Genomic DNA, 241,639 nt, shown 5'->3' with positions numbered 1-241,639 from the left:
AGGGATTGTCGTTCCCTCTTAACATAGATGGCCTCTAGGGCATCCGGGTAGGGTGGCAGTCTATTCCGCTGCCTACCAACACGGGGGTCGGCAGTTCGAATCCCTGTGTTACCTCCGGCTTGGTCGGGCGTCTCTACAGACACAATTGGCCGTGTCTGCAGGTGGGAAGCTGGATGTGAAGAATAGGGTAATTGGCCAAGTACAATTGGGGAGAAAAGGGCAGGGCAGAGCAGGGCAGAGCAGGGCAGGGCAGGGCAGGGCAGGGCAGGGCGGGCAGGGCGGGGCGGGGCGGGGGACTCGTCTGCTGGCAGTCAGACCTGGATCTGCTGGCACTGTGAAAGGAGTCAATTGCCCATTTTTAGCGGATTTACCCTTCGGTGTAAAAGGGGTATTTGACTCCCCGTTCGAACCAGCGTTCCTCTCTATCAAGGATGTGCACATCCTCATCCTTGGAAGAGTGACCAGATGGATGTAGACTGTGGAGTCCTGGTCTGACATGTTAGCTCTCCTGTGTTGTGCCATTCTCTTGGCTAAAAAAATCCTAGGTGAATAGTACACATGGCCATTGAAACTCTACTTAATGGTCACACCCATATTTTCATATGAAACTGGTTGTTGGTTTCGGTCGTTATACAGCTGTATTGTTTATAAGGGTGGGGGTGTCAGTTTAGACTGAAGAAGTCACTTAGTTGAGTGATGAAACATATGTCAATAAACGTTGTATCCAGATGAGCTGATTCAACCTTCTTTGATTTTCTTACCTGGATGATTGAGCATGCACCAAGACATCTTGTAAAATATGGGCAACAGAACAGCAAGACTGGTCAAATCCTTGTCTGAGTACAACTGAACTGTGTGCATTAATTTTTGATCCTTTCCATGAGCTGCATTCATCACACCCTCATTGTCCCTTTTTATTTATATTGTGCAGCAAAAACGTTCAGTTGAAACATTTATCTGAATGTGTGTATCTCTGTGACTGGCAGATTCTGCAGCGAAAGAAGACAATGAGCTTCAAACACAGGATGTGAGTATAATGTGAGGCACAATATTCACAGTATCATTTACCAGTTTTTTAAACATTATGAAAATCTCTTTTTTTCTCCCTGTTTTTTAGTCTAATACGTATCATGTGTACAGCACTATCCCTGAGGAGCCAGTTGCATCAGCCCAGAAGCCAATGTTATACAGCGCACTGCAGCCGCATTAATGCCAAACCTCGTTTATCTTGCCAGAAATGTTTTTTCTTCTTCTGCTGTAATGGATACAAATTAATGGTTTTTTGCACTGTTATGATCTAAAAAAGATTTTTGCTTTGTTATTGGAGCTTAATTTGACTTTTTCAGAAGTGAATATGAAAAAAGAAGGGAATGAATAAGTTGCAGTGATGTTAAAATAAAAATATTGATGATAATATGAAAATATAATGCGTCTGCGTCTGTGTCTGCGTGGGTTTCCTGCGGGTGCTCCGGTTTCCTCCCACAGTCCAAAGACATGTAGGTCAGGTGACTCAGCCGTACTAAATTGTCCCTAGGTGCGTGTGTGTGTGGGGGGGGGGGGGGTGAGCCTGTGAAGGCCTGGCAGCCTGTCCAGGGTGTCTCCCTGCCTCCGGCCCAATGACTGATGGGATAGGTTCCAGCATCCCCTCAACTCTGAGAGCAGGATAAGTGGTTTGGATAATGGATGGATGGACAATAATAACTGCCTTTTTAGTAACCACAAAAATACAGAACTCCTAAGTGCTTTATGTAAAGAAATCAATTCAGTACCATTAAATCAAAATAAATGCCAAAAAACTCCGAAATTTTAAAGCACAACCCAAATGATTATTATAAATAATGATATTAATATTATTAATGATATTGTTAACAATATTAATAATATTAATAAAAGTATTATCATCATTATAGTACCATTATTGAATGATGATTTTTGAGACCCCATTGCACTGAAATAATGTTGTATCACTCAGGAATGTGACCGTTTTGTTTCTGTGTTAAGCTCACTAAATAGAAATGTTGGTATAATAAACTGACTGGACAATTCAGATTTTGCTTCCTGAAGACTTTTGGGTATATTTTATGGATTTTGGGCTGCTGATCACGAAAATCGCCTTAAAATTCTTATCAGATACTATTTTTGTAGATATAACCTATTTTTGTGATTTCCCATCATATTTTAAGTCTACTAGTATATTGCCCACAAAGCAAGCTGTTTTGGTCAGTCCAAGCATGCCTGAGCATGCACTCAGTGAAGGTGCTATGCAAATGTTGTCTTAGGCATGCCTGGGCACGCTTAGTCAGGTTAGATGCTGGCAGGCAGGCTATAAAGGCTATATTGGGCAGCACGGTGCACCGGTGGTTAGCGCTGTCGCCTCACAGCAAGAAGGTCCTGGGTTCAAACATCGGGGTTGTCCAACTTTGTGGTCATCCCAGGTCGTCCTCTGTGTGGAGTTTGCATGTTCTCCCCATGTCTGCGGTGGGCTTTCTCCGGTTGCTCCAGTTTCCCCCACCAACAGAAAGACATGCATGTTAGGGTTAATACTCCTGTCTGTGCCCTTGACCGAGGCATGGCAAGATGAACTGGAATTGGTCCCCAGGTGCTGCACAGCAGCTGCCCACTGCTCCTAGCTGCACAGCTAGGATGGGTTAAATGCAGAGCGTAATTTCCCTACGGGGAACATTAAAGTATATCAAGTATATCAAATGAAGTCACTGAAGTGACTTTCTAAAACTAATTGAACCATGTTCATAGTGCTACTATGTTACCTTCAATGTGTTGTTTCAAAGTCTTTGAGCTTTGATGGAAAAGGTTGTATCATTTATAGATTTCATTTCGGATGACCAAAGGATATACACCGATCAGCCAAAACATTAAAACCAACTGCCTTATATTATGTAACCCCCCCCCCCGATGTTATGTAGGTCCCCCCGTGCCACCAAAACAGCTCTGACCTATCGAGGCATGGACTCCACAAGATCTCTGAAGGTGTCCTCTGGTATCTAGCACCAAGACCTTAGCAGGAGATCCTTTTATGTCCTGTAAGTTGCGAGGTGGGGCCTCCATGTTTTTCCAGGCCATCCCACAGATGCTCGATCGGATTGAGATCTGGAGAATTTGGAGGCCAAGGCAACACCTTGAACTCTTTGTCATATTCAAATGTTCCTGTCAAACCATTCCTGAAAATTTTTTGTAGTGTGGCAGGGCGCATTATCCTGCTGAAAGAGGCCACTATCATCAAGGAATACATTGCCATGAAGGATGTTCTTGGTCTCCAACAATGTTTAGGTAGGCAATATATGCCAAAGTAACATCTACATGAATGTCAGGACCCAAGATTTCCCAGCACAACATTGCCCAGAGTATCACACTGCCTTCACTGGCTTGCCTTCTTCCCATAGTGCATCCTGGTGCCATCTTTTCCCCAGGTAAACAATGCCCACACACCCGGCCGTCCACATAATATAAAAGAAAATGTGAGTCAACAGACCAGGCCACCTTCTTCCATTGCTCCATGGTCCAGTTCTGACACTCACATGCCCACTGTAGGTGCTTTCGGCCGTGGACAGGAGTCATCATGGGCACTCTGACTGGTCTGCGGCTACGCAGCCCCATACGCAGCAAACTGCGATGCATTGTGTATTCTGACACCTCTCTATCACAGCCAGCATTAACCTTTTCAGGAATTTTAGCTACAGCAGCTCTTCTGTGGGATTGGACCAGATGGGCTAGCCTTCGCTCCCTATGTGCATCAATGAGCCTTGGTTGCCAAAGACCTGTTGCTGGTTCACCAGTTTTCCTTCCTTGCACCATTTTTGGTAGGTACTGACTACTGCATACCGGGAACACCCCACAAGAGATGCTGTGGTCCAATCGTCTAGCAATCGTCTAGCAATCACAATTCAGCCCTTGTCAAAGTCTTACAGATCCTTACGCTTTCCCATTTTTCCTGTTTCCAACACATCAACTTCAAGAACTAACTGTTCACTTGCTGCTTGATATATCCCACCCCTTGACAGGTGCCACTGTAACAAGAATCAGTGTGTGTTTGTGTGTGTGTGTGTGTGTGTGTGTGTGTGTGTGTGTGTGTGTGTGATGAACTGCCAAGTGAGTACCTCAGGCAGCAGAAGACGAGAGTGGGAAGGAAGAAGAAGAGGAGGTATCAGAATCAACTTTATTGGCCAAGTGGGCCTATGCACACGAGGAATTTGACCCTGGTACACAGCAGCTTCCAGCACTTGCAGACATCAGTCAAACAAACAAAAAAGAATTTAAATACCTCAGTAATACAGACAAGGGACAACTTTGGCGGAGTCCGACACCCACCAAAAATGTGCTTGACTTTGTGCTAAGAATGCAGACACAGCTCTCACTTTGGTTATACAAGGACTGGATGGCTTGTAGCAACTTCCCCGGTACCCCATACTCCCGCAGTACCCCACATAGAGTGCCCCAGGGTACACGGCCGTAAGCCTTCTCCAAATCCTTAAAACACATGTAGACTGGCTGGTCAAACTCCCATGCCTCCCTCGGCACTTCCGCAAGGGTAAAGAGCTTGCGTTGTTCCATGGCCAGGACAGAATCCGCATTGTTCCTCCTGGATCCGAGGTCTGACAATCAGTCAGAGCCTCCTTTCCAGCACCCTAGAGTAGACTTTCCCAGGGAGGCTGAGCAGTGTGATGCCCTGATAATTGGAGCACACCCTCCGGTCCTCTTTTTTAAATATGGGAACCACTACTCCAGTCTGCCACTCCACAGGTACTGTCCCTGACCTCCTCGCGACACTGAAGAGGCGTGTCAGCCAAGACAGCCCAACAATGTCCAGAGCTTTAAGCATCTCAGAACAAATCTCATCCACACTCGGCACCTTGCCACCGAGGAGCTTCTTAACTACCTGAGAGACCTCTGCCAGGGATATGGGTGGGGCATCCGCTGAGTCTTAAGACTCTACCTCCTCCACTGAGGATGAGTTAGCCGGGTTCAGGAGCTCCTCAAAGTGTTCTTTCCACTGCCCGACAACGTCCCCAGTCCAGGTTAGCAGTTCCACTCCCCGGCTGAACACAGCCTGAGTCAAGCTCTGCTTCCTCTTCCTGAGTTGCCAGATGGTTTGCCAGAACTTTCTTGTGGCCAACTGAAAGTCCTCTTCCATAGCCTCGCCGAACTCCTTCCACACCCAAGTTTTTGCTTCCGTGACCGTCAAAGCCGCAGCCCTTCTGGCCTCCTGGTACCTGTCTGCTGCTTCAGGAGACCCCTGGGTCAACCAAGTCCAAAAGGCCTCCTTCTTCAGCCTGATGGCTTCCCTCACCACCAGTGTCCATCAGCGGGTTCTTAAGTTACCATCTCAACAGGTATCGATGGCCTTATGACCACAGCTCCTACCTGCTGCATCTGCAATAGAGGCTATGAACATGGCCCACTCAGACTCCATGTCCCCAGCCTCCCTCAGGATACACGAGAACTTCTTCCGGAGGTGGGAGTTGAAGACCTTATGGACAGAGGCCTCCACCAGACATTCCCAGTTCACCCTCACTACACGTTTGGGTTTGCCAGGTCTGTCCAGCAGCCTGCCCCACCATCTGATCCAACTCACTACCAGGTGGTGATCAGTTGACAGCTCTGCACCTCTCTTCACCCGAGTGTCCAAAACATGATACGACCACAAAGTCAATCATCGATCTTCAGCCTAAGGTGTTCTGGTACCAAGTACACTTATGAACTACCTTATGTTCGAACATGGTGTTTGTTATGGCCATTCCATGACTCGCACAGAGGTCCAATAACAAGACACTGCTCGGGTTCCAATTGGGTAGGCCGTTGCTCCCAATCACGTCCCTCCAGGTTTCTCCATCATTGCCCATGTGAGCATTGAAGTCCCCCAGCAGTACTATAGAGTCCCCAGGCGGAACCCTATCCAGGACACCACCCAGAGACTCCAAGAAGGCCAGATACTTCCAAACTGCTATTCGGTGCATAAGCACACACAACAGTCAGAGCCTTTTCCCCAGCGACTCGCAGTCTCCCAGGGAGAACTCCAACACGGCGGCGGTCAACCGGGTACTTATAGGTATCCCCCACACCTGTCACTTGTCACCTTGGCCAACTGCAGAAAATTAAAGAGTCCAGCCCCTCTCCAGGAATTTGGTACCAGAGCCCATGCCATGTGTGGAGGTGAGCCCAACTATATCTAGCTGGTACTGGTACTGCGCCAACTCCCCCACTAGCTCAGGCTTCTTCCCTGCCAGAGGTGACATTCTACATCCCGAGTACCAGTCTGCAATGCCGGAAGTCGGCACGCCCCAGTCCCTGCCTTTGCCTGTCACCCGGCCTGCACTGCACCCTACCCCAATGCTCATCCCCACAGGTGGTGGGTCCACGATGTGATTGTGTTAAACAATCTAGTTAAAAACTCCACTGCCATATTTCCTAAACACCTCCATGACTTTCCGCCAATAAGTCCAAATAAAGAAGAACCATGCCTCGCCAGATCATTGTTTGAGCTACCCTGTTAGTCTTATGCAATTGGCCGCTCTGCAATCTTTCAGAGTATTCTTTCCATGTTGTGGCCTTGTAAACAAAGAAACCTTGTGTCTAATATTGCCACTCTCTGGTTTACCTGCCTGCCTTGACTGTCTGCCAGCCTGCATGCCTGGCTACCTCACCTGCTTCCCTGCCGATTCCGAGCTCAGTGTGGTCCAGCCTCACTCGCTCCTTTGTTCAGCGTGGCCGGCTCTACTATCCGCCTCTATGCCATAACCTCTTGTCCAACTGCATGGCCTGCCTTCTTCAATAAACCCCTCTTCCCTTCTCGCCTTGTCCCTTGTCTGTGTCTGGCTATAGGTTTCACTAGTCTCTCCCATACACGCTGCTTTTTTTCTGGGGTGAACATATAGATTATATTTGTAGGAAGGTACAAAAACGCATTTATTCTTAGGAGACTAGGATCATTTGGAGCAAACAAACGGCTCCTGTTGTCACAGAGCATTATGCAGTAAGGAATTAGTGCATGGTGCAGTTGTCTCTTCAGTTTAAAGCTCAACTGGTTAGACTGCCTTGTTGTGACCGCCATGTTGTGGGGATTGTTCTTCCTGCTGACTAGCAGGTGATAGTGATTTAGCTAATGCCTGAATTATCCACTCATGTTTGCCTGAGGAGGATTTGATTGATCGAAACATTGCCGCCGAATATATTAGTTTTGGGAGCGCTTCTCTATGCAGAACTTACACCTTTATTCTAGTTTTGCCATTTTTGTCTTGCACCTGAATGTTTTCTGGATGTGCACATACTTGGTTCCTCTTCTGAAGAATATCAGCTTTTGCTACCAAACAGAAGATTTAGAGTCCTACAGGTTCGACTGAATAGACTGCTAAACTCTTTTGTTCCTCGGCCTGTCAGAGTTTGGGTTCTAAGTAGGCCTCAGTGTTCCTGTGTGCACTGAATGTTAAAGGGGGTGATGAAATTGATGCACTGAAGCCACTTTTTTGTAATGTCTGATGTAATATATGGTCTAGTTGTTTGATTATATGTTGTGTTTTGTTATTTATGTGAAACAGTGTACGTCTTGGGATGTAAGACAAATTTCAGAGGAATACTCTTTCCATAAAGTGAAATTAAAGCGACAAGGAAAAAAAATACACACACACACACACACACACACACACACAAAAATTGCCTTAATGAACAAAGCCATTATTTTGATGCTCTTGTTTTCTGATGTCTCACTGAAAGAATTAATGTGCACATTCATGACTTGGGTGAATAGGGCATTGTCTGCTCACTAGATAGTGCTGTGAACCCAACAACTTCTAGAAATGTACCCTAAAAAAACACTTTTATCAATCATTTATCACTGTTATGGGTCCAGTCTCTACGTGGCCCACAGGGTACATCATTTTTTCTTTTTTTGCTGGGGGTCTCTGACAGTAGGCCCAATCAGGTGTTAAGGCTATGAAATTTATACTTTTCTGCCAAATGTGCTTTCAGTTTTACAATTACCCTCTGCTACGTTTGCATAATTTGAAATGGGATGCGATACATGTCAAGTAGAATACTGTATATTTGTTTTTATACTCATACCGCGTTTGAAAATATAGGACTATACAAAAAGTAAGAGAAAAGCTCGAGCCACAAATATAGATGAAGAAATAGGTGAAGAGGAAGAAATGAGCTAACTGTTACCCATACACATAATCAGAGAAGAAGAGAAAAGCTCGAGCCACAAACAGATGAAGAAATAGGTGACGAGGAAGAAATGAGCTAACTGTTACCCGTGCACATCATCAGAGAAGTTGTGGCCGATGGTTCGACACGTATTTGTAAGAATAAATAAGCGAAACAAAAACCCGCTATGCTCTCTGGTACCATCTGTTACCATCATCTACTTGTTGCGCTTGCTGTGGTTTTCCTGTGAGCACTGCCTGTGTGGGAATGATAGTTCAGCAGGGCAGGTCGTCTGCTAACTGGAGGGTTGCTGGTTTGATCCCAGCAAAAGTGTCGCTGTGACCCTAAGCAGCACACCTAACCCCTAACTGCTCCTGATGAGCTGGTTGTTACCTTGCATGGCTGACACTGTTGTCAGTGCACGTGTGTGTGTGTGTGTGTGTGTGTGTGTAGGTACACACAGGGTGTTGTGATGCGTCTAGTGCAGCAGCGTGAAGTTGGAGGGAAGGTGCATGTGTTCTTCCAACCCGCTTGTGTCCCTCCTGTCCTTAGCTTGCTGCCGCTGGCTAGCCTTTGTGGCGAATAGGGAAGCATCCTAGCGTGTAAGCCTTCCCTTGCCAGTACATAGCCTCTCCTTCACCAAGACTCCTGCCAGGCCTCCCTGTGGCCACACATGGTAACTGGGGTCTTGCGGCCCCAGGCTAACTTGGCAGGGGATCTCGGAGCAGCAGTGGGCCCCAGAGATATGGTGTGCAGGCCCACCCTGGTGGACACGCCCTGGCACCTATCAACCACTGCCCCGCTGCCTTGTGGGTGAGTCTGGAAGACATAAGGCTAAGGGAGCTTACCCCAACAGAAAAGCAAGCTGTGGCGGCACGCTTCGAGGCGGTTCCCGAAAAACCGGATTTCCGGCAGCCCCCTGCAGTTGTGTGGAGGTGCCGGTCGTCTAGGGATCCCCCTTGCCATCGGAACCATCTCCTCTACAATCAAGTCATGTGGCGTTGGGAGAAGCGCACCCCCCATGCCACTTTAAAAACCATCTCTGCGCAGGTATCTTCTGCTATCTGAGTCCCCGACCTCACAAAGTCTGGCGGCGATGGAGTATCCAATGACGGGAGCAGGTCTGAATGAGCTGGGAGCTCTTAGTTGGAACTCTGCACGCCAGCGGCACAGGGCAACGGTCGTTAGCAGCTGGGATTGAGTGGCAGCTGTTTCCGGCAGACCCCTGTGCGTCTGAGCAGCCCTATTTAGGGACCGCACTGCTCACCCCTTTCAGGGAACGGCCTAGAAAAGGTGGCCCAAAAATTGCCCACTCAACACTGCGCCTGGGCAGGAAACCGCACCTGCCGGGCCATTCCACTATGCGGTCGAAAAACAAACATTATACCACTAAGATTTGCAGCATGGAACATAAGAACACTCCTGGACGTCAGCCATGGTACGGACAGACCTCAACGCAGAACAGCACTTATTGCTAGCGAGCTGAGGCGCTATTGTGTGGATGTGGCGGCACTCAGTGAGACCAGGCTCCTTGAAGAGGGCTCGCTCAATGAAGTAGGAGAGGGCTATACCTTCTTTTGGAAAGGATACCCCCTAGGAGGTCAACACATCCATGGAGTTGGTTTTGCAATTAAGAACAGTCTCTTACCCAAACTCGAAGAAACACCAGTGGGCATTAATGAGCGGCTTATGACTCTCCGTATACCCCTTGCAAAATGTCGATACATCACCTTGATAAGTGCCTATGCTCCAACTTTACCATCTCATGATGAAGAGAAAGATCGCTTCTACCAGGCACTCGATGATGTACTCATCAACATCTCAAGGAGCGACAAAGTCATTTTGCTTGGTGATTTTAATGCCCGAGTTGGGAAGAATATGCAAAATTGGAATGGAGTGATTGGCGCCCACGGCATTGGAAAAGTCAACCCCAATGGCATAAGACTTCTTAGTCTGTGCTCGGAACATGACCTCACCATCACAAACACCATTTTCCAACAAAAGAATAAATACAAGGCATCCTGGATGCATCCCAGATCCAAACACTGGCACCTGCTTGATTATGCTATCGTGAGGCGGGTTGATCTTAAAGACATGCTCCTTACAAGAGCTATGCGAGGAGCAGACTGCTGGACAGACCACCGTATGATCCTGACAAAAGTCAGAGTACATGTCCGACCCTTGAGACGCCAATCTGGGCCAAAAAAGAAACCACTCCACTGCGCCAGACTATCCAACAGCGACACCCGAAACACCTTCCGCCGTTCTCTAGCCGACAACTTAGTTGACATTGAACAGCTGATCAAATCAGAGTCTGGGATGGATGAAAAGTGGACCTCTCTGAGCACCACCCTCTTTGACAATGCAGCCCAATCCATTGGCTTCAAAACCAAGAAACATCAGGACTGGTTTGATGACAATGCCGGAACGATCTCCACCCTCCTGGACAACATGCATAAGGCACACAGAGCTGCCCTCAGCAACCCACTATCCCAACCTCTCAAGAAAAAATGGCAAGACCTCCGCTCTGAGGCCCAAGCAACTCTGCGGAAACTGCAAAATGAGTGGTGGATTTTGAAAGCCAACGAAATCCAGGCTCATGCAGACAGGAACGACATGCATGGTTTCTATGATGCAGTTAAGGCCATCTATGGCCCCAGAAACTGCTCCCTGACACCCGTTAGGTCTGCTGATGGAACAACTCTCATCAAGGATCAGGCCCTGTTAGTGGAGCGGTGGGCCGAGCATTTTAACACCCTGCTCAACCAGCCCACCCCAGTGGACTCAACTGTACTGGCAGAACTCCCTCAACAGCCTACCTTGCAAGACCTAGACCTCCCACCATCTTTAAAAGAAATCCTACATGCAGTCAAGACCCTAAAAAACAACAAAACCCCTGGACCTGATAATATTCCAGCTGAAATCCTCAAAGAAGGAGGCTACCTCTGTACGAGGACACTGTATCTCTATATCCTTGAGGTGTGGAGTCGCGAGTGTGTCCCCCAACAGTGGAAAGATGCCAACATTGTGGCCATTTATAAAAACAAAGGAGACAAATCCATCTGCTCCAACAGTAGGGGTATTTCACTGCTGGCCATTGCTGGAAAGGTTCTAGCCAAGATCATGCTCCGCAGACTAACACTCGCAATAGCCGAACAGGTCATACCAGAGTCACAATGCGGCTTCCGAAAGGATAGAGGGACCATTGACATGATCTTTGTGACACGCCAGCTCCAGGAGAAATGCAGAGAACAGCACAAGGATTTATACATAGCATTCATAGACCTCTCAAAGGCATTTGATACAGTTAACCGGGCCCTGCTGTGGCAAGTCCTGAAGAAATTTGGATGTCCACCCAAGTTTCTTACCATTCTTGGACAGTTTCACTCAGGAATGATGGCCCGAGTGGTAGTGGGGAACCGCAGTTCTGAGCCCTTTGGTGTGCAGACTGGAGTCAGACAAGGCTGTGTGCTAGCCCCAGTCCTGTTCAATATCTTCTTAGTCTCTGTTACAACACTGCTACGAAGGAGGCTGGAGAAGCAGGCTGGAGTCACCATTGACTTCAGGCTTGATGGTAACCTATTTAACATCAGGAGGTTTCAGGCAACCACCAAGTTGACCTCTGAGACCATTATTGAGCTACAGTATGCCGACGATTGTGCCCTGGTAGCTCACACACCAGAAGCTCTACAAAACACTCTGTCGGCAGTTGTAACTGCATACAGGAGAATGGGACTGATTATTAACACCCAAAAGACAGAGGTAATCTGTCAGTTGACTGCCGGCCTCCCAAACCACCCAACAACCTTCACAGCAGAAGGGCAACAACTGGCCACTGTTCCTGCCTTCAAATATCTGGGAAGTATGCTATCCGACACCTGCAAAATAGACGATGAGATTCAGCACCGCCTCAAACAAGCCTCAACATCTTTTGGCCGTCTAAGGAGAAGGGTTTTCCAAAACAGCAACCTCAATCTCCACACTAAAGTGCTTGTTTACAGAGCAGTGTGCATCTCCACACTACTCTATGGATGTGAGGCATGGACCATCTACAGCCACCATCTCAGAAGCCTGGAGGCCTTCCATGTAAAATGTCTCCAGAGGATCCTTGGCATTATTTGGGAGGACAGGGTGCCACACACAGAGGTGTTGGAGCGGGCAGGCAGCTGCAGCGTGGAGTCTACCCTAAAACACCATCAACTCAGGTGGCTTGGGCATGTTATTCGCATGCCCAGCGAACGACTCCCACGAAAAGTCCTCTACGGCCAACTACGCCTTGGTCAACGCACTGCTGGTGGGCAGAAGAAGCGGTTCAAAGACCAAATGAAGACCAAACTAAAAAGATGTCAGATCAACCCCTCTTCTTTGGAGGAACTTGCTTTCTGCCGCACAACCTGGCGCTCTCACATCTCAGAGGGAGTGAAGTACATGGAAAACCAGCGCACACAACACCGTGTAGCAAAGCGTGCAAAGAGGCATGCTCGCAAAGCTACCACTACCCCCTCCAGCACCACGTTTACATGCCCGGTCTGCAACCGCAACTGTGTATCCAGGATCGGACTATTCAGCCACCAAAGGACCCACAAATAGAAGAAGATGGTCATCATCGGGCACGATGGACAACCAGCAAGCAAGTGTGTGTGTGTGAGGCCATTCAATGATTGTAAAGTATTTTGAGTGGCTGTTGCAGCTACAGAAGCACTATATAAGATGCAGTCCATTTACCACTGTACGCGGTGTAGTCAGATAAGCAGTCTTTAGAGGATTTCTGGGTAATGGCAATATTCAGATTTATGGCTGGTCAACTGTTTCTGGTCATTATATTTGAGTGATACTTTAGATCATGGGTAAAGTAGTCTTCAATTTGAAACAAGTTTGTTTTACAGTATATCAAGAACAAGAATGTCAGGCCCGATTCCAGAATAACTTCACTAAGGGTGCACCTGAATTGAGTGGGGGTGCAGTAGTGGGGGGAGTCCAAACCCTCTAGGGAGGTCAGGGAGAGTGCTCTCCCAGAAGACGATTTTGTCAATTTTAACAGTTAAATGGATCGATCTGGTGCACTTTAAGAGGAAAAGAGGCTAGATCTGTGAATAATTCTAATTGACAGTGTATACACGCAATACCATGAGTCACAAGTTTTTCTTTACTTGAAATCTGTTGTTGAGGGCCTTGGGAATATAGGCATATCAAAATAAACACTTCACACCACACCAATGCATTTACCAACTGAATACGATGCAGTTTACTGCAAGTCTCCACATAAAACGATCGCTGAGATATTGACGTCCGAATGGCACGACGCTTGATTTTATGCTCAATATTATTATAAGAATAAAATAATATTTTGGGCTCATTCGGAAACTGTAGTGGGACAAATTAAACTGTGGTGGCCCATTAATAGGAAACACTGGGGCACACTAGCTAGCTGCAGTGCGCACTATACTGGCTGGCACGGCAACAAAATGTTTTGTGACGCTGATACAGTATCACGTCCGCAGTATATTACCATGTTTTACCAAAATTACTGCTGATGCAGAAACCATTGCAGAAAAACATAATAGCCTACTTTTGCATTTTTTATTTGCCTACTCAATTTTTCAAATTGATACCTAGTTTCACCACTAAGCACTAAAATAGCTTTGATTTTCTGGTTTTCATCATGTAGGCCTACAGTATTTATTTAATAACATTCTACTACTACTATTACTACTTTTGGCTGCTCCTGTTAGGGGTCACCACAGCAGATCTTCTGTTTTCATTTCTTCCTGTCTTCTGCATCTTCCTCTGTCACACCAGTCACCTGCATGTCTTCCCTCACCACATCCATAAACCTCCTCTTTGGCCTTCCTCTTTTCCTCTTCCCTGGCAGCTCCATATTCAGCAAACTTCTCCCAATATACCCAGCATCTCTCCTCCACACATGTCCAAGCCATCTCAATCTTGCCTCTCTTGCTTTGTCTCCAAACCGTAACCTGAGCTGTCCCTCTAGTATAATCATTCCTAATCCTGACTTCTTCGTCACTTCCAGTGAAAATCTTAGCATCTTCAACTCTGCCACCTCCAGCTCTGCCTCCTGTCTTTTCATCAGTGCAACTGTCTCCAAACCATATAACATAGCTGGTCTCACAACCATCTTGTAAACCTTCCCTTTAACTCTTGCTGGTACCCTTCTGTCGCAAGTCACCCCTGACAATCTTCTCCACCCACTCCACCCTGCCTGCACTCTCTTCTTCACCTCTCTCCTGCACTCCCTGTTACTTTGGACGGGGGACACTTTGGAATTTTTTTATTTAATAACATTAAACTGTAAGAGAGTGCTTTGATTGGCCAGGCTTCAAACTAACCAACTGCATTACAATATACCAGTGGCATGCACAGACCGCCCCTGCCCTTATTTCTCCGAGTGCCAAGGTGCCCCTTTCACATCAATTTCCAAAGCAACATCTAACTAAAGGGGCAGGAAAACAATCAGTCTAAATGGCACTTTATTTTTGCCTTTATATCCTATATCTACTTGAACTCCTTCATTTGGGGCAGACTCCGAGAAGGAGTTCAAGTATCTCGGGGTCTTGTTCGCGAGTTCGAGGATAGGATGGAGGGAGAGATTGACAGACGGATCGGTTCAGCATCAGCAGTAATGCGGACGAAGAATGAGCTGAGCCGGACGGCAAAGCTCTCAATTTACCAGTCAATCTTCGTTCCAATCCTCACCTTTGGGTAGTGACTGAAAGGGTGAGATCGCGGATACAAGCAGCTGAAATGAGTTTCCTCCGTAGGGTGTCTGGGCTCAGCCTTAGCGATAGGGTGAGACAGCGGCGGCGCCAGAGTATTTTTCTTGGTTTAACTACGGCAGGGCTAATCCATACAGTGGTCGGGCTGGAATCAATGTCAAAGTGTCAATGTGAATAGTGTAACGTGCATGGATTAGTAGACACGATGGCCACTGGCTCGCGAGTCTGACCCTTTAGTCGAGCGGTTAGCGATGTCTCCTGCGGTGCGGGCGATACGGGTTCGCTTCCCGGCCGCGGCAGTTCCTGTGGTTGCGTTGTCCCCCGAATTCGCTACATTGGTGTCAAAAGTGGGATGGAGCGACCGTAAGGCCATCGGAAGCGTAGGCGCCCTGAGGCGTAAAGGAGTTGATATGCTTAAGCGCTTCCCGAAGGAGGGGGGTAGTGTAACGTGCATGGATTAGTAGACACGCTGGCTCGCGGGTCTGACCCTTTAGTCGAGCGGTTAGCGATGTCTCCCGCGGTGCGGGCGATACGGGTTCGCTTCCCGGCCGCGGCAGTTCCTGTGGTTGCGTTGTCCCCCGAATTCGCTACAATATATATACACAATGGAATAGCACCCCCCCTCCCCTCTCCCAAACAGCTACAAATACCACGCATTAGACTGCTATGCAAGACAATTGCACCACCGACTCCCCTTTTCACACGCAATATTAGCCTACATCGAGAGCAACCGTCGTACGGACAGTCACTAGCCTACTACTAAGTTTAGACAGGATAGTATTCATGCTGACTCGTTCACAGGCTGCACGGCGACAGCAAACAAACACATTGCTTTTATGCTGCACGGCGGCAGCATTAAGAAACAGCCTAGAACCAGAACAAAAATGTGTCACTCTGTCTAACTCACTCGCTGCACCTAGCTAAGTTCTTGACAGCCCGGTCGCTTACCAACCCGAGGATGACCCGAGTCAGCTTTCCTACAGTCATTAAACTGACCCAAAGCACAATTAACTACAAACACGTCCAAGTTAAAAACGGCCATCCCCGGCAGGAGAAACAAAATAACCACAAGCGTAGCCCAAAGCTAACAACGTTAAGTTAAGCTCTGCTAAACCAGGCTAGGCTAAGCTAAGCTAAGCTAAAAACAAGTGGGCTACAACACCATGGCAACGGTAAACAATGTGTCTCGGCGAAAGACAATGCTGTCAGCAGTTTCCAAATCAACCATATTAGCTCATTTAAAATATATTCAGACTCACCATTGACGGCTTCAAAGGAGCACAATCCGGCGGTTGCTGTGGTTGTTGGCAAACACATCTGTTGATTAGTTGGAGCTTCTCAATAATGAGAAGAACGGTTGTACCTTCAAACTCAACGTTTTATTTCTGTAATCCTGCGGTAATTTCCAGGAGGTACGAAAAGGTGGACCTGTTTTACAAATCTAGCAGTGCGCACACACACACACACACAAAAACGTCAAGCTAGCCGAACAAAAAACACAATGTCACTTCCGGTTTTTTCTCTTCAACATAAAAGCATATGTCTAACTTAAACCGAGACTTTTCAGAATAAAATAAATCTGTGGCAATACCGAAATATTAGCATTACTGCAGCTCTTATGTCGCCCTCTGTCAACATCACAACTGCAACTATTGTAAACAAGCATTCCAACTGCAACAATGTATTTCCATGCCCCTTTTACTTAAGCATGAATTAACATATTTGTCTATTTATTCTAATAAAAATTTCTCAACATTCCCACCCGATGAACAACTGTTCATTACTACTCAGTCAATGTTTGGGGTTCAAGTGATCTCTAAAGGGTATATCAGCTGAACAGGTCTCCTGAACGAACTGCCTGCAGTGGTACGGACAGTGCAGGAACGTACAAGCCATCTCTCCCTGGAAACAGTTCCGTGATCCTCCCCATTTTCCAGGTCTGCCTTGGCAGGTTGTCCTCTCCAATCAGGACAACATCCCCCACTTTCAGCACAGTGGGCAAAGGTGTCTCACACTTGTGAGCTGATTTCAAGTCCATCAAGTAGTCCTTCTTCCATCTGTTCCAAAAGCTGGTTAAGAGTCTCTGGCGGTATTTCCATCTCCGGCCCACTTCCTCTCTGTTGGCGTTGGTTGCCTGACATAGTGGAATCATAGTCTTGGGTGGTAGGGAAGTTAGTCTTTTCCCAACCAGGAAGTGTGAGGGGGTGAGTGGCTATGGCTCTGATGCTTCACTGTCCACATATGACAGAGGCCTGGAGTTCAGCACAGCCTCAATCTCTGCAAGCACAGTTGTCAGTTCCTCAAAGTTTAGCGATGCCCAGAAGTCTCTCCCAGAAGCCGCCCCACCATGCAGCGCACTCAGCAATAAACTTCCAGGTGATTCCTTTGTCGGTGAAGAACTCTGTGAGCTCTGATCCTCTGATTGACTTCCACAATTCTTTCATGTCCTTGTCTGCTCTTTTAAAGCTTCGGGCGTTATCTGAGTATACAACCTTACACAGCCCTTGCCTAGCAATAAACCTTTTTAAGGCTAGGAGAAACTTTTCTGTAGTTTGATCTGACACAAACTCTAAATGCACTGCCCTTGTGACAGCACAAGTGAAAAGTGCAATATATGCCTTGGATTGACCACTAGACTTTCCACTAGACCTTACATATAATGGTCCTGCAAAATCTACCTCAATAATCTCAAAGGGTGGGGCTTCAGTAACTCTGTCTCGAGGTAGTGGAGCTGTGACTTGCTGTGCTGGTTTCACCTTCAATTTCCAACAGATGTAGCATTGTGAGACAACCCTTTTTACTAGCGGTCTCCCCCTTAAGACCCGGTATCTTTCCCTCACCTGCACTAGGGTATCTCTGACCCCAGAGTGCATCACTCTTTCGTGACCGTCCTGTACTAGTAACTCAGAGTATTTGTGTTTTGTTGGTAGCACCCATGGGTGTTGCTCACTGAAGCTAAGAACTGAGTGCTGTAGCCTGCCTCCTACACAAAGGCTGGTTTCATCTAAGAATGGTTTCAAGTCCTTGATTTTTGACACTCTGTTCACACCTTGTCCAGCTTTCAACTGACTGACTTCTTGGCTAAAACTATACGCTTGAGCCATTTTCACCCAGTACACTTCTGCTGCTGTGAGCTCCTGTGCAGTTAGCTCTCCCTGAGTCTCCTGACTATGACAGGCATTAGCTATGAACCTTTTGGTCCACGCTGTTACTCGTAATACCCTTTTCAACCGGCTGTACTTCTCTAGGTCTAACAATGGCTTCACTTGTTCAGCACTGGTAAACTGTACTACAGTCTGAAATTTGGACCTGAGCTCACTGTATATGTCATGTGCAACACAGTCCTCATCAACAATCTCTATCTCACTGGGTGATGACAGTGGAGTCGGTCCGCTCCACCACAGCTGGCTCTGGATGAGTGATTCGACGCTCTGGCCTCTGGTCAGCAAATCAGCAGGGTTAGTTTTGCCACTGCAGTGAGACCATGACTCTGGATTCGTGAGACTTTGAATCTCAGTCACTCTGTTTGCCACAAATGGCTTCCAGCTTTGTGCTGTACTGCGTATCCACTGGAAGACAATCATTGAATCTGTCCACATGTTAAGTTGGCTGATCTCCATATTAAGTGGTTTGAGAAGATTGCTCCCTAATCTTGCTCCAATCAGCGCACCCATCAGCTCCAAACGTGGTAAGGTCCTTTTCTTTAATGGGGCCACCTTTGACTTGGATGTTACAAAGCTTGTAACAACTTCTCCTTCCTTGGTTTGTCCTTGCAGATAGGCAACAGCGCTGTATGCCTTCTCACTAGCATCACAATAAACATGCAGTTTGATTTTCTCTGAGTTTGGCTGGATGTTGATTTTGAACCATCTTGGAATGGCCACCAGGTGAAGCTTCGGGAGCTCTGAACACCACTGGTTCCATTTTTTAGTCAAATCCAGTGGGAGTTGCTCGTCCCAACTGATTCCCCTTTCCCACAGTTCTTGAAACAGGCACTTCACTCTTATGGTGTAGGGAGTCAGGAAACCTATGGGTCAAAGATACGAGCTGATGTCTGCAGCACATTTCTCTTTGTGTTCTCCTTGCCTTTCAATATGTCTAAAAGTCCCTTCAGATCAAACACAAAGTCATCATTCTCTGGTCTCTATACTAGTACCAACACTTTCAACACATTTCCAGTTTTGTCTGTTACAGTTGGATGTTCCACTCCACTCTGTCCACTTGGCTCTGAGCTCTAGTGAGTTTGTCACCCACTTGCACATATTCAACCCTGCATGAGCCAGAATCTCCTTTGCTGTTGTGGTAACTGAGAAGGCCTCATTCACATCACCTGAGCTGGAAATAAAATCATCGATGTAAAGAGACTCTCTTAGTGCCTGCACTGGCTTAGGCTGCTCTGTTTCATACTGCTTAATGTGTTTTCTTATTGTTGCAGCTAACAGGAATGGGCTGGGTGAGACTCCAAACACTACTCTACTCATTCTCATGATGCACAGCTCATTTTCACAGTCTGATTGGAGGACCATGTAACCACAAGAACCTACAGCCTCTTCATCTTTCTCTGCTAAAGCTATCTGTAGGAAAGCCTTGGTAATATCTGCAGTAAAGGCTATCTTGTTGAGTCTGAATTTGATAAGCACATCTAGCAAATTTGGGTTAAGGTTTGGTCCTGTCAGTAAGCTGTCATTCAGGGATGGGCAGCCTTTCTCGTGTGATGATGCATCAACTACTACTCTCAGTTTGGTAGTTGCTTTGTCCTCTCGCAGAACAGCGTGATGTGGCATGTAGTACGCCGCAGTCTCTGTTTTCCCTGCTGCTGGTGTGCCCTGTGGTACGTCCTCACAGATGCCTTGCGGAGGGTAATCCTCTATGACATCATTGTACCTCGTGTATAAGGTTGCATCACTTTTCAATTTCCTCTTGAGGCCTTCAAATCGTCTTTTTGCAACTCGAAAGTTGTCTGGAAGAGCTGGTCTGTCACGTTGCCATGGTAATTCGACTTGATAGCGTCCATTTTTGAATGTTGTAGTCTGTTCAACGTTCTGAAGAGCCTCAGCGTCCTCTGGGCACTCTGTTTGTTCATTGGCGATGCCCAGGGACTCCACTTCCCAGAAGGCGTGCAGCTGTTTTGAGATTTGGGTTTCCTCACTTAGACTAACGTGGAGGCAAGTGGTGTCTGTTACACTGGATGATGAGACTGGCCCTTGTAAAGCCCACCCAAAGCTGCTTTCTATGGCTACTAGTGTTTCTGTTATTCTCTCTACCTTGCCTGAGACTAGCTGCCAGTAATAATCTGATCCTATCAGTACTGACAATTCTGTGTCATGACTGCCATCTTGAGGGGAGTCAGCAAGCTGCAGGCCCTTCCTCTGAAGCTCTTCTTGGATGGCTAACCCAGGGATCTTTATCACAGCACTGCATACTTGAGGGTTTTTTACTGCCTCAATCTCAACCTTTGGTTGTGCGCTCCACACATTCTCAAGTGATACTCTCACTATGTTGCGCTGTGCTTTTAGAGGCTTAGTAGATCCAAAGGCATGTAGATGCAGTGTCCCTTGCCTAACTACTGGTAGTCGTAGTGCCTTAACCACAGCCTTATGAATGAAGCTTATCTGGCTGCCTCCATCTAGGAGACAGCGCACTATTTTTCAATCTGCTGGGTCCTCTATCCCTGCCTTGACTGTCACGAGCAATACTGTGTTCTCTACATCAGCTTCCATTTTAAATGTGCTGGACACAGAGCCTAACAAAGTGCCTGTACTGCTTTTGTCTATCCTGCCACAGTCTGTTACATTACTGCTAGTGTCTCCCTTTGTTTCAATTTGATCACAGACTGACTGGTGATGCCTGCGACTATACAAAGCATATGTAACATTCTTGAGTCTACAAAATTTGGCTATGTGTCTTGAACCTAGGCACACGTAACATCTGCCTAGTTTTCTCAATTTCTCTTTGCAAGCAGCCACTGAATTGTCTGGACAATTTTCTGATTTATGGCTGGCACTATCGCAATATACACGTGTCTGAGGGACATTACTCGCTGTGTGCAGTGCAGCTGCAGAGGGCACACTCAATGTTTTAGGTCTGTTTCCGCTGAAGAATGCTGGCTTGGTGAATGATTGGTTACTTCGCGGGATGTCCTTCTGAGCATTGCCTGGTCTGGTAAGTTGATGTGCTCTTTCTCTGCTTTGCACTTCCCTTTGCAGAAATCTAATAAGCTCTTGTACTTCCCATTCACCACTGGAGTCTGACCCACATGTGTAGTTTAAGGCAATATCCTCTGGTATGAGTTGCAGTAGTACTGGTCAGAGCAGGCAGCCATATGTGTCGCTGTGTACCCCTAAGGATTCTAGACTGCGTATCTGTATTTCACATTCGTCATACAGGTGCCTGAGCCCTGCTATATCTGAGGACCTCCTCACAGGACTGAGGTTCAATAATTTGGACATGGGCACACTGACTACAATGTCTTTTCTTCCAAAACGGTTCTGAAGTATCTCTATTGCAGCATCATAATTACTATCACTCATAGTTAGTCCTGCTACGGCTCTGGCTGCTGCTCCAGTCAAATAGGATCTCAGGTAAGTAAACTTTTCCCTCTTGCACAGCACGTCCATGTTATGAATAGCTGTTTCATATTGGGACCAGAATTCTTGCCACTGGCTTATTTCTCCACCGTATTTTTCTATCACTAGCTTGGGTAGTTTAAGTCTGTTGATTTGATGATCTGACTGAGTTTAAACTTGCATCACTTACCCGCCCACTCACAGGCTCCCGTGAATTTTCAATGAATTTTTTGGCGCGAGTTTTCCATGTGATGACACGGTCCTGGTAGTCCTGAGTCGTTGCAATTTCTGCTTCTAGATCGTCTGTCGGCGTTTCCCTCTCAATGCCTCCGTCCAAGTCAATCAACTGTTCTTCCTTTGTTGACAATGGTGAAAGCATTTCACACAGGAGATCACAGTGCGGCTATCCCTCTCTCACCTCTTCCTCCATACGATTCAGCAGCTTTGTTGTAGCGGTGCGGATTGTCCTCCGCTTCCTTTTCATCTGTTCCAATTGCTCCCCCATTTCCGCTGTTAGCCTTAGCTAGCTCGTTAGCTTCCAACTTCGAAGTTCAACAGTCCATGTTCCCGGGTTTCAGCACCAACATTATGGTTAGTTGGAGCTTCTCAATAATGAGGAGAACGGTTGTACCTTCAAACTCAACGTTTTATTTCTGTAATGCTGCGGTAATGTATAGGAGGTATGAAAAAGGTGGACCTGTCTTACAAATCTAGCAGTGCGCACACACACACAAAAACGTCAGCAACAACAAAAACCCACAATGTCACTTCCGGCTTTTTCTCTTCAACATAAAAGCATATGTCTAACTTAAACCGAGACTTTTCAGAATAAAATAAATCTGTGGGCAATACCGAAATATTAGCATTACTGCAGCTCTTATGTCGCCCTTTGTCAACATCACAACTGCAACTATTGTAAAAAGAATTCCAACTGCAACAATGTATTTTCATGCCCCTTTTACTTAAACATGAATTAACATATTTGTCTATTTATTCAAATAAACACTTCTCAACAACATCAATGATGCGCTGGACATCCAAGGCCTTCGTCCTTTGTTTGTTATTCTGGGCACCACCGCTGCTGTTCCGTAACTAGTTGTTGATGCGACGGAGGCAAGAGAAGCTGCGTTCGCACGTTGCACAGGTCACAGGCAGAGTCAGTGCAATGCAGATGAGTTTGTGTAAATCCACAAAAGCATCCTGCTGAGCAGCATTTAAGCAAGAACGTCCGCCATGTCATCCACAGTATGTCTTTTGCTTTTCTTTCTTTCCAGCAGACGCTTAACCTGGTGTAACTCTGCGGTGAGGTTCTCTTCTGTCACTCCATAGAACTGGGCCATGGGCTGCAGAGATGTCTTGTCTAGGAAAGACGCATGTTTGGGTCTGGGTGCTGAGACTCCGGTTAGCACACCTCCAGCCTCGGTTGAGAAATGTCTTTTCATTTCAGCCACAAATTTGTCGATCGCCGAGTAGAAACAATGTGTGCAAAACGCAACTGGGGGCATATCAGAGCGATGGGCGGCCCAACTAGCACCTTTTGACTTTTCCATCCGGTAACGTTCAGGCCGCTTTAATGCTAATGCTGATGCCCTCTCCAGGAAGCGTCAAAATGTCAACATATCTGCAGAGCTGGGGACAGCCCTGCCTGGCACCGCCCCCCCGGAGTCCCTGAGGGGCCAGAAGTCTGAACCGCCATTACAGGTAACCGAAATGGCAATGTCTGTCCTTCCTTCTTATTCTCCAAACCATCTTCTCACCCTTCAGTATGCAGACCCTTTGCTGGGAGCCTTTCTCCAGTTTTGGCGCAGAAGCCGTATCCCTGATAAGAGGGAACACCAGACCCTCTCCAAACCAGTACGGGAACTGGTACGATAGTGGAACTGGGTGGTTGAGAAGGAGGGGCTCCTGTATCGTCGCATTCTCTGTTCGGATGGTGGGGAAGAAATTTACCAGCTGTTGCTACCAGCTTCTCTGAGGAAGGAAGTCCTCCAGCAACTACACCAGGGCCACGGACATTAGGGAGTAGAGAGAACCACCAACCTAGCGAGACAGCGATGTTATTGGCCAGGTCTGTATAAGAATGTCAAGGATGGGTGTCAAAAGTGTGACCGGTGCACCCTGGCCAAACCAGTGCACCACCTATGGGTCATTTATTGGCTTCCCGACCAAACCAGATCTTAGCTATTGACTTTTCCCTGTTGGAACATTCTAGCGATGGGAGAGAACAAGTTCTAATTATGACAGACATCTTCTCCAAATTCGCACAGGCGGTACCTACCCGTGATCAAAGAGTTTCAACCGTGGCAGAGGCGCTGGTGTGGGAATGGTTTTACAGGTTTGGGGTGCCAGCCCGAATACATTCAGATCAAGGCCGGAACTTTGGAGGCCTGTCCAAAAGAATTGAATCAAGTGCAACTGGACTTGGTATATATCCGTGAAGACGTGGCCTGCTAATCCAGCAGCTTTGCAGTTTCTATGGCATACAGACGACACACACCACCCCGTACCCCCCCCCCAGGGGAATGGCCAGTGTGAAAGGTTCAATCGGACCCTGCATGGCCTGTTGCAGGCCCTTCCACCTGATAAGAAGCTGGATTGGCCCAATTATCTGCCTCATGTGACCTTCTCCTATAACACCACTGCCCATCAAACCACCGGTGAGTCGCCATATCTGATAATATTTGGTCAAGAACCCCAACTTCCCGTTGATTTTCTCCTTGGCAGAATCCAGGAACCAATGAAGCGTACAGTCAATGACTGGTTGCGGGAACATCAAATGCGCCTCCAGACTGCCTTCGATGGTGCTAGGGAGCGGATTCAAGCAGCAGCCCGCCTCAGGAAGGAGCGGAATGACCAACAAGTGTCTGGTGGCAGCCTGACGGAAGGCGAAGTGGTCTATCTGCGAGACAATAGTGCTCGAGGCAGAGTAAAGATCCAGGATACTTGGGGCCCCATGAAATACCAAGTCATTAAGACCCCCCGTGATGGTGGGACTGTGTACGCAATTGCACCCCTGGATGAGCCAGGAAGAATCAAGCATGTCCAGCGCACCCTGCTGCAACCAGTGCCCCTAACCACTCCCCCCTCCCTATGAGCCAGGCCCTGTGGAACCAGTGAGACCCCCCACCAGTGAAGGAGATGAGAAACAGAGTGGTGAGTGGTGGATTGTTCCTCAACCAGCGACAACAGTTACTCCTGATCCCTCTGCTTCTCCTTCTCAGCCACCCACACTGGTGGAGCCTATTGCTGTTGCTGCCCCACCGGTGAACATAGAGACTGACGACCCTATGGAAGGAACCAGTGTGGCCCCCCTTCACAGAAGCCAGCGAGAGACAGCAGGGAGGCACACAAACCCTTACCATCTTCCTACAACAGTGTGGAGGAGAGGTGTGGAGGCTGCGACCTCTCGGGTCCCTGGGTCTGGTAATATGATTTCTGCCATCTCTAGGCTATGGAACTAGTCCCCCTGACGCACTGTTTTAATCTTGTTATCGGCGGGACGCCGACAAAAAGTGGGGGGTAAATTGTGACGAGCAGATCTCTCGCCCCTTTTTCCGGGTCCAGCCACGCCTCACAATCACCCCGAATGACAACAAGTGAGGTTTAATCATCCTGGCGTCCCCTTAAATATAGCCGTGAGCAGCCAGTAGCAGGCTTGCCACATGTTGTCTTGACCCTGCAGTTCGAGGGATTTTAATATCCAGTTATGGTGTGCATCAGCCAAACGTAGTGGCAGTTTCCTCCCCTCCCGGTGTGTGGCGCTCTGAGGGTGGGGCCACTGGCCAACGAAGGGTTTCGGCTACACAACGTGCCACCCCCAGGAACGGAAAAAAGAACCATGTCGGCTAACAAGTGAACTCGCTACTGTACCTGCCAAGGAGGAGCTCGGGCTATCTTCGGTTTTTGTCCCCTTTGTTCTCCTAATTGGTGTATCATTTTGGTCTTTTTTTGTGATTTGTCCTGTTACTAAGTTGGTAGTGGAAATCTGTGAGTTAGCCTTGGGGATATCAGGTAACTCTTGTTTTATTTTTTATTTCTTTTATTTAATTAGCAGTACAGGTGGGCTGTTAGTGGCTTGCAGGTTGTGGGTCACATTGGTGGAGGGCCCCCCTCCCCTCCCCTCCCCTTTCTTTTCTTTGGGTTTATTTGCATACTTGGTTGCTGTGTTTTCCTAATTTTGCGCAGCTTGTGGTCTTTTCCGATTAATTTGTCTGCTTTTGTTTTACAGTTTGTGTGTGACCTAGCCCTCATCTCTCCTGGTGGTGGTGATCCCTCTCCCCCTCACTCATCTCCTCACTCATCCCCTCCTTCAGGTTTCCCTTGACACCCCCCCTCCTGTGCTGAAAATTATCTGAATCGAGTGGTATCTTTTAACTGATATTAAAATTGATTGTAATAAAGTAAGCCTATTTTAAAGCTCATGTCTCCTGCTCCTTTTTATTAAATATAAGAACGGGTATATCAAGGGCATCCCCTGGGTGGAATTCCAGGTTGGCCTTGCCCTATTTGCGGTCAGGGGCTTATAGTTGCCCCTGTCACATCAGCAACAGGTGTGCGCTCCACCACCACCCCCCACCCCGTCTCCTTTCCGGGGTGGGGGGTGTCCCACACTGTACTCCGGCTTTGACGCACAGGTCCGTTGCTCGTTCCCGGATCGCCCTCCACGACTCCTCTGTCCCTTTGTCTGACAGTGTCGCCATCACAGTGTCCGCTAAATCCACTGTTGTGGCAAGCTCAAGGCTGGGAAATTGCAGTTGTTCAGACATGAACTTTGTGATGCGCAACAGATCCTTGAAAAGCGTGAGAAGCAAGACAAACTGTTCATCAATAAGTCCACTCACGGTTCTGGCCTCAGTTCTCCTGCGTGCATTGGGCTGAGACATGACATCATCGAGTGTTGCTCTAACTGAAGGTAGTGATTTACGGATAGCCACCAACGCTAAGTACTGACAGGCCCAGCGTGTGTTGGATAGGCTCTTAAGTTCGACTGGCTGTGCAGTTTCCATTTCTCTCTGTTTCTTGATAAATATGTCATGAGCGACCGAGTTGGAGAAAAAGTTGTGCAACATTTGTACACTTTGAAAAAAAATCTGCTGCTGCCTCCACATTGTTGACCACATCAACCAACACTAGGTTTAGTCTGTGCGCATGGCAGTGGACGCACAATACACCTGGCACCCCCTGTTTAAATTTCTGCTGTACTCCGTTCTTGCACCCCGACGTGATGGCAGCCCAATCATAACACTGTCCCACACACGTTTTGGTCCGTGTTGCACTGGCCGAGGGTCTGTTTTATGCTTTTCAAAAGCGAGTCGGCATCCAGGCCATCGGCGTGCGTAAAGTGCAGGAATTCCTCACGCTCTTCTTCTCCTTTCAGATACCGCACAACAATGGAAACTTCTTCAGTTTTACTGATATCTTTGCTTTTGTCAACCAGTAGGGCGAAATGTTCAGCCTCCCTGATTTCATCACTTATTTCTCCCCTCACCACATCAGCCATTATTCAAAAAATCTCGTTTTGGATGTCTTTGTGCGTGTATTTGGCGTTTTTTTGTTTTTTTGGGGGGGGGGTTGTCAATCATTTTCTTTGCCACCGTCTGGTAAATTCGCCAATTAAGTTTAGCAGCTCCACAAAGTTCCCCTTATTTTCAGACCCCTCATCCTCCTGATGACCTCGCTGAGCAATGCCTTGACATGCAGTAGGGACTTCACAACAGCTCTCATGTACTCACGGTTTTCTTTCACGGTTCTTGAATGACCGGCGTCAATCATGTTTTCCAATCTCGAGCCATCTTTTTGCTGCCAGCTTAAACTCAGTCCACGCCTCCATGGCAAACCTGTGTGCCAAACTCCCATTGTGCTTTTTAAAAGCTGTCCTTACTGCTAGCGTTAAAAAATGGTATGGCTTAATCCCCCCCGAGCCAAGCATACAATGAGGCATCGGACATGGACTGCTCCCCCCTGAACTACCAAAACATTAGGAAAACTAAGCTAACCCCCCTTACCTCGAAAACTGGGCTGCCAGACCCACCCCCCCCCCAAAAAACCCAACTAAGCAAAGCAAAGTACTAACAAAAGAACAAAAGATAACAGCCTAAGACGTTACCTTAGTTCAAACTTAACACCAAATAGGGGTGCAAAAGTGACTGTTGCTGGTGCAAAGAGAAAAGAAAGACAAACAAAAATTACTGCTGGCCTCCTAAACACTTAAAGTGAGCAGTCAGGCCCATCTTGGAATATGAGGAAGAGGAAATGAGAGCAGTGACACAGAAGCACCACTGGAAGGTACAGGTGATCTACTACACCAGTAAATCTCCTTAAACCAGTGTTCCCTCCTTGAATGACAATTTACCATAAAGAAAGCTATCGAGTCATTTTTAACCGTCTGACAAATAAAAATCTACCTTAGAAAGGTGCAGGTTTTCTCCAGCCTAAACTGACGGAGAGCCACGGTCGACTTCCATCATCTGTGTCAGAGTCTGTGTTACGAGAGACTAATTTTAGAGACTTCACTTGTCAGCAGACACAGAGAGGAAATCATCTGTTGTTGATCATGGCACATCAACTACTAATGAATGATCACATGAAACAGACAAGGCACGCCAACTTTAAACATTAGTTTAGTGACGTTTTGGAATCCAATTAAAATCATTACATTGGCTCCAAAAGCGCCAAAATAAATGTTTATTTTAATTTAAATTCTGTCTCCATACAAAAATATATTTGTTGTGGACACACACGACCCACCTTGCGTCTTCCTGTGATGTACTTGTGGGTCACAGGCCACAGTTTGAAAACCACTGGTGTAGAGAATGGGGGAGTGAATCGCCCATCTGAACACACCGAAACTGTCCCCATCAACATAAGATGTGAGTGACTACAATGTATGTCCTGGCATGTCGTCTACTCTCACTACAATCCCAACAGCAACATGGCTGTTGGGCCTCCTGAGGAAGGTATTGGAGAATGTATGTAAATGTGTGTATTCTTCTACTACTACTACTATTACTACTACTACTACTACTACTACTACTTTCAGCTGTTTCCGTTAGGGGGTCATCCGTTTCCATCTCTTCCTGTCCTCTACCTCTTCCTCTGTCACACCAGCCACCTGCATGTCCTCTCTCACTATATCCATAAACCTCCTCCTTGGCCTTCCTCTTTTCCTCTTCCCTGGCAGCTCCATATTCAGGATCCTTCTCCCGATATACCCAGCATGTCTCCTCCACATGTCCAAGCCATCTCAAGCTTGCCTCTCTTGCTTTGTCTCCAAACCGTCCAACCTGAGCTGTCCTTCTAATATAATCTTTCCTAATCCTGTCCTTCTTCATCACTCCCAATGAAAATCTTAGCATCTTCATCACTGCCACCTCCAGCTCCTCCTCCTGTTTTTTCGTCAGCGCCACTGTCTCCAAACCATATAACATAGCTGGTCTCACAACCATCCTGTAAACCTTCCCTTTAACTCTTGCTGGTACCCTTCTGTCGCAAATCACTCCTGACAATCTTCTCCACCCACTCCACCCTAACTGCACTCTCTTCTTCACCTCTCTCCTGCGCCCCCCGTTACCCTAAGTATTTAAACTCATATGCCTTCGTCACCTCTACTCCTTGCATCCTCACCATTCCACTGTCCCCCCTCTCATTCACGCATATGTATTGAGTCTTGCTCCTTCTGACTTTCATTCCTCTTCTCTCCAGTGCACATCCCCACCTCTCCAGCCTCTCCTCCACCTGCAACCTACTCTCACTACAGATCAAAATGTCTTCCGCAAACATCATAGTCCACGGAGACTCCTGTCTTCTGCCTGATCTCGTCCGTCAACCTGTCCATCACCATTGCAAACAAGAAAGGGCTCAGAGCCGATCCTTGGTGTAATCCCACCTCCACCTTGCATCCATCTGACATCCCAACCGCACAACTCACCACTGTCTCACTTCCCTCAGCCATATCCTGCACCACTCCTACATACGCATCTGTAACTCCCGACTTCCTCATACAATACCACACCTCCCCTCTCGGTACCCTGTCACATGCTTTCTCTAAAGCCACAAAGACACGGTTTAACTCCTTCTGGCCTTCTCTATGCCTCTCCATCAACAATCTCAAAGCAAACATCGCATCTGTGGTGCTCTTTCGTGGCAGGAAACCATGCTGCTGCTCGCTAATAGTCACCTCTCCTTTTGAAATAACCCCGCTTCGACTGCTTCGGTATTTAAAAACGGGTTAGCAGCTATGTTGCATTTAGAAATCCCCAGATGATCGGTAGGCGGAGAGCTCCGATGGTCTGGTATCGCGAGACTGGCTTTTTGGTAACTGTTCCCACATTTCTGGTACCACCTTGTCGAGGTTCCGAAAACAAACAACAACAAAAAAAAACTGGCGCGGGTGCCAAAATCAATGCAGACCTCTGATTGGTCAGAGAAACGCGTCACTGCGTCATCAATGCGCGCATGTGATATCGGGGTTTTGAAATTGAAAAAAAAAACGGAGAGCCGAAAATCCAGCTACGCTTGGGGGGCACTGTTAGGGTAATGGAGAACGACACAGAAGCGAGTCGAGTCGAATCTTACTGCTGGCGTTAACAATGGTATGGTTTAACCGCCCCCCCCCCGGGCCAAGCACACGATGGGCCATCGGATATGGACTGCTGCCCCCTGAACTACCAAAACATTAGTAAAACTAAGCTAACCCCCCTTACCCCAAAAAACTGGACTGCCAAACCCCCCCCCCCCAAAAAAAAACTAAGCAAAGCAAAGTACTAAACAGCTTAAGAAGTTACCTTAGCTCAAACTTAACACCAAATAGGGGTGCAAAAGTGTCTGTAGCTGGAGCAAAGAGAAAAGAAAGACAACAAAAAAATTTTTTTACTGCTGGCCTCCTAAACAAAGTGAGCAGTCAGGCCCGTCTGGGAACATGAAGAGGAAATAAGAGCAGGGACACAGAAGCACCGCTAGAGGGCGGATGTGATCTACTGCACCAGTAAATCTCTATAAACCAGTGTTCCCTGCTTGAATGACAATTTACCATGGTGAAAGTTATCATGTGTAACTTTTAACTGTCTGACAAAACAAAACAAAACTGAGAAAGGTGCAGCCTTTCTCCAGCCTAAGCTGACGGAGAGCCATGGTTGGCTTCCATCATCTGTGTCAGAGTCTCAGTGTTATTTCTACATTGATGGACGAGAGACTAATTTTAGAGACTTCACTTCTCAGCAGACACAGAGAGGAAATGATCTGCTGTTGATGGCACATCAACGTTTACCTGCTGAGATTACCGGGCAGCGTTATTATGGTGTGGAGCAGGGGGTCCCAAACGTTTAATGCCATGGCCCACCAAATATTTTGCGCAGTGAAATAAGCAATAAATTCTCATTACCTGTCAAAAAGCAAGATGAATAACAGTCCTCTAACTTGTTCATCAGTGCAGTATTCCCTTTTCAGTTATGGCCTACTAGTGAATGACCAAATGAAACAGACAAGGCATGTCAACTTTAAACATTAGTTTAGTGACGTTTTGGAATCCAATTAAAATCATTACATTGATTGCATTGGCTCCAAAAGCACAACAACAAATGTTAATTTTAATTCTGGCTCCATACAAAAATGTGTTTGTTGCGGACACCCACGACCCACCTTGCTCCTTCCTGCAACCCACTTGTGGGTCACAGGCCACAGTTTGAAAACCACCGGTGTCGAGAATGGGAGGAGTGAATCGCCCATCTGAACACATCGAAACTGTGTCCATCAACATAAAATTGCCTCCATCAACACAAGACGTGACTACAATGTATGTCGTCGGCTCTCGCTAAAATCCCAACAGCAACACGGCTGTTGGGCCTCCTCCTGAGACAATCACACAACGGTTTTAAGAAGACAGAGGAAGGTATTGGGAACGTAAGTAAATGTGTGTATTGCATATCCAAAATGATCTTATCAAGATTAATTGGCAGGTGTCATCTCTTGTGCGACTTGACTTCATTCTCTGGCTGTTGTCTTTCAAGGTTTTGGCGACATGCTGTTTTTATTTTGTCCCACATCTTAATCTGACCTCATATGATCCACAGAGGTGAATGATGAAATGTTATTTAGGGGTTCAAGGACCGACCATACGGTAGGGTTCTTTGTCTTCTGCCATAAAAGTTTTCGGGATCTTAAAAACAGAAACAGCAAACACACTTGGAAGGTAATTTCTGCCACAGGTTGTGCAGTTCTGTGCCAAGTTGATCTATGGCTGTATAACAATGCCCATCCATCCATTATCCAAGCCGCTTATCCCAATTGGGGTCGCGGGACGCTGGAGCCTATCGCAGCAGCCATTAGACCGACAGGCGAGGAGACACCCTGGACAGGCCGCCATGCCATCACAGGGCCCACACACACACAAATTCATACCTAGGGACAATTTAGTGCGGCCGATTCACCTGACCGACATGTCTTTGGACTGCGGGAGGAAACCGGAGCACCTGGAGGAAACCCACGCAGACACGGGAAGAACATGCAAACTCCACTGAGAGGATGACCCGGGACGACCTCCAAGGTCGTCCAACTTTAACATTTTAACAAATGTGAATTCATTTGCATATCATGCCACAATTTAAGGCTCTTGAAGGCTAAGGAGCTTTTATCTATATCAATGTTTTATTTTCAAAAGCTTCGCCACCATCTGACAACTCGGGCTTAAAAAGAGTTGAAAAATGAGTAATGCCAAAGGTCTTGTGTATTGGATCACATGGACTGTGTTAATAAAAAGGACTACCTCTGTTCTGATATGCAAAACTTTACATCCAACTACATGATCACTAAGATCATCATACAAGTTATCTTGGATAAAAAAAAACAAAAAAACAAATTTTCACTGAACTATGAGGTTATATCGAAAGCTAATATTTTGGCAAATTAGGCCAATTTAATTGTAAAGTTTTATGACTTCTTTTTTTATGTAAAATCCACTACAGTTGCAAAACCTTGTATTGTGCATGAATACCACCATAGTGTAGGCTCATAATAATAGCATTATGGTAAACAAACAATCACTTTGGTTTCTCCTCTTTGGACAAATCCTGTATCCTGGTTGGACCTTGATCACTGAAGCATGTAGCTCGGTCTCAACATATTCAGTTACAACATTCTTCAGATTATGCAGAAAGCATCTAAGATCCAGTGAAAAGGTGTTAATGCTCACAGGAAGGTCCTACAGTAAACAGCTTTTGTGAATTTGAATTCAGTGACAGAAATTTTTCACAACACATTATCATTTAATATCAAGATTTGAGATTTGAATGTTTTGAAATGTGCTTACGGCCTTGTTTACACATCTGTTGTTTAGCTTAGCACCCATGACATTTAAAGACGGTGGGTTTCCTCTTGTCTGAAAGAAATTACAAATATATTTGGACTCAAGTCGGTGACTATATTGGAATAGATCAGTTAACGTGACTGTGAAGTGCTTCTAAATCAAATTTGTATTCTCAAATTTCAGTGATATAGTAGATGGAGCAAATAATGATCGATGATTAATGAAGGGTTGACATCATCTGCTGACATCATGTTAATATTCATAAAATACTCTTACCTGTCTTCCATGCAAAGTTTTTCAACTTAAAAAAAAATCTAACTTAATGTTTGATTTTTTTCATTCATGGTTAAGGTAAGCAAATTCAAAACAACAAACTCCTTTTCACTTTTGTTGTCTATTCACAACATTGTTTTGTAATATTAACATTACTAGTAACGTTTAAAGGGGTAGGTCCTTAATCTAGAGCATATCTCTGGATTGTTCTCGTACCACGTCCACATAGACAGATTTATACATCTTCAAAACATCCAGAGCCGAAGGGCGAAGCAGAGGATCTCTCCTTTTACACTGCTTGTGGATCTGAAAAAGGTGAAAGTGGACCACATCGCTCCCAGGCACCCTTCCCATCAGATAATGTGTCACATCTGGGATCTTCCAGATATCTGTCTTCTCATCATACCCAGGCATCAGCTCATCTGAAAACGCCAGGCCGTTGAAGCTGAATGGCCAGAGCTGCTCCGGTGCAATGAATTCCCCTGTGAGCTCCCTGTGGCCACACTTAGCCATCAGGCCTTTTGATATGTCCACCTCAGGCAGGGCGTCCAGATCGTTAACCACTAGGTGAAAGTCACTGGTCAGCAGGAACTGGGACAGGGTCTTCTCCAGGCTGTTGGAGTCACACATGACACGACGACCTGTGGGGCTATTGTGGAGGTAGTGGAGGGCAGAGACATACTCCACCGCTAGCCTCAGGCGCAGCTGCAAGGTGTTCTGGTGTTGGTGTCGCTCTTGCCCCAGCACACTGTCCAGGTTCAGCAAGGAGCCTAGCGGGTGGTATTCAGTGACAAAGCTGTGCTCCTCAGGGCAAGACCCAACTAGCTGCACCACCTGGGCCCCCTGCAAAGCCTGCAACATTGACAGTCCATGAAGGAAGTCCTCAAGGTACTCTGGAGAAGACAACTTTGAGAGGGCGACCTTCTGACCCCTCCACTCGGACAGGTACACCTAGAAAATGGCAAACATCTCAGCTCAGCTCAGCTTTTAAACAATATTGAGGAATCTGTCAATGCAACACAGGGCCGCTGCCATTTGTGAATCACTTCGGTATGAAGGTGTACCTGCTTCACTGCTCCCTGGCCAACAAGCTTCAACTTGCGCACCTCCGCGCTGATCTGCGGACATTGCAGCAAGGGCGAGCAGTGTTTCATGGCAGCTAGTTTGAAGTGTTTGGGTGGACAGCCCACATGGGAAGACATGGGGTGCACGTCCTTCTGATACACAGAATCCAGATACAGGTAGATCAAAACATTGGCGAAGAGCAGGGCACAGAGGCACACCACCACCACTGGAACACTACAGCCAGTGGAGGCGTTGCTCCAGCTGCCCTGGCGCATAACGGTCTGCATCTGCATCGAGAGTGGCGTAAAAGAAATAGGTTTAGTGGTACAGATTCTTTTGTGGTGAACAAAAAAAAACCAACAACTTCCAAATTTGACTGCAGTACAACTTTACCTGAGCTCATTTAACCACTTAAACCATAAGCAACGCGATAGCACAGGCGCATACACACTCCGGGAAGCCGAACCGCGGTAGCGGCCGTGACGGCTTGTCACTAGGTAACAAGTTGAGTGAAGTTACAAACGGTAACACGACGGACAAGTTTACACGACAACAAGCCGTTTACGACATGATTTCACGTGGATGTAGAGTTCGGCACGTCTACGGACGACCCGTCCAACGTAAACGATGGCGACAAAAACCACGGCATTGCTGCACGACGCTGTTCACATCTCCCAGTTCTCGCTCCGTGCTACAAACACTTCCGGGTGGGATTCGACTTTCACATTAAAGGCCCCGCCCTCTCCATTTCCCACTTCCGTAACGCACATTATGTCTTGTAGTCCTGTCAATCCATTCATCATTCAGTCTGAAACGTTGGCACCCCTTTACAGTAAGACTGCCCTTATAAAGGGCTTGTGAATGGTTTATAATAAGTTTATTAATTGGGTTGCAAACACTTTATAAATAATTAATAAGCTGTTATAACACATTAGATAAAGAGGGCAACGGTGACTTGCTTGCCAAATAGTGAGACTACATAACATCTGACGAAGGTGACAGTTTAACGCGCAGACTGATAAAGGGGGGAGATAAAGTAAGCTAAGCAACTAGCGAGGGCTGAGATTTAGCAAATAGATAAATAAAAAGTGCAGCAGTAACTTGGTCTTGCCAAATAGTGAGCCCGCATCCATGTATGAAAACTGTGGTATACCTTGTTTGTAATTGTCTATTAATGAGTTATAAAGCATTTACAACCTAATTTATAACCTAATTATAAACATTTATAAATCCTTGACAAGGGTAGTCTTATTGTAAAGTGGTACCAGGATTTTTATTGAAAAATAAGACTTATAGCTCAAAATGTATCGTGTGTGCGATTGTATGGACTATACCAAGACCACCCATCCATCCATCCTTCTCCGCAAACACAGTGATATACTCACGTGATATTGTGTAAATAGTTATACTGACACCCTCCACCCTCGTCCCTGTGACTCCTGTTAAACCAGAGTTCAGTGATAAAAGTGTGATAAGTGATTGACATTTTTATCATAGTGCTATCACTGAATATTCAAATTTGTGCATTTTCAATGTTTTGAAATGTGCTTGTGTACTCATGACAGTTTGGTCTCTGTCCATGTAACTGACGTAAATTAAGGCTCCAGTGACAAATTAACCAGAAGAAGCTATGTGTACCTGCTATGTGTACCTGTATATATTGTAGCGAATTCGGGGGACAACGCAACCACAGGAACTGCCGCGGCCGGGAAGCGAACCCGTATCGCCCGCACCGCAGGAGACATCGCTAACCGCTCGACTAAAGGATCAGCTACAGCCTAATAATATGCTGTATTTTGAATGTTTTTTCTGCAAAATAAGAGGGGAAAAGAGAGAGAAGAGAGGAGAGAGAGAGAGAGAGAGAGAGAGAGAGAGAGAGAGAGAGAGAGAGAGAGAGAGAGAGAGGGTCGCCACAGCGGATCATCCGTTTCCATTTCTTCCTGTCAATCAATTAATCAATCAATCAATCAAGAGTAGTAGTATTAGTCCCCAACCCAACCCCCCCCCACACACACACAAATCTTGACAAAATTGGAAGAAATTACACGAAGGGAAACTTGATGGAAAATGTGTCTTCGTTTATTCATCGACTTTGACAAAATCTGTATACATGAGCATGTGGGCCGACATGAAGTTATGGCTTGTTATGCTCTGGCTACAATATTTGTTAAACATATTCTTTAGTCTTCGGCATGCAACGATTGTTTGTTTCAAATGCTTCCTATTGACAAAAAAAAAAGATTGAAGAAAATGGGCGGTCGACAGAACGGAACAAAGTTAGCAACCCCTTTCCTCTCGCTGAAACTTCATGTGATCCCAATTGTTGTTTAGAAGAATCTGGCTAATAACAAAGACACATTTCACAGCATCAGCTTATTTGTTTGGAGCAGTTTGCTGCTAATAATATAGGTCCTTCCTTTACCAAACGTGCAATAGACACTACGATTTTTGCATTGCCTCGCTCAAAACGCACAATCAAATTTATTTCATGTGTTAACTGAGGACGTGACAAAGACTTTTGCGGTACTGCTTTCAATTTGTCCTTCATGTTCATAGCTCCTATTGAAATTCGCCTCATCTAGTCTCCACATACATTCAACAAAAATAGCTGTTACATGGCAACACCACGATCTGAAATACTTTGTGTTTCATTTAGAGCCCTCTCATAGTCTAGTTAGTGCCCGTTTGCATAGGAGTCTGCTGCTTTTTTCTTTAAATGTGCGTTCATGGATGTGAGTCGTAGTGACTAGGAAAGAGAGTGCCACTCGGTGCAGAGCGATGAGAAAATTCACTTCTGGCTGGCTGTTTGCTGGCGTGCCGTCGTCAGGTCTCGTTGGCGCTGAGGTTTGGACGTCCTAGGCGACGTGATGAGAGCTGTGGTCACCTACTGATGAGAGAGACTAGCAGGGGAAACAGCGCCGCGGTAACCGGACCGGACAGGCCTGTCGCCGAGCCACACTCCATGGCGTTTTCCTTTAGCAGAGATACAATAAGGGGGGATAAACTGAGCTTGATTTTCATATACTTGTCATTGGTATGGGGTCGTACATGGACTCGATATCACAGCTAAGTACGCCCTTGCATTTCAGTGCAGGGAACATATTGCTTGCTGCTAGCCATGGTAAAGGTGGATTTTTTTTTGGCAGTGCACTTCACCACTAAAATCCAGCTAAACTACCCTATAGACAGTCACAAAGAGAAGACACTCACCTCAGGGTGGAATGGATGGCATGACTCAGGCTTCTTCCTGTCTTTCTGAAACTTCAGTCTGTCACATTTCAGAGACTCGTTGTGTTCAAAGGGGTTAAGGCCATATAAAATAGAAACTAGAGACTATGCAGTGAAAACCACTGGCCGCCAGCTTTCAACGAGGCACATTTTTGCCTGTTGCAAAACTGAAAAGCGGGGGCGTCCAGGTGGCGTGGCGGTCTTTTCCGTTGCCTACCAACACAGGGATCACCAGTTCGAATCCCTGTGGTACCACCAGTTTGGTCGAGCGCCCCTACAGACACAATTGGCTGTGTCTGCTGGGTGAGAAGCCGGATGTAGGTATGTGCCCTGGTTGCTGCACTAGCGCCTCCTCTGGTTGGTCGGGGCGCCTGTTCAGGGGGGAGGGGGAACTGGAGGGAATAGCGTGATCCTCCCATGTGCTACGTCCCTCTGGCGAAACTCCTCACTGTCAGGTGAAAAGAAGCGGCTGGTGACTCCACATGTATCGGAGGAGACATGTGGTAGTCTGCAGCCCTCCCTGGATCAGCAGAGGGGGTGGAGCAGCGACCGGCACGGCTCAAAAAATGGGATAATTGGCCAAGTACAGTTGGGGAGAAAAGGGGGGGGAAATAAAAAAAAAAAACTGAAAAGCTCACATTAGCATTGAGAATAGTATTTTTCTCTTTTCACTGATTTAACCTTGGTCAAAATGTCCATCCATCCATCCATCTATTATCCAAGCTGCTTATCCCAATCAGGGTCACGGGCTGCTGGAGCCTATCCCAGCAGTCACTGGGCGGCAGACGGGCAGACACCCTGGACAGGCCGCCAGTCCATCACAGGGCTGACACATTCACATCCAGGGACAATTTAGTATGGTCAATTCACCTGACCTACATGTCTTTGGACTGTGGGAGGAAACCGGAGCGCCCGGACGAAACCCACGCCGACACGGGGAGAACATGCAAACTCCACACAGAGGATGACCTGGGATGACCCCCAAGGTTGGACAACCCCGGGCTTCGAACCCAGGACCTTCTTGCTGTTAGGCGACCGCGCTAACCACTTCGCCACCGTGCCGCCACCCTCGGTCAAAAGGTGTCCAATTTAAAACCATCTAAAAAAAAAAAAAAAAGGAAAGCCAACATCACCTGACATGCACGCTTTTCAAATACAAACTTCCACACTCAGCGTCAATCTTTGCTTAATCTGTCGAGGGAGGATATACATGATCTCAATAGGATCCATGGAGACTGGAGGAGAAGAACTGCAGTCACACTTGTTGTCCACAACCACCATGAAGAGGTTACTGCTGGGAATCTGCTGTATGACAAATGACCTGTAGCATCCGGGAGAGAGAGGGAGAGAGAGAGAGAGAGAGAGAGAGAGAGAGAGAGAGAGAGAGAGAGAGAGAGAGAGAGAGAGAGAGAGAGAGAGAGAGAGAGAGAGAGAGAGAGAGAGAGAGAGAGAGAGAGAGAGAGAGAGAGAGAGAGAGAGAGAGAGAGAGAGAGAGAGAGAGAGAGAGAGAGAGAGCGCATTTATAAAGATAAGTGCATGAGTGTTAATATAAAAAAAAGTCTATTGAGGTGAACATGGTAGTAAAAGGGGTTCAGTGTTGAGCCCTACAGTGTGACCTTAAGAAGTACCTTATGCAGCCCTCACAGTCAATGCTGCCTGTTGTCTCCTTGATGGTGCGCTCAGAAAAGAAGGCTGGGTACTCTGTGTCACACGGGACCATCATGGTTTTACCGCGAGACCTCTGGGCTACACAATGCAACCGAGAGAAAAGGTTAGCCGAATCCACAGAAGACACAACTTCCCACCCCTGAACGCACTTGTCCTGCCATTTATATACCGCACAAATACAGACATGAACACCGAAAGCCACATCCTGGCCTAACCTGGGCCACGGTTACCTTTGACAGACACATCGACGTTCCACCAGCTGTACAGGTTAAACTCCAGCAGAAAACTGCAGACAACAACACACAACACCAGCTCAATACCGTTTGTGTTGATTCAACTCATGTGTATCAATGCTGAATAAGTCAAATTAAACCTTGGGAACATATTTGTTACTCTTACATGACAAGTTCAGTCAAGAGCCATTTTACGACAGAGAAGGGCTGAAAGAGAAGATGGAAAGAAACATGCTGGGTTAGGGACTGTGTGTAATGTGGCAAAGACGTTTCAGGTTGTTTTATGTTGGTTTATATTAGTTTTATATTTTATGTGGCCTGTTTTTTTTTTTATATATATATAGATTCCCCCCTCCCCTTTTTCTCCCCAATTGAACTCGGCCAATTACCCCGCTCTTCTGAGCCGTCCTGATCTCTGCTCCACCCCACTCTGCCGATCCGGGGAGGGCGGCAGACTACCACATGCCTCCTCCGATACATGTGGAGTCGCCAGCCGCTTCTATTCACCTGACAGTGAGGAGTTTCCACCAGGGGGACATAGCGCGTGGGAGGATCACGCTATTCCCCCCAGTTCACCCTCCCCCCTGAACAGGTGCCCCGTCTGACCAGAGGAGGCGTTAGTACAGCGACCAGGACACATACCCGCATCCGGCTTCCCACCCGCAGACACGGCCAATTGTGTCTGTAGGGACGCCCGACCAAGCCGGAGGTAACACGGGGATTCGAACCGGCGATCCCCATGTTGGTAGGCAATGGAATAGACCGCCATGCCACCCAGACACCTCTGGCCTGTTTTTTTGGGGGGGCGGGGGGCTGCTCTAACCGAACACTCTTCTAGTGGGCAAACAAAACTGCTACAGACCGTAAACCCTCAGATAGGTTCTTAAGTCGGCTTTTTTAAAGCCTTGGTCAAACTCCGACACTGAGGTGTTACTATGAATGTACCAGAACACTTTCTTTGCTCAGATACAACTTTTTAAAGTTTTACAAAAACAGATATTTACATCAGATAAAATGCGGGCGCTGTCGCTGCTCCCGGCGTACTCTTTGCAGAGAGCCTGGTAGTCATACAGAGTGATCCTACAGACACGGAGAAGCAGAGACAGTCACAGGTGAGCATCCATGAAAGGCCTCGAAAAGGCAGAAAGCATTTGAAGGCCTGGGTTACTGTCGACCTGAGCAACCTGGTTAACTGTTATATAAGTACATGTGATGAATTAGGTGAAATCAACACTGGAAAAGAGGGTGAGGGGCAGTTCAGATTCACTTTTGAAGGGGGATGAAGAAAATCATAAGCCACAACCTTTTGAAGGACCCCATCTGGAGCAGTTTGTTCATCATAGCACCTTCTACTTCTCCGAAGAAGAGCCCTGTCTAAAAAAGTAAAGGAAATGTCAACACACACACACACACACACACACACACACACACACACACACACACACACACACACACAAACAAAGCTAGGTGTGAACACATGTATGTGCACCGTACCTGAGCGTTTTCCTCTGTGACTAGAATGAAGCCATTGTTGTCGATGAGGTAGCAGTTGATAGCCTGTCAGATTGGTGAATACACACAATAGGTTTGCAAACAACAATGTAAGTCTATAAAGTGTCATAAGCAAAATTAGAGAGATGGTTCTTACCTCACTGTCACAGCTAATACTACACTTCCCATCCAGGGCAGTGCACTAAAGAGAGAAGATGAACGGGCAAATTAGAAATAATTTCATTAAATGAGGAGTGGGACTTTAGCTATAGCAAAGCTCACACAGTGTGACATCATAGTTTGTTACCTGTCTGCAGGCGGTCCAGAACTTCCTCTGGAAGAACTCCAGCTTCATCTGGATTCCCACAGCTGAAAGAGGGATGTACAGTATCCAAACATATTTCTCAACATGTTCATCATTTAATTTGGGATTTGTCAGTCAAATTTAGATAAATTGAGAATGACCCTTTCAGAGACACTGACCTGCAACAATGGGAGATTTCCTGTCATCGAGGAGCTGAATTGCTGTGCTGGCCAAGACCACGCTCTTGTTTTCTGAGGCTGCAGGGGAATCACAGAGAAAGATGGCCACAACTGACGTCAGTTTGTGGAGATGCATGCGCTTGTGTGAACGTGACGAGCTCTCCTCAGTAGGTGGCGACGTTAACCCAAAAACTGGTAAAAGCTCACTAAGACCAAACTGCTGACTCCAGACAGTAACTTTTGCTACAACCAGACAACTCTGCAAAAACTTAGAAAAGGTGCATGACAGATTTTGTGTTACCAATGGTTGTGTAGATCCATGAGGGAGTGTGGCAGACCAGAAAACAGCAATAGATAGAGGAGGCTTTAAAGCTGTAATCCGTGGCTTTTCTTGTTATTTTATCCATTTTAAATGTGGTTGCAAATTGGCAGGTCTGCTGGTCAGACATCAATATTACAGCGGGACAATGTTCCACTGTAGTTGGATGCAGGGGGCAGAGAGAAATAGACCTGTCGTTTCATTCCATGCACCTGTGCACATGAAATGAAACCAAATGTCGTTTACCCCAGCTCACAGCAGTGCAACACAAAGACAAAAACACATCCAAACTACAGGAACACATATATCAAAGCTACAAAAAATAAATAATTCACTGTCCAAGAGAGAACGCCAGGATCTGTCGGAACTGCCGGTCTGCATGGGCTAGCAGTTAACTTAACCTGCCTCGCTTCCACGTCCTGTCAGACCGCCCTCGGTGTTTCCTCCTCGGGCGCAGTTCCAGGAAGGGCTGTGGTCCCTGGGCCCACAGGACGCAGCAGACCAAGCTCTCCTAGTCAATCCAGCGCCAGCTCTCCCAGCCATCAAACAAAAACAAACCGCAGACGTGGACAAAGACACTGCATGGCCGGTACTGGGTGAGGCCGCCGCAAACGTGAATTCATGGAGCCATCTTCCCTCAGCGGAAGCGGTTAAGTTGATAAGATGTAGCAGCCATTGAGGCTCATATGATGTAAATAGTTCCCACCCTTGTAAAATTAACATCCTCAGACCAAAGTTAATGCAGGCAGTCAGTCTAATGTATTACAAACTTCATGAACAGTAATATTGATTGTTTGTCCAACAGGAGCATGGCAGTGTCACATTTCAATCTTTTTTTCCGCTGGAGTTGTTTCCAACATACAAGTTTGCCACTTCATCAGTGTTCATCCCACCTGGTTTTCAACAGAGACTGGAGAGTATCTCCAACCACGGTAAAGATAATGGTTAGTATTTGCATCAGAAGGGTGTTCCGCAAACTGAACAAAAAGAAAGCAGCATGCCCAGACCATCTGACCCCAGTTTCACTTAGCCCCTGTGCAGACCAGTTGGCCCCATTATTTACTTACATCTATAACATCTCACTCTGTAAGCAAAGGGTCCCTGCCTGTTTCAAAAACCCACTATCATTCCCATCCTCAAATCAGCTAAGATCAATTCAATTCAATAATTCAATAATGCTTTATTAGCATTACTGCATACATTACAATGTTGACAAAGCAGGTGACAGTGAAATAGGTTAATAGAGTATTAAACAATTTTTTTTTATAAATGGAAAAAGGAATAGGTAGAACTGGTAGAAATATAGAATAGTATCTGAACAGTAATTGACAGTAATTGGAACAGTAATTGACAGTGTTTTGGTCACTCACTGACCCTTACGCTATGGCATTCTGACACATATTGTGCTGCAAGGTGTGCCCTTTGGCCTTCTCCTAAAATAAGTGGCTATTGCTCTTTCTCATCCAGGGGTAGAAAATTTGGTTTTCAAATTTCTCCTGGTATTTTTCTCTTACGTTTTGGAATTTCTCACAATTTAGGAGGAGGCGCATCTCTGTCTCGACCTCACCTGCCGTACAGTGACCACATATTCTTTGCTCTTTTGGTAGCCAAGATTTTTTGTGTCTGCCCTTTTCAAGGGATAGACTGTGGTCACTGAGCCTGTACTTGGTAAGGATCTGTCTCTGCTTACTGTCTCTGACAGTGGAGAGACAGTCAGCCAATTCGTATTCTTTTTAGTGCCCGATAACAAGATCTCTAGCATCAATAACTACAGGCCAGTGGCCCTGACATCAGTGACCATGAAAGCCTTTGAAAGACTAGTTCTGGCTTACATCAAATCATGCGCATCTTCCTTGATGTAGCCACTACAGTTTGCATATCTTCCAAACTGCTCCACAGATGACGCAGTCAATCTGGCACTCAGGGGCGGAGCGTGGGTCTCAGCACAAAGGGGGCGGAGCTGTCAAGTGTAAAAATGCTTACTCACTCCCCCTTCTGGCAGTGTGACGCAGTTATACCTCACAACCAATCACAGCTGGATCACAGCTCCGATGCATTCATTAATAGTCATAAAAAAGGCTATAGCCTTTATAGGGGCCGTTAATATCTATGTATAGGGGCCCCGTACTGCACTGTATTTTTTATCATTAGCCGACTTTACGAGTGTGTCACTGAATGCGTCACAGTCCTGAGACCCGGTGCGTTCGTTCGCTCGTAAACTCGGCAACAGAGCTCCAAACGGGGCCCCCCGACCTTGTGGGCCCTGGGGCGACCGCCCCCATGCCCCCACTCTGGCTCCGCCACAGCTGGCACTGCACTACACCCTCCAACACCTAGAATCTAACCACACTTATGCACGACTGCTGTTAATTGATTTTAGTTCAGGATTTAATACCATCAACCCCTTCAAACAGTTCAAGAAACTCCAGGACATTGACATCAACCCTTCTATGTGCCTTTGGATTTTGGACTTTCTGAGGAACAGGTGTTAGGTTGTCAAAATCTCAATCTAACATCTCACCCCCTCACCCTCAGTACAGGGGCACCACAGGGATGTGTTCTGTCACCACTACTCTTCTTCCTCTTCACCAATGACTTCTTAGCTACTGACAACTCTGTCTAGATACTGAAGTGCACTTATGACACCACCATTGTTGGGGGATTTCCAGGGATAATAAAATCCCCTATTGTCAGGAGGTAGCGATCACATGGTGTGAGGACAACGACCTGATCCTAGACACAACCAAAACCCAAGAAATAGTCATAGACTTAAGACGGAACAAGACAATAAAGACACCCATTCAAATCAACAAGTAGCCAATAATCATAACCAATTCCTTTAAATTCCTTGGCATTCACATCAGCAATAACTTGAAATGGGAAATTAACTCCAACCACTTCATCAAGAAAGCCCAACAAAGACTATACTTTCTCAGACAACTAAAAAAAATTCAGAGTCAAACAGCGTTTACTGGTACAGATTTACACTGCCATCATTCAAAGCATCCTAATCCTGTCAATAATGGTCTGGTATGGAAGCACACCCAAACATACAATAAAGAAAATGAAAAGGGTCTTCAACAAAGCATCAAGAATTACTGGCTGCAGCCTCTCTTCACTGGAGTTCATATGTACCCAGTGCACCATTAAGCACGCAATCAAAATAGTCAAGGACCCCCTCCACCCAGCTCACCCCCTTTTCCAGTTACTGTCCTCTGGGATCCTTGGGTGGAAGGACAGAACAGCTTAACAGAGGCTTCTTTCCCCACACGATTCAGAAACCGGATTTTATCCACACACACTCCCCCACACACACACCTCAAGGATGTGGACTTCTGGCACTTTGTCCTTTGTCTGGTGACTTTTAATGTATATATGTGACTTTGCACTGTTTAGTGATTTCCTGTCTGTCTTTTTTGCACTTCCACTGTTGTGTGTAGTGAATTGTAATGAGCTCTTTAATACCTGTACTGAAAACCAATTCCACCAGCCTAGCTGTGTAGTAATAAAAGAAACTTGAACTTGATACTGATTTGGATGAGGTGATATCTTTTGTGCATCAGGAATCACAATGCAATGGACAGATGCAAGGATATCGCTGGTTACATCTACAGGCAATTCAAATGGGATTTGTGGTACAGCAGGACACAATACAACAGACGATCAAATTAATCGATGTGGAGCTTCGAAGAGCGCAGCATCTTAGGCTCTGGCAGTACAACACTAAAGGGCTCCACACCTTGAAGATCAACGAACCATATCCGCGTATGGTTTGTTGATCCGTGCCCGGGTATGGTACCCAGAGTTCACACTACTCACACGAACTGGACTTTGGGGTCAAGTGTACTAAGACACGGGCCTGGGTCCCTAGTGTGAAAGCACCCTAAATAGCAAATGTCCTTGCACCCATGGGCGTGTTGGTCTTAAAATGACGTGTGCTCAGGCGCATTGTTGGCACATTGCTATCCTGAGGCAGCGGAAAATGATTGCACCATTGACCAACAAACACCTGGTCCAAAGTCAATGGTGCAGTATTTTCCTGTTATTTAAAGGACACATTCAGATAGTAAGATGCATCTTCATAGGCGGGTGCACAATGCGCGTACATCGTGTTACACACACGGGGATGTGCAGCAGCACGCAAACATGCAAACGATTACAGCTAAAAACATTACAATGTGAAAGATTATTATTGTGTACATCACGATATTAAAAAATAAATGTCAAATTTGGTGGATTCCTGCTGCTCCTGTGGATGGTCTGCTTGCACGCTTTCACTTCACACATGAGCAGATCCATTTCCTCAGCAGAAACCCGTTCGCTTCTCCAACTTGCCGAATCCACCATTTAAATAGCAATGCACCAAGATGGCAAGCGCACCTGGCTTTTAAAAGGAATGGGAGATGATGGGAGCAGCTGGAAGAAGTAGAAGTAGAAGAAGAAGAAGCTGATGAGGATGATGATGATGACACTGACAGGTTTAATTCATGTTATGCCTAAAACACACCTATGATTAAGAGACTAAGTTCAACCCCTTTGCGCCTAGGTTATGCACCGTTTAACTAGCAAAAGTGGATTTGGACATGTCCTAAATGCACTTGCGCCAGGGCCCCATGGTCCATATGGATAAAATAACAAATTATTAAGGGAGTAAAGCTGCAGATTTCACCTTTAAGGTCATGGGGAAGAACACGGGGAATAGTAATAATCCTGATAGCCTCATTTTATTGCCAGCACACAACATCAAAGGAGATAAGGTGCAGTGCAGATCCTTTCAGACGAAAGCAGTAAAACCCAGAAAGCCACAGCAGGGGAACAGGGTATAGATGGGGACGTGATATGGACAATGAACTGCCGACTGATTGAGGCAAACAGACCGATTTCAAGAGAATCATTTAATGCTATAATGGGGAGTGTATTAGATGGACTTGCATTGTGGGACACGGAGAGTGCTCCGAGTTGAACAGCAGGGGGCTGATAAACAACTCATATTTAGCAGGGTCTCTGAATCCACTGATGTTTTTTTCTCTGCAAAAAGGAGGGATGCTCCAATTCAGATTTTGTTCTGTGTACCTGAGCTAAAGGGAATGGAGTAGACGAAGGTCCCGGGGACCTGTTCTGCCGCTCTCTTGTACCACAGCGGGAAGTGGTCTGCGTTGAACACACCCTCCTTGTCCTCTGCTGTCTGGAAGTCTCTGAGGACCACATAGCGACAAGGTTAAGAGCAAATGTTGAGGTGCTTCAAGTAGTGGGGCCGTATTCAGTTGGTAATGACGAGAGAAATATCAAGCATCAAACTCACTGATTGGAAAGCTGTTCAGGGACAACAAACAGGTTGGTTCTTGATAGGCCAGTGCGTGTGCCCAGATAAGCAATTTCCACTCCTTTGTCTGAGTTCCTGTATGAATAATGCAGCTCATTAACTTTATAAAAGGAGATTAAATTCTGAGAGTCAGAGTTTTTCTCATTTTGGATGAGCAAACATTTTTTTTTTCAGTGTTCTTGACACAGCAGAATTTAGTTTACTACCATTCGCCCATCCTCGTTTTTGATGATATGTAATGTATTAAAACAGCAACGAAGTACATGCTGTGGGCATACATTAAGACATGAATTACACATCAAATTATACCAAATGACCAAATGGACTCAATCTACATAACAACCCCACAACAACAACAACCACACAACAACGTGTTTGTAGTTTTACCACTCTACCAGCACATCTGACATAATCCGAGTTGCTGTTGTTCAAAATGTGCTCACTCTGACTTGTTGAGGGCCAGTCCAGTCCAATAGGCCTCCAGTGGAGCCGTGACCACAGCATCAAACAGCACCTCCTGTATCAGCTCCCTGTCACCTGCAGAGTGTAGGAGAGGACTTGCAACCACGCACCTCACAGCAAACTCATTCTGATAGACATTAGATATGCGCGTCGTGTTCGGCCAAACAACCCGTCTCATTTGCACCAAACACGCTGTCATGATTAATTAGTTCCTTCACCTAACTAATAAGATTTGATCAAGTTCATTTTATGGATTACATGGGCCCCGGCTCAGTGTAATCGAATTACTTAAAAATTCTCTTGAGATCCCACTAACATTTGAGGTGGGGTCGGCGCCCAGTCAGGAACAGCTTGATGGCTTGGATCTGGGTCAAGTGGCGGTGCTCGTGGTACTCATCAGTATTGCAGTAGGTCCTGTGGTCCAAACAGACCCCCCCCCCCCTGTTACATTACAGGCTATGCCCCTCACCAACACACAGCAGTAACCTATATAACGCATGGGCACCCTCCCGTGTAAACCCCCACATTACCATTCATCTGCCAATGCGACATCTGGCTGTTCCAGATCGTGGAGCCCTGAAAAAACACACAAGCATCAATGACGTTTCGACAATGCTGGTTGGAGAGGACTGATATGCCCACAAGCAGGTACAGGCAGACATGCATCACGCCATATTGAGGCGTCTGCTATTCCAGCAGATTTCAGTGACACACCTGCTTCAACGGATACGTTTCCCCTGAAGAAGTACTTGCCGTGGCCTCTGGACAGAGCCACTCCAACACTGGAATGAAAAAAAAACAGTAGAGGGAAGTCAACAAATACACATACACATCCATCCATTATCCAAACTGCTTATCCTGCTCTCAGGGATGCTGGAGCCTATCCCAGCAGTCATTGGGCAGCAGGCGGGGAGACACCCTGGACAGGCCGCCAGGCCATCACAGGGCGCACACACACACACACACACACACACACCCAGGGACAATTTAGTACGGCTGATTCACCTGACCTACATGTCTTTGGACTGTGGGAGGAAAGCGGAGCCCCCGGAGGAAACCCACGCAGACACGGGGAGAACATGCAAACTCCACACAGAGGATGACCCAGGATGATCCCCAAGGTTGGACTACCCCGGGGCTCGAACCCAGGACCTTCTTGCTGTGAGGCGACCGTGCTGACCACTGTGCCATACTTAAACTTATACGTAAACACTGGAATCAAATTAACAGGAAGACACAATTAGCAGGGAAGCAACCCATTACAACAGCCGGAACACCATCTAGAGAATGCAGGACGATTATTCTTAAACCTGAATGGCGTTCCCTTGATGTCTGTGTAGTAATAGTCATTGTGCATCTTGAGGACACGTTTCTGAAAGAACAAGGGGACAGCGTGGATGAGATGATTCAGTCCAGAGGGAGCGTCTCTCTCAGCACAAACAGATCCGTATCGCCAACCTCACCCCTTTATCCACCGTCTTCTTCACCTCCATAGAGAAAGTCCCCGTCTTCCTGTTGACCATAGCATTGCGGAGCTGAAAGACAAGACACAAAGAGAGAAACACAGAAGAGAGATGCTGTGGCTAGGTCATCAATCACATTTGCTGTGTGAGTTTACCTACAAAGACCCTGAAAATGATGTCTTCATAATCTGGTCATCCATACTATTTATATAACAAACTATAAAGCTTGTCCCATTTCTAGATCATACAACATGAACCAATTAATGCATCAGTTAGTGACATGCCATTGTGACCCTTATAATCTTCAATACTATTATCATCGTCAATAATATTCAATATCTGTTCAATATCTTTGGTTAGACAAATGTAAACCCGTCGGTTTGTATGAGGCAACACATGTCTGCAGTTTCTTTTAGACGTACAATGTCATCTTTGTCCTCCCACTCCACCTCAGACAGGTCCACACTGCTGTAGTTGGGTTTCCTCCTCTTCTGACCCTGCTGGTACTACGTAAAGACACACAATTAAATGCATAAGATTCAGTAATCTTCTTTATCGAACAGGTTTTTTTTTTTTTTACTAATAAGGTAGGTTGGGAAATGTCTGCTAACCCAGATTGGCTCTTGCGTGGATGTTTTTTTCCAGTGATGTGATTTTCTTTTATGTGTTGTCCCCTTATATATATATTTTCTAATCAAATCATGAGTTAGTGTATTAAGGTGTTTTTCTCATCTGGGTAATGTGCGGATAAACAAGCTCACAAATTACTACTACCAGGCAACTGCCTACTCAAGAGCAACACCTCATACAGAAGGTGAAAGAGTCCCGTGTAGGTCAGCTCAGGCCCAGTGACAAACCAACTACCACAGTCACAATACTGTTTCAGCCACAACGAGACACTCACGAAAAAAGTGACACAGACCAATACACACAGCAAGTGGCACAGAGAAGGAATAGCACTAACACTGGCACACACAGACCCACTACAGCACAGCCATAGTTACAGTGGGACAGAGTCCCAGAGTCAGTGGCTGTGGTCTCTGCCAGGGAGGGTTAGGTTACCTCTGGGAAATGTCAGGCCGGCCAGCCCTATGAATGGCCTTTATCCCTGCATGCATACATCAAAGGAGAAGGTGGGGATTACAGACGATACCAGCCCATTTAGCCTCCATAACTGGTCACACACACACACACACACACACACACACACACACACACACACACACACACACACACACACACAGACTGCATATTTCACTATGTTCCCTTTCCATTGGGATGCTTTTAGGTCATCATTATTCTTTTTTTCTTTTTTTTTTTATTCCCCCCCCCCCTTTTTCTCCCCAATTGTACCCAGCCAATTACCCTGCTCTTCTGAGCCATACCGGTCGCTGCTCCACCCCCCTCAGCCGATCCATTGGAGGGCTGTAGGCTACCACATGTGTACTCCGATTCACGTGGAGTCGCCAGCCGCTTCTTTTCACCTGACAGTGAGGAGTTTTGGCAGGGGGACGCAGTGCGTGGGAGGATCGCGCTATTCCCCCCAGTCCCCCCCCCCCCGAACAGGCGCCCCCGACCAACCAAAAGAGGCACTAGTGCAGCAACCAGGACATATACCCACATCTGGCTTCCCACCCGCAGACACGGCCAATTGTGTCTGTAGGGACGCCCATCCAAGCCGGAGGGAACACGGGGATTCGAACCGGCGATCCCCGTGTTAGTAGGCAACGGAATAGACCACTATGCTACCCGGATGCCCAGGTCATCATTATTCTGTTAGGCATACAGTTGCATGGACAACTTTCAGGAAATGAAACAGGTGGGTGTGAAGGAAAGGTTAAGGAAAAACTCGTGCTGAGTGCAGTTCGGCAATGCCGTATGAGTGTTCTGGTGCGAAGGTGATCTGAAGAAAGTAAGTTACCAGCGGCCTGAGGTCTGGATGTGTTAGGATGTAGCCATTGTTTGTGATGGCAAATGCGTACCCATGGATCCCTAGCTGGAGACACACATGAGAAGATCATTAGGAGAAAAGTGATCAATTTTAATACAGTACAGTTGTTTAAATCAAGAGCACACCACAATGTGTTACCTGCATAAGAAACGTGCAATATCACAAGAAAATAAGTTTTGTCTGAAGCCAGTACCATATGTTTGGGGATGAGTGTCATGAGCTCCTGGAGGGGGATGTCTGTGCCCGCCACCCCCAACAGAATACCCTGGTTCTTCTGCATGGGAGAAAACACTGTAGATATTATATATACACACCTTCTGATGACATCTGCATGAATTCTCTCTCACTCACTCACCGTTTCATTCTTTGTGCTGAAGACAGGCATGGCTACTGTGGTCATCAGGCTTGGCCCAGCTTTGTCACTGAGCTAAGGAAAAGAGGAGAAACATTTTGTGCAATTGACTGTTTGATTTGACTGACAGCTCCTATTAGAGAATGTCTTCTTTGGAAGATGAGCTCAGTGCTCATTGAACAGCTTTGCAAGCAAAGTCTTACATACTATACTATACTATACTACAATAAAAACAATATATACACTATACTATACTACAATATACTACACTATACTACACTGCACTACACTATACTACAATATACTATACTATACTATACTATATGAAGCTAAATTTAAAATACATCTGCAAGCTTGAATGCTGTTTTTTTACTGATAGAAAACCTAAATTCTACAAATATATGGGAAGAGAGAAGGCTTTTTTTCTGTAAACTGATAAATCATTTAATGTTCTTGTTAGTATATGTTGAACCAAAACTTAATCTGAGCAAATGAGAACAAGAGTTTTTTTTTCTTTCTGATGCTTTTGGAGAAAGATCTGTCTCATCTCATCTCATCATCAGCTGCTTCTCCGGGGTAGGGTCGCGGTGGCGGCAAGCTAAGTAGGGCGCTCGAGACGTCCTTCTCCCCAGCAATGCCCTCCACCTCCTCTGGGGGATCCCAAGGTGTTCCCAGGCCAGATTGGACATGTAGTCCCTCCAGCAAGTTCTGGGTCTACCCCGGGGTCTCCTCCCAGTTGGACATGCCTGAAAAACCTCCAAAGGAAGGTGCCCAGGAGGCATCCTAATCAGATGCCCAAACCACCTCAACTGGCTCCTTTCGACACGCAGGAGCAGCGGCTCTACTCCGAGCTCCCTCTGGATGTCCGAGCTCCTCACCCTATCTCTAAGGCTGAGCCCAGACACCCCACAGAGGAAACTCATTTCAGCCGCTTGTATCCACGATCTCACCATTTCGGTCACTACTCAAAGCTCATGAGCATAGATGAGGGTTGGAACAAAGATTGACTGGTAAATTGAGAGCTTTGCCTTCGGGCTCAGCTCCTTCTTCACCACAACGGTCCGGTACAACATCCGCCTTACTGCTGATGCTGCACCAATCCGCCTGTCAATCCCCCGCTCCATCCTACCCTCACTCATGAACAAGACCCCAAGATGCTTGAACTCCTTCACTAAGTGATTAAAGTGGGCCGGAGCTACCCGGATCCCGACACCGGCACTTCCCCTCCTCCCCCAAGTCAACCGGAGCTGAGATCCGGCACTCTGTAGACAGGAGTAATTTCAACCTTTTTGTCACAGTAAAATTTAAAACAAAAAACATGATGCAGCCAATTCACAAGCATTACAAAATAAATCGCAAATAAAGTTGTTCTTCTATTTTTATACTACTTTACTTTTTCTAAAAGTTTGAACGATATCGCGTCCTCACATGACCCGCACCTGCCTGCTGTCTGGCTTCACCAGACTTGACATCAAAAGAGACTGGCTTCACACTCACGGGTCAGGGTCAGTTCACCGCACCAGGCAGACAAGACTCGAGAGAGCGTCAACCTGCTACCTGCACTATTATCTTGGATTGGGGGGCATAAAGAGTGAGTATCTTCAGTGTATTTCCAATAGTATTTCCAATAGTTTTGTCTAGCTCTGCTGTGGTTTTCATTCAAGCAACTAACCTTAGCGAACGTAACGTTAGCTAGCTAGCTAACTAGCTATCTTCCACCCGGTAACGTTGCTAGCTAGTTGCTGACGTTGCTGGCTAGTTGTTTGAACGCTGCTAGGCAAGCTAACTATCGGTAGTGTTCGGTAACGTTACCGGTAGCTAGCTAGTTATGTTTGTCCAACCTTAGCTATGGCCATGCAATATTTTCATTCAAATAACTAACTAGCTAGCAAACGTTAGCTACCGGTAGCTATTATTAACTAACAATGCTTACGTCGGGACTACTGGACCAGTGGTTAGCTAGCCTAACGTTAGCTACCTAGCACTTTTGCCCACCTCTCTAATACAGAGATCCCCCACTTACCAAATCCCACTTTAACCCCTGCCTTCACTTGAGGCAACAACTCATCCCCAACCCAGAGGGAGCAATCCACCATTTTCCGGTAGAGAACCATGGCCTCATACTTGGAGGTGCTGACTCTCATCCCAGCCATTTCACACTCAGCTGCAAACCGCCGCAGTGTGCGCAGGAGGTCGCGTTCTAATGAAGCCAACAAAACCACACCATCTGCAAAGAGCAGAGATGCAATTCTGAGGTTCCCAAAACCGACACACTCCTCACCTTGGCTGCACCTTGAGATCCTGCCCATGAATATCACAAACAGAATCGGAGACAGGGACAACCTTGGCAGAGTCCAACACCCACCGAAAACGTGTTTGACTTTATGCCAAGGATGCAGACACAGCTCTCAATTTGGTTATACACAAGGACCGAAATTGTAGAAAGATTTATAAAAAATGTAAAAAATGGCCCAGTCATGTAAGTCCTGTACTTTCTAAATTACATTATCATCAGACTGGCATGAAAAATGTGGAGATTAAAACTTCTTTTTTTCCCCATCTTTGTCAGGGATACTGTACGTCTGTCCTCACGGACCTTTGAGACAATACCCATATTGCATTTATAATCCAAGTTTTGGATGGAAAATTGGGGGAATTCGGTGAGACAGAGTAGACTTGAGACTAGAAAAGAGCAAGAATAGGTGTCGATAAAATCCGGTGGCAAATTACGATTAAAGACCAGCTGACTCAAGTGACACACATATGGCCAATTGGTGATCACCAAATTGGAAAAATACGAGAAAGAATTCGCAATCCACCATCACTGGCCAGACAATTTTTGACATGCGGCTACGACATCGGTTTCTCAGCGAGGACGCTGAACTGCCAATTAAAAGTGAAGCTTGGCAGCCGTAGAATTACAGGAGACTGTGGTTTTAGAGCTTTTGGTCTCAGACCTCCAGAGTGCGAGACTCACGTTGGGCCCAGAGGAGGGCCATATTCAGGAGACAGAGAGCTGATATGATTTAACACATGAGCTCTCTGAAAGTAGGTCTGCTATTCCCTCTCTCTCACCTCATGGGCTGACACAGCTGAGCATGTGCATGTTTGTGTGTATGGGGGTTTTACGTGACTGAGTGTGTGTGTTGATGTTCACTTACGTACACACATGTAAAGGATAGACTTATTGAGCTGTAGAACCAACCCTGTATTTGCTGGCTTGACAAAAAGGGAGAAAAGAGGATCCCAAATGGGTTTCGACACTTTTTTTGTGTGCCAGTGGAGCCTCTTCTGCTTTATGCAAAGCACTTTGACTTGCCTTCGTGTGTGTGCTATATAAATAACCTCGCCTCCCTTATTTCAGTCTATATATGCTCAGGTAAACCCACGCCAGGCCAGCAGCATGGGTGGAGGAGAGAAACACGGGGACCGTTCTGCAACCGACACTTGAGAGCTCCTCGAAGAATGACCTTGTGCTATCCCTGTTATCCCCCCTCAACCCCCTCAGTGTTTGGAATCATTCTCTCTCTCTCTCTCTCTCTCTCTCTCTCTCTCTCTCTCTCTCTCTCTCTCTCTCTCTCTCTCTCTCTCTCTCTCTCTCTCTCGCTCTCTCTCTCTCTCTCTCTTGGTCTCCGTTCCAATGTCAGTTTTATTATGGGCTTTAGGAGATAAAAGGCAATGATCCACAGAATGATGAATGGCATGTCTGGGGCTGAGATACAAAAGCACGCACTATAGAGGACGATCTGTGTGTGTGTGTCTGTGTGTGTGTGTGTTTCAGTGCATGCTCATTGTCCTGTGCTTCCTCCACACTGGAAAGAAATCAGAATCACATCCAAGGAGGCAACAGTAAATATTTCTGAGATGCCTGAAAAAGAGCCCATACGAGGAAGAGGAGACTGCTCACTAAGTTTTACTGAACAACAGAGGGGTTGGCCTTATGTCAGGTTAAGCAGGTTTTCTCTTAATATTCACCTCGATTCAAAAAGAAATCCTTATTGGGGAAAATATCCTTATCTGTGAAACCAGCTCAAAAAAATATGAACCCCTGCTCTAATTTCATCAGTTTACCTGAGCCAGTATAGAAACCCAGATCATAAGTAGATATTTACCTTATGAGCCTGGGAAAGCTGAGGGGACAGAAAAAAAAGAGACAAAGGTTGAATTGTCGGAGTGCGGCACACTCAACTGCAAAATATGTTCGCTACCAGCGAGAAAATTTGGACGAAGACATACATTTGGGAGAAAAAAAAAAAAAATCCAAGCAGATTAATGAAGCTCATCACGAGGAATCACTTCAGCAGGAAAAAAAAAAGACTAATGATGAGAGGACACACATACACACACACAAACACACACACAGTATTCTATTGTACCATGCACTGTAGCCACACTGTATAGTAGATTTATACTGTGCAGAAACCCACAAAATGAAACAGGCACATCACTGCGCGCACACACACACACACACATGCACAAACACACACATGCACACACACCACGTTCAAAACACACACCTTCTGATTACAGGAAACCATTTCACACATCTTACACAGAGAGGTGCTGTGGTCTGTGTATTTTCTATACTGGATCCTGATATGTAGGGTTGAAGAAAAAAAACCACATGACACTCACGGCACTATCCACATAGGCTTCAGTCCAGACCGTGTCGTGCTCATGGTCGATCACTTTGGGACGGCTCATAACGTGAAGGTATCGCATCACGTTCTCCTGGACATCAGCTAAAGTGGAGATCTGACTGAAATACCCTGTTTTTAAAAAAAACAACAAAAACAAAAACAGCGCATGAGGAAAGTATCCTTCACCCCTCAAAACCCACGTGCAGTACCTCGCTCTTCGGGAGCAGAATAGAACGTCAGCACAATAAAGGCCGACGCCGGTGGACTGTGTTCAACCATTCTGGATCAGGTATACTACCGTGGTTGTACTTACTGGGCTGGGGGGGGCATACCCAACATGGCAGCCATTTGACTTGGTGTCAGCCCCTACTGCTGCCGACAATGTTTCACATCGGACAAGAGTGGTTATTTCATATTCTCTTATCCCGCTGTGATCTGTTTTCCTGGCTGCGGCTCTCCCTTCGAGAGGGCACTCATCCGCAGCGCTGACATGCGGGAGTCATCAGCAGCGAGCAGCCAAGAGGGAGACACTCTGACAGGAAGAGGGATTATAGCGAATTGACCTCTGACCCCCCTCAAGCGCCACTTCACTGCTGTTCGGCACAGTGAATGTGAGCCAACGCATGCACATGCACACACGGGCACACACACTCAGACACACACGCGCACAAACAAACATCAGTGCACATGCGAGCAAGCACACACACACGGGCACACACACATACACACACACACACATATACAAAAACGTGCATGAGCGCTGTGTCCATAACGAGACCCGCACACTGACAAGCTATCATTTTAGCCTGCGGAAACATCAGATAGACCTTATCCAGCATGCTGACACAGCGCCGCCTTCAGGGGCGCTTATCAACAAAAAAAAAAAAAAAGCCCAAACCTTTATTCGCACAAGCCATCCATTTGAGGTTATCAGCAAACGCAGACTCTCGGCCAATCAAGTAAGGGAAGATGCGCACCTGTGCAAAAGACACACAGACGTGAGAAATTCCGGCGATGGGAGGAGTCCAGATAATAAATTAACACGGAAGTTGACGTGCAGACTTGGTGCTCCGTCTCCCCAACCTGATTCTATCTGGCTCTGGAGCAAGAAAGGGCTTTGTGCTACCAGCACTTGCTTAGAAAAAAAAAAACTAGCTTTTATTTATACCTCTGTCTCCGCTTTCTTTTTTGCTACCACATCTTTCAAACCCTTTTCTGTTCATCTGCAGCTTCTGTCTGTTGAGAGGTTTGTTAACAGGGAAATACAGAGGTGTCCAGAAGTATGCTTTTTTCTTTTCTTTCGTGCAATCCCTTTCAACTCTTAATTTCTTTTGTGGCTTTTTCTCTGGGCATGAGGATATGGTCCCGGGTCCTTCCAGAGAACTCTTTGTGAATCAATGCCAGACCTGCATGGATCATTGGCTCCAGATGCTATGCTAAGCATACCGCATATAGAAAACACTGAATGGCTGCCATATAGTGTCCCTCAGGGTGTGTGAGGGGGGATGGGGGTACACTGCCAAATACTACCCCCATTGTGCGCAGTACATATACAGAGGGTAGGACCGATCAAAAGCCCCTGAGCTGTTGTTTTTATTGCACTGTGAACGGCACAGCGGTCCGTTTTATGTCAATCACATTTTTTTTTTGCAAAGATGTTAAAAAGACTGGCCAACAAAAGCCTCCAAATGCTCCAAACAGATGTCGGCTGTGCTGGCGAGTCCATGAGGGAGGCTGGAGAGAGCGCAGACTCTGGCAGATGCGGCGTTCCAGATGAGGACCAAAGCTCAGTCAGCCCAGTCTTGCTAAGGGGCTCGGAGGTCACCCCAGTGCAATAACCGCCTAATTACTTCAATTTGTGAAGTGTTCAAGTTTTTTTTCTTTTTTCATTACTGCTGCTGTGATGCAAGAAAGAAGTGGGATAACGCCTATAAATAGTAGCGGCCATATCCTCTTTTCATTTGGTCTCGCCTGCTGGACTGCTGTTTTGCTCTGCAGTGTTTGCAGAGTGTATGAAATGTTGGGCTTGATGTTTCCGGGAAGCGGGTGCTCGGGGATGGAGCCGCCTGCGCACACACTGCCCTTGAAAACAGTTTATTTCCCATGTCTCTTCCTCGTGTGGGGGGGGGGGGGTATTGCACTGCCGTGGGTCAACACATTTAAATACATAATACTGACGTGGGTTTTCCATTACTGACTTATGGCCTGTAATAACACGGGAAAGCAATTCCGCGAAACGTCGAGACGGGAATTTTGCCTGACATATAGCCTTAGAGTTGTGCATCCATCCTCACCGGGGGGGGGGGGGGAAACTGCACCACAAGCAGGAAATTCAGAAAAAGGACATTTGAAAGATTCTGACTTACGACCAAACATGTACAGAGGGTGTGAACAGTGAGTGTGTGTTTTGGCGACTGTAAGAGCCCGCCATATTCACCTTTCTATCCGGCCAGTTGAACTTTTCAAAAACATCGTCATACATTTCTGTTGCCCCGTCAGTCACAAGCATGATGGCCTGGCTGCACACACTGCCGTGTCCAGTCTGGTTGAACTGCCGGAGGGGGTGAGGGGGGGGGGGCGCGAGAGGGGGAGAGGGGGGGGGGGGAGAGCAAGAGGGGGAGAGCGAGAGGGGGGGAGAGGCGGGAGGGGGAGAGAGAGAGACAAATATTTGTAACAGAGAGAGAGAATAAAGATAAGTGCAGCAGTGTTAATGTTAAAAACATCTAGACGGAGATATTCACACAAAATCAGTAGCTGTGTTGTTGTTTAACTCACTCTTCTTCATCCTGTTAGTTTTGTTTTATTTCTAATTGGGGTCCCCCCCACCCCCCACCCCCACCATGAGCTCTGGGTTTCCTTCCTGTAAGCTAATTTGACTAACGCCACTCATCGCTGGGGCATGGCTGACTCTGTGTTTCTGCTGTCCATCAGAACCACTAACACTTGTTTCCCGCCGTGTCTGATGATGTCCGATACGGTATCCGCTGGACCGGCGGCGACTAAAACACGGATAACGTCTTCGTAAGTAACCTTGGGGAGGGGTGGTACTTTTCCGCGGGATGCCAGAAGATGCATGGCGGCACTTCACATAACTGTTAGAAGGAAGTGTGACAAAGACATCGGTTATCTGGATTTGCGACAACACAAAGCTGAAGCCCTTCAAGCATGACAAGCGGTGTTTGGTGGACGGTCACGTTCAAACACCTGCTTGGGTTTGTGGAGGCTCTTCAAAAAGGCCACATCCGGTCACTAAAAATATACCTATATGTAGTGGGATGGAAGTCAACGCAACAGGTTTTTAAGACACCATCACAGCGGTTTGACAGGACACAAGAGTTTACGGTATTTGTGTTTTGTATTCATTTATTTAGCCCTGTTCAGGGGTTGGCCCCGCCTTGGGCGCAATGCATGCTGGGATAGACACCAGCACCCCTGCAACCCTGACCCAGATAAGCGGGTATAGAAAACGGACAGATGGATTTATTTATTTGTTTGTTTGTCTATTTATTTATTCATCTAAATTGCATATGTTGAATAAATACTTAAACTGAGGAGGGACACTGCTGATGCAGTTTTTATCGAGAGGGCAGTCCACTTCAGTAAGGATTACTCCTTTACTGAAACAAAAAGACAGACATGGGGGGAAGAGACGGGAGACAGATTTGCTCCTTGGCCAGTAGAAATAAAAGGTAGTGGTCAAAAGCACTACACTATCTACACACTCTTGATCTTTGGGTTTAAACTGTGAAGAGTTTTTTTTTTTTTTGTGGAATTTCCCCCTTCTTTTTTTTCCCCAGTTGTACCTGGCCAATCACCCTGCTCTCTGAGCTGTTCCGGTCACTGCTCTGCCCCCTCCGCCGATCCGGGGAGGGCTGCAGACTACCACATGTCTCCTCCAATACATGTGGAGTCGCCAGCCACTTGTTTTCACCTGAAAGTGAGGAGTTTCACCAGGGGGACGTAGCACGTGAGAGGATCACGCTATTCCCCCCGGTTCCCTCCCCCCCTGAACAGGCGCCCCGACTGATCAGAGGAGGCGCTAGTGCAGCGGACCAGGACACATACCCACATCCAGCTTCCCACCAGCAGACACGGCCAATTGTGTCTGTAGGGACGCCCGACCAAACCGGAGGTAACATGGGGATTCGAACCGGTGATCCCCGTGTTGATAGGCAACGGAATAGATCGCTATGCTACCCGGACGCTGAAAAGTAAGTTTTTTACATGATATAAAAATGATAGAGCAACATGACATATAATCTTATCCCCAATCACCCACCCCCATCCCACTAGTCCAATCTACAAGCCGGGATGCGCTATGTAAGAGGGTGTTTCATCTCTGAAGTCAAACAGGAAAGTGCTGGAAGTTGGGTTTAGGATTTAGAAAAGAAAGAAAAACAGGTAAGTCAGTAAATAGAAGACGGGGTTTAGAAATTGGTAAACCTTCACAGGTTATATTACTGACATAAATCAACAACAACAAAAAGCAGAAGAGAATGGGGCAATAATTCTTCAGTTTGGCTGGAGATTCTTAAAGTATTCCAGGAAAGGTCCCCCACACCTTTTGAAACTTGCCCTTGGAGTTATAGACTGAGTAGCGGATCTTTCCGAGATTTAGACAGGTCATAATATCCTTCAGCCACTGAGTGTGGGTGGGCGGGGCAGCATCCTTCCATCTCAGTAATATTGCTCGCCAGGCCAACAGAGAAGCGAAGGACAATATGCGGCGTTTGGATGGGGTCAGGCATATGTCATCCTTGCCAGTGGTGCCAAACAGGGCAACCAGAGGGTTAGGTTCTAGTTTAAAATTGAGGGTTAGGGATAAGGTTTGGAAGACATTCATTCATCATCAGCCGCTTTTCTGGGGTCGGGTCGCAGTGGCAGCAAGCTAAGTAGGGCACTCCAGACGTCTCTCCCCAGCAACGCTCTCCAGCTCCTCCTGGGGGATCCCAAGGCGTTCCCAGGCCAGATTGGACATGTAGTCCCTCTAGCGAGTTCTGGGTCTACCCCAGGGTCTCCTCCCTGTTGGCCATGCCCGGTAAACCTCCAAAGGAAGGCGCCCAGGAGGCATTCTAATCCGATGCCCGAACCACCTCAGCTGGCTCCTTTTAATTTGGAAGACACCTTTCGGTTTGGAAGACATCTTCCCAGTATTTTTCAAGTCTGGGACATGCCCAGAACATGTGGATAAGGGAAGCCTCATCCCCCTAGATGTGTCACATATGGGACTCACATCCGGGTCCATACGGGATAGTGTGACTTTGGACACATGGGCTCTGTGCACCACCTTAAATTGTAACAGACAATGACAGGCACAGAGGGATGTTGAATTAACCAGCCTGAAGATCCAATTCCATATATCGTCCGACAGTGGAAGGCTTAAGTCCTGCTCCCAGGCAGTTTTAATCTTGCCAAGAGGGGCATGCCATATACTGTGGATATTAAACCTCTACGTGACAGGTGTTAGACTAAGGAATGCATCAGCGGTGGTCATATCAGGTGCCTCAGGGAAATTTGGTATCTGAAAGAGCGGACAAAGTGTATAATTTGCAGATATCTGAAAAATCCTTATTTGGTAAATTGGACTTTCCAGAGTTGTTCAAATGATGCAAAGATGTTGTCTGTAAAAAGATCTTTGACGCTCTCAATACCCCTTCTGTGCCAGTCCTGAAACGCAGAATCAAGTAAGGAGGGTTGAAAGAGGTGGCTGGATGAAACAGGACTAGAGCGATGAAAAACATGGAAACCAAAATGTTTTCTGACCGAGCCCATACTCTCACGGTGTGTCTGGTGACCGGATTATCAATTAATTTATTTGGGGGGAAGAGGGAGTGAGGACCCAAGCAGCGCTGGGATGGAAAGGTTTTTGCCAAAGTTCAACTCCATTGTCACCCATGATGGAAAGATAATATTTTAAAGAGCTCTTTTGGTTGGGTTGTTGAGTGCAATTCTTGTTCAATTTTTGATGAATCATCTTTTTTTACCCCATCTTCATATATATATATATATATATATATATATATATATATATATATATATATACACTACCGTTCAAAAGTTTGGGATCACCCAAACAATTTCGTGTTTTCCATGAAAAGTCACACTTATTCACCACCATATGTTGTGAAATGAATAGAAAATAGAGTCAAGACATTGACAAGGTTAGAAATAATGATTTGTATTTGAAATAAGATTTTTTTTACATCAAACTTTGCTTTCGTCAAAGAATCCTCCATTTGCAGCAATTACAGCATTGCAGACCTTTGGCATTCTAGCTGTTAATTTGTTGAGGTAATCTGGAGAAATTGCACCCCACGCTTCCAGAAGCAGCTCCCACAAGTTGGATTGGTTGGATGGGCACTTCTTTGAGCAGATTGAATTTCTGGAGCATCACATTTGTGGGGTCAATTAAACGCTCAAAATGGCCAGAAAAAGAGAACTTTCATCTGAAACTCGACAGTCTATTCTTGTTCTTAGAAATGAAGGCTATTCCATGCGAGAAATTGCTAAGAAATTGAAGATTTCCTACACCGGTGTGTACTACTCCCTTCAGAGGACAGCACAAACAGGCTCTAACAGGTACTATTTAATGAAGATGCCAGTTGGGGACCTGTGAGGCGTCTGTTTCTCAAACTAGAGACTCTAATGTACTTATCTTCTTGCTCAGTTGTGCAACGCGGCCTCCCACTTCTTTTTCTACTCTGGTTAGAGCCTGTTTGTGCTGTCCTCTGAAGGGAGTAGTACACACCGGTGTAGGTAGTGTATATATATAAAAGATCAGACCAGTATATAAAGACTAGTTACAGCAAGGATCAGATTACCGCTTGGGAACCAGGAGATCCTTGTCAGTATGGGTCTTTGGGCAAGACACCCAAGTCTATACTTGCCTACCTCCAATATGAGAGCGATCAAACCGGATCAGATGTCACCTAGGTTAGCAGGGTTTGCATCAAATGTTAGGCAACGAACATCATCATCATCATCATCAGTTATGTAACCTCTGGAGGTCACAGGAGCACAGCTGATGCCTCAACAAGTCTCTTCCACGGTTCCCTATCCAGCTCTCCCAGCCTCCACTACACTCATCTGTAGCCATTCTCTGATGTTGTTTACCCAGGTTTTTCTCGGTCTCCCTCTCTTCCTAGTCCCTTCTACCAGGCCTTGCAGGATGTCCTTTGCAAGTGTCCTTTCCGTTTGGCAAATGTGCCCAAACCAGTTTATTTTCCTTTTTTTAACCATCGTCAGTAAACTATCATGGTGACCATGATAGTCTACACTCACTCAACATCTGCACTCACTGAGAAACAGCTAGTTAAACATGGTCAAGTGGGAAGTGATGAGAAAATGGAAGTGCCTGCAGACAGAGAGAAACATGAGACCAGACTGACAGCTATGCTGATGCCCTTCATGGCAGAGCTGCTGATACGAGAGCTGTAATCATGAACAAGCTAACTGCTGTCAGCGCCCAGACCAGACTACCTCGGCTCAGGGAGAAACTACCTTCAGACTGTATGCTAGCCAATGCAGCATTGCTCACAATCCCCACTAGTACCATAACTGAAACCAATGAGCTGGTACATGTCACAGCAGTGATCCTCGAGAAGATCAGCTATAAGATCAGGTAGACAAGACACAGACAGTGTCCTCTGTGGAGAATAAGGCCGGGGGCCTTATTATAGCGCGCAAAGCCTTATTATAGCGCGCAAAGCAAGTGAAAGCCGAGTAAAATAGAGAATGGCGTAATAATCACAGATCGACATTTTGCTCCAAAGTGATGTCAATATATATTACTATTTTCTTCTTTTTGGATCGTGTTAAAAGTGCTATCCAATAAAGACAATTCAACCCAATAGTCCCCCCCCCTTTTTCTCCCCAGCTGTACCTGGCCAATCACCCCGCTCTCTCCCTGTGATGGCCTGGCGGCCTGTCCAGGGTGTCTCCCCACCTGCCGCCCAATGTCTGCTGGGATAGGCTGCAGCATCCCCATGACCCTGAGAGCAGGATAAGCGGTTCAGATAATGGATGGATGGATGTTGGATATAAGTGTTCTTGCAGTTTGGCTGTGTTTTTGTCTTTGTGCTGCACTGCTGTGGGCTGGGGGAAACGATATTTCATTTCATTTCATGTGCGCAGGTGCATGGACTGACAAATAAATAGTCCCGATTCCTGATATACCTTGTTGTACATACATATATACACATATTCTTCTACATGTGTTCACATATAATACCAATAGTCTAGAAACCTACTAGAAGACTACTTGAAGAGATGGAAATGGATGATCTGCTGTGGTAACCCCTAACGGGAGCAGCCAAAAGTAGTAGCAGTAGTCTAGAACCTACCAACAATGCAACGCCACAATGTGATAATTACATTTAGATCATAAAATTTTGCAATCAACAATCCAACTGCCGTACTGTTCTGAAGTGAGTTATTGTAATGAACTCCATAATCTTAATAGTTCTAAAAATGAAAGACCATCTTTCCATTTCACTTTTTATTTTTGATAATAGATAATGATTTTTACCTCGTTCTTATGATAACTTGATGTTTACCAATAACAGTTTGTTCTTAATACTAACTGGCTTTATAAACTATCCATCCATTCATTATCCAAGCCGCTTATCCTGCTCTCAGGGTTGTGGGATGCTGGAGCCTATCCCAGCAGTCATTGGGTGGCAGGCGGGGAGACACCCTGGACAGGCCGCCAGGCCATCACAGGGCCGACACACACACACATTCACACCTAAGGACAATTTAGTGTGGCCGACTCACCTGACCTACATGTCTTTGGACTGTGGGAGAAAACTGGAGCACCCAGAGGAAATCCACGCACACACGGGGAGAACATGCAAACTCCACACAGAGGATGACCCGGGATGACCCCCAAGGTTGGACTACCCCCGGGGCCTGAACTCAGGACCTTCTTGCTGTGAGGTGACCGCACTAACCACTGCGCCACCGTGCTGCCCCTCATCTGCATTTAATACCAAATTAATTGCTCTCTGCCCATTTGATGACACATTTAAAATCATTTGATAAATATTTATGCAACTGGGTTTGTGAATCGGCAACTGCAGTGACTGTTGTATCATCCGCAAATATATGTGCATTTGAGTTGACTAACACTAAAAGAAGATCATTTGTGTATACACTACCGTTCAAAAGTTTGGGATCACCCAAACAATTTTGTGTTTTCCATGAAAAGTCACACTTATTCACCACCATATGTTGTGAAATGAATAGAAAATAGAGTCAAGACATTGACAAGGTTAGAAATAATGATTTGTATTTGAAATAAGATTTTTTTTACATCAAACTTTGCTTTCGTCAAAGAATCCTCCATTTGCAGCAATTACAGCATTGCAGACCTTTGGCATTCTAGCTGTTAATTTGTTGAGGTAATCTGGAGAAATTGCACCCCACGCTTCCAGAAGCAGCTCCCACAAGTTGGATTGGTTGGATGGGCACTTCTTTGAGCAGATTGAGTTTCTGGAGCAACACATTTGTGGGGTCAATTAAACGCTCAAAATGGCCAGAAAAAGAGAACTTTCATCTGAAACTCGACAGTCTATTCTTGTTCTTAGAAATGAAGGCTATTCCATGCGAGAAATTGCTAAGAAATTGAAGATTTCCTACACCGGTGTGTACTACTCCCTTCAGAGGACAGCACAAACAGGCTCTAACCAGAGTAGAAAAAGAAGTGGGAGGCCGCGTTGCACAACTGAGCAAGAAGATAAGTACATTAGAGTCTCTAGTTTGAGAAACAGACGCCTCACAGGTCCCCAACTGGCATCTTCATTAAATAGTACCTGTTAGAGCCTGTTTGTGCTGTCCTCTGAAGGGAGTAGTACACACCGGTGTAGGAAATCTTCAATTTCTTAGCAATTTCTCGCATGGAATAGCCTTCATTTCTAAGAACAAGAATAGACTGTCGAGTTTCAGATGAAAGTTCTCTTTTTCTGGCCATTTTGAGCATTTAATTGACCCCACAAATGTGATGCTCCAGAAACTCAATCTGCTCAAAGAAGTGCCCATCCAACCAATCCAACTTGTGGGAGCTGCTTCTGGAAGCGTGGGGTGCAATTTCTCCAGATTACCTCAACAAATTAACAGCTAGAATGCCAAAGGTCTGCAATGCTGTAATTGCTGCAAATGGACGATTCTTTGACGAAAGCAAAGTTTGATGTAAAAAAAATCTTATTTCAAATACAAATCATTATTTCTAACCTTGTCAATGTCTTGACTCTATTTTCTATTCATTTCACAACATATGGTGGTGAATAAGTGTGACTTTTCATGGAAAACACGAAATTGTTTGGGTGATCCCAAACTTTTGAACGGTAGTGTATAATAAACAACAGTGGTCCTAGGCAACTCCCTTGTGGGATGCCACAGATACCCACAAAGGAGAAAAGGGATGGCAGGAAGAAAAGGAGCCATTAATATGGATAGATTACTTTCTAACATTTAAATAGGATTTCAACCAGTTGATAGCATTTTTACTGAAGCCATAATTAATTATTTTTGTAGTAGAATTGTGTGATCTAACAAATTGAAAGCTGCAGTGAAATCAAGAAGAAGTAAGGACACAAGTTGACCCTGATCAAGGGCATTTAGCTACTCATTTGTCATATGTATCAAAGCAGCTTCGGTAGAAAGATTTTTACAATATGCACGTGAGCATGGGTTAAACAGTTATTAGAGTCCATATATTTCCAAATGTGATCACTAACTACTCTCGCCAAGATTTTGCTTAAGGATGAGGGTAAGCTAATAAGGCGATTGTTGGCTGCAGTAAAAGATATTCTAGTATCCTTAGGAATGGGGTTTGCATGTTTCCATTCTGTGGGAAACTGTCCTTGTTGCAAAGAAAGGTCAAATACTTTACAGGTCTAGCAATCAATATATGGTGCTGCAGATTTCAACAATTTGTTGTCAGTCAGATCGTACCCTGGGGATTTATTATCCAGAAGTGAAAGGAAACATTTCTTAATGTCATCTAATGATATATCAGGTAATACAAAACTGCAAGTTTTCCCTTTCATAATCTTTTTGTCTATTTCACCTACCAGTAATTCGTTTGAGGCATCATTATTCATACTGGACCTGAGCTCATTTTCCTTTAATTCAAAATATTTCAGCAAAGTAATTGGCAATGTCTCTTGGTTTTGTTCTAATCTTTCCATCAACCTACAATTACAATTTACAATTTCATTTTGCAGATGCTTTTATCCAAAGCAACATATAGTATCTGAGAGCTGATACAACACAAGCCTCACTGACAACCTCTACACTAACAGGCCTTGCACTATTTGACTTATCAAACAAACCAGATATGCCATCTCTGTTTTGAATTGTTTCTTCATCCCCCAAAAGTTGTATTATAGGGTTTTCATCTGAAGATTCAATTTTACAACAAAGTTTCTGCATTTTCTATATAGCACAATATCTGAGTCGAATCCTGGCCTAGATGCTGCAGCCTTTGCCCCATCCCTCTGAGACATTGCTTCTTGGTCCATCCAAGTGGATGGTTTGGCTTTAATTGTACTTCTCTTTATAGGAGCAAAATGCCCAACAACATCTGTAAACAATTTCATAAAACAATCAACAGCACAATCCAAATCATCCTCAAGATACACAAGATCCCACTGAACAGCAGCCAAATCCCTCTGGTAGCCCTCGAAGTTCAATATTTCAAGATCTCCATCCTAAAGTCACTCTAGGAGGTCTTTTTGGCACTTTGGTGTATCTAGTAATGCACACAATATTATGATCTGTCAACAGGTGGTGCACAGAGGCAATGCATAGAAGCAGCTTTTCTTTCTTTCTTTTTTTTCCAGTTTTTTCTTCAGTCCATCAAGTGCAGAGTGTTCGTGAAAGAGCTGGGTCTTTAGTCATTTCTTAAAGATTGGGAGGGACTCTGCCGGTCAAACAGAGTTTACTAACTCGTTCCACCACCGTGGAACTACAGAAGAGAAGAGCCTAGCTAGCGCCATGGGGCCCTGTTGTGGTGGTAGTACCAGGCGCCCTTTCACTGGCAGAGCGTAGTGAGCAGGAGGGAGCAGAGACCTGAATGAGGGAGTTCAGGTATGTGGGAGCTGTTTTAGTTACTGTTTTGTAAGCGAGTGTCAGGATTTTGAACTTCATGCGGGCAGAGACTGGGAGCCAGCGAACAGTACAGAGGGTGACATGACATGACATGGGTGACATGAGCTCTTTTGGGCTGGTCGAGGACCAGACACACTGCTGCGTACTGGATCATCTGCAGAGGTTTGAACGTATATGCGGGGAAGCCTGCCAGTGAGGAGTCGCAGTACGCAATGCGGGATCTTACAAGAGCCTGTACCAGGAGTTGTTGTGCTGCAATGCTCACACAGGTTGGGTCTGATTTTCCTTATGTACGGGGCACATCTGAGCAATTGAGGCCATGTTTTGATGATTACAATGCCATATTATCCCAGCGTGCACTGATACGACCTCCTCTACATGTTAAAAATTACCATAATGGTTGACCCTCTGTAGAAAAAAAAAGAAGAAGAAAAAAGACCAACAACCCTGTAGTTTATCAAGGTAAAAATCAGCAGGTACTCAGCAAATTATGTTGGGGAGGGCTGTGATTCTGCTGGGCTAACATCTCTACCTCAACAAGGATGTTTATTGTACATTTTGTGAACATTATATATTGAATGAGGTACTGTACTTGTATATATATTACATATTTCGTGATGTTTTTTTATCTTCTCCATATCAAAAGGTGGGAGACGGGGACATAGTTCTTTGCAGTGTCACAGCATCGCATCCACCCAACTGACCAAGACTGGGGGTAAAAGTGGTGCAGTGCTCTTCTCCTCTTGATCGGCCGTGCGATAGGCTGAAGTCTGCCTTCATTCGCTGGGCAGCAGTGTACAAAAGTGGCTTTTCAGGGGACAGCTATCGGCTCCCTGATTACCATATTCATTGCGGGATTTTAATTAATCTGACAAATGCAGACGTAAAAGCTACACTCGCTCAGCCTCTGCGGCGCAGCCGAAGCTCGCCTGAAAACAGGGAGATAAAAAAAGGAGAGGCGAGTAGTTCCTGGTCTTATCTGCTTTGTGTTCCACTCAGCCAGGTTATTAATCATTGGCATTAATTAGAGCCATTAATCACGATTCACAATAGATGTGTCTGTGTTCGGCGGGCAGAACGGGGACGGCGCCGGAGCGTTTCAACAGGAGACACGCCCCCAACTGGCCAACACATCTGAATGGAGAGTGCTACTTTCTTATGATCCGATGAGAACATGAAAACTATTGTACGTGAACAAATTAAGTCCGCGCAAAATTGTGTCGCTTGTACAGCGAGGCAGGTTACTGTGATGCTCCCAAGTCGAGGGGGATGCCTTGCATTTTAGGGGAATTCAACAAATCCCACAACCAATTTGCGGATTCACGTGCAAATTCGAACTCTTTTTCTGAGGTCGGATGGATGAATGAACGAACAAGGAGGTAAAGTAATGTATGAATGAATGAGTGTAGGATTTTGTCACATAAGTAATTGTCACTTGGCAGTTTCAAGTAGTTTGATTATAGAATATATGAGTTTCGCTATTCTGACGTATGCTCTTGTATGTGACATTGAAATGATTTTTTTACAGCCATCCTAAGTAAATAAAGGTATTTCTATTGTCAAATCTTTCTTCATAATATTTACTTTATCATATTTCTTTATATTTGAATAGGATATCACACTTCTCCATGAATGGCAGTGTCACACACACTGCGGCGAGCAGGCTGATATACTCCAATAAGTAATGTGTATTTAAACTTACATCGTTGAGGATGGTGAACGCTTCGGTCAGAGCCTCGCCTAACAGGCCAATCCCTTTGGCAAATAGCTTATCCAGATGTTCCCGGAAATGCTAACAGATAACAAGGGAAGGGGTACAGAATCGATTCAAACGTCAATCAAACATATTCAACGTAATGTGAGACACACCCGTCCCGAATGAGACTCACGTCTTTGTTTGCTCTGTCGGCCCGGACCAATGTGCCGTTCAGACAAGGCTCAACGTAGTGGATTTCCTGATTGTACTGGAAACACAGAAGGATACACAGAGAGAAGGAGATGAATTAAGGCCCCCCCCCTTCATATAAAGCACTGCGACTGATTTATTTGTTGAACACACAGGTGTGTCCTTTGGCATAAGGAGAATATTTCGCTGAAATCCTGGCCAGCAAAATAAAACACATGCACACACACACACACACACATTATGCACACACCCATGCATAGCAGTACACTGCGGCTCTCAGCTAGGTGCGAGCAAGACCTACTGCGATGATGTTGAAGAAGTCGTCATCTCCAAGTGTGTCCAGTATAGAGGAGACAGTCTGTCTGGCAATGGTCAGCCTCAGTCCCTTCATGCTCCCACTCACATCCACTAAGATCACAACATCCTTAGGAGATGTCGCTGCCTGGATGTACCTGTGGTATGGGGCAAACACACATCGTGTACTATACACTGGTGCCGGGTAAGGGCCGAAGGACTGAATTTAGCTACAGGCAACGTGCTGCTCGAGTATTGACCAGACACATAAAAGCATACCACTTCCTGTTCCTGCAGTCAAAGCCAATGACCCCATGCTCGTCTGGATGCCACTTCACCCCTGCAGGTAAGACTAGGAGTCAAGTTAGCTGGCAACACACCCGCACACTTCTTCAGAGATACGAAAATTTCTTCAAAGCACACAAACACTTGGGCAAACACAAAGTTATCTTTCCGGTAGTTGTTGAGGTGTTGTGTGTCTGAGAGCGAATCCTCGCCATTCACAAAAATGAAGGATTGAAAGTATTGTGAGACAATGCACAAAAAAGCTGCATTGCGATATGGTGTGCTTCATCTCGCGCAGCCCAGCACCGCAGCGAGTCTGCCTCCCACTGTCCCGTATCACTGTGATGCTCTAATAGTTTCGGAAGGGTCCGGCGTCTCAATATGGCTGCAGACCCACACTGGCAAATCCTGATTAATTTGCTACTGTATAGCTGCATCCTCTCTGATGGGCTGTAAAATTACAACATTAGCCAAATCACCCTTTTAGGGATTCTATTTCATTTGTTCCCATTTTTTCTCTGCACTGACAGCTCCCTGGAGACACCACCCCCACCCCACCCACGCACGACTAACACACACACACACACACACACACACACACACACACACACACACACACACACACACACACACACACAAACACACACACGTAAGAAAGAAAAGAAGGGGGAGAGAGAGATCCCAACAGACAGGAACCATGTTTCCATTTACACTACCGTTCAAAAGTTTGGGATCACCCAAACAATTTTGTGTTTTCCATGAAAAGTCACACTTATTCACCACCATATGTTGTGAAATGAATAGAAAATAGAGTCAAGACATTGACAAGGTTAGAAATAATGATTTGTATTTGAAATAAGATTTTTTTTTACATCAAACTTTGCTTTCGTCAAAGAATCCTCCATTTGCAGCAATTACAGCATTGCAGACCTTTGGCATTCTAGCTGTTAATTTGTTGAGGTAATCTGGAGAAATTGCACCCCACGCTTCCAGAAGCAGCTCCCACAAGTTGGATTGGTTGGATGGGCACTTCTTGCGTACCATACGGTCAAGCTGCTCCCACAACAGCTCAATGGGGTTCAGATCTGGTGACTGCGCTGGCCACTCCATTACCGATAGAATACCAGCTGCCTGCTTCTGCTCTAAATAGTTCTTGCACAATTTGGAGGTGTGTTTAGGGTCATTGTCCTGTTGTAGGATGAAATTGGCTCCAATCAAGCGCTGTCCACTGGGTATGGCATGGCGTTGCAAAATGGAGTGATAGCCTTCCTTATTCAGAATCCCTTTTACCCTGTACAAATCTCCCACCTTACCAGCACCAAAGCAACCCCAGACCATCACATTACCTCCACCATGCTTAACAGATGGCGTCAGGCATTCTTCCAGCATCTTTTCATTTGTTCTGCGTCTCACAAACGTTCTTCTTTGTGCTCCAAACACCTCAAACTTGGATTCATCCGTCCACAACACTTTTTTCCAGTCTTCCTCTGTCCAATGTCTGTGTTCTTTTGCCCATCTTAATCTTTTTCTTTTATTGGTCAGTCTCAGATATGGCTTTTTCTTTGCCACTCTGCCCTGAAGCCCAGAATCCTGCAGCCGCCTCTTCACTGTAGATGTTGACACTGGTGTTTTGCGGGTACTATTTAATGAAGATGCCAGTTGGGGACCTGTGAGGCGTCTGTTTCTCAAACTAAAGACTCTAATGTACTTATCTTCTTGCTCAGTTGTGCAACGCGGCCTCCCACTTCTTTTTCTACTCTGGTTAGAGCCTGTTTGTGCTGTCCTCTGAAGGGAGTAGTACACACCGGTGTAGGAAATCTTCAATTTCTTAGCAATTTCTCGCATGGAATAGCCTTCATTTCTAAGAACAAGAATAGACTGTCGAGTTTCAGATGAAAGTTCTCTTTTTCTGGCCATTTTGAGCGTTTAATTGACCCCACAAATGTGATGCTCCAGAAACTCAATCTGCTCAAAGGAAGGTCAGTTTTGTAGCTTCTGTAACGAGCTAAACTGTTTTCAGATGTGTGAACATGATTGCACAAGGGTTTTCTAATCATCAATTAGCCTTCTGAGCCAATGAGCAAACACATTGTACCATTAGAACACTGGAGTGATAGTTGCTTGAAATGGGCCTCTATACACCTATGTAGATATTGCACCAAAAACCAGACATTTGCAGCTAGAATAGTCATTTACCACATTAGCAATGTATAGAGTGTATTTCTTTAAAGTTAAGACTAGTTTAAAGTTATCTTCATTGAAAAGTACAGTGCTTTTCCTTCAAAAATATGGACATTTCAATGTGATCCCAAACTTTTGAACGGTAGTGTAAATGCTGAAGGTGTTCAAAGCAACATTTTCAGAGTTGATCAAATAAAACGTGAATCGGTGTGTGTGTCTCCATAAAATGGTGCGAGGCAAAATAAACAAGTCTCTCTGTCTGCAGGACCGTCATGTCTGAAATGGGAAACCATCACTAAACTGCGATGGGTTGAAGAGCACTGGGTTGATAAATTTGATAAAAATCCGTTTCAATCACCTCCACCTATCACTTATTCTTTATGTTAACACGGAACAACAAAACACTCCCCCAAACAATTTTCTATTCCAAATTTCAAAAGTTTTACAAGGGCGCCTTGGCAGAAACATAGCTAGTGAGAGATACAAAGACTGACAGACTGACGGACAGATGGACGGCTGGATTAATGGATGGATGGACAATAAAATAACTCACCAGGGTACTGCCTGAAGAAGCCCTTGGCACTCCCGAAGTACTGCCAAATAAGCGAGGGATCTCTCTCGAAATTATCCACAAACACTTTATTGAGGGCCTCCGACCAATAAACCCCATTCACTATATCAGGGTCTGTGGTGGGGTGAAGTGACAGAGTGAGGCAAGATGGGGGCGGGGGGGGGGCAGGAGCGAGAGAGACAAGTAGATTAAATGGTAATAATGGTAATCACACCGGTCACCATTCCTGAGTGCACAGTTGACCTTTGTCGCTTATTGACCCCCCCCCCCCCCCCGGAGAAGACACAATGGCCGTGACTAAATCATCCCCTTATGTCGTCCTGTGAGACATGCTAGCTGCCCCCTCTTTGTGTTGAGAACAGAGAGGAATGGGCAGCGGTGGGGAGTCCATTACAGCCAAACAAAAGGAGGCTAGGTGATCCATGGAGAGAGGTGACACACTCCGCTGCGAAACGAGGAGCAAGTGAACAGCCACCTCATCAAATACAGCCAACCCCCCCCCCCCAAAAAACAAACAACTGCCTCCTCCTTCTTCTTCCTCTTCTTCATCCTCTTAACCGCCTCCTCCTGACTATCTCAGGACTGTTATCGATCACCCGCTCCCTATACACCCACCCAGCTGGCACACTGATACAGCTTCAGTGGCGGTATCCCCCAGTATCTCCCGTTACTCCTCCTCCTCCTCCTCTCGCTGCATCCGCTCGGCGGGTTGATAACGTCTTCCGGCTGGGCTCTTACCTTTGTTGTACATGTTGGTAGGCACCTGCACCACACTGAGGCTGAGGTTGACCGACAGGTTGTTGAAATGGTCGTTGGGCTCCAGGATGAACTGCCCTCCCAGCTCCACGCTGTTCCCCTCCTCATCCACCTCGTTGATCAGCACCGCATTGAAGTACTCGTACTGAAGGTGAATAGGGGGGGGGGCGACACATGGCACACACAACACAGAAACGGTGAGACTACAGCCAGGGACATCTGCCCTGAGACCTGAAGGAGGCAGGGCCTTTACTGCTGGGCCCACCTGAGGACATCAGCCCCCCCCCCCATTGGACCCCATTGGTTTCGTCTTTTGAACCACTCCCCCTGAGAAATGTTTTCTATGTCAGCCTGTTCTGTAAAGCTCTTTCTAATCTTTCAAGAAACATGCTATTCAATCTTTTGAATCGAAGACTTCTTTGAATCGAAGACCCTCGTGAACGTGGCCTCCAGCTCAGTCACCCACAAACTAAAATGGAGTCTCACACATGGCTGTACCATCTATGTAGATGAGGGATGGGGGGGGAGTGGACTGATCCAAAAAAATATTTGTGAGTGAGTACATTTTAAAATATAAGCTTTAGTAAGACGGTAAAATTTGTACATTTTGTTCATACTCATTAATCAGAAAACTCGCAAAAGATTTTTTCCTGCACCTCCCACCTCTATTCTCTCGCAGTCTCCCCCCTTATATTCTATCACTTGGTATTGCCCACCCGGTTTCGTTCAAGATAGTTCTTAATAAGAAAAAAAAGCCATCGAACTGACAAGAGACGCGAGTAAAACGTTCTCCTGCCCAAACAAAGCCATCTTTTCTAAAAAGTTGACGTGTTTCTGGTGTGTTTCTGATGTGTCAGCTTGCTTCTCTGGGTTGTCGGCAGTAGCGTACCGTGTGACTCGTAAACCTTGGCCCCCTAAACCCCCTTCCCTTGTCAGGAAAAAAAAAGCAAACTACCTGCCTAGCTTACTGTGTTCTCTGCTATAAGCACTGCAAACGCCACCCATGACGAGTCCAGCTCTGAAACAAGAAAATGGAGACGCTAGTTCAGCACGGATCTGAGTGAGAGGCATCACCAAAACAAACAAAAAAACAGCTTATTTCGAAACAACACGCAAATTCTCCTTGCAAATAATCGCATCGTCACACAAGCTGTGTGTGCACTTCAGCTGAGTATGCTGACAACGGGCCGGGGTGCAAAACGCATGACCCCCACCCCCTTCTACCACACAAAACCAACAAAATCTCGTGTAAGCCTACGCATCATGAGGGCGCACACAGCCGAGCAACCATTAGAGACAGACACGTCAGAACCATGGACAGCGTTTATGGCATTTTGGGAACCCACCACCACAAACAAGCAATATTGTCAATCTACTGCTACTACTACTCCTACTATGACTACTTTCGACTGCTCCCGCCCGTTAGGGGGGGCCACAGCGGATCATCCGTTTCCATCTCTACCTGTCCTCTGCATCTTCCTCTGTCACACCAACCAGCTGCATGTCCTCCCTCACCACATCCCTAAACCTCCTCTTTGGCCTTCCTCTTCTCCTCTTCCCTGGCAGCTCCATATTCAGCATCCTTCTCCCAATATACCCAGCATCTCTCCTCCACAAATGTCCAAGCCATCTCACTCCTCACGTTTACATGCACAGTTTTCGATTAGTTCATTAGTCCGACTACTGACTTTGGTCCCAGTATACATGCGCGGGAGGGAAATCGATTTACTGAGGGAGTCATGTGGGCTCCGCTACGATAGGTGGCGATATGCACTCTTTCAGCTTGTTTGTACTGGGCCATTACCGGTTGGCCTATTACGTCACACACGCAGAGCACAACAATCATCGTAGTGAACTAGGAAGTTAACATGCCCTTCGAAGAAGACGAAGAAGAAGCAGTTAGCAACCCAGAGCTAAACTGGCACAAAGCTGGACAACTTTGCGAATCTGTACATAGCGTACGTGTTGTACGCTCTACTTTTTGAGCAGATGAAATGCACCTTATCCCTCCTGGTGTTAAGCATATACTCCGTCTCTTCATCCGTCCAAAAATGAGCTCTCGATGTTTTCGCCATGTCTGCAGTTGCTGGCTTCCTCTTCTTGTGCCCCCCTCTTCTTCTGTTTACGGTGTTCGACGTCCGGGTCAGACTTGGCGCGCGGAAAGTTAGCGCGTGCGCAGATCGCCTCGACCAGCTCCAGTCCGACTAAGGTGTATACATGCAGAAAGAAGTAAATCGACTTCCAATCGCATTATCTGGGTGTGTTAGTCCGACTATTACAACTTCGATTTCAGTCGAGCTAACATGTTTACATGCATATTTTACCGGTACCGACACCGGTGCCTGGGATAGGGCTTTAAGGGGGGGCGCTGGGTGCAGACAGTAGACGTGCAGTGGGTTCACTTTGGAAGTGCACATCGAGGAGTCAAGGGCAGTGTTACTCTCCTAATGCGCAACTCAAGTGTTTGATTGGCCTCTCGCGCGGCCAACGTGAGATGAGGCACTCCCTCATCCTGTCTAAGCGCTCACGACTAACAGCCTCCGGTGCTCTGTGAAAGGCAGGCTGCATGGGGGAGGGGGAGACGAGGGGTGAGCTGGAGGGAGGAAGGAGGCAGAGGGTTGGGTGATAGACTCTATACCATTCTTGGGGGGGAGGTGAGGCTGCACGGGCATCGCCATCAAACAGCCCCTGACAGCTCATACCACGCCTGAGCGCCCCTCTGATGAGCTGGGGCGGGGTGGAGGGGTGGGGTGGGGTGGGGTGGAGTGGGGGGAGTGAAAGGGAGAGAGGCAGAGGAGAGCAATGTGCACGCTCAGCAAAACTGCTGTAGAGAGGCACGTTAACCGGCAGGGTTATTACTGTAGAGCAGGCCGGGGGACACTGCACCTCTCCGAGACGCCCCACTGACTCTTACACCACTGCAGTTAGCCGGGCCGGGCGCCGCTGCAGCGAGCCGGCCCCCCACCCCTCCAGTCACAGACCAGTGTGGGCCTCTGTTTTAGCAGGCCCGAGTCTTAACATGAGCCTTGCTAATCTAAAATGCTATAGGTAAGGGTGACTGTTGCCGGCTGCAGTTGTTACTAAAAACAGCTTCAGCTGGGACGAGCCACCTGAATTGTTTTCAGGCCACCTTTCCAGATTCCTATAATGTTAAGATTGGCTGCGTGCAAGGGCAATATCTGTGAAAGAAGAGGGACACAAAAAAAGAGACAATTATGGTGATGATGAAGGCATGACCATTTCAAGTTTAAGACGTTTAGCTGTGGATCATTTTACTAGGGATGCATTTTATTTTGGTGTTCAGTAACACACAATATTTTGTTTAATCCATTTCATAATAGGGTGAGATGATCGCGCTGTTCCGTTGAAATTGCTTTATTGTTCAGAAACGGCCTCAACAAAGAGATGATGAATAATAGCGTGATAGAGGTAAAAAGAAGTCCCTAAGAGCTTTGATTTTTTTTGTTTGTGCAATAATGATTAAAACATTATGAGTCGCATAATATACGACACGACACGAATTAAAGCTATAGACTATGCGAAATTCGGGCCCACAAAATACAAACCCAAGATACGGACGCACATATTAGGACTGTTGCTTTTACAAGTTAACAGACAAATGTAAACCTGATGCATCGCTCTACTAAGATGTTACACTTTGTAACATTCTTATCACTTTGTAACATTGTAATCACTTTGTGACATTGTAATCACTTTGTAACATTGTTTTAGAAGTGCTATATAAAGAGTTGTTATTAGAATATTATTATTATTATTACTATTACTATTATTATTGTTGTTATTATTATTTTTATCATTCTTATTATCATTATTATTATTACTACCAGGACACACGAAGAGGAGTAGCGCGTCATTCACGTTGATATTCATAATAAACGAAATGCTATTTGTTATTTGATATTTTTATTTCGTTAATTTCATCGTCGAGACCAAACGCCCCCCCTCCCCCCTCCCCCCATGCTGAATGCTGAACTGAGTAAGTTATTTTCTGTACTGGCCGAAAAAGGTGAGCGGTAAAACTTGTGTTATTAAAGCAACTGTGACAAAAAGTTCCTCCAAACTGTAAAGTTTATACCCCGCCGCCCTGCCTTTACACACGGGTCTGTGCAAAAACACACATTTGTCCCGCCAAAGGACAGCCGTGATAGGAGAGAGCGGAGCTTATCTTCTCTTCTCTTATCTTATCTTATCTTATTTTCCGCGGGGAAACGGCGCGTGAATAATGCGGCGTCAGCTTCCGGCCGATGTTGATGAAACGGCGCCGTGACGTCAGAGCAAACCTGATTCTCAAAGTCCTTTATAAGAGAAACGCGGTGACACTGCGCGTCTGTACAACACACTACGGCTTATTCACCTGATTAAAAAAATAAAATAAAATCAGCTTTTGATAAACGGCGTTCAAGAACTTCTCAACACAGTTGAGGTGTAGCCTGTGTTTACTGCGTTATTGGGGACAACGGCTGTAACAAATCGTCTTAAAGACAACATATTGATAACGCGAGCCAACATTTAAACAAGACATACGCCCGCACAATTATTTAATCAGAGCTCTCTGCCCGTTTAAAACAACGACGGCTGCAAAATGTAGGTGTATTTTTAGGCCATCATGCCCCACAAAAGCTGTAGAGCTGATCAATTATTTGGTTTGAATATATATATACCTTTTTTTTTGCTCGGGGGTGTAATAAATATCAAGTTTCCATTTCTTGGGTTTGCACAAAAATAACCAACAAAATATATTTTATATCTAAATGAAAAAAATAATAAAAGATCGTTCCCAAGTCATTTTAAACCGTTTCAATGAATTCGTTTGGACTTTGTGTGTAAAACAGTGCTGTACAGCTGTTTGGTTTCAAACAAAACGTTTCATCCACCACAGAAAGAAAGGAAGGAAGAAAGGAAAGGCTGGAGAATGTTTCGTGACAGGAAAGGTGTGTATGGACTCGAGATGGCCGAACCGAGCCGTTGACTCGGATGAGAGAGGGCGCAGTCACGTGAGCAGGGGGTTGCAGGCCGATCTCTAAAGGGGGGGGGGCAAATGCACCTTGCGCCCTCTTTCTGACCTGGCGTGGACGCGCTCGTGCAGCAGGCGATGGCGTTACTGAAACATATTCACGTGATCTGGACGCTCCTATTAACTGGGGAACGGAGCCATTATCTGAGTATTTTGTTGCTCGGCTGGGTTTCCAATCTAGAGCCATGAGAGTGAAACAGTGCCCACCGCTCACAAGACTTTCATTTATCTTTGTCTACTGGAGACGGAGGGAGAGAGGGGAGAAGAGGGGTGTGTGTATGTGTGTGCGCGAGCGCGCGCGTGTTAGAGAGCGCGAGAGAGAGCGAGAGAGAGAGAGAGACGTTCACCATGTGACAGAATTACTGCAGAGGAAACTCACTGCAGCAAAGGCATCCGTAGCAATAGCGTGGTGTCGACGTGATGGCGGGCAATGAAGGCAGCGTTGCTGTATTTGGGGGCCTTGTTGTGACCGTGGGAACCTACACGTGGGGTCTCTTCACACAGTGACGCATATCATTTCGTGACGTGTCCCATCGGCGTTGCCTCCTCTTTATGTGAACCCTGGCTTGAGTGAATCCTGGGCCCGGCGACACGTCTGAAAAACGATCAAGCTCCCCGCGTTTATTTCCCCTCCAAAAATACAAACACACGCTCATAGCAGAGATCAACGCTGTCTGTTGTCTTGCGTCACATTCACAACCTCCAAACAAATGAAGTTTGGGCATCGGTGATTTGGCTAGCACAGGGACGGGCTGCTCCTGAGTTATGACCCCCCTCCAGAAGCAGCCGGCATGAGTTATGCCACCTAAGGCCCTGCATCCTTGGATGCACCCCGAGTTGCTCGTCTCAGGCAAGCGTTGTGTATCAAAGGACACTGCCAACGCAGTTAGACGCGTTGGACGTACCTACTATAACCTTCCTCTCGTCTCACTTCTTTGCTATTCAGTCTCTGCCTCATCATTTCTAAACTTGGAATAGCCCCCCTCCCTCCCTCCCTCTCTCTTCTTTTCTTTCTTTCTTTCCTCCCGTTCATCGCAGCCCCATGATCACCTGCAGGTCGGGGTTCTCCTCGTGCTGGTGATGAGCCTCCTCAGCCGCCTCCACCAACCGCTGGCAGCATGAGAGGAGAAGAGAGGAGAGGAGGAGAGGGATGAGGAGGACAAGTCTCAAGATCAAACATGCTACAATCAAACTGCACGCAAAATTGTTGTTGTTGTTGCTCCACCCTAAACTCCCCTCCTTTTACTGCTAACACGTGCATTAAGGCATGCTTCTTAGAAATAATAATCACGTGTTGGATAAAACTAAACGTTTGCACATTTACGTTTGCAGGTTTGCACCCACGTGTCATTTATACGACGTAATTCCGTCATAATTCTCGTGTTTTTGACGACACGTGTCTGCAGCTAGAATGCAACATTTTCCAAGAGCAGTGCAAACATTTCCACGGAAGTGAATGTCGAGGAGTTTTCCCAGGCACCTCGGAAATTCCCGTATTTTACTTTGCATGGAACTGCGAACGTTAATAACGCTTTGCCTCTCGATTGTTTTCACAGTTCAACAAAACGTTTTTCTGTTAAGGAAGCGCTTGGTAGAAGAGCCAAGCTAAATATGAACATATATTTTTTTTAATTATACGTTGGATTATACAGTTTAACAACAGCAAGCTCCAGCTTTTCCTAAAAAAATTAAATTAAATTAAAAAAAAGCTTACCCACAGAGGCGTGTTTCGCAAGCTGGTTGGTGGTCTTGAGATTCTGGTGTAATATCTAAAATACGCCTGCACGTGCTCTGCAGAGCTGGATCAAATGTTCGGGGAATTGCGAATGAAATGATTGACAAGTTGTCGAGCAAGCAACACATTCAACACCCGCCAGGAAATATGCTTGCTTGTGTGGTTTTTTTTTGGGGGGGGGGCTGCCCCCTAAACACCACAGCCCCCCCCCCCCGTGTAATTAATGTGTCTGTCCAAAGTGCAGCGCAAACACCACGGGGCCGCGCGGCCGCTTTCATTTGATCCGTGTTGGCCAAGTTTAAACCAGCATGATGAGGAACTGGGGTACCCTGGGTTACTCATGGCCCCTCACTTTCCAGTGTGCGCTTTGTTTCTCTCCTTATTTGGGATTTTATCACACAATCTATCCTCACACTTCTCTATTCTAACGAGGTAACGTCCAACCATATACACGGTGTGCCTTTCTTTGCCTTATTTCTAGATAACAGCTCGCAATGCGTTGCGTCATGTCTCACGTGCATTTCAATTCAAGAGTGCGTAATTATCATTTATAGGCTGGTTAATCTGACCACGCGGATTAACGTCGTTCTTTTGTTTTTTTTCCGGGATGGAGAATAAATAAAATGGGGGCAGATATGAACCCACCCGGTGTGAACGACTACCCCGATTTTCGTTATCGTTCCAAGTTGACCAAATTTAAGGGATTAACTTTGAATAATGGGGTACACACGTTCTCGCGTGACGTTGACCGAGCGCGCGCTAGAGGGAGTGATTTGGCCTTAAGGGTGAACGGCGTGAAACGTGCTGACCTGCAGCGCGACTCAGACCCGATGCTCCGCGCGGGGGAATGCTCGGGCCGCGGGGAATACGGCGCGTGTGAAGGTGTGTTTACCCTCGTGGCCTCCGCTTTTTTCCGGAACATCTCCTCCATCTTCAGGGCCAGGTTCCTCACCAGCTTCACGCCATCGATCTCCTCTACTCTGACAGACTTCTCGAATTCCTTGTATTTCTGGAGGGGGGGTGGGGGTGGGAGAGAAAACAAAAACACCACGACAAACAAAACGTTATTTGCTTCCACACAGCCGCCGTCCCTTCAATGAATTTGGCGGAAGAGGAAACCCGCTGGGCAGGAAGACCGCATGTGTCGAAAAGTGGCGCAGGAAGGGAGAAATTAAAAATCGGGCTAAATACCGAGTGACTGGATGACGTACTCTGTCAAAAGAAATTGTGATTTTGGAGTCCAAGGGGAAGAACATCTAAGAGACACTGGTTTTGCTCTTAGATGCTTGTTTAGATGCACTTATGACCTCTGATGACGAGCAGTTCTCCTGATTCCCTACGTTAAATGCACTTATTGTAAGTCGCTTTGCATAAAAGCGTCGGCTAAATGACTGTAATGTAATGCAATGTAATGTAATGTAATGCAATGTAATGTCATGTCATGTAATGTAATGTAATGTAATGTAATGTGAATGTAATGTAATGTAATGTAATGTAATGAGATAGAATTGTCACTGGAATTCGTGATAAATCGCTGCCAGAAGTTGCAAATGAAGGATGACTTAACCCTACGTAGTGCAATAGAAATAGCGAAATACAAACAGTGAGTCTTATAAAGAGCTCATTATTTCACTAACTGTGCGCACGTGCGTGTGTGTGTGTGCGCACGCGCGCGGCTCTTGATTACCGTTTTGAATCCCCTTCATATTCATATAAGGATGGATACGCGTGCCTCCTTGCCGTGGGTGGGACACGTCACTAAATAAAGCCTTTTTTTAAACATTTCCACCAAGTCAGACGCGCTGGTTGACAAGCAGCAACCGGCGCGTCTCAGCTGATTGGCTGATAAAATGTGTCCTGTAGGAGTGAATGATTGACGGGCGTTATCTTGTCTTCGTCATTGGCTGACAGGTTGCCCCTCTCGCTCCCTCCCTCTCATTGGCTGCAGGAGCCAGTTGGGTGGGCAAGAGGCGGGAATGGCTCTGATGGCTATGCACGGTTGGAGGGTAATTGAAATGGAGTCAAACCACAGGAGAAAGATAATAACGTGACAAGCTCGGGCGACTCTGGATAATGAACTACACTTCACATAATGCTGATTCTGCTGGATGCAACACGGGGCCGCACCGACACGCAGCGGAGCCGAGCAGACCGCAAGGAAAAGGGAAAAAAAGAGAGAGAAAGAAAAAAAAAGACACTATTCCACCACACGCACCATGCACTCACAATCCAAATAAAAACAACACATAAACCTTTCACATGCTCCAGCCGTCCAAGAGGGTCTCATTTAAGACAGACAACAATATTGGCACATATTCAAACACACTGGATAGCGCGCGCGCGCGCGCGCGCACACACACCACTACACGAGGCAACATATTACCTAGTGAAAGGAAGAGTGGGTTAGCAGTGGAGCAGAACAGTTCATTTCACGCTTGTCCTCTATGCCCCAACACACAGAGTCCCACAATCCCAACCTCCCTCCCCCCAGCTCCCCCGGTCACGCAGAGGAGGCTTGGCTCCATCCATCAAAAGCACTGATCGTGACTATTGATTATAATCGTGACTAATACTCGAGTCGAGGCCAGCCTACAGAGGCATGACGAGTCCCAGCCGCCGCTGGGCCTCTTGCTGCTCTGCCGCCGTGACTCCGGCTGAGATCAAGTCGTTTACCGTAAAAAGCTCCCAATGATCACCGTTAATAAGCGGCCCTAACCAACCACCAGCTCCCCGCAGCACCTCGCCGCTTCCCGCTGACTGGCCGCTTCCCGCTGACTGGCCGCGTGCCGCTCTCTGGCCAGAGACACGCACGAGCGCAAAATGCTTACACACACAAACACAACAAAAAGAAAAAGAAAAGAAAAAGAAAGAAAGAAAGAAAAGAAAAGAAAAGAAAAGAAAGAAACAAGAAAAACACATCTGCGGGGCATATTGCACCAGTGAACGTGTTGATGCAGAGAGCGGTCGTGTAGTATTTGTTCATTTCACACCGAGAGAAATATAGAAAACAAGCCGGTGAGTGTATAGCAGCAGGGCATCTATGCGCTATAACCACACTGCTGACTTGCTGACTGTACATCTCATTTACTGTAGTCGACATAATGCCGTCCACAAACTGCGCGCGTGCGCAAGCGCGGATACAATGAAACGATTCCTGTACCACCCATAACCCACCGGGGAAGTTCCCGGCATTACACGCGTCAATTGAAAACTGCGCCCTGGCTCCTGCAGAGAGACGTAAGCCGTCCGCGACTCAAACAGACGCCCGCGACTCAAACAGACGCCCGTCAGCCACCTTGGTAGCCCAGATCTAAAGACCAGGATCAAGAAGAGGCCGCCTGCAGCACCAGCGTCCAAAATCCAAAGGCCTCAAAACTGGTGCTGGTGCAAAGGGCAAATATGGCGCCATATCTGTCCTTTTCAAACAGGTATTGTTTGTAATGTATTAAACAATATTTCTGAAAATGCATTATGTAGAGAAAGGGATTTTTAAACCCTCTGTGAGAATCTCTTTGCACAGTAACATCGTCAACGAAGTTTGCACGATCTTTTGAGGCACGTGCGCTTTGCCTAATACGTGCACATGCTTTCGAACAACAATATCGGCGTTAATATAAAATACTTCAGTTGATGCAGATCAATTCCCCTACAACGCAAACACCATCCAACAGACGGAATATCCAGCCTCTGTCTCCTTCCATAACCAGCCCACACTTGTCGTAAAACGTGCACGTGCAGCTGACACAGTACACGTCATCTGAACCCTGAGGGACTCCGAGGCAAGAGCTGGGCTCTGCCCCCAAGTGGCCGCACAGGTAAATAACCCACACAAATAAAGCGTCTACCGTACCCCCACCCCCACCCCCAAATCTCCGCATGTTTCTTTTGTTCATCCTCCTTTTTTGTTCCTCCCACCTCCCACCACCTCACCCCGCCACACATTTATTAAATTTGTCTCCTATCCCGGGGTTGAAGCTGCTGACTACAGAGAGGTAACTGGAGAGATGAGACCAGGGAGGAATCAGCGCTGAGGGTAATGGGCCGTATCAAGTACACACGCCCCCCCCCGCGCGCGCACACACACACACACACCTGCAGTACAAACACACACATGGCTGCCTCTCCGATGAACACACCTGAGTCGCATCAGTATTCAGCTGAGACAACAAAATGTGTCGGCAATCATTAGAGGAACATACAGCATTAGAGCGTATAATGCGTGTATCCGCATGACCATCAGAGTCGGGGGAGAGAGAGAGAGAGAGAGAGAGAGAGAGAGAGAGAGAGAGAGAGAGCACATAAAATGTATTGGGAAGAGGAAACACTACCTTTTGCAATGACTGGGATCCCGAATATTTTGCAGAAATAGATTTGATTTCTCCGCCGAACGCCGACGCCCAGAGCTTCACACTGAAACACAAACGTGACAGGCGGCGTGTTAGCCAGAGTGTCTCGGACTCTCTTTATGGAGACGTTACTGGTAACGTGAACACGCTAAGGAAAGATGGTGAAGTGGACACAACTTTCAATTCATCTCTGATGTGTAAAACAGAGATAACAAGTTATCATGTGTTTACCAGCAACATCCCTCTACATCTCTGTCCAGCTATCCAGTATGTGAGGCAGGGTAACCCTGAAAGTTATCCAGTATGTGAGGCAGGGTAACCCTGAAAGTTATCCCATATGTGAGGCAGAGTAACCCTGAAAGTTATCCAGTATGTGAGGCAGGGTAACCCTGAAAGTTATCCAGTATGTGAGGCAGGGTAACCCTGAAAGAGCTCCACCTGAACACATTAGTACCAGTGACTGTGTAGTGTAGTGGCTGTCCTACTGGGACGGACACGGTTTCCCTGGTTATGAATTGTGTCCTCCTATCAAACCGTGAAGAAGTTTCTGGGAGGTGTTTCAGATGGGTGGTGTGGCGTGTGGATAATCCACCCAGCAAAACACGGCTCGGAGAGGTGTCAATGGAAGAAAAGGATGATCACAGGTATTTTCCCTCCATGTAATCTAAATGTATTTTGTGTTGTGCTCAGTCTTGTGCTAAATAATGTTGCAGTGTTACAGACAAGATGTAGTTAAAATAATGTTTTTTATTTAAAATGTGTTTCTCCACATCATAGAAAACAAGGAAATAACAGCTGATCACCATGACAAACCCACCCCGAGCACCGCTCCATGTATTGTGTCAGTTCAGATTTAGACAACAACCAGCAGCAGAGTTGTGTAAAAAGCTTAAACAGGAATCACGGCTGTACTGTTCTTCTTCTTTTCTTTTCTAGTTGTATAAAATGTTTTGTATGATTGTTTCACACCTCTTCAAGAGGGCTTTTCCATCCAGATGTGTTTTCTGCAGAGCAGTACAGACACAGCAACACAACCTGCTGTGTGTCACAACACACACACACACACCACAGCACACACAACATACACAACACACAACACAACACAATACAATACACACAGCACAACAAACACAACACACACACACAAACACACACAACACATACAAGATACACAGCACAACACACACAACACACACAACACAACATATACAACACAAAACAACACACACAACACAAAAAACAACACAACACACACAACACACATAACACAACACACACAACACAACATACACAACACAAAACAACACAACACAACACACATAACACAACGCACACAGCACACACATGACAGCCGACAGCAGCATGCAGTATAGAATATCAGAATGCTGTCCAGACAGAGTTTAGTGTTATTCCTCTGACCATGTTTCTCCTCCCCTGCTTGTGACTTCCACAAATAGCTGTTTATTCTTCTTATTATTATTATCATCACCATCATTATCATCATTATTATTATTATCATTATCATCATCATTATTATTATTACTATCATCATTATTATTATTATCATTATCATCATTATCATTATTATTATCGTTATTATTATTAGTTTTGCTGGGCTCGGATGTAACACTAAAACACAAATATAAAACATCTTTTTTGAGTTAGGACGATGTAGGGTTTCTCATTTTGCTCCACATTAGTCAAGTAAAACAGGACGTTCGGACTGCTGATCACACACATGGATCTGCTCTCTACATCGCTGATAACAAACGGGGTTTTTGTTTGGTATCCACAGCGGCTATTTCAGCCTACCCGTCTTAGTCGCTGATATAAACCACACGACTTCACACAGCGTCCCCTGCAGAGGAGATGTGCAGGTAAAATCTGCACAAAACTCACGTGCACCCAGACCTGGATAAACTGACTGGCTGTGAACTTAAAGATACTTCCTGTCTTTCTCGACTTGCTCCTTCACTCCCTCCACCTCTCAAACCTCACACCTTGTTTAGATGATGCAAACAGTAAACACTGGTGTGTGTGTGTGCGTGCGTGTGTGCGTGATCGCGTGTGTGCGTGCGTGTGTTTAGTTGTTAAACTCACACCGACGGCGGGATTCCTTGTTGAGAGCCCACCACCTCCACCAGGAGAACACCGAAGGAGATCCAACAGAAAAGGAAAGTGGTGCAGCACACGTGCGGAAAGACCATCCTCCACTTCCACTGCATCTTCTCATTCAGCCGCGTTCATTCCCGACCGGGACTGGACCCCCTGCCACCAACACTAACGGCAGCACATCGCCCTCTCACTGTGATCCTCCCTCTGTGCAGTGTGAGCCTGCGTCCCCGGCCGCCGGTTCACTTCACTCCTCAGAGAGAGAGAGAGAGAGAGAGAGAGAGAGAGAGAGAGAGAGAGAGAGAGAGAGAGAGAGAGAGAGAGATGGCCTGTGGAGCTACAGCCTCACTGCACCAGAGAGAGGGGGGGGGGGAAGTGAGTGAGTGAGTGAGAGGGAGGGAGAGAGAGGGAAAGAGAGAGAGCGAGAGAGGGAGAGAGAGAGCGAGAGAGAAGGAGAGAGGGAGAGAGAGGGAGCGAGAGAGAGAGAGAGTAAGAGAGAGCGAGAGAGAAGGAGAGAGGAAGAGAGAGCGAGAGAGAAGGAGAGAGGAAGAGAGAGGGAGTTAGAGAAAGAGAGAGGGAGAGAGAGGAAGAGAGAGAGCGAGAGAGGAAGAGAGAGGGAGAGAGGGAGAGCGAGAGAGGAAGAGAGAGGGGGAGAGAGAGATATTTTCAAAAGCATTTATTAAAAAGACTGAAAAAAATCCAACCATGTTTCCATGACAAAACGTCACTGTACAGCACGGTTAAAAGGAACAATTTCATCGCTTACTTAGAAATAGTATTAAATATCAATTCTTCACCTGCCACAGAACATATTGCGTCATTATAGCCCCACTTTTTTGATAAAATCCCCCACGTAACTCATTCCTTTAAAAAAATCCAAAATCAACTCAGACTCTGGCTTTCACTAACGAGACGAAAACCGGAAGTACTTCCTGCCCCGTCCTGCTCCCCACCCCTTTCTCCCTGCCACTGGAGATGGACAGGTTGGCCTCCCCTACCACCAGGTTAAGTAGATTTGTAGCCAACTCCCAAAATGAAGACTGTCATGGACCACCTCTCACCGAACAGTCTAGAACATTCTTCAGCGGACAAAAAAAGGCTGCAGAGTCTTTTAGCATCTGCACGAACGGTTTCCACCTCGCCACAAAAGGGACATTCACTTGAAACTCTGAGGTTGATCCCAGAGATAAACCCATTCACTGCAATGGCACCATGGAGGATCGTCCATTGTAAATCACCCCGTCCTTTTCTTTTATATAACCCCCCCCCCGTACTGCTTCCACCCCACTGCCCACATCTAGTTCTGGTCTCCACACTGTGTCAACTCTCCTCCCGCCCAGTTTACATTTGTTCATAGCTTCCACGCAACAATTATATGCAGTTTCCCCTTTAACCGTGTGCAAGCTCACATATTTGCAGTCCATTACGTTTAACAGGGGTCCTGAGACTCCATCCAGATTTGGGAAAAAAAAACAGCTCCGGAAAAGGAGCATTATCATTAGGAGTGTCCACTCCACCACTGTACTCCTGCAGCATCATTAACTCCTCCTCCGTCAGCCTCTCCATCCACGTATTTCAAATGTTCGAGAGAGAGCGAAAGAGACAGAGAGGGGGAGAGCGAGCAAGGGATACATATATAAATATGTACTGTACTGTACTGTAATATAATTTGTACTCTGAACTTAGGAAGAATTCAATTGATAACTGTTGTGAACACTGTTACTATGTTATTACTACGTACTATATCTGTGGCTGTATTGTGAAATATAAGCTTTAGCGAGATTTACAAAATGTCGAATTTAATGCCAAGAGAGCTACTTTAAATTTGAGAGCGAGAGAGACAGACAGACAGACAGACAGACAGACAGACAGACAGACAGACAGACAGACAGACAGACAGACAGACAGACAGACAGACAGAGAGAAAGACAGACAGACAGACAGACAGACAGACAGACAGACAGACAGACAGACAGACAGTCAGACAGTCAGACAGACAGACAGACAGTCAGACAGACAGACAGACAGACAGAGATGAACAGTCAGACAGACAGACAGAAAGACAGACAGACAGAGAGAAAGACAGACAGACAGACAGACAGACAGACAGACAGACAGACAGACAGAGATGAACAGTCAGACAGACAGACAGACAGACAGACAGACAGACAGACAGACAGACAGAGAGAAAGACAGACAGACAGACAGTCAGACAGTCAGACAGACAGAGAGACAGTCAGACAGACAGACAGAGATGAACAGTCAGACTGACAGACAGAAAGACAGACAGACAGAGAGAAAGACAGACAGAAAGACAGACAGACAGACAAACAAACAGAAAAAACAGACAGAAAAACAGACAGACAGACAGACAGACAGACAGACATGCAGAGTCTGTCACTTCTTTCCAAGCTGCCATCTTGTGTTACTCCCGCGCTGCGACTCTATATTTTATGTAGTGTGCTGTCCATCTGATTTTAGCTAAGTTAGAAAAAGCTGATCAGTCAAATCGATGAGCATCAGGGTGTTGTATCCTACACTTTAAAACATCAGGGTGTTGTATCCTACACGTTAAAACATCAGGGTGTTGTATCCTACACTTTACAACATCAGGGTGTTGTACCCTACACTTTACAGTATCAGGGTGTTGTATCCTACACTTTACAGTATCAGGGTGTTGTATCCTACACGTTAAAACATCAGGGTGTTGTATCCTACACTTTACAGTATCAGGGTTTCCCCGCGGCGCCCTACCTGCTTGAGATGATGCTGTAGCTCAGCGGTCGGGAACCTATGGCTCGCGAGCCATATATGGCTCTTCCGGTGACGGCATATGGCTCCCAGACAATTTTGAGTTGAAAGTTATTTTTTTTTCAAAAAAATCAGTTTGGAACTGATTTTAAAATACTTGTGATATTTCTTAATAATACTGTGTCATTTTAAAGTAAACAGAAATTAGTTTTGAAGATAAATTTCACGGGTCACGGGTCACCCGTGGGTCGGGTCGGGAACCAATGGCTCGCGAGCATGTCCGGGTCATTGTAAAGGTGAAGAAATCAATTTTATCAGATAGCCAACTAGTTTATCCGCTTCAACCCTTGTAACGGAAAAGATGGCGAAAAGAAAAAAAAGACGATGATTACCGTGCATTCCAGGCTGCGTGGACAGAGGAATTTGGGAACAGAGGAGGAACATTCATGCTTGATGTGGCCAATGAACTGTTTGATGACTTCCCAAATAAAGACAAGATAATCAAACGAATAAAAGACATGCCCCTGTCAGCAAGAACTGTGCACGATCGTAGCATCATGATGGCAAATCAAGTCGAGGAAACACAAATTAAGGACATAAACGCCGGGACATACTTTTCTCTCGCCTTAGATGAGTCAACAGACGTTAGCCATCTATCTCAGTGCAGTATCATTGCCAGGTATGCTGCAGGTGACACACTGCGTGAGGAAAGCTTGGCTGTTTTGCCAATGAAAGGGACAACAAGAGGAGAGGATTTATTCATGGCTTTCATGGAGTTTGCTAAAGAAAAAAAACTACCGATGGATAAACTTATTTCTGTCTGTACTGAAGGTGCACCCTGTATGTTGGGGAAGAACAAAGGATTTGTAGCGCTTCTCCGTGAACATGAAAAGAGAGCCATCCTAAGTTTTCATTGCATCCTGCACCAGGAGGCGCTTTGCACTCAGACGTGTGGCCAGGAGCTTGGTGAGGTGATGTCTCTGGTCATTCGAGTGGTCAACTTTATTGTTGCCCGAGCTTTAAATGATCGCCAGTTTACGCTCTGTTAGAAGAAGTTGGGAATCATTATCCCGGTCTGCTTTTACACAGCAACGTGCGTTGGTTGTCAAGGGGGAAGGTGCTCAGCCGTTTTGCAGCTTGCCTTAGTGAAATCCGGACTTTTCTTGAAATGAAAGGCGTCAAGCATCCTGAGCTAGACAACACTGACTGGCTCCTGCAGTTTCACTATCTCGTGGACATAACTGGCCATCTGAACCAGCTCAATGTGAAAATTCAAGGTATTGGAAATACAAGCTCATCCCTTCAACAAGCAGTGTTTGCATTTGAAAGCAAGCTGGGAGTCTTTCTCAGGGACATTGAAACAGGTCGTCTTCTGCACTTTGAAAGACTGCAACAATTTAGAGATGCATGCTTAGCAAGTGACTCCACTCAACATCTGGATCTCCAGCACCTAGCTGGCTTTATGTCCAATCTCCTGCAGTCATTCAAAGCACGTTTTGGAGAATTTCGTGCGCGCACTGGTCTTTTCAAGTTCATCACTCATCCACATGAGTGTGCAGTGGACAAAATCGACCTGACATGCATCCCCGGGGTCTCTATCGGAGACTTTGAGCTGGAAGTTGCTGACCTGAAGGCATCAGACATGTGGATGAGTAAGTTCAAGTCACTTAATGGAGAGTTGGAAAGTCTTGCGCGACAGCGAGCAGAGCTGGCGAGGGAACACAAGTGGACAGAAATTAAAAATCTTCAACCTGAAGACCAGCTGATTCTTAAAACTTGGAACGAGCTTCCTGTGACATACCACACAATGCAGCGTGTGAGTATTGCCGTATTGACCATGTTTGGCTCTACATATGCATGTGAACAGTCTTTCTCGCATATGAGGAACATTAAGACCAACCTACGCTCACGTTTAACTGATGGAAGCCTCAACGCCTGCATGAAGCTCAACCTCACCACGTATGAACCAGACTATAAGGCCATCAGCAAAACCATGCAGCACCAGAAGTCGCATTAAAAGTAAGACATATTTAATTTATTATACGTTAAAAATACTATATGGCTCTCAATGAAATATATTTAGAAATATTTGGCTTTTATGGCTCTCCCAGTCAAAAAGGTTCCTGACCCCTGCTGTAGCTCCATCCCCACTCCACAAAACGACAGAAAACCCAACGGCGTGGCACCCCCCCCCCCGTGTCCCTCCACGACACAACACGGGACATTCAAATCTACAACTCCTGTCTGCAAAGGGGGACTGACCTGTTCATTAATCGCTGCAGTTTAAAGGCGCCTCTGTGACACCTGGGACGACATGTACAGTGTTGTGTCTGCGCGAGTCCACGAGTCTACCAGCTTGCAGGCGCGAGCTGACTTTCCTGCAGTTGAAACGTGTCTGTAGTTTATATACGGCCGTGGTTCGTGCAAGAAATGCGAAAAGAAACACGTTTTTTTTGGGGGGGGTCTCCGTCATTAAGTATATCTCTGCTTGAATGAATAAGACTGCAGAGACTTGGACCCCGTTTACACTTGGCTTTAAAACACGTTTTTGTTTTTGTTTTTTTGCTATCGGATCACAAGTGGACGGCACTAAATACAAGTGTAAACGACCACCAAAACGTTTTGTGAACCGTTACTCAAACCACTTGCCGAGGTGGTCTGGGACGCATTTGACCACATATCTTTTGTAGTGTAAACGCTGATGCGTCCTGATGCGTCCCCAACAAGGACGTAACAGCAAATCTTCTTCTTCTTCTTCTGCTTCTGCTTCTGCTTCTTCTTCTTCTTCTTCGGAGTATCGGAATCTGACCACAAGTGGTCAGCAGGACGCATTTAGAGACGCTTGACAGACACCGGTGTAAACGGTGACGTGTCTCGCTGTCCACTTGTGATCCGATCGCCCAAAACGCATTTCAAAACCAAGTGTAAACCGCCGCACCGCCGGCGTCTCCCAGTCAGTAAAAGCAGCGCTATAAGCAACCCGCACCACGGCATTATAACCGGAGACAGTGTGAACAATCGGACTTTTAGTTTGCAGACTTGTTTGTGTACGTCTCCTGAAACAGGATTCCGAGACGTCGCCGCTCTGACCGCGATTGTCCCGTGATAACTGGGTCGGCTGCTGCATCAGCCTTCATTACTTTAGTAATTGCGTCGTACATCAAACACGTGGCAAACCCGTGGAGTCTGGGATGCGCCGATAAGAAACATGGTGACACACACGCACGCGCACACACGCCTCAGCCCGTCGTCTTCGTCCAGACCCCACTACATCGAGCCTGAGGAGGAGACCGCTGACTGCTGCAATGGATCGTGTGCAAATAAAAATGTGCTCCACTTTAAAGTCTTGAACACAGTACAGAAAACAACACACAGCCCATATGGGCACTGGAATGAGTAGACTTTAGAGTCTTAACTAAATAGGGGGGGGGTGATTTGTTTAGACACACGGTTGAATTTCCACTGTTGAATTCTTCCATAAATGAGGTACCTCGCGGGCGAACAGAGCCTCGCTGGTGACGTCATGACCGTTCAAAGGGATGGGTGGTATTTGGACGCATCAGCTCTCCACGGCAGTTAACGGGGAGGGTTGGAGTACCATCTGCGCGCAAAATTGGATTTTGGCGCATGCATTGCACGCAACGTGAAAGTGTAATATTTGTACGCAGATTGCCCGGCCTGTAGTACCCCATAGTACCCTATAGGCCCGGCCTATAGACGACCCTGTAGTGGCCCGCAGAGATGTAACGTGTAATGATTTATTTTTGGGTAAACTCATCGAGTATCACAGAGCAGCGTCTGACGGGGATTTGCTCGCGTGGCAGCTTTCTGCACGGTGCACAGAGTGCTCAGAGAGATAAGGCGTCATAAACTATATTTCTAAACCGAATACAGAGCTGCAGTCAGCCGGCTGAAGGTGATGGGTCTGTGCTGCAGAAAGAAGTGGACCTCTTTATTCCTAACACGTCGTGCAAGTTGGCTTTTGTCCTGTATGACTATACTCCATGCTAGTGGCGCGCAGGCCAGGTTCACCGCCTAGGCTAATGCAAAGTAAGCAGCAGTGGCGACTGGTGCTACGTTTTTCGGGGGGGGGGGCGCACAGCTTACCTTGGCGCAGCACACCTGACAGCTGCTGTAATGTCCACACAGTCACAGAGTTATCAAGAAGGACAATGTAGCCTATAGATTTTATCAGGGTTCTTAGACAGTGGACGATTGACAGTCGAGACGAGGTGTCGTGTGTTGTGTAACAGTCACAACAGTGTGACTGTAGTCTAGGACACTGCAGCTTTAAGTTTTACTACAGCCGGTTTACGGCAGTCGGTTTACGGCAGTAACACGGGACGTGGTTGATGCTATGCTGTACGTGTATGTGACGTTTACTGTGGCAGCAATAAACATAGTTTGATTCAAAGTCGTGGTCCGAGTTTTGCTGGACACAACATCGTGGTGGGTGTGAACATGATTGACAGCCACGAGAATTCTCCAATCACATTAGACCAAAAAAAACATTAAAACAATACCATTTCGCTGCCAATAAAAGTGGGCGTGTCTGTGCGGCCCATGGAACGCGTGAACAAACCAATCAGACAGCAGCCTCAGGTCACCTGCTCGCCAAAAGTTTGAGGGCTTACATAAGGTATCGTTGGGCCGGCGCCCCTCACCCAGGAAGTATATGTATTCAGACAGAAATCACCCAAATACCATTTGCAACCATATATTTAATAGCTGCTGACAGGCGCTCACAGACTGAAACACTTTTATTTCATAACCGTTGGCTTTATACAGCCAAATTATATTCAACACGTTTAAATAGATTTTCATCTCTTGATATTTGAAGGGGGCGGCGCCCCAGCGCCCTCTACTGGCCAGCCGTAGCTGGTAAGCAGTGTCGCGTTATTTCGTTCTCGAGCGGTTTGCCCAGCGTAACACACTGACTGCGAGGCATAGCCTTTTGTATCTCAGCCCGATATCGTCTGGGTTGACGGCACTAAATAAACACACCAACTCTTCCAGTGTCCATTATTGTTGAATAGCAGCAAAACAAGTAACCCTTCACTAAAGACATGAACTCTCTCTCACCAACACACACACACACACGCCGTCTCCCACTCTGGCTGCCACCAACACTGACCCACCGGCCCTGTTGGGTGTCTCTGCACCCAGCTGATGAGGAATGGGTATCACCTGGGCTCAACCAGCAGCTCCCCGGGAGGCGGGGCATTACCTGGAGAGGGGACATTACAGACACACGGCACTGGGGTTGTGTTTCTGTAATGTAACGGCTGTTTGGTTTCAGGCAGAGGAAAGGCCTGGACATCAGCATGAGTAAAGGCGTTTGGACACCTTTACAAAAAAAAAAAAGGTGTCCGGCACGCGGCTGGGGGCGTGGCTCTGTCCTGGCTGTGGCGCTGTGGACCCGAGAAACGTCCCCTACTTCCTGTGTGTGTAAAGGTGTGGAGGGTGATTTGAAAGGGTGAGGCGGTTTGCTGCGGAGAGGCTGTAAAATGCCCCGCTGGTCTCTGTGCAGGCCAGCGCCATCTGGTGGCTGGTCTCAATACGCAGTAGTTTTTGCTTTTACTTTCTCGCTGTTCGAGTTGCTGGATCTTTATTCTTTACGTGTGATTTTATTTTTTTTAAAGCATACTTAACTTAGGGGAATTATAAACGTGCGTGTAAGTACATAAAGCACATACAAATATTTATCCAGTCAAGGTTACATTTAAAGTACAAGCATCCGCCAGTGTCATTGTTTCCGCCTCTTTGCAAAGGTACTAAGTATTCAGCAAGCCTCAAAGTACAAGGAAAATACACGAAGTATTGCAAGTACAGCAAAAGTAAATACATGTACACGTGCTCATTTTAAGATGTACACTAAACGTATTCTACAGTAGACCTCGTTTGTAGGGCATGTCCACACTGATGATGATGATGATGATGATGTATGTCCACATGGGAAGCTACGTCAGTTATGAACGGTTGCTGTCTGAGCCCTGTTCACACCGAGCCTCCTCCAAGTCATTTGCCATTAGAAACTGATCGAGTTTAAAAATAACTCAAAAGCTTTTTAATCAGACTCGGGACTCCTCGTGTCTCTAGTCGAATTCTCGACCCCAAACACTTGTAATATCTGTCTTGACTTGATGAGACGTAAACCTCTTACAAGGTTATATACCGGACACCTCGCCGCGGCCTAGCCTTTAACTAAGACCTGGGGATTAGCCTCGCTCCATACCTCGAGGAACCTCACTCATGCAAAACACATTGGGGGGGGGGGGGCACCTCTTGCTGATCTGTTTGAACCAAAACTGTGCTATGTGTAGCCCCCCGAATTCGCTCCATATGCAACAAAAGGTGTTTGCACAGCACAAGCCGAGCCGGCCCGGCTCACCCCATGTCACGGCCTTGTGTGTGTGAGCATTGGCATTACGATGGTGCTGTTCACAAAGCCTTCTACAAGGCCTCTGACAAGTTCAGCACAGGAATTCACCGTGTAGCCCCCCCCCCACTCAGGTCTCTCTCCCCGTCCGGATGCCGTCCCAACATTTCAGCATCACTACCCAGTCCCCCTCACTGAGGGGAGCATCTCCTCTCGTGGAGTACATCATCACTGTATCTGTAACTGAACGCCACAACGACGAGGACCAAGCAGGAGTGGTTATGGAAGGCGTTAGGTAACCGGTTCGGAGGGGACCCATCATGACAGCTCCCCTGTGCTGCGGACGGACCCATCCCAAAGATGGCCCCAGAAAGTTCAAATTCAGCCTCGCCCGTGAGCTGAACCAGGCTGTGCTTTAGCAGACACCGGGATCTTGCGAGACTTGAAACGGACTCGGCAAAGCCGTCCATGCAAAAAAATTAGAACCGCGATTTATGTTTTGACCAGGTCTGCATGCATACGGGCTACTATCAGTCATGATGGGACTGTGTACAGATCTACAATCTGTAAACTCAGATCTGCTGACAGAGATTAAATCTGCCGTGCGGCCTCCCCCACCGTCTGTGGTGTTATCGTCCGAGATAAGAGGAGCAGCAGCAAATCGGTCATTTGAGTCAGTAGAGTCATAAAGACACCTCCTCACACACGCTGATACTGACTCATTAAACTTCAGCTGACCTTACTGTGTGTGTGTGCGGGGGGACATAAGAGGCACAGAGAAAGAGAGTGAAGGATAGAAAGGGGGAGTGAGGGAACACGTGCTTGCATCACTTATGCTATGTTGTGACAAGTGGATGCTAAAACAAGCTCCATCTCCCAGCTAGCTTAACTAGCAACCGATTCAGAATTCATGGGGGGGGGGTCACCTAACGTAAAGTCCAATGCAAATGAGTTGCTTGACAGCTTAACTTTATGCAAGGGGGCAACTCAGCTTACCGCAAATATCTTTGTAATCAGGGGGGGGGGGCATGGGGATCAAGGACCCTCACCCAGAACGTGAGATCTTCTCAGATCTGGAATTAGCTCCTTTTTAAGTCCAAATCCGAAGGATTTACTCACAACCTCAAGCAGTGGCGCCCCCAAGGGGTGGCCACGGCCACCCTGATACCATCCCTGGCCCCCCTGCTGGCCCCCCCAGCCACGAGTCGCATATGCAGAATATGCTTCTGATTATGCATAATATGCTTCTATCTGATATCTTACATTAGGTGCTGTTCATTTAAATCAATAATGTATATTTTTCTTAACTCTCATATTGAGTTTTCAACTAGCCTATACAGTACACTACAACAGCATCATAGAATTCCCGAAATTCAGTCATGGCTTTTGGTTTTGGTGTGCCACCCCAAGATTTTCAGTGGCCCCATTTGGCCACCCCGATGAAACATTTCTGGAGGCGCCACTGACCTCAAGGCATCTTATCTCGGCTGTGCTGCTCTTTGTTGTCTGACAGAGTAGGAGGTGTGGGTGGTGGTGGTGGAGGACCGGCCACGTCTACTCGACCGTGTGGTTTGGGGGAAGAACTTTGCACCCATGCAGCTCTCTACCTCCTTGACCAACGCCTCCTCCTCCTCCTCCTCCTATTATTTGGGTGCGGGTCAGGACCCTCCGCTGTCTCGCACCGGCTTCATCATTCTCTCCATCGTCATGGCCGTCTTCACGGGCCCGGCCATCGTGCTCAACGCCACAGTGATAGCCGTGTCTCTCACGTACAAGCAGCTGAGGCAGCCGCTCAACTGCGCCCTGGTGAACATGGCTGTGGCCGACCTGGGGACGGCGCTCACGGGCGGGGTGCTCGCTGTGGTCTCCAGCGCGCCTCTCTGTTCGGTGAGCGGGAAGATTTGGACTCAGGAGTGTGCAGTTTTCTATACCGTGTAGGGCGCCACGTCACGGAGGGCCCTTTGATCGGAAGTAATGTTGTCTCCTGGATAAATAGTAATGAGCGTAATGAGTATTGAACGCAGTGCTGCCTTTACTACGGTTATATTACTCAGCACCACGTTCAATATTCACCGTATGTTCAAGTTTAACAGATAACCACCATTTATTCCCGCATCACAAACGAGTCACATGCTTGTATTTGGCACAGTGCAATTAGTGAATTTATTGCATACACTGATGAAGATTATATCTAACAACATATTGTAGCGAATTCTGGGGGGCCGTCTGGGAGACCGTCGCCACAGCCGGGACGCGAACCCGGGTCCCGGCTGTGGCGACGGTCTCCTAGACTGCCCCACGAATTCGCTGGTGTCAGAAGTGGGATGGTGAGACCGTGAGGTCATCGGAATCGCGTGCGCCCAGAGGCGTGAGGGAATTGATATGCTGAATCCCGAAGGAGGGGGTAGTGTAACGTGCATGGATAAGTAGACACGTTGGTCCTTGACTAACGGGTCGGGCCCTTTAGTCGAGCGGTTAACGTTGTCGCTTGCTGAGTGGGAGACACGGGTTCGCGTCTCGGCTGTGGCGACGGTTCCCGGACTGCCCCCCGAATTCGCTACAATGTTATCCATATTCATCATCCGTATTCTCTGCACCATTGCACCTTACCGCCTCTTGTTTCGCCTGCATAAAGTCGATCCTTGTGTGTGTCTGAAGCTTGTTGTGTTGTAGTATTGTACACCGAGAGAGCCACGAAGCCGGAGTCCAATTCCACGTACGTGCAAACCCACATGGCCAATAAACACGATTCTGACTCTGATTGTAATGACAAGGAAAGAAACCAGAGATACACAAAAGCCCCTGGTTTACTAAGGGCGTGACTCAGTAATTACAATCCAGTTTCAGCTGTTTCACTTGCACATTACTTCTTTGTTTCTGTGTAATGAACAGTCTGCAGCTTAAAGCGTTACCTGTTTTGCTTTTCTGTGGCCACCATCTAAAAGCACATGTCGCCGGTAGGCCGGTATCCTGGAAAGTAATCTCACCCACCACCACCGGTCCAGTCTGGCGTGGTGCTCGACCCTGCGTGCTTCGCTGACTTCTGTCTGTGTGCAGGCATCGCGTCTCTGTGCACGGTTGCTGCGATCGCGGTGGAGAGGATGTTTGTCGTGTGCAAGCCTCTGGGGGCTCATCTCCTTCCGGCGGAAGCACGCGGCTGGGGGCGTGGCTCTGTCCTGGCTGTGGTCCCTTACGTGGAACCTGCCTCCGCTGTTCGGCTGGGGCAGATACGAACTCGAGGGCGTGGGGACATCTTGTGCGCCCGACTGGCACAACCGAGACCCGAGAAACGTCTCCTACATCCTGTGCTACCTGGCCCTGTGCTTCACCGTCCCGTTTGTCATCATCGTGCTGTCCTATGCCAAGTTAATGTGGACCTTACACCGGGTGAGCTTGACGTATGCGGTGGCCTCGCCAAAGGCTGTATATGAAATGTTGCATAAAATGTTTTTTTGCATATGATGCACATTAACATTTCTCACTTCTGTGCGTCCGGGTAGCGTGGCGGTCTATTCCGTTGCCTACCAACACGGGGATCGTCGGTTCGAATCCCCGCGTTGCCTCCGGCTTGGTCGGGCGTCCCTACAGACACGATTGGACGTCTCTGCGGGTGGGAAGCCGGATGTGGGTATGTGTCCTTGTCGCTGCACAGCGCCTCTTCTGGTCGGTCAGGGGTGCCTGTTCGGGAGGGGAACTGAGGAGAAAGAGCGTGATCCTCCCACGTGCTACGTCCCCCTGGCGAAACTCCTCACCTTCAGGTGAAAAGAAGCGGCTGGTGACTCCACATGTAGCGGAGGAGGCATGTGGTAGTCTGCAGCCCCCCCCCGGGATCGGCAGAGGGGGTGGAGCAACGACTGGGACGGCTAGGAAGAGTTGGGTAATTGGCCGGATACAATTGGGGAGAACCCCCCCCCCCCAAAATTACCTCCCTTCTATCTGCGCCCCATAACACATGCAGGATACGCCAGCGTCATGTGATCTGTTAAACTCCACTGCAGGTGTCTAAGCTGGTCTGTCTGGAGGGGGGTGCAGCAGCCAAAGCAGAGCTGAAGGTAGCTCGCATGGTGATTCTCATGGTACTGGCATTTTTGGTCAGCTGGTTGCCTTATGCTAGCCTCGCCATGCTCGTGGCCTACGACCCTGATGTGCAGATACATCCCCTGGTTGGTAGTGCCTGTATACCTGGCCAAGAGCAGCACCGCTTACAACCCCATCATCTACATCTTCTTCAATAAACAGGTAGAGGCTGCACACACACACACACACACACACACACACACACACACACACACACACACACACACACACACACACACACACACACACACACACACACACACACACACACACACACACACATACACACACCATCTATGCACAGTGAATTTCTCTGACGTCAGTGTTTAGCTATATAGGTGTGAAGGGTGATCGAAAGGATGAGGTTTGCTATGGAGGGGCTGTAAAATGTCCCGCTGGTCTCTATGCAGGCCAGCACCATCTGGTGGTTTGTCTCAGTACACATCAGTTGATGTTTGTCTTGCTGTGTGTGAATTGCTGAGTTGAAGATGCTAAGATTTTCATTGGGAGGGGAGGGGGACAGGATTAGGAATGGAGGATATTAGAGGGACAACTCAGGTTGGACGGTTTGGAGACAAAGCAAGAGAGGAAAAATTGAGATGGCTTGGACATGTGTGGAGGAGAGATGCTGGGTATATTGGGAGAAGGATGCTGAATATGGAGCTGCCAGGGAAGAGGAGAAGAGGAAGGCCAAAGAGGAGGTTTATGGATGTGGTGAAGGAGGACATGCAGGTGGCTGGTGTGACAGAGGAAGATGCAGAGGACAGGAAGAAATGGAAACGGATGATCCACTGTGGCGCCCCCTAACGGGAACAGCCGAAATTAGTAATAGTGGTAGTAGTAGTAGTAGTAGTGGTGGTGGTGGTAGTAGTAGTGGTGGTATTAATAGAAGTAGTGGTGGTAGTAGTAGTAGTGGTGGTAGTGGCAGTGTCAGTAGTAGTGGTAGTGGTGGTAGTAGTAGTAGTGTGAATTGCTGGATCTGTGTGCATGTGCATTAACAGGTTTTGCTTCCTCTAGTTTCGTAACTACGCGGTGCCCTTTCTGCTGTGTGGGAGGAAGTCCGGGACGGACGACGAGACGTCAGAGACCCAAACAACAGTTGAGTCCGCAAACAACAGTGTTCCCCTCCTGAAATGAACCAAACTGGACACACAGTCGTCTGCTTTCTGAACTGCATGGACAAGCCGGGTGTCCCCGAGCCCCCCCCCCCGCAGGACAGATTTTATTGCACTGACTGGTGTTTGAAACAGAGCTGGAAGCGTGTAAAGGTGTTTTGCATATCTGGATGTTTTTCGTTGCATTGTGTGATTTGTTAACATACAGGTGACAGCTGGTACATGCAGCGCAGAGCACCCCCTTTGTCTCTACACGGTGCAGATTACAATACAAGAACTGCATTTCAGCATAAGTTTATTCAATAATAATCATTAGAAAATAAAATATCAGTATCGATTCAAATAAAGTCCCAAGGCCAAAATAAAATGGAAAAATACAAAAAAAAATGTATTGATACAAAACCTAGAAGGTGTTAATAGTAAAGCGTTTGCTACTAATTGAAATGATGTTTACTGAATAAAAACGTTACGGAGCAAATATCAAGACTTTCAAGTAGAGAACATTACCACGGGTCTTTCCGTACTTTTTTTTTACATATTATACACTATCTTCTATTTTAATACATCATCAAGAACATTAAGAGTTGTAATAGTAATCATAATCCATGACAATATGATGAAAACTAATAAAAATGTTCAAATCAACAGGTGTTTCTCTGTAAACTGGTACTTAGATTTTCCCCTCCTACCTGCAAACAGAGGAACAGTGCACCTTGAAAAGATTTTCTCTAAAATACTCTCAGTCCCAGCATTGTAAGGTGAGGTGTAAATGACGAATAGAGTTCACTAAACCGTACACACAGTCACAAAAAGTACAAAATTGTCTCACCTTAATACACAAATTTGTTTAGAAAAAGGAGAAACAAAAAGCACTATACAATTACTTGTGCAAAGACAAACAGCTATGTGCTAATATTTAAATACCATTGGTATATAGACTGAACCAAAACCTTTCTTTTTCTTTTTCTATTTCAGGAATCCCTGACATGAGGTAAAAGTAAGTTGTTTTTATCTTTAGTTTAACACAACTAATGAAATTTTTTTTTTTCTTTTTTTTGTCTTTTTTTTTTTTTTTTTTTACAAAATAATGCATATCTGCAGTTCGTCAGTACTGTAATTGCTACGAATAGTACAATGTGCATGTTGGGTGCATTGTTCCTTTTATATGACAGTCATCAACAAAAGGACAAGAACACGTTTTGTTTTTGTTTTTTGTTGTTTTTTGTTTTTTACTCAGAAACAAGTCAAAGAGCCCTTTCAATGTGCACACAAAGTGGAAAACCTACATTTTTTTCGTGACAGTATTCGGTTGAATTGGAGTACGGCACGCGCTCGACTACGAATCAAAAACACTCATGTCGTCATCATCATCTGTGCTAATTCACTCTCCCCACGGTATTGCCTGAAAAAGCCTTCTCCCACACGCCTGTCCAGCATCGTTATCGTGGTAGATGAGCATGTGACGGTCTTTAACAACAACAAAAAAAGTTGTCACCTTGTGTTCCCCCTTATCGCGGGCCCCATGATTCGTTCACCGTTCCAACACCCTTGATTCAAATATACCGAAGGAGGAAAAGTAAGCGGAAGAACGAATTGACCGGTTTTAAGGGGCGGATTCACTCTGTAAGGTTCTCACTAGGAAATTTAAAGGTGGGTCGAGTGACGCTTCGACGAAACAGACACGTTTGGACGCTGATATGTTGTCCCCGATACTCGCGGAGGTAAAGTGTACGCAGGAGTAAAACAGGCTGAGAGAGATTAGGGGGGTGGGAGGTGGGGTGAGGAGTGGGGGGGGGGTTAATATTGCTTCGCCTCTCTCCAGCTGGGACACACGTGCTTGCGAGCGTTACCCGCTGTCTTTTTTTTTTTTGCCACGAACGCACAAACATCGCCCGAGCCCGGACGGCCCGCGGACGTGTGCGCGTGCTTCTTCTGCGAGCCCTCATTAGCAACACGAAGGCCAAGCTGTGATTAGGAAGATTCAGTACAAAGGTTTTTAATGGAGCCGAACCACCGCCGACACGAGAGCGTGTCCAGGGGAGGGGGGATCCCGGCACGAGCAATGAGATATCGATCCGTCCCTGTAAATAGCATCTATCGTTTCTCTTTCTTTTCAGCGGCAAAAGGCATTTCAGAAGGGGGCTGATAAAACCTAGGGTTTTACTTTGAGACCAACTAATAAAAGCAGCTTTGTTACAGTAATGCACTACGCATTTCCTCTTATTTGTGCATGCCCTGCACAAAATATGCAAACAACGCGGTCCTGACTCCTGCATAAAAGCTCCGCACGTGGGCCCAGGTCACGTACCTTTCACAAACGCTCCTTCATAAAGGGGCTCGACTTTATGCAACTAGTGTCGGTATGGTGAAATAACACGTTTACGCCGATGCTCATGAAACAAGGACATTTGCATATTTTGTGCAGTCGTGTGTGTGTGTAGCATTACTTCTTTAAAATGCTGTTTTCACAGGCAAACTAACGGGTGCATATCAGCAACAAAAAAAATAAATGAAAGGCAAATACATTTCAGAATATTGTACCTAATAAAATAACACTTCTGCTTTCGTAGCATAAGAGGAGTCACAAGGGTCCATATTGCTGATCTTTTAAATGGTACATAATTACAAAATATAGAGTATCTCTTTACAAAGATTTCTTTTTGTTATATGATACAATTAATTTACAGCATACCAACTATGAAATATTAATCAGGCTACTTGAAAATGTAAAATAACCTGCCTGCTAGTGCATTTATCACAAATGCTTTTTGTCTCTTTAAAAGTGTATCTCAAGTTGAATGATGCTATAAGTAGGACAGATATTTCCTGCATAATATGGTACAACTCTACTGGTGCTCTTCTCGTTTCGACTCATCTATAGTAGCCTTTTAGATGGTCTGATCTAACAACAAAGGGATCAAGTTATTCTAATGACTAAGGGAAGAGATATGCCTTTCTACCCTTTCTACGCTTGCATTGAAAACTTGCATGATATGCCAAACCTTAATAAAGTGACTGAGGTAATGACATCTTACATCTGATTGTCATCACCCTAAGAGACCCGCTCTCCAGTATCTCGCACTTTTTGCCGATGGGTCCATCAACTCTACTGACAGCGATACCCTCGGCTTTTATCGGCCGCAGGTGGAACCTGTGTGTGGCCTCCAGGTCATGGCCTTTGACAGTAGAGTATGGACAGTCCCCAGTACGCAGCAGGAATGGTCTCTGGCTCTGCGCCTTAACCTCCTATGCTGGCATGTGGAGAGTTGGAAAGTGGACGGGACTATTTTTGTCTCTCTTCTAGGTGCCTTTTCTCTTCAATGTAAAAGGCACTTCTTTTGGTCAGAGCCAATAGATGCATTTTTTCTTTTAAATTTTTTTTTTCTCCAACGGTGGTCAAAAAAAAGGTTCTAGTTTGCTGAGTTCTCCAGCCACTGCTATAAAGTGGTGATGCATATCATCTCGTCCGCCAGGTCCTCCTCATAGGAAGCTCTGAGCTCTGTCTCGGGCTCCTCGTCACTGTAACTGGCTGCAGTGTCCTGCAGTTCATAGTCCCTCGCGCTCAGGATGGGAAACACGTTGACCCCATTGATGCCCGGGGCCACCCCGCCGTTCAGTAGATGGCTGGCTGCACTCTCCATCTCATCTATTGTCATCTCACAGGCATCTGCTATCTCATGCTTTGTGGCAGCGACAAATTTGGGGTCCTTGGCATATCTCCCAAGCCCTTCCGATATCAAAACCTGCTCAACAATAACAAGAGAAAAAAGAAAAAGATATGATCATAGGAGTTGTGTGAGCACACTCTGGCAAATCAGTGCAACAAATCTAAAGTGATACTATTATCTGCTAAACTTCCCTTAAGCTCCAGAAAATGATTAACGCCTATTTGATTACTACTTACAACTAAGAAATTCTGCATGTAGGGATCTGATCATCTAGCCAAGATCATCTGTGACCTCTCTCTCTGCCCACCCTCAGACTCACCGCTTCCACTAAGCTGGTGGCACTACCTCGCTTCTGGTGGTACTGGTTGCAGTACTCCGGGGGTACCTGCAGGTGGACTGGCGAGTAGGTCCTCTGTGAGTACTCAGGATCATCTGTGTACCAGGAGCTCTTGCGTACAGATACCTGGCTGCTAGCAGCGCTCTCCCTGTGCGGGTGGTCCACGCGGATCAGAGGGGTGTAGTACGGTGACTGCTCTTTACTGGCTGGTGTAGCAGGTGGTGTTGCCCAGGAGCGGGTGGAGCGGGTTGGGGAGAGGCGGTGGGCTCTGCTGGAGTCCAGGCCTGCTACAGCCATAACCTGACAGAGTAGGAGTCAGTCAGTCCTAAATAAAGCCGTTACACACGCAGCCGCCTGCGATGCGGCTGCGGCGGTTTAGAATTGTAGTGGCAGGGACAAACTCTATGAGCAACTGAGCAAAGCAACTGTTTCTGTTGTACTCCATTTTTTTCCCCATCTTCCCCATGTTTCGACAGCCAACATTTTCTTCCGGGTTTACTGGTATTTACATTGGACGGGGTTCAAAATGTGACACAAAGCGCTGGCATCAGTGGTTGAATATGCCAATGTGAACGAGTTACCTGATGCTGCATGAGGTGCAGCGGTAGAGCCGTGCGCTGATGTGGAAGCTCGTCCTGGCTGCTCTGCCTGCGCAGACACTCAAAGTTGAAGGATGGCCTCCGGTGACCTGGACAAGTGCCAAGGAGTGAAAAACCTCATACGGGGAACTTTGCATGCATGGGGACCATAAACAAACATAGATATAAACAAGACCGGCCACTTCCTTGGGACAACTGAATTGAGTACAAATCGGCTGTGTGGAAAACGGTGAGGGTGTATATTATTGGTTGAGAATAGCACATTGGCTACCTTGATAGCACTGCTGGCAAAGAATTAGTTTACCAAGTACACCTACACTGTACTGAATGCAGCAACAGTAAAAGATGTACCAAAATGAATGAGCTGAACAGGACGGCAAAGCTTTTTCGTTTTATTTTGGCAGCACAAGACACAGGGATTCACCTGTAGTGACAGACGCATTATGCCATCATGCTGGTTCACTGTTTTGTTTTTGTTTTTTTAAGGAATGTGCTGTCTGTGGGCTACAACATCTGGGTTGCTCCAAGACCCTCAAAACAGGCTGCATTGCAAACCTAACAAACGATTATCCAGTGCAAATATGGGAGTCGGTGACCCTGGTTATATAGAATGAAGTGGTCTGGATCTTTATTCATAGAGGTGTGCGTGAACTTGACCGTGTTTAACACTAAAATGAGGGCTGACGACCTCTTCGCCAACACTGTGCCAGACCTGTCAATCCGTGCTGTGATAAACAGTATGTGAAGGCCTACAAGTGGTTTCACTGTCTGTAGCATCACTGCTCCCTGGCTAATCAACTCCGCCTGCTTCTAGCTTACACAAATATTCACTTCAAGCATCAGAAACAGTGTTGTTTTTTTTACAGTAGTTACGCAATCCATCACAAGATTTTCTTTTTGTATTGCAATTTTGCATGTGCACATTTCACAGTAAATAAATCCCCATCTGCAGAAAGTAAGATGCATTTGAAAAAAGGCAAGCATGGGGGAAGCTTCTTAAGACCATTTGACGAGAAAAAGAATCCCCAGTCCACCTTAAAAGCTAAGGTTTGAATGTAAGGTCATGAATCTAGGTTACATTCTGGAAAGTCAAACCCTACGGTTCCTTTATGGCAAACGTCAGTGACATGGAAATACCTTGAGGTGTGGCAGGAAGCAGCCGCCTCTTCGGTGATCTCCGTGAATCACGGTAGAGAGGCTGCTCGTCATCATCATAGTAACTGTCGGGGTGATGGTAACCTTTGGGGGTCTCGTACTCTGTGTCACTGTTCTGATACCTGTTGACATAGTGCCTATAAAACTTCCTGGGAGGCAACGATCACAACAAGAGCAAGCTAACCAAACCTTTCTTTGTCCTCAGAGTATTTGGGAGAGTGTATGGAACAAGGCAATGTAATCGAGCAGTACCTGTCCCCGGACAGCATGCTGTCATCTTCATAAAACTCCTCCCCGCTGTAGTATTCTCCAGAGTAGCGGTCCTCATCAAAATCCTCCTCCCTGCGGATGGTGGGGTGATGGCCATCCCCTCCACGGGACCTGGTGGAAGGTGGGGGCACAGGGGTGAGAGAATGCAGGTTGTGCCTCCGCAGGGGATCATCGGAACAGGGCCATGCACCGCCATGCAGACGCAAGCCTCTGGGGAGCAGCGATGCAACCGAACACCTTCATTTACTGAATCTCCACTGTGTAACCAAGGCAACAGGCAGAAGATTCAAGCTTTGCATTCTGAAAAGCATCATTCAGTGTTTCATTTGGAAACAGCTCAAAGAGGAAATCTGTGAAAGCCATTTGTTTTGATAACTTCAGTCAAATCAGCATCAACAACAACCCCTTGGTTGTCAGGAACTGTGGACTGGTAGGTGTAAGGGATATACACTATCCATCCATCCATCCATCCATCATCTGAACCGCTTATCCTGCTCTCAGGGTCGTGGGGATGCTGGAGCCTATTCCAGCAGTCATTGGGCGGCAGGCGGGGAGACACCTTGGACAGGCCACACACACACACACACACACACACACACACACACACACACACACACACACACACCTAGGGACAATTTAGTACGGCCGATTCACCTGACCTACATGTCTTTGGACTGTGGGAGGAAACCGGAGCACCCGGAGGAAACCCACGCAGACACGGGGAGAACATGCAAACTCCACACAGAGGACGACCCAGGACGACCCCCAAGGTTGGACTACCCCGGGACTTGAACCCAGGACATTCTTGCTGTGAGGAGACCGCGCTAACCACTGCGCCACCGTGCCGCCGGGGTATAGAAAAATAAAAAATAAAAACGGGGGCTTCCTTCAAAACAGGATTTCATAAAATACGGTCATCCGTTTCATTGGATCCGCGTTGTCTTTCAAAGCAAGCACTTCTTTTTGTGGCGCTATCATTTGTCGACACATGCATAAAGCACAACGGTTCGAAGTAGCATGCTGGCCACTCACATGTAACATTCCCCTCACTTTAAATCAATGACACAACAGTGTGAAAATCGAGGTCAGCAGGAGGGAATATGCCAGCACAGGACTGGTCAGCATTTTGTATGTGGCATTTACTGTGCAGGGATGCAATCATTCACCGATTCAAAACCAAGTCAAACTGAATAGAATAAATGTGTAAGTAAAAAAAAACAAAAAAAAAACAGTCCGCCTTCTGCCGTGGAGACATACTGCTGGAGCCATACCTATTGAGATAACATACCTAACATAGGTCTCATAGTAGCGCCTTCTGTCCAAGACAGCAGTTGGATTGTTGAGGGAAAGCATTTTGGTTAGGCGGGAGAGAGGGAGGAGAGAGCAAAGAGAAAGATGTAGGGGAGCAGTGACGTATGTATCATACAGTATATGAAACATATACAGCATTCTCACATATAAGCATGAGGAGGAAAGAGTATGAGGGAAAATGTAGATCCAGTTGTTGGCTAACAACACCATTCCCACCTCAGATGAAAGGAAACACACTTACTTTCCCTGTCATGACGTGACAGAAATGAAATTGTCCCCCAAACTTATTAGTAACAGAACAAGTAGAGGTCCAATACTGGGACGTAATAAAGAACAAATGGTATGGGAAGACATGCATGCAACTGGGTATTATAAGACTTATGAAATAAAGTGTCTTTCTGTCCATTAGGGACTGAAGGGTTAATACTGCAGGTCTGTGAGGTCTGATCAGGAGAAACTAGTTCCTGCCTGTGCAGAAAACCACCTATGAATGATAGTCATGTCTACAGGTCCTGTGAGAACAGCACACTTCGAGGTTTGTATGCACACTGAAGGGTTCAGTCACTCATACACCACGAGATACCTGAATGCATGGCCATGAAAACCTACACCTGCACGCTCTTGTTCACAAATGCAAATCACACTTGCAAAAACTTCAGCAGAGATGAGATAGCTGATGGTCAGAGTGTGGTTACCTCTGCCCCTGGGGGGTCCGGGGCTTGTCATAGTCATAGTAGGAGCTGCGGTGTCCGGGGTAGCCGTTGGGAGGTGCATGCTCATAGTAGCGATGGTGTCCCCCATTGGGCAGGCTGGATACGTTGGCGTTATTGAGGTTGATGTTGGTGGACTTTGGCGACTTGCCATAGGAGTTGTGGTGGCGATGGTGATGGTGGTGGTGGTGGCGGGCGTTGGGGTTGGACATTGCGTTGGCTCGACACAGGCGCCCCACCGGCTGCTCCATGTGGGCATAGTGCGGGGGTGGCTGCACCTGAAGAGGCCGCTGCGTGGCATTGGTCTGGTGGCCGTTGGAGCGCCGGTGGCCCCCGTTCAAGATGTGGTTGCCGAACAGCCCGCCGTTACGCTGTAAAAGAACGCTCAAGGTCAAAACGTCAAGGCCTTCTTCATTTGCTATCATGGACAGCACATGCTATTGATGTTAAGTCTGAAGGCTGATTTTGTTTTCAGAAACCGCATGGGAAAACAATGGGTTTAGAAGCTGGTTTCATGACTAATGGCACATATGAGCAAAATGAATGCTTTGTAGTTTGTCTGAACTCAAAATGGTGGAAAAACAAAATGAATCAAAAAAAAAAATCCATTCATTTTTATTCATTTGAAACCAATACATTTACTGCAGCCTGAAAGCGGCACTGTTTCTCCATATTTCCCCCATTAAGACCGGGATGTCAAGTAGATGGATGGTGCTCTTTATGTTTGCATTACTCTGGAAAGGTGTGACTGAGTAATCTCAGGCAGAGGATAATTATACAGTCATGATCATTAGCTCTAGACCAAAGACATTTACCCCTGTGAGGCAGGTAAAATTAAATCCGTTACCCTATAAATTTCCTCGTCCTCCTCTGGAATAAAGTCTACTAGTTCGTCATCCTGCAGATCACATGATATTGCTCGGCGAATTTCGGGCCCAATATCATGAAGCGTGCGAAGGCCAGCCTGTAACCATGACAATAACAGGGCTAAGGGCTAGGGCTGGAAACCTCATCCGAGCCATGAGACTCCTTACAGTACCAAATGTAATATCATGCAGTCACAGCCACTCACACCGGGCATACACACCGCTCTGATATATGCAACACCTGACATGAACAATGTGCAACATGACAACATTGAGAGACAGACAAATGTGCTCTCCTGAACCTTAACTGTCCTGCTATTGTCAGTGTGTGTGAGTGTGTTTGGTTGATGTTACAGTCTTGCACGCAGCTGTGCTGTGTCTAAAGTGCGTTGATAAATGCAGACCCCCCCCTTTCCTTTGTGTGTAGATTTTAACAAAATTACTGAGAAATACATGGAAAGATATCAAAATAACCAAACTACAGCCTGGTCTAGAAAAAAACTTAGAATGTGACTCAAACTGTTCATCGGCCTACAACAGTGGTCTTCAATCTGAGTCTCGGGGATCGGCAGTGCTGTTGGTTTTCTATTCTGCCTGGTAGTTGATGACATTTACCTGTTGTTCCAGGTCTGAAACCAGAGCTACGTAAAGAGTTAACCCCAGACCGCTTTAATGAGTTTGCTGACATCTACAGGTTAAAAACCATGTAAAGGTTAAAAACATAGCTGGCTGATCTTGGTCACTCTGTGATGTTAGCATAGCAGGGTAAACATAGCTGCAGATAACAACATTAATAATGGCTCTGCTTGACTCAGGTGTAGCAGCACATCCATCAGTAATGACAGACAGAACCAAGAACTGTCAGTAGTATTGTCAGTGCTGTTTCTTGGACACACCTGCATCCAACAGATCCATTATTAATGTTTTTAGCTGCAGCTGTGTTTATTCTGCTATGCTAACATCAAGGCGTTTCAGGACCAGAAGAAACACAGTGAGGTGGGGAGTGGCATTTTTGAGGGTCTTCTGTCAAAATTGCTCACTATTCCAGAGTTGCCTACCACAGCTTTCGGTCTGCACGAAAGGTACGCCACTGACAATGGCCACTAGTTGCGCTTAAGAAAGATCCATCCATCCATCCATTATCCGAACCGCTTATCCTGCTTTAAAGGTCACAGGGATGCTGGAGCCTATCCCAGCAGTCATTGGGCGGCAGGCAGGGAGACACCCTGGACAGGCCGCCAGGCCATCCCACAGGGCCGACACACACACACACACACACACACACACACACACACACACACACACACACACACACACACACACACACACACATTCATACCTAGGGGCAATTTAGTACGGCCGATTCACCTGACCTATACATGTCTTTGGACTGTGGGAAGAAACCGAAGCACCCGGAGGAAACCCACGCAGACACAGGGAGAACATGGAAACTCCACACAGAGGACCACCCGGGACGAGCCCCCCAAAGTTGGACTACTCCGGGGCTTGAGCCCAGGACCTTCTTGCTGTGAGGCAACCACGCTAACCACTGCGTCAATGTGCCGCCCGCTTAGGAAACAGTGAGTGTGAAATGAATGAGGGTAAAATGGTGAATTTAACAAAATCGCAACCATTCGCAGTTTTAGGGAACTATCTTTCTGCATTTGCTAATTTTTATAAAGACTGTGCCCATACTATATTGAGATGCACCAACTGCAACTGACATATGACTTGTAGTTTTGGAAAATGAAGGTTTATTTTTTTATTCTACCAGTGACGTCACTGTGTTGAAATGTTGGTTTTTATTGCATCCTATTCAACAAATAGGCCTCTCAGCTTTGTTCAGCCTGACAGCTATCAGCCAAACAAAAAATTATCAGGTTGAGTCTCAACTGGTCTTACTGATTAAAGACGCTTATTTGTATTTGAACATAGCATTGTCCAGAACCTAAAAAAAGAAGCGAAAAATAAAGTATGATTTTAGCTATGTAGCTGTGTCTCCGCCCTCAGCCCTATCCCTCCCATTCATTTTAGATGCCGTTTGTACTTTTTTGTAGGGGGCACTCACAAATGAAGGAATAATGGAAGAGATTGCAGCTCTCATTCTTCATTAAAATCTCCCTGACTGGAGGCTGGAATACCTGACGCAACAACTGAATGTAATTAATTACTTGGACGGATATAAAACCAGCAGTGCTGGTGGTGTGATCCCAGGACCAGCTCTAAAACCACTAGACTACAATGACACGTGCAACTAAAGACAAATATAATGGTTATGAAACCAGGCTTGACATTATGAACTACACGTGCTAATGAGTGAGTTGTGACACATGAAAACTCCATGTGATGATGAAGATAATGAACAGCAGTGGAGACACTTAACATCGACATATGACGTATTGGCACGCTTGACACACACGAGTAAGATCACGCACACTCATTAAAATATGCAGCGCAGGAACAAAATAATACTGACGGCAACATCTCTGACCATGAATGACCTGCTGAATCGTAAACCGCAACATTAGCATACTTGACGACTCTGAAATGAAACCCACCAAGAACCCCTCTGTTCCACACGCGACTCCACGCATCCAGCTCACCTATCTATTTCCCTCACATTCATGCACACACGTCCATATACTGCACACACACACACACACACACACACAAACACACACACACACACACACACAGTGTGAAGCTCACCTGCAGAGCGACGGCTGTGTTGTTTTGGGAGGGGTGCGCACCCACCAGGCCTTCCTCTTTACGTTTCTTGAATTTCCTAAAGTAGTCCTGTATCAGGAAGGTGGCATAGAACTTCCCCACGGTTACCTCATCATCTGAGTGAACAGACCACACAAATGCTTCCTGTGTCAGCAGGCCACCACACAGCACGCTGGGACAGAGAGCCTGTTCCCCCTTAACCACCTCCCCACCCCCACCCCACCACGTCTTCGACACACTGAGGCTCCGCTGACAGGCGACTCACGTCTCTCACAGCAAACGCAATGCACTCATCAGTACAGAGCAAACTGTTTTAAATCCAAATAACACACATCCATCTTTAGGGCAAACGTAGTAATACCTCAAGCAAAACCGTCTGAAACCTTTCTGTGTAAGTCAAAGTGAAAAGACAACCAACTTTACAGACTTGTGTCTCCAGTTACTCATGGTGTAACCCGATCATGTAGATCTCCAAATTCTGTTACATTGTGACCCGTTTCTGAACAGCATCGTTACTGCAGCTCCCCACTGCCCCCCAGTGGTGGGCAAATGTAAATGGGGAAGAAAAGGCACACAACGGGTCAGGCTGTCTTTTAGACCCATGGCTCAAACTATTGATAAGTTTCAATCTGTCATTAAACAATTTTTTAACAAATAAATTTTTCAATCTAATCTACAGTTGTATTATTACTATTGGGATGAGGTTCTATAACAAAAATATTTAACATTTAGAAAAGACTTAAAAGTGAGTTACTGCTGTTTTGTTATCCGAGTCGATGTGCATCAGTTTCAAGTAAAGTCACCCGATTACATATTTATATATTTTGTTGCTGGTAGAAAGGCGTGTTTGGCCAGACTCTCTCTGAGAACTATTATCCGAGGGAGCCATTTACTTTACTCTACTACTTACTTTACTCTACTACTTACTTTACTACTTCAGCACATGCAAGCAAGCAGATCTGAGCATACATTTATCTATGATTTCAGTTTGTGCTTATGTGTGTGTATTATGTAATGTATGTGAGACAGTGACCATTTACACAACAACCTAATACTGCGGGCATGTGTTTGCATGTACAGTGTGTATTTTGAATCTAATTTATTTATGTACATATATATATAAATATATTTTTTGCAAGAGTGCGTGCGTGAGAATCATTCTGAAGCAGGGGTCTGAGTCACTTTGGACAAGCACGCTGGGGACAGAGATCGGAGAGAGAGGTAACACTAGTTCCATGCCACCACCCTAAAACAGAACTGCTTCAGAATATTCTGAAGTATTTGAGAGTTTTGGATACACAGATATACAGTATCAGGAAAGAGAAGCTGTGGAAGCTCAAGCAGTGAAAAAGGACAGATTAAAACAACAGAGAAAAAGAGCGAGAGACAGAGAAAGAGGGATAGAGGGACAAAAAGGAAAGGAGATTAAAAGCAGAGTGGGACAGAGATGTAGAAAGAAGGAGTGAGAGAAAGATAGACAGAGGAGTGAAAGGCAGGCAGACAGACATACAGAGAGCTGGAGTTGAAGAGAAAAACAGATAGTGTGATTAGTGAGAGAGACAGATCATGCACTTGCACAGTGCACACACACACAGCCATGCAAGCCCAAAGCCCAGCAGACAGTCAGTGGTCTCCACCAGCATCCAGGGCAGGAGGGAGGAGTGTGGATGAAACACACATGGATACAGAACAGGCTGCTGGGGAGAATCCAGGAGAACATGAGCAGAGCGGAAAACAGCAGGACACACATCGGTGTGTGGGGGTCAGGGTGTGTGCACCGGGTCTACATCTGTGCTTGAGTTGTTAGCTAATTTTTATTTGGCAGTGTATTCATGAAAAGGCAGTGTCTTGTTTACCTGACATTTATATATATATATAAATATGAATCAGGTGTGTCATGTCGTGCTTATTCAGTTAGGTTTGTGTGGATGTGTGTGAACGTGTGAAGAGGGGCTTTGAGGCATATGGGGTTGTCGCCATGAGACACTGATGGCACTTCCACTAACCACCAGCAGGGGGAACCACTTGATCCAGCAGTTTCATGCTGGTCCTCTTCCAGATTTTCTTGATGACCGCCCGAAGCTCCTCGTTGGCCTGCTCTAGATTACCTGCAACGTAAGGGGGGGGGGGCTCCCTGAGTAACTAGCATACCTCTTTTATAGCACGAAACAACTCACATACGCTTGTTTTTATAGACTGCGGGGTAGGAACAATGGACAACATGCTTGGTGCACCAATGCAATGTGGAGTACTTGTGATTGTGTCATACCATCTGTTTTGATCTTCAGGGCCGTGCGCACCAACGCGAACAGAGTGGCGTTGAACATGACCGTGCCGTCACTGTTCAGAGGCATGTTCATGGCAACCAGTCTCTGAAAGAAGAGGGGTATTCACAAGCTGTTACAATGGTAAAGCTGGCCAGGCAAATAATCATGTCTATATCATGTGTCTAAGACAAGACGGAAAGAGAAAAGAAGAGAGGAGTGGGGAGGAGAGGAGCAGATGAGAGAGAAGAGAAGAGAAGAGAAGAGAAGAGAAGAGAAGAGAAGAGAAGAGAAGAGAAGAGAAGAAAAGAAAAGAGAAGAGAAAACCTTGCAGGCCACTCTATGAGGGCAAAGTTTGCCGAAGCCGAGAGGAGGTTGAATGCGGCGGAGCAGGGTCACAACATCTAGATGTTTAATCCTCCCCCTGTATCAGAAATGGGTAGTGTGGAGAAGGTCATTTATCAATTTATTTATTCGAAAAAGGGTACAGAATTGTACACAACTACAAATGTGAAACCCTGATGACATGATAAAGTGCATACTTTGCCTCTGGGTCATACTCTGACCAGATTCTCTTGAATTCATCTAAGTGGTGTGGACCAAGAATAGACCAGTCACGTGTTAGATAGTCAAAATTGTCCATGATGACGGCCACAAACAAATTGATAATCTGGAAAAACACAAAGAATGTCATTCATTGTGAGTATGTTGCTGCCGTGCCCATTTATATCTGTATTTCTGTGGAAACAAAGTACTAAAGGATTGCGTGTATGATAGCATATCAAGATTGTTCAATGCCCTATGGTGCATTCCCTGTACTGCAAGCTACAGTTAGCAGGTTAAAAATTACTCTAAAACTCACATGGAAAGCACATTATCACACAAATCTTTACCAGACAACATAGTAAATTGTGAGCCAAGATTTCCTCCAACTTTTCACAGTTCCTATTACTTTTACTACAGATCAATACACAACAGATGGGATTAGTGGCCAAATGTTTTCTCAGGCTCGGTAAATGAAGCAGTTTAATGGTATAGCTGTCCCCAGAGGGTACTGAGAAGTGAAGTGTCGTACACTTGATTGTCACAAATTTGCTTATCGATGTTAACATCACCTTGGTAAAAACATGCTGGAGAACAAGTGCAGGCAATGACGCTATGTCACTTAAGTATGTTGCATACTGTACCAGGAAGGCGCAAAGCATGTAGAAGCTGATGAAGTAGATGATGGCAAATCCACTTCCACAAGTCATCTCCTCTCCAGGGCTGTAGTCTGATTCTGGGTCACACAGTTTCCCTGGCATACATGCCAACATGATCTCTTGCCACGCCTCACCAGTGGCACACCTATGGCAGGATGAGTTAAAGTGTAACTTCCCCCCCAGATCTGAGCCTAAATCCACCTGCTGCGTAATTTTGAAAAATGCTAAGAAGTGGGCAAGGGGCTGAGAAGGGTGATGGGGAGGGGCTGAGGGAGGGGGTGGGTGGGGGCGTGGATGTATGAGGCAGGAGTAGCTGGGGAGATCTGCGAGAAGGGCCTGGCTCGCGTCAAGAGTTGCCGCCGTATCCGGTCCCCTCCACCGGCACGGCATCAACCACCACCCCGCAAAGACACCCCGACTGCCATGACACAGATGCATTGCAGACAGAGGGGCGCCCCACGAGATGGGCTGTGCACCGTGCTTTCTGGTGGCGGAGACAGGTGGGTGACTCCTTCCCCAGCTGCAGTGCGAGCCCAGCTCCGCTTTGCACCCCAGCCTGACTGAGCCAGTTGTCTGTGGTACTTCTGGTGCGTCAAAAGCACAAGTCTGAACCACAGTGCAAATTGAAAATAATGATAAGATCACATTTTTATTTATTTATTCGGATCCCCCCCCCCCCATTTTCTCCCCAATTGTACTTGGCCAATTACCCCACTCTTCCGAGCTGTCCCGGTCGCTTCACCACACCCTCTGCCAATCCGGAGAGAGCTGCAGACTACCACGTCTCCTCTGATACATGTGGAGTCGCCAGCGCCTTCTTTTCACCTGACAGTGAGGAGTTTCGCCAGGGGGACATAGTGTGTGGGAGGATCACGCTATTTCCCCTCAGTTCCCCGTCCCCCCCGAAAAGGTGGGGAGGGAGAAATATGGCCGTACATATTAAAAATAGGTCAGTTCCAAGATATTATGACCTTAAATAGAGAATTTAAACTATCTTAACTGGATGGTGATACGACAATATTTCTGTTTAATAGACATGAGGTGACTAAAGCAGTTAGATGTACTGAGGAATTTTTTGCTGTGTCAGGTTTGAAAACGATTTTTTTTGTTTTTTGTTTTTTTTTTAATTGCATGACGTGGATAAGTCCCAACTGGTCAACTCTTCTTAGTCAGCAAGGTTCAGGGCTGATTTAAAACAGTAGATTGTGTGTTGAGCCATTTTAAACCCATGTAATGCCAATTTTTATAGATTTGGTAAGAAATGTCCTGTTAAGTTTAGTTCGAAAAACACATTTAAAAGCGTTCAGTACCTCAGACCTGACAGTCCAGAAACAATCTCTTCAATCTAGACTCAACAGACAGTGAAACACTACATTAATTTCCTCTGACCCCTAAACCCCCACAGACCTGAAGAGAAGCAGCACAGCCTGAGGAAAGGTCTGGAAGTTGTTGTTTCTGTTGATGTGAGTGCCATCCACCATGGCAATTTTACCAAACACCTGAAAGAGGAATATTGTCCAGATGGATGAACCTGCAACAGCTACCAAGGTAAGAGTGAGTGGAGAAACATTTTCTAAAAAGGATTGTTTACTGACCTGCATGCCAATAACAGCATAGATGAAAAACAGCATGGCTATCAGAAGGGCAACATAAGGTAGGGCCTAGGGACAAAACAGAGAAATTAAGATAGCTAAAGATTCAGATGAATGCATTAGTGACTTCAATGTTACCTTAAGTAAATGATCTGTCAATAGTGTCAGACCCCACCTGGAAGGATTTGATAAATGTCCATAGCAAGGTGCGAATGCCCTCCCCTCTGCTGAGCAGCTTGACCAATCGCATCACTCGAAACAGACGAAAGAACGTGATGGAGATGCGAGCACTGTCCTCAGTGTTCTGTCAGGAAAGAGTGCAGAGTCAGAGACAGGAAGAACAGTAAGGTGTATACTGCCCACAGAGTACCTAGCAGTGCTTTAATGGATGGGAGTCTAAGTTCAGACCAGATTGCAACAAATCATATGGTCTGCAAAACCAGTACCACATTTTCACTTCTTTGTTAGGGGCTAGAACAAACTTAGTTATGGATTTTAAGTACACTTTGTTTACTTGCCAAGTGGCATCCATGATTTTCTGGCTAAGGTTCAAAGCACAGTAATTCTCTACCACAGTGGCTCTAAATCAGGTCCTCAGGTAAAATCAGCACAGCTGGTTTTCTATTCTGCCAGGTATCTCATAACATTCACTTTTTGTTCCAGGTCTAAAACCTTCCTGACTAATTGGCTGGAATAACTGGAACAACAGCTGAGTGTAATGACCTGCCAGGCAGTATAGATAACATGTAACATGTAGCACTGTTGGTACCCAAGGACCTGGTTGTGAACCACTGCTCTACAGCGCATACATGGGCCTTGATTTAAGATTCAAATCAAGAGTGAGATCAGTCATTCATGCAGTGCAGATTCAGCAACTATGTTTCTGTGGGCCTGTGTCTAAAGCACTGCCAGGAGCCCTGCCACTATACAGACCTATAGGGGAGGAAGCAAGGAGGCAAGCATGCTGGAAAAAACCTTGCCATACTTGACAGGACACATCTGCACAAGCATGGCACCCTCAGTCCAGAGTCACTGCATGCGGAGTCACAGTGGGACCAACCCTAAAAGGTCAGCCAGGAGGTTCATAGGTCAAAGCTGGGTGACCTGATCCCAGGGGTCATCCATGGGTCCCTGCCCCACGCAAGGGTGGTGGCAGAGACCATGTAGCGGTGTCAACAGTACAAACGTGAGGAGCACGCCAAGGCCACTCCAACCCAACAGGACACACACCGTCACGTTTGAGTGACACATTCTCCTTAGAAATAACTTCTAAACAGTAAGGAAAATGAACAGCAAATTCTTGAGGATATATGAAAAACAAACAAACGAACAAACACCTGAAAATGAATGTTGAAAATCAAAATACATAGAATGGAAACCTTGCCATGAAGACTGAAATGAAACTGAACTAAGCAATATACTTGATCACAGACAGTGTTGTCGAAAAGAGAAAAATAAGAAAGAAAGGAATGCGGATCTAAAGATGGGCATGGCCCTGAGGGGGGGGGGGGCGGAGCATCTTACCCCCAGCTCATCCACCTGAGGAATCTCCGTTGGCTTTAAAATCAAAGACCTGTATTAATGACTCATACAACGTTACCACAACCCACACGTCTCCCACATGTCGGGTCAAACACACATTTCAAGAGGCTTCATCAGACTATACCAGGACACGCCATTCAAGACTGAAGACAGAACTAAGTCACTAGGCTCATCACAGATAGCGTCAAGCTGACAGGACAACACTATGTAGCATTGCACTAGGACATCAAAGACAGACATTCATCAACAGCCTGAGTACACTTAGAATAAGGACAGACAGAAGACTTCTTGATGCTTTACACATTTAAGACTGCCACAAAACAGCTTAACAAAATGTTTAACAAAATTCCTACGTGGGAACTTACAATTGCATATAAGACTGACAAACAACATGGAATTTACTTAATAACTAATCGACATTTAAGACTGAGACACAACTTTATCGCTCCCCCATGTAATGGCTGACATGACTGATTTTAATGGCTCATATCACATGTTTGAAGTGATTGGGGCTCTAATGGCATTTTTAATGAAAGCTAATGGATCAACATAAACAATGAATTCATGTCATGGTCAAAGCGCTGTAATAATGCTAGTTATTGGCACACAGCCCAGCTGTGCAGCTCATCCTTTAATTCTCCGCTGCTTCACTATATAGGCCGAAGATACATCAACTTATGGCTACTAACATAGATTGTGCAGATTTATCGATCATTTTTGCCTCACAACAAATGACTGTACAACCATGGATAGACCACAAGTCCTGATGAGGAATCGCCAACAAGATAAGGAAAATCTCACTCTTTTGAGTTGCAGTGAATATATTTATGTGTTTAAAAGTCGGGTTTGTCAGTGGCTGAAAACAGTACATGCTTGTTTACCAAATGAGATAATCGTAATAAAGGCACGTAAACTACCCTGACTCTTGCATAGATTCTCACTCACACACAATTACCATTTGATTTGATGAAATTGATAGAAAATATGAATGACGCCCTGACATTATGTCGTAATTATGGTTTCCAGGTAAGATACTATAAACACAGAGTATTTATGTCGTCAATATAATATCCATCACAGCGAAGGACGTGTTGAACGTGCATTGTAAAGATGTATGATTTCACAGCAAAAGTGCAAGATCAACTCCACAGTGAATGTGTAGCTTGTTTGTCAGCGGAGGGCAAGAGCACGGAAAACTGAGAGGTACTCCAGACAGATATGGCTTCATACAAATCACTGCTTACGGTATTTCACACACTGTCATTATGAAGGGCAGAATGAGCAGAAATAATAGAATGTAGAATCAGCTTGAGGAGGTTCTTTAGGGTAAACCCTGGCCACAGCACTGATGGAGCATGCGTCGAGCATTGCCAAGTTGCGGACAAGCACTGCACACACACACATACACACACACGCGCGCAAGACAGTTCAATGAGAGGGGAGTCGTGGTGAACTGAACGTCGCAGCAACCCAATGCATGCCGACAGTGCCCTGCTACAAAGCTGCCACAGGCAGGTGCTCTTTCAGTCCAATGCAAAATAAAAAGATGAATGATCGAAGGAAAGAGAAGAAGAGCAAGAGACGGATACAGGAACCAAGATTAAAATGTAAAACAGGAATAGACTGAGATACACTGAACGAGGAAAAAACAAACCCAAGAGAGATATAAGTGGAGAAAGGGTGAAAAAGAAAAAGAAACGATAAGGTATTGCAGAACCGGTCATGCACCTGACTGGAGTCTACACACCTCTACACATGAGCTCCATTTTGAGCTTTAAGAGCTCACTACAGGAAGACAGAACAGAGCACAAAGACAATCACTCACAGGGACACAAACACAAGAACATCAAAGAACCTCAGACTCAGCTCCACTAAAGCACCACCAGCGGGGATGATACTGACATCACTGACCAACATGATCCCTTTACAGTATCATCCCTGCCACTGACGGCGTTTAAGTTTACAGAATATTACCCCTTAACCACATTGTGAATGAATAGGTTCCCTGCTTCTTTTAGCTCAAGACCTTATAATCAAAACCCTGGTCATTTTTAATGAAGCTAACGCTGATAAATGTGTGATTGTCAACCTGCTTCGGTTTTACGTCTCTTGATTGGCTCAGCATAAACTATTGCTAATATCTCACATCAAGTGCATGCTAATCCGCAGCGGGCTGCACAACTTTAAGGAATGTAAAAAAAACAAAAAAAACAAAAACAAGAAAAGGACCATTTTGAGTTGTTTCCAATACACAAATGGTTAGTACCCATCAGAGACTACATCTGTCCTCAATGTTGTGTAGGCTGGACATGTCCAAGCTCTGAGCTCCAGGGCCATTCTGTCTGGAGGTTAAAGGTCAAGCAGTGTGTCAAAGAGAGACGACAAACTTCACAAAAGTATTGGGGGGTGGGGAGACTGACCGGAGGAGAATGGAACGGGTGGCCAAGCGCCATCTGTGAGAGGCGGGGGACATGTAATTGTTAATGGGCGAGGCGAGCACCTGACACTTCAATGCATGCGGTTGGAAAGGTGATCAGGTGACAAACCAAACCATCATGCAACACATGAATAAAATGGGTTATCTAGGCAAGCATTCGGCAAGAAATATATATATATATATATATATATATATATATATATATATATATATATATATATATATATATATCGCAGCCCAGTTATGGAAGTAAATCGAATAACATGATAATATCTGATGGACTTGTTTTACGCCTTTGGCAAAAAGAGGACCAGCCGCATGCGATGACAGCAAACCAAGAAACAACAGTCATGGGTGGGTGAGGTGTGCCTCACAAGAGCCACTTTGAGGAGGTCTTGTGAAATCAACATCACGTCATCGTAAAACATTCAGCCGCAACATACACAGTCACACTCACATATCCCTACACATTCATGCAAGCACTCACACACACACACACACACACACACACACACACACACACACACACACACACACACACACACACACGTAGTGTGGACTGTTATATTATAGTTTTCAGGGAGGATTAATTCAGGACCTATTCATGTAGACTCATGCACAGACACACATTTTGGAGCACAAACAGAGAAAACACTGAAATGTGGTAACTCCAGAAAAACAGCACTGCAGCTCAGAAACTAGATCACGCAGAAAGGCTGGGGGGGGGGGGGGCGGCTGAGCAGTGAGACTCTCTGCTACACTGCACCTACAATCTGCACCATCATCACCACCACCACGACTACCCCTTCGGGAAACGTGGTGAAACACTGCTCTCTCAGCCGCACTATGTCAATAGGTCACCACAGAGCTCGGCGCAGCGGAGCAGATTGTATACCTTCGCTCTTTGTTTTGAGGTGTTATTTGTACAAAACACAATCCACCCAGGCCACATGGTAGTAGAGAGAAGAGTATTACTAGTCATCCACCTTTTTATCGACTCTTGACATGAATTTCTGAAAACCACCAACTGATTTGATCAATGCCAAAATAACGTCCTGATTAAAGTTCAGTCCATGTAAAAATGACACATTTTTTTTTCTGCCCAAGTCAATAAAACATTAGATGACTAATTTGGTTCCCATTTGCTTATCAACTGTAAAAGGGGTCCCCAAAGATAAAGTTGTTATCAAAACAGATTACACATAGAAGACATTTGAGTCGTTGTCATACTTGCCTCTACAAGTTTCTACGGAAACAAAATGGACAAGAGTGAGAATTAGACAACCAGTCGAGACATAGCAACACATCAAAACTGCTCTAACCCAAGTGCTTTGGTTCCCAAAGACATGCCCAGAGCCATGTCTTTAGGAACCCATTTTCACCATCACATCAGAACTCAAACGAGTGACATGTTGTTGAGAAACAGTACATCATTCACAGTTAGACAGAAGCTGTAACGTCCCTGCAAGAGAGGCTATTGTGTTAACACACCAGTCAGACCACTTTGAACAACACCACTGTACACAGACACAGGTAAAACCGAAGCTTTGCAGTAAAAGCCAATGACATTCAACTTGACTTGGCAAACTACACCTGTGTTTCCGCTGTAGTGAGTTTTACTGTGTGAGATGTCACGTGAAGGGTCAGCAGGGTGATGACATCCTGAGGGGGGCGTTGCAACATATCGGATGAGGGTGCTAATTTGAAACCCCCTCAACCATGAAAGAGACAGATTGCTGCCTGAATACAGCGAGGCGTGCCGTGAGCAGCCATATGGCTTTTATTGTAATGCTTCAGTTCCACATGGGAGGCAGAAAGAGGGATACTTACATTCACTTCAGTGATAGCGATATCGACGACACTACCAACAACAATTAAGGCATCAAATGTGTTCCAAGCGTCAGTGAAATAGTGCTGTTAACGCAAGCCACATGTAAGGGTAACGATGGGAATGAGAGGGAGTGTTGACAAAGAGACACACAGAGAGACAGAGAGAGACACACACACAGAGAAAGAGCAAGAGAGACACAGAGAGAGAGAAAGAGAGACACAGAGAGAAAGCAAGAGAGACAGAGGGAGAGAGAGAGCAAGACAGACAGACAGAGAGAACGAGAGAGACAGAACAAGAGAAAGAGCAAAAGAGACAGAGAGCAAGAGAGCAAGAGAGACGGAGAGAGAGAGAGAGACAGAGAGAGAGAGCGAGAGAGAGCAAGAGAGAGCGAGAGAGCAAGAGAGACACAGAGCGAGAGAGAGTGAGAGAGAGCGAGAGAGCAAGAGAGACAGAGAGAGAGAGTGAGAGAGAGACACAGAGAGAGAGAGAGAGAGAGCGAGAGAGAGAGTGAGAGCAAGAAAATAAAACAGACCACCAGGGAAGAGGAAAAAAATAAAGAGAACAAGAGAAAAAGCATAGAGGTTTGATGGAATGGCAGGATCGGGGAGGGCAAAGAAGGGAAATAAAGAGAAGATCATTAGATTGCAAGAGATCAGAGAGATTATCAAGCAGCACACAAGCTGTAGGGGGCGTTTGAGTCCTGCTGGGGGAAACGTGTCACATCACCCCAAGGTGTCCAGAACACAAAGAGAGAGAGAGGTCAGAGAGATCAGAGAGGTCAGAGGTACTGGTCTGGGACTACTTACATCGATCTCACTGAGTACAATGTCTACTATGCTCCCAATCACAACCAGGGCGTCGAACACATTCCAGGCATCACCAAAATACCCCTGAGTGAGGTTGGGCAAGCGGGCAGGGTGGATGTAGAAATGAAACAGAACTATCAGTGTTCACAACGACCTTCTCGCCTCCTTCTGCTGGTAATGAGGGAGCACACTGAAACCTGTGGCGACTAGCTTAGCTGAGGAGCTCAAGATAAGTGGTCTTTATTTTTGTGTGGCTGAGCCTTGAGGTTTTACAAAACAATAAATCCACACAAGAGTTACATGTTAAAGTCGGACCAAAATTTAAACACTAATATTTTCCGAGATCGCTCATTACTTTAGTTGTCATGCATTTCGTGCTGTCTATTTCTACTGAAAATAGAAAAACAAGTATGAAAGGTAGAATTCAGTTTTTATATTCATCTGCTTTTAAGAGCTCCCCAATTAGTTAAAACTTTCCTCAGATCACATGCTCATTTGCATACAGCTAATCATCAAATCATGAAGCCCTGCCCACCCTTACTGCCAATTTTGGTTTGTGACTGTCAAAGGCCAGCTAATTAACTAGTTGGATTAGACTACCCCCTCGCAGGTCTTAAGACAACTGAGAATGGTTAAGATAAAGGTGTAAAAAACACAATACTAGTCATTTACCATTAACAATTTTTTTTTTGCTGAATGTCTAATAATGCCATAATTGAGGTTTTTAGACATCAAAAGTTAAATCTGATCACTGATTTTTGGTCCAACTTTAAGATCAACACCTTCAGGGGTGTCACGATTCTCCAAATACACGATTCGATTTGACTTCTGATATTAAGGTCATGATTCGATTCAATTCGATTTAAACTTTTTTTTAGCGCTGACGGCAATGCCATTGTTAGACTATCGAATCTTGATTTGTGAAGATCAACAGATCACTGGTTTTATGCCCTGACAACCGTCATTTACATTTTCAAATTCTTCTAAAGATGGGCTACAGGGCATCTGGGTAGCGTGGCGGTCTATTCCGTTGCCTACCAACACGGGGATCGCCGGTTCGAATCCCCGTGTTACCTCCGGTTTGGTTGGGTGTCCCTACAGACACAATTGGCTGTGTCTGCGGGTGGGAAGCCGGCTGTGGGTATGTGTCCTGGTCGCTGCACTAGCGCCTCCTCTGGTTGGTCGGGGCACCTGTTCGGGGGGCGGGGGGGACTGGGGGGAATAGTGTGATCTCCCATGTGCAACGTCCCCCTGGTGAAACTCCTCACTGTCAGGTGAAAAGAAGCGGCGACTCCACATGTATCGGAGGAGGCATGTGGTAGTCTGCAGCCCTCCCCGGATCGGCAGAGGAAGTGGAGCAGAGACCAGGACGGCTTGGAAGACTGGGGTAATTGGCCAAATTCAATTGGTGAGAAAAATATGGGCCACATGGTATCAAGTGTGATATAACAACCATATTTTTGGGGGAATGTACCACACTAAGGCTAGTGTGGTTAAATTTAAATAATGTATTTAAAATGTAATAACAGTACCGCCGTTCTTGCAACCCGCTCATCATGTGGCTGGGAGGTTCGTATCCCAGACTCACCGTAACCGGTCACGGCCAGAGTGTCCACGGGGTAAGGCGTTCATTAGGCCACCCTTACCCGAGGGATAGTGGGTGTAGATCGGTGTAGTGTTCGGGAACCCGTCGTTCTCCAGCGACTCCTCTGGCCTATCCGGGTGCCTGCAGTCAAGCAACCGAAAGCATTCTACCTACGTCTCCTTCGCGGCCTGAAGGTAATGCAATCCATGAGAGGCTTCAGCGTGTAAAATAGCGAGAGCAGCCGAAACCAGTTTGAAGGAAGCTGGTGTTACGACTATCTCCTTCCTGTGGAAACGTGAGTCAAGGGAGTTATTCGACAAGAGTTCCGGCCATATGCCATTGGGTTTATCGGGAGTTATAAGGGGAAAAACTATAAAAAATTTTTTTTTAAATGTAATAACAAAAACTTATTTCACCAATCAGTTGGGAACGAAGTAGTTTTTCTGTCCTTGTGGGTTCGTTATTGACACAACTCACAGGGAAGGCAAAATCTTGCCACACCGGGGACTTCGGGGAAGAAGGAGGTTTTTAAATTTCTGTTGTCTCTCCCTCATCTCCGACTCCGGCTGCGGCCATGGTGTCTCAAAAAGTGCAGCTGCAGCCTACTGGTAAACTACGCTGTGTCGTCTTTCAGCTGCTGTTTTTTGTTTCTTTGGACACGCGCAAGCAGGCGGGGTGGAGAGAAAAAAAATACTTGGAGAATCACCTCGATAGATTTTCGGTTTAGAAACGAAATCATGACACCCCTAATGTGCTTACACAACTTCAAATTGTTTATGTCGAGACCTCAGCAAAAAAATACACACATTCTCAGAGCAAGCAATGAAAAAATGTGTGTTCCTAGTTTGCAGCCCTGTCACAGACGGTGTGTGTGTGTATCTATCACTAGAGAGACATTCATATTACTGCACCACTGCACTCCACACTGTCTCTTACTAGCATCCTGTCCTTCTTTGCAACACAGAGCTGTTGGCCAGGCAGTCCATCAGAGAGAAAGATTTAAAAATGAAAAAATAAAACTAGTCAAGGGCACATCTCGTCAAATATACACGTGTTCACACATTTTGTTTTCCTTACACGTTTACAAAAACAAATCTTAAGAACCTAACGGTTCAAAGAATGTGTGTTTGTATGCATGCTTTTGTGCAAGTATGTAATTTTCCATGAAGACGTGCAGGTGACGGCACAGCTTACCCTGGGTTTGAAAGCAATTAGCTTGAGAACCATCTCCACAGTGAAGACGGCGGTGAAGACCATATTGAGGATGTCCATCACATAGTTAAACAGTGCTGACTGGCCGTAGTGCTGGAGAGAAGAAATGGTAAAATGATTAGAAAGCAAATGAAATTACACAGCATCCAGAGCTGGTATTACATCACAACAAAGTGGAGTGTAGATTTTTTTATTTTGATATACTTTAATGATCCCCGTAGCGAAATTACGTTCTGCATTTAACCCATCCTAGCTGTGTAGCTAGGAGCAGTGGGCAGCCGCCATGCAGCACCCGGGGACCAACTCCAGTTTGTCTCGCCATGCCTCGGTCAGGGGCACAGACAGGAGTATTAACCCTAACATGCGTGTCTTTCTGATGGTGGGGGAAACCGGAGCGCCCGGAGAAAACCCTCTGCAGGAGAACATGCAAACTCCACACAGAGGATGACCTGGGATGACCCCCAAGGTTGGACAACCCCGGGGTTCGAACCCAGGACCTTCTTGCTGTGAGGTGACAGCGCTAACCACTGCGCCACCGTGCCGCCCATAAAACGAATAAATAAATAAATAACTAAACAAATTATGCATTTAAATGGTGACATCTGAACATCTATAAAATAGATATTTTGTTTTAGAATGAAATGTAAGACTGACAAGCTTCAAGTAATAATTATTTCCTCCCAAACTGAGATAGTGGATAAATGTACTGCAAATTACACTTCCCCCGCCCCCCCATTACATTTAATAACATTAAAATGTTATTTGGTTGGTTTCATGGAGGCACCTAGGGTAGGGTGTCTTACCTGGACAGCCAGGCAGAGTGTGTTGAGCATGATGAGTACAAACATGATGTATTCAAACCCTGTGGAGTTCACCACATACCAGAACTTGTACTGGTAAGGATTTTTTGGGATGTACCTCCTCAATGGACGAGCCTTAAGTGCATATTCCACACATTGGCGCTGAAGATAAATACATACACTTGGTTAGTCCTCATGCCTTCTACTGCTGGTCTAGTTAAGATAATAGCATGAGCACTTTTGTCTTATTAATCGTTACTGTTGGACATTTCCCCAAATATACACAGTATAAGTACAAACACATGACAACACTGACCTGGTTCTTGTCAAGTTCACAGTTTTTATACTCTTTCTCTCCCTGTTCCTGAAATGTGACGATCACAAAACCTACAAAGATGTTCATCATGAAGAATGCGATGATGATGATGTAAATGATGAAGAAGATGGAGATCTCCACGCGGTAGTTGTAAATGGGGCCGAGGTTCTCCCTGTTTGAGTCGATGGCCTTGTATAGCAACCTGGGATGAAACAGCGACAACAGACCGCAAGTTAGCCACGCCACTGAACGACACCCACATGTGAGCAGCACAGCAAAAAACTGTCTCTTGAGGTCAGCAAAGATATCATATCTGAAGACATTATTGAATTTTAAATATTGGCTTCTTGCATGATCATCCCAAAGCATAAACATGATATCAAGAAGAGCCTCTTACGCAGGCCAGCCTTCAAATGTAGACACAGTGAACAGAGCCATCATGGCCATGAGGACGTTGTCGAAGTTGAACTCGCTGTTGTGCCACTGTCGTTTGTGGATTGTAGGCTGGTTCACATCTCCATCCTTATACAGGATGTAGGTGCCCCTGTAAGGAAATTATATGTGGTGTTGCCAGTGAATGGAGGTCAAGAGTGAGAGAATTTTAAGAAAATGTCACAAGCCAAACCAACTGACAGTGCAAGATAAATGCAAATGTTGTGACATTGACTCCTGAATGTAATATAAAACTAACTTGCACTCTTCTGGGCTGGACTTCGCTTCATCTGTACAGCGGTAAAACTTTCCCTGGGAAAAAAAAGGCTTTTTTTTTACTTGGGCATTGTAGCCATTGATATCTTTTTTTTGTGGTGCATCGACAAAATATCAGCCACAGTGCGGTTTTGCTGCTTACCTTGAAGAGTTGGACTCCGATACAGGCAAACATGAACTGTAGCAGAGTGGTGACAATCATGATGTTACCGATGGTCCTGATGGCCACAAACACACACTGGACCACATGCTGTAAAGGGGAGCGTATCACCAGAGATTACTGAAGAACATGGAGTCGGGCAACTCTGGTCAGCCTCTGCCAACTATTCACACACACAACCGCCCTTGCTAAAGAGTAAGCTGTTTAGCTGTAGCATCTGCATGGATTCCACAGATTCACAGGGTGGAGGGTGTTGCAACCCTCTAAAAATGTTCTGAGTACATGCGAGTAAAATTGTATGCTGTTGTAAGACATCTAAAATTTGGCGATTTTTAAGTAACATTATAATCCTCATAGTACAAAAATTGGCAAAATACATTCATTCTGCTCCCCCAATACTATTCTCTCAGCCTCTCCCTCATATTCTACCACTTGGTATTGCCCATATAGTTTCATTTGAGGTAGGATTTAACCGAAACACCATCAACCGAGATGCAAAAAAAGATGTGCTCTTCTGATGTGTCAGTTTGCTTTTTTGTCGGTTAGCTAAAAACATGATTCAGATGAGTTAACTTTAGATCTGTTCAACCGGTGCAAAAGCATCTATTTTACAATGTTAATGTTAAGCATGTCATCACAATAATATGCAAATAATAATAATAATAATTAAATTTACATCAATAGCGCTTTTCTAGACACCCAAAGCGCTTCACATTGAAGGGGGTAACTCACCTCAACCACCACCAATGTGTAGCACCCACCTGGGTGATGCACGGCAGCCATTTTGTACCAGAACGCTCACCACACATCAGCTTGAGGTGGAGAGGGAGGAGTCACTGAGCCAATTATATGGGGGGATGATTAGGTGGCCAGATGGAGACAGCCAGGTTGGGAATTTTGCCAGGACACCAGGGAACCCTCCTACTCTACGCCATGGGATCTTTAATAACCACAGTGAGTCAGGACCTCAGTTTAACAGTGTCCCCATCACTGCACTGGGGCATTGGGATTTGACATGCTGTTCTTATTAGGACCAGAGGGAAGACTGCCCCCTACTGGCCCACCAACACCACTTCTGGCAGCAACTCGGTATCCTATCTAACGATATCTAACATTAGCTACCCATTTGAAAACACTAGGCCTACTATCATTTACAAATTTAAGACAATGATCCTGTAGCGTTCTGTTCACAACAGTCGTGTAACAGTTGTGCTGCACATCGATGATACCATGTGTTCTTGTTGATACAGGGCACTCTGTGCAATTAGTACGTACAAGAGGAGCCATTTATCAAAATAAAACAATATCACCATTCCGATGCAATGGAATACACATTTTTCCAGATACCGGGGTTTTCCTGACTGAACTGGTAGTTTGCATTTATACTGATGAACAGACTTGATGGATATGACTGGTTTTGGAAATGGCCTTACCTTTAGACCCTTGGCTCTGTTGATAGCCCTCAAGGGTCGAAGGACTCGTAGAACTCTTAGAATCTTCACCACCGAGATGGCAGATGACCTGTTTGATAACAACAAGATTTTGTGTCATTTGAAAGTACTGAAAAAGGAAGGCGAAAGCGGGAGGAGGTGTAAGAGAAAGCTAGAGAATGAGGCCGGGTTACTCACTGGATACCGAAGGACACAAGAGACACTCCAACCACCAACAGGTCCAGCAAGTTGAAGTAATTCCTGCAGAAGGCTCCTTTGTGAAGGAAAGCTCCATATGTCGTCATCTGGGGAGAGGACAGAGGACGTCAGAGGAGCAGATGGTGAAAAACACGTTCAGACATTATCAAATGCATTGTTCACTGGACACACACACACACACACACACACACACACACACAACAGTTTTACAGTACAGTTAATCTCCACACTTCAGAGGACGCAGACACAAAAATATGTTGCACTGTGTGAACATATTGACTCACCTATAGCATTCACTCCCCAACAGACAGAAACAACTAAACACAAATAACATTCACAGGAACACAGAAACACACGCTGACACACTAATGCACTAACACAAGGACTCACACACACACACACACACACACACACACACACACACATATAATGGACACACATTGCCACACTCTTATAGTTCACTCTTATTTTAGGGTGGCGAGCTCCGGGCAGTAAAACAGGAGGCTAAAGCTAACCATCGCCACCCCACGGCCCTTAACTACATGAATGTAGTAGCAAGCCATCCATTTTGCAATCCACTATGGGACGAGGCAATAAAACATGCAATTTGTTGCCGCGAACAGGGATTTCAGCTACCTGCGAGGGCTATGGCTTCAGTGGTTGGAAAGCAGAATGTTCTTACTGTCACATTCATGTGGGCCGTTTGTCTTAAAGCACATTCCAGTATGTTCTTTAATAGCTCAGAATAGGGAAAAGCGGCTCCCAGTTAAGAATCTACAGTTCAGCAGGCAGAGAGAAAAACCAGCCAAAATAAGTCATGTTCAAATAAGAAAAGTAAAGGATTCATTTTCTGAGTGCATGGGAATGTAGAGCCCAGCAGCAAGACGGAGAGAGAGAGAGAAGAACCAGGCGCTAACTAAGAGCGCTACTGGAGGACAGTAATTGAGGTTCAAACAATGGACGGCTTAGATGGACTTTACCGTCTTTGGTCTGTACATTTATGGATTTTAACTCCACATTTCTATGCACTCAGTCAGGGATAGCAGACTGAACCATGCTCGGCAGGAACATGGTTGGTTTTGCCCCCTCTTTTATGGGTTATCTGAGTAGCGGTCGGTATGAGAAGCATGGAGTTTGGCTTTGACTGGAGCTGGATTTAAACCTTTGCAACCTCCCCCAGAAAATGACTTCAAACTCAACTTCAGCCAATGCCACATGTTTTGTCAGCCCATTAATAACTGTTTCATCCCACAAAAGTTGCATCTTTTTTTTTTTGCATCTGCATAAAAATTGTGCTATCAAATTCGAAATCATTTCAGTGCAGACTGTCAGCATATAACATGACACCTATGTGAATATGGTTATGTTAGTGTTTCCTTTCCCCAACATTCATCCATCCATCCATTATCCAAACTGCTTAACCTGCTCTCTCAGGGTCGCGGGATGCTGGAGCCTATCCCAGCAGTCATTGAGCGGCAGGCGGGGAGACACCCTGGACAGGCCGCCAGGCCATCACAGGGCCGACACACACACATTCACACCTAGGGACAATTTAGTACGGCCGATTCACCTGACCTACATGTCTTTGGACTGTGGGAGGAAACCGGAGCACCCGGAGGAAACCCATGAAGACACGGGGAGAACATGCAAACTCCACACAGAGGACGACCCGGGATGACCCACTAAGGTTGGAATACCCCGGAGCTCGAACCCAGGACCTTCTTGCTGTGAGGCGACCGCGCTAACCACTGTGCCACCGTGCCGCTTCACATTCTATATATACACAGTATTTTGTTGGGATAACACATGAATTGGTGGAATTTGAACAACTCTTGTGTTTGTGTTAGTGTGTGAATGGTTGTTAATTACAACTCCAATGTTTTGTTTTTGTTTTTAAAAGAGGTGCCATGAAGAAAAAGTAAATAAGAGAAAGGAAACAAGCTAGGTTGTACTAAGTGGCAGGTGACACACAAGGAGAGAATGCAGCAAGGCTCTTATTGTCATTTAAGGGGTTACCTTCAACACGATCTCAAATGTAAACATACTAGTGAAGACATAATCTGCATAGCCTAGGACCTGGAAGGCAACGAGACGTTTGGTGTGTTACTGGGGGAGGGGCAGTTAGTCACAGGACGGAGAGGGAACACAGGGCATTTACCTTCAAAACGATCTCAACAGTAAAGATAGCCGTGAAAGCATAGTCAAAGTAACCAAGTATCTGCAAAAAGCAACGTACATGTTTAACAAAGACAGTGCATTGTGCATGTACAGAAAACATGAATATAAGCTGAGTGGAGAAACATTAGAAACACTTGCTGGAAAGGACTTGGGAGAGTACAGATTATTCACAAGGTATAGATATTTTGTGGTTTGTTGCATCACCAACATCATCCACAGCTTTGTCAAAAGCATCCTAGAATTGTGTTATTACAGTGGATAGAAAATTAATTCACCCCTTCAACAATTCTCACATTCAGCTGACCTAAAGCCTGGAATTAAAATGCAATAAATCTATATTTCTTTCAACTAATCGAAACACAATATGTTTGTATTTTCAAAGGGAAAATCTAATTATACACATTTTTTGAACATTAATTAAAAACAAACAACTGCGATATCTTGGTTTGACAAGTATGCAACCACTTTACTATAGCATCTCTTAAACTATCTCAGGAATAACCGATTGCCTTCAAGATCACACAATAACTCAATGTCCAACACCCGTGTGGAAGTACAGCAGTTAAACTTGATAAGGTGAATAAAAACAACTGTTTACTATGGTCTGTCAGTTTGCAATTTCAGTCCCACACAGAGACAGCAGCATGGGCTCCAGAGACCTCCCAAAACTAATTTGTGACAAAGTTGTGGAAAGGTACACATCAGATGAGGGACATAAAAAGATCTCCAAGGATTTGAAGAGATTCCATAGTACTGTTAAGTCTACTTTAAGATGGGGAAAGTACATGGCACCACCCACAGTCAGCCAAAATCAGGGCATCCATCGAAATCAAATGACCGGGAGAGAAGATAATTGCTCAGAGAGGCCATCAGTAATCTTGAAAGACCTACAGGGCTTTATAGCCAACAGAGGACATGTGCATCACACAGCAGTATCAAAGATATTGCACACGGGACGTCCAGGTGGCATGGCGGTCTATTCCGTTGCCTACCAACATGGGGATCGCCGTTTCGAATTCCCGTGTTACCACCGGCTTGGTCAGGCGTCCCTAAAGACACAATTGGCCATGTCTGCAGGTGGGAAGCTGGATGTGGGTATGTGTCCTAGTTGCTGCACTAGCGCCTCCTCTGGTCGGTTGGGGCGCCTGTTCAGGGGGGAGGGGAACTGGGGGGAATAGCGTGATCCTCCCACACGCTACGTCCCCCTTGCGAAACTCCTCACTGTCAGGTGAAAAGAAGTGGCTGGCGACTCCACATGTATCGGCGGAGACGTGGTAGTCTGCAGCCCTCCCCAGATCGGCAGAGGGGGTGGAGCAAAGATTGGGACGGTTCAGAAGAGTGGCGTAATTGGACAGATACAACTGGGGAGAAAAAGGTTGGGGGGGGGGAGATATTGCACACTTCTGGCCTCAATGGTGGCAAGAAGAAAACCATTTCTCAAAAAGGTCCATCTGGAGTCCCATTTGATTTGTGCAAAATGAAACACCTGGAGAAATCTGAAACAAACTGGCATAAAGTTTTGTTGTCAGATGAACCCAAAATAGAACCATTTGGCATAAATGGCAAACCTTATGTTTGGTGAAAACCCAACACAGCCCATCACCAAAACCACACCATCCCGACTGTGAAACGTGGTGGTTGCAGCATAATGTTGTGAGGACGTTTCTCATCTGCAGGAACTGGGTCATCGAGATTGAAGGGAGGATGGATGGATCCATGTACAGGAAGATTCTGGAGAGGAACCTGACGAAGCCTGCAGAAAGTCTGAAAATGGGTTGGAAATGTATTTTCCAAGAGAACTAAGCTAATTGCTAGCCCATGCAGACCGGCAGTCATCCTGGCTGGAGTTTGTTCTCTGGACAGAGGAATTTTTTGGACTGCGCTGTGTTTTTGGTGGTGTCGTTTTTGAGAAATTTCAGATGTGTGTTTTTTGTGTTGCACTGCTGTGGGCTGGGGGAAAGGAAATTTCGTTTCTTTGTGTATGCAAGTGCATGTAAGAAATGACAATAAATTGCTCCTGATTCCTGATAATGACCCAAAGCACAAGGCCAAAGCTAACAATGAGTGGCTTGCAAAGAGCAAGGTGGAAGGGCCAAGTCAAAGCTCCGACCTAAATCCGACTGAAAATCTTTGGAACGACTTGAAGTTTGTGGTCCATCACCAAACAGAAACTAACCTCTCCCAGCTCGAACAGTTCTGCAAAGAGGAGTAGGGGGAAGATCTCCAAATCCAGGCGTGCCAACCTTACTGAGAGCTACCCTAAAAAAATGGTAGTAATAGTTGCTGCCAAAGGTGCTTCCACCAAGTACTGACTCAGGGGGGTGCATACATTAAAAAAATGAAGAAATTTCAGTTTTATCAATCTTTTTTCAAATTGGATCAGGGCAAAACAAGTCCCATTTAAATCCATGAAATTTACAGTCCCTGACAACAAAATGTAGAAAATCTGAAAGGGGGGCAGGAGCATTCATTTTCTATCCACTGTAACTGTCAAAGTAATATTCACAATTAATGATCATTAAACAAAACAAAGTTAGTAATGCCTTTAAAAATAACAAATCTTCTCAGTGAACCTGCTACACTCTCTCTATGAGATAGTAAAACAGTCAACTACGATATAATCAAACTACAGTTGATTTTACGTGGCTTTTGCCCAGATGTTACATTGAAATAATTCACATTTCCCTTTTTCATGCAAAGTCAAAGTAACAAATCACTCAACAAAAATAGAAGCTCCTTGATGAACTCACGAGAAGATTTGTGAACTTACAATATTACGTGCTGAGAAATTCCGGATAGGGTCCTCAGCAGCAAGTGAAACAGAGCTGAGCATGATGAAGACCAGGATGAGGTTGGTGAATATGTGGTGGTTGATGAGTTTGTGGCAACCCACACGAATCCTGTAAAACAAAGCAAAGGTAGCTGTGGAAAATATTCAGATCTGAGAGGGAATGTAAGCTGTGTACAGTGTGTGTATGCTAGATATGTTTACCTGTACGCACATAATTTAATTCACTTTATTGATCCCTGTGGGGAAATTAATTCTCTGCATTTGACCCACCCTGACTACTGAGGGACAGTGGGCAGCCACAGTGTGACACCCAGGGGTCAACTCCAGTTCTAAGGCCAGTACCTTGTACTTTTTTGGGAGGGGGGACCCCCCCATTTTATCCCCAATTGTATCCGGCCAATTACCCCACTCTTCCGAGCCTTCCCGGTCACTGCTCCACCCCCTCGGCCGATCTGGGGAGGGCTGCAGACTACCACATACCTCCTCTGATACATGTCGAGTCGCCAGCCGCTTCTTTTCACCTGACAGTGAGGAGTTTCGCCAGGGGGATGTAGCACGTGGGAGGATCACGCTATTCCCTCCCAGTCCCCCCCCCAAACAGGCACCCCGACCAACCAGAGGAGGCGCTAGTGCAGTGACCAGGACACATACCCACATCTGACTTCCCACCCGCAGACACAGCCAATTGTGTCTGTAGGGATGCCTGACCAAGCCAGAGGCAACACGGGGGATTCGAACCAGGATCCCCGTGTTGGTAGGCAACGGAATAGACTGCTACGCTACCCGCACGCCACAGTACCTTGCTCAAGAGCAGTGGCAGGAGTATTAAATCAACACGCATGTCTTTTGGTGTGGGGGAATCCTATGTGAACATGGGGAACATGCTCACTCCACACATCAAGGTCCAACTGGATTTGAACCTAGAACCTTCTTGCTGTGAGGTACCAGTACTTACCACTCAGCCATGATATCATCATGGCTCACATATACGTATATGGATGTACATGTTTGTGTTTCTGTGGGAGGATGCCTTACGGGTTAGTACTACTGAAGATGAAGAAGGCACTTCCTTCTGGGATGGGAGTGATCTTCTCCTTCTTTACTAGCTCGGAGATGGCTGGCCGAGGTCCTGATGGGACCTCTGGGTCCTCCTCCTCGGCTGCAACATCGTCATTTTCTTCCTCTTCCTCCTTATGGTCAACAAAAACATTCGTGAAATAGTTGTGAAATACATTTATAACATACTTTGTGTTACTGTTTGAGTGGTAAATCGAAATTGGCAACGCAGTGTTTGAACATTGGTATTACCTTCTCGTCTTTTTCTTCATCCTTTTTGTCCCTGTGATGAACAGAAAAGATAGGTTTACACCCCTGGCAATGTAGAGACCCGTGTTACCAACATGAATGACGTGTCGCGATGCAAGACTGTCCCAAATCATCACCCTTTCTTGTCTCCTTCGTCTGTGTTGAGCGACTCAGCATCTGCCAGGTTGTCCACAGCAATAGCCAAGAAGACATTCAGAAGGATGTCTAAGGTTCATTGTTAAGGAAATGTGAGGTTTAGACTTAGAAGCAAGAATTGTAATGCAGTTTCTACACATATTCAATCTTAAAATGATTTGACGCCGTTTGTGTTAACAGTATTCATTCCGTAAACACCAACTCATGAGGTACAGTTTAATCACGACTCTAACCATTAACTTTAAAACTACAGCTATGTGTCAACAGAGGCTCAGTGTGTTACAGCTGGAGTGGCTGTGTGTGTTGTGCTGGTACAAGTGAGAGGATACAGTTTCCGCAGATAAAAAGAATGATGAAGTAAATGCACACAATCATTCCTGAGGAGGAAGGGCCGCCGTACGCCATAATTCCATCATACATAACAGCATTCCAGTCTTCTCCAGTCAATATCTGCGTACAACACAAGTCGCTATTAGTCTTGATTATGAGCGAGGGGACCAACATGGCGACCCATTAGGATGGGCAGCCTACTGGTGTTCTGTGTGAGATGGGTGATAAATAAACTGCCACAGTCAGTACATTTCAGTTGTAAACCCACCTGAAACACAGTGATCAGGGCTTGGGGGAAGTTGTCAAAAGTGCTCCTCTTGGTCTGGGTCTCGTCGAAATTGAATTTCCCCCCAAATACCTGCATTCCCAGCAGTGAGAAGATGATGATAAAGAGGAAGAGCAGCAGCAGAAGGGAGGCGATGGACTTCATGGAGTTGAGCAGCGAGGCCACCAGGTTACTTAGAGACTGCCAGTGACTGAAAAAATAAAGGAGTGAAGCAAGAAAGAGAAAGGAGAAAAGCAAAAAGGGAGAGAACGATTCACTGAACACAATCTCCATGCATTAGTTTGCTCTCTCGCTTTCTCTCTCTCTCTCTCTCTCTCTCACACACGCACGCACGCACGCACACACACACACACACAGGAATACATATTAATTGAGAATGTCTCACTTAGACTTACACTATATGTACAAAAGTATTGGGACACCTGGCTATTACACCTACAGGAGCTTTTATGACATCCCATTCTAAATCCATAGGCATTAAGATGGAGTTGGTCCTCCCTTTGCAGCTATAACAGCTTCCACTCTTCTGGGAAGGCTTTCCACAAGATTTTGGAGTGTGTCTGTGGGAATTTTTGCCCATTCATCCAGAAGAGCATTTGTGAGGTCAGGAACTGATGTCGGACTAGAAGACCTGGCTCACAATCTCCGTTCTAGTTCATCCCAAAGGTGTTCGATGGGGTTGAGGTCAGGGCTCTGTGCAGGCCAGTCAAGTTCTTCCACACCAAACTCACCCAACCATGTCTTAATGGACCCTGCTTTGTGTACTGGGGCACAATCATGCTGGAACAGAAAAGGGACCTCCCCAAACTGTTCCCACAAAGTTGGAAGCATAGAATTGTCCAAAATGTCTTGGTATGCTCAAGCATTAAAATTTCCCTTCACTGGAACTAAGGGGCCTAGCCCAACCCCTGAAAAACAACCTCATACCATTATCTCTCCTCCACCAAACTTTACAGTTGGCACAGTGCAGTCAGGCAGGGAACATTCTCCTGGCATTCGCCAAACCCAGACTCATCCATCAGACTGCCAGAGAAGCGTGATTTGTCTCTCCACCGAACACGTTTCCACTGCTCCAGAGCCCAGTGGCAGCGTGCTTTACACCGCTCCATCCGACGCTTGGCATTGTGCTTGGTGATGTAAGGCTTGCATGCAGCTGCTCGGTCATGGAAACCCATTCCATGAAGCTCCCGGCACACAGCTTTTGTGCTGATGTTAATGCCAGAGGAAGTTTGGAACTCTGCAGTTATTGAGTCAACAGAGAGTTGGCGACCCTTATAGTAAACTATGCACCTCAGCACTTGTTGACCCCGCTGTGTGACTTTACGTGGTCTGCCACTTTGTGGCTGAGTTGCTGTTGTTCCTAAATGCTTCCACTTTTTAATAATACCACTTACAGTTGACCGTAGAATATCTAGCAGGGAAGAAATTTCACAAACTGACTTATTGCAAAGATGGCATCCTATGACAGTACCATGCTTGCATTCACTGAGCTCTTCAGAACGACCCATTCTTTCACAAATGTTTGTAAATGCAGACTGCATGGCTAGCTGCTTGATTTTATACACATGTGGCAATGGGTCTGAATGAAACACCTGAATTCAGTGATTAAGAGGTGTGTCCCAGTACTTCTGTACATATAGTGTAACTCCACATACACACACACACACACACACACACACACAGAGCATGTGGGTGTTCTTACCGCGTAACCTTGAAGATTCGAAGCAGACGGACACAGCGGAACACAGAGATTCCAAGAGGGGACATGATTTCCAGCTCCACCAGTATAGTCTCAGTGATGCCGCCACACACCACAAAGCAATCAAAACGGTTGAACAGTGACACGAAATAGGCCTGGAGCCCAAGACTGTACATTTTGACCAACATCTCACATGTGAACAGGGCTAAGAGCACCTTGTTGGCCACATCTGAAATGCCACAGGAAAACAAACAAAGTACATTAATATGAAAAACTGGCTCCTGGACAATCTTTGTGCAGAGCTGTACATACCCTGCACTTGCGTCAGCCACTCGGGCTGGTTGTAGTGTTCGGATGAGATGGTGAGGGTGTTTAGGAACACCAGGATGATGACCAGCCAATAGAAAGGCACCGACTTTACTGCCAACCGGCACTTCCTGCGGCAAAACCTGTTCCAGCGGCGCCAGCGCCGACTGTAGGAAAAGGAACATGTTAGCACAAAGAGCAACTGCCAGTCCAACTTAACCGCTTCACCACAGAAGTGACATGGAGGGCAACAGTCCAAATACTTTTTAATATCTGAACAAAATAATGAATGCATCACTCCAGTGTTTTTTATCGCAAGTCATTATGTCTGCTTTATATGTATACAGTCAAAAGAGAGAAGGGGGCCACAGGGGACATGTGCCAGTATCTTTTTGCAAGTCACACTGTACAGTAAATGAGCTGAAAAACACAGCCAGAGGCCAAACTTAAAATACCTGTGGTGTGTGCTGACTTTTTATGGGGGTGTTGACTTATCATCCACAGTAAAACCTCATTAAACAATCTCCAGAGAACAGGACACAGAGAGAGCCAAGCACTGACAAAAATAAAATAGTGTATCATCGCATGCAGACAACAAACCTTAAACTAACAGCTGCATGCATCAAGCAGAGAGACACAGACCCACAAGTGGACATACTGACCTGAACTTTGACTTTGAAATTTTTTGACTGAAAGAATCGAAATTGGTCAAAGTTTAGATATAGAGTATAGACAGTGAAATAAAGATAATCATTTAAAGACAAGCTGAAGTGTGTCCAGTAGTAAAACATGAGTAGTATGACAGAAAAGGAATACAATATGAGTGAATGGAGGTGATTAAAGTCAACTAATGACACTGACTTTTCTGTTTTTCATATACCGTTTCTGTGAAAAACTGAAAGATGCAAAATTTTGAGGTTACAAAAGTAGAGCGATAGACCGGCTGCCTGTGGTGTGGGACCTTGTGTTTTAGATGCTGTTGCTGGTGTCATACCAGGTGAGGACTGCAGTGTGATGTAACAGCAGTACTGTTCTTTATAGCAAAGGTGTGGTTGTTCTTGTTCTCCACAGTTTAACCTTTGTTCTCTGCACTGGTATGGATCTGAGTGTTTCCGGGCTATTGTAGTCCTACTGCACGGTGTGCTGTTTTGGACTATGTTCTCACCATAGAGGGCCACAGCACGGTGTTTTCTCGTCCTCTCCATTCGGGTTCTCTGTGTTCACGGACTCGGTCTCACTGGCTGGAACGCTCGCTGTGGCCGTAAAAAAGCAAAAGAAGCACCTATCACACACATAGCAATTACATGTGACATCATAAGTCACTGCAAATCACAAACAGCCCTTTAAAATACACATGCACGGGGGCATCCGGGTAGTGTAGTGGTCTATTCTGTTGCCTACCAACACAGGGAAAGCGGTTCAAACCCCCGTATTAGCTCTGGCTTGGTCGGGCATCCCGTCAGACACAATTGGCCATGTCTGCGGGTGGGAAACTGGATGTGGGTATGTGTCCTGGTCGCTTAACTAGTGCCTCCTCTGGTCAGCCTGGGGACGCCTGTTCAGGAGGGAGGAGGAACTGGGGGGACTAGCATGATCCTCCCATGCACTACGTCCCCCTGGCAAGATTACTCGCTGTCAGGTGAAAAGAAGCGGCTGGCGACTCCACATGTATCGGAGGAGGCATATGGTAGTCTGCAGCCCTCCCCGGCTCAGCAGAGGGGGTGGAGCAGCGAACCGGGACGGCTCGGGAGAGTGGGGTAATTGGGCGGATACGTTTAGGGAGAAAAATGGGGGGGGAATACATGTGCACTAGCACATCCTGGGGAATGGAAACCTCATCAATAAGCAAAAAAGACACTAAAAGGAGATAGCTTACGTCACGCCCAGCCATTCAGAGAGATTTCAGATGCCAAAACACAAAGCAATCAGGCAAAAAAAGGCCTGCAGACCAAAAGCAATGTGAAACTGCACCACAACCTTCACTTCTTTTTTTCTTTTTTCTTTTTTAGTCTATCCAAAGAGAAATGAGCTCAGCTACCACGATTATCATCGTCTCTGTATAATCACTGTCACCATCACCATCATTTACAAGATGCTGACAGGGAGCTGACATGAAACAGATGACTGGACAGCTGCTCTCCGAGGGCTGACAAGTGCAAATGACGAGGAGAGGGTAGAGGAGAGCAGGACAAGAGCAGAGCTTCTAACAGAGCTTCTAGTCTCTGAAAACCTGCTCTCAAAGCACTCGGCACGCTTCAGAGTGTCTCTACAGACAAGACGATCATTGGGGCTTCGTGAAACGCCACTCAGCTCCAACTCAGGTTTCTGTATGTGAGAGCCCAGCTTGTCAGGAGCACACTACTACTACTACTGTGTTTGCATGAAAGCGTTTGCTTCGATTCCCGAACAGTCAGACAGCCCTCTCTGGGAAAAATGACTGACTGGTGGAGTGGTGATCTGGGTTTAGCCTTGTTTCCTATATTCGTACTGAGCCTAAGCTTTAAATGGGACGCGAGTAGAAAATGGGGTGGGGCTGCCTTCAAATATGGCTGCATTTCAACTGGAGGCCTAACAGAGGCTGTACTCATTCCGTTAAAAACAGCAGGGGAAGGACCTACCAGGGAGGGGTTTGTACAAAATCACCAGCACAGGAAGTAGAGGGACAGTGATGATCAAACAGAAGGGTCGAAGACAAAAGGAAAGCAGCAGGCAGGGTGATGAGGCTTAACATGTCTGGCCACACACACACACACACACACACACACACACACACCCTTCATGTGCAGACCCACATGCGCTAATTAAGGATGCGCTGGTTAGAGGATTTGAGCTGATACTGGGCAGCATTCTATTTTCACCAGCGCCCCCATAGACGAACAGTTATAGTACATGGCCCACACGATCTCAATGGTCGCCGGTTCAATTCCAGCTGGTGACCTTTGTTGCATGTCTTACCCCTCTCTCTCGCTCACCCATTTCCTGTCTGCCTCTTCACTGTCGCCACTTAATAAAATAAAGGTAAAAAATGCCCAAAAATAATAATAATAAAAAATCTATTTTTACCATAAGCAATGACGTCTAAGCAAACAGAAATAACATTACATTTCAATCTAAAATATTACTTTAAAATAAGAATTGATCTAATAACAAGCTTCTGCATGGTGACATTCAGTAGGGAGTGTTATACTCATCAGCCGATGACATTTTGTGCTTTGGAGAAAAAAAATCCTTTTAGTTTTGAGGGTAAGAGCGCTCAAGAAGTGCTCTAATCTAATAATTTCATGTAAACGTTAGACAATGTCCATCTGCATCTGACCAATTGGAGCATCAAACGCGCACACAAACACACACACACACACACACACACACACACACACACACACACACACACACACACACACACACACACACAGGAACAGAACTCAACGCTGTAGGGAAAACACTGGATTTACCATGAGTGTCGGAGGACTGGCTGAACCACCCAAACCTTCCTTTCTTCTTCTCGGTAAGATCAGCCAGTGTGACCCCTTCATGAGCAATGCATGCAAGCCCCATGCATTCAGACAGAACCGCACGGCGAGGGTACATGGGGGCAAGAATGGGCTGGTATGAACATGGGGTAAGAGCAGACAAAAACCACCACATAGAGCATTCACGAAAACAGCGTTCAACACAACAACTGCAAAAACGACACCACTGGGAGCCACATGGACTGGAGACTCTGAGCTAGGGTACAAGAGGAAGATGGAGAGCGGTTAGTCACAGTGAGCACCTGCGGGTGATGAGGCCCTGTACTGACATGCTGCAGTGCAGAATTAAAACATTCACACTTTCACATGTTAGTACGGGTTCTTTTCCCGCTTACAGACACCAAAAGCCAAGATGAGCACTGAAGCTAAGCAGGGCAGACATTCATCTCAATGATGCTCCGCCGGTAGAAGCTCAAGAACTAGCTGTCAAGGGAGCTCGAAAAACCTCCGGTTGGCGTTAATTTGTTATTCTGATGTTTTGCTGTCTGTAAATATTTACCACATATTAGTAAAAGCAATTATGCAACTATACAATTGAACTGTGCATGAATAGCACATGCTGGACTCAAGTTAAACTGGTGATGCTCTTTTCTAAAGCTCCTATCTTGGTTTTTGTGGGGTGGGTGGGGGGACATACAGAGCTCCAGTGACAGCAGACAGGGCTGGGGGAAGAAGGTCGAGAGGAGACAACCACAGCTGAAACTAGACGCTGGAGCAACGATGGTCTCTCTGTCCTGCATCATGTGTGCTGCTGCTTATATAAAGGGGATTTGGATTAGGAGTTTTCTTCTGCTCAAGTAATATGATTTATCCCTTTCTCCCTCCACAGACACACTGAAGTGGCACACACGCTATGCGCCACTACCACCACAAAACATGTGCTGAGGTCAGGGATAGTGTGTACCGTGCATCAAACACGTTTCCTATCCTTGAACCCAACATTCCCTAACAGCACTCCTGAGCTAAAGATGCTGCATGCATGAGTTTGTGTGTGTGTGTGTGTGTGTGTGTGTGTGTGTGTGTGTGTGTGTGGTAAGAGAAATGCAGTCACCTGAGAGCTGACACAGATAGGGTGAGCAAACTTCAATATATATTTTTAAAAAATGTCACTTTCACTTCCAAAACTCAAAATATGACATGACAAACTGTCCAGTGCATGCTGTCCTTTTGTTTTGTTTTTTGTTTCTGCAGTAAAATATCCCTAAATGCAGTTAAAGCAAACACTGCCATCCCAAACTAAGAACCTTTGTGATGATTTGCATTGCTGACCATTTACCTTGATGATGCAGCCATCGTGTGATTTGATGGTCTATACTGAAGGGCAACTCTTCTGAGGGTGAGGCAGTATTACACTTCAAGCAGTCTAAGCCATACTCTAAAGCCGTAGGGTATGTGGAAGAAGGAGTAGGGTTGGGGGCTTACGATTACGCTTGCTCTCTTCTTCAGCTTCATCCTCGTTCTCGGGATCGATGTCCTCAGCCTGGGTGATCCAGTCCAAGTAACCCTTTAGATCCTCCTCCAGCTGCTGCTTCTCACGAAGCTTCTGGAAGTCTCCTCGAGCTTTGGCCTTTTCTCTCTCCTTAGAGAACTCTCTTGGGTTTCCAAAACACACACACACACACACACACACACACAAATTAGCAAAATACATGTATATCAAAATGAGCAACACTGTCACTGCAAACAAAGTAATGTCACACTGAGGACAGCCCACAGAAGTCTGTCTGGTTTTATCTACGACACTCAGAACACAACAAGGTAATCACTGAATATATGGTACTGTCTGTTCAATTCTGAGAAGTTGTGTGTGTGAGGCCCCGGGGCCTCATGTATCAATCGTTATTATGGGCAAATTTGTTCTTACACATCCATAGGATTTTTTTAGCCCTGAAGTTTGTCTCAGAGACCAGTGTAGAACCTGGGTAACCCCTGAATTTAGAGACTGATTGGCTAACACTGATGTCTTTGCAGGCCTGGGACACTGCTTGTTGCGAGAGGTAGACAACAGATGCTAGAAGGAAGGAATTACAAATAATCATCATGCTTTGCTACTGACTGTCAGACAATCTTGAGGGCCAAAAAATTCCATGGGTGTGTGAGAACAAATCTGCCCATAGTCACGATTGACACGTGAGGCCCCTGGAGTGGATTGTGCTCTCAACCCTCGCCACTGGAGGGAGATGTACACCTCTGGATGACAACACATTGCCACGCTCATAAGATCTCTTGTCCAGTGAGGTGGATCTACAGTCCGGCATCCCATTTGCATAATGAAGCAATTAAGGCGGAGAATCGTCTCTATTCACTGTAGCGTGACACATACAGTAGCCAACCTTTATGAATTTATAACCTTCACAACCTGATCAGTGTTCAGAGGGCAAGATACCCGAAAGTGAGGGAGATGTACAACATGGATCTTTTCATGTAAAATTAATTTGTATGTAAATAAAGGTATTTAAGATGCAATCAAATCTTAGGCCCAACATCAGAGCATGCTGAGGCTTGAAAAACGCACTCTTTTTAGCAATAAAAACAACTACTGTTTAAAATGTAGCTGCAAGATATATGCCTCAATGTATACAAATGTTTTTAAATTATACACTATACAGGTGAAGATTACAAGGACTGTTTTTATGTGACCAGTAATCTGCAGCACTGACTAGCACACCTCACTCATTCCTCCCATATCAAGTCACTGATCGATCCATCAGAGTGTCTGAGGTCATGACGACACGGCTAACCTTGATGACTTTTCCATTCGTCATTTCAAAATAAATAAATAAAAAATCTGGCAACACTAGATGGCCAACCAACAGAGAATTAACTCTACTGTAATACCCCCCCCCCACACACACACACACGCCATAGAGCTGGGGAAGCAAACTGGGGTTTGAGAGAGCTTAGGAGCGCAAAGGGAGTGAAGGGCGAGGAATGAGATTAATTTCTCTCTCAGGAGGTTCTGTGGGTTTGGGGATGGGATAAGGGGGAGGAAGTGGCTCACTCTGCAGTTGCCGTGAAGAGGATGTGGCAGCCGGAGGCCAGCAAAGGTCAGGGAAGCTGGCAACAATAAAATATCCAAAATTTGTCTCGCTCCTACCTGGCTGTGGTAGTATCACTGATTTGATGTCTCAATTTAATTTTTTTCCCCTACATTTCCCCCCCTTTCCCCCCCAACTGTACTTGGCCAATTGCCCAATTCTTCCGAGCCGTCCCGGTCGCTGCTCCACCCCCTCTGCCAATCCAGGGAGGGCTGCAGACTACCATATGCCTCCTCCGATACACGCGGAGTCGCCAGCCTCTCCTTTTCACCTGACAGTGAGGAGTTTTGCCAGGGGGACGTAGCACGTGGGAGGATCACGCTATTCCCCCCAGTTCCCCCTCCCTCATGAATAGGCACCCCGACCGACCAGAGGAGGCGCTAGTGCAGCGACCAGGACACATACCCACATCCGGCTTCCCACCCGCAGGCTAGGCCAATTGTGTCTGTGGGGACGCCCGACCAAGCTGGAGGTAACACGGGGGATTCGAACCACGTTCCCCGTGTTGGTAGGCAACAGAATAGACCACCATGCTACCCGGACGCCCCCACTTTAATTCTATGGAATGTAAGCTCTGAGCATTTGAACATCTCAGCAATCAGGGATGTGAGCCAGACGACCTAGCCCCTCTACAGGCCCCTGCTGTAAACCTCACACAGCATGCAGCAGCAGCGGTGTGACACAACACACAGCTTACACACGTCACACACAGCATAGCCAAACCACTGCACACACCTCTGCACAAACAGCCTCTTACCCACTAAGCACACCCAACACAAGGTTAAGCACGAAAAAGGAGCCCAGTATGATCAGGCTAACAAAATATATCCAAGGTGTTTCCCATCCGATGGCGTCGTTGACCTGTGGGAGCCCAGAGCAGCTAGTTATCAAACAAGTAACACATGCAGATGCAGAGAACCCCCCTCGGCCTGTGTTTGAGCAAGAGGGTCTCTGTCTTCGTGGAGAATACGGTGCTTACCCGCTCAACACACCCAGAACCAGGTTAAGAACGAAAAAGGAGCCGAAGATCACGAGACTGACAAAGTACACCCAAGGAAGCTCAAAGCCCATAGCATCGTTCATCTGGAGGAGAGGGCACCGCCAGAGGGTTAGACGGAAAAGAGGAAGAGAAAAGGACAGAATAGAAGGGGACAAGAGTAATATAAGTTGTCAAAGTTAGAAAGTGTCAGAGAAACAAAGAACAGAGAACAAGTTGGACAAAAGTAGCTTTCTTTTGGGGGGGGGGGGGACTGCTCTGCTGTAAAACTGGCATATTTTTGGCAGTGTTTCACTCACATAGACTTACCTAGGTGGGCTGCCCAGTTTATTAACAGAAAAAATAAAAATTAACCACTTTCTTATCTGTCTGAGAAAGGGATGCCATCCACGATCGATTAACTAGATACTAACTAGAGGACAATCTCCCCTGGTTCGACCCCTCTCGTCTCTGTTTGCTCTGCTTCTGTATGTCTAACACAAGCGAGCGGGGGATGCCCACAATTGGACAAACTCTTAAAAAGTGGAGAGAATGAGATTTTTGCAAGTACTTGCTGTTTATTGTTTAATTATTCTCTGACTTTGGTAGTTACTCCAGATTCTTTGAAAGGAAGTGTGCCGTCGTACAGCCACGGCGACTGTGCCGCACATTAGAACCGTAGACTACCTGTGAGAGAAAACGGATAGCCTATGGCTCGAATTTTTCTCATTATATAGCCCAATTGGGCTATTAAAATGTGAAAAATAGACTAACTAGGTTAACTACTACCAATTTTTTTTCATACAGTAAAGCATTTTTTCATATCCCTAATAGACCCTTTTTTTTTTGCCAGTGGGTCACAGCCAGCCCCCCCCCGCCCCCCTTACCAGTGCAGATTAGCGCCATAAGTATATTTCTTAACCGTGGGAAACACTGTCAAGTGAAAGCATTATGGTGCAATTGGCAGTTGGATAAATCAGTCAGTCATTCTTACAATACAAGAATAATCACAAACCGGGCCCTGGGAGGTCTGAACGACCGGGGTTTCACTACTACCTAAAACGACCACGGGCGGTCAAAATGACGGTCGATTTTTAAACTCTATATTCTGTCAAGATAAATACCCAATTTGAGATATTAATGCATCGCACATGTTAGTATGTCTGTTAGGAAATGACAGACGCCAAAGTTAACATTTTAACAGCTATAATACTATTTTTAAACTATTTAAACTTCAGAGAGTCATGGTCGAACTTGAATTGCAAAATAGAAAAAGTGAAAATATTACATGAAAAACAAAACAGAAAACACACATTGCTAATTTAACAAACGTAACAAGGCCTATAAAACATGAAATGTAAAAAAAAGAACTGAAATTAACCATTGAAACGGTCCCAAACAACGACCAGAACTTAAAAACTACTAGAATGACCGTGGGCCGTCAAAATGACCGCCCATGGGTTTTAAACTCTATATTCTGTCAAGATAAAAAACCCAGTTGAGAGATTAATGCATTACATATGTTAGTATGTCTGTTAAGAAACTAACCAACACCAAAATTAAAATTTTAACATTTAACACTATTTTTCAAACAATTTAAAATGGCCGCCGTCCAACGCCTGAAAATACCGCAACGCCTCGGTGTGTTACTTTTCCTGTCTCCGGCTTCTGACTACCTTCGCCGGAAGTTACAGGGGAACCGAATTTATTTTGGATCCAGGGCCGAAGTTCGCTGGCGCTGTCCGTCACTGCCTGGTGCTAGCTAGCTAAACTCCGGAGTGCAACCCAACACAGTTCAATAGTTCACTTCGTCTGAAAATGGCGAGGACACCGTCTTCTCTCTTTGGAAACACATTTAATCCTTCTTCACAGCTGCACAAAACGTTGACATAGGGCCAATATATCACAGTTCTTAGTAACAATATTTCCTTTCACTTGCGCGGAGCTCCCAATACCGTTCGCGCCACACAACAACAACTTCCTCATTCCCCTCTCCCTACCAACCAATCAGAGTCCGACCCCAGATCTTGCTCTTAAAGCGGTAAACCCTTATTTACCAACAGGTGGTAGTCACGGTGCTTCTGTACCCAGACACGTTGGCAATAATCAAAAATCAAGTTTAGACTATAAGCTGTGTCCCAATTCAGGGTCTGCATCCTTCGGAGGGTGAAGCCTTCGCGGTCTACGAAGCCGAATCCTCCGGGGGCTCCTCCGTATACCGTGTCAAAGGTTGTTAAATGAGACGGTCTAGCCTTCGGTGGATTTCCTGGTTGGGTCACCTTATCCTTACGTCACGGTTACTCTTGGAAGTTAATACTGAAAAATTATGGAGCCAGAGCTGCCGCTTTTGTTTTTTTGTTTTTTAATTTACCTCATGCTGGAGGAAGAGGAGATGCGCTGCCGTCGTAGCCAGCAGCTGATGTATATCCGGCTGAGAGAGGACCGTGGAGAGGTAAACCTATTATTTTAACCTACGGTAATGTTATTAGATAGTTAACGTTAGTCAGCCCTGCAAACCTTGTGTAAACTACTAATAAGACACGTTAGCCCCTAGCTAACGGGTCAGAGCCTTTAGCCAAGCGGTTAGTGATGTCGCCTTGTGGTGCAGTACACCCCGTATCGAATCCCGCACCGGGCAAGAAAATAACCGGTTACACTAGTACAGGGGTCGGGAACCTTTTTGACTGGGAGAGCCATAAAAGCCAAATATTTCTAAATATATTTCATTGAGAGCCATATAGTATTTTTAACGTATAATAAATTAAATATGTCTTACTTTTAATGCGACTTCTGGTGCTGCATGGTTTTGCTGATGGCCTTGTAGTCTGGTTCATACGTGGTGAGGTTGAGCTTCATGCAGGCGTTGAGGCTTCCATCAGTTAAACGTGAGCGTAGGTTGGTCCTAATGTTCCTCATATGCGAGAAAGACTGTTCACATGCATATGTAGAGCCAAACATGGTCAATACGGCAATACTCACACGCTGCATTGTGTGGTATATCACAGGAAGCTCGTTCCAAGTTTTAAGAATCAGCTGGTCTTCAGGTTGAAGATTTTTAATTTCTGTCCACTTGTGTTCCCTCGCCAGCTCTGCTCGCTGTCGCGCAAGACTTTCCAACTCTCCATTAAGTGACTTGAACTTACTCATCCACATGTCTGATGCCTTCAGGTCAGCAACTTCCAGCTCAAAGTCTCCGATAGAGACCCCGGGGATGCATGTCAGGTCGATTTTGTCCACTGCACACTCATGTGGATGAGTGATGAACTTGAAAAGACCAGTGCGCGCACGAAATTCTCCAAAACGTGCTTTGAATGACTGCAGGAGATTGAACGTAAAGCCAGCTAGCTGCTGGAGATCCAGATGTTGAGTGGAGTCACTTGCTAAGCATGCATCTCTAAATTGTTGCAGTCTTTCAAAGTGCAGAAGACGACCTGTTTCAATGTCCCTGAGAAAGACTTCCAGCTTGCTTTCAAATGCAAACACTGCTTGTTGAAGGGATGAGATTGTATTTCCAATACCTTGCATTTTCACATTGAGCTGGTTCAGATGGCCAGTTATGTCCACGAGATAGTGAAACTGCAGGAGCCAGTCAGCGTTGTCTAGCTCAGGATGCTTGACGCCTTTCATTTCAAGAAAAGTCCGGATTTCACTCAGGCAAGCCGCAAAACGGCTGAGCACCTTCCCCCTTGACAACCAACGCACGTTGCTGTGTAAAAGCAGACCGGGATAATGATTCCCAACTTCTTCTAACAGAGCTTTAAACTGGCGATCATTTAAAGCTCGGGCAACAATAAAGTTGACCACTCGAATGACCAGCGACATCACCTCGCCAAGCTCCTGGCCACACGTCTGAGCGCAAAGCGCCTCCTGGTGCAGGATGCAATGAAAACTTAGGATGGCTCTCTTTTCATGTTCACGGAGAAGCGCTACAAATCCTTTGTTCTTCCCCAACATACAGGGTGCACCATCAGTACAGACAGAAATAAGTTTATCCATCGGTAGTTTTTTTTCTTTAGCAAACTCCATGAAAGACATGAATAAATCCTCTCCTCTTGTTGTCCCTTTCATTGGCAAAACAGCCAAGCTTTCCTCACGCAGTGTGTCACCTGCAGCATACCTGGCAATGATACTGCACTGAGATAGATGGCTAACGTCTGTTGACTCATCTAACGCGAGAGAAAAGTATGTCCCGGCGTTTATGTCCTTAATTTGTGTTTCCTCGACTTGATTTGCCATCATGATGCTACGATCGTGCACAGTTCTTGCTGACAGGGGCATGTCTTTTATTCGTTTGATTATCTTGTCTTTATTTGGGAAGTCATCAAACAGTTCATTGGCCACATCAAGCATGAATGTTTTGGCATACTCGCCATCTGTGAATGACTTTCCATTCCTTACTATTGCCAAAGCCCCCGCAAAGCTAGCGGAATTCCCGTCACCTTGCTTGGTCCACACACGTAGTTGCTGCTGACTCGTCTGCACTCTCCGCTGTAGCTCCTCGCATGCCCTTTTCCTGCTGTCCCCCGCTGCAGATTTCCATGCAAATGAAGCATGGTGCGTATCGAAGTGCCGCTTTATATTTGACCGTTTCATCGATGCAATTTTATCATTGCATATTAGACATACCACAGATCCTGCTCTCTCCACAAATGCAAATTCCTCTGTCCACGCAGCCTGGAATGCACGGTAATCATCGTCTTTTTTTCTTTTCGCCATCTTTTCCGTTACAAGGGTTGAAGCGGATAAACTAGTTGGCTATCTGATAAAATTGATTTCTTCACCTTTACAATGACCCGGACATGCTCGCGAGCCATTGGTTCCCGACCCGACCCACGGGTGACCCGTGACCCGTGAAATTTATCTTCAAAACTAATTTCTGTTTACTTTAAAATGACACAGTATTATTAAGAAATATCACAAGTATTTTAAAATCAGTTCCAAACTGATTTTTTTGAAAAAAAAATAATTTTCAACTCAAAATTTTCTGGGAGCCATATGCCGTCACCGGAAGAGCCATATATGGCTCGCGAGCCATAGGTTCCCGACCGCTGCACTAGTATATGAACGATGTGGTGGACAGCGGAGACATGCACCCCCAAACAAACTCTGGAAACCGCCTTTGAAGAGTCCCACTGGCAGCCAGAAGACACCAGGGTCTTTCTTGTGGCATTCCATCCAGCCCAGCAGCACTGCCAAGGACTCCTGCTCAGCTAATCATGTTAATTATATGTCATTTTAAATATGTAATTTGTAAATAGCAATTTTTTCTCTAATTTGTAAATAGTTGTAAATTTTAAGACTGTCGCTTATATAATTCTAATAAAAGAAAAAAACCAGTCCTTTGTTGTCAGTGAAATGTTTGTTAACCCTTTTATAAATGGTTGTACTTTAGTTGTAAATAATAAAAAGAATAGATAACATATACAACAAAGTAACAATATTTTAATTTATAAAACATCTAACATTTTGCACAATAAACTTATTCATAACAATACACACCAACAAACCAAAAATAAATCAACGCCTCTATCATCCTCTCGAGCAGGGAGAAGAGCCTCTCCATCCAACAGCAGGGAGAAGAGCCTCTCCATCTAACTTCACATATTTTAACAGAAATTTTGAGGTTTTAAGGTCCCCTGAAGTTTAACATATCTGGCGTTAGATGTTCAAATGAGTAGAAACCCAATACTTACATTTATAAGTGAAATCTTGCTCGGCGCTTTGAATACACATTCGTCCACCGTCCATTATTATTTTTATATTTTTTTTGGGGGGGGGGACGGGCGGAGCAGCGGCGCGCAAAGAATCTTGAGATATGGAAGTCCGCGAAGGATAGTAGCAGTGGATTCTTCAAAAAGAGGGAAAAGAAGGCCGCATTTGTGGGCTGCATCTGACGGAGCCTGCGAATTGGGACAGCCTTCACGCAGCGCTATGACGTAATCAGCCCAAGAATGCACCCTCCGAAGGATGCAGACCCTGAATTGGGACACAGCTTATTTCTCTGCACTGAAGAACACTATTATGTTTCTAAGACAGAGCAATGAACTTCGTGAAGGAAACGACGCGACCAACACATGTCATAAATAGTGACATGACGCGTACGATGACGCACAAATTATGCGCGGTCATTTTGACGCCTCATGGTCGCTTTAGGTAGATCTTATAACTTTTTTTGTGTGCAATTGATCTAAAACTCATTTTAAATGCAAATATATGCAATTTAGGAGAATTCAGGAAGCAACGGGTCTGTATCTTTTTCTTCACAAAGTTATTAAATTTTGAAAACCCAAAACGGTCAAAATGACCGTTTGGTTGTTCTAGTGTTAATCATCAATTTCACCGTTAGAATGTAAGTCACATCCTACACCTGTGATCTACATAAATGTCTCGTTCAAAGGCGTGTGGCAGGGAATGTAGAGGACAACAAGATACTGACCCAGTACAGCACATCCGTCCAGCCCTCCATGGTGATACACTGGAACACTGTCACCATTGCAAACAGGAAGTTGTCAAAATTAGTAATACCACCGTTGGGACCATGCCAGCCCTCCCTGCACTCGGTGCCGTTGATGGGGCATTGGCGCCCATGCCCTGAGATTGCACATGGAGCTGGTTCCTCCTCTGCTAACGCATCTACACAAAAAGATGAGGATAAAATGGCCCTTGTTTATTATGCCACTAATGAGACTGAAATAAATTCATGGATTGAGATGATTTATTTATTTATTTTATTACTTTATTGATCCCCATGGGGAAATTCTTCCTCTGCATTTTAACCCATCCTAGCTGTGTAGCTAGAAGCAGTGGGCAGCTGCCGTGCAACACTCCAGTTCGTCTTGCCATGCCTCGGTCAGGGGCACAGACAGGAGTACTAACCCTAACATGCATGTCTTTTTGATGGTGGGGGGAAACCGGAGCACCCGAAGAAAACCCACGCAGGCACGGGGAGAACATGCAAACTCCACACAGAAAGGACCTGGGATGACCCCTCCCCCAGGTTGGACAACCCCGGGGTTCAAACCTAGGACCTTCTTGCTGTGAGGCGACAGCGCTAACCACTGCACCACCGCGCCACCCAAGAAAGCATGGTATCACATAGTTGTAAGAGTGAAATTTACTGTGTAGGATATTTTGTTCAGATATAGAGCATATAACTGAATGCAACTGAATTCCTAATAAAACAAAAAACTCAAAAGTTGTGCAGAATGAATTAGAAACTAATTTTTAGAGAAATGCAACCATCATCACCATCTTTTGTCTGCTTGTACAGCCTGATATATGAAGTGTGCCTTTCTTTTTTTTATGATACACAATTAGAATGTTTATCTGCACAACAAAGCAAACTGATCATATACCTCGTCTTATAGCCGTGTTAGCGGGATGAACACTTAAGTTTAGCTTATACTGTGCAGTCGTGAGAGTGTACCTGTGCCAAGAATGAAGCAGGTAGCGTGCATTTTGCCGATGAAAAGCTCCAGGCCAATAATAGCATAGATTATGATGACAAACAAGACCAGGAGGGCAATGTGAAGGAGAGGGACCATGGCTTTAATGATGGAGTTCAAAACCACCTGTAAACCTAAGCAGAGAGGACATTGTACAGAGAAGTTTGAATGTTCACATACTGAAATACTGTGTACGGTATGCCTGCATGCATAATATAGTAAAGGAGAGCATATATAATATCTAAGCATAAGTACGCACTGGACATCTGGGTAGCAACAGGGTATAGCCATCTCATTACAAGTCTCTTTACCGGTTTGTTCTATGAAATTGTAAATTTGTGCCATTTCAGAGACCATTTCACTACAGACGCTGCAGAATATATAAAACATGACAGTTAAGACGAAAACAAGCTAGTAAACAAACACAAAAAATTAAATTTCAATGATCAAAAGGTACTGTTGTTTGTATACTTATGTGTTGCCACACACAACGAGGGTGCAGCATAGAAGTGCATGATACGTGTTTTTATGGGGTTGCTTGTTGCTGTTACACCCAGAGGTTATGTCTCAGAGGCACTAACTTGGACAGCCTGTTTAGACAGAACAGTCCTCAGGGACTGCACATATGCCATATGAACTCATCATGCATATCTCTTCAATCATCAAAAACAAACTGTAAGGGGAAAGGCACGTGGGGGACTGTATTATTAAGAAAATGGGGGAGGAAACAGGTAAAAATTGCTCAACCTACCGTTTTGTGTTTGCAAGTATTTCCAAATCCTAAGGCTAAGGATGGACACACTCGGATGACAAGGGGTGTGCTTGCATGTGGAGTGCAGACTGTCATTACTTACTGGGTACTCCTGAGACCAGCCGCAGGGGTCGCAGCACACGGAAGGCTCGAAGGGCTTTAACATCAAATCCCCCTGGCTTGCCTCCATGGCCATGCATTGACGGGTGGAGAGCAGCTCCTTCAACTTCTACCTTCTCATCTTTGGTCAAAACCTCCAAGACAACACTAAACAGTCTGGAAAAACACAGAGGGAAATCGTCACACTTCAAACAATCAGTCAATCAATTTAAGCTTTGGTTTGCCCCTAAATTATTCTCCACCACAAAGGTGATGTAATCTGAAAAATTTTTTGGGGGGGGGGGGTTTCTCCCCCAATTTTATCCGGCCAATTACCCCACTTCTCCGAGCCGTCCCAGTCACTGCTCCACCCCCTCTGCCGATCCGGGGAGGGCTGCAGACTACCACAAACCTCCTCCGATACATGTGGAGTCGCCAGCCGCTTCTTTTCACCTGACAGTGAGGAGTTTCACCAAGGGGGACGTAGCACATGGGAGAATCACGCTATTCCCCCCAGTTCCCTCTCCCCCCCCAAACAGGTGCCCCGACCGACCAGAAGAGGCGCTAGTGCAGCGACCAGGACACATACCCACATCCGGCTTCCCACCCACAGACACGACCAATTGTGTCTGTAGGGACGCCCGACCAAGCTGGAGGTAAAACGGGGATTGGAACCAGCGATCCCCATGTTGGTAGGCAACGGAATACACCACAACACCACCCGGTCACCTCATCTGAACAAATTTTTATTTACAGGCTGCAATAGATGGTTAAGATCAGAGGCTATATAAATGGGCGGTTTTACTGAAGGTCATGATTGGAATCGTTGCATCATAGGAAGCCCAGCGCTGGTCATACATAATGTGTTTTATCTTCCATTCTGTATAAAACCTGCACTTGCACTACAGTCCATGACTATCTAAATCTTAACGTTTTATTTGTTGTTTCAGTGTTGCATCCAGATCTTAATTCATGTTAGCTCTTTTTGCACAGTACAGACCTAAGCATGTAGCATTTAGTAAACAGAGAAAAAAACTAAACACACAGCATAATGTGTGGTCCTTTATCAGGATGAGAATAACATTTTCTTTTGCACACATATATTGATTTCCTCGTAGCGGCTCAAGGTTTTTTTTATAAACCCTGAACTAACACGCTGAATAACTCAATCCTTAAAATAAATTCAGTAGATAAATGCAGCAGGATAACCGGGACACTTATTTAAAATCCCTGTAAAACTCCGGCACCATAGTGGAGCTCTTGCAATGGAAAGAGGACACTTTATTACAGCCGGTTAGACGTCCCGCACCTCGCCAGGAGGGGAAATCATCTCAGCACATCACATCAAAGCTGTGCATGAAAAGGACCGTGCACTGAAAAAACTGAATAGAGCTGCCAATAGGGGCTGCAAGGGGTACTTAAGGCCTGTAAGACAGCCTACTCAGACTGCTGCTATACCGAGTCCCTGACCGCCTGGTGCGGAGGCTTTTATAAAACACTATTCATTTTCAAATGAACGTCACTGTTACAATCGTATAGGAAATTGAATCCCCCCCCCCCCAAAAAAAATACATTCAATTCTGTACTTGGCGGTAGAGCAATGTCATTATCAAACAGACATTTCGCCAATTCTTGTCATCCGCTTGTTCTGCTTTTCATCATCTCTTTTGCTCAATGGCCATCTGAAGTCATCTTTACACTTCCCTTCCAGAAGGGTTTGCTCTGATGCGGGGACGTCCTGGCAGCCTTTGTTTAAAAAAAAAAAAGTTGCTTTTCTTGTATTATTTACACTTTCATTTCCGAAATATAAACCCGTTGACCTAATTAAATTGTCATTATCACCTTTTATATGGCAATGATAAAAAAAACTACACACTGGAGACTAGTGAAGCTTTTCAACATATGGACGAAACAACACTTTGACCTCCGTCAGGATTTTATGTGCTGATTTCAGCGCTATACGGACACGGCTATATTTAGATATCAGATATTGACAGGATTATCTTTGTGTGCCATTTCAGTGATTTAGCAGCAGTAGCCACTGCTCGTAGCAGGGGTGGCGGTCTTTGCATTTGACTGCATGGCAGCTCAGCCCTGGATGCTGCATGCAGACAGAGATCTGACCTACCTACCCACTGGACTGTGCATATTAGAGAAGAGCAACAGAGAGGAGGGAGAGAGGAAGGGAGATAGAGGAGAAGAGAGGCGGCGATAGGGATGAAGATAACAAGACGAGAGCGTGCAGAAGATAGAAGCGAGGGGGATTCGAGGTGGCGAAGGGCAGAGCATGAAATATAACGATTTCAGAGATCAAAATGGAAAGGGGAGGTAATGAGAGAAAATCCAAGACGGAGAGCGCAGCAGGACGGGAGACGGTGAGGAAAAAGTCCGTGAGAGGAAAGAGGAGAGAGAAAGGAGGGAGGAGGAGGAGGAGAGGGAGAGTGGAGAAGAGATGAAGTATAGCGAGATGGTGACTCACTCCAGTGGTGGTAAAGCTCTGATTTATTCTCTCTGTCTTTTCTGGGTCATATTCTGTGGGTGTATGAGGGTCTCTATTAGCCCTTTGGTGCTGGAGAAAAGGCTTAAGCAACTTAAACTTATAACACTGTCTGCCTGTCTCACAAATACTGTACACCGCAACTGCCAAACAGAGATCGCAGAGCAAATCCTAATCCTGCACTGGAATAACAGAAACCCACGACCTGAGTTTGAGCTATTTCAGTTCTACTGGCACATCTCTTGAATCAGCTCAGTTAGGCTTTATGACGTCGTTCTAGGGACTTGGTATTATCTACAACATCTTAATGAATGGACAAAGTGAAAAGAAAACGGATCAGGTTAACCCAGAGACTTACCCAATGACGACAATGACAAAATCCAGCATGTTCCAACCGTTTCTCACATACGCGTTCTGGTGCATCACCAAACCATAGGCGATAATCTTCAGAAAGGTTTCGATTGTAAAAATGATGAGGAAGGCATATTCAACTGTTTCCTGTGGACACGGAGAGAAGAGACAACGCACAGCACAGACCTTGTTAATGACCGAGAACCTCACGCCAAGACCCATTGAGACAAACAGACGTAACTCAGGTGATATAGTATCTTCGGTATGTATGCACACAGAGATGAGCTGGCATTGGATCAGCTGGGGGAGCCTGGTCCGCCGTGTCCGGTGGGCCCAGGGACCACGGCCCTGCCCGGAGCTGCGCTCGAGCAGGAATCACCGAGGGTGGTCTGACGGGACGCGGAAGTGGGGAAGGCTAAGCTAACCGCTAGCCCACGTAGACCGGCAGTCCAACAGTCATCCGGGCGTTCGCTCTCTTGGACAGTGATTTTTTGTTTTGTTTGATATGTTGGATATATGTGTTCTTGTAGTTTGGATGTTTTTGTCTTTGTGTAGCACTGCTGTGGGCTGGGGGGAAACGATATTTAGTTTCATTTCATGTGTGCAGGTGCATGGAATCAAATGACAAATAAATATTCCTGATTCCTCTACGGCCACTGAGAGAGAGGATGACTCTGACAGTGACAGGAAGTTAGGAAAGACAGACAAAATACAAATTTAAGAGACGCTCATTGTTACATCAGTACCAATAGTACTGACGCGACACCGGTGAAAGAAGCATCAGGATATGGGCATGCCCAAATACCCATGCATGTGCCCCCACACACACACACACACACACACACACACACACACACACACACACACACACACACACACACACACACATACACACACACACACACACACACACACACACACACAGGGGATGTTTCTGGATTAGCAAACCAGACGTTTGTACAACAGAATGAGCAGGGTGACTTTCCTGGCTCGGCCGAGACACCCTGGATGTAACCCATCACACCCATGTGTAAAATTCGGACAGAAAAATAAACGACCATGATGAAATGAAAAATCTTGTTTTGAAGACTGCAAGATCTTCCTCAATTAACCCAAAGAAAAATTAGCCAGTTCTTTGATGGTGAGGTTCTGTGTTTTTGCATGACTACCTGCTTATTCTTCAGAATATTGAGGTACAAGCATCTCTAGCAAGTTGATATCAACACTTAAAGTTTCAATCTATTTTTAATAAGAAAAGTTGGGGGCATCCGGGTAGCGTAGCGGTCTATTCCGTTGCCTACCAACACGGGGATCCTGGTTCGAATCCCCGTGTTACCTCTGACTTGGTCGGGCGTCCCTACAGACACAATTGGCCATGTCTGCGGGTGGGAAGCCGGATGTGATTCTGTGTCCTGGTTGCTGCACTAGTACCTCCTCTGGTCAGTCGGTCGGTCAGTCGGGGCGCCCGTTAGGGGGGGAGGGGAATGGTGTGATCCTCCAACGTGCTACGTCCCCCTGGCGAAACACCTCACCGTCAGGTGAAAAGAAGCGGCTGGCGACTCCACATGTATCAGAGGAGGCAAGTGGTAGTCTGCAGGCCTCCGCAGATCGGCATTTTGAAGGCACCTATGACTAAGTCTTATCTTACAGTAGAGCAAAATGCCATAATTTCACCACGTTTGTCTGTTTTAAAAGTACATTATTTTGAGGAATGCATATTCCCTCTCCATAAAATGTCTAGTTGGTAAACAAAAGCCTTCTCATCTCACACCTAGGTTAGGGCTGATGTGTTATTTCTGACCACACACTTTTTCAGTGAGTCTTCTTCTTCTTTCGGTTTGTTCCCTGTTTGTCAGGGGTCGCCACAGCAGATTTTTCAGTTTCCGTCGGTACTCTGTGAGGGCACAGCACCAATAACGGCCATTGTTAAACCGGGCCTCAGCCAATCCAGCATGGAGCCTCGACTGATCCGGTATGGTCTTGTCAATCCGCATACTGGTTTGGCAAAATTTTACATCGGATGCCATTCCCCATCCTATGGACGGTGGCACAGGTGAAACGCTGGATGCCATCCCAGTATTCACTGACTTACTCACTTTTTCAGTGAGTATACCCCAGAAAATACTGCATAGACCTGATTTGTACACTATCAGCTTTCAGTGACCACAACTTTCAACCACTGGGTACATATCTCAAAAGATATTCTGCCGTTCTTGCAACCCGCTCGTCATGTGGCTGGGAGGTTCGTATCCCAGACACGCCGTAACCGGTCACGGCCAGAGTGTCCACGGGGTAAGGCGTTCATTAGGCCACCCTTACCCGAGGGATAGTGGGTGTAGATCGGTGTAGTGTTCGGGTACTCGTCGTTCTCCAGCGACCCCTCTGGCCTATCCGGGCGCCTGCAGCCAAGCAACTGAAAGCGTTCTCCCTACGCCTCCTTCGCAGCCTGAAGGTGATGCAATCCATGCGAGGCTTCAGCGTGTAAAATAGCGAGAGCAGCCGACATGAGTTTGAAGGAAACTGGTGTTACGACTATCTCCTTCCTGTGGAAACGTGAGCCAGGGGAGTTATTCGACAAGAGTTCCGGCCATATGCCATTGGGTTAATCGGGTGGGATAAGGGGAAAAACTAGAAATACATTTAAGAAAACAAAAAAAAAGATATGCCCTGCACTGGAGGATGGTACCATCTTTTGAGAAAAAGAGAGAAGCATAGTCTTAGAGAAGTCTAAACATCCAAGTCCAGTCACAACTGTGAGATGCATGATAAGGCACAGACAAATTTGACCCATTGTGTGTTTATCAGGGTGTTTCTCAAAGGCAAAGCAAACACAGGAACAATGGGCCGAAAAGCAGGGATTGACCGGGGGAGAGGCAGGAAGTGCCATCTGAGTGACCTCACATAGCGAGGGAGCGGCGGTATCTCAACGACAGGAGGGGGGCTACAAGAGACCAGCTGCTAGCTGAGACAGGTGTATCGGCAGAGGAGATGTGTGTATATTCATGAGCTGGACCGGCCACTGTGTGACTCAGCAGTTTAGGACAGCCCTGGGTCCGCTCAGGAGACAAGAAACAGGAGTGAGGCCCATTTCATCCATTATATATTAGACAGAGCAAGTCAGCTCAGACACTCCACACACCGCCTTGTGGGTTTGTTTTTTTTTGGTACCTTTTCAATCACACTGTTGTTGTTTTTTTGTTTTTTTTTACTATTTCAACACTATACCTGCCCATGTCTCATTTACAGCCAGAGGGAATATAAAGGGAGTGAATTGTAAATGTATTAGATACAGTCTGCCAACCTTTTATATATGGGAAGCCCCCAGCATTCATATTATACATAATACCCACAATACACTGCACAGCATGACATTCTCTCTTTATGTCTCTCACTCACACACACACACACACACACACACACACACACACACACACACACACATAACTAGACAGTCTTCCTTAGGGGGTCCTTGATCCACCGCTCCGTGGACATCATAAGTGTAGGGGGACTGTGTGCTGCAGGGCTTGTTTTGCTAACAGTTAACTGCTGATTGAGAGCAGCACTTAGCCCAATGTAAGGAAGACGGGCCCCTTTGTGAGCGAAGTAAAAGGTTGAGTCAAGCTTATGGCTGCCGCTTCACCACCGAGCTCACTTCAGACTGCAGGGTGCAGATAGCATGCACGCTAATTCATATGGACTGAAAAAGAGTAAGAACGAGAAACATAAACATTTGAAAAGGCGTCCAGTAATCGCCTGGGGTATATAAGCAAGTAAATAAGAGTTTATTTATATAGCAACTTTTTTTTGGATCCCCCCCCTTTTTCTCCCCAATTGTACCCTGCCAATTACCCCACTCTTCCTAGCCGTCCCAGTTGCTGCTCCACTCCCTTCTGCCGACCCGGGGAGGGCTGCAGACTACCACATGCCTCCCCCGATACATGTGGAGTCACCAGCCGCTTCTTTTCACCTGACAGTGAGGAGTTTCGCCAGGGGGACGTAGTGCATGGGATGATTATGCTATTCCCCCACAGTTCCCCCTCCGCCCCGAACAGGCGCCGCGACCGACCAGAGGAGGTGCTAGAGCAGCGACCAGGACACACACCCACATCCGGCTTCCCACCCGCAGACACGGCCAATTGTGTCTGTAGGGACGCCCGACCAAGCCAGTGGTAACACAGGGATTCGAACTGGGGACCCCCATGTTGGTAGGCAACAGAATAGACCACCACGCCACCCGGATGCCCCCGATATTCTGCAATATTTTCAATACTATCAGTTGAATATGGGCATTTTAAATGACAAAGACATGTTAATGATGCCAGCATAGTTGCAAGTATAACACGTTTGGCTTCCATACAGTTTATACTACAGTCAGTTTATACTACAGTCAGCCCCATGTTCATACAAGCATGAACGTTTAACAGAAAATGCCAGCCATCCCCTGTTGATGAGCCAGGCACTTATTCATTCATAACCAAAGCTGCACTGCTACTCCAGGCCAGCAAAAATAAAGAGAGAGAGAGTAAGATAAAAAGAGAGGGGCAGAAAGAGAGTGAGAGAGAAAGAGAAGGAGAGAAGGGGGGGGGGCAACAGGGAAGGAGACATATAGAGGAAAAAGAAAGGGCCTTTGGAGCAGACTATAAATATCTCTGACTCATCTCAGTTTATTTGCACTGTACAGACACTAACTGTAGCATGCTCCTTTACAAATTCACCTCAGCTGCTGCAAAATGTTCCAAGGTGCCCGTTACTCTCTCTCTCACACACACACACACACACACACACACACACACACACACACACACACACACACACACACACACACACACACACACACACACACACACACCAGGCAAGCAGGCGGCAGTATGGTGGCTTTCGGCTGATGAAGAAATTATATTTTCTGTTTTGAAACAAACGCCCCCTAGTTTGAAGGATGAAGGTTAAAGGAGCAGTCGGGAAACTTTATAGAGGTTTACACTTACCGCTCATACATGCTACACGGGTGTGTTTCATTTTCACAATCATCCATCCTTTTCTCCTTACTGGACACACAGTGTGTCATCTACAGTTCAACGCAATTAAAGGAGGAAAATCCACAATTCTTGTTCAGTACAAAAAAATAACCCCAGGGTTCATAAAAGCTAACATCATGCTAGAGCAGTCTATCATAGCGACTTGAGCGGCCATTTTGAACATGTACGGTCATATTTTTTATGGTCAGTTACAGTGGTTTCCTACCGTGTTATTTACAAGCAATTACCGACAGCAGTCTCTCCACCATGTCAAAACGAAGCAAAGAATAATTAGTAAAATAAGCAATAAAAGTGATGTTAAATTTTTTAAATCACCGCTCCAATTCACTATGATGGACTACTGTAGTATCATGATAGCTTTGGCTGAACTTTGTAGTTGTTTTCTGCACTGAGCAAGGATTGTTGTTCATTTACCCCCCATTAATTGCATTGAACTGCAGTTGGCATGATGGAGCTACGAGTCCAGTATGAAGAAAAGGATGGATGACTGTGAAAATGAAACTTTCCTATATTCTATAAGGTTGGTGAGTATAAAATAGGGATAGATTAAAAAAAAATGAACTATTCCTTTTGGGTAGTGCTCTGATCTCATAACAAGAGTGATAATCAGCAAATTTCGACAACAAATGTCTACCAAGCCAGATACCATGTTAGCGTATAACAATAGATAAAGCCATGCATGAGAGGAAAACACATAACACACATACTCCCCCTCAACATCCACGCCTGGAAACATCCTGTCTCTCTGCCTTGCCAAAGGGTGAATGTTCACATCCACAGGCACAACTCAGTTCATCTCGCACACTCTCAGACTGCAACTCACTGAATGATTAAGGATGCCGACCCGCTAAGCAGTGCATTCCCGTGTATAACTGACCTAGGCAGATAATGGAAATGTTAACCTATGAAAAATTCAGCCAGGCCCATACACAACACTCATGAGTCATCATCTGCAGGATGCAAGAAAAATACAGCAGCTACACTATGTATATGTACAAAAGTATTGGGACACACCTCTTAATCATTGAATTCAGGTGTTTGTTTCATTCAGACCTATTGCCACAGGTGTATAAAATCAAGCAGCTAGCCATGCAGTCTGCATTTACAAACATTTGTGAAAGAATGGGTCATTCTGAAGAGCTCAGTGAATTCAAGCGTAGTACTGTCATAGGATGCCACCCTTGCAATAAGTCAGTTTGTGAAATTTCTTTCCTGCTAGATATTCCACGGTCAACTGTAAGTGGTATTATTGAAAAGTGGAAGTGTTTAGGGACAACAGCAACTCAGCCACAAAGTGGCAGACCACATAAAGTCACACCGCGGGGTCATCGAGTGCTGAGGCACATAGTGCGTAAAAGTCGCCAACGCTCTGTTGACTCAATAACTGCAGAGTTCCAAACTTCCTCTGGCATTAACATCAGCACAAAAACTGTGTGCCGGGAGCTTCATGGAATGGGTTTCCATGGCCGAGCAGCTGCATGCAAGCCTTACATCACCGAGCACAATGCCAAGCGTCGGATGGAGTTGTGTAAAGCACGCTGCCACTGGGCTCTGGAGCAGTGGAAACGTGTTCTGTGGAGTGATGAATCATGCTTCTCTGTCTGGCAGTCTGATGGACGAGTCTGGATTTGGCGGATGCCAGGAGAACATTACCTGTCTGACGGCATTGTGCCAACTGTAAAGTTTGGTGGAGGAGGGATAATGGTATGGGGTTGTTTTTCAGGGGTTGGGCTAGGCCCCTTAGCTCCAGTGAAGGGAAATCTTAATGCCTCAGCATACCAAGACATTTTGGACAATTCTATGCCTGCAACTTTGTGGGAACAGTTTGGGGAGGGCCCTTTTCTGTTCCAGCATGACTGTGCCCCAGTGCACAAAGCAAGGTCCATTAAGACATGGTTGGGTGAGTTTGGTGTGGAAGAACTTGACTGGCCTGCACAGAGCCCTGACCTCAACCCCATCGAACACCTTTGGGATGAACTAGAACGGAGATTGTGAGCCAGGTATTCTTGTCCAACATCAGTGCCTGACCTCACAAATGCTCTTCTGGATGAATGGACAAAAATTCCCACAGACACACTCCAAACTCTTGTGGAAAGCCTTCCCAGAACAGTGCAAGCTGTTATAGCTGCAAAGGGGGGGACCAACTCCATATTAATGCCTAAGGATTTAGAATGGGATGTCATAAAAGCTCCTGTAGGTGTAATGGCCAGGTGTCCCAATATTTTTGTACATATAGTGTAGCTGTCCTGTGCGCTTGTAGGGAATGCCACTGAAAAGACTGAGAAGGAGTTTAAAGTAAACTCAGTTTAAAAGGTAATCCCGCTATATTCCTGACCCCAAAATACCAACACATTTGCTCATTCATCACATCTCACAGCTGTAACGCTCCATAGAGAATAAAGGGAAAGAACTGACAAGGTGTCTATAAAAGTATCCTGAAGAGTGAGGAGGGGCTCATGGCATGGTACTACACTATCCTGTAAAGTTTCTGCTTTAAGGCTGATTGCACTACTCCAACATGAAAGTGATCATGGCGTTGGGACACAGGATAACCTAGAGGTAATAGAGACTGCCCTGCAGGGCCTCAGGTTATAGGGTTGTAGTACTCAAGTGTGGACTCGGTCTCGAGTCCAGTCTTGAGTCCGCATTTTGAGGGTCCCAGTCTCATCTTGGATTTCACAGCATAATGACTTGGTCTTGACTCAGTCTTGGACAGTGCAGATTCATGATAAGTTTTCAAAACTGGTCATGTACGTGACTTCAACTTACTTGTTTTACTTTTGAAATGAATGTCAAACTCTGCCTGAGGAGAACAATAAAGTGCAATGAAATCTGTTTCTTCATTATTATGAATTTATGTCTCAGAAACAATGGAAAATTACAGAGCAGTCAAGTTTTGAATTTTACTACAATGGTAGATTATAGTCACAGTCATGGTTTTAAACTGGACTTGCGCTGTTCTGGTGTCAGTCTTTGCATGAGTTTTGTACCAACTGATCTTACGTTATTGCTCTTGAGTTAGACCTGCCACCTTAAAGTGTTGGACTTGAATTGAACTCGTCCACCTAAAGACTTGGTGTGGGCTTGGTCTTGCCTTTGGTGGTCTTGAAACAAGGCTATCAGGATCCAAACTGTAATGTGAAGTGCCATTGCACAAAACAGCAGACCCAATAGGCTCACTCAATAGGATTTGGCCTGGAAACAGTGTCAGTTATACTCCTCACATGTTCATGTAATTTTAGTGTACAGCCTAAGACAAACCCGGTGTGAGGGCATTCTATAGAGCAGCACCATACTGCAAGCCAGTCTTGAAAGAGAAGCTTTAAGTGGTTCATGATAGGAACTCCTGACTGGACTTTCTATGCCATGACAGTGGTATTCGGGTACAGTTCAAAAGAGAACAAAGCCTTTTTCAGAACAGAGGCAGGAATATCATCAGTATGTAGTAGTCTGCCGTCCTCCCCAGATCGGTAGAGGGGGTGGCGCAGCAACCGGGATGGCTCAGAAAATAAGATAATTGGCCAAGTACAATTGGGAAGAAAAATGTGGAAAAATACCACACACAAAAAAAAAAATCACCAGTCAGATGAGCAGTTCCCTATATTTCCTGAGTAGATGGCCAACTATGTAGAGAGAGGTTATACATTGCAGATGTTTGAAAAGGCACATCTGTGTGTGTGGCAGCCGGCCTAGAGTCACATGAGTCAGAGTGACATCACTCATGGTTGACAGCAGAGGATTACCAGAGTCTTTTGTGGCAGAGACAACACAACAATAAACTACAAGCTATTGCAAGTATTGCTTTCAATAATATACACACAGAAATGCAGAACAAATCAATGGCACACTGAGCCAACGCATACAACAGCAAACATTTCAAAGCAAACCAAGAGGCAGACGACCGTGAAACTCCACTGATTGACCATGTGACAATGTATGAGCCAAAAATAACACTTGACTGTCAAAGTGACTTTGTGATGCCATTTTGTATCTTATTCTGTACACAATGAGCAGGCATATATAGAGCTTACCACATCTCCCTCTATCTCCTCTGACTTGCTATCTCCCTCCCCCATGCTCTGTCCCTCGCTAGCTAACTCTCTTCCTTTCCCCTGTCTGGATAGATCAGTCACTGCTGTCCAGGCAAGCCAGGGGGTGAGGGCAAGCCAGCATTTAGTGGTTCTTCACCGCCTACTCCTTCAGGTTTACACAATAAATAACAGTACAGCCTGTGTCAGGGTGGCTTTTCAAATGTGTATTATATGTGAGCTCTGTGTCTACATAGGCCTACACAGTGTGGATGCACAATTTATATGAACTGAATGGTCTCTGCACTCCTTTGAGGAAACTTCAATGCCACCTTATTCCATGTACGGTGCTATTACTGTATCCGTCGATCGCTTAAAGCTACAATCCTGAATTCATGTACAAACACAACTCCACTTAGATACTTTATATCTCTGGCATATATAAAACAAGATCACCCAAGAATATCCAGATCATGGACATTTTTGTTGTTGCCCATTTTACTGGTTACTATTGTTCCAAGGAGAAATCAACGAGGCTCATAATGTTTTCTGTCTTTAACGTGGCAGCCAAATGCAAAAGAACCAGGCTGATAGCAGCTAGATCGAGTAAAGTTGTGGCTAACCAGAAGACAAGACAAATTAAGCTAGTAGAAGACCTTAACCAAAAGACACTGCAACACCAACAGCACAAACTACCAAAGTTCAACCACGCTTTTTTTTTTCTTTCTTTCTTTCTTTTTTTTTTGGTGCAGGAGAAAGTTCTGATGCAACAACACAAGCACCTCTGTTTTATTTCCAATGGATTGGTGGGATATTGAGTGGTCAAACACCAATACAACTAGAGGTGTTAAACAATTAAACATAAATACTGATCTCAGGATTTAAGCTTTGACCTTCTTATTAATCAACTGGACAGGATGTAGTGAGTTAGAGGAAGGCACGGTATGTCCATGTGATGCTTTACCACACTATTGTGTAGCACGTTTTTCCTAGTTTAGTTAATAATAATAATAACAATAATAATATAATCATCATCATCACATTTATATTGCACTTTTCTAGACACCCAAAGCACTTCACATTGAAGGGAGTAACTCACTTCAACCACCACCGATATGTAGCGCCCACCTGGGTGATGCACGGCAGCCATTTTGCGCCAGAACACTCACCACACATCAGCTTGAGGTGGAGAGGGAGGAACCATTGAGCCAATTACATGGGGGTATGATTAAGTGGCCAGATGGTGAGAGCCAGGTTGGGGATTTTGCCAGGACACCAGGGAGCCCCCTACTCTTTGCGATAAGTGCCATGGGATCTTTAATGACCACGGTGAGTCAGGACCTCGGTTTTAACGTCTCATCCGAAGGACGGCATCTCCTACAGCACAGTGTCCCCATCACTGCACTGAGGCATTGGGATTTTTGTTGTTTTTATTAGGACCAGAAGGAAGACTGCCCCCTACTGGCCCACCAACACCACTTCTGGCAGCAACTCAGTTTTCCTGAGAGGTCTCCCATCCAGGTACTAGCTAAGCCCACACCTGTTTAGCTTACGTCATTTGGCAGAGCCAGGGTACATGTTGGTATGGCTGCCCATGAATTCAAAGCTGAACCACTGACCAACCATGAAAAACAGGTTTCGTTTCTACCTGACTCCGTTGCTTTTCAGCAGAACATAACAACATAATACCCATTGTTATGGCTGTGAAGATGTGAAGAAACATATTGTTTTCTTCACTTAATCACTGCGTAGGGCCACTGTGTGTTTGGGTTCATATGTGTGTGTGTGTGTGTTTGTATGTATATCTATATGCATGTCTTTTTGGATCCATATGGGTGTAAGTGTGTGAAAGGTTATGCATGTCACTCTGAAAGGAAAAGACAATGGCAATAACAGGTCTTCTTGAGCATACCCACACAACGGTTGTCTTCAAAATAAAAGAAAATGGGGGCGTCTGGGTAGCCTAACGGTCTATTCTGTTGCCTACCAACATGGGGATCGCCGGTTTGAATCACTGTGTTACCTCCGGCTTGGTCGGGTATACCCTACAGATACAACTGGCTGTGTCTGCGGGTGGGAAGCCGGATGTGGGTATGTGTCCTGGTCGCTGCACTAGCGCCTCCTCTGGTCGGTCGGGACGCCTATTTGGGGGGGGAGGGGGAACTGGGGGGAATAGCTTGATCCTCCATCGCACTATGTCCCCGTGGCGAAACTCCTCACTGTCAGGTGAAAAGAAGCGGCTGGCGACTCCACATGTATTGGAAGAGGCATGTGGCAGGTAGTCTGTAGCCCTCCCCGGATCGGCAGAGGGGGTGAAGCAGCTACCAGGACGGTTCGGAAAACAGGGTAACTGGCCAAGTACAATTGGGGAGAAAAGGGGGGGGGTTAAATTAATTAATTAATTGAAAAAAGAAAGAAACCATGACAATGAATAACCATGTTGCATGACAGTAGCTCTGTATTATTTAGATTTGCCCACCTACAATGAGCTGGGGAAGTCATCGAGGAGACTGGTTTCATACAGTAATGACTAGAGAGAGGCAAACATGTATTAGCGTGTGCTTTTAGAGCAGTGTGGTCAGTAGCCAGAGATATAACATGCCCCGCACATACAAGCCATCTGTCTGTCAACCCAGAGTAGCTGAGGTGATCCTAATGAGGTCTGCAGAGTCTGGTTAGTGGAGTGAGGGGCCCCGTTCATTAGCAAAACCCAGCAAAGCTTTGCCTGATCTCGCTTAATTGTGTTAACAACAAATCAATATGCATGACAACGTTGACATTATTGAGGCAGAAAAAGGAATGAAATGTTGAAACCACGGTGGAACACTATACTTCCTGTACAAAAACAAGCAGTATAATTCAATTCATCCAACCTCAAGCACGGGCACGCACACACACACACACACACACAAACAGGATGCAAATTAAATGCACCGAGTTGACATATGTCTGTGTACACATGCACTCACACCCTTACGCCTACACATTTAAAGGCAATCTCTGCCCATCCCCCTTTGTAATTCTGCCAGGAGGCTAGTGAGTCACAACTGGCCAACATTTGCATGTTTCTTTGTATTTCAGTGTGTAGCCGAGGTTTCAGTGCTTCATTTATGTACTGTATATGTGCGTGTATGTTTCTCTGCTTGCATACCAGTGACCATGCAAGAAGGAAGTAACGCATCACATCTGTGCAATGGACATATGCAACGACTGACCCTCCTACAGCCTGACTCTAGCTGTTCAGCTCCAGAAGCTCTTATTTTTTGATACTTCCAAACTACTACTACGACTAATACTTTCAGATACTCCCGTTAGGGGTCACCACAGCGGATAATCCGTTTCCATCTCTTCCTGTCCTCTGCATCTTCCTCTGTCACACCAGCCACCTGCATGTCCTCTCCCACCACATCCATTAACCTCTTCATTGGCCTTCCTCTTTTCCTCTTCCCTGGCAGCTCCATATTCCGCATCCTTCTCCCAATATACCCAGCATCTCTCCTCCACACATGTCCAAGTCATCTCAATCTCGCGTCTCTTGCTTTGTCTCCAAACCGTCCATCCTGAGCAGTCCCTCTAATATAATCATTCCTAATCCTGTCCTTCTTCATCACCCCCAATGAAAATCTTAGCATCTTCAACTCTGCCACCTCCAGCTCCGCCTCCTGTCTTTTCGTCAGTGCCACTGTCTCCAAACCATATAACATAACTGGTCTCACAACCATCTTGTAAACCTTCCCTTTAACGCTTACTGGTACCTTCTGTCAGAAATCACTCTTGACACTCTTCTCCACACTCCCCACCCTGCCTGCACTCTCTTCTCCACCTCTCTTCTGTACTCCCCATTACGTTGGACGATATTTTCAAAAAGAGACTAATTTAAAGGAAAACGAGTGGAGCACAGAGCTGAGGAGTTTGAACAGAAATGAATGCCTTGAGTCTTTTTGCTCACAGAAAAATGTAACAAGGCCAGAAAAATTACTGTACTGGCACTTAAAGACTGTCTATTTGACTATCAAATAACAACACAACTTATCCAAAGTTTTACAGCACCCCCCTTTGCACTGCCCTGCCTTGGTTTGAGAGAACATGCCATGACTCTTTCTTGTTTGAGCTGCTACTTTTCCTCTCGTTTTATTTTATGTCATCCTTAGTTAAATGCTTCGCATGTTAAATCTTTTTCTCTCTCTATGTGGAGCTCTCTCTCATTCATTCACTCACAAACAAGTACAGGCACACCAACTCACACGCAGGTACACACACATTCACATTCACACATGCACATTCAGTTCAGGTTATTACAGTATTGTTTCATTATTTATATTTATTTATTATTATATTAATTTATTTTATTATAATAATTATTATTACTATTATAAATATAATAATTGTATAATGATTCTGAATTATTATATTATATAATTATATAATTAATAATTATATAAGTGTTATAAATAATAATTATAAATGATAATTTATTATATACAATAAATGGATAAATAATTTTTAAACAAATTTATTATAATAAATAATAAATTACATAATAACAAATTATATAATAATAACAATAAATGGCAACCCCTGAGAAACAGGGAACAAGCCAAAAGAAGACATAATAATAATAAACGGTAAATGAATAATTTATTACATGTATTACCATACACATGCACACACACGCATGCACACACGACGCATGCATGCACACATGCATGCACACACACACACACACACACACACACCTGGATGTCCTTCAGTTGGCCAATTAATTCAATGATTCCTTGCAAATTACCATTTTTTCCTCAAAATTATTAGCCTCGCATGTTTGTGAGAGTTCACCAACACTGAACACACAAATACCTAGTTTAAAGGGCACCTTTATACTTCAGCCAGGAAGTTATAAATATTAAATCTGTTTTTCCATCTAAGATTTTGAATGAGGTCCCCTCAACAATGAAAACAAGAACACAAATTTGTGGACTCAGGGTTGTTCCCCTTTAAGAAGGACACGCAACGTTACTCTACCACTAATGCATGTGCACTGCTGGCGCACAATGCCATGACTCTGCACTCCTAAACCATATTCACACAAGAATACAGGCAGTTAAATTTCTTATCATCTCCTTCTCGTCTCTTGTGTATCTATACTGCCACACCCACTGTGGAGCGGGCCTCAAAAACCATAACCGTTAACATTTTAGATTGAGTCCAGATTAATTTTGGTTTTACGTCTATGGGAAAATGATAAATATGCACCGATACCAGTATTGGGTATCGGTCTAATACTGTCCTCATGTACTCACTCGTACTCGTAAAACTACTCTGATACACCTGCACCCGATACCCGATTAGACAATTCCAGCATAAACTGAGAAAAATTAAGCAGTGCCTTTTTTTGCCATTCGTACAGGGAAGGAGGAGGAGATGGAGCCAGATAGTCGATGTGGAGCGACGGCCGAGAAACAAGAAAAACACGCCGATGTGTCATTTGTCCAAACGGAGCGAGAAACGACAAAATTACAAGCGTGCGTAACTTGGATGAGGGCAGACAGCCCAGGCACGGTTTTTTCAGGCCAAGTCATATTCATATAAAGTATCTATTTATGTATCTATCCATCTAGTATGTATCTAACCTACGTATGTCTCTGCTACATCTGTATCTAGCTATCCATCTGTCTGTCTATTTATTCATCTATCTTTCTTTCTCTACCTCTCCCTCCTTCATACACACACACACGCATCAACTTTTAAGACTACAAGCTGGTTCAGCGCTAGAGCCAGATCAAACTAAGCAGTAAAGTTAAGGTGAGAAACACATCTTTATTTAGCCCTGTAGAACTGAAGATAGCAAACCACTAGTAACCCTCTGCCATCTTTGCAACTTGTGGGTGTAATGCCGAGCACAATGCATCTCAAACCTGGTACTAAATATTCCTTCTGTGGCAAGCAATGGCGGCTGGTGCTAATTTTCTTTCGGGGGGGGGGGGGGGCGCAATTTACCTTGGCGCAGCACACCTGACAGCTGCTTTAATGTCCACTCGGTCACAGAGTCATTAAGAAGGACAATGTAGCCTCTAGATTTCATCTATAACCCTTTTATCTTTAACCCTGAAAAAATCTATAGGCTACATTGTCCTTCTTAATAACTGTGACTGTAAACATTAAAGCAGCTGTCAGGTGTGCTGCGCCGAGGTAAATTGCGCCCGCCCACCCTCCCTCCCACCAAAAAGAAAAAATTAGCACCAGCCGCCACTGGTGGCAAGTGTCTTTATGCATTACACAACTTGATAGACTGATGACCTGATTTTCACCCTTTAGCATCCTAATTATTTATGTTTACATGTGTGTTTAAAGTTCAACGTGTGATGACTCACGGTCAGAGAGCTGCAGTCCCTTTTTAACTCCTCTGCATGAGAGCTCAGGGAAGTTTGCTTATGGAGGCTAGGTTAAGGTCAACTGCATATCCCATCTGGGATTCAAAACATAGTCAGGTAGGAATTGACCCTTTGGCCAGCCAAGAGATAAAACTCTCATCCTGATCAGGTAGATATAATGTACAGAATGTACACTGTCGCAAGACCAAGAAAACAGTGGTTTGGCTGACACTGTTGCTGTCAAACAACACATTTTCCCCACAATATTTATGCAGTTACCCTGAACTGGATTAAGTGGGTTTGGTCAAGGAATAAACAAGAATGAATACAACAGCTTCTTTATTTCAGTACAGTGAATTGGTGCAAATTATTGATCAGAATCAACTTTATTGGACAGGTGTGCTTATGCATACAAGGAATCTGACTCCAGTTTACAGCTGCTCCTAGTACTTGCATATATCACCCATACAAAAATAAAACACATAACAAAACAAAAGAAAAACAAAAGAATAAATAGAATAATAAATAGAATACTGGCAGTAAGTATGCATGCAAAACAGGTATGTCACAACTATACAGAGTTTTGTTATGGCTGAATAATTAATAAGTTATTAAGCTTGTATATCATATTATATTCCTTATATATTATATTGCTTATATATCATATACTAATATCATAACTTTATAATTTATTATGTTTATAGATTATATTATATACTAATATATTATATAATAATACTATATACCATATATTTATCTATTACATATGGTGGAGAGTGTACCCAAGGAGGAGAGAGTGTTCACTGGAGCGGACTTCAATAGGCATGTTGATGAAGGGAACAGAGGTGATGAGGAGGTGATGGGTGGGCATGGTGTAAAGGAGAGGAATGTGGAAGGGCAGATGGTGGTGGATTTTGCGAAAAGGATGGAAATGGCTGTGGTGAATACATATTTCAAGAAGAGGGAGGAACACAGGGTGACGTATAAGATTGGAGGAAGGTGCACACAGGTGGACTATATCTTATAGAGGAGGCACGATCTGAAAGAGATTGGAGGCTGCAAGGTGGTGACAGGGGAGAACGTAGCTAGGCAGCATCGGATGGTGGTCTGTACGATGACTCTGGAGACCAAGAAGTGGAAGAGAGCGAAGGCAGAGCCAAGGATCAAATGGTAGAAGTTGAAGGAGGAGGACTGTTGTGTGGAGTTCAGGGAGGAGTTAAGGCAGGTATTGGGTGGAAGTGAGGAGTTGCCGGATGGCTGGGCAAGCACTACGGAAACAGTGAGGGAGACAGCTAGGAAAGTACTTGGTGTGTCATCTGGACAGAGGAAGGAAAACAAGGAGACTTGATGGTGGAATGAGAAAGTACAGCAAAGTATACAAAGAAAGAGGTTGGCAAAGAAGAAGTGGGATAGTCAAGAGAGATGAAGAAAGTAGACAGGAGTACAAGGAGACGTGGTGTAAAGCGAAGAGAGAGGTGGTGAAGGCAAAGGAAAAGACATATAGTGAGTTGTACGAGAGGTTAGACAATAAGGAAGGAGAAAGGAACTTGGCTAGACAGAGGGACCGAGCTGCAAAGGATGTGCAACAGGTAAGGGCGATCAAGGATAGAGATGGAAATGTGCTGACAAGCAAGGAGAGTGTTGAGAATGTGGAAGGAGTACTTTTAAGGGGCTGATGAATGAAAAAAATGAGAGAGAGAGAGAGAGAGAGAGAGAGAGAGAGAGAGAGAGAGAGAGAGAGAGAGAGAGAGAGAGAGAAGGTTGGATGATGTGGGGATAGTGAATCAGGAAGTGTGGTGGATTAGCAAGGAGGAAGTGAGGGCAGCTATGAAGAAGATAAAAAGTGAAAAGGTAGCTGGTCCAGATGACACACCTGTGGAGGCATGGAGGTGTTTATGAGAGATGGCAGTGGAGTTTTTAACTAGATTGTTTAACACAATCTTGGAAAGTGAGAGGATGCCTGGGGAGTGAAGAAGAAGCATACTGGTACCGATTTTCAAGAATAAGGGTGATGTGCAGAGCTGTAGCAACTACGGAGGTATGAAGTTGATCAGCCACAGCATGAAGATATGGGAAAGAGTAGTGGAAACTAGGTTAAGAGGACAGTTGATGATTAGCGAGCAGCATGGTTTCATGCCACAAAAGAGCACTACAGATGCGATGTTTGCTTTGAGAATGTTGATGGAGAAGTATAGAGAAGGTCAGAAGGAGTTACATCATGTCTTTGTGGATTTAGAGAAAGCATATGACAGGGTACCAAGAGAGGAGGTATGGTATTGTATAAGGAAGTCGTGAGTATGTAGAAGTATGTAGATGTAGAAGTATGTAAGAGTGGTGCAGGATATGTATGAGGGCAGTGTGACAGTGGTGAGGTGTGCAGTTGGGAGTGACAGATAGGTTCAAGGTGGCGGTGGGATTACATCGAGGATTGGCTCTGAGCCCTTAATTGTTTGTAATGGTGATGGACAGGCTGATGGATGAGAATAGGCAGGAGTCTCCATGGACTATGATGTTTGCAGATGACATTGTGATCTGTAGTGAGAGTAGGGTGCAGGTTGACAAGAGCCTGGAAAGGTGGAGGTACGCACTGGAGAGAAGAGGAATTAAAGTCACTAGGAGCAAGACAGAATACATATGCGTGAATGAGAGGGAAGACAATAGAATGGTATGGATGCAATGAGTAGAGGTGACAAAGGCGCATGAGTTTAAATACTTGAGGTCAACTGTTCAAAGTTACGGGGAGTGTGGAAGAGAGGTGAATAAGAGAGTGCAGGCAGCAAGAAAGGCAAGATTGAGATGGTTTGGACATTTGTGGAGGAGAGATACTGGATATATCGGGAGAAGGATGCTGAATATGGAGCTTCCAGGCAAGAGGAAAAGAGGAAGGCCAAAGAAGATGTTTATGGATGTGGTGAGGGAGGACATGCAGGTGGCTGGCGTGACAGAGGAAGATGCAGAGATGATCCACTGTGGCGACCCCTAACGGGAGCAGCCAAAAGTAGTAGTAGTAGATATCTTGACCAGAGGGGGCTTTTTACAAAGTGTCATATTTACGTAATAAGTGTTGATTATTGCACCATGCTGTTAAGTGTTCATGAGAGAGATGTCCTGTAGGAAAAAAAACTGTTCCTGTGTCTGCTGGTTTTGGTGCACATTGCTCTGTAGTGCTTACCAGAGGGTAAGAATTCAAACAGACTGTTTCCTGGGTGTGGGGGGGTCTGTACTGATTCTGGATGTGCACAGGATTCAATGACTGCAGTGTAGAACTGGCTCAACAGCTCCTGTGGCACACCAAATTTCCTCAATTGCAGCAGAAAGAAAATCTTCTGCTGGGCCATTCTGAGGATGGAGTTGATGTTGGTCTCCCGCTTCAGGTCTTTGGAAATGGTAGTTCCCAGAAGCTTCAAGGTGTCGTCAGTTGACAAAGGGCTGTTGGACATTGTGAGGTAGAGCAGTGCTGAGGGGTGTCTCCTAAAGTCCATTGTCATCTCCACAGTCTTGAGCATGTTCAACTCCAAGTTGTTCTGACTACATCAGAGCACCAGCCATTCAACCTCCTGTTGATATGCAGACTTGTGCCATCCTGGATGAGTCTGATGACCGTAGTGTTGTCTGCAAACTTCAAGAATTTAACAGCTGGGTCCTTGGAGGTGCAGTCGTTGGTGTAAAGGGAGAAGAGCAGTGGGGAGAAGAAAACATTCCTGAGGAGCACCCGTGCTGACTGTTTGTATACCAGAAGTGACCTCCCAAAGCCTCACATGCTATTTCCTGCCTGTCAGGAAGCTGGTGATCCACTGATAGATGGCAGGGGATACAGTGAGCTGGGGAAGTTTGGAGGAGAGGATTTCTGGAATGATGGTGTTAAACACCAAGCTGAGGCCGACAAACAGGATCCTTGCATACAGTGGCTTGCAAAAGTATTCATACCCCTTGAACTTTTCCGCATTTTGTCATGTTACGACCACAAACATAAATATATTTTATTGGAATTTTATGTGAAAGACCAACACAAAGTGGCACACAATTGTCAAGTACAAAGAAAATTATACACGATTTAAAAGTTTTTTTACAAATAAAAAACTGAAAAGTGCAGTGTGCAAAAGTATTCAGCCCCCTTTTCTCTGAGTGCAACCAATTGCCTTCAGAAGTTGCCTGATGATTGCTGAATGATCGAATGTTGACCTAATGATTAAATAGAGTCAACCTGTGTGTAATCTAATCTCAGTACAAATACAGCTGTTCTGTGACGGCCTCAGAGGTTTGTTAAGAGAATATTGGGGAGCAAACAGCATCATGAAGTCCAAGGAACACACCAGACAGGTCAGGGATAAAGCTGTGGAGAAGTTTAAAGCAGGGTTAGGCTATAAAAAGATTTCCCAAGCTTTGAACATCTCACGGAGCACTGTTCAATCCATCATCCGGAAATGGAAAGAGTATGGCACAACTGCAAACCTACCAAGACACGGCCGTCCACCTAAACTTACAGGCCGAACAAGGAGAGCACTGATCAGAGATGCAGCCAAGAGGCCCATGGTGACTCTGGACGAACTGCAGAGATCCACAGCTCAGGTGGGGGAATCTGTCCACAGCACAACTATTGGTCGTGCACTGCACAAATCTGGCCTTTATGGAAGAGATGCAAGAAGAAAGCCATTGTTAAAAGAAAACCATAAGAAGTCCCGTTTGCAGTTTGCCAGAAGCCATGTGGGGGACACAGCAAACATGTGGAAGAAGGTGCTCTGGTCAGATGAGACCAAAATTGAACTTTTTGGCCTAAATGCAAAACGCTATGTGTGGCGGAAAACTAACACTGCACATCACTCTGAACACACCATCCCCACTGTCAAACATGGTGCTGGCAGCATCATGCTCTGGGGGTGCTTCTCTTCAGCAGGGACAGGGAAGATGGTCAGAGGTGATGGGAAGATTGATGGAGCCAAATACAGGGCAATCTTGGAAGAAAACCTGTTGGAGTCTGCAAAAGACTTGAGACTGGGGCGGAGGTTCATCTTCCAGCTGGACAACGACCCTAAACATAAAGCCAGGGCTACAATGGACTGGTTTAAAACAAAACATATTCATGTGTTAGAATGGCCCAGTCAAAGTCCAGACCTAAATCCAATTGAGAATCTGTGGCAAGATCTGAAAACGGCCGTTCACAAATGCTCTCCATCTAATCTGACTGAGCTTGAGCTGTTTTGCAAAGAAGAATGGGCAAAAATTTCAGTCTCTAGATGTGCAAAGCTGGTAGAGACATACCCCAAAAGACTTGCAGCTGTAATTGCAGCAAAAGGCCATTCCACAAAGTATTGACTCAGGGGGCTGAATACTTTTGCACACCGCACTTTTCAGTTTTTTATTTGTAAAAAAATTTTAAAATCATGTATAATTTTCTTTGTACTTCACAATTGTGTACCACTTTGTGTTGGTCTTTCACATAAAATTCCAATAAAATATATTTATGTTTGTGGTCGAAACGTGACAAAATGTGGAAAAGTTCAAGGGGTATGAATACTTTTGCAAGCCACTGTATGCTGCTGGGCAGTCAAGGTATTGCAGGATGTAGTGCAGCCCCATGTTGACTGCATCATCCACTGACCTGTTTGCCCAGTAAGCAAAGTGCAGGGGTTCAGCATGTGTCCTGTGATATTCTTCAGGTGGGCCATCACCGGTCGTTCGAAGGACTTCATGACAAAAGACATCAGACCAACAGGCCTGTAGTCATTCAGTCCTGTGATGGAGGGTTTCTTGGGGATCAGGACGATGGTGGAGCATTTGAAGTAGGAGGGGTCTTCACACAGCTCCAGGGATCTTCTGAAGATCTGCGTGAAGACTGGAACCAGTTCGTCAGCACAGGCTTTAAGACAGGAGGGGGAGACACCCTCTGGACCCGGTGCTTTCCTGGTCTTCTGTCTCTGGAAAAGCCGGCTGACATCCTCTACACATATCGTGAGTGCAGCCAGAGAATCGGGGGGGGGGGGGGCATAGGGAGTGATGGGGATTGTTGTCGTTGGGCTGGAGTCGGTGAAGGGTGTGAATTTGTCCCCGTTAAACTTGCAGTAGAAGACATTCAGGTCGTCTGCCAGGTCTTTGTTTGCCTCAGCATGGGGGGATGGTCTTCTGTAGTTTGTGATGTCTGAAACAGGATCACTGGTTGAAAACCTGTTTTTCATCTTAATCATTCATAGTGCATAGCAGAAACGCAGCATTTTACTTAACATGACAATTTGCTAAAATGAAGAGAAAAGAAGGTTGACTTTCTTTATAGTGTGAGGAATACTGTGCCATTACGGTTTGCATGATTTGCTGTTTTTTTTTCTTTCATCTAATTAGTGGACAAGGGCACCTGCAGATAAAACAATCTTTTCAATACCCCTTCAAGACAGCCAATATTTTGAAACACAAGCATGCACCTTTCAAGGAGGAACATAACTCAAGTTTAATAAGTAATGTGTTATTTATACAATCTGGGAACTACTAATGAATATTTATGAACAACTGTGACCCAAAGGAGAGGTCTGGGACAAGAGGACTCAGACTCTATGATGCCATCAAGATGAAAATTTTGGAGCCAATCATTTCAGAATAAATAAGGAAAAAGGCCAAATTTGACAGAGGATCTAAGAACGCTGAACAGGGAAATGCATTATCTGGTAGGAACTGATGAGACAATTACAGAATGACATTCATTCATGTTTTAAAAGTAAACTGAAGACTCCATGGGTCCACAGGTTTACACACCAGTTGTTTTGGCAAGCAGGTTCAAATTTTATATCTAGATGAGGACACAGATCGAGTCTTGGAGCCTGAAGAGACATGGAAAACTCCCATGTGGTCAGTTTTAGCCAAATAAATGGGTTGTGGTATTTGTCAAGTAATTCACAGTAATTGACTCTCACACACTACCAAATGCTCTCTCACATTACCAAACAGTGAGAGTTTGATAGTGCGTGAGAGAGTTTGATAGTGTGTGAGAGAAGTCTGATAGCACATGAGAGTGTAGCTGAGAATTATGGCCTAGACGGCCTCCCATACATACACACAAACAGGCACACATGCACACAACACACACACACACACACACACGCTCTCTCAACCACAGAAAACCACATTCAAGGAAACAAGCAGGGGGAGTGCGAGTGCCAGCCACAAATGAGCAGTTAAGTGACTAAACACATACTTCTGCCATCATCTCCACGGGAGTCCACAGCCCAGACACTGCTACTTGTGCCAGGCACAGTTCCATTCACAGCCAACTGCTTGTTCTGTCATACACATGTATATTTGTACACGCTACACAACAATACACCGTTGAAACACTGACACATTCTCCTTGAGCAGAACCCCTCATATGGAAATGCACCCCATCATACACCCCCACCCACCCACCCCAGCAAAGAGACATCCAATGGCCCAGCTGACCGTGGCAGACAAATCTTAAACTAGGTTTGCATTTGTGAGCATGCGTGACGCATTGACACGGATGTACACAAATGTTTGCCGACGCACTTGCACCCATCGCTAACGTGTGCCCTAGAGGGACACATTGCTTTACAAAACCAAATTATACAGAAACAGCTGAAGAAATCTGAGGTGTAAACAAGGAATTAATTAGCAGAATAAAAATAGAGTATCAAAACACTGCGTATAGCTCAACTTTTTCTTTAGCCCTTTGTTGTGTTGTTATACTTTTCATTTTATATTGTGTCTGTGTGCATATTGTGTCGGCTACTTTGTCCGTGCCACAGGTCCCAGTCTTTTGTCAACAAAACTACAACATGCGGTATCCTGACAATTCTATAAAACCAATACAGAAAGTTTAGAGTGATTCAGGATAGAAGACATCGGTACAAAGTATGGTTGGGAAAAAAATGATTTAGTGCAAAAGCACAATACTAAGCTGTGATGATTTTAATAACGCAGTGTTTCCCCTGAATCGCAACGTCTGACGCACAATTAACAGATATTGTGGCGAGGTTTGATGTAATAATTTCTACATTTCTGAATGTGTGAATTTGAATTGTTTGAGTGCTCATTCAGGGAAGCATACTTGTGTTTTAAGCTTTTTTTTAACACATAGGACTTGAAATAAATACATTTTGTTGTACATTTTCTTTGGATTACTGCAGTTCCATATTTTATTGTAGGCAAGAGGGGCTGGGGGCTTAAAAAATTATAATATTAAATCCCAATATTTAAAATATGGTGATATTTGAAAAATCACAACATGTATTGAACCAGCATTGAAATATCCTCGTTATATGGAATTGGAAGTAATGCCAATTCCCAATACACACCATTATAAATCAAATTAATGGGGGCGTCTGGGTGGCAGTCTATTTCGTTGCCTATCAACATGGGGATCGCCGTTTCGAATCCACCTGTTACCACCGGCTTGGTCGGGCGGCCCTACAGACACAATTGGCCGTGTCTGCGGGTGGGAAGCCGGATGTGGGTATGTGTCCTGGTCGCCGCACTAGCGCCTCCTCTGGTCGGTCGGGGCGCCTGTTCATGGGGTAGGGGGAACTGGGGGGAATAGCGTGATCCTCCCACGCGCTACGTCCCCCTGGCGAAACTCCTCACTGTCAGGTGAAAAGTGGCTGGCGACTTCACAGCATGTGGTAATCTGCACCCTCCCCGGCTCGGCAGAGGGGGTGGGGCAGAGATCAGGACGGCTCAGAAGAGCGGGGTAATTGGCCGGATACAACCGGGGAGAAAAAAAAGGGGGGATCCAAATAAATAAATCAAATTGATGAAAATGGATGGAGGAATAATAATTTCTTAAAGGGAAGTTTCACCGCTAATATTCTGCACGTCCAGTAAACTCTGATGGTCTAGTTGGACTTATTTTGCTTGAGAAATCGACATTCTCCTGCCCAGAGAACTGTTCTACATTCTGTTCTACATACACTAGCATGAATTGCATGAAAGTTTCCCAACAGCGGAGATTAAAAAACAAACATCTCAGCCAATCAGCCTTGTACTAGTTCGTTCACCATCCACTGACGTGAATAGGTGGCAGAGTAAGCCGGTTCACTATAGCCGGCTACAGTGATAAAGGTAACATTGGCAAGTATTGTGCACATCATAGAGAGGCCACCACTATGATTAATAGATAGAACTACTACTTCTACTAGTACTACTACTACCACTACTTTCAGCTGCTCCTGTTAGGGGTCGCCACAGTGGCTCATCCGTTTCCATCTCTTCCTGTCCTCTGCATCTTCCTCCGTCACACCAGCCACCTGCATGTCCTCCCTCACCACATCCACCTCTTCTTTGGCCTTCCTCTTTTCCTCTTCCCTGGAAGCTCCGTATTCAGCATCCTTCTGCCAATATACCCAGCATCTCTCCTCCACACATGTCCAAGCCATCACAACCTTGCCTCTCTTGTTTTATCTCCAAACCGTCCAAATAATGGATTAATAGATGGAAACAAGGTTGAAAATCGGCAAAATGTTCCTTTAATGATATTCAGCAATAAGCTACTGTGCCCAGAGATAGTAACATGGTCAAACCACATGTGCTCTCACTGGCCTCAGGAAGAATCCAGCCAGTGATTTCTCCCTCGCATCTCTCCTCCACTGGAACAGAAAATACCAAACAGCAATCTCTCCATGGCATCCTTGAGTGTTATTGTACTTTCTTCAAACCCAAGCTGCCACTGAAGCAGTGTTTGGGTCTCTACTGCAGTATATGCAGACATTAACTGCACATGCGCCAACTGTGTACAGCTGAAAACACAAAGAAAGAGCACCAGCCGCATAAGAAAGAAAGAACGAAAAAAAGGTTTCACTGTGATCAATCTATAGTCTGTAGAGTTGTGCCAGGAATTCTTCTCCATTGTATTTGTGTCTAAAATATAGCGCCATGTTTAGCTCGAATATGTTGCTTCGTATCGCTGTTCATGAAGAAGCTATTCAGGTCAAAGTCATAATTGTATATCCTGCATAGGTGGCATGCGGCTGAGCGGTTAGCAATGAAAACGTAGGTTCTTCCACTCTTTTCCCACATACTCCCTATTGTTTCACGTGCAGTCATTTCAGTCTTTACATGCTTGTGTCCTTTTGTCCCCAGTAAAATAAATAGCTTTGCTACTCTGGGATCATGCAATAACAGTGATACAGACAAACACTACATGATACCAGATGCCATGCACTGCATGTTGCCTTATGAGAGATGAGACTTATGAATCATATTCACTATGAAAAGGTCATTGTTTTGGACCACTTTTGCTCAGCTACCTTCAGCAGCAGCTGCCTGCAGTGTTGAGGCTCAGATAGATAAGTCAGGAATGACCTTAAAGTAAAAGAGAGACGGGGGTGGGCAATTTAACTGTCTGTCCCCTAGACAAGGTGGGTGCGGAGCACTTGTGCGTGGAAAGTGCCCACTACTTCCCTTAAGGTGACTGTGCCTTAATAACCAAAGAGCCGGGGTGAAGAAAGCTGAGCAACGGTGTGAGACAGGGAAATTACTGAAGAGATGGCTCACCGGTATGTCTGTGTTTGTTGTCTCGTTCTCTCTTTTTGTGTGTTTATATGTTGGCAAGTGCAAGCGTGTGTGTCTACAGGCTACATCCAGTAACTCATTTGTGCCTCCCTCTGGTGGTGAACCCCATATCTCATGCCCTGTGTTCTGCCTGAGGAAGACATTGCTTTCTAGTTCTCACGAGCTGCTGCTTAAAGTTACAAACAAGAGCAATGGATCCATACCATCATGGCCTCAGACTTTGCAGAACAGTATTGTTGTAACTCACAGCAGCACTACAGCACTTTAACGCCATGCAGACAGTAATGCACAAGCAGTTTGAAGGGACCAGATTCTGAACCGCCTCTGGCGTGAAATGTTTAAAACATTTTCAAGCAGCCTGTAACGAAGATCGATCACTGAGATTACTCTCGCCTCTTGTAGTATCTTTCTATGTATGAAAGTCTCATCCCATAAATAAAAATAAAGAAGAGTTCACTTTCTGTGTTCTTTTAAAAACAGGTACAGGTCAGCTCGTGAGAACAAATTTTGCCAACGTTTGCTGCAAGGTTTTTTTTTTAAAAATTTGCCTCTCTGTGTAGAAAGTATTAAATTATTTAAATGTGCACCTGAACAGAAAACTGCATGGTTTTGCAACTTTGTGAGTAGTTCCTCAGGATCCACAATGGTCCTCCCAGCATACTGCAAAGAGGTCCATATCAACCTTCAGCCCACCTATGGGCCTGCAGAGCAGAGCGGTGTTAGATGGCACAGTGCTCCAAAGCCCTCGCCTGCTGGCTGCTACATACAAACTAGCTCAGCATTTTCTCCTCCAGCACTCCTCCCGTGATTACGGTGTGAGTGCTGTGCAACAACAGGGGCCATGCTGGCACACTTGCCCGACAAAACATGCCATTGTTCAACCTGCTGTAGAGGGAGAGGTTGAGTTCTTCTGGTTATCTGAGTCTACTTGACTGTATTTCTGCCACTACAGAAACCTTCACAAGCCATCTAAAGTTGTATGTGTAGTAATAACAGACATCGGAATAATAAAAGGTAAGTCAAAAAATGATTAGTGTGTTAAAAAGAAAAGACCTTTTCTAATGACAGAGGAGAGGAATGTAAAATTTAAAGGAGCTGAAACCCGGTAAATTCAGTTTCCATGGTGGTGGTAAGGATTACTGTTAATGAGTCCAATATGTGATGCATAATTTCATATCTAATCATCAACACGGCCTCTCATCTATCGTAATGGATCTTGTTCATGAGGCATGTAAGCCACCTAGATGATGCCATCCAATTGCCCTGTAACTTCCAATAGAGCAGTTAGCTCAATGTAGCATTCTGGCTAAATCTGTCTGGATGCAACCACAAATCAAATTTCGCACTCAGTTTATATTAAAAAAAAAGTGACGATGGTTCCATTAGGCAAAAGAGACATACAACAGCAATGTCTAAACCGAGGGATGATGGGAAAAGTGGCAACTCGTTATAAGTTACACATTCACATTCCCTTCACCATTTAACTAACTCTGAAACTGCAATGGGAAGTGACGTGAGTGATGTACGCTAAATGGAGGGGCAGGTAGCTTGCTAGCAAGCTTAGCCTTTTAGCGTTACGCCAAGTAGGCATAGTTACAGTGAATATTTAAATATCTTGCTGCCCTTGGTTCTTGGCCAGACACCCCACATTTTAAGCTGGTGAGGCTCTGAACGTCTGAGTCTGAGAATGCTTTGAATATTTTAGTAACCCTTTGGTGCCAGAAGTGCCAATTTATTATAGTGCCCGGGTTTTTAGGCTATTTGCCAAGGTATAGGTATGGAAAAAAAAGCATTGTTGAACGCTAAAACCCCGTCTACAATATGTACATGCACCTTAAGCATTCTGAGGCTGGGCACCAATAAGGGATTGGCATCTGTCAATGGGTTTGCATTAACGGTCATGATAATTAACCAAACAGTATAGAGCACCATGAAATTAACGGTAAAATTGCAGGGTTATTGACTCCTGAATAATTACCACACAGTTAACATACCTAAAAATATTTAAATAAGACTTTACAATAACATCCTGTAGTAAAATGTCTCTTTGGCTCTTTGTAAGATGACAATTTTGCTAAATTCTATTTGAGTTTTAAAAGTCCAACCAAAATAAAAGGCATATTTTTGTTACAACAATATAGACTTGTTCTGTATATGGTCTGTCTTGTGTCCTGTTTTTTTTTTTTGGGGGGGGGGGGTCATGACCTTAAAGATAGAAATTTGCTTTTTTTTTTTCTTCTCATAAGGGCACCACCTATCTCAGCTTCTACTGACAGGCGTTGATTTGGTTATCCGTCTATGTAGTTGAATTATAGCCAATCACCACATTTTATTTCGAGGACAGTTTTTTCCCCAGGGTCTGCCCTCTCAGAGCAGTCAGTATCCTATCCCACAACACAACCATATATGTGTGTACCACATAAACTTCAGCTAGCCGCGGTGAGTTCAGATGTTCTGTAGATAGGTGCACTCGTGAGGAGTTCCAGCTGGTACCAAAGGTGAACGAGTGAGGTTTTTCGGAAAGTGTGTCACGTCAGTTTCCGGTGCAGATTTGAAGCCTCTACTTTGCTCCATTATGCTTCATTAGCTGGGCTCAGCAACAAAGTGGCCATTGCTAACAGTGCCAACAGTGCAGAAATAAAAAAATTGAATGTGTGTTTATTGCACCTAGCATTAACCTTCACGCGTCTAAAGGTCCGGATCAAAGACCACAGTGGTGATTTATATTGGTGTTTAGTGAGGCTGATATTAATGGCTATCGCAACAAATAGCCACTAGCACAATGTGTAGCTGACACTAGCTAGTTCAAGCAGTCATCGACCGGGGTGACTAACAAAGTGAATACGGTTCGCTGCTGTCGAAGCCAGGGGATATCCCTACACATGCTGATATTGCACAAGTATGCATTTAAATGTGTTATTAATATCTAATATTACTGATTATTATCAATACAAAAAGTAGCACTGACTAAAGTTGAAAAAAATGTGGGTGCTGTCGCTGTCAGAGTACCATACAAATTCAGTAAATCTTCCAGATGTTGAATAGTGTAATTCATTCGCAGTGTTTAAGTGCTCGGTAATAAGTGATAATGATAAAAAATTGTGCTATCCGTTGCTTCGTTACACATCATTTGTGGCTGTATGAGCAGGGAAGTTGACAGAGTGTCTCCCAGCAACACTTTCAGTTGTCACACAAACAGTATTGGAACACCCGCTCAACAAGAAGTAATAACAATAACTTCGATATCGCCTTAATTTATATAGTTTACATTGAAAGTCAGGCGATTTAAAACTTCGGTTGGACTTCAAAATCTTACACGCTGTAAATACTGCTCATATGTACACACTGCACCACTGCACACTTTGCTCCAGTTGCTGTTGTTATTTGTTATGTAGCTGTCATACAGTTGTTATAGTGGCTGTTTAGCTAGGTGATAGAAGGGTGTATTGCTTCTTGAGTAAAGTACAGTAAAGTGCGATTGTTCAAAAATCCAAACCGTAGCAGGCAACATCTCTGGATGACACAGTATCAGACACTGTATTCAGCCAATTGACCTACTTTCCTTCAATGCACCACCACTGTGCAAACAAATACCCTGAGGTCACCCTCCAGGAGGTCAAACCAGAAGGCATTACACCACACAGAGGAACTCTTGCTAACTCCAGTGCTTTAGCTTATCTTGTGCAGCAGGCTTGGTGAGGGCATGACTAGAGGAAAAGTACCATGTTAAGTCTTTTCCAGAGAGCTGGAAACCTTTCTCATACGTGTTCCTGCTCTCAGACGGAGCATTGGAGACTATTCAGAAGTCTGTAGACGTATGAGCTACTCATAAATCATTGAACGCTTCAGCTAAATTCTGCTCATGTAAGAACTGAAATCCGTCTGTTGTCTAGCCATCATAGTGCACTCGTCCCCCGGCTGAGGAACGACGCTTACAACACTACATCACCCATAATTCATCATACAGACATAAATGCACAAGGTGCAGAGTGGTGCAGTTACGGGGGGGGGGGGGCTCTAAAAATAGAAAGCCCAATAAAACCTCCGTACAGGAAAATTATGACATGATAAAGCACCAATGAGGATAGTTGTCAAGATGTTTCTCTATATAAGCACAGAAAGAAAGAAAAAATCTGCATGGTAAAGCAAGACACTGAAGTGGCGGTGTAGGCATCACCTGATCTGCTTCACAAATACAACTTTTAAAACAGCAATACATTATAATTTGTGTAAATCAAAGCGAGAGTTCTATTACTTGTGTATTTAGAGCCAGAAAAGGATAAATGCAACTGACTGCCAACACCACACAGTTGCAAAGTATGTTGGAGCTTATTGAATAATGTCCACTAAAAGCTGGAATAAATATGATACCCAAAACAATGTGGGAGTGATCAATAATACGGCAGATAATCCTCAAGTATGGCTTCTCCTTTCTGCTTTTCAGAAACATTACTAAATGTGTTTTCTCGTGCTGCTTTGAAGGCTTTCCCTCTCTAGCTGTTAGCAACAGCCCTTGGCTAATGAAGTTACCCCAGTGAGTCTACTCGGATTCTGCTTTATGCTGAGTAAAGCTATTCAGTGTTTTATGGTGACAGATGAAGTGTAGGTAGCAGGACAGGACAAGGACAATACTGGGACGAGAGACATCAGAAGAGCTAAAGGACAGTCTCATAGTTATAAAATGAGAGCAACTCACCAGGTCGTGGTTGGTGGAGTTGGAGTCATCCTCGGGGAAGGGGATATATACAGCTAAGGCCATGCAGTTGGCAAAAATAGCAATTAATATAAAGATATCAAATGGCCTGAGAAAAGAAGTTAAGGACAAAGTCACATTGTAATGAAACACTGATTACAGCAAAGGCAACCACTAAAGTCAAAGTATTGACAATTGCAAGCAAAATTACTTCCATGATGGTTAATCACTTTTATGTTCATCAAAACAACTTGTAATGTAATTTGATAATGAAATTTAGTTGTCTGGTATAGCGTTCCCTAACTTTGCCATTATAATCAATCACTTATTTTTTTCTTTAAACCCCCCCCCATTTTTTCCCCCAATTGTATCCAGCCAATTACCCCACTTTTCTGAGCTGCCCCGGTCGCTGCTCCACCCCCTCTGCCAATCTGGGGAGGGCTGCAGACTACCACATGTCTCCTCCAATACACATGGAGTCGCCAGCCGCTTCTTTTCACCTGACAGTGAGGAGTTTCACCGGGGGGACGTAGCGCATGGGACGATCACGCTATTCCCCCCAGTTCCCCCTCCCCCCCGAACAGGCACCCTGACAGACCAGAGGAGACGCTAGTGCAGCAACCACGACACATACCCACATCCAGCTCCCCACCCACAGACACGGCCAATTGTGTCTGTAGGGCCGCCCGACCAAGCCGGAGGTAACATGGGGATTCAAACCGGGATCCCCATGTTGGTAGTCAATGGAATAGACCGCTATACTACCCAGACGCCTACCAATCACTATTTTTTAGGCATTTAATGAACTTAACACTGACAATTTGAATTGAAGTGAATTGAGTCAGTATGAAGGGCCTGAAGTCTGCATCTCAATATTGTTTCAAATAACTTGATGTCTGAATGACTTGACAACATGACATTATCTCCGATTGTACCGTGTTGTTCTTGTTGTTGTCATCTTATCATCTTTAAGACATCTTTGATCTAGACTCCCCCAATTCAGTCAGGGTGTTCAAAAACCTTATTTCACAAGCTTGTTTTCCGGCTATAAGGTTACTGACACCCCAAAATTAATGATCACTCGTGTTCAGTCCCTGAACTAGCTGTTGCAAGTTGCACCACTAAATAAAAAATACTGAGTTGATGCACTATAACATGAGCAGCAGTCAGGGCTCGAAATCAACGATGTCCCGGGGACCATAAAAAATCCTACTGGGACACAAATATATTTTGTCTGGGACAATTCCGGGACAGTGAAAAAAAATGTCAACGTAAACTTCGAAATAGGTGTTATTTGCAAAGTCATTAATTATGAGTATCTAGACGTTACTTTGTCGTTTGAATAATTTAATAAAAACACGTGAACGGCGAAACTACAGGAGGCTTACGTTCTTGCGGCACCTCACCATGGGGCAGTCAATCGCCTGTTCGTGCAAATCATAGAATGCATTCTACGTCATCCACTCTGCCAGTGGCTGCTGCTTGACTCGCGCAAATGCAGCATTCATAGAGCCAGAGCGATAGACCATCATCAACGACAGTTAAAAGAAGAAGAAGAAAGACATGCTGAGGTGGTTGAATAAACAGCCCCCTGATGCAAGCCCCAATACTGCCGACTCCCGAAACTCCCGAAACTAATATTCATATGTTTAATAAAAGAATAAGTATTTTAAACTTATATGGTGGACCAGAGTCCATGGTGTGATGATTAAGTGACAAAAAGGATCAAATTATATGTATTCTGCATAATTGGGGGGCGACGACAAGAATTAAAATTTGGGACACTGTTGGTTATATCCGGGACAATACAAAGTAGAATTCGGGACAGTTGTGGGACAATGAGGAAAAAAGTTAATTTCGAGCCCTGGCAGCAGTTATAATATACTGGAAAACAATGAAACGCTGACCTGGCACCCTGCTACTGTAGTGTTAGTATATCAAGTATTAATAGTTCTATAGCTGTAGGAGCCTAATCTTTCTATGATGCGGTGAAGTAGAGCTGAAAAGGCAAAAATTTCACACTAACATCCCATCTTGCAATAGGCTTGTGGCCAAGCCATTCCTTTCACCTTCTGACGACTCAGAAGAGGATAACGTTTCAGTTTTCCAAGTTCTCAGTCCCTCAGCAAAGGTGGGAAATACATGTGACCCAATAGGTTTGACATTTTTGACATCGCATTCTGTCTTAATAACATCCGATGGCGGTCACGGTGACAGTGTCTACTTAAGCAACAAACCGGGCAGACTTTCACATAGCCGTGTTGTGCCACCGAGCCACTCTGGTGGCCGAAAAACCCACCAGCATCACAGGACATGCTTACTTTTACTGAGTGAACAACACTTTGGGGATGTAAATAAATACGTAAAGAGAGAAAGAAAAACATTAAATAAATAAATAAAAGAATTTCCGCTCATCTTCATTTAATTTTCTTGCATCTACCCAGGATGTAGATTCACAATTCATTCCATGGGCTGAGTGTCATTTGTCGAGTCATTATTTCCTGACAAAATTACCAGCAACAGTAACATATTACTAAAAGAAATTAGTATGAACGTGTCTACCGCTTTACATCTTTTTCACATATAGTGACCAGATGTGTTTTTGTATAAGGAGGCTTAAAGGCACAGATGGTTTCGATGAAAGTATGAACATTTCAAATATGGTGCAGCCATTACTAACCAGGAAAGCTAAACAAAGCTATCATAGCTATAATAAAGGCATCAACAGAGGAATAGAAAATCTCTTAGCAAATATCTTGATCTTTGGCCAATTCTCAACAGTCTAACTCACAAGAAAATACACCAGGACCTATGCAGCATAAAGGATATTTCCACTCCACCAGGCTGATGCAGGCCCTGCGTATGGGGTTGTTGAGATTGAGGCAGAACAGAGCCCTCGGTGGTCTGCTGTTGGCATTACTGCCCTGTTTCTTGCTTTTGGCATACTGCTGCCGCTTCTTCTGTGCCAACGCACCTACCGGGATGGTGGTGGCCGCCGGGGCAGGTGGGGCAGGCGCAGCAGATGGTGCCACAGGAGCTGGGGCTGGAGCAGGGGCTGGGGTAGGGGTTGGGGTGGGAGCGGCTTCTGGGGCTGCAGGAGAGGGGGCTGTGGCAGGCCCGTTGGCGCTCATGGTGCGGGCGTAGCTCTGTGAGGAGCATCCAGCAGCATGGATCTGCCAGGGTAGACGGTGAAGCTAAAGGGGGACAGAATAGCCTGACCAAGTGGCTGGCACGTCACCAAGGGGAATGACTCTGGTGCTGCGGGCATAATTTGCCTCTGCGAAAGATAGCAAGAAAAGATGCTAGTTAATGTGCAACATTTAGCATTTTTGGAAATAACATGCGCGATAAAATGTAAACATGCTGTGATTTATAATCCAATTTCATACCCTTTAAGGATAATTCCTTTTTTTTTTTTTTTACAACTGGAGTCCTATTTTCAGAAATTTATGCCATCATGCATATCGGTTATGATATCCTTTGTTTCACCGGCTTCATTGTAGAAATTTTGGGATACAAGACCACCGCTACACATACCAATACAATGCCATCTAATGAAGCCAGTGAGAAAAAGTCATTATCAAACGATTGCCATCATGCATATGGCGGCAAAGAATATAAAACTAAGACCCAGGCTGTAAAACAACAAAATTGGCCTTCGATTTCTCTCCTGTCCGGCAAGGTTTACATTTTCTACAAAAGGGAAATGTTTTTCCAAGTTTGAGAGAGCTAACTTCAAATACCAAGTTACACCAGTACAGTAATGGTGGCCATGGCGAGGGTATAGAAGGGGCATCCTGATGGAGGCATTTTACGTGTCTCTTTTAACCGAAAGAGGACTCCACTTGGGCTTTGGGTTTGTATGGAGGGCAAGGGTTTGAATTCGAACAATCCATCCATCCATTATCCAATCCGCTTATCCTGCTGTCAGGGTTGCGGGGATGCTGGAGCCTATCCCAGCAGTCATTGGGCGGCAGGTGAGGAGACACCCTGGACAGGCCGCCAGGCCATCACAGGGCTGACACACACACACACACACACACACACACACACACACACACACACACACACACACACACACACCTAGGGACAATTTAGTACAGCTGAGTCACCTGACCTACATGTCTTTGGACTTGGAATTCAAACTATAGCTTCTAAAAAAAAGATGTCAATATTTAAGCAACAAAGAAATCCATTTAAATTTAATGGGTTAATTTGGTAAACGCAGCAGCTGAGAGACCCTTGGTTGTTAAATAGGACTGCTTGTTTCTGCTAACATTTACATGCCTGGGTGGTTGTAGTGTACTGACCGACCATTTCTTCTTAAAAACGAAACAGTTAATAGAAAATAATGGACAATGAACAACTCATTTGTTTGAATCACCAGCTATGCAGTGAATGTTATGGCATGTCAACATATTTAACATACAATGACCTTTATAAATGTTTCCCACCAAAGGTCTTCTATGGCATGTTTTCATAAAAAAAACCATGTATATTGCCCAATATGAGGTCAGCCAATCTTGTTCCCTTGCAAATTTTATAAAACGTGAACTCAAAGCGATGCAAAAGTGTAAATGACGCCTCCTCTGAGGATGTGAATCTGAGCCCCGAGGACCGTTCCAAAAACCCACAATACATACGGCAGGCTGGTCTGGATCTGATGGACCACCGAGAGACCCCGATTTGCAAGCAGTCCAGCATTACTTGACTCTAAACACATTGCCCTGCTGTAAAATATCACCACAGATGACATGCAGCTCCAGCCGAAACACACACACACGCGCGCACAGATTAAGCGTGTAAATTCAAAGCTGTCACTCTAACGCATCACTTGGTCAAAATCAGTTGTGTAAGTCCTTGAACTGCGAGCAGGCCCCGCAGAGAAAGAAACACTATTATATATATATATATATATATATATATATATATATATATATATATATATATATATATATATATATATATATAAGGTCACACACACTGCAGGAACGGTCCAAGAAGACTGACACCTTTTTAAATCCCCCCGAAGCAAAATGCCACATCCGTTTGTTCTGCGCGCACCTAATATACAATGTGGCAAATTTGGTATACCACCACATATAGGGCTATTCGTGCAACCCCACTATGAGCGCCATGCTACTGTCTTCCTTTACCAGCTAGGAAAAGCCCAACGTGTTAAAGACAATGCATTAGCCTTCATGCGTTTTTTTGGCGCATCCATCTAAACAGAAAAAAAACGAGCAATAGCATCGAACCGCTTCGGGCCGTGATTAAAACAGAACACTGACGTTCCCCAGAGCGGTTTTTCTCACAGAAAAGCCTTCATCGCCGGTTTCCCCCATTTCTCCTCGAAACACATTAAAAGGTAGGATATCATAAGACACCCCCCCACCACCGTCACCTACCCCCCACCATGAAAAAAACAAAACAAACCGATGTGATATGACAGCCTGACTCCGGGCGCCCATAGTGAAAATTGAGCATCGTTCAGCCGTCAAATGACCGCGGCGACGCTCGGCGCCAACAGCTGGCATGGTTATTACGTCAGAGTTCAATCACTGGCGGTTTTACCGCTCCGCGGCTAATCCGGCGTCCGGGCACGTCGAGCCCCGCTTCGAATGGAGGAGGAAGAGGTGGACGGAGGTACCTGCTCTCGACCCGCCAGGTGGCCCGAATCCGAGAAGCCCCGTTCACTTCCACGTCTCCAGAGATGCCGTGTGACGAGTTACGCGGTGTCGCCGAATAAGGACGATGAACGTCCTCTCGCGCAAAACGCGTCCCCCCCCCCCAACACACACACGACGACGGACGGACGGACGGACAACCGAAGTGGTTTGAGGCGGTGAGGGTGAAACGGGGGCGAAAGAAAGAAAGAAAAAAAAAGAAGCCCGTTGGAGAACTCCCCGTCCCGTTTCAAAAAAAAGAAAAGAAATAATCATATTAATAACGATGATAACGGGAAAAACGGCGACGCCGTTCGCTGCCTCCGCGGAACGGAGCTAACGTTGCATGCTAGGGGGTGGTGGTGGGGGGGGGCTAACTTCACTGTTAAAGAGCTCGCCGTTACCTTCTCCCAACACTTGGGGTTTTTTTGGCCTCGGTCCTCGCCGCTCTGCGAAGGGGGAAAGGTCCGGCGCTTTCAGCGGAAGATGAGGTGGTGGAAGAAGAAGAAGAAACGCGGGTCCGCTCCGAGTGTCTGGCGGCGGGTTAAAATTCGTGGGCTTCGCGGGCAGCACTGACACATGATTGAAGTCCTTCCGTGACGAGGGCAGCAGAGGGAACAGAGCGCAGCCTCGTCCGCCGCGGCTCGGCGCAGGTCTGCCTCATGTGCCGTGAGAGGAGAGACGAGCCACAGACACGCAGCACACCTCCTGCCCGCTCCCCCCCCTCCACCTCTTGCATTTTATGGCAATACAATCGTAACATTTGTGCAGACATACCCAGTGTGTTTTGCGTGTGCACTTAACGACATGTTAAGTGGAAACTGGGTCGAGAACCGGGGGAATACGACAGAGTTATTTCACTTCGTTGACATCTGTTGGGCGAAACAGGACAGAAAAGGAAAGCAACATTTAAAATGGCACCTATAGCACCTCTGCTCTTATACAGTCTGGTTTAAATACGTCCGTGGTTCCTCCTTTTGTCGTCATTTAAAGAGGATTTCATGGAAAAGTGTGTTTTCTTGGGCAAGGCTGGATTACCGACCGATCAAAGCGGGCAACCGCCCAGGGGCCCCGAAGGCCCCTACATGTGCTATGTGTCAGTTGGCTTGCGATTCAAATGCTTATTTGTTTGGGGACATGCACCAAATCAAACACAATATCAACTGAAATGAAAGGGGTCTTAAGAGGGGGCCCTGCATTATTATCAAGTCTTGAGGCTCTGTCCTGTAGAGGGTCCCTTTGTTGATATTTTAGCGAATTAGGGGGGGGGGCAGCCCGGGAACCGTCGCCACAGCTGGGACGCGAACCCGTGTCTCCCGCTCCGCAAGCGACAACGTTAACCAGTCGACTAAAGGGTCCGACCCGTCAGTCAAGGACCAACGTGTCTACTTATCCATGCACATTACAATATCTAACCTTTAAGGTTTTTTTGGTGATTGAATGTATTGATCAACAAATTATGTGTGTCAAATTAGATCATTAAGATGCCCAAATAACTACTCGAGACTTGTAATCCAGACCACCCCAGTTGAGACCAAGCCCAGACCAAGTCTTTAAGGAGTCCAAGTCAAGTCTGAGACCAAAGCATGTCAAGTCTGGTCAAGTCTGAGACTTTAAGACGCGAGTCCAACTTGGGCTAAGATTTATGTAAAGACTGACACCAGAACAGTACAAGCCAGATTAAACAACTGTTTAATTGAACTTGCGTGGACTGTAACTTTAGTTGTGTACCAGTAAGTAGTAAAAGTCCAAATTTAATTTTGCTGTGATATTTTATTTTGGCTTTTTTTTCCTCCACCAAAAAAAAGGATGTTTCAGGTTACAATCTGCCAATGTTTTAGAAAAAAATGATAAAGAATACAAAAGAAAGATTGGATTGCACTGCATCAATGTCTCCAGGTTTTATTTCCATTTCAAAACAGGAAAAATGCAAATTAGAATCTTGGTATTCAATTGGTCTTAAAACTAGTCAAGACTCTGCACTGTCTGCGAACTCCAAGACGAGACCGGGACTTTCAAAATTGGACACGAGACCAGACTCCAAACCGAGTTCAGACCATAGACGTTGGAAGTACGACACCAAACGTTTTTAGTTTTTTTTTAAGTAAAGAATTTGTGCTTGAATATGTCTGACTTTCATGTTTGTCTTTCACATTTCCTTACAACATAAAGAATGTAAGCTTTCATAGCCTATAGTGATGTGATTGTCAGACATGGCCTCCTGCTCAAAGCACTTCATGCGTCGCATCACCTTTGAGCCAAGAAGGGCTCTTTAGCAAGGTTGCAAGAAAAACTGTTGACCAGTGTTAATAAAGTTTGATACAACATATGCTCCAGCCTATATGCGCAGTCATAAAATACAAAATAATGAAAGAAAATGCCCTGGGTGATGGCCTGGCGGCCTGTCCAGGGTGTCTCCCCGGCTGCCGCCCAATGACGGCTGAGATAGGCTCCAGCATCCCCGCGACCCTGAGAGCAGGATAAGCGGTTTGGACGATGGATGGATGGATAAAAAAAAGGTAGAGGCTAGTTCCCATCGATGCAGAGAACGGTCAACTGAGCATGCGCAAGTACTCGTTGCCTCCGTTGTTTGGGTAGGTTAGGGTTAGGGTTAGGGCGGGTTTAGGGTTAAAGCGAGCTAATCAGACGCAGAGTAGGGGTGGGTCTTCCTAGAATCCTAGCGCCTGTATGCTACGCGGGGCGTGATGAGGCATGGTAGAGGCATTTCGCGCATGCTCAGTTGACCGTTCTCTACTCCATTTCCGTTCTCTGCATCGATGGGAACTAGCCTCTACCTAAAAAAAAGTCTGCAGTCAGCACGTGGCACACACTAACACGATGTGCACATATATGTCAGTCTGACGTAGTGACGTAGACGTACGCACACAGAGCATTTTTTGCATGTTAAGAAACCCCCCACCCCCCACCTTATTCTCCCGGTCGCTGCTCCATGCCGTCTGCCGATCCGGGGAGGGCTGCAGACTCCCACATGTCTCCTCCGATACATGTGGAGTCGCCAGCCGCTTCTTTTCACCTGACAGAGCGGAGTTTCACCAGGGTGACGTAGCGCGTGGGAGGATCACGCGATTCCCCCCCCCCCAGTTCCCCTTTCCCCCCCGAACAGGCGCCCCGACCGACCAGAAGAGGCGCTAGTGCAGCGACAAGGACACATACTCACATCCGGCTTCCATCCCGCGAGGCTAACCGTGACACGTTGGACCGGCGGGTGTATTACACGCTTTGGCGTGACATCGGGTTGACAGAAGACCTCCGACCAAGCCGGAGGTAACACGGGGATTCGAACCGGAGATCCCCGCGCTGGTAGGCAGCAGAATAGACCGCCACGCCACCCGGACGCCGCGTGTTAGAACTTTAGTTACGTGCGCACGTTGACCTGGTTAGCTAGCAAGTGGGGTCAAATTAGGCTAGCGGGTCAAGTCAATTAATTTCACAGAAGTGGTTACTGGATTTGTTTTCAAAACCTCCCCGCTGAGCCAGTTAAGTGCCTGGTCTTTCTATTTTCGCCCGTTTCCGTTTTGCCTCATGCTCTGTTTCACGAAATGTATTTAGAGATCTATGGCTATCTGGAGTAGCCAGCCCTCATTCAGAAGTGGTCGTGCAAGTAAGCTACAAATAGTTGTAGCCTCAAGGGCCTATGATTTGCCTATGACTTTTGATTGTGCACTTTTTATTAAAGGATTTCATAAAGGTTTCATGACTGATATGAGCATGCGTAGCATAGGCTATGCCTCTTTCGATATGAACCCTTTTTTTTTGGTTGTCATAGTAGTGTAGCGAATTCGGGGGACAACGCAACCACAGGAACTGCCGCGGCCGGGAGGCGAACCCGTATCGCCCGCACCGCAGGAGGCATCGCTAACCGCTAGACTAAAGGGTAAGATCCGCGAGCCGGCGGCCAGCGTGTCTTCTTATCCATGCACGTTACAATAGTAAAGATGCTTTGTGAACATTTAAATCCTACTTTCTAGTTTTCTTAATAGCTATATACTTCTCAAATTATTTGAAATTAAAGCCTTGGGTTGGGGCTCATTAATAGCGCAGTCTAATCAGCACCGCTGTGTTGGACAGCGTTGTCCAGGGTGGGGCTGTGCCCCCCCTCCATTTACAGCCCCCCCTCCCAGAAAATAGTTCCAGCGTCCCTGGTCCACTCGGAGTACTACAACCCTGAACTGTACGATATTAGTGCGGCCTAGTTGGTCATATCATGGTGTATGCTGTGTTGTGGGTCTCGCTTTCGCTCGTATATTTGTTGATGAATTACCCCAAGTTCTCTTCAGATGCATTCACCATTTTCTCCAACATTTACTGAATTACTCTGTCAAGATTCAAGATAACTTTATTTACCCCGAGGGAAATTTGTCTTGGACATAAAGGCTGCCACATAAAAATACACACAATATAGTAAAGCAACAGACATAAAGTGCATAGCGCAGACATAAAGTGCATTAGATTACGTGCAACACAGCCCCTCATTTCACACCCTCCTTATGTCCTGAGTTTAGAAGATTCGCTGATAGAGGGGCGAAAGAGTTTTTATACCTGTTCAGGTATCTTCTCCTGTATTTAACCTGAACCCTGTAGCATCTACCTGATGGGAGCAGATCATATTCTGAATACAGGACACGACAGGGGTCCGTGATAATTCTCCTAGCTTGTTTAGCTATTTACTGTCTTCTCAGAGACCATTTGAAGGGAGAGATACTCCCTCACCCACATCACTTTCATTGCTGTGTGGACCAATATGTTTGTGATTTTAACTTAACTGGTATGTTAGCAAACCAAGCTGAAATTCTGTAACATAATATACTCTCTATCACAGCATGATAAAATAACATCATTACCCTCTGTCCACCCCCAAACACCCTGAGTCTGTGCAAAAAGTAGAGTCGCTGCTGGATCTTAGTACATACAGACTTAATATGGACGTTCCAAGACAGAATGACAGTCAAATATGTTCACCCAAAGGTCCGCGGTGGTGTAGCGGTCTAAGCATCGGCTCTGTGTCGATGCAGTTGCCCACTGCCCACTGGGGACTGGGGTTCGCGCCCCGGTCTCGTCAGATCCGACTATGGCCGGACTCGACGAAGCAGCGATCATTGGCAACGCTGTCTTCGGGAGGAGGGCGGAGTCGGCTTGTGTTCGTCACGTGAATGCGTCTCTGTGTGTGTCGGAAAAACAGTGGTTCGGCTTGGAGTCGCCTTGTCACGAAAGTGGCGAGGCGGTCTCCTTCGAGACTGCCGGCCGGAGAGATGCAGTTGGCGAACGCATACAGTGCGAGGGTGGGTGTTTGAATTAAAATAGGGATCGATTGGCCACTAAATTGGGAAAAAAAAAAAAAATATGTTCACCCAAGTATTTGTAAGAGTGAACCTGGGTAATACAAGCGCTATGGATCAATCGTGGAAAATGTTCCCCCAGATGACCTGGATCAAAAATAATTTCTTCTGTTTTCTTAGTGTTTACAATGAGGTGATGGTCATCACACCATTGTACAAACTTTTCAACCTCTAAACTAAAGCCAGAAATACCAGTGTCTGTATCCACAAGTCCCAAGATGGCAGTGTCGTCAGAAAACTTAACAACAAATGTGCTGGGATGACTGCTTGTACTATCATTTGTATGAAATGTAAACAGAATGGGAGAACTCACACATCCTGGAGGAATGCCCGTGTTAATGACTTTAGACTCAGATAATGTCTGGTTTACTCGGACCTGCTGGGTCCTGTTGGTCGAAAAGGAGTGATACCACTTGATGATATATGGGTTAACGGACATCTGTCTGAGCTTACTGAGAAGAGTGTGTGGCTGCAGGTTATTAAAAGCAGAGCTAGCGTTCCCTCCCTGTAAGTGTGCTGGACCGATGCTGTTATTTTCTCCCATGCTTTTTTTTTTTGCAGTCTCTCTCTGCCATGTGCAGTCTGCTGTGCAAACTGTACTCAGTTGGTACTTGAAGGGGATGGGGTACATGTACAACATACAGAGAGTGAACAATCGGGGTTGGTTGGGTCCCGTGGTACATTTTTGCCCGGCGGCCCCTCGGCAAGTTAATACAGCCATGTTCTTGGGTACAGAATGAAGCGTTGATGCTTGGTAATATCCTAAATTGCTTCAGCGATGGCTGTATAGACTATCCAACTGTGTCGTATTAAACCTCCATAGCAGATATATGCAAATGCCCGGGGATAAAATACTGAAAAAAATAGTTTGGTTGTGAAGGTTATGTAGGTTACACAGACCTATGGGGTGTGTCCCTCTTTCTCTGGAGATGTGACGTACATCCATTATTAATTTAATAAGCATTACTCAATAGCCTACGGCCATGATTGCCCACATTTTGTCCCTCAGAGGTGTATACTCTGTCATCTACTACTACACCCAGCCACATGATAGTGCTACTAAATTTTAAATGATTCTTCACAAAAATTGAATTACAGCAGGGTAAAATTACAATACCTAAAGAGAAGAAGAGAGGTGTTCAACAATGAAAGACCTCTCATTTCAGGGTCAAACAGTCACAGACTAGTGAATGTATAATAGCCTCAAAATCATACAAACAAGAAAAAAAATCAAAGATGAATGCCGTATACTGACAAATTCCAGTATACCAGGTATCGTGGGGCTCGAGTGAATGGACATTTCATCATAGTTTGAATAATACCTGTTTCCATGTGGTGATTGTAAATACTGTACAATTCTCAACACCTCCAGTGAATGTGGATGTAGATGTGGGTGTGAATGTGGATGTGAATGTGAATGTGGATATGAATGTGGATGTTGATGTGAATGTGGGTGTGGATGTGGCTGTGAATGCAGATGTTGATGTGGATGTGGCTGTGGGTGTGAATGTGGATATGAATGTGGATGTGAATGCGGATGTGGATGTGGATTTGAATGTGGCTGTGAATGTGGATGTGAATGCGGATGTTGATGTGGACGTGACTGTTGATGTGGATGTGAATGTAGATGTGGATGTGGATGTGAATGTGAGAGTAAGCTAATACCACTTTAGAAGAGCCTCTTCTGCACTCTCCCCTTTCCGCTGTTCCTGCTTATTGAACAACTTCTGGATTATAGCTTGGTAGAGTCAATAGCACATTGCTCTTTTAGACTATGTATTTTTCCAGTATTGTAAGGAAACCCTAATAACACAAGCATACATATTGCCAAGAGATTTTAAGACTTTTTATATGTGGTTTCAAAAATAATTCCTTTTTTTGTGTGGCATAATTAAGTTAGCACTGGGTCTTATCGGCACTGATGGAGATTTACATTTTCTCTATTTTCTAAAAGAGGGCCGGTCATGACTAGATCCAGTGAAAATTAAACTGTCACTCGCATTTATGGGTATTTTTAATCGCTCAAACTGTAAAGAGTTTAAAGTCATATCAGTTTTGCTACTCTCAGCTTTTGATATCAGTTGATGTCAATTACATTTTGTTTTGTGCTAGAATATCCACAAAAGGTGTGCTTGTATGTACAAAGTTACTCGTGTATGCAGAATTGTTTAAATATAATGAAATATCAGAGGAAACCTGCAATGCATATACCGTGCTACATTTAAATGGCCTTTTCATCAGAATCAGAATAAGAATCAGATCAGAAATACTTTGTCATTTCATTTGATGCACTTGTACACATGAAATGAAATGAAACACAATTTCCCCCAGCCCACAGCAGTGCAACGCAAAGACAAAAACACATATCCAAAAACTACAAGAACACATATATCCAAACTAACACATATATCTAAACTAAAAAACTGAAAAATATCCCTGTCTAGGAGTATGAACGTCAGCCAGGATGACTGTCTGAACTGCCGGTCTGCATGGGCTGGCAGTTAGCTTAGCCTGCCCCACTTCTGCGTCCTGTCAGACCGCCTGTTGTGTTACCTTTTTGAGCACAGCTCCAGGCAGGGATGTGGTCCCTGGGCCCACAGGACGCAGCAGACCAAGCTCTCCCAGCCAATCCAGCACCAACACTCCCAGCCATCAAACAAAGACAAACTTAGATGCAGACGTGGACTAAGACACTGCATGGACGGTACTGGGTGAGGCCGCTGCAAACGTGAATTTGCGCTGTCATCTTCCCACGCCGGAAGCAGAAGTGATATTATTAGCTCGTTAGTTTTTTCATGAAAAACTAATGAGCTAATTATATCTTTGACCCCCAGAAGACCCGTCAACAACTTTTCCTCTGGACTTGACATTCAGAGTACACAATACTAATTATAATACATAATCAGATACATGATATCTGATGAGATCATCATGTATTAACTACATTAATATCACACAGGCATAACAGCACGGCCTTCATATCGCTGTGTTCAAACAATGCCTACTCGCTTGTTGAGAACGGTTTCATGGCTCGACGGTGTTGGACAGCGTTATTGACACGCTTAACCATAATGCAGAGTGGAAACAGCTGACCCATACGAATCTACACAGACAACAGCACTTGAAAGTAAAAAAAAAAACTTTTCATTGTGGGACACTGTATCATGCTGTTAGCGCTGTATCGCTGAGTCAGTATCCACCAGAGATCACCTCGGTTGTGTGAGAGTCCTACCTGTAAGTCCTAGGTAACAAAGAAACTCTCATCTTCTTCCCCCGCTAGGCTGGTCAGGGAGCGTACTGGAGCAACTAATGTGCTGCTGGCCTTGCTGAAGGGGGTGATGGACCGGGCAGCGAGGGAGGCTTACCTGCCATATCAGCTTACCTTTCTGCCCTGTAACACGGATTCTTCCCGGACATCCCTGAATTATTCAACCGTGGACGGAGTGGGTTATATATGCTGTCGGTGATTGGGGTAAACGTGCCGCGGTGTTTGATATAACCAAACGGTAAGACTGCAATTTATCAGTTCTGCTACATTTCTGTTTGACACCAGCCATTTGTACAACATATGCTACATGTAGTCAATCGTCAGTTAATGAATGCACAGTTTTTACCTTTTGTGATATGCCACTAAATACAGAGAACGTTGATATCAAATGCTCAGTATTAACGTATGTAGGTGAATGTGTAAGAAAAAGTATTGGGATTCAGGAACAATTTATTGTCGTCAAGTTTATTTATATAGCACATTTAAAACAACCACAGTTGAACCAAAGTGCTGCACAAGTTTAAAATACAATATAAAATAAGTGACACATATGAATATAAAAATATATGTAAAGAAGACATAAAGAATATAAAATTGTCATTTCTTTCATGGACTTGCGTACACAAAAGAGACGAAATTCAGTTTCCCCCAGCCCACAGCAGTGCCACACAAAAGGCTAAAACACATCCCAAATTTCCCCAAAACGACACCCCCACAAACATGCAAAAACAGAGAAAACAAATAAACAAAAAAACAAAAAAAACACACAAACTGTTAACAACACAGTCCACTCAGTGCAACACAGTCCAAAATTTTCACTGTCCAGAGAACGAACGCCAGCCAGGATGACTGTCGGAGCTGCCGGTCTGCATGGGCTAGCAGTTAGCTTAGCCTGCCCCGCTTCCACGTCCTGTCAGACCGCCCTTGGTGTTTCCTCCTTGGGCACAGCTCCGGCAGGGCCGTGGTCCCTGGACCGACCGGACGCAGCAGACCAGGCTCCCAGAGCCTAGCCAACGCCAGCGCTCCCAGCCAGACACCTTCGACACACCTCCCTGCACTCCACACAATGACACTCGAACAGTATTCTCCTAGTTGACAAAGTACAGCCTTTATTGGCCAGCAGCTCCCTCATGCAGGACTCATTACTTCTGAGTTTCTGTGCACCTCCACCCAGTCTGACACAGCAATAATTAGAGGTGGTAGTAGTAGTACTAGTAGTAGTATGACATTGCTATCTCCAGGTCACAACGGCAGTGAAGTTGGATGAAGGCTGCAACAGAGGGTGGTCCCCAATCATCTTGGTTCTCCATGCCATTTGACTCTGGCCACCCCCTGCCAAGGACTGTGTGGTGGCTGCAGGCGCATCAGCTACTCCATGTAAAAAGCTGCCACGCGCAGGCGTCCTCCCATTATGCGGCTCCAGGATCGGCCTCTACACCCACCTGAGGACCGAGAGGGACCCAGTAGGAGGACAGTCATACACGACCCCGAGTGACCGCCGATGATGCTGATGATGGTGACGTTGCTTGCCCTTACTCAGAATCAGAAACAGAATCGACTTTATTGGCCAAGTGTGCTTCTGCATACGAGGAATTCGACTCCGGTTTACAGCAGCTTCTAGTACTTACATCTTCTTCTTCTTCTTTCGGCTTGTTCCCTGTTTCTCAGGGGTCACCACAGCGGATTTGATAGTTTCCATCGGTACCCTGTGAGGGTCGTTGTTAACCCGGCCCTTGACCGATCCGGTATGGTCTTGTCAATCCACATAATGATTTGGCAAAATTTTACATCAGATGCCCTTCCTGATGCAACCGCTAACCCTGTGGACGGGGGGCACAGGTTAAGCGCTGGATGCCATTCCAGTATTCATGGACTTGTGCCCATGCCTTTCGCCATCTTCTAGTACTTACTTATATCGCTCAAAAAAAGAAAAAAAGAAAAAGAAGAAAGATCCTCTTGTAATGACTTCCTCCTCAACACACTTGAATCCACGCAGAGCCATATCAGATGTGTGCAGTTTGGAGATGGAGTCACAGAGGGGTTGTATCGTTGGACCCGCAGCATAATCCCATCAGAGGTTTGCCAGACTGAACAGCCGTGCGGTACACCTGTCACAGTTTGCCTAAAGATAACGGACCTCCAGGGGCTGGGTGTGTGTCATGTGTAAAAAATAGATGCCGCATAGAGGTGATTGACAGAAAACAGCTGTTAATATTTTTGGTTTTTTTTTCTTCTTAAGTCTCTTTAAGTGCACTTTGCTCTTCCCTTTTCTCTCTCTGTGCTCACTGGACTCCCTCTGTTCCTCTGTATGACCCCTACCTTGCAGCAACTCCCCTTAAATCTGGTTGTGATATAAATCCCTCACTGGCGTCGGAGAGCTTCGCTCATATTCTTCTAAGATGCAAACCTACCTTTTTCTTTAGTTTGTGTGTCTTTGTGTGTGTCTTTGTGTTTGTCCGAGTCCATATATGCATATCTGTGTAAGAGTGAGGGGGAGTGATAAGGCAGAATGCGTCCATGAGTTTCGCTCCCTTTTTTTTTCTACTTGCGCATGTCAAGTGGCTCCTGCATTAGCTCCAGTGAGCATGCCATGTTAGTGTATATCATGCAACACAACACAGAAACCAATCATTTACTGCTGAAAATGTTAGGATCTAGCTTTTTCTTGCAAATGCAGAACGATATTGCACCGTGTGGTCATGCAGAATGACTGACAAACATACACTTGCGTGATATTTGTGTGTCCTGCTCCTGAATATGAACGCTACGGCCTGGTTGTTGTTACAGTAGCGTGTGCATTGATGTGATGATCGGTGCTTATGGATGCATATAAGTCTGCATCAATGTTTGCGAGTGGTATATGTGTGTAAGTGTGCAGGTGTGTCCGTTCGTAAATGAGAGCAAAAAAGAAAGAAAGCGTGAGAGAGGAAGGACGAGGAGGAGAGCGAGAGAGTGTGTGTTGGTGGAGCAGCTTGAAGGAGAGCAGTAGTGATGGAGCCTGAAAGCCCTGAAGCGCAGCTGTTCTCCCAGTGCATCGTCAACTTCACCGCTGAGCCCGCACCACACACTCAGCCCTAACCCCTACTCACACACACACACACACACACTCTCTCTCCCTCTCTCTCTCTCCCTCACTCTCTCTCGCTTTTCTTTTATGTTAACTCGTAACTTAATCCTAACTCTTGTCATCCCCCCCTCCAATTCCTCAACGGATCTATAGTCCTCCATCAAACCATTATCTTGCATTCTCACAGTCCTCGTCTTTTTGCCAGTAATCCTGGTCTTTCTGCAGTCTTTCCGCTTCTCTCTCCTCCTCCCCCCCCCCCCAACCACCACCACCTCCAGGATGGTCAAGTCATCCAGCTGTGAGGATATTGGAGGGCTGTCTCGCTGAACGCTCTGTTGATAATTGAATAATGATTCCTGTTCCCTTGTCATGCGCTGGCAGGGGGGGGGGGGGTAGGCGGGGCCTCCAGTGACAGACAGCTCTCAGATGGAAGGGTAAGCGCTATGTCATCATGGTGACCGCAGAGCGATTTAAGGAAATGGAGTGATAAGAGCAGAGTGGAGGAGGCTCAAGCCTGAAGGAGCTGCTGGCATTAAAGCAGTGCACCAGAGTCTGTGGATGTGTGCATTTCTATGCATGAAAGTGGGAATATCCTTGAGTTTTACCTACTTGTGTGTTGTGTGCATAAGTGCTTGTGTGCATATCTCTGTATGTGTGTGTGTCCATTTGAGTGTGTGTGTGTGTATGTCTGCAAATGTATATTTGCCTGTGTGATTGCATTTGTGCACACATGCACATGTATATGCTGTATGCAAGACTATAGCTTTTGGTTGAATCCAGAGATTGATTTGACAGCATAGCCATTTTCCAGGAATATTTTCGTTGTTGTTTGTACAGGCTAGTCCAGGGGTTATATATTGGTCACCACCACCCAAACAACCACCCTTACACCTGAAATCTACATTGTGTACCAGTGATTTATATGTATGACCACATGCATTTGCATCTCCATTATCACTGTTTATTGCTGCTGAGAGCCCCATCAATCCTTTTAGCTCAGAAAATGCTAAGCATGTATTGGCTATCTTGTTGGGAAAATTACCTCTGCGTTATATTAAGGCATTGTTTCAAAAGTGGCTCTTTTCCTCCTCTTTTTCTGCCAGAGTGATTAAAAATAGAAACATTCATGCACTCTGAATGTACTTTCCCTCCAGGAAGTGTGCAGCTGTGGATACCCAAGACTGGCTGCGCTTCATCACGTGCCGGCCTCTGCGCAGGCTACCATTGGCCGGCACCTGTGGGTCTCTTTGAAGAAAAGTCTTTCTGACGGGACCCAGGAGCCCAGAGGAGTTGCTGGGAACTGGGAGAAGGACAATGTCGGTGGTAAGAGGAGAATGGTGGGGTGGAGGGGGGGCTGGAGAGACGGCATCACTGTGTCTCTGAGGGTTGAGGTACTTAGAGATGACCACCACTACAGCGGAGGGCAGGGGTCCCGAGAGACGTGGCTAAGGAGGTGCACGGGTGGGTGGATGGGTGGGAGATGTTGAAGATTGAGGCCTCGGTTAAACACGTTGACACTAAAGAGCATATCTAGGGTATGATTACACAAAGAAAGCACGTGTCGTTACCATATGAGGTCAGCTGACAGTTTGCTATCATCCTGTCTCACTGCCACTAAAAAAAACCCTGCATTTGTTTCAGTCTATTACTGTCTTATATAAAACGCCCTAAAAATCTGTCTCATATTCAGATATTTTATTTAAAAAAAAAATACTGGTAAATGAATTATTCAGCAGTTTGAAATATTAGTGTATCTAACATTAGAATACATTGCCAAATATAAGAACCCATTGCCTAATGGCCAAAGTGCTGTTTTCCATCCATTGTTGGTTACAAAGTAGGATTTATTGTTTAAAATGTATAAAACATCTTTTTTGGAGTGTCTCCTGGTTCATTTGTAGGGAGACAGTGTCCTCTGCTGTGCAGATCCTGGAGTACAACCGACCTGTGCAGAGAGGCCATTCAAAATGGAGTATGTAAGTGTAGTGAACATACTACAGATTATCCATTAAATTAAATGTTTGGTAGATCTCTCGCATCCCTTGTGTTCAGCTGTATGGATTGATAGTTACATGCCTTTTATGTTTAGGCACTATATTATATCCTAAATATAGATGGATAATAACCATTACTGATGAAACCAGTAACTGATGCATGAAGTTGCTCCTAGCTACACAGCTAGGATGGGTTAAATGCAGAGGAGGGGTTTCCCCAAGGGGATTGATAAAAGTATATCTTATCTTATCGTAACTTATCTTATCTTATCTTATTTTATCTTATCTTATCATTTATAGCAAGGACATATGCCCTATGCAGGCTTTGGAAGCGTGCATACCTGCCGTTTAATGGCATATATGTGCACACACTTTCATAGTGGCATGTGTTCACAGTAGACGCTACAACAAATTATCTCCATTCACATTCTTTGTCACAATTGTACAAAATTTTGGCCTCTTGCTGGTGATCTTTTTCTGGACAGATTACAGCTCGCCACCAGAAGACGACTTTAATCGACAGAAGAACACTTAAGTTTTTTTGTTGTTTTTTTTTTTATTATTAAATTCTCTGCAGCTTGCATGTGCAGACAATCACATGCATTAACCACGGAAACAGGTCAAATGTACTTTCAGGTCATATCCCGTAGATGGCAGGCAAACCCTGTGCATAGAGCGGATTATATGTCTCATGACGCGTTCGGTCCGCTCTGTGCTGAATGTGCCGGTTGAACAACCCAAGGGCATCTCAAAATTCCTCTTTCAACGTGAAAGTGATTGTTGAAATATGTTAGAAATTTAATGTCAGATTTTCCCCATAAGTTAGATTTCTTGAGGCTACGAGAAGATCTCACAGATTTTACAAAAGTAGAAAAAGGGGAAGAGAAAGTAAAGGCCAGAAATAGTAGGAGAAGACTGTCGGACAGTATTTTGCATGGGAAAAACAAATAAACTTTATTTTGGATGTTAAATCCCCATTTGTTATGTTTCAGATTTGAGATTATACATTTTGTTTTTTGGTTATGAAAGCATACATGCCCATGGTTAATGTGAAATAGTAAATCCTCTTACATTTCTCATTCAGCATAGACAACATAAAGGAAACGATAGTGGTGTGCAGCATATCTGCACAATGCTTCGCTCAAAATGAAATCATTCCAAATTATTTCGTAATCCTCACGCCAGATGGATCTTTTATGTTTAATGGCAGTTTCTTCAAATAGATATTGAAGTAGAGACTCGCATAATGTTGCGTCACCAGGGCAATGCTGCTGATCTCATCATTAGCGGTCACTCGAAGCGAGTATGACTGTCCTCTCCGTTGTGTTGTCTACTTGTGGGTCTTCAGATGGCTGTAGAGGCTGATCTGCGATCCACATACTTTGGTGCAGTGTGGACAGGGGAAAGTGATGGTGGTTGGTGGTTGAGCCTTTTTCTCTCTCCTTGCAATGCTGTCACTTTTTCTCTGCAGCACAGTGGAGTTCCATTTCCTAATGTGCACCTCCTTCCTGCACGGATTTCTTCCAGGAGCGCCTATCCAGTGCAATTTCCTAGTTGCTCAATGTGAGGTTGAATTTCTTCAGACTGGTTTTGATATTGTCCTTGAAACATTTCTTTTGCCCACCAGGAGCTCGCTGACCTTGCTTCAGCTGGGAGTACAGGATCTGTTTGGGGAGACGTGTGTTGGACATGTGGCTGACATGGCCTGTCCATCGTAGTTGGTGCTGCATTATTGTGGTGGTGATGCTAGTCATGTTGGCTTCTTCCAGAATGCTGATATTGGTGCGTCTATCCTTCCAGGTGATCCTCAAAATCTTTCGTAAGGATCTTTGGTGGTATTCTTCCAGGGCTCTCGGGTGCCTGCTGTAGGTGGTCCATGACTATACTCCATACAGCAGAGTGGGGAGAACAACAGCTCTGTAGACCAGGAGTTTTGTTTGGGCCTTTAGGTCTCAGTCTTCAAAGACTCTTTTCCTGCGTCTGGCATAAGTGCCACTGGCACAACTCAGGCAGTGATTGACCTCAGAGTCAATGTCAGCTTTGAGGAGTGAAGGCTGTTGAGGTAGGGGAAGTGATGAACGTTTTCAAGAATTTTGTTGTTCACTTTTATGGTGGGCTGGGTAGATGGCTGGTTGAGTGGAGGTTGATATAGGACCTGGGTCTTCTTGATGTTTAATGCTAGACCCAGGGCTCCGTATGCCTGGGCAAAGGCATTCAAAATGTCATGGAGGTCTTCTGCGGAGTGTGCTGTGATGGTGTTGTCATCTGCATACTGAAGCGCAATGATGGTGGTGTTGCAGACTTTGCTCTTGGCCTTGAACCTATTAAGGTTGAAGAGCCTGCCGTCAGCTCTGTATAGGATCAAGATCCCCTATGGCAGCTCTTCACCAATGAGATGGAGTATGACAGCAATAAAGATGGCTAACAGGGTGGGTGCGATGATGCATCCCTGTTTGACCCCTGTTTCCACAGTGAAGAGCTCTGACTCAGAGCTGCTGTTGGTGAGCACTGTGACTGACATGCCGTCATGGAGAAGCCTCAATATTCTGATGTATTTGTCAGGGCAGCCATATCTTGATAGTATGCTCCGAAGAGCCTGGCGGTCTACTGAGTCAAAAGCCTTTGTCAGGTCTATGAATGCCATGTCCAAAGGCTGCCTTTGTTCACAGCATTTTTCCTGGAGTTGGCGTGCTGTAACTATTATGTCTGCTGTACCTTTGGATGGTTGGAAGCCACACTGAGATTCTGGGAATACTTCCTCAGCCAGTGGTAGCAGTCGGTTTGCGAGGGCACGAGCGAGGACTTTGCCTGTTGTTGACAGGAGTGAGATGCCCCTGTAATTTCCACATTCCGCCTTGTGCCCTTTCTTGAATATGGTCACTATTAGAGCATCCCTGAGCTCTGAAGGAAGTTCTTATTTTTCTCAGACCTTGACGAGGAGGGTGTGGATGTGGTACAGGAGCTCTGGTCCACCTTCCTTTAAGAGCTCAGCTGGGATCCCATCTGTACCGGCGGCCTTGTTGTTCTCTTGATGGCTCCTGATGGCATCTTGAACCTCTGTCATGGTGGCAGGTTCCCCAATATCTTCTCTGATGGGACTCTGGAGAATGTGGCTGGCAGTGTCTGGTTCCGCTGTCCTATTATGGTTGAGGAGTTCCTGGAAGTGCTCCTTCCATCAGGCATTAATGAACTCATTGTCATTCAACAGCTCCTGCCTGTCCTCTGATCGCAGGGGGTTTAAGCCATGGTTGCTTTGAACATAAACGGCCTTACTAGTAATAATAATAATAATAATATGATTTTATATATATATATATATATATATATATATATATATGTGTGTGTGTGTGTGTGTGTGTGTGTGTGTGTGTGTGTGTGTGTGTGTGTGTGTGTGCCCCTGCACAAGGATGAAATGCAAATTCGTGAAGCGTTCCTCATTTTTTGCCCTGTGATGGCCTGGCGGCCAGGGTGTCCCCCCTCCTGCCACCCAATGACTGCTGGGATAGGCTCCAGCATCCCCACCACCCTAAGAGCAGGATAAGCGGTTTGGATAATGGATTGATGATTGATGGATTGATGGAATAATGGATTACATTTATATAGCGCTTTATCTCAAAGCCTCTGGTGTCACCCGAGTTTGCCAGTTGCTGGATTTCCAGAGCCTTTTCTGTCCACCAAGAGTTCTAAAGCTCTCTCACCCATCTCTGGATGTCCACCTTGGCTATGGAGTGAGTCACTCTTTTAGCCTTGCAGTCTACATCATTTTGCCAGGCATGAAAGGCTTCCCTTCTCTTGGGGATGAGCTGTTCGATCTCTGTGTCATTCTCATCAAACCAGTCCTAATGTTTTCTGGACTTGTACTCAAGGGTGGTTTTGCAGGTGTCGAGGATAGTCGATTTAAGCAGGCTCCAGTACTTGCCAATGTCATCAGGATATTCCTGTTGGAGGGTTTCCCCAAAAGAGGCCTGAGGTCACTGCTGGGCGGCAGTTTCATTCAGGCTTTCAAGGTTCAGTCTTGACTGGATCTGCTTCTTTGAACCCTCCTCTTCCTCTTGAGTTTGATGGACATTGTAGAGTGGATGAGGCAAGGATCTGTCCAGCAGTCATCTCATGGCAGTCCCTGGTTTGTACAATGACATAGTCAAGGAGATGCCACTGTTTGGAGCGAGGGTTTCTCCAAGATGCCTTAAATTTGTTTTTCTGGTGAAACAGAGTGTTAGTGATGGTAAGGTCATACTGAGCACATTTGCTAAGAAGCAGAACTTCATTGGAGTTGATGTTCCCGATGCCTTCCTTTCTTATAGTGCCCTTCCAGAGGTGTTGATCGCAGCCAACCCTGGCGTTGAAGTCTCCTAGGAGAATAATCTTATCCTCCTTGGGGATTCTTGACAGTGTCTCGTCTAAGCAGGCGTAGAAAGTCTCATTTACTTCCTGCTCAGAGTCTAAAGTAGGAGCATAGGCACTCACAATTGTTGCCATCTGGTTGTTGGCAAGTACCAGACAGATGGTCATGACATGCTCACTGATCCCTGCAGGAAGTTCAGACAAGTGGCTGATGATCTGGTTCCTGATAGCAAATCCAATGCCATGCATCCTGGGCTCATCAGCAGCTATTGCTTTCCAGAAGAAAGTGTAGCCACCCTTCTCCCCCTTCAGTTGACCTTTGTCTCCCCATTGGGTTTCAGAAAGGGCAGCTATGTCAATGTGGCATCTCTTCAGTTCTCTAGCGATGATCACGGTTCTCCTCTCTGGTCTGTCACTGGTCACACTATCCATCAGTGTGTGCTCATTCCAGGCTCCAAATTTTATTTCTGTGTTTCTGACTGCGTGTGGTGATCCCTCTGGATGCGGTTATCCATTCAGGAGGTTTAAGGCAGGTTATTTTTAGGTCACCTTTTTCTAGCCCCTTCCCCAGGTGGGGTGAGCAGAGTGGATCCTAAAGAGGGCTGTTCAGTCGTGGGTGCAGCTACTGAAGAGCTCCTTCTACCTCGTTCCAAGAGCCCAGCGACTTAATCTAGCACCCATCGCCTGATGTGCTGGCTCATGACTAGGGGCTTCCAGATCTCACAATACTGCCCCCGTCGCTACTTACTGGTCACCACAGGACTTAATCTGGGATGTTAGGGTGGATTCCCTTTATGGAGGATGGCTGTGATTGACTTTGTTTAACGTGGGGAGACTAGTGCACAGACAGCCACCACACGGTCCATGAAAAATCTGGGTCAGGATCCAGTGGCATGGAGTCTAAGACGACTGGGGGCCCATTTCTGGTGCAGCCTTCATCTGCCTTCCCATCCGTTGTGGTGCTTCCCTAAAGTCAGCCATCATCCTCCGCCTGTTCCACCATTGAGGTCTTGACTGGATTGCTCTTTGTCAGGGACCTCTCCCTTGACCTTACCACCTTGGGTTGACCCTAACAAGAGTATAGCGCCAGATGGCATTGCTCTTGGGATCTCAGGGCCACACAAGCTTCTCCACCATGACAAGGTGACAATCCACGGTGAAGGCTGCTGATGTAACCTCTGGGTGACTTTACTTGAGGACTGTGTTGATGTGTCCAGGACATGTCTGGACATCAAACCAACAAGATCTACTGCATGTATTTGCCAAGAGAAGAACACAGATACAGAGTACCTACAGCAAAGTACCTGTGAAGTATCTGTTCTTAATCTTCTGTACAACACAAGATGGAGAACAGAATGTGAGGGGATCAGAGATCAAATGTACCTCAATCCAATCTTGAGCATCACCTGCCTTCTCTCCAAACACCTTTTTTCTCTTTTGTCACACCCTTGTGCCTTTCTCTAAGTTGCCCCTCAGCAACAAAAGGGCTGGTGTGTGTGTGTGTGTGTGTGTGTGTGAGGTGGTCGGGGATGAGGTACAAAGATCAATTGACCATCTAGGTGTGAGTTATGAGTTCGGACAGCAGAGCCAAAGCCAGTTCTGTTCAGATGCTTCAAATGTCCCCACGCCTCCCATCCGTGCATCTGCCGCCCCCTCTCCCCCTCCCCCTCCCCTCTGGTCCCCGCCTGTGACACACTGCCTCCATCCCTATCATACAGTAAGTAACCAATGAAAACCATTCCACATTAGCAGTAAGACCTTATCCTACGTCACTGGCTGCCCCCTCCTTTTCGTGTGTGTGTGTGTGTGTGTGTGTGTGTGTGTGTGTGTGTGTGTGTGTGTGTGCATGTGCATGACTGGATAAATCCTGCTTCTCTTCCACTCACTCACTCTCTCTTCCACTCACTCACTCTCTCTTTCACTCTCTCTCTCTCTCTCTCTCTCTCTCTCAGTCACTCACTCACTCGCACTCTCTCTCACTCTCTCTCACTCTCTCTCTCTCTCTCTCTCTCTCTCTCTCTCTCTCTCTCTCTCTCTCTCTCTCTCTCTCTCTTTCTGCCACTCACACACACACAAGCCGGTTGCCGCTCTTTGCCAACCCTCACTCTCCCATACACACACACATACACACACATCCCTGTTTTAGGATCACAGTTGGACTGCTTTTTTTGGTGCTGTGGAACCTGTCATTTTGCCTTCATGGAGGACTACCACAAACCTGACCAGCAAACAGTGCAGGCGCTAAGGAATATCGCCAACCGCCTCAGAATCAACTCCATCAAGGCGACAACTGCTGCAGGCAGTGGGTAAGTCTCCTCTACTTACTCCAAAAAAAAGAAACAAAAAATAAAAAAGGACAAAAAAACCCCAAAACAACGCACACTTAAGCATGAACTCCACAAGACTGCGAACACCCTGTGCACAATAGCATGCACAATATGAAAGCGTGCAAACTGAATTAGTTGCAGAATCCATTATTGAATGTATCATCCAACATCTATACCTTTGCACTTACACCCCAGTACATTGCCCCCCCCCACACACACACACACTCATGCACGTACACACTCATACACATGCAAGCAGGTGAAAAGCAAAGGGAACAGCATGTTCCTCCTTTGTTCTTGTTCATCGCCGACAGAATAACTGGAACGTTATGGACTTGTGAATGGTTAGACTGTGCTTTGAGTCCTTCCATGAAGTAAACGAATAAAACAACGAAGTTTCAATATCAATTTGTATTGTGGTATTTTTTTTTTCTTCTTTTTTTGGTTAAAATTTTGTTTACTTGCAAGCGTGATCTGCTCCAACTCAGCTTTTACTGAGTTCTTAAGTTGTTGTGAGTCATTTTCATATCATCACAGCCGACGACAAAAGATCATTTTATTTTTTTTCCGGTGACGATTGTCCGTCTTTCAGCGGTAAGAGCTATAAGCGGAAATGTTGAGAAATTTAGTTACAAGAAAAACTAAACTCGCTTTAGATTTTAATTCCGAACCACTTCCCCTCTGTCTGAATTGTGAATATCGTGTTTGATTATTTTTTATGAGGGGGGAAAATGTTATATGACCGTCTCCGTTTGGAGTCGTGACAGTCTGTCATCATCTCTGCCCTGGCTGATGTGCACTGTATGCAGGATGGCTGCACATCGGTTGCTCTGCGCATGTACAGGCTGTGTCCTTACTGCAAACCTGCTAGGACTGGAAAAAGGATTTTGCTTCTTTGGTGATGAAACAAGGCCGTGTGCAAACCCTCTAAGTCCTCGTCGCATTTGGGGGATGTAGGTTTTGTATAATGGCGCCCACAAGCCATGAGAGTGGTCATTATACTGGGAAACTGCTGAAACGGGTATCGTTACTACAGGTCTCGGTTGCTGCTTGACACTTTCGATGGTTTTTGTGTTTATTTGTATTTTGCTATGTGATCCCGTATTGGAGCTCAGCCACCCGAAACGTGTTGTCCAGAAGTTGAAGCGATGCTGATCAGGGTGAAGGGCATCACCGAACCGAACCGAACTGGATCCCTAACACTGATGTGAAAATGATCAGATAGTCATCACACCCCGCTCAGGACCTCCACAGTATTGAAGTGACAACACTGGCTTTTGATTTCTCGTCACTGTTCTCATTCACGTGCCTTGTAGCAGCTGGTCTATGTAGACCCAGCTGGTCTATGTGGACCTAGCTGGCTCCTCAATGGCGAGAGATCAGATCCCCATGGCATGAAAGTGGTGTAAGCGTCTTGACCCTGATGACGCTGAACACTGTTAAACCTGAATGTCCGTCGGGCCCCACCGGAGATGGTCTATAGTGGTTCCATGTGGTTCTGTGGTTTGAGGGTGCATCGGTTTTGTACCAAAGACGGTTGCTTCATGTGTTTTTAAGTGACACGAGAAAACCAGAGTCAACCGTGTTTGCTGAGGACAAGTCGTTCGTTCTGGTGCAAAGTATTTTGAGATGCAGGGTTATCATCTGCAAACGTGATCTGTAGTAAGATGGCTGTACATCCAAACAAAATTAATAACTGATCATCTATAGCTGCACCCTTGAGACATATTTTTGTACATGAATTAGTGCAACCTGCAAATTCAGATTTAATGATGTGGATGGTAGCGCAATTTTTTTTTTTATTTCCGGAGCCCGCGTAATTTTTTTTTCCGATCCGTGCCCCTGAAGAAGAGTTTTGCTGGTGACGTGGACTTTTACATCTTCTTCCGTGCATCATATCTGTTGAAAGAGAATCCATATTTATTTACTTATTTATTTATTAACATATTTTCTGTTTATGGAGTCATTCATTTGCTATATTATCATAGATTAGATTTTCTTATTCAGTAATTACTTTCTGTAATCTTTTGTTTGGGGGAGGGGGATTTTTCCCCCCTTTTTTTCCCCAGTTGCAACCACCCCACTCTTCCGAGCCTTCTGGTCATTGCTCCACCCTCTCTGCTGATCCGGTGGGGGAGGCTGCAGACTACCACATGCCTCCTCCGATACATGTGGAGTCACCAGCCGCTTCTTTTCACCTGACAATGAGTTTCACCAGGGGGACGTAGCGCGTGAGATGATCATGCTATTCCCTCCCCCCGAACAGGCGCCCCGACCGACCAGAGGAGGCGCTAGTGCAGCGACCAAGACACACACCCACATCCAGCCTCCCACCCGCAGGCACGGCCAATTGTGTCTGTAAGGGACGCCCGACCAAGCCGGAGATAACATAGGGATTTGAACCGGCAATCTCCGTGTTGGTAGGCAACGGAATAGACCGGACGGGACGTCCGGGTGGTGTGGCGGTACCTACATCCTCCCACTTAAAGTTCTCTGCAGCCGTAACGACCCGGTTCCAGGAGAACTGTGATGTCATACATGCAGAGCACCTTCAGTCTGTTTACACTCGGTACCTACTGACATGTACTCGGTCCCTACTGACATGTACTCGGTACCTACTGACATGTACTCGGTCCCTACTGACATGTACTCGGTCCCTACTGACACGTACTTCCATCACCCTCACAGAGGAAGTGACGCAGGAAAGTAGGGCTGCACCATCTGGAGAGTAAACTTTCTTACATGGGAGATGTCTCTCACCTATGGTTGTGTGTTTGTGTGTGCGTGTGTGTGTGTGTGGGGGGTAGTAGATCTATGTGCGTCCAGCTCATTTCCATAAATTATAAAATGAAAGCTAAAAATCATGTTCAACCACAAGCTTCACAAGACACTAGGCTACGTGTGTTACTGACGTGAAGCCCGCCCTGTCTCCTGTCCCCCAGGCACCCCACGTCATGCTGCAGTGTGGCCGAAATCATGTCCGTGCTTTTCTTCCACACCATGAAGTACCACCCTGAAGATCCACGCAACTTCAACAACGACCGCTTCATCCTGTCCAAGGTGCGAGAGACCCTGTCCCGTCCTCCAGGGCCTGCAGCGTGCCAGCAGCGCTGCATGTTACTCTCATCTCCTATTGTGTGTCTGTGTGTGTGTGTGTGTGTGTGTGATAATGTGAACTGTCCGACTGCTGTTTCATGTCCCTTTCTTTCGTGCCCAGGGTCATGCCGCTCCGGCGCTTTACTCCATGTGGGCAGAGACGGGCTACCTGAAGGAGAGCGAGCTGCTCAATCTGTGCCAGGTCGACTCCACACTTGAAGGCCACCCTACACCCGTGAGAGCCCCGCATCCCGTCACACGCCGCAGAACCGTGAACTGAAAATCTATGAGCACAATGTCTGTTAAGTCCTAATGACATTTAAGTTTGTGCATGCGTGTGTGTGTGTGTGTGTGTGTGTGTGTGTGTGTGTGTGTGTGTGTGTGTGTGTGTGTGTGTGCGTGCGTGCATCGGTTGTTTGCCTTCATTGCAGAAGCAGCAGTTTGTGGATGTGGCCACTGGTTCTCTGGGACAAGGCCTGGGCGTAGCTTGTGGGATGGCGTACACTGGGAAATACTTTGATAAGTCCAGGTACGAGTTTTACTCAAACACACACAGCGGACCATACATGAATGCACACCACACATGCACAAAGGCAAATGTTCGCACACATCATACACACACAGGTCCACACACACTCTTAGCGCACTTCTCTAGCGGTTTACATTGGTGTATTTTGCAAGGAGCGGACTTGTGTGCACACGGAAACAAAGGTTTCGTCACGTTGAAATCTGAGGTGTGCACATTACATTTGGTATTCCGGGTTCACAGCGAGATTTTTTTTCAGGTTGTTTGGGTGTGTGTGTGTGTGTGTGTGTGTGGGTGCACACTCTGCTCTCCTAATTCTTCTGCTCCAATAATCCCAGGCCCGGCAGTCATATCTCAGTTATTTTTACCGTGCTGACAGATTTCATCTCACGATCAGTCAAATTTGCATGTGCTCAGTCCATTATTCTCATGCCTATGAGCTCCTTATTTACCTTTTTAATAGGAGGTGTGGGAGATTTATCTGAGAAAAAGCATCAATTTGGCAAAAAAAAAAAAAAGACGAGAAATGTTGACTCAGTGGGTGATATTTGATCATCTGATGAGAATTTCTCCTGGCTGAATGACCCCGGGGTTATTCCGAAAGATGGCTTTCAGAAGCAGTTCCTTGTGTGGCGGGGGAAGAAGAAGGGGAATTCAACAGCCACTCCTCATGCCTCCCTCGGGGAGTTTCCATTCCATGCCAATCCATTTTGTCAGATTAAGGAAATCAAAATAATCGGAGTAGAAAAGTGTTGAGGCGCATTTCTTGGTAGCTCTCCTCCCCAGACACACACACACACACACACACACACACACACACACACACACACACACACACACACACACACACACACACATACATACACACGCACACGTGTGCACACAGTACATGACCCCGCCCTCTCTTGCACTTCAGTTATCGTGTGTACTGTCTGCTGGGGGATGGGGAGCTGTCGGAGGGCGCTGTCTGGGAGGCCATGTCCTTCGCCTCCTACTATCAGCTGGACAACCTAGTGGCCATAATGGACATCAACCGTCTGGGCCAGAGCGACGCCGCACCTCTGCAGCACCACGTAGAGAAATATCAGAGGCGATGCGAAGCTTTCGGGTAAATGGCTGTATGAGGAAACATCTGAGTGTGTGGTCAGTTTGTGTGCTTGTGTGGGTGAGCGAGCTAGAGAAACAAAGAGAGAGAGAGAGAGACGCAAGTATTTTGTTTGAATGACCATACTGTGAAAAAAAAAGTCAATGGGTACTTTTAACAATACACAGGATATGATGTCACTGTTCCTTGTGCCGTTAAACATGACATCTATTGAGTAATCTCTGTACGTCTGTCTACATGACACACACCATGCTCGCCCTGATGTGTTGTCTCTGATGTGCGTGTGTGTGTGTGTAGTTGGCATTCCATCATTGTGGATGGTCACAGCGTGGAGGAGCTGTGCAAGGCTCTGAGCCAGCCGCGCCATCAACCCACTGCCATCATTGCTAAAACCACCAAGGGGAAGGGCATCCCAGGTACTGTCACTCTGTCAGTCGCCCACATACATGTGTGTCGCTGCACCGCTCTCAGCGCGTTCGCAGATGATGTGAAACGCCGTTTTATGTGGTTTTTTTAGCTGCAGAGGATAAGATGGGCTGGCACGCCAAGCCCCTGCCCAAGGACATGGCAGACGTGGTCCTGAAGGATCTGCAGAGTCGCGTCATGAACACGAGCAAGCGCCTGTACCCTGCCGCCCCCATGGAGGACTCCCCGCCGGTCAGCTTGAGGAACATCAGGATGCCTAGTGCACCCAGCTACAAGCCTGGAGAGAAGGTGGTTTGAATCCCCAGCCCCCCACACACACACATTCACACATGCACACACCCGGGGGAATGACACCAGTAAGTAGACAACCCAGCAGCCGTGTGTTTGTGTGTATTTGGTAATTCCTGGTCTCTCTCTCCCTCTCTCTCTCTGTAGATGGCTACACGTAAGGCCTATGGGATGGCCCTGGCCAAGCTAGGCCGCTACAATGAGCGCGTTGTGGCACTTGATGGAGACACCAACAACCTCACCTATTCAGAAATCTTCAAGAACGAGCACCCAAACCGCTTTGTCGAGTGCTACATTGCTCAGCAGAACATGGTATAATATTCCCAACAAACAAAAAAACACGACACTTTTTTGAAAACCCTGTCACAATTTGTTCATTTCACAGGGCAACAAAAATAATTTTAGCTCTGTGGGTTTTTTAAAAAATTTTTTTTACAACATATGTATATTTGTTATTATCAGCTTTACCTTAAACTTTTATCATACATCCTTTCTTTTAGGGCGTCCGGGTAGCGTAGCGGTCTATTCCGTTGCCTACCAACACGGGGATCGGCGGTTCGAATCCCCGTGTTACCTCCGGCTTGGTCGGGCGTCCCCTACAGACACAATTGGCCGTGTCTGCGGGTGGGAAGCCGGATGTGGGTATGTGTCCTGGTCGCTGCACTAGCGCTTGATCCTCCCACGTGCTACGTCCCCCTTGCGAAACTCCTCACTGTCAGGTGAAAAGAAGCAGCTGGCGACTCCATCTGTATCGGAGGAGGCATGTGGTAGTCTGCAGCCCCCCCCCCCCCCGACTTGGTGGAGGGGGTGGAGTAAAGACTGGGACAGCTCGGAAGAGTGGGGGGGTTGGCCAAATGCTGCTGATCTGGGGAGGGCTGCAGACCACCACATGTATCGGAGGAGGCATGTGGTGGTCTGCAGCCCTCCCCGGATCAGCAGAGGGGGTGGAGCAGTGACCGGGATGGCTCGGAAGAGTGGGGCAATTGGCCAAGTACAATTGGGATATACACTACCGTTCAAAAGTTTGGGATCACCCAAACAATTTCGTGTTTTCCATGAAAAGTCACACTTATTCACCACCATATGTTGTGAAATGAATAGAAAATAGAGTCAAGACATTGACAAGGTTAGAAATAATGATTTGTATTTGAAATAAGATTTTTTTTACATCAAACTTTGCTTTCGTCAAAGAATCCTCCATTTGCAGCAATTACAGCATTGCAGACCTTTGGCATTCTAGCTGTTAATTTGTTGAGATAATCTGGAGAAATTGCACCCCACGCTTCCAGAAGCAGCTCCCACAAGTTGGATTGGTTGGATGGGCACTTCTTTGAGCAGATTGAGTTTCTGGAGCATCACATTTGTGGGGTCAATTAAACGCTCAAAATGGCCAGAAAAAGAGAACTTTCATCTGAAACTCGACAGTCTATTTTTGTTCTTAGAAATGAAGGCTATTCCATGCGAGAAATTGCTAAGAAATTGAAGATTTCCTACACCGGTGTGTACTACTCCCTTCAGAGGACAGCACAAACAGGCTCTAACAGGTACTATTTAATGAAGATGCCAGTTGGGGACCTGTGAGGCGTCTGTTTCTCAAACTAGAGACTCTAATGTACTTATCTTCTTGCTCAGTTGTGCAACGCGGCCTCCCACTTCTTTTTCTACTCTGGTTAGAGCCTGTTTGTGCTGTCCTCCGAAGGGAGTAGTACACACCGGTGTAGGAAATCTTCAATTTCTTAGCAATTTCTCGCATGGAATAGCCTTCATTTCTAAGAACAAGAATAGACTGTCGAGTTTCAGATGAAAGTTCTCTTTTTCTGGCCATTTTGAGCGTTTAATTGACCCCACAAATGTGATGCTCCAGAAACTCAATCTGCTCAAAGAAGTGCCCATCCAACCAATCCAACTTGTGGGAGCTGCTTCTGGAAGCGTGGGGTGCAATTTCTCCAGATTACCTCAACAAATTAACAGCTAGAATGCCAAAGGTCTGCAATGCTGTAATTGCTGCAAACGGAGGATTCTTTGACGAAAGCAAAGTTTGATGTAAAAAAAATCTTATTTCAAATACAAATCATTATTTCTAACCTTGTCAATGTCTTGACTCTATTTTCTATTCATTTCACAACATATGGTGGTGAATAAGTGTGACTTTTCATGGAAAACACAAAATTGTTTGGGTGATCCCAAACTTTTGAACGGTAGTGTATATATATATATATATATATATATATATATATATATATATATATATATATATACACATATATATCTCCTTTCTTTCTGATGCACCACATTTAGAATATGAATCACACACATGTCCTCTTCAAAACATGCAGAATCCTACTGGCAAATCAAACTGTCTCTTTCTCTTCCTAGCTGGTGCTGATTTGCTAAGTAAATGCCTCTGTCTCGGCCCCTGGTTGGCCGAGTGTACAGTCACTTACCTCCACTGTGAGTCTGAGACCGGCTCACTCAATAATTGATAGGTTGTGCATCTATAATGCAACAACAGCTGAACACATGACCCACTTACAGAACACCTCTCTGCGGCCCGCGCAGCTCCTGCTGCTGCTCCCGGCGGCCCCGCAGCCTCAGATTCCTCCCTGCTCCTCCCTCTGTTATCACTGTTAGTCTGACCTCAGATTAACATTTGGGAGAGAGGTGATCAAGCCCTCATTCCTGCAACTCTTGTGGCTCCAGCAGCAGCAGCCAGCTGCAATCTAGGTCAGGCGTGTCTGTGTGATGAGAAGCAGTTATGACAAGCGTATTCAGAAGTGAAATATTAATCAGAGGGTGGGGCCATCTGGCTGAATGCACGGCAGCCGCCACAAGCTGATGATGTGGAGACTGAACGGCTTATAGAAAGCACACACTTCCCCGTCAGGGACAATTACAATTACACAGAGAACCCTGCTACTGTAAAATCAGACTGTAAGTACATACGTACATAAAGATGCATTATTGTTATAGATAGATAGATAGATAGATAGATAGATAGATAGATAGATAGATAGATAGATAGATAGATAGATAGATAGATAGATAGATAGATAGATAGATAGATAGATAGATAGATGGATCGACCGACCGACCGACCGACCGACCGAGAGAGAGGGACGGACGGATGGATGGACGGACAGATAGATAAATAGATACACAGACAGACAGACAGACAGACAGACAGACAGACAGACAGGTAGATAGATAGATAGATAGATAGATAGATAGATAGATAGATAGATAGATAGATAGATAGATAGATAGATAGATAGATAGATAGATAGATAGATAGATAGATAGATAGATAGATAGATAGATAGATAGATAGATAGATAGATAGATGGACAGATAGGTGGACAGATAGATGGACGGACGGACAGATAGATGGACGGACGGACAGATAGACAGACAGCTCGTGGAGCTAATTGTTACTATAGTTCTGTTTTCAGGTATGTAGTGAAGACATGGCTGAAAGATGTCTGTGAATGTTCTCATTCATCCAGGTCATGGTTATCCAAAGGAGTTGATCAAGTGCAACTGGACTTGGCTGAAAGTGAAACTGATTTCTCTGACATGGACATGAGACGTCCTCACTTGTACTTTTTACTCTTGCTGCGGTATTGCTTTTGCAGTTTCAAGGGTTATTGCTTGTTATTCAGTTTCTGTATTTTTTTCGTCCTTGCGTAGTTTTTGCCCATATCCCTATAATATCCTTTTATTCACTGGCTTCATTTTGGAGATTTTGGACGTGGGACCACCGCTAGACATTTCTTTACAACGGCGTCTTACGGGGCATCTGAACACAAGGCCTGAACACCTGTCCCTTCCTTTCAACAACAACAATAAAAAATACCCCTAGTGCTGAAGTTAAACGGTGGACATGAGTGAGTTCTCATTACCTAAGACTTCCTGTTGCACTGGCTGGGTGGTTTATGGACGGTTACCTATGGTAAATATAGACCGCTCATTCCTGCAAGTTGCACCAGGAAGTAGCTCAGCGATGTCATGGGCCATCGTTGGTAATACTGTACATTTCGGGTGACAACTTTTAACTCCCACTTTCGTTCGCACTTCCAAATATGTGGTTTAGAATAATTGGGTTGAATTAGACTTGGTGAGGCATGTCTGACGCCCCTGTTTGGTTGCCCCATAAAAGACAACAGTGCAACGCTGGGCCCAGTGGCGGTCTCGTATCCAAACTCTCAACAATGAAGCCGGTGAGTAAACTCGAATCATAACCAATATAGTACAGAAAAAGAACCAGGTTACGAAAAAAAAACAAAGTACCCATTTGATTTAAGCTGCAGGAATAGAAGGAAAAAAAATCTGCCTTTTGCCGCCCCCTTCCGAGGGATCAGGGCTGGTTTCGGAGACAGGAAATGATTTGTGAAAGGAGGCAGGCTGCTGATTCCGTTCATATGGGACTGTAAGCTCCTCAGCTCTGACACAGACTCTTCCCACTTTAGTTTCTTATTAACTTGGTCTGTGCTTCAAAGAGGGACGCTTCATCCTCCCAAATGTGGCGGCTGCCAACCGCCGTCTGGATGATCCTCGCGTTCAGATATAGGCGAACTGCTGTATGTGCTTATTTAGACATGGGATCAACCCATGTGTCCTTATTCACCTCCTAGGTCAGTGTTGCCATAGGCTGTGCTGCCCGGGAGAGGAACATTGTGTTTGCCAGCACTCTGGCCTCCTTCTTCACCCGCGCCTACGACCAGCTCCGCATGGCCGCCATCTCGGAGAGCAACATCAACCTGTGTGGCTCCCACTGTGGCCTGTCCACTGGTTAGTAAACCCGAGCTGTCTGTCCCATCTTCTCTGCTGTATAAACCTCACTTGATCCTATACACCACACCCACACCCTCGCACACGTTCACCATTGTCCAGTGCACTGACGCCCGCCACTCCGAAACACCCGTTCTCCTCACGTGCCACTCTCGCACCCTCCTGAATAGAAACGAACAGTCAAAATGAGAACACTGTGTTGTGTGTATGTGTGTTTTGCTCCAACCGTCTCTTTCTCCCTCTTAATGCTGTGTTTTCCTCACCCTTCGCCCTCTGTGGCCCTGCTCCTAGTACTCAGCCCTTCCCTCTTTCACCTTTCCTGGAAGCTGTCACCAGGAGGGAACCAGGTGTCCCTCTGTTAGTGCAGGTATACCGCATGTCGCTCTGTCAGCCCGTCTGTCTGCATGCCTCACTGGCACATGTGTGTTGTTAAAATATTATAAGGCAAGGGTTACCAGGCTGTTGGCAGTGTGTATCATCACTGTGTGTGTGCATACCAGGGGAGGAAGGCCCTTCTCAGATGGGCCTCGAGGACATGGCCATGTTCAGGGCTCTTCCCACCGCCACTATTTTCTACCCCAGCGACGGTGTGTCTACTGAGAAGGCTGTGGAGCTGGCTGCGAGCACGAAGGTACTTGTGTCATTTTTGTTTGGCTAAAATTGAAACACCGATAAGAGATGACTAACACATGTTTGTAAAGCAGCACTTCGGTTATCAGAATACTTTATATTCCATGCCTCTCGTTGTTTTTCTGTGCATGAAGGGTGTTTGCTACATCCGAACGAGCCGCCCAGAGAATGCGATCATCTACAACAGCAACGAGGACTTTCATGTCGGACAGGCTAAGGTAAAACACTCCTCCGTCCATCCATTCCATCCATCATCCAAGCCGCTTATCCGAATTCGGGTTGCGGGATGCTGGAGCTTATCCCAGCAGTCATTGGGCAGCAGGCGGGGAAACACCCTTGACAGGCCACCAGTCCATCACAGGGCCAACACACACACAGCTAAGGACAATTTTAGTAAGGAAACCGGAGCACCCAGAGGAAACCCACGCAGATGTGGAATAAAACACACTTGTGCATTTTATTTAGCTGTCACCTCACCGGTATAATGGATATGCCTATGTAACAGACCAAACTGTTATTTTATATATATATATATATATATATATATATATACATACACAAACACACACATATATACATACACCTCTGTATATATTCCAGTGAGTCAAGTAAATTCTTTGAGACAGCACAAGCCTGTTTCATGCTATAAGCAATCATCAACTGTCAATTGACACACAAACACACACACACACACACACAGACGTAGCTTGGCATACACAAACACACACAAATATAAAAACAACTACATTCATATATGCACATTTATTAAGGCTGAGCCCACACACACACACACACACACACACACAGCACCTTACATACACCACACACTATTTATTATCCAGGATTATTGGATCCTGGATATATATATATGTAAAAATATCCTTCGTATGTAAGCTTTGAGTGCCACCATGGGTGATACACACAAACTGAAAGGATTTCTATGTCTGAAAAATCCATTATTGATTTATTCAGTCCCAAATGGGCCCACTTTACAAAGCTACAACCTAAAGCTGATAATCTATCACGAGGGATAGATGCTTTTTTTTTTCTTTTCAACCATTTTCATTAGAATGCTAGCTTAGGATGTGTGACAAGGGGTAAAGTTTAACCATCAGTATTTCATTTTTCTCTGGTAAAGGTGGTGCATCAGAGCAAGGAAGACCAAGTGACTGTGGTGGCTGCTGGGGTCACCCTGCATGAGGCTCTGGCTGCAGCCGAGCAGCTAAAGAAAGGTGAAGTAAAAGCCGGTCGCTCATTCGAACAATGTGTACCAAGAACGGAAATGCATGACAGACCCAACAGAAGGCAAACCAGACAGCTCTTGGAGTGTAATGTGTGTATAAGATGCACATGAGTTCTGGACAAGTACAATTTGAACCGATTTTCCCCAGAGATGACCCGTCTACACGTTCGTGCCAGAAGGAAATGTTCTAAGTAATAATCACTTTCCTCCAAAGCTAATTTCTATAAAACCTCTCAAGAAAAGAGGGTCTTTCTGTGTCTCTAGCTGTTACACTGTTTTTATATATATATCTTTTTTTTATTGAACATTTTTGTAGTATCAACAACAACAAAACAACAAAAACAAAACAAGAACACATTCATGAAGCAAACAAGTCAATTAATAAATCAACCCAACCATAACAACCTTAGAAGAAAAAAAAGAAGGAAAAAAAGAAGAGAAGAAGAGCAGGGAAAAAAGGGATGGGAGGGGAGGGGGGCATTAATCAGGAGAAAGAGATTGAAGAGAGTTATAAAAAACATCAGAAAGGGTTGCCATCTGCCATAGAGGTTATCAGAGTTCCCTCTTACAGCGGGTCTGATCTTCTCTGGCTTAAGAGAGGACCTGGTATTCCCGAGCCACTGAGCGCTGCAGGGAGCTCTGGTAGACTTCCCGTGGAGAAGTAGGTGGCATCTCGCCAAGTGAGGAAGTGAAAGCTAGAACATCTAACTGCTTGGAGGTGAATTGGTAGTAACCTTCTGGGAGCCCAAATATGGCAGTATGGGGAGAGACTTTTATAGTTTTCCGAAGTATTTTTGACATAGTATCACAGTAGTTCTGCCAAAAACAAGACAATAAAGGACGGGAGGAGATTGCAGGGGTGAGATTGCAGGATGAAGTATGACATTTATCGCAACGGTCAGTGATATATGGATAAATTGGTGACAATCGCGCTTTGGAAAGATGAACCCTAAATAGTACCTTGAACTGTGTGAGTGCGAGTCGAGCGCAAGCTGAGCTTGTCTGAATTTTCTTAAGAGCAACATCCCCACCAGTCCTCATCTGGGTTCAAGCCCAGTTCAAGCTGCCAGGCAGCCTTAACTTTAGTGGCTGGTGAACGGTCACGTGACAGAAGTTTGTTAGAAACCTTCGAAATGAGTGACTTTTGATGGGGATCGGTGCTGAGAAACTCATCCCGGGGTTGACTCGGAGGAAAGGAGGGGAAAAGTGGAAACAAAGATTTAACACAGTGCCCAATTTGAAAATAACGGAAGAGATGAGAAGGCGGGAGATGAAATTCACATGATAGATCAGCAAAACTATGAAAGATGCCGTCCTTATACAGGTCTTTAAAAAATGTCAGGCCCTTGTAGTGCCATCCAGAAAAGGTGGAGTCTGTAGACGAGGGTCGAATAAATGATTCCTCAGTACAGGAGCTAAAGTGGGTGCTGAAATAAATTTAAAATGCCTCCTGAACTGATGCCAAATTTTGAGGGTGGAACGTACCACTTGGTTATTTGTAAAGCCAGAGGGGTTGGTTGGACTAAGGGAGGTAAGCGGAGCCATTAGGGAAGATGAAACACAGGACTGTGCCTCTAACTTGCACCATGGCAGATCTGTTGAATTAAGCCAAAAGTGAAATTTTTGAATGTGTGTCACCCAATAATACATCAATAATACACCATTTAATTTGCATCTCTGAAGAATCAATTTACTGATTCTGGGTGCCTTTCCACACCATAAAAAGCCAGAAATGGCTCGATCAATTGTTTTTAAAAAAAAAACAAAAAAAAAAAAACAAACGTTTTGGCAGAAATAGGGGGGAGACATTGGAACAGAAATAAAAAATTTGGGCAAAATATTCATTTTAACTGTGTTAATTCTACCAAAGACAGAGGTAAACTATCCCATCTTTGAAGGTCATATTTAATTCTAGACACCAAAGGAGAGAAATTAGCTGAAAAAAAAGTGAGGTCACTTTCCTCATTTATCCCCCAGTACTTTGTAACACTGCTGAATGTGACCCACTCACCATAAACATTTCTACCAGCTGTTATCATCCATCCAAAAACCAGGGGTCAGATAGCCCTTGAGCTTGCTTCTGGTCAGCTTAGTGCTGTTCATCCTGCCTTGGTCACAGCTTTGGCATGCACTGGAGATGCTGGCTCAGCCTTCCTCAAGATGGAAAATGATTAGATGTGTCTGTGTGATCTTCTCAAAGATGCTCACTTATTAACCTTTAACACTTGTAATATGAAAGGAAGAAGAAGAAGAAGACGAAGAAGAAAAAGAACAGACCTCTAAAGTGTTGTCATTTCAGGGCTTTCAGACTACTGGATCCAACCAATTTTTTCATCAATAGTGAAAATTCATAGGGTTTCATTTTCACCATTGGTGGGGTTTTTGGACCACTTTGTCAATCATTTTGGTTTTATAATATGTTCAATAATATAAGTAGAAGTGACCTGACAAGTTTATAACATATTCTAACATGTTAGTGATTTTTTTTTTAGGAATCATTTTGCTAACAATCATGGTGTGGATGTTGTGTCGCTAGGCAACGAGAGGGATCGCTAGTACTGTTGTAGACCCGCCACTGTTTCGTAGCAATCAGGGCCAAATACGGCTCCTGCTAGTCTAACAACTGCTAGCAGTTTCTTAATGCGATTTATGAATCGATAAAATCCAGTCAAACCAATCCAGAAATGCATAAGAGAGCAGTCATCAAATGTAACAGGAGTCAAAAGAGTGTTGGATACAGTTAAAGACAATTATTTTATACCCCTATGCATTTTTACATTTGCCTGAAACAGGGTTGGATCAAGGCATCAACATTTCTCTCGGCTTTGAAGCATTTTAACCTGCAGGGGGTGAAAAAACTGGTGCCAAAAGAGGCATTTCTCCAAAGACTGCCATTGGTTATTTGATGGTAATTAAATGACATTTGGTGATTTAAGGCTGTGAAACATCATAATTACAATCAACAAAGCTGGAATCAGTTCATCTGGATACAACGTTGTATCCAGATGAACTGATTCAACCTTCTTTGATTTTCTTACCTGGATTATTGAGCATGCATCAAGACACTCATAATTGCAATGTTTCTGATGTCTATTTAGCATTTTCAGTTAAGATAAATAATCATACATTTTAACATAGAAAGCAAACAGTCCTCCATTGCCTAGAAATACTCTCAATTATTTAAAAAAAATCCATATTAAACATAATACCTTGCAAAAGCAACAGCATTAAGAATGGATTTCATGATCAAAGTCCCGCAAATCTACGTGTACATGTACTTTATCAAACGTTACTGTATGAGCATGGTTGTTTCCATAGTCACCATGTTTCTCCTCTTTAAATGTTTACATCATTGAGCAGCATCTTGTTAACAGTGCCTGAGGTGGCACTAGTTCTGAAATGAACAGTGCAGCACTTTGTGAGTCAAGCCTAAGCATTAGGTAATGCGATGCAGTGTTGTAGTACTCGAGTCCAGGACTTGGACTTGAGTCTGACTCGAGTCCTGATTTTCAAGACTCGTGACTCAACTTGGACTTGAGCACTGATGACTCGGACTTGGACCCGAGCATTGACTGCATTCAGACTCGGAAGTTGGGGATGAGGACTCGGGGTTGTTAATTGATAAAGACTTTTTTGTTTTTGTTAGTTTTTTTGTAATAGGCCTTAATAATTTGGCATAAGATATTGATAGCTATATTAATGCCATAACATTATTCAATTTCGTGCAAGGGCAGGCACGTGTGTTCCACCTACATGCGGATTCACGTGCATACGCTCATGTTCAGTAACAGTTAGTGCTAAGATGCCTAACTCGAACTCGACTCAGACTCAACCTTGATGACTCGGACTCGGACTCAGGTAATGGGGATTTGACTCGGACTCGAACACTGGGGACTCTAGACTCGACTCGGACTCGAGGTTTAGTGACTCGACTACAACACTGATGTGACGACATTAGCATTAGCAACGTTAGCATCTAGCACTGGACCAACTTCATCTACAGCTCAAACAAGTTGAATAGAAAATTAATAAAACATAACCCGAGTCTTTATGTATCAAAGATGTACAGTGCTGCTTGAAAGTTTGTGAACCCTCCAGACAGGGTCACTGTTTTTGTAAAAAACATTAAAATAAGCTTATTACACATACATCCAAATCCCAATTTGTAAAGCACACCTTCCAAATAATGGACACACACAAAAAAGCGATATATTTTCATTATTTAATTCAACAAAGGTGGTTTATTTCACTAAAAATGAAAATTTAACATGTGCAAAAATATGTGAACCCTTGTATTAGTAGCTTGTGGCTCCTCCTTTTGCAGCCATTACTTCAACCAAACGTCTTCTGTAACCACTAACCAGTCACTCGCATCTGCTTATGGGGCTTTTTGCCCACTCCTCCTTGCAGAACTCAGCCAGTTGAGAGAGGTTGGAGGGACATCTGGTATGTACCAACTTCTTCAGGTCTCGCCACAACATTTCAATTGGATTAAGATCCAGACTTTGACTGGGCCAATCCAGAATATGAATCCTCTTTCTCTGAAGCCATTCCTTTGTAGTTTTGCTGGAATGCTTTGGGTCATTGTCTTGTTGCACAATCCATTTTCGTCCCAGCTTCAACTCCCTGACTGATGGCAGGAGATTCTGGTCAAGAATTTGTTGATATGCCGGAAAATTCATGGTTCCTTGGATAATATGGAGTCATCCAGGTCCAGAAGCAGAAAAGCAGCCCCAGACCTTCACATTTCCACCACCATGCTTCACTGTTGGGAGGAGGTTCTTTTCTTCATATGCAGTGTTGGCTTTTCTCCAAACATGTTGGTTTTGATTGTGACCGAATAATTCTATTTTGGACTCGTCTGTTCAGAGAATGGACTTCCAGAAGGTCTCTGGTTTGTCCAAGTGCTCTCTGGCAAAGTTGAAATGGGCAGCTTTGTTCTTTTTTGAGAGCAGAGGCTTACTTCTAGCAACCCTCCCATGAATGTCATGGCTATTCAATTTCCGTCTGATTGTAGACGCATGCACATTTGTCCCAGATGCTACCAGAGAGATGTGCAACTCTCTAGAGGTGATGTGTGGGTTGGCCTTTACTTGATTTATTATTTTTCTGGTGCTTCTGGGTGATAGTTTTGATGGGCGTCCACTTCTAGGCAGAGTTGCTGTCATGTTGAAGGCCATCCATTTGTAAATTATTTGTCTTACAGTGGATGGATGGAGCTGGAATCTTTTGGAGATGGTCTTATAGCCCTCCCCAGACTGATGGGCTGTCACTACCCTCTTCTTCATGTCCTCGGATATCTCCTTTGCTCTCGGCATTGTTGATTTGAATGGGACCACAGGGGTTTGGTTGGTTTCCTCTCTCTTTTAATTAGTGCAGGCCAAACCCTTTCCCAAGGATGTCTCATTTCATTGGTCTGCTTAACTGATTAATTAAGCACCCAAATGTGTTTCACCCGAGTCTGTTACCTGCTTGACTTAACCAATGCAGCTGGGGGTTCACTTACTTTTGCACATACCCTAATTCCATGTTTCATGTAGTTTTTGGGCTACTAAAACAAGTCCCACTAAATAAGTAGATGCAATTGATAAACATATATTTGACATTTCATACATAAAAACTGGTGATGATAGAATAAGAAAATCATGGTAAAACAACAGAAACATCTAAACTGCTCAAGGGGTTCACATACTTTCAAGCAGCACTGTACATACCAAAAAAAGCCTGTACGCAACTGATTGCTTGAGGAACTAGCGTTACAGCCACTGGGGACCTGAAAGCCGAAATGAAATCTTGTTATGCTTCTTGTCCCATTTTTATTCCAGCAGTAGCAATTTCTTTCCCTGAATCCTACTAATGCTTCCATGACAGAAACACTATCTTAGATTTAGCCATAAAATCACACTAGTAGAAACCAGTTAGGTCACTGGTTTTAGGTTTTAATATAATTTCAATGGTTGGATCCAAAGTACCGTATTTGTGCAAAAAATTTATGTCACGCTTTAGTCTAATGAGTCTAAAAATGATACCTGATTTATAACTACATTATGAAATTCCACATTTTTATAGATTTAAATTATTTCAAGCATGGCAGCTAAAATCTGCTTTGTTCCACTACTGAAATTAAATGGTTGACGTTGCAGAGAGGATCTCAATCAGGATCATTGACCCCTTTACAATCAAACCGTTGGATGCCAAAACAATCATCGACCATGCCCATTCCACTAGGGGACGTATCATCACCGTGGAGGACCACTACTATGAAGGTACGTCTCCAAGAAATATCATTAAATAACTTTTGAGAGATTTTCCATTTTGTGTGCCTAATCCTGGTCTGGAAACCATGGTCCTCTCAGCATTGTGCATGTATGCGTGCATGCAGCCGGGGCCTTTTCATTGGTCCAGATGTCAGGGTGTGTTGCCGTGGCATGTTTCTATTGGCTCAGTGGCAGAGCTGTTATGTGGTGGCATTAAGTCATTGGGCAAAGAGAGTCAGACCGTTGTATGCTGTATGCGATGTATTGCGGCACTTTTTTTTTTTTTACAGTGTAAGGGCCAGAGATGCAGAGTGCTGTCAGATATCCTTAGCTGAGCGTGTACCCATAGGGCTCACTGTGACCTAGATAACAGAGACAGCTATGCCTGGCCTGTGCCTGGTCTTTTGCATATTCGGAGGTGGGGGTGGACGGGGGCATGGACTGGACCAAAGCTATTTGACATCTGTTATTCTCTCACTCTTTTCATCTCTGCGGCATGCTGTACAAAGAGAGACGGTGATTTAAAGCATCCTTGTGGCCCACTGGTCCATTGTGCATGCTGTGTAAAGAAATACTCGTGGTTTGAGTCCCTCTGTATGTATGTTTGCATTTAGTAATGTTAGCCATTCCTTGCTGCCAATGAGGAGGCCGAGCCGTGACAGAATAGAGATTCTGGCCTTTGAGGCACGCCCCTCTCTTCTCCTACGTGATGAAATTATTTTCCACAGGTGGCCTGGGGGAGGCAGTGTCCTCTGCAGTTGTCAACGAGTCTGGCTTCAGCCTGCATCGTCTGGCAGTGTCCCACGTTCCCCGCAGCGGCAAACCCCATGAGCTGCTTAAGATCTATGGGATCGACCGTGATGCCATCGCCCAGGCTGTCCGCAAGATGCTCAGCAGCTCTGCCAACGCCAAGTGAATTTCATGTTGCCCCACCCACCTATCTTCTCACCATCCCTGAGATGACGGGGAACTGTATGTTTAAAAAATCACACGACACCCACATCACATGATCTTTAAACCCCTTTCACTGTGAGTGCCCCCCTCCCCCTTGTGTTTTGACTAAAGTAATGTGAGTTTGTGCTGTATGTTTTTAAAATAAAGTTCCATGTTCATCCATCTTTCATGCATCTACCACAACCTCCACTCCCTGCACTGCAATCATCATAATGTCAAGTTCAGTTCCCATCGTGTGGTCTTTACTGGCAATCAGTCAAGACAGTGTTCTATCACCGTCAGACACTCACCATAAAACGGTACTTTTTTTACATGTTGTGACTTATCATTAGTGCTATGACGTTCGCATATGTTTTCTTTTTTAATCGTTCTCTGATGTGTTCATCCTAATGCAACTTGCAGCAACCTATTTTAATACTTTTATATTGTTCTGACGTAGTTTTTAAGACAGGGTGGGGCATAGAGTATTGAAGTTGGTGTTTTTAATAGCAGATGTCTGAAAGAACGGAGGTAAATTGATGTTTGTAGAACTTAGTCTTGAAGAAACGAAAAATAAAAGATCAAACAAATGTAGGAGGTGCACAAACACCAGCCACGCCTCAGCCCACTGAGCTTCTGACCTGGTCCGGTCCCCAAACCACAATGCATGTTGCTGACAACCTGAAATTATTCTCTTGACAAGACATTGTTACGTTTCTTTGTGACCGTCTTCTTTTTTTTTAAAGTCTACAAGAAACCGTAAACCTGTACACCTCGGTATTCATTTGTGCTAGCCATGCAGTTAATTGGCGCCCTCTTGGGAAGCTAAGGTGAAGGGACACAGGCCCCACTAGTGCTCATAAGCAACATACTTCTGTTTGGCCATGAAGGTAAAGTTACAGCAGAATTATTAACCCGAGAACCAACACATCCTTTGTTACTTGAAAGTTTTGTATGTACCTTTCTTTCATTGAATAAAGCCCTCGGCATTTGAGTTTGAGGTCTCGTGTTCGTGCTTCCATTTCCTCCCTTGCTGTTGATGATGATGATGACGTGTGACGGCTGTGCAGTATGCATGCTTCACACGTGCAGAAACCTGAACTTTTAATTAGAACAGACAGTGTTTAATCACATGATATACACCATAAATACTGTATACATGAATACAAAAGAGAATCATTACAGTTTTTATTGAGTGATTGATTGATTTCTCCGCTTCTGGGGTAGCTAACAGATAAAGCTGTGTTAGGCGCCATTGGTCTCAATGGTTATGCGTTTTGTGCAACTAGAACTCAGTATTCTGCTGTAAAAGACTTGCATCTAACGTTTAGTCCACCAAACCCAACTCTGCTCGGGGTTAACGCAAAATCCCACCGTTCATTGTTTGAATCCATCATGTTATCACCGGGGTCCCCGCTGCTCCCTTATTTCCCTGGCCAGATACAGACACAACCATCCTCAGGTGATAGAAGTTCACTTAGAAATATTTCACTAGCTTATCTTCCTTGACAGATTTTTTTTTCTGAAAGTTCGAATATTTCGTATGACCAAAGCAATGGTGTTGTTGTGGACAACCTACCACAAAAACCTGTATTTCCGGATCGCTCCCCTAACGGCAAACGTCATGATCCCACATCCATAGGAAAGAGTGTAAACTGGAAGGAAGGAGAATGTTTTAACAAGCAAAACTCAAAAGTTCTTTTTTTTTTATGCTGCAAACTCTTGGTTTAGTTACCGTGATATGAGTTGAGGTGAACGACGGCTACAAGCAGAGCAACACATAAGCCCTAGTAGGAAACTGAAGACAGATGGAAAAGTATGTTAACCAAGGAGAGGGGACTGGATGCGATGCACAGATTTATTTGAGTAAAAGTTGCATGTTCAGAGTTCATTTGTTGAGGTTTTCGCATAAAGGTCCTATAGTTTCCCCAGTTTCGGCAGTCTTGTGTAACTCCCAGCGGTCTACGTGTCATGTCATTGAGTTCTTTTGAAAAACTATCGCGATCTAATTTTCTGAATAGGGTACCGATGCCGCGTCTCTCGCGCCTCTGTCTGGTCTGAGAGAAGAGAGGACTTTGACCGGCGCTCCGCTGTGGGCGTGGCACATGGTGCTCACGTGTCTGTGAGCGGTGAGTGACAGGCGGCTGCCCGAATTACTTCAAACGCTGGTACGAGCCCAGGGAAATGGGCGGTAGTGGCGGCTTCATGATTTCCCAGCGAACAAATCAAACGTCCAAAGGAATTGAATCAAGTGCACTTGATTCAATTCCTTTGGATAACCATGACCTGGATGAATGAGAACATTCACAGACAAATCAAATGTCATACTCCTAAGCTAACGTCAAGACTAGGAAGGCAAACCCCGTTTCCTAAAGTACAGGGCTTTAGATGCGTAGATAGACTGGAGAGAGTGTGCATGTGTAAGAAGAAGAGTGTGATATGAGATGAAACGTGTGAGGAACCTCTTCTGTCGTAGGGAGGACCTCGGCATGACTTGGTGTGAGCTGGCAAACCTGAGGAGAACATTCACGAGAATACGTTCATATAGATGTTGTTATAGGGGCAAACAAGGCAAACGTGATAACGAATGATCAGGATGGTAGTGTGTTAAGGCTTATCATCGGTGATACCTGGCTAGATTTACAACAGCAGTCAATTGAAGCTGCCGTGTGATGATGATTTATGTAAATAAGCAGGATATAACATGCAGGTAAGCCATTGCCAATGATCAGAATTGATCAACACATCAAACTCAGCGAACAGATCTCCATATACATCAAGATTATTTGTTACATGTTGGAAAAGGAGTAGGGGGGGAAGTATACACTTATTTTTTTTCTACCCCTTCTCACCTACTCTTAATTACGCTACTGTACTGTTGTGGTTACACCGCCCCGAGCTGCCTCCCCGGCACGTTCAAGCGACTCCCCCAGCTCGGACGTGCCGGAAACATCCGAGCGCTCGGCTCGCGCTCTGAGGAGACGAGCGCTGCACTGCACCAGGTGTTTGCCATCATCCATCAGGCACACCTGTGGCAATCAGGCAGCCTTCTACAAGAAGCCTCCCAGAACGTCTCTCTGTGCTTCGACGTACTGAACCCTGCGGTAAAGTTCTGACGAGCCCTCCAGCGTTCCTTGCATTCTGTTTATTCCCCAGTGTCTTATCTTCGTGTCTCTGTTGTCTCCCAAGACTCTTCCTCCGCGATTTCCACGGCTCCCCGCGTCTCCCCCGTCCCCAGCGACCTTCACGTTTTCTCCCCGGACCTCTCCTGCGATCTCCCCCCCCTTGTCCCTCTATCTGGACCCCTCCTTCGGAATCGACCTCTCGGACCTGGACATTCTCGGACAACCCCTCTTGGATCACGGACTGGACTTTCTCGCCAGGTGCACGCACATTTTCTCAACACCTCCTGGTCACTTACATACCGCACCACACATAAGCTAAAAACACTCACACATAGTTATACACGCAAACCACGGGACACCACACATAGTTTATTCACACATCCCACTAACGGAACGCCTTTTTCACCATACATTTTCCTCCCACAATAAAACCCCCCTTTGTAGATTTTGAAGTCATCTCGTGTCTGTCTGTCTTGGGTTTCGCCACACGGGTCAGGTTCTGGTGCGTGAGCATAACAGAACGTCGAAGCCATTATGGACCCAGGCAAACCCAAGGAGCAGACGGTCCCTGTGACGCCCCGTCCCCCTAGAGGCAGTAGTAAGAAGTCACAGTTGCCAATTTGCCTCTCCGCTCAGAGCTTACTACTGCCTTCACCCGTGTCACCGGAGAGATCAGCGATCTTCAGTCCGGCTCCCAGGTCGCGACGAGCGCGTGAGATGCCCCCACCGCGCAGATCGCTGCACTCCACAGCGGTCTCCAGGATGAGCGACCACCCTGCCCTGGCCTCGGTCTCTGCCCCCAGTTCGGCCTCCGGTTTCCCCGTTCCTGGTCCCGACGTCCCTCCTCCTCCGAGTCAACCCCCGGTGCGAGCCTAACCTCCCCTTCCCCAAGGCCTTCGGTGGGTAGTTCGAGCTGTGCAGGGGTTTCCTTGGTCAGTGTGAGCTCCTGTTCAAACACCAGCCAGGTATAGGACAGGAGAGACCAAGGTAGCCCTTGTCATGTCCCTCCTCACCGGCAAAGCCCTCAGCTGGGCCATAGCGGCGGTAGGCCATACCGAGCAGCTCGCCTCGGACTATGGTGCCTTCCGCCGCGAGTTCAATCTGGTGTTCGACCACCCAGCTGACGGGCAGGACGCTGCCGACCGCCTCCATTCCATCCAACAGGGAGCCAGGTCGGTGGCAGATTATTCCTTGGAGGTAAGGATACTCGCGGCAGACAGTGGGTGGGATGACACTGCGCTCAAGAGCGCGTACAGGAGGGGGCTGAGCGACCCCATCAAAGATCTCATCGTTCGGGACCGCCCTGCCTCCTTCAACGAGCTCGTCACCCTCGCCCTCCAGATGGACGAGCGGCGCCAGGAACGCGCCCCGCGCGCTGGCCCCTCCCATAGACCAACCCCCGTCCGTTCTACCGGTGCCTTCCCTGGGTCAGCGTCCCGTGGGCTCTCCACCCTCACACTCCCCCTCGCAACCCTGGGTGGCTTCTGGATCCAGGCCGGAGGAGGAGCCCATGCAGTTGGGTCGGTCAGGGCTCCCGCTGGAGGTTAGGGAGCAGGGGATGCGTGGCCACCTCTGCCTCTACTGCGGGAGGTCGGGCCACTACATCAAGGCCTGCCCAACTCGCCCAAAAAGACCCGGCTCACTAGTGAGGGGTGTCCTAGTGAGCCTGACGACCCTTCCTCAGCCCCAACCCAAGAAGGAGCACAACCACCTTTTTTCCGGTCACTCTCACCTGGGGTAACGACTCACTGTCTGTTGGTGCACTCCTGGATTCGGGGGCGGACGAGTGTTTGATGGACATGTCGCTGGCCCGGCAGGCCGGCATTCCACTCGTCCCCCTAGACACACCCCTTACAGCCCAAGCCCTAGATGGTCGTTCACTTGGTAAGATCACACATAGCACTGCTTCCTTCACCCTTTCGGGTAATCACGTGGAAGCTATCCGTTTCTTGGTTTTGCGCGCCCCTGGTGTTAGGAAGACCGTGGTTGGAACGGCACGATCCCTACATCTCTTGGTCTACTGGGCGGATTTTGGGTAGGAGCGTTGCGTGTCATGCCAACTGCCTCAGACCCGTGCCTCCTCCCACGGATCTCACTGGTGTTCCTCCCATTTATCACGATTTAGCCCCTGTATTTAGTAAAGAGAGTGCACTTTCCCTCCTCCCTCGCCGTCCCTATGATTGTGCCATAGATCTCTTTCCCGGGGCCGCCCTTCCCACCGGTCGGTTGTATAAACTCTCCGTCCCGGAAAAGGAGGCTATGCGCAGTTATATCAGAGTCCCTGGCCTCAGGAATCATAAGGCCCTCGTCTTCCCCGGTGGCAGCGGGCTGCTTTTTTGTGGCAAAGGAGGGCAGCCTGAGGCCTTGCATAGATTATCGAAGGCTAAAATAACATCACGGTGAAAAATAAATATCCACTCCCCCTTATGAGTTCCACGTTCGAGCCACTCACTCACGCCACGGTGTTCACGAAGCTGGACCTGCGCAGCGCGTACCACTTGGTGCGCATCCGGGAAGGGGATGAATGGAAGACGGCTTTCAACACCCACCTTGGGCATTTCGAGTACCTCGTTATGCCCTTCGGCCTCACCAACGCCCCGGCCGTCGTCCAGGCATTGGTCAACGACGTGCTCTGGGACATGCTGAACACGTTCGCGGTGGTGTACCTGGATGACATCCTCGTGTTCTCCAGGACTGAGGAGGAACACCACCAGCATGTCCGCCTGGTCCTCCAACGGCTGCTGGAGAACAGGCTCTTTGTGAAAGCCGAGAAGTGCGTGTTCCACTCCGCCTCCGTGGAGTTCCTTGGCCACATCGTGGAGAAGGGGTTCGTCCGCACTGACCCCAGGAAGACCCGAGCGGTGGAGGAGTGGGCACGGCCCACTAACAGGACGCAACTCCAGCGCTTCCTGGGGTTTGCAAACTTCTACCGGCGCTTCATCAGAGGGTTTAGCCGTGTGGCCGCCCCCCTCACTGCACTCACCTCCAACCTCCGCCCCTTCTCCTGGACCTCGGAGGCAGAAGCCGCCTTCTTGGCCCTGAAGAGGCTGTTCACAACGGCTCCGGTGCTCGCCCACCCGGACCCGTGGAGGTGGACGCATCGGACACGGGCATCGGAGCCGTCCTCTCCCAGCGGTCGGAGGAGGACCAGAAGATCCACCCGTGCGCCTTCTCCCGGCGTTTCAGTCCTGCGGAGAAGAATTACGACATCGGCAACAGGGAGTTGCTGGCCGTCCACGCCGCCCTAGAGGAGTGGAGACACTGGCTGGAGGGAGCAGGGCAGCCGTTCATCGTATGGTCTGACCTACGTGCGGACGGCTAAGAGGCTCAACCCTAGGCAGGCGCGCTGGGCTCTCTTCTTCAGCCGGTTCGACTTCACCCTCACCTACCGCCCGGGCACCAAGAACGTCAGGGCAGACGCCCCAGACACCATCCTTCCCCCGGCCCGGGTGGTGGGTGTCGTCACCTGAGCCATCGAATCGGCGGTGAGAAGGGCCCAGGCAATGGACCCCGGAACCGGCTATTTGTGCCTCCCTCTGTCCGGCCCCAGGTGCTGGAGTGGGGCCACTCCAGCCATCTTGCCTGCCACCCCGGTGTCTACCGAACGGCGGCCTTCATCCGCAGGGGTTTCTGGTGGCCCACCATGGAGGCAGACACCAGAGAGTTCGTGGCAGCCTGCTCTCCAGCAGGTCTCCTGCGCCCCCTTCCTGTCCCCGGCC

General features: G+C 45.7%; 5 protein-coding genes across 6 annotated transcripts; 2 read left to right on the top strand and 3 right to left on the bottom strand.

The window, feature by feature from the left end:
* Nucleotides 1–32,058: 32,058 nt before the first annotated feature.
* Nucleotides 32,059–34,771, bottom strand: pomk (protein O-mannose kinase). Of its 2 annotated transcripts, XM_056274843.1 has the most exons (3): nt 34,488–34,771; nt 34,094–34,246; nt 32,059–33,980 (listed from the first exon to the last, which is right to left on the bottom strand). In XM_056274843.1, the coding sequence occupies exons 2-3, from the start codon at nt 34,229–34,231 to the stop codon at nt 33,216–33,218; spliced, it is 903 nt and encodes a 300-aa protein (XP_056130818.1). In that variant the 5' UTR covers nt 34,232–34,246; nt 34,488–34,771; the 3' UTR covers nt 32,059–33,215. The 2 variants fall into 2 exon arrangements, with proteins under 2 accessions (XP_056130818.1, XP_056130817.1); XM_056274842.1 differs by having other exon boundaries at nt 34,094–34,771.
* Nucleotides 34,772–36,974: 2,203 nt separating this feature from the next.
* cacna2d3 (calcium channel, voltage dependent, alpha2/delta subunit 3) lies at nt 36,975–87,152 on the bottom strand. The gene is made up of 38 exons (XM_056273688.1): nt 87,028–87,152; nt 84,910–84,991; nt 81,474–81,590; nt 79,897–79,956; nt 73,794–73,956; nt 73,038–73,169; nt 70,298–70,358; nt 70,026–70,176; nt 69,708–69,782; nt 69,521–69,610; nt 58,145–58,258; nt 56,606–56,684; nt 55,703–55,836; nt 55,180–55,197; nt 51,071–51,142; nt 50,909–50,989; nt 50,686–50,760; nt 49,187–49,270; nt 48,765–48,836; nt 48,612–48,673; nt 48,016–48,083; nt 47,832–47,877; nt 47,618–47,715; nt 47,283–47,376; nt 46,819–46,914; nt 46,590–46,711; nt 41,198–41,275; nt 41,022–41,083; nt 40,872–40,916; nt 40,718–40,780; nt 40,527–40,597; nt 40,228–40,303; nt 39,390–39,430; nt 39,221–39,276; nt 38,951–39,068; nt 38,531–38,643; nt 37,305–37,387; nt 36,975–37,067 (listed from the first exon to the last, which is right to left on the bottom strand). Exons 1-38 carry the CDS (start codon nt 87,150–87,152, stop codon nt 36,975–36,977), a joined length of 3,270 nt encoding a protein of 1,089 aa, XP_056129663.1.
* A 9,337-nt stretch (nt 87,153–96,489) lies between these two features.
* On the top strand, nt 96,490–101,383 carry LOC130130958 (parapinopsin-like). Its single transcript, XM_056300825.1, is given in 7 exon segments — nt 96,490–96,579; nt 97,688–98,056; nt 99,175–99,300; nt 99,302–99,556; nt 100,168–100,337; nt 100,339–100,408; nt 101,264–101,383. Coding segments are annotated over 7 exon segments (1,200 nt in total).
* Nucleotides 101,384–104,798: 3,415 nt separating this feature from the next.
* cacna1da (calcium channel, voltage-dependent, L type, alpha 1D subunit, a) lies at nt 104,799–192,611 on the bottom strand. Its single transcript, XM_056302150.1, has 49 exons — nt 192,310–192,611; nt 189,484–189,589; nt 158,854–158,993; nt 156,003–156,175; nt 155,130–155,282; nt 154,140–154,336; nt 147,707–147,810; nt 145,112–145,281; nt 143,612–143,686; nt 141,325–141,412; nt 140,822–140,848; nt 140,166–140,326; nt 139,857–140,082; nt 138,137–138,344; nt 137,868–137,988; nt 137,520–137,607; nt 137,386–137,416; nt 137,113–137,267; nt 136,057–136,186; nt 133,267–133,326; nt 133,125–133,184; nt 131,088–131,194; nt 130,893–130,980; nt 129,442–129,549; nt 129,283–129,335; nt 128,989–129,135; nt 128,592–128,793; nt 128,279–128,437; nt 127,458–127,568; nt 123,872–123,955; nt 123,276–123,287; nt 119,587–119,619; nt 118,238–118,366; nt 118,066–118,131; nt 117,878–117,969; nt 116,456–116,615; nt 115,811–115,938; nt 115,596–115,692; nt 115,274–115,376; nt 115,011–115,112; nt 112,987–113,120; nt 110,259–110,375; nt 109,397–109,782; nt 108,679–108,705; nt 107,373–107,501; nt 107,103–107,242; nt 105,948–106,054; nt 105,349–105,666; nt 104,799–105,104 (listed from the first exon to the last, which is right to left on the bottom strand). Exons 1-49 carry the CDS (start codon nt 192,609–192,611, stop codon nt 104,799–104,801), a joined length of 6,420 nt encoding a protein of 2,139 aa, XP_056158125.1.
* Nucleotides 192,612–215,372: 22,761 nt separating this feature from the next.
* Nucleotides 215,373–234,778, top strand: LOC130107700 (transketolase-like). Its single transcript, XM_056274415.1, has 14 exons — nt 215,373–215,482; nt 218,446–218,563; nt 218,721–218,834; nt 219,031–219,128; nt 220,042–220,233; nt 220,528–220,646; nt 220,748–220,944; nt 221,092–221,256; nt 225,576–225,732; nt 226,233–226,363; nt 226,497–226,580; nt 227,501–227,594; nt 233,749–233,871; nt 234,591–234,778. Exons 1-14 carry the CDS (start codon nt 215,376–215,378, stop codon nt 234,776–234,778), a joined length of 1,887 nt encoding a protein of 628 aa, XP_056130390.1. The 5' UTR covers nt 215,373–215,375.
* Nucleotides 234,779–241,639: the final 6,861 nt, after the last annotated feature.

This window comes from Lampris incognitus, chromosome 2, assembly GCF_029633865.1.
Source record: "Lampris incognitus isolate fLamInc1 chromosome 2, fLamInc1.hap2, whole genome shotgun sequence".
In the NCBI taxonomy this organism is placed as follows: Eukaryota; Metazoa; Chordata; class Actinopteri; order Lampriformes; family Lampridae; genus Lampris; species Lampris incognitus.
Note: the sequence above shows the minus strand (reverse complement) of the source record. Positions and strands in the feature narration are given on the sequence as shown.

Coding starts and splice junctions, on each gene's coding strand:
- cacna1da (XM_056302150.1), bottom strand. CDS start 192,611: ATGAGCGCCAACGGGCCTGCCACAGCCCCCTCTCCTGCAGCCCCAGAA. Junction 129,336..129,441: donor TCGGAGTCCAACTCTTCAAG/GTAAGCAGCAAA, acceptor TTTTTTTCCCAG/GGAAAGTTTTACCGCTGTAC. Junction 108,706..109,396: donor CGGACCCCCCAGGGGCAGAG/GTAACCACACTC, acceptor TGTCTTGGACAG/AAGGCGCTACTATGAGACCT.
- LOC130107700 (XM_056274415.1), top strand. CDS start 215,376: ATGGAGGACTACCACAAACCTGACCAGCAAACAGTGCAGGCGCTAAGG. Junction 219,129..220,041: donor AAATACTTTGATAAGTCCAG/GTACGAGTTTTA, acceptor CTTGCACTTCAG/TTATCGTGTGTACTGTCTGC. Junction 220,234..220,527: donor AGGCGATGCGAAGCTTTCGG/GTAAATGGCTGT, acceptor GTGTGTGTGTAG/TTGGCATTCCATCATTGTGG.
- cacna2d3 (XM_056273688.1), bottom strand. CDS start 87,152: ATGCAGTGGAAGTGGAGGATGGTCTTTCCGCACGTGTGCTGCACCACT. Junction 69,611..69,707: donor CCGACAGAGCAAACAAAGAC/GTGAGTCTCATT, acceptor GTTATCTGTTAG/CATTTCCGGGAACATCTGGA. Junction 47,878..48,015: donor AAACGTATCCGTTGAAGCAG/GTGTGTCACTGA, acceptor GTGTTTTTTCAG/GGCTCCACGATCTGGAACAG.
- pomk (XM_056274842.1), bottom strand. CDS start 34,387: ATGCAGATGCAGACCGTTATGCGCCAGGGCAGCTGGAGCAACGCCTCC. Junction 33,981..34,093: donor GCCAGGGAGCAGTGAAGCAG/GTACACCTTCAT, acceptor GCCATTTTCTAG/GTGTACCTGTCCGAGTGGAG.